The 272,693-nt window shown below is 46.9% G+C and overlaps 36 protein-coding genes across 49 annotated transcripts; 13 read left to right on the forward strand and 23 right to left on the reverse strand.

Moving 5' to 3' along the window:
- Positions 1-1,639: 1,639 nt before the first annotated feature.
- On the reverse strand, positions 1,640-9,196 carry LOC6590080 (transient receptor potential cation channel protein painless). Its single transcript, XM_002015634.2, has 4 exons — positions 9,181-9,196; positions 4,630-4,856; positions 2,558-4,564; positions 1,640-2,490 (listed from the first exon to the last, which is right to left on the reverse strand). The coding sequence occupies exons 2-4, from the start codon at positions 4,846-4,848 to the stop codon at positions 1,933-1,935; spliced, it is 2,784 nt and encodes a 927-aa protein (XP_002015670.1). The 5' UTR covers positions 4,849-4,856; positions 9,181-9,196; the 3' UTR covers positions 1,640-1,932.
- Positions 9,197-10,392: 1,196 nt separating this feature from the next.
- Positions 10,393-20,216, reverse strand: LOC6590081 (putative fatty acyl-CoA reductase CG5065). Of its 4 annotated transcripts, none has more exons than XM_026985846.1 (8): positions 19,962-20,216; positions 16,755-17,038; positions 16,262-16,687; positions 11,413-11,611; positions 11,115-11,354; positions 10,920-11,051; positions 10,737-10,862; positions 10,393-10,671 (listed from the first exon to the last, which is right to left on the reverse strand). In XM_026985846.1, exons 2-8 carry the CDS (start codon positions 17,032-17,034, stop codon positions 10,554-10,556), a joined length of 1,521 nt encoding a protein of 506 aa, XP_026841647.1. In that variant the 5' UTR covers positions 17,035-17,038; positions 19,962-20,216; the 3' UTR covers positions 10,393-10,553. The 4 variants fall into 4 exon arrangements, with proteins under 4 accessions (XP_026841647.1, XP_026841649.1, XP_026841648.1 ...); XM_026985848.1 differs by lacking the exons at positions 10,393-10,671; positions 10,737-10,862; positions 10,920-11,051; ... (3 more) ...; positions 16,755-17,038; positions 19,962-20,216 and adding exons at positions 11,702-11,935; positions 11,997-12,125; positions 12,180-12,311; ... (3 more) ...; positions 13,803-13,934; positions 14,003-14,748; XM_026985847.1 differs by lacking the exons at positions 10,393-10,671; positions 10,737-10,862; positions 10,920-11,051; positions 11,115-11,354; positions 11,413-11,611 and adding exons at positions 11,702-11,935; positions 11,997-12,125; positions 12,180-12,311; positions 12,370-12,808 and having other exon boundaries at positions 19,962-20,205.
- Positions 20,217-21,748: 1,532 nt separating this feature from the next.
- Positions 21,749-23,237, forward strand: LOC6590744 (protein CDV3 homolog). The gene is made up of 4 exons (XM_002015639.2): positions 21,749-22,016; positions 22,089-22,171; positions 22,343-22,598; positions 22,678-23,237. The coding sequence occupies exons 1-4, from the start codon at positions 21,789-21,791 to the stop codon at positions 22,927-22,929; spliced, it is 819 nt and encodes a 272-aa protein (XP_002015675.1). The 5' UTR covers positions 21,749-21,788; the 3' UTR covers positions 22,930-23,237.
- Positions 23,143-23,957, reverse strand: LOC6590745 (putative gamma-glutamylcyclotransferase CG2811). Of its 2 annotated transcripts, XM_026986813.1 has the most exons (3): positions 23,535-23,956; positions 23,368-23,475; positions 23,143-23,301 (listed from the first exon to the last, which is right to left on the reverse strand). In XM_026986813.1, exons 1-3 carry the CDS (start codon positions 23,846-23,848, stop codon positions 23,259-23,261), a joined length of 465 nt encoding a protein of 154 aa, XP_026842614.1. In that variant the 5' UTR covers positions 23,849-23,956; the 3' UTR covers positions 23,143-23,258. The 2 variants fall into 2 exon arrangements, with proteins under 2 accessions (XP_026842614.1, XP_002015676.2); XM_002015640.2 differs by having other exon boundaries at positions 23,143-23,475; positions 23,535-23,957.
- Positions 23,958-24,174: 217 nt separating this feature from the next.
- On the reverse strand, positions 24,175-25,963 carry LOC6590746 (troponin C-akin-1 protein). The gene is made up of 3 exons (XM_002015641.2): positions 25,840-25,963; positions 24,606-24,925; positions 24,175-24,536 (listed from the first exon to the last, which is right to left on the reverse strand). The coding sequence occupies exons 1-3, from the start codon at positions 25,852-25,854 to the stop codon at positions 24,368-24,370; spliced, it is 504 nt and encodes a 167-aa protein (XP_002015677.1). The 5' UTR covers positions 25,855-25,963; the 3' UTR covers positions 24,175-24,367.
- Positions 25,964-26,764: 801 nt separating this feature from the next.
- Positions 26,765-27,840, reverse strand: LOC6590747 (wnt inhibitory factor 1). The gene is made up of 3 exons (XM_002015642.2): positions 27,197-27,840; positions 27,034-27,144; positions 26,765-26,980 (listed from the first exon to the last, which is right to left on the reverse strand). Exons 1-3 carry the CDS (start codon positions 27,601-27,603, stop codon positions 26,878-26,880), a joined length of 621 nt encoding a protein of 206 aa, XP_002015678.1. The 5' UTR covers positions 27,604-27,840; the 3' UTR covers positions 26,765-26,877.
- Positions 27,841-28,007: 167 nt separating this feature from the next.
- On the forward strand, positions 28,008-29,692 carry LOC6590748 (LHFPL tetraspan subfamily member 2 protein). Its single transcript, XM_002015643.2, has 3 exons — positions 28,008-29,213; positions 29,271-29,384; positions 29,440-29,692. Exons 1-3 carry the CDS (start codon positions 28,805-28,807, stop codon positions 29,580-29,582), a joined length of 666 nt encoding a protein of 221 aa, XP_002015679.1. The 5' UTR covers positions 28,008-28,804; the 3' UTR covers positions 29,583-29,692.
- On the reverse strand, positions 29,629-31,512 carry LOC6590749 (dnaJ homolog subfamily C member 21). Its single transcript, XM_002015644.2, has 2 exons — positions 30,838-31,512; positions 29,629-30,778 (listed from the first exon to the last, which is right to left on the reverse strand). The coding sequence occupies exons 1-2, from the start codon at positions 31,441-31,443 to the stop codon at positions 29,738-29,740; spliced, it is 1,647 nt and encodes a 548-aa protein (XP_002015680.1). The 5' UTR covers positions 31,444-31,512; the 3' UTR covers positions 29,629-29,737.
- Positions 31,513-32,438: 926 nt separating this feature from the next.
- On the forward strand, positions 32,439-37,202 carry LOC6590750. The gene is made up of 8 exons (XM_026986412.1): positions 32,439-33,021; positions 33,309-33,612; positions 33,678-34,623; positions 34,789-35,332; positions 35,418-35,840; positions 35,904-36,098; positions 36,156-36,790; positions 36,856-37,202. Exons 2-8 carry the CDS (start codon positions 33,364-33,366, stop codon positions 37,092-37,094), a joined length of 3,231 nt encoding a protein of 1,076 aa, XP_026842213.1. The 5' UTR covers positions 32,439-33,021; positions 33,309-33,363; the 3' UTR covers positions 37,095-37,202.
- Positions 37,203-45,763: 8,561 nt separating this feature from the next.
- Positions 45,764-51,082, reverse strand: LOC6590751 (dentin sialophosphoprotein). The gene is made up of 3 exons (XM_002015646.2): positions 50,686-51,082; positions 46,914-47,055; positions 45,764-46,798 (listed from the first exon to the last, which is right to left on the reverse strand). The coding sequence occupies exons 1-3, from the start codon at positions 50,724-50,726 to the stop codon at positions 46,139-46,141; spliced, it is 843 nt and encodes a 280-aa protein (XP_002015682.1). The 5' UTR covers positions 50,727-51,082; the 3' UTR covers positions 45,764-46,138.
- A 214-nt stretch (positions 51,083-51,296) lies between these two features.
- Positions 51,297-54,186, reverse strand: LOC6591157. Of its 2 annotated transcripts, XM_026986614.1 has the most exons (5): positions 54,025-54,186; positions 52,971-53,027; positions 52,699-52,903; positions 52,331-52,639; positions 51,297-52,270 (listed from the first exon to the last, which is right to left on the reverse strand). In XM_026986614.1, the coding sequence occupies exons 1-5, from the start codon at positions 54,121-54,123 to the stop codon at positions 52,173-52,175; spliced, it is 768 nt and encodes a 255-aa protein (XP_026842415.1). In that variant the 5' UTR covers positions 54,124-54,186; the 3' UTR covers positions 51,297-52,172. The 2 variants fall into 2 exon arrangements, with proteins under 2 accessions (XP_026842415.1, XP_026842414.1); XM_026986613.1 differs by having other exon boundaries at positions 52,971-54,074.
- Positions 54,187-55,262: 1,076 nt separating this feature from the next.
- Positions 55,263-56,314, reverse strand: LOC6591158 (60S ribosomal protein L19). The gene is made up of 3 exons (XM_002015648.2): positions 56,271-56,314; positions 55,921-56,027; positions 55,263-55,850 (listed from the first exon to the last, which is right to left on the reverse strand). Exons 1-3 carry the CDS (start codon positions 56,273-56,275, stop codon positions 55,351-55,353), a joined length of 612 nt encoding a protein of 203 aa, XP_002015684.1. The 5' UTR covers positions 56,276-56,314; the 3' UTR covers positions 55,263-55,350.
- A 2,542-nt stretch (positions 56,315-58,856) lies between these two features.
- On the forward strand, positions 58,857-59,903 carry LOC6591159 (m-AAA protease-interacting protein 1, mitochondrial). The gene is made up of 3 exons (XM_002015649.2): positions 58,857-59,208; positions 59,263-59,558; positions 59,624-59,903. Exons 1-3 carry the CDS (start codon positions 58,900-58,902, stop codon positions 59,763-59,765), a joined length of 747 nt encoding a protein of 248 aa, XP_002015685.1. The 5' UTR covers positions 58,857-58,899; the 3' UTR covers positions 59,766-59,903.
- On the reverse strand, positions 59,877-61,194 carry LOC6591160 (ejaculatory bulb-specific protein 3). Its single transcript, XM_002015650.2, has 2 exons — positions 61,119-61,194; positions 59,877-60,361 (listed from the first exon to the last, which is right to left on the reverse strand). The coding sequence occupies exon 2, from the start codon at positions 60,348-60,350 to the stop codon at positions 59,973-59,975; it is 378 nt and encodes a 125-aa protein (XP_002015686.1). The 5' UTR covers positions 60,351-60,361; positions 61,119-61,194; the 3' UTR covers positions 59,877-59,972.
- Positions 61,195-63,376: 2,182 nt separating this feature from the next.
- On the reverse strand, positions 63,377-65,458 carry LOC6591161 (scavenger receptor class B member 1). The gene is made up of 4 exons (XM_026987035.1): positions 64,725-65,458; positions 64,259-64,661; positions 63,940-64,190; positions 63,377-63,869 (listed from the first exon to the last, which is right to left on the reverse strand). Exons 1-4 carry the CDS (start codon positions 65,340-65,342, stop codon positions 63,591-63,593), a joined length of 1,551 nt encoding a protein of 516 aa, XP_026842836.1. The 5' UTR covers positions 65,343-65,458; the 3' UTR covers positions 63,377-63,590.
- A 1,747-nt stretch (positions 65,459-67,205) lies between these two features.
- On the reverse strand, positions 67,206-76,758 carry LOC6591162 (scavenger receptor class B member 1). Of its 4 annotated transcripts, none has more exons than XM_026986376.1 (7): positions 74,955-75,020; positions 70,523-70,642; positions 69,326-69,578; positions 69,079-69,252; positions 68,418-68,989; positions 68,234-68,355; positions 67,206-68,162 (listed from the first exon to the last, which is right to left on the reverse strand). In XM_026986376.1, the coding sequence occupies exons 2-7, from the start codon at positions 70,581-70,583 to the stop codon at positions 67,782-67,784; spliced, it is 1,563 nt and encodes a 520-aa protein (XP_026842177.1). In that variant the 5' UTR covers positions 70,584-70,642; positions 74,955-75,020; the 3' UTR covers positions 67,206-67,781. The 4 variants fall into 4 exon arrangements, with proteins under 4 accessions (XP_026842177.1, XP_002015688.1, XP_026842176.1 ...); XM_002015652.2 differs by having other exon boundaries at positions 74,865-75,011; XM_026986375.1 differs by having other exon boundaries at positions 74,925-75,008.
- A 1,989-nt stretch (positions 76,759-78,747) lies between these two features.
- On the forward strand, positions 78,748-83,666 carry LOC6591163 (scavenger receptor class B member 1). 2 transcript variants are annotated; one of them, XM_002015653.2, is made up of 7 exons: positions 78,748-80,077; positions 81,254-81,566; positions 81,630-81,721; positions 81,790-82,017; positions 82,093-82,365; positions 82,425-83,016; positions 83,099-83,666. In XM_002015653.2, exons 2-7 carry the CDS (start codon positions 81,311-81,313, stop codon positions 83,455-83,457), a joined length of 1,800 nt encoding a protein of 599 aa, XP_002015689.1. In that variant the 5' UTR covers positions 78,748-80,077; positions 81,254-81,310; the 3' UTR covers positions 83,458-83,666. The 2 variants fall into 2 exon arrangements, with proteins under 2 accessions (XP_002015689.1, XP_026842175.1); XM_026986374.1 differs by lacking the exon at positions 78,748-80,077 and adding an exon at positions 80,687-80,807.
- Positions 83,667-84,326: 660 nt separating this feature from the next.
- Positions 84,327-111,492, reverse strand: LOC6591164 (myosin heavy chain, non-muscle). The gene is made up of 12 exons (XM_026986373.1): positions 111,331-111,492; positions 110,209-110,488; positions 103,980-104,195; positions 98,009-98,165; positions 94,674-94,795; positions 91,895-91,918; positions 90,774-90,866; positions 87,656-90,700; positions 87,069-87,599; positions 85,701-86,996; positions 85,472-85,635; positions 84,327-84,858 (listed from the first exon to the last, which is right to left on the reverse strand). Exons 2-12 carry the CDS (start codon positions 110,338-110,340, stop codon positions 84,708-84,710), a joined length of 5,931 nt encoding a protein of 1,976 aa, XP_026842174.1. The 5' UTR covers positions 110,341-110,488; positions 111,331-111,492; the 3' UTR covers positions 84,327-84,707.
- Positions 111,493-114,898: 3,406 nt separating this feature from the next.
- On the forward strand, positions 114,899-116,890 carry LOC6591165 (dolichol kinase). 2 transcript variants are annotated; one of them, XM_026985286.1, is made up of 5 exons: positions 114,899-115,147; positions 115,242-115,731; positions 115,801-116,452; positions 116,519-116,749; positions 116,824-116,890. In XM_026985286.1, exons 1-4 carry the CDS (start codon positions 114,987-114,989, stop codon positions 116,734-116,736), a joined length of 1,521 nt encoding a protein of 506 aa, XP_026841087.1. In that variant the 5' UTR covers positions 114,899-114,986; the 3' UTR covers positions 116,737-116,749; positions 116,824-116,890. The 2 variants fall into 2 exon arrangements, with proteins under 2 accessions (XP_026841087.1, XP_002015691.1); XM_002015655.2 differs by lacking the exon at positions 116,824-116,890 and having other exon boundaries at positions 114,900-115,147; positions 116,519-116,798.
- LOC6591061 (cyclin-dependent kinase 4) lies at positions 116,842-122,375 on the reverse strand. Of its 2 annotated transcripts, XM_002015656.2 has the most exons (7): positions 122,295-122,375; positions 120,878-121,083; positions 119,251-119,416; positions 118,066-118,201; positions 117,678-118,006; positions 117,471-117,606; positions 116,842-117,397 (listed from the first exon to the last, which is right to left on the reverse strand). In XM_002015656.2, exons 2-7 carry the CDS (start codon positions 120,963-120,965, stop codon positions 117,314-117,316), a joined length of 939 nt encoding a protein of 312 aa, XP_002015692.1. In that variant the 5' UTR covers positions 120,966-121,083; positions 122,295-122,375; the 3' UTR covers positions 116,842-117,313. The 2 variants fall into 2 exon arrangements, with proteins under 2 accessions (XP_002015692.1, XP_026841088.1); XM_026985287.1 differs by lacking the exons at positions 119,251-119,416; positions 120,878-121,083; positions 122,295-122,375 and adding an exon at positions 118,324-118,388.
- A 240-nt stretch (positions 122,376-122,615) lies between these two features.
- On the reverse strand, positions 122,616-123,246 carry LOC6591062. The gene is made up of 2 exons (XM_002015657.2): positions 123,181-123,246; positions 122,616-123,119 (listed from the first exon to the last, which is right to left on the reverse strand). Exons 1-2 carry the CDS (start codon positions 123,213-123,215, stop codon positions 122,687-122,689), a joined length of 468 nt encoding a protein of 155 aa, XP_002015693.1. The 5' UTR covers positions 123,216-123,246; the 3' UTR covers positions 122,616-122,686.
- Positions 123,247-123,626: 380 nt separating this feature from the next.
- LOC6591063 (probable ATP-dependent RNA helicase DDX27) lies at positions 123,627-126,477 on the forward strand. Its single transcript, XM_002015658.2, has 5 exons — positions 123,627-123,738; positions 123,819-124,643; positions 124,850-125,582; positions 125,640-126,192; positions 126,255-126,477. The coding sequence occupies exons 1-5, from the start codon at positions 123,646-123,648 to the stop codon at positions 126,406-126,408; spliced, it is 2,358 nt and encodes a 785-aa protein (XP_002015694.1). The 5' UTR covers positions 123,627-123,645; the 3' UTR covers positions 126,409-126,477.
- A 1,762-nt stretch (positions 126,478-128,239) lies between these two features.
- LOC6591065 lies at positions 128,240-130,128 on the reverse strand. Its single transcript, XM_026985935.1, has 3 exons — positions 128,992-130,128; positions 128,376-128,925; positions 128,240-128,307 (listed from the first exon to the last, which is right to left on the reverse strand). Exons 1-2 carry the CDS (start codon positions 129,684-129,686, stop codon positions 128,862-128,864), a joined length of 759 nt encoding a protein of 252 aa, XP_026841736.1. The 5' UTR covers positions 129,687-130,128; the 3' UTR covers positions 128,240-128,307; positions 128,376-128,861.
- Positions 128,262-131,968, forward strand: LOC6591067 (ankyrin repeat, SAM and basic leucine zipper domain-containing protein 1). Its single transcript, XM_026985934.1, has 6 exons — positions 128,262-128,318; positions 130,135-130,225; positions 130,290-131,176; positions 131,232-131,294; positions 131,362-131,557; positions 131,622-131,968. Exons 2-6 carry the CDS (start codon positions 130,142-130,144, stop codon positions 131,781-131,783), a joined length of 1,392 nt encoding a protein of 463 aa, XP_026841735.1. The 5' UTR covers positions 128,262-128,318; positions 130,135-130,141; the 3' UTR covers positions 131,784-131,968.
- A 351-nt stretch (positions 131,969-132,319) lies between these two features.
- LOC6591068 (DNA mismatch repair protein Mlh1) lies at positions 132,320-134,591 on the forward strand. The gene is made up of 2 exons (XM_002015662.2): positions 132,320-133,247; positions 133,304-134,591. Exons 1-2 carry the CDS (start codon positions 132,431-132,433, stop codon positions 134,512-134,514), a joined length of 2,028 nt encoding a protein of 675 aa, XP_002015698.1. The 5' UTR covers positions 132,320-132,430; the 3' UTR covers positions 134,515-134,591.
- On the reverse strand, positions 134,529-135,537 carry LOC6591079 (succinate dehydrogenase assembly factor 2-A, mitochondrial). Its single transcript, XM_002015663.2, has 3 exons — positions 135,324-135,537; positions 135,068-135,258; positions 134,529-134,991 (listed from the first exon to the last, which is right to left on the reverse strand). The coding sequence occupies exons 1-3, from the start codon at positions 135,339-135,341 to the stop codon at positions 134,718-134,720; spliced, it is 483 nt and encodes a 160-aa protein (XP_002015699.1). The 5' UTR covers positions 135,342-135,537; the 3' UTR covers positions 134,529-134,717.
- A 1,291-nt stretch (positions 135,538-136,828) lies between these two features.
- LOC6591082 (prolow-density lipoprotein receptor-related protein 1) lies at positions 136,829-189,894 on the forward strand. 2 transcript variants are annotated; one of them, XM_026986109.1, is made up of 20 exons: positions 136,829-137,334; positions 174,738-174,881; positions 174,949-175,071; positions 175,140-175,391; positions 175,467-175,754; positions 175,816-176,192; positions 176,264-177,006; positions 177,065-178,132; positions 178,191-179,952; positions 180,017-180,312; positions 180,375-180,730; positions 180,788-181,053; positions 181,116-183,846; positions 183,923-185,960; positions 186,029-186,415; positions 186,477-187,290; positions 187,361-187,925; positions 187,991-189,326; positions 189,386-189,512; positions 189,574-189,894. In XM_026986109.1, the coding sequence occupies exons 1-20, from the start codon at positions 137,214-137,216 to the stop codon at positions 189,724-189,726; spliced, it is 13,947 nt and encodes a 4,648-aa protein (XP_026841910.1). In that variant the 5' UTR covers positions 136,829-137,213; the 3' UTR covers positions 189,727-189,894. The 2 variants fall into 2 exon arrangements, with proteins under 2 accessions (XP_026841910.1, XP_026841911.1); XM_026986110.1 differs by having other exon boundaries at positions 174,741-174,881.
- Positions 189,895-193,429: 3,535 nt separating this feature from the next.
- On the reverse strand, positions 193,430-193,984 carry LOC6591083. The gene has a single exon (XM_002015667.2). The coding sequence runs from the start codon at positions 193,921-193,923 to the stop codon at positions 193,498-193,500; it is 426 nt and encodes a 141-aa protein (XP_002015703.1). The 5' UTR covers positions 193,924-193,984; the 3' UTR covers positions 193,430-193,497.
- An 899-nt stretch (positions 193,985-194,883) lies between these two features.
- LOC6591084 (protein deadpan) lies at positions 194,884-197,766 on the reverse strand. The gene is made up of 3 exons (XM_026986334.1): positions 197,602-197,766; positions 197,392-197,487; positions 194,884-196,014 (listed from the first exon to the last, which is right to left on the reverse strand). The coding sequence occupies exons 1-3, from the start codon at positions 197,725-197,727 to the stop codon at positions 194,884-194,886; spliced, it is 1,353 nt and encodes a 450-aa protein (XP_026842135.1). The 5' UTR covers positions 197,728-197,766.
- A 4,823-nt stretch (positions 197,767-202,589) lies between these two features.
- Positions 202,590-205,171, forward strand: LOC6591085 (protein peanut). The gene has a single exon (XM_002015669.2). The coding sequence runs from the start codon at positions 202,793-202,795 to the stop codon at positions 204,395-204,397; it is 1,605 nt and encodes a 534-aa protein (XP_002015705.1). The 5' UTR covers positions 202,590-202,792; the 3' UTR covers positions 204,398-205,171.
- Positions 205,172-217,021: 11,850 nt separating this feature from the next.
- LOC6591086 (plasma kallikrein) lies at positions 217,022-218,852 on the forward strand. The gene is made up of 3 exons (XM_026987052.1): positions 217,022-217,252; positions 217,333-218,020; positions 218,107-218,852. The coding sequence occupies exons 1-3, from the start codon at positions 217,022-217,024 to the stop codon at positions 218,766-218,768; spliced, it is 1,581 nt and encodes a 526-aa protein (XP_026842853.1). The 3' UTR covers positions 218,769-218,852.
- Positions 218,853-222,264: 3,412 nt separating this feature from the next.
- LOC6591071 lies at positions 222,265-223,646 on the reverse strand. Its single transcript, XM_002015673.2, has 2 exons — positions 222,679-223,646; positions 222,265-222,600 (listed from the first exon to the last, which is right to left on the reverse strand). The coding sequence occupies exon 1, from the start codon at positions 223,580-223,582 to the stop codon at positions 222,845-222,847; it is 738 nt and encodes a 245-aa protein (XP_002015709.1). The 5' UTR covers positions 223,583-223,646; the 3' UTR covers positions 222,265-222,600; positions 222,679-222,844.
- LOC6591070 lies at positions 222,301-222,567 on the reverse strand. The gene has a single exon (XM_002015672.2). It carries the CDS (start codon positions 222,565-222,567, stop codon positions 222,301-222,303), a length of 267 nt encoding a protein of 88 aa, XP_002015708.2.
- Positions 223,647-224,549: 903 nt separating the features above from the next.
- On the reverse strand, positions 224,550-225,928 carry LOC6591072 (venom serine protease). The gene is made up of 4 exons (XM_026984960.1): positions 225,701-225,928; positions 225,212-225,648; positions 224,990-225,154; positions 224,550-224,925 (listed from the first exon to the last, which is right to left on the reverse strand). The coding sequence occupies exons 1-4, from the start codon at positions 225,917-225,919 to the stop codon at positions 224,550-224,552; spliced, it is 1,197 nt and encodes a 398-aa protein (XP_026840761.1). The 5' UTR covers positions 225,920-225,928.
- A 149-nt stretch (positions 225,929-226,077) lies between these two features.
- LOC6591073 (venom serine protease) lies at positions 226,078-227,544 on the reverse strand. Its single transcript, XM_002015675.2, has 4 exons — positions 226,958-227,544; positions 226,794-226,892; positions 226,567-226,732; positions 226,078-226,503 (listed from the first exon to the last, which is right to left on the reverse strand). The coding sequence occupies exons 1-4, from the start codon at positions 227,511-227,513 to the stop codon at positions 226,116-226,118; spliced, it is 1,209 nt and encodes a 402-aa protein (XP_002015711.1). The 5' UTR covers positions 227,514-227,544; the 3' UTR covers positions 226,078-226,115.
- Positions 227,545-233,365: 5,821 nt separating this feature from the next.
- On the forward strand, positions 233,366-236,054 carry LOC6591074 (nose resistant to fluoxetine protein 6). 2 transcript variants are annotated; one of them, XM_002015676.2, is made up of 9 exons: positions 233,366-233,624; positions 233,684-234,056; positions 234,127-234,200; positions 234,261-234,466; positions 234,538-234,650; positions 234,713-234,929; positions 234,985-235,166; positions 235,227-235,698; positions 235,751-236,054. In XM_002015676.2, the coding sequence occupies exons 1-9, from the start codon at positions 233,432-233,434 to the stop codon at positions 235,943-235,945; spliced, it is 2,025 nt and encodes a 674-aa protein (XP_002015712.2). In that variant the 5' UTR covers positions 233,366-233,431; the 3' UTR covers positions 235,946-236,054. The 2 variants fall into 2 exon arrangements, with proteins under 2 accessions (XP_002015712.2, XP_026841883.1); XM_026986082.1 differs by lacking the exon at positions 235,751-236,054 and having other exon boundaries at positions 235,232-235,294.
- The last annotated feature ends 36,639 nt before the right edge of the window (positions 236,055-272,693 follow it).

Here is a 272,693-nt window from a genome sequence, read left to right on the forward strand (position 1 = left end):
AGTGATATTTAATAATGGTACATTGCCTAACAGTTGCAAGGATTATATATTGTATGACATAGGATTTACAATATTTAGTACTCGTATTCGATTGTACATAAACGATAAACGATAATGATTAACGGTAACGAAATAGCAATAGAAACTCTCATCCAATCATCAAAGAAAATGAAAACCCAAACAAAGAAGCTTTAATTTTAGTTATCTTTCAATAATAATCGCTTCAAACGATGTTTACGATTAGAGAGCGACGCGAGACGAGACGAGACGAGCCGAGCCGACGCAATGATGCAATATGGGAGGTTTAATTTAGTCATAGAGTATAACGACAATAAAATGAATGAGGCATATTCAATTATATAGACATCGTTACCAAAACCGAAACCAACTCAAATGAACAGAGATCAGGCCATACACACGCAGCAACGGAAAACGAATAATAATAATGATTTAAAAGTTTAGATTTTACATTATCGACATTATCGAATCGTACTCGTAATCGCAGTAGATAATGCTTTGCTCCCATTCAAGTCGATTCAAGAACCAATTCAACCGAGCAAAAGCAGAAACAGCATCAGAAATTGAAACAGAACCGAGTCCTATGCATTTAAAGTTCATGGCAATGGCACCGCGGCAGCAGCGAGAACAGAAGCCCCTAGGGATTAGCCAATGGAGACGGATTAGGGGCTGATTACATATAGTACATACAGATATACCTATAGTTAGCAATACGGCTGGTTTGATTAGGCATGCCTTACAGAATACACGATTTTATTTATATATACATATTGTTGAGATTAAAGTACATATACATATATGGATGATGAGGTTGACGTTTCAGCGGATGGAAAAAGGACAGATAAAAGGGGAACAGTGGAACACAAAGAACCAGCAATAAAGATAAATATTTAATACGTACAGAAAACGGTAAACCAAAGCTACAGCAGAAGGCGTACAATTGTTTAACATGCTCTGAGAACTAAGTCAATTATTTTGATTTTCCACCTTATTGGTCGTTCTAGTCCTAGTCCAAAATCAGCAGCAGTAGCAGCTACGGCATAATAAAAGCAATTAAATATTACACTACGAGTATTACAAACTAAAAGAGACAATGCATAGTTTTATAATAATTCCTATTCTAGCTTAGCTTAACCATTGCCTGCGCTCCACTCGCTCCCCATTCGCTCCCCACACGCTCCAACGGATCAAATCAAAATTTCCGCTTAATTCGTCTCTTTCAAAACGATAATTGGGCAGCAGAAAATTGTTAACAAATTATTGCCGCATGGTTTGCATAAATTTCCATTTGGATTTCCATTGCCATTGCCATTGACTGCCTCGTTAGCTAGCCCCTTAGACCCATCAACTTTTGATTGATTTGATCCGCTACGCTACGCTCCTCAGCTTAGCCAAAGATTAATTTATAAACCAAAGATATACAAAAAGGGTAATAAAAGAGTAACGAACAAGATTAAGAACCATTAACCATAATATGTGCGTAACCAACACACACATTTTGAACCGAATCATATCAAATGCAAAAAAACAAAACGAAAACAGAAAACAGAAAACCAATTAAAGATAATAAAACTATTATAACGAAAAGAAAAAGAAATGAAAATTCAAGAATGCATAAATCTAACATTTGCAATTACAAAATATTTACTCTGGTACAAAATGGTACATACAGTAAAGATATTCGTTTATACAATATTTACTGTCTATATAACCATTATATACTACTTACTTACTGACAACAAATTATTAAGGGTTTTGTTCAATTTCATTATTCGTATGTTAATAAAAACAATTTCAGACTAACTTAAGCTTACAGTCTGCTCTGAATACGGGTTAAATGCTAATGCTAATCAACTGATTATTACTCGTACAATAAATACTATAGCTTAGAGCCATCCAGGGTCCCTGCCCTGGTCAAGTGCGCTCCTGTAGCACCTGCAGCAGATGGTCCAGTTTCTGTTCGATAAACTGCAGATTCTCCAACTTGTGCTCGATGATCTGCAGTCGACGATCGCTTATCTGGTCCCGCTGGCGCCTCTGCTCAGTATTGGACTTTTGATCGATGAGGGCCAGGGCTAGCTTCACGGTCCGGCCATCGATCTGGGCGCACTTGCCGTTCATCACGGAGCAGCAGCAGGGCAGCAGCTTCACCGGTGGATCAAGCAGCTTCTTCTTCTGCGTGGCGCTCGTGGGCAGTGGCTGGAAGCTGGCTGGGCTCTTGCCATTCAGGGGCTGCAGCTCGAAGCCATCGCTCATGGGTATCAGCACCTTGTTACCGTCGTTGGGCAGCACTGAGATCTGGCGCAAAGTCAAGTAGTTGGGGTAGACGTTCATCAATCGCTGGCAGATGCTGCGGAAGGGTTCACTCCCCACAATAGCGTGTCCATCTCGGCCAGTGAGAACTTGCTCGTAGCGGGTCAGAAGATTGGTGCGGACAATGGCGCCGTTCAGTTCCGCCTGGGCCTTGATGGCCTGTGGGAAAGGAGAGGGGAGAAAACAGTTGGATAAATCCGAGGAAGAAAAGGAAATATAAACCCACCTGAGTATCGCTGACAGCCAGACCATTCAGAAGATTGAACAGCACAATGGTCATGAAGAACACAAAGAGCAGGAAGATGAGGTAAGTGTAGACGCTGTCAAACTTTATGTCACCGGCATCAAATTCTCCCGTGAGCATCACAATCGTCTTGATGAGCGCCTCGATGGGCACGGAGAAGGTGTTGAAGTGACCATCATCTTCTCCCTTCTTTGCTGGCTCTGGCGTGCTGTCCTTCGGAGAGGAGGAATCCACCTGGGGCTTGCCAAACAGTATGTAGAAGCACAGACTAAACGTAAGCACAAAGATCGAGTAGAGAGCAAAGCTCTTGATGAAGCTGCTGGAGACGGCGCGCAGCATGAGCATGTGCGTCGAAATTGAGAGTACTGGCAGGGAGCCAACCAGCAGGCAGAACTCCACGGACACCAGCAGAATGGTGAAGACGGCCAGTATGCGCTGCGTCTCCTTGTCGTAGCTGGCTTCCATGCAGGTTAGGATCGACAAGACAATGAGAGCCACCTCCATCAGGTTCGTGATGGACCTGAAGTACAGCAGCGGCGACATGGCAAGCTGTATGACCTCTCGGATGATGAGATACACAATCCCTATCCAAGAGAACAGGCCGAAGAGGGCAGTCAGGGCCGTGTGGTCGCTTTCGTGGAACTTAAGGAGCGTATGCGTGATAATGGAGGCAGTGAAGAGAGAGTAAAGTAGAAAGTTCAGATAGAAGATCACCGAGAGGCGGTGCCACTTGAGGAAGAGGAAACTCGAGATTAGCGGGTGCTGCAGCAGGTAACGTAGCTCCTTGGAATCGGCGATGTATGCGATTGGAGTCATCTCGTCCTCCAATTGGTGAGGATGGCCAATGCTCCGCCTGTCCGACTGCCCGGACTCTCGCTGGCGTCTCATCAGATTCTTGTAGTTGATGATGATCTCGAAACTCTGGTCACCGGGCTTCTCCCCGTTGGTGGTGATGCAGGAATCGAAGTGCTCCTCCAGCACTTTCGGGTCCATCTCCTGTATGGGAAGATCTCCGAACGCGCTTCTCGCCCCGATGTACGCTCCCTGTCGTAGCAGCTCCTGTGCCACCTTTGTGTTGCGATACTTGACCGCATAGGAGAGTGGCACCAGGCCAGCCTTGTCCGCCTCATTGATGTCCACACGATCGCTCTCGAGCAGCAGCTGGAAGCAGCGCTGGTGGTCACAGAAGTCGTCCAGCGGCTGCTCACCCAGACGACTGATAACCGCGTTCAACAGCTTGGAATGCGATGTCAGCCTCAGCTGCGGATGCTTCAACAGCTTCTCTAGCGCCCTGTGGTTGCCCCAGATTACGGCCAACTCCACGGGGCTGATGTCGCTCAATTTTGAAGGATTAATGTTGATGCCCGTCTCGAGGATGGCCTCAAAGGCTCGCTGCTTGCCCCGCTTGATACTCTCCGCCAGGAGGGACTGATACTCCTCCTGGTTGGCGTTGCATTGGTTGTCTGCGTTTCCGCTGACATTCTGGTGGTACTCCACGAACTGTTGCTCGAACTGGTTCTCGTCACCGTCCCGCAGCGTGCGGAGGAGTCGCTCGCAGTCGATCTCTGCTCCGGCCTCGCGCAGCTCCGGCAACGGCAGTTCCGGATACTGATCCCTCAGCATCTGGCGTACCTGCCCGTTCCGATAGCTGTCAATGTCCAACTGTGGTTGTTTCAGGAAAAGTCGGATCAGCTCCAGCTTAGTGCCTGCCTCAATCTTTCTATTTTTCAGCACATGGTGGAGGGGCGTGAACTCGCCCTGATCCACCAAATTCGGAGAGGCTCCGTACTCGAGCAGCAGCTGAATGCAGGAGCCCACCTGAGAGGCATTCTCCGCTGTGAGGTTCTTGGCCAGCGAGTTGAGAGGCGTCAACTGGCTGTATTTCCGATCCACCTGGACACCACCATGACGCAATAGCTCGGCCAGATTCGATGGATCCCGTGAGTCTGCGGCATAGCTAATGGCGGCCTTATTTAGCTTTTGATTTATCTGCGGGGAATAAAGGTTGGGGAATCTTATAAATGAAGACCGCGGCTGGAAGTTGGGTAACCTACATAGTTCACATTGCAGCCGTGGGACAGGCAGGCCTCAATGAACTGGGCGCATCCTGGTGTGGACAGCGCCTTCTCGTAGAGGGTGGTGTGTCGATCGTCCTGGCGATTGGCCTGGGCACCGCTGTCCAGGGCAGTGTGGAATTCCCGTATGTCCCGATTAGCGAGGGCTGCGCTCAATTGGCCCTGCGGATCGATGAAACCGCAGTTGTTAGAGCTCATTCTACTGTCTGCAAAGAGTCAAGTGAGAATGGGGAGGATGAGCTATGTCTATGTGGGCTTTCGTTAATCTTATCCAACCCACGCTGCGTATGAGTAACTCCTAATGCCGTTTCTATGAAAATGATGCCAGAACCCGCATTGCTAGAGCTCTGCTCTGGTCAATGGAGGGAGGTCTGACCCAACAGACGGTTTCTGTACAGACCTTGAAATGGCCGAAACAAAAGCATGAGAGTGGACCGACCCCCGCAACAAACGGTATTTGACAACGCTTCATGCTACGATGATTTTCACACAAATGACTGTCTGTCCATGGAGCTGGCCAGCAGCTGGAGGCAGACCCACAATCAGAGCCACAGCCACAGCCACAGCCGCAGCCGAAAGCTACCCCACAGGTTTCTCGAAAAACAAAAACCAAATCTTCGTTTTGGGGGCAATTAAAGAAAGCGTCTTTAAGTGGTTTTTGTGGTACCCGAACTACAGACTTAATTTGCCCTCCCGTGTAGTTATTAAATTATAACAATCCAACTGAAGACAAGGCAAGACAAGGCCTGAGAAGTACTTAGGGAGTGGCCTGATTGGTCAAAGTGATCTACAAATTTGAATCAAGTTTGGTGTTCGATCTCGCTCGCCTTTTGGCATATCCAAATTTAACGATCATAAAGAATAATCATAAAATAATCGACACATCAATATCAATTAGCAATCAATTGGTTACGCTTTATGCTTTGAATACTGTTCCGAATGGAGCTTTAGATAAAGCCCTGGGCAGTGCTGAAATCTTGCGATTTATAGGCGGCTCTTTTCGTAAATTTCAAGGCGGCTTCTTCTGTGGGATCTGTTCTCCATTCCATCTCCAGCCGCCAGCTCACCGCTCTGTTGTGTTCTGTTCTGTTCCGTTCTGTCTGCTGTCTGCTTTGATGCTTAAAATGTGTGAGAAATCGGCTAATCACACATGAGACCTGGCTAATTTGAATATTCCGCCACTGATTGTTTATCAATAGCCTACGAATTGGGAATCAGGAAACATCGTCTTCTCTTTTGTAGGTAGCTCTGCGGCTAATATTGCTTTAGTATGCAAACAAATTGAGGATGGTAAATGACGCCCCTGGGGTCAAAATTTGTCGTTGATAAGATAAACCGAATCGCACAATCACCTTCCTTAATTGCCGCTTTATTTGATATTGGCTTGTTCTCCCATCTAACCTCTTCCCCATTCTGGTATTTGTTTTTCCACCTGAGCACGAGTATTTGCCCAAGCAATTGACAAACAACTTTATTGTTTGCCCAAGCTGAAGCTCGACCCAAAGTCTTACTAAGTCTTCGGTTGACAGAATGGCGTAATATCACAATAATTAACAGAAAACTTAACAGCAAACGATTTGAAAAGTGAGCAACTCCCCTCTCAGTCGCATCTGACCCAAGCAATTAAGAGCACTACTTTCAGAAATATTGATGTAGTCAAGGTAATCTGTACTTATTGCGAAAAGATTCGGAATCACTAATTGCCCAATACTTGTGGCACTTAAAGATTTGCTTCATCTACGGAAACCAGTCGAAATCACAGAGTATCCGGAGTCTGGAGTGGAATGCACTCACAGCCAAAGAAAACCCGTTCATCAGGTTTGCAGGGAAATGCAGAAAAAAAAGTATGAAAATAATTGCACTCAACGGAAGTCTTGCACAACTCTCCTCTGCAGACAACAAATGAGAATATATCACGAGAAGCTTAACGATTGTCAGCGTTTTTATTCCCCCTTCTCTTGGAGCTCACTTATGTATGGATGTATATACTATAACACTGGTCAAAAAGAAGTACTCGTATCACTCTGGAATTCGAGAATAAAGTGTGTCAAAAAGGAAGGGGAGTCCAACGACATTATTACGAGTTTTAAAAGAAAAATAATAATGAGATTATCTTCATTCGCGATTCGAAAACTGATTCGACTTCCCATTTTTTCTCTGAGTGAATTTATATTTATATACCTTCCAGCCCTTCCTTCTTCTTCCTTCTGTCTGTGGGAACATCTGGAATTTGGAGACTGAGAGAGCTGGAGCCTAGGAAATTGCCCAACAAAATTGGCTCTGAGTTGCACACCGAATCCTCGACTACAGTTCTTTGTGTTGGTGCAGCTGCAAAAGTGAAATCAGCAAATGACAACACTTCAGAAAGAGTAAATAGAAGGGGGACAGACGTGATTAATGTAAAGTTGTTAACGCGATAAACTGAATATGTACATATATGTATGTCCAGCTGCACAGGATCAGCCGCGTTTCTCCGTTCGTCTGTCAAGAATTTATACTATGTATATACGTACTGTCTTACACTGCTATAACAATCTCACATGATATTTTACCATACCCTTCCCGAATACGTGACGTGATCAGATCGAGAGACCCTCTAGCTGCGTGGGAGGAGGAGAGCAGGGTAAACACTAAACTAATTTGCTTGTCCATAAAGTCTGTTTTTTGGCAAACTGTGCTTGGATTGTTTATCCAATTTATGGCATTATTTATTTTGTTTATGCATTCTCAGCTTTTTGCTGCACTTAATGAACAACAGGCGATGGTCTGGCCCGAGCCGCTTTGTTTACACTTGGCATTAAGACTGGAAAAACAAAGGGAAATATCTAAAACTTTTAGTATGAAGAAAAAAGTACTCGGGTGTGGCAGAAAAAAATTACAATCTTGATCTACAAATGAAGATCATAAAAACTTCGTAATTAAGATGAATGCGTGAGGAGATGGGGCTGGAGCTGAGACCAAGCATGACTTCATGCTGAACCGCCTCCGAGTGGCATCCGCAGATAAAAAGCAACAAAATATAGCTGTATACAAGAAATGTTTAGCTGGCAACGAAATACGGACAGCTCACAAACACATGGACACATGCTTAACTTAACTAAAGTGGATACGCACACATGCATCGCATATACATGCTCTATATTGGATATATATGTACATACATATGTACTACTCGTACTCGCTGTGCACTTCATAAACAATTGGCTGGCCTACATCATGTACTCGCACAACACACAACAAAAGATTTGAGGGGGGTGTGTGTGGAGTGGGAGAAGTGGGGGGGATGTCAGTCAGTGCCCCGCACGTTTCGATAATTTCGAATAATTTAATTAAGCCCAGACGAGGCGGCAGTACTGGGACTTTCACGATTCTCCCCGGAACTTCCAAAAGCCCTGAAAAAGGCAAGATTTCCAAAAAAAATTAATTAAAGACCACTTTGATTTAGCACCCCTTTTGGGACTACGCCCTTGTGCCCCGCTAAAAGTAGAAAACGAATAAACAAAAGCTTTGTGGGCGGAGCCAGATCGGCAAACGAATGAATCCAGCCAACGATTTAGGTGGTAGTCGTATATGGGGAGGGAGGGAAACTGAGACCTGGTCGCTCGACTGTCCACATATCGCCTAATCGATGGATTATTTAATTGTAATTGGTAATAAAAAATGCAAATTCAGCTCTCGGTACATGTGTAATGTGGTATGTGAGGACGGAAGCACTCGACGCCCAAAGTCCATGCAAATGAAGCGAGGCTTGGATTACTCCCGAACCCGATTGGGTAAACATGGAACTGGACTCCGTTTACTGCTGTTGCACACTATCTGAGGGGATCGACTGACGGTCAGCCACGATTATTTCGTTTATTTCTTATTTATTTTCTTTTCTTGAAAGAAACAATAGACACTTGAGAAAACGAGCCACCTTCGGCGTTTCCTTTTAGGGCATCAAAAAAGTGATCGTGACCATTGCCGGCCCACATTCGAAAATCGTTTTTCAAAAACTCTCGTTCGTTCTGGCGATGATGTCACAGTTTGAGTGTTAATTCAAAATTTTAATCATTTATCAAATGCAATTCAATCAATTTATTAGCTGCCGGCGACGTCATTAAAACAAAGGAGGATTTTTTTATTATATTTTTGTTGCTTTCGCCGTGGGCGCCGTTTTTCTGCAGTTTTTTAACCTTGATTTGACGTTAAAATGTTTTAAAACTTGTTTTCACTGCCGCTGTTGCTGCTGTTGAGTGGGCTGGAAGTGAGCTGATATTTGCAACTGCGGTTTTACTCATTCCTTTTTTTTCTTCATTACACACATGATTCATTCACAGTAACTAATAATAAATTAAAATCTCTCCGCGACTCATCGTCGGCGCATTCAGAGCTTAAGCCATGTCACAGCATCACTCAGTCCTAATTTACATAACCGATGGATATGATTCATTGATTTGGTTTTTGGAAACACCTCAGGGGTTTTTCGAAATTCGGTTTTTCAATAATATTCAAAAACTCTTAACTATATTCAAAAATATCTTAACGCACGTTACTTTCTTCTTGAAAATCCACTGAACGAATGAAGCATTGAGCACTTGGCGGGCGTCTAAATAAAACGGCTGCGCTTTTCGATCGATACACATGCTATCGATAGTCGGACACCAGCTGATCAGCTTTCATTTCGATCACGAGTGCGCCACTGTGCGCCGCATCGAAAAAATACCTTAACATACCTTAGGGGTTGTTCATTATTTAAAAAAAAAAAACGAGGGGGAACGTTGTGAGTTGCTGCGGACACCGCAACTCTACAGTTATACCCGATACTTAGTCAGTATGGCTCTCCTCCGGCAGACGCCGCTAATATTAAACGACACGACAAAGAGTGCGTGCGAGAGAGACAGAAAATCAGTCTGAGCGTGACGTCGGGCGCTGCGTAGCCACTGCAAATTGATTTGTTCCTTTTGGCTATAAAAATTATCTGATCTGATCCAAATTCAGCAATCTGATAGATCATTATCTATGATTCTGCGGTTTTAGTTTTCTCAAATCTGCAATATGTGGATGCAACAACTACAATATTGTGGATGCAACGCCCCCGCAAAGAACGAAAATGTGGAGAATCCACAAATCTCAGAAACTATTAAGGCTAGAGTAACCAAATTTGATATCCTTACTCCTGTTAGATCTCACTATAAAACGTATATCTCAAAAAATCGCCCTACCCCCTTCCGCCCCAACAAAGGACGAAAAACTGTTGCATCCCCAATATTGCAGATTTGAGAAAACTAAAAATGCACAATCATAGAGAATGACCATATCTATTGACCAGATTGCTGAATCTGGACCAGATCGGATCATTTTTGTAGCCAAAACAAATCTATTTGCAGTGGCTACGCAGCGCCCGACGTCAGACTGATTTTCTGTCTCTCTCGCACGCACTCTTTGTCGGAGAGCAATACTGACTAAGTATCGGGTATAAATGTAGAGTTGCGGTCTCCGCGGCAACTCACAACGTTCCGCCTCGTTTATTTGAAAAACGCGATGGAAAAGCTTTGAAACTTTTAAAATCTAAATATTTGAGTATAAGGTAACTATAATTTGAATTCTCCGCAGCGGAGTAAGGAAATAACAGAAATTTTAGCCATGTTCAGAAAAGCTCTTTCCGTAATATAGTATCCCACAAAAATATCCTGAATGAATGATGAATAAATTGTGCACCGTAAAAACCCATATCATATGTACTAACAGTGTCCTTTAATAAGTATATTGTAACGTATACAACTCATGAATATTTGTACCAAGGAAACTATGGTTAAAACACCTCTAAAGGTTCATTGGGGTGACGAACATAATAAGAAGTGCTAGCTCTTTAATAGAATAAGTATGTACGTATTTTGAGGCTGCAGAATAGCTGGCAGACTTCATTTGGAAACAAAGAGGCCATTCCGAACTAGTTCGATGAGTCCCAGCTTTTGGGAGGACCAGTAAAGCAAACCCGTCATGATTAGCGTCTTGCAAATGCGATCCAGGACATACATGCTAGAATTTGGATGGTTATAAGCGTTACGTAAAAAAAGAGAATATTCATTTCAGGAAATACTAACAATCTCAGCTGTATGCGCGACTTGGGCAAGGAGGTGAGAGGCTCCTTCATCACATACTGGCGCCCGCCCAAAATGCTCTGTTTCATGTACTCATAGTCGTCCACATCGTTGCTGTTGATCTTGAAGCTAATGGAGATCATATTAGCGTGATCAAAAAGTAAAGGTGTTATTTGTGTGGCTTACATTTGTCGATCTGTTTCATCCAATTCCTGATAAATCTGCTCAAAATGCGTGGACTTGAAGTCCCAGTTGCGCGTGGTAAAGAATTGGAGCACCTCCAGACCCATAGAGACCTTCGTCTGTACTCGGACCATGCTAAACGAAGAGTAACAGTGAGTAACCTTCCACACCATCTGGAGTGGGATATGAATCTCTTACAAGCGACGCTGTCCGAAAATAAGGAGCAGAAAGTCGATGATATAGGCTGGCAGCCACATGAACATGATGGTGCAGAAGGTGTGGTACAATTTGCTGGAGGTTATGTTACCATCCGGATACCAGAGCCCCACCTCGAAGGGGTACTTCTTGCCGAGATCACGGCCCACGTCCATGATCCATTTCCAGGTGCGTTTTTTGGCATCATCCACCGTCAAATTGTAGACTGGTATCTGAAGGGACCTGTGATTAAGGTTAATAACCGATCCGTTTTGTATTTCAGGATTCCCTTCAGACTTACCTCTTCTCCACGAAACTGTTGTGGTAAGGCAGCAAAATCAACCCGTTTATGGCTATATCCACTGGAATAACCTCCGATCTCAGTTCGCCATTACAGATCATGGATCGGATAACGCCCTTGCCGGCTCCTATGAGCACACCAGTGGGTCCGTTCATGTTGTCCACCCAACCTGGCAGGGGCTCAGCCACAGCCGGCGTTACTGGTAGAACAGAAAATATTTCAAGTATTCGAAAGAATTCGGACCTTAAGATTATCGATAGAAGGGCAAGGAGAGCAAAACAACGTTGAATGGAGATAGATGTATGTACAACAACCTAGAATCATTTTTATTTGGAATCATAACCTCGAATATGCGTAACTATGACTAAGATTTTTGACTAAGTAAATGCCTGTGACCACCAAACCAATGAGTATCCAGAATCCTTGGTCTCAAAACAGAGCCAGCACCCCTGTCCACTTGAGGACATAGTAAAGGAACAGGCCCACAATGAGGGTCTTGCACACGACATCCACTACATATTGACTGAGAAAGGAGAGAAAAGTCAGAGTTATATGGCGTTTACTGTCTGTGGAGGATCACTCACATCTTCATGTGCAGACGAGCAGAGGGTATGTCTTCCTCCTTCTCCTTTAGGATGAATTTACGAGCTCCGAGGGCACACTGCTCCATGTAGTCGTCTTCGGTCTCCTTGACGTTCATGTTCATGTTGAATCTGGCAAAGGAATGAAGATTAGCACCGAATTAGATATGGAACCTTAGTACTTACATCGCCTTGTCCTCCTCGTTGAGTTTGTTCCACAACGAGCAATATAATTCGGAGCGGAAGGACCAGGCAGTGAGGGTGAAGAACTGAAGTACGCCCAGGCCCGTGGAGATTTTCTGCTGCACTCTCACCATGCTAAAGGAAGAACAGATTCAGTCAGTTGTTACAGAAGATGGCAAATACAACTACTTACAATCTCTTCTGGCCAAACAAGAGCAGAAGGAAGTCGAGGAAGTAGGCGGGCAGCCAGTGGAAGAGCGCCACATTAATATTGTGATAAAATCTGTTGGTGGTTACGCAGGGGTCCGGATACCAAAGGCCTGCGTTGAGGGGTATCTGCCTGTTGATGCGCTTGCTCAGCTCCACCACGGTGCCCATGGTCATCTTCCTGTGATCCGCATTGGTGATGTTGTAGACGGGCACCTGGGACGGGCGCTTGGCCTGCTTGTTGAACTCGTAGGGGATCACAATCAGGCCGTTGATGGCATAGTCGACGGGTATGACCTCTGCCTTGTACTCCTGATTGACCAGCACGGATCGGATGACGCCCTTGCCGCAGCCGATCATCAGACCGGTGGGTCCATTCATATTGTCCACCCAACCGGGAATTGGCTCATAGGCAGCGGGCGAGACTGGGGGAAGAGCCGAAGGAGTCCGATTAGAGGGCGAGTGGAGTATGGAGATTCCAAGTGATTGATTGACTCTACATACCACGAAAGCCCCGGATGATGGTCACCGAAGCCGTATTAAGTGTGTGAGTTTGTGTTTGTGGGTAAGTGTGAATGGATGCCATGAATGGAGGAATGAATAATGAGTGGATGAATAGATATGTATAGTTCGTTTGTATAATTGTGTAGAATGGGAAAGACTGTGTGGGGATCTGTGAGTCTGTTTTTGTGGGGATCGATCGTGTAGTTCGTTTTGTGTTGTTTGTGTTGTCTGTGTTGTCTCTGGAGCGGATGGTCCTCAGCACTGGATCAACACTTGGACACTTGGAACACACATACACACACATAACACATATGTATAATTTGTTGTATTTTTTTTTGTGCTTTGATTTTTGTTTTATTTCACATGAAACATAAAAGATCACTTAAACTAGAAATGATAACCAGATTCGAGGTTCGAGTACCCCGAAAGTAGTGCCCCAAAGCGAACCTAAGCAAAGATTGAGATTGATTTGATTGAGGAATGCGCGCAAATGAATTGGGAATTGTTCCGACCGAGTCCGAGCCAAAGTCGGAGTCGGAGGCCACCACCTTAGACGCCCAAGAGACGTGCCACCACACCGTAGGTCCAGTAGCACAGGGAGCCCACGATGACCGTCTTGCACAAGCGGTCCAAGATGTACATGCTAAAATTGAAAGAGATCAGAGTTCTGGGGAACTAGATTCTATGGTAGGTTTTTGGGGGACGGGCTCTCTTACAGCTTCAGCTGGAGCCGTGCACGGGGCAGGCTGTCGGGGGACTCCTTCATCAGATACTGCCGCCCGCCCTGGACACACGACTCGATGTACATGGGCACAGTCTCAACGGGGTCCATGTCCATGTTGAAGCTTTTGAGTGTGAATCACATTTAGTCAACTTCAGCCAACACTTGCCAATCCGTACTCTTCCTGTACATACTTTTTCTTGTCCTCGTCGTTCATGATGTTCCAGAGGGACGAGTAGGCGTCCGATTTGAAGAACCAGGCCCTCATCGTAAAGAACTGCAGCACCTCGAGACCCACAGCGATGCGGGTCTGGAGGCGGACCATACTAGGCGGAGGGAGAAACTGTCAGGCCAGGCTTGATTCGGCGACGTCTGCGGCTTCGGAGGAACTTACAATCTCTTCTGGCCAAGCAGGAGCAGCACAAAGTCGATGAAGTAAGCGGGCAACCAGTGGAAGAGAAGCACGTTGATGTTATGGTGCAGTTTGTTGGTGGTGATGCACCCGTCCGGATACCAGAGTCCCGCCTCAAATGGGTAGCGGTAGCCAATATCTTTGCTCATCTCGATCACGTCGCCCCACTGCATCTTTCGGTGGTCGGCGCACGTGATGTTGTAGACGGGCACCTCCGCGGGCTTCTCCTTTAGCCCCGCGAACTGGTAGGGGATCACGCATAGCCCATTGATGGCATAGTCCACCGGTATCACCTCCGAGAGAAAGCGCGTGTCGATCAGCATGGAGCGGATGACGCCCTTGCCAGCGCCCACTATCAGGCCGGTTGGTCCGTTCAGATTGTCCACCCATCCGGGCACGGGCTCGTAGGCCGACGGCGACACTGATGCAGTGAACGGTGGTAATCAGTCTGGACTGGGATACGGGGATTCCGAGCAATTTGTATGCGTGCTGTGTTGTTTTATCGCTCAGAAAACAGGAGCCGAAGGCGGAGGCGGAGGCGGAGGCAGAGTCTTGGGCTGGGTCTTGAACTGAGCCAAAGGCATGGCTGTGGGATGGCAGCGTGATCAGGCGGGGGGTAAGCGAGGCGGATTGTAGTTGTTGTTTGCATTGCATGCTCATTGAACTTTTTGGTCAATGACGACGGCGTTTGTGTGCTGTAGTTTTTGTTGTTTAAGCAATGTTTTATGCCATGCCATGTAATTTAACTTTTTCTTTTTGGTTTTTGGTTTTTGTTTAAGCGCTGTTGTTTGCTGTTGTTTCTGTATTTGTTGCCGTTTAGACACATTGGTATTTGTTGCTGATTTTGTTGTAGTTTTCTTACAGTGAAGCTTGTCAGCTGAAGGAAAATCTTCAGCGGTGGCGGTGGTGGAGGAGGCGTAAGCACAATGGGCGGCAAGTGGAGGACAGGAGCGGAACGAGGTTGGGTTGTCATAAAACAAACACACACACACACACGAAAAGCATAAAAAAAAACACTTGACCAATTAGCAGAAGGCAGCAAGAAGCAGCATAGATGTAGCCCCTAAATAGCCCGACCAACCCTGGCCACTCCCTTTTCGCCCTCACCCTCACCCACCCCATCCATTCGGATGCTCGGCTGCTCGGCCATTTATCACCATGGATCCGCTAAAAAGCTGTCGTTTTCGACGAACTTTGCCATGTGGCCAGTTGATTAGCAATTGAAGACAATATTGACAATGTTTATGGGGTATCTGCCGAGCTAAGGCGGTCTTCAATGCCTTGAACCCAATCGGACATACTCACAGATGGAGACAGATTCTAGACAGGGGCGTAACAGCTTGGCATATGCCAACAATCGCGGGCCAATACCCGTTGATTACCTCGTTGTAAAGAGGGTACTCCTATCGAAATGGGTCTTTCAACCAGTTAAAGTTGATCATAAACGTCATTGAAACGCGTTTCCGTAGATTAGTTGAACTTTGGCTAGTAGTTTTATAGTTTTTCCATACATCTAATCGGAATATACAAATGTACGAGACATACATGCATGCATACATACATATCCATATACGTATATAAATCGATCTATGAATAAACTATAGTACGTTTTGTAACCGATCTAGCAGATAATGGTTTGATGCGTTTGATTAAAGATAATAATACTGGCATCCTCTGAATGGATTTTTATTTACTAGGAATTTGTACGTAATGCATTTTGTATATATATATTCGCAAATGGGTATTTCAAAACTAAAGATTTTCCTCTATAATGCATTTCCTTGTCGTCGCTTCTCCCATGGATCCATGGATATACAACAACTATCTATCAAGATTGCCAAAATTCGTAATTGAAAAATGTAATTGACAGACAAAAATCGTAAAGTTTGCAAAGGCATTCAAAAAATCACCAGGTGGCCAGAGAAATACATAAGCAAATGGCCAGGGCTCCATAGCAATAGCCATAGACATAGACCCCAGACATGAACATAGACACAAGCCAAGTTAAGCGGAGGCGCATGATTTGTTAGCAGCAGGAGCAGCGGTGGCAGCTGGCGGCGGAGGCCAGACTACAGATTCCCAGTTTCCATTTCGATGGCAGCCCCCAGGCAGAGCCATAGACATGGGAAATTAATGACATAAATAAATCTAATAAAGCTGGAAGCCAAAGCAACATAGAGAGGCCACCACGGATAGATGTAGCGGGAAGGAGCCGTATTGGTAGCCAAAAAGGTCACTTACCGATGCTGGGGCGGGCGATAATCACCGGCATGCTCTCGTAGTGGTCGCGCACTAGGATCTCGGCCAGGCGCTTCGAGTAGGTGTAGGTATTTGGGTGCGGCTTGAGAAGATCAGGGGTGATGGTGTCGAGGGTCTTCACATCCATCCACTCGGCCATGCGAATGAGATCTTCGGGCTTGTGGGGGAACTCGTAGACCTTCTCGTACATCACCTCCTGATCGCAGTTGCAGAAGGCAGTCGACAGGTGGATAAAGGCCTCCAGGTTCTTCATTTGCTTGGCCACTGCCAGGGCGCGCTTGGTGCCCACAAGATTCATGTCGATGGCGTCGCGCAGGTTGCCCTCCAGCTTGAGGGTGGCCGCCATATGGAACACGATGTTGGTGTTCTCGGTCACATGCTTCAAGCTGTCTCCGCTCAGACCCAGCACTGCAAGTAAACAGAAGATGTGAATGTGGATGTGGACGCAGGATGCAGGATGCAGCTTAGACCTTACAATCAAAGGTAACGTCGCCCTGGTAGATGGTCACCTTCTTGAGCATGTGGGGGCGCTCATCCTTGATGCGCTGGAAGATGGGCAGCTTGTACATCTCCTCCAGACGCGTCTCTGCGGTCTTGCCCCGCTTCGGACGGCAGATGATGATCACCTCCTTGAGCGAGTGGCAGGAGTAGAGGAGCTTCTCCAGCAGCACCTTGCCCATGAACCCCGACGCTCCAGTAATGAAGATCGTCTTGTCCTTGTAGTACTCCTGCACGGGCGATAGATCCACCGTCATCTTGCTGCAACAAAGAGAGTGGATCGGGTATTAGCACACTGGATAGCCTATTATTGTGTGGACGATGAGGCTGTTGCAAGAAGCATTCCGGGAAGGCAAAAACCAGTCAAAGGAAACCCGCAATCGCCTCGCGGAGTGTCGCAAGCAGCAGCTGGAAAAACTGGGGCTAATTCTGTGATTCGGTGCCCGACTGCGGCACGCGTGCCTGTCTTGCCACAAACAACCTGCTGCAAACGCTGCAAACGGGTTTCGGATTGGACTTTCGGTTTCTATTTGGATTTTCGATTGCGCCTGCACTGTGGATTCGCATTTCTTTGCGGCATTATGCAATGGCCAGGGGGAACAGGCAGTGGTTTCCATATCGCCCCCACTCCAGACCGCCCCGACGGAGTCGGGGACTGTTGCAAGTCGGCGTTGCCCAATCTGAATTTGGCATGGATTGCAGCCGCGTTACACTTGGCCACATCTGGCTGTGTCTCCGCCTCTGGGCGATCTCCGCCTGATCTCTGAGCACGCCTTGCACTTTGGCCATGTCATGACATTTCATGCAACACCGAGCGGACTTTTGTTTGTTTGCCATCCGCCCAAGCATAACATAACCCATAACCATATCCATATCCACATCCAAATCTGTATCACCATCTGTATCTGTATCCCCTTCAAGCTAAGTGTTTAGGGTAACTCTTTAGCAAAAATTGCAATGAAAGCATGACACTGCACCTCTGCACTACTACACCTTGAACTACGCGCTCGAGGCAGAGCTAAGGCTGAGCCACAGCCAGAGGCTGAGGCTGAGGCTGAGAGACAGGTGCTAGAGATGGAGATGGAGCTGCGACGTCGGCTGTGGCTGTGGCTGTGGCTGTGGTTGACGCTGACGCTGGAACTTGGCTAAGCGGCAAATTGCGGTTCTCCTTCATCACTTAGCGCCTTTAGGGGGCTTGTTACCTAGCCTCAGTTTCGGGGTTTATTGCCAATTAAAACGCGTCTGCCGAATGTGTGAAGCCAGCAAGAGCAGCCAGCCAACAGCAGCAGCTGTGGCCTGCAACTTATGCAAGCATCGAAGCACACATTGAGCCAAATTTCGAGACCCACAAATAGAGCCAGCCAGGTCGTCCAAGTTGACAAAGCCGAAATCATAAGCATAACACACAAGCTCTAGCTAAAACAACGAAGCTCCGTCGAACTGACAGCAAACAAATAACTTGGGCAACGAACTTGAGAGCGATGCTGATACACTTGAAAGAAAGCCGCGAAAATGAGCGGAAATAGCATGGAAGGAAGCAACATTTAACTGAAGTTTCCACTTTTGCCACATTTTGGCACAAACACATGGTTAATTTATTGAAAATTTCCACTTTGACTAAAGGAAAAGCAGATAGCTAATTGAGAAAAGCTCTAGAACCCATTGGGGCTGCAAAGTCTTGGAAGCACAGAATATTTAAGAATTTTAAATTATGCCGAAAATCTTTTGTAGCTTAAGTTTTTACAATACTTGATAAACTTGAAGGTAAAGAAATTTTTGGTATCTTTCTAATATTTCAATATATTAATCACCGGATGATACTGGTTTCCAGCTAAGACATCCCAAAGGATTTTTTGTTCGCAAGCTTGGATCTCAAGATCCACTTAGTTGACGCACATCTTGTAATGTTTTTAAAACAACTGACCCTATTAAAAGCGAAAATATCATTATAAATGTATGCCATTCGGATTCCCTCCTCCAGTTTGTCATATTTTCATAAGAGCTTCCCAAACCGGTTAGGTTAGGCATTCATTTGTAAGTAGAAACATTTTCGAATCTTTGATTAGCTTTGGGTGTGTGTGTATGTGTGTGTGTGTGTGTGTGAGAGTGTGGTTGTCGGTCTGGCTTGGCTTCCTCTTGTTTGCATATTGCAAATGCTGAAATTGAAGTCGCATTTGTTGCTGCAACCCGATTGAGGCCTCAGAACTGGCTGGCGATGACAGATGGAGTGGGTCCATTAAAACGATCGAATGTGCATTACAGGTCTCCACTTTGTCTGTCTAGCCGTGTGATGTTGCAGCTAATAAGCCCAGCTAAATGAATGATTGACTGCCTGAATGGCTGACTTATTGACCTCTGGGCTAAGGCTATGACCTACTGAAGGCACGAAGTACGTCTGCCCTGAGCAGAAGAGCTCAGGTGGCGATCGTGAGTTTGTGTAGGATCATTAAGAAAACCACTTGAGGCTCTGGCATTAAACCATGAAATCGAACAAATTTTAAATGTTTGGCAATTCTTCCATTCCATTCCCCATTTGGCCTTTGGTGGCAGGTCTCACAAAAAGGCTGCCAGCACAAATAAAGAAAAAACCCCCCCTGAATATGTAAATTGCTTTTTGTATCGGATCAGCCATTGATACGAATGAGATGAAGCCAAGACGGGCATAAAATTAACAGAGCGACAACGCAACGCAACGTGTAAGCTCCAAATCAAATTTATGCAAAGGGCTCCCTCGCTCACGGAAGTACCCTGTCAAATGTGTATGTGCATAAAAAATAAATATTATAGACATTTTTTTGCCAGCCAGTGCGACAGTTCATGGCATGACCCTGACACACACACACACACACACACACACGATTATGACCAAGTATCTCTACAAGTCCGTCTCAGTAGAGCAGCCAGCTCGATTATACAAAGATGTTTATATAATCCCCAATTAAACGCTTCGCTGGGCAGGTAAATGTTTCGAATTGCTGCTGCTACTTCTGCTGCTGTCATTGCAGACCAATTGCCCCGAAAAGCGAAAGACAATACGTCAATCAAACGACCACTACGTACAACGAGAGGTAGGGTCCAAGAAAAACAAGCAAAATTATCCGCAGATAAACTGCAGAGTGAACAGAAGTGACCACCAAGGCGCTTGGTGGTGAATATTTTTGGTGCATTCAAGTGTTTCAATTACCTCTAGTGGTTGGGATTCTTCTCTTCAATTAAAACGCTTGCAATATCGTTGAAACAAACACGTCACACACGAACGCGATTCGGTGCGAGACTAGCGGATAGAGACTGCAGCGGAGTGACACAGTTCGGATCAAATCCAATCGAATCGAATCGGGTTCGGATTGAGGTGGAGACTGGAGAAGAGACTGGAGACGATGTGCACGCTACGACATTCGACAGAAGACTGAACGCGGCCAGGCCAATGCTTGCCAATATGAATGGGTCTCGGAGTGTGCTGGCCTGGGGGCTCTGCGGCTCGGCGGCTCTGGCCCAACTGGTTAAAGTTGAGGCACTCGCTCTGGGATGTGGCAAACCAAAGCAAAACATGGCCTGGGGGGAAGGTGTCTGTTGGTACAGAAACCTATATATCTATTAGTTTGGCCAATTTAGGCGGAACTGTCTCAGATCTTGGCTGTCCAAGTGCTGGGAAAGTGTTGCCTTTTGGCACTTAGTCGCGGCTAATACAAGCCCACATCCCAGGGCAAACGTAAACATATTTGATGGACAATTAGATGCGCAATTTGGCCGAGATTTTATTGGCTTTGCAGTATTGCTTGAACTCTGACGCGGGCTCTAGATAAATTTGCATGCATATTCGGGCCATTATAGATGAAAATTAGCCATGGACGGATTCGGTCGCCATTACGCAATGGCGACTGTTGCTGCTGTGATTTCCATTTTGCTGAAACTAATTAGGTGGTTATCAATCTCCTATGCAAATTGCTTTGTTTGCCAATATTGCGAATATACTTAATCAGTGCTTACGTTTTCCCCTGCTTTTAAAAATTGGCAAAAACATAAATTCAGCAAATTGTCAATATTGTTGCAGAAATGAAAATACATTCAATGAACAAATGACCAAAAAACCGTTACCACTGATGATTTAAATTTTTAAAAAACCGCCACATCCACATAGTAGTGCATGGTGAAGTACCACAAACACTCAAAATTTCCACAGAACTGTATTTACTGTAATATCGATTATATTCGATAGCATTTTTATTCAATTCGAACTTACGTTTTATAATATTAGAATCTGCACTATTCTGTCATGAAGGAAATTAATTCCTCCAAATCAAGCTTCTATTAAATTTTATTTTTAAAGGTATATTAGAGGTATATTTTATGTTACCGCGAAATTTGTAGAGAGAGCGTAAAAACACTCTGTTATTTATGCATTGCTTCTGATTTCTAAAGCTATGATGGATAAATTTGTATATGGAAATCACCAATCACTAATTATGGATATTAAATAAAAAAAGAGAATACAAATGTTTATACTTCATAATATATTGTTGATTTTAGCAAATGTGTAAAAAGGAGTACTCAGAACTAGTTGGTCTTGATTTATGTATGGGATACAATTTAACTAACCGAGTATAAAAATCGAGGACTATATCATTTCTGACCACGGACAGAGACGGATTAACCCATTGCTGACCAGTGGGCATCAAAATACATTTAACGAATATCATGAAACTTAAACAATTTTAGCGCAGCTCAAGGGAAAGGTATCGTGGTGTTTTTATAAGTAAAGAGGAAGGATAGGATGGATTTACAAAAGTAATTTACATACAGTTTCATTTTCCGCGGCTTAGCTCAAGTTTTTTTCCTGCTTATATTTAGGGGGGGTCAAGTGGGCTAAGCTCTTTATTTCATCGGTATATTTCGAAAATGAGACGGTATATTTCGCGGTATTTGTGAGAGTCAGACAGTATATTAAATCCGCGGCCACACTGTCCCCCAACTCAACGTGCTAAATTTTTGTTCCAAATTTTAATTGCAAAACATGGCCGAACTCGATGATTTTTTCGCGAAAAAGGATAAGAAGAAGTCCAAGAACAAGACCAAGTTTGTGACCGCCGACGAATTGGTCAAGAACTTGGAGGACAACACGAAACGGGAAGTGGTCAAGCCAAAAAAACCCGAACCAGTAGCAGCAGCTGCAGTAGTCGATGGCGGCGTGGCAGTAGTAGGCGAAAACGAGACCGACACCAAGGTGCCAGAGTCCGTAGCGGTAAGCCTGGTGAAATCATTTATGAAAAGAGTTAATTACATTACAATTGCTGTCGTTTGTTTTCGTGTGCAGCCCGTCGAAGAGGAATGGAATGAGATCGAGCCTGAGCAGCGCAAGGATTACAGCGGGCTGAAGATTGGCCAGCTGAGCGCAAAGTGAGTTTCTGTTCTGCTTGTGCATGTATGCGTATTCGTCCGATTAAGTGGACAATGGCAATCTTTGCAAGCTGCAGTCGCGTGATTCCAACCAGTGAACAACTTCTCCCCAGCTTAAACAGTGCTGAATCAGTCAAAATTGCATGCTAACCCCTTTTCTCCATGTCACAGCTCTGCCAGGGAGTCCGAGGAGGCTCGTGCAACACGAGTTGCAGCCGCAAACGACGCTGGCAACTACGAAGAAGACGACGATGATGATAGCAATGGTTATGAAAACGTGCAGGGCGGAAAGGGCGGTGGCGGCGGCGGCGGGAAGAAACCGTGGAAGAAACTTATACCAGCCGAGGAGGTTACGCAAATCCCAGTGCCGGTGGAGGTTGAAAAGTCATCCTCAAAGCCCTATGTTTCACCCGCGTTACGTTACAGCGTAAGTAGCGATACCTTAACCCATTGATCATTAATCAATATAACATTGTACCTTTTACCTTTGCAATTGGAATATGCAGCAAATCAGTGGACTTGGAAGTGGTATTGGCGGCGGATCGCGTGCACGACGCACTGCTCCGGACATCACCAATACGGAGTTCTTCCCGACGCTCAGTGCAGCGCGCCCGGAGGAACAGCGAAAGAAGAAAAACGAACCCGCCTTCGAAGAAGTCCGTCACGGCGGACGCTTTCAGCGTGTCCAGGAGCCGACATCCGCACCCGTGGCGGCTACCAATCGATTCCAGTCGCTGGACGATGAAGCGGATAGCTAGGTGCCAGCTCCAGTCGACGCTGTTGCTACCCCAAGAAACCGTTTTCTACCACTGTGTGTCCACTGCTGAGCTCGCCGCTGCAATCGGCAGCAAGTCATTTACAAGTTTGTAGTGTACGCACGCATATGTCAACTTTTTCTAGGCTTTTTGATTCATCTTTGCCACCTCCTGCTACTGCTACTCCTATCCCTATACCACATACACTATTGTTCATTTCGTTTTGCATTTTTGAAGTATGGAGTCAATGTAATAGAATATGAATAATAGCCATGCGTTGAAATCCGTTTATAAACGTTACTTTTGTATAACCTCGCGGGTCTCGTTTTGTGTTAATCATCATCGACAAGATCTTCCGGACGGCTGTCCGCATAGCTGCAAGAGAGTGCACATCAGTAAGATAGATCGTCTTTGGCCGAAATGGCGGGATCCCGCACTGACTTCTCACTGTACGGCTGCTCGGGTGTATTGTGGTACGCACTCAGTTGCGGCTTGGCCAGCATCTTCACCGGAAATTGCCGTATTAGGTATAGCCAGCACTGCAAATTTCTGCAACAAACACAGACAGGAATGACGTCAATGAAACATTCGTGTGACCAGATTCTTACCCCTCTGTCTCCGTCCGTATGGTCTGTTCCTCACGATCGTAGTAGTTTGGGTAGTCCTCCAGCTGGTCCAACTTTGAGAACATGGCCTCGTCCACCTCATAGATCTCGCCGTGTATGTTGTGGCCATCGCCGGGCCAGGCCAAAAGGAATGGAATGTTGTACCGGGTACCGACAACCAGTGGAAACTTCACTGCCGTTGTCCCACGCCCCAGAAATTGCGCCTGGCCGTTCTCCTTTTTTGTTAGCCAGTGATGGTTCGGCTCACCGCTCTTTAGCGTGCCATAGACAAAGACTCTCGCGGACATTTTTAGCATTACAAGTGCGCCTATCCGCTGTGCTTATCAGTTGCGCGGGTTATCTTGTTCATATATCTCGCACCAAAAGTTTGTCAAGTCGCCGCAACCCGTTCGCTCTTCTTCTTGTTGGCATTCGTTTGCCATTCACCCCGCGACTTGTTGCCGTGCACTGGGAGAAATCGGCGTAATCGAATGGGTGGCAAGTGGAAAATTACTGTGTTGACCCATATCATGTCTATATATATGTTTATATAACATCAGTCATTAAATTTACTTTGAATTGCTTCAGTTTTATTTTCTATTGTTTGTCGAAAATATAATATAATATTACAAACTACGGTTGCTAAAATCTAATTAATTTAATGCGTACAGTGTATATATCATTTTCCCATAGTATATATATGTTTGTGTATATCAATCTGTTATGTCTGCATCCCCAGGGGAAATCAATGTTGTACGGACTACAAATGCAACTACCGGTAACATTATATAATAAATTGGACAGGCTTCCCAGAGCACATCCAAGAGGAAAACCGTTTAGTTTTGGGCCTCATAGCTGAGATCGTCCTGAGCCGGATGCTTGTGGGTGCGGCGATGGCGCATGATGTATGGGTGGGTGGAGCTGTTCTCGTAGCTGGACAAGTACTGAAGGGAAAGCAGCTTCTCTGGATACTTTTGCAGCAGATAGACCCAACACGGGATGGTGCTGCAAAGATAAAAAAAAATGCTTGTACGTAAATACATTTCTCGATCAGAGGATGACGTCAATGCTCACCCCTCCCCCACGCCGATGTTCATGTCTTGCTTCTCACGCGTGTAGATATCTTCGCAGTCCTCCAGGTTGTCCAGGGAGTTGAGCATACGGTCGTCCACCTCGTAGATCTCACCGGTTACATAATAGCCAATGCCGGGCTTGTTGAGGAGGAAGGGAATGTTGTAGCGCGTGGCAATGACCAGCGGCAGCTTCTCTGTGGTGGTGGCCTTGCACCAGAACTTGGCAAATCCGTTGCTAGAACTGGCGAGGATCGAGTTGCTCGGCTGACCGTACTTCAGAGCTCCGTAGACAAAAAGTTTGCTCAGAGCAGTTGATGCTTTCTGTGTGGGTGTGGCGTCGGCGGAAGAGATAGACAGAGCAGAAGTAAGGTTAGGTTAATGATCCGATATTCAGCGTGTATACAGGTGTGGTACCTATCCGGGACTATATTCTACTTTATTAATATCGAACACTTTGTCTAGCTTATCACTGATCTGAGTATTTTCCACTCATGAAAGGCCCCCTACTAACTTGCTGATAACGCGCGACACACGAGCCACACGTCTGCGTCTCGGTCTCCTCAGTTATATTCGGTCGTATTTATTTATACAATTTTTGCCGCGTTGTTCTGCTGCCCGGAGAAGAGACCGTACGGGGATGATTGCTTAAACCGGTTTGGTGCATTCACACTTTTTTTTGTGTTTGTTATTGCCCATTCTGTTATTATGGCTAATAGTTGCTTTTTCGGTGGCCGACGTGCGTTCGTTCCTCTAAAACTGCGCAGCAGCTACGCCTCCATCAAAAAGAACATACATACATACATACATATGTACATATGTATGTATGTATATAGTATATTTATGTACATATGTGCGCGTGATTAGGTGCATAAATAATTGCTTAAATCGTTTAATCATTTCTGTAAATGGAAACCACACGCTATCGCTAGACAACCTATTATCCGGCCTTCAATCAATGTCATTACTAAATGAACCGTTGCATTGAGGCATCTGCTTACATAACTCTCAGAACAAACGCACACATACACCCATATAAGGAGATAAAATTCCCAGATAACATTAAGAATATCACTTTTCACGAATTGAATTAAAATTTCATCTTGAATTGAAGTTTTCCCACGCTTTTATCCTTTTGGGGCTGCCAACTTGCCACAGGATAATAGGATACGCATACATGTGAAGCATGTGAATTTTGAGTGTGTTTGTGTGTGCAGCGCTCTCTCTCTTTTACGTACCTTGACTTGGCCCATTTTTTGCTTTTATGGCGTTTCTTCTTTTTCAGCAGGCTGCCTTAAGTTAATTAAAATTGCAAATTGCTGCAGTTGGCAAGAGAGACAAAAAATATACGCTCCTCAGGATATGAGGAAATAGCTCCAGCTATAAAATTGGACCGCGCCGTTGGAAAGCAAAACTCCAACTAAAACGCGACGGAGAACAAACGGAACACAAGTGGTGCTGCCGCTTTTTGTGTTGCTGCTGGCGTCGACGTTGGGGCCCGGTCGGTCCCCTTCCAACAACAAGAAATATGAAAACACGCCACACGCGCGCCTTTAAAGACGCCAACGCCGCCGTCGACGTCGCTGCTGATGTCAATTCTTAGCTTTAGTCTTTATCTAACAAATACCCTGTGATTTAGTTCAAAACTAGTCCTATTTTAATACACATTTCACTTTTTTTTTGTTTATTATAAATTGGTCTTATCGGATAAACAAGACAAACGCCTACAGGCAAGAAGGTACATGTGTAGCTATCCCTTTCACTCTGCCTGAGCGTAGGGGCTTCCATGGAAGTCTATCCCCCTTTATTAAAGCGCAACGAATATTATTTCCACAGCTACGCCTCTGGAGCGCACGTACGCATGTTTTAATTTTCTCAGCTTTGCTCTTGTTTCTTCTGTCGATCAGTGGTCGATTAAAGATATCATTAATTCAAATTTTAAGGCGACGGACGGGCCTTCCTTCCATGTTCCAGAAACAATAACAAATTCGCCATATAATTTTCTGTTGAATACGCTCTCTATATTTCTCTCTACCGCTCTCAATCTTGTGTGTGCTCACCATTTGGATGCCCTACAATCATGGTCGTGAGGCATACAGCATATCAGTTCGAAGAGTCCCTCGAAAAGCATTCAACAGATGTTTATTTAAACGAAATACAAATAATTTAATTATAGAATCTGCAATGGTAAATTGAGAAAAATTCGAACGAATGACGTCAGCAGCAGTGTGGGACCTAAAACAGACCCAGACGACTGCAGCTCTCTGTCCCCAATGTTAATAGTCTTTGGTGCAAAAGCCATTATGGGCATAATGGTGGTGCTTGTGACGGCAGGCGCACATGTTGGGAGAGAAACAGTATGCATGGGGTCCACAGTCGCTGCAGAGGATTCACAGATGAGACTGGAGCGAAGATAAGGATCAATAACTTACTGCTGGCAGATGGGCGTGCACTGCTGCCCGTGTAGTAGGGTGGTGCGGAGTTCATAGCCCTGGGCACAAATGCATGATCCATCGTAGGAACAACGGCCGTGGGTGCATCGCCTGCAGAGGAAACAATTAGAGATCACCTTTATCCGGCTGGAATTCAACTAACCCGTGGCAGGGGTCCAGAAGGCGTGCACCCCTGTGGCGACAACGACGCGAAAGTGCATCAAAGTAGTAGTGCCTGTCCTTCCGGCACACGCATAGATCCGGGGCGGCACAGTACCCACCCGCCTCCCGACAGCCCGGCAGACACTCGGCAGCGCAGACCAGTCCGTCCGGATTGGCCCCCAGATACTGATCGGCACAAGGGCAGTCGCCATCCTCAAAACACACACCACCCAGGCAGACAATGTTGCAGCGTCGCACACACTGCCTGGTGTTCACGATCAGCATCTCGTAGTCGGAGCACAGCGGCGGCGGCTCATTAATCTCCCAATAGCCATAATCGTAGTAGTAGTATCCTTGGACCAAGACGTGCTGGAGCGCCAGTTGAAGGAAGACCGTCCGGCCGAGCATCTTTGACAATTGCAAATGATCTCCTCCATGGCGCGGGTAATGAGAGTGAAAGTGATTTCCGTAGGCGGCGCAATTTGTGTACGGAATCCATTAGTCCCGTTATTGAGGCGGTCACGATCGCCATATGTACACATTACGTCAATGATGCAATGGACAACTGATAACCGCTCGGCCGGAGAGCCTCTCAATCTGAATTACAACAAAACCATTTGCATGCAAACGAAGCCAACAGACGCTAACACCGCATTACTCATCGCAGCAGCTGCTGCTGGGAGCACGGAGAGCGGTGGCGCGGAGAGAACGCGAGAGACAGATCCAACTCCGACATGTATGCACACCCAGCGAGCGCTAGAGATAGAGAGGGAGACCCAATGAGAGCGCAATTCTGGAATGTCTGGATTCCACACTCTGGCTGGCTCAGTGGCGTCTCCGCTCTCACCCCCACCCCCACCGCATTCCCTGCAACTGGGGACCCCGGCTCCGACATCGACTCCAACTCCAACTGTAGCTGCAGCTGGTTTGAATGCGCCCCATTCATTCAGTCTTTTGGGGTCTGAGAGCAGTGTTGGCCTCCCAGTCCCGATCGGGCAACGGCAACGATAAAGACAAAGTTAGCGGCTCAACAGAGACGGCGACGCCTGCGTGAACGGAAGTTCAAAGTGTGGCACAAAGTTGCAAAATCGAAGGCAATCGGTGATCAGAGTGCGAAATCGGATTCGTATCGCGAGTGGCGGATTGGTGAACAATAAAAGTGCAAACGCATCAGACTTCTCTATTTTTTGTGACTTTTCTTCTCCACCCATCGACGAACGAACCGCTTCAATTGCAATTATAAATTGAATGCTTGATTCTCGCTCTTTCCCACTCGCCCCCTCCTTCATTCTCATAGTGCTTGCGTGTGCGTGTGTGCCTTGTGTATGGGGTGAATAACATAAAACAGACAACGGGCGAAAGCATAAAATAAACAATACCATTTCGGGCGGTCAGCTGGGAGGAAGTTCTGGCCCCAGCGCTGCTGGTGGTGGCACAGCGGCAGCGGTGGTGGTGGGTGTGGGTGTGGGCCTGTGGGATGTGCCCGTTGTGGAAGTGCGTGCTCGCGCAAAGCTAATGCTTAGAGTCTATTATGTATCCGGCAAGTGCTGACGCGTTCTGACTTCGCCACCGGACAATCTCTGAACTCTGAGAAATCGAATCATCAAAAATGTGTTACGTTATCATCACAAGCGGCAGTCTAGTCTGGTTCCTCTGCACCCTGGTTGCTGACATGCTCATAGCGGCGGCACTAGTCACGCCCAGGTGGCTGATTGGCCCCGTCCAGCCCGTGGATGAGCTCTCCTCCGTTTCCAGCCAGCGTCAGTCCTCCGTGGGCATCTACACCCGCTGTAAGGTGATGCACCAGGTGGGCTACCACTGCGGACGTTTCGACCTAGATGGACTGGCCACAGACAGCAGCGTCTATCCCAGCGAGTGGAAGGCGGCCATGTTCTTCATTTCACTGGGATTCGCCCTGCTATCGGTCACGGTTCTACTCACTTTGCTCACCTGCTGCCGTCAGTCGGCATTCGGCAAGAGTATCCACAACATGACCGCCTGCGCTCAGGTGGTGTCAGGTAAAGACGTGCTCCAGAAGCTATATCGAGACGATAGTTTTTAAGCTTTCATTCCAGGAATCAGTGTTATGTTGGCCCTCTTCCTCCATCCCCTGGGCTGGCGGGCCACTCGCGTCCAGCGGCTGTGTGGTCCGGAGGCAGAACCTTTCTATCCAGCCGACTGCAGTATAGGTACTATATTGGAGACTCCGCATATGCGTAGCTAAAATTAACCCATTCCCCCTAGGAATCTCATTTTACTGCGGCGTTATCGGCATACTCCTCACATTCGCTGCCGCTGGCATCAGCTTAAAGGCGGAGTCCTCCAACATGCGCACGCGCGTTCGTCGACGCGTCGAAGAGGGCAGCAAGCTGGTCTGCATTCCATAGCTGTAGCTGCCCCAGAAAACTGAGAACTTTCATTAAGCGGGAATACTTAACATCATTTTCGAATTTACTGTAACTTTTTTAGCATAAATAAACCTCTAACATTTCTACAATATAGTGTACAATATCTGCCGAAGTGCCATGCTCCCCAACTGCTTCTATTTGTTGCGTTTGCCCTTGGCTTTGCCTGGCGGTTTGCCTACAACATCCGGCTGGGCCTTTGGGATGTAGACGCCGTGGTTTGTCTTCTTCAGATGAGCAAACAGTTTGTTCTTCGAGTCAAATACGAGGCGACAGGTGACGCAAGTGTGCTGGGGCTTTGTCGGATCGGCGTCGGGATCTTCTCGCTCCTCACTGTTGACTACGATTGCTGGTGTAACTTTGACTTCCCTTGGTGGATCGGACACTTGATCAGAAGACTTTCCCTTGTTGGTCGCAGACTTTTTGCTTTTGCTCTTCTTGGTTGACTTTTTTCCTTTGCTCCAGTCGTCTTCAGATTCGCTTTTGGGTTGGTTAAGCTGAATATGATCATCGGAGACATCGCTGTCCTCTTCTTGCTGTTGCTTTGCCACAGCTTTCTTTGACTTTTTGTTCTTCTTGTTGCGTTTGATCGCCGCGGACTCTTCTTCACTAAGCGCCTCTTCCACTTGGGTGTCCCCCAGATTATCGCTTAGATGTATTTCATCCAGTGTCTCTTCGACATCATTGAGACTATCTTCGGGAGAGGCATCATTGAAGGCCTCCTCCTCGGCCTCCATCTCCTGGCGCAGACGTTCCACATTGTCTCGGTGCTTTTTGCTCTCCTCGTGATTGGCTCGCGCCTTGGCATTTTTGAATGATTTGTTGCAGGCAACACAGTACAGGTCGTCCACATATTCCAGTTCATACTCGGTTTCCTCGGCATCCAAATTGTCGTCGCTATCTGCCTCAGAGCAGTCGCTATCTTCTTCTTCTTCATCCGTGTAGTCGTCTGAGTCGCTGCCGTAAGCCTGTTCCAGTTGCCTTAGCTGCTCTTCGTAGCCCTCGTTAAAGACTTTGTTCTCCTTGGCGGCGGCTAGCTCCTCTTTGCGTTTTCGCAACTGCTCACGTCGCTTCTCCTCCTGCTTCAGGCGATTGGCCTCGGCTCGCTCCTCCAGTACACGTCTATAGGCCGCAACGCGGCGATCCCGCTTGCGCACAAAGCTAACCAAATTACGAATCTGAACAGAAAAAACTTGTATAAAACTGGAATTTCTCGAGAAACGTTGGGATTCGTTACCTCTTCGTTGCGCTCCTTGCGGGCACCTTGAACAATCTTTTTCATTTCTTTTTCTACCTTGCGGAGGATGAAACGTTCCTTGATCTCCCTCACATCGTACGGGCACAGCCATTCGTATGTTTTTTTGGTGGTATAGGCCGTCCAGTAGGCATAGAACGGGCCCACCACTTCCTCATAGTTGCTCTCCGAATTGCCGAAAGCCGGTGCGCAGCCCAACTCGTCATCGCTCTCCATGAACTCGATGTCCTCGGAGGCAATCTGGACGAACACATCGGCATAGACTTTGTAGAAACCCTTCGCATCATCGCCATAGCCTTTGTAGCAGGAGCTGGTGAAGTATGGGAACACATCCAGGCAGTTTTCCGAATACTCGGAATTCTTTCCCCGCAGAATCTGCTCACGGTGGTTGTCATACCAGGAGCGTTCCTGCGCGTCCGAGAGCACCTCATAAGCCTGTTGGATTAGTTGAAATTTCTCCTTGGCCTCAGCCAAACTTTCTGGATTCTTGTCGGGATGCCATCGAAGCGCTAGTTTGCGATATGCTGTTTTGATGTCGCCATCGTTGGCGTCTCGTTGCAGCCCGAGCTCCTCGTAGTAGCAGCGCATCTTGCCAAAGGTTATTACGACTCTTTAGGTTGTTCAAAACCTTAAGACCACGTTTACAATTTAGAAACAGCGCATTTTCGTAGTTAGACGAAATTAGATTTCTGATTTATATGTATATATATACCGTCCACCCTCAGAAATATACCGTCTCATTTAAAAAATATACCGTAAATATACTGACGAATTGAAGTTCTATTATACATTTTCCTCGATTTTGATCTTCCGTCGAATATAACTAGCTATATAGATCTCTCAGCTTTGCCCACATAATTTTATCCGATTAGTGAATTAATCTACTAAATGACTGGCTTATTTTAAGGACTCCTCTTTTTTGTATTGTGTCTAAAATTACTCACCGACTCATTTTTTCGTTGCATGTGTAAACAGCTGTTGCTCATGAATGCGTTACATCTAAGTGCTGCAAAACGATGCGATAAACAAACAATATAATAAATAAATTGCATACTTTTCAGCTTGAACAGCTAAGTTTTCATTTCAAAAATAATTTTCAAAATTCTGGCAGTCATTAAGTTGCAATCATAGAAAGTCCATAAATTTTTTAAACTTACAACGGAAACCTACTGTGTACTCTGCTGCCACTGCGCTGCGCATTCCTTCATTAGCTTTTTTTCTTCGGCGGCAACGGACGCTCCTTTTCTCTGTTGCCGCACAGCATTCGTTCGCACGCTTTTCTCGCTACCACCACAAATATACATACAATACATAACCGTTTATACATATAATAGAAATAAGAAGAGGAGAAGATAACTAAGCACATACCAATACATAAATCATATAGAAAAGTTTAATAAGAAAGAATTTCGAGTGAAAAAGTACATATGTATATACTCAGTAGAAACCGCAGTGGTTTTTTCTCTTTGGAAGTATTCTGCTTTTTTAAATATAATTTGCCGAGAATATTTACAAATAATTTGCATGAAATGAACATCTTGACTCAACCATTGCCAATCAACAATAACAATTCACATAAAGTGCCAAAATAACGTTAAACATTTCAGTCTGCAGCAAGTGATGGGGGGGAGGGGGAGAACGGAGAGAAATAGCTTGACATAAAAATTCACAGTTACGTCGGATTTACAACCCGTCGTCAGCCGAGCGAGCTGATTTCGGCGGGGGAGGTTGCCAAAGCACACAGACAACCCACACAAACACACGCACGCATACAGCTACTCCAGCGCACAGCACGAAGCGAGGAGTGGAGTCGCAGTCGGAGTCCTTGAAGCACCGTTAAGCAATAGAGGAGGCCAGGAAGCATCTCAGCTCACAAACCACCCCAAATACCGTGGCCCAAACCGTTGGGTGCGTCGTTATTCGGCCTGAACGTGAAAAAAAGACCCGCCAACAAAAAAATAAACAAGCGAAGCGTCGAGCTGTCTGTCTGTGTGAACGTGAATGTGAATGCGTGTCTGTGCCATCGTATAGATTTACCGTTGGTCTGCCTTTCATCTCGCGTGTTGGTGTGTGTTTTTCTGTGCGCCGCCATAAAAACAGACGTAAAAGGAAGGAAGGAAGGATATTATGAGGCTGCAGACAAAGATAGCCGCATTTGCGAATAAGGTAATTTCGCATAAAATTCCAACACACTTACATTTGTACATACGTACATATGTATGTATGTATGTATATAGGAAGCATGGGAATCGCAAAAACTATTGAAATGTGACCCTGCCCTTACTGGAATCCGGGCGGGCTTTTGTGCTGTCATAAATGGATTTTCTTATCAGCCCAAAGTGGTCCCAGGAGGCCGCTCGGCCTCTATTGTTGCAACCAAATTGCATTTGAAACAGAGCACACCCTAATGGCCTCTCCGCACGCTCTCTCTCTCTCTCTCTCTGCCGTTTCAGTTATATCAGCAGCAACAACAGTCCGTCCAATTTTGTTAAGATAGAAGCTAGCACTATGTTTGGATCCAAGCTGCGCTCCTGGATGGAGACGCACATCGTGCGTCCGCGGAAGAAGGGCAGCAAGCACAAGCAGGCGGCCGCAGAGGCTTCGCACAGTAGCGGTATCACCACTGGGAATGGCAAGAAGGCGGGCACACTGCCTCCACAGGGCAGCAACCTTACCAGCCCCGTGCTGACAAGTAGCGGAAGCCACAGCATCGCCAGCCCAGTGCGGAGGCGCGAGGTATCGCCCATACAGTGCCATGTAAGTCGTTTTTTGTTCCTTTTTTGTATGAACGTACCTGATCCGAAGCTCTCTAAATTGTATAGCCTCCCAGTCGTCGGTATGGATGGCAGTCACCAGATGAAGATTCATACGTCATAACATCACCAAAATCGGACAATCTGCTGTATGCCCCACAATGCTACCAACCACTTCAGCAGCAACAGCACCACACCCATCACCTGAGCGTGCCCAACTGCAAGGATATCTCCTGTGCAGAGAAGTCGCCCAGCAAAGTGAACTGTTCCTCTTCGTCCATTTCGTCGCTTTCCTGGTCCACCGGATCTAAGGAGCCCTCGTCGGGCAAGCAAACAACATTCAAAGAGCATCAGCCCAATGGGGAGTACCACATTCCACCCGAAGAGGAAGATGAGGTGGAGTACGAGGAGGTGGGAGCGCTACTGTTGCGCCCCCAGCCTCCTATAACGGACTACCAGCGTCCGCAGTCGGAGAACTTGGCCGACATGCGTATGATCTACGAGAAGGAGAGCAAACCAAACTCCAATCATGTCCGCTATGGCCGCCTGCTGCCCTCGAAGCTAGCTCCTGCTCAACTGGGAGAGGCTGCGGACGGCCTGACCACTGCTCCACCCATTCCTCCGGCTGCTTCCTCTGCATCCGCTGGTTCGAGGATTCGTACACCACGGGGAGTGCAGCGCACTAATTTCATGCCCGGACCACGTCCGCATAGCCTGCCATCGCCAGAGAGCGCCTACTCCACGGGTTACTCCACAGATGGCACCTCTCCATGCGCCGCCAGCAACTACAATCCCCCCGAGTACTATATAAACATGCGCTCGGGTACCCACTACTTTCCCAAGAGCATCAACTCGCTGGCCATCGAGGCGCAGCGCTACAAGTTCGGCTTGAATCGCATCGAGGAGATGTCACCTATGGACCCCTTGCCTAAGAGCAACTTCGCCAATGCCATTCACGGCCTGGAGTCGTCGCCCAATCCCCTGGCACTTCGTCAGCAGCCAAAGTTATTTGAATGTGAGTGTAAAATGTTACGTTTTGGTCAGATCCGATGTTGGAGAGCTCCCCCTTTGAAACGAGACCCACCCAACAACAAACTGAGCAATTAACCCATTTAGAGTCTCGGCTCAACTCAAGTGACATCGCCTTCACATGACGGCCATTTCCCATCCCCAATTGCAGCTCCCTCGCCGAGACAGCGCTGTCGCATAAGGACCAATCCCTGGTACAACACGGCCGAGCATTTGCCACCCTCCTCCTCGGCGCCTACGCGTCTAGAGCTGGATGCCACGAGCACCACCTCCACCACATCGTCGGGCATTAAGTCGGGCAATGAGCTGGAAGTTCCGGCTGCCAAAACAACAGCAAAAACAGAAACGGTAAAGGGATCAGCATATGCAACCACCACCAGCTGCAAAGGCACTCCCAGAAAGTCAGCTAGAGTGGGTGTGGAGGGTGGTGTTGCACCTGGTGGAGTTGCTTACGAGTCCTCGGAGGGCTCTTCGTCGTCGACTGAAGTGGAAAATCTGCATGCCCCACACACCATAAAGCGGCGCCACTTGGAGCACGTGGAGACGACAACAACTTCGGCCCCGGTGGCTGCTGGCGGTGGAGCTGGAGTAACCACCACCTCCTTTATGCTCAGCGATGATGAGGCCACACTCAACGAGATGATTGGCAAGTTTGACGAGAGCTACATCTACGAAAAGGAGACCGACATACTCAGGTGAGTCGCAGTCCCAGTTTCAGTCCTCCTTTTAGTATTTTTTGTCCATTAAATTCCTTACCTTACCTTACCCTTTGTCCTGCAGCAGCGACTCTGATCCCACAGATGACTGTGCCTCGGAGCTGGACACCGGACAGGATGCTGGCGATGAGTGTGACACGGATGAGTTGCTGGACATCGACTTTATTGACACCTCATCCATGCAGGAGGTGGTCCTCGACCGCCAAGATCTGGCCCGTAATCTGGGAAGCTGCCAGTACTACTTCAATGAGCCCATCAGTCCCTTGATCAAGCGCAAGTCCTCGACCCGCTCCCGCCGGAAGAGCGGTCAGGAGTCAGCTGATGGTTCGCAGCAGCGACGGCGTAAGCGCTTTCTCAAGACGCGCAAGAAGAGCTGTGAGAACCGCGAAAAGCTTCCGGCATCTCCTCTGCGTGAGCCTCGTGGTTCCCGTAGTGTGGGTGGAACGCCAGTCTGTCTGCGTCGTAAGCTGCTAGGCCCCAAGGAGAGGTATGATGGTCAAGTTACAGAACGGCTTGTATATTATTTTAAATATGCTTCTTTGATTGTCAGGATCTATAAGACGTCGCCGTTCTCGAATCGCTCCAATTCGATGATCTTTGGCAGCATCACTGAGAAGACCTCGCTGACCATTGCCGAGAGCGAGAAGGCGCTGCTTAAGGCTGACTTAGAGGCTGACATCAAGTACAAGCAGCTCATCATGGAGGCCGAACAAATGCTGGAATCAATGAGAAACAGCTTGCAGAGGTGTGTAACGTCTACAGATTCTAGGGGATTGGATACTAACCAATCAAACATTTATAGTATACCCCGGGACACACCCGTCGCCAGTCCGAGGCGCGTGAATCCCTTGGCCAATAAGCGCGTGGAAATGCTCAAGCACAGCGAGGTAGACTCGAAGAAGCAGCCGGCGCTACCGGCAACTCCTCCGTCGGAGCACGAACTAGCCGCCGCCATCAATAAACGTATCGAGATGCTGAAGTTTGCAGAGAATTCTGCGGCGTCGTCGCCACCCAATAGTCCCAAGCCCGGCCGCTGCAGTCCCCGGAAGACTCATCTCACCAACTTCATGAACCAGAATGCTCCGCCCGAGCTGCCTCCGCGCAAAATAAACGGCAACCCACCCATTGCTCCGCTCTCACCGCAGCTGCAGTTAAATGGGAGGCGGCTCCAGGAGAGTCCCTTGGGCAAGCGACGCATGATGACGGTGACGTCGACGACTACGACGACAGTGTTCAGCTTCAATGACGATGACTCGGAGTTGGAGTGCATTGCTGTGGAGGATGTGGGCAATATCAACTCGGAGGAGGAGCCACAGTTGGCACCGCAGAGCAATAATAACAATTTCTATTGTCCACATAGTGAGCCCCTGAAGCGAAAGGTCTACAAGGGCAGCTCTTCCTTTGAGCGCATCAAGAAGAACTTTGACTTGGAGCTAGGTAAGTGCTTTGCATATGTCCTGCCCTTCTGCTATGATTCATCCTTCTACTGATTAAAACTACAGACATAAGCGGACGTAGCAAGTCGAACGAACGCTCGCAATCAAAGTTGTCGACTTCCGTGTCGGCCAAGAGCTCAATGCATGATGTGACCGGTAATGAGGCGAAGGCCCAGGCAATAGGTGGCGGAGGCGGAGGCGGAGGAAGTAACCGCAAGCAGCAGTTAATACTGAGCACCATTGTGGATCTGAAGCGAAGTCTGGAGCATCAGAGCCATCAACTGAGCGGCCTGAACTGTGACTAGAACTGAGCTTGAACTGACTACAGAGGCTAAGATCATCATTATCATACGTAACCCATGCATAATCTAGAATCTAGACAGTAAATAGCTTGCTAAGGCCTAAACTAACAAGTCCAACCGAATCCCTCAGACTAGACACTGAAACTGAGCGCAATAACTTTCTAAATGATAAGAGAACCCGATTATTTACACGATATACTCAAGGGCCGCAATAGAAACTATGGACTGGTGCAGAAAGTTATCCCCAAAATATCTGTAGAATGTAGTTTAAACCTTATTTATGTTGGAGTATGTATGTTTAACCGTAGACATTTCCCAAGGGTTTTGTTCTTTTATATTTTGTTGATCTGTTGTTGAGATTTGATATTTTAGTCTGTTATTTGCCATTTGAAATTTTTAATTTTTAACCAAGTATTAATATTCATTTAATTTGTTTGTCTGAATATCATTCAAATCAAATAGTATTATTTCGTTGGGTTGCCAAGCTGGAAAGGTGTTCTAAACACCAAATCCTTGGTGCATCCTTTAAGTAACTATCTAACCCACTCATACCATACAATTCCAAAAACCTTAGCTTGAATACGTTGATCTTAGACATTATATGGAACTACATGTGTCAATACTGATATACTTATCCTTAGTTTTACTTATCGAGCATTTATGTGCGAGTGTGGCGACTGAATCCTAAGCATATCCCATGAACAGCGCCTACATTTAGAGATTTATACATAGAACTCTGCTCATTACTAGAATGATTCACTTAATCAGCATTATCGAAGAGTATTTGGAGCTAGACCTTTAAGTAAACCAAATTATTATCCATCCAAATGAAAATTGTTTGTTTTAGCCAAATTGTTTGTAGTTTAATGGAAAAAACAAATTAAAATATTGTTTCCTTAGTTGCATTGCTTAGTTGAAGAAATTGATTGAGCGAACCGAAATCGTATTGTGTTCTCCATGAATTTTAAATTTGTTGCAATTGGTAAAGTTTGTGCTGATTTCCAATTCGGAAAAATTGTTTGTAATTTGGATACATCGATTTTGTACCTACATGTTCTTTCCTGAATTACATGTGTATTATTGTGTTGTGTGCCCCATTAATATGCATATAGACGCTATAGAATCCACACATAGCGTACATATATAATCTAAGTCAATAATGTAACGTGATAATAAACTTAATGAATACCCCAAGACCCTGAATTAAAGCGGCAATCGTAGTAAGTATGTATGTACCGTATATAGAATAGCTATAGCTAAACAGTTATAATTGTGATTTATTGTTTTACCCCGTCGTTTACCTTTTATAGTTTTTAGTACCCTCTGCCAATGTAATTGAAATTGCAATTAGTTTTCATTTTCGCTTACGTACAAGGCTCAGATCACATTGCTAGTCAGGGACTGGGAAGTGGTGGGCTAGTGGTCTGGTATGCCGTGTTAAATTTACTTAATTAGTTTCACCCAAACGCGGCACTTGAACATCGACCGCCGGACACCGAACGACATACGAAGAAATTGTATCGAACTTTAATTTGGACGCCGATGCGTAGTTCCAGTCCGGGACGTCGACGGAGCCAGAGTCGAGTGACGGCTTGAACCTTTAGCTCTCAGCTCTCATGTTAATTAATTTATGCGCCCTAAATTCAAAATATTCAATTGGATTTCCGATGTGAAGCGACCTTAAGACAATCCAACGAGCTTTCTGATAAGACAATTTACAAAACACAACCTAGACAAAGACTGCAGCGAGATTCACCCTTTTAATGGGTGTACTTATGTATGTAAATCTCCGCAACACGTGTGGTATTCGCTATGCCGCCGTTATGGATCTGAATCCAATATCCTATTGTACTTACATACTTATGTATAATAAAGGACCAATTTTGTGATTCGCTTCCTATCTTAGTTGGCGGCAGTGGCCTTCAATATGAGTGTGGAATTTCCACAGATGGCGACGATTTCGAGACTCCTCCGATCCCCATTTCTTGTCATCTCGTTCATTATTATGCCTGGCTGTAAAAAGGTAAAAATAAACTCGACGTGTTCTAAAAATCCCCAGAAAAGCATCGACAGTGGAAAATTAGCAGACAGATCATGGACTCGTTGCTGTTGTGGCTGGGGCTGCTGCTTCTGATGCTAATTATGCAAATGGAGGCGGAGAGCTGGGGAGGAAATGCCCAAGCGGAATACCAAGTGGACGAGCCACGCTTAAAACATCGATTCGACATTAAGTGGGCAAAAATACGGGCAAGCCACAAAAAAGCATCTACAAAATGAGCCATTGGCTGAGCCGGTGGCCCAGTGAAGGAGGCACGACCTGCTGGGGCGACAACGGAGATGCAACCCAACATGGCCAAAACTGGTTCAACATCTCTTGAATGCCGTACGCTTCGTGTGGCCAGAAGATGGAATGCAATGGAAAAGGTAGGGGCTGGTCCAAAAGCTTGCACATTCCAATATTGCTTTGTTATACCCTATGTAAAAATGATATGACAGATGTATTCTGAACGTTGTTCTGGCAGCTAAGTTTAGGTAATATAGGATTGTTCTTCTCTTTACTCTTTGTTAAAACTAGATCAGATCTCCCATTTCATTCCGAGATATATACATATGTAGAATATTCTACTTATTAGGGTATTACTAGGCTCGGTACGGTACTCTGAAAAAAGTACCGTGAGAGATAGCGGAGCAAATTGTATTGTCGATGCGCTTTCGATTATGCCGAAAGCTTTAAGCACGGTTCGAACCGTTGTTCTTGTTGCTTTTGTCAGTCCGTCGGACTGTCTGTTGAGATTTTTGTTGCTTTTTAACGTCTCTTTCGATTATTGTTATTATTATTATTGTGATTCTTGTTGTTGGTATTTCCAACGTTAACGCAGTGGCTTTTTTGCCGTAAAATGTTACTTTTTTGTTGACTCTGTTCGACCGCGTTGTCGCAGTCGCAGTCGCTGCCGACGGAGACGTCGCTGCTGTTTTTAGCCGTGAAGGTCATGCCCAGGTGTATGGCATTCAGACTCACCTGAGCCCCGGCCCGAGTCCGAGCCGAAGCACAGCGGCACGGCACGGCGTGGCTGCGCTTGCGCTCAACGCTAAACGTGTGAGGGACATAAGGGGGGAGTGGTCCAAGGAGGGGCCAGGGAGCGGAACCAAGGGGGCAGGTTGTTGTTTTGGCAGTTATGAAACTAGTCCAATGACTCGCTCTGTATCCGTTTGTGTGTGTGAGGGTCTATCTGAGTGTGTGTTTGTGTGTGCCAACTTTGAGCTTTCGCCTCTGCTCTTCTTGTAAGATCGTAATTACATACATATGTACATATGTAGATATCGCACATCTCTGCGTTTTTGTCTGCATAGAAATTTCGTGAAACAAAGACAGACTCCGAGCCAAAATGATTGTCAAACCATTGAGGCGTCCCCGAAAGCGCCAAATGCGTCTGAGCCCCCTTCTCCACCACCCTGCTGCTGACTTGGCCAGTTCTCAATATTTCATCAGCCCACTTCTGCTGTCTATAGAAAAAGTGAGACAAAATGTGCGCAGTATCAGAAGCCTCTGGAAATAACGAAACAGAGAGCATGTGATGGAGATGGGAGAGCAGTAGAGATGCTGCGAGAGAGACACAGAGTAAGCTTTTAGGATGAGAACACACAAATCAGAGTTGACAAAGGAAAAAAGAGCAGTGTCATTCAGAAGATTAGCGTTGTCTGCGACGTAGCTGATTGTCCGGTTCTAAAGGTAGAAGGGAGCGATCGGTGGAGAGTGACAAAACTAGCTCGAATGGGAAGCCCTTCTCCATTGATCTCCTCCCCCCACCCTTACTCTTTCCTTTTGCCCCTCGCTTTCCGTAAACAGGTCACGCTGGGATGCTAATAATGATGATATAAACGGTAGCCGCGCTGCAGCTTTGCCAACTTTCAGCATTCATTTTTCTGACAGATCATGCTGGGCAGAGCTTCCCCCACTCCTTCGCTTTTTTCTTAGTCTCCTCTCCTATTCTTTGACCCTGTTCACGTCAGTGTTCTTCGCATTAAGATCAAGTGCTGGGCTGCTGATTGAGATACTAGTATTTTTTTACTATTTTGAGAATTCTTCGCTGGCCTGGTCCCTGACGTAACAACGCAGCGTCGATCTTTGAACTTGAGCCAAGTTCCCATGTGTGTATGTGTTCCCTTTCTTTATTGTGTGTGCTTTAAGTGTGTGTGTGTGTGGAGTGGGCCAAGCTAATTTATTTCGAGTATACTCAATTAGCGCTTGTGTATTTCCCATTGACTCTGATCGGACATCGAGACGATCTTCGAGTACTTTGGTAAACTGTTTCATCCGCTGCCGCTCACCTGTGTGCATCCCGGAACCAGTTGGAGGCGTACCATTTTTGTACAATTCCCAGTTGTCGCAGAATGTTCGTGAATGAATCTTTGGCATGATAGAGCGCTTTGTAAGAAATACTGTATGTACGTACGAGTATTCATGTTTCTGCGTGTCTCTGGCTCTTGCTCTTGCTCTGCCCCTGAATCGGACTCTGTCTCTGTTCGTGTGTGAGTGTGGAATTTCGAGTTTTTGGACTTTGTACCAGTGGCTAGCCATGAACCGCTCGCTCAGCTCAAGCACTGGCCGCCAACACACACGGGCACCGTCCAAGTCCAAGCCCCCTCCACTCCCTTGGTTAACGTGATCGTGATATATAGCAGAGAGTCGTTTGCCATCTATCCAAGCAGCCATCTCAGCTGGGATGGGATGGGTACCTGTGTATATTGGGGGAAGGGAATGGGGCGTGGGGCTCTAATTATTCCGACAATGTGACGCACTCTAATGACAGCATAATGCGGAATTCTGTTCCCGATTTGGTTGCAGAACCCTAGCCATATCTACCGGACGGCCAGTCAATGCATATTCCATTCGTAGATCAGCCGTGAGCTGATCGCTTTGGATTTGGCAAGCAGGAAGTCGGCTGACTGTCTGATGGGGGGGCAACTGTTAGTTAATAACCGTTCGATAATAGTTGGAGCCGAACAAAGATCTTTAGCGTTTCCGCCTTGAATAGGGGGCTGGGGCTCAATCTGAGGCTGGGGTCAAACGGAAGTGTTTCTCGATGTATGCAGTATGTGTATTTTCGGAACCCTCATGCTCATGCTAATCTAAAGCGGAGACTGAAGATGAAGTGCCGTTATTAATTAATTGCTCGTTTCGATTTGCATGCGCAGTTATTTTTGGAACTCGAGCTCGACACGTGATAAAATTCGATTCCGAATTTTGGCGTTGCTTCTGTGATTTATGTGCATACATATGTACATATGTATGTATTTACGTAGTCCCCTTCAGCCCCTGTTGCCACTGCTGCAGTTCACTGCTGAAGAACCGAAGAGCCGAAGAGCCGAAGAACCAAGCAGCCTTGGGAGACTTATTGTACCTGACAGGCAGCCAGTCTGTCTGCGGAAACCTTGGGGTATTTACGAAACCGCTTGAGAAGTTACAAGCTGCCCAAACTGCTGAATCACGGCGATCGCAACTTTCTTTTGTGGCAGAACAGGTCGATGCGATTGGCTTGCTAATTCTGGCTGGGATAGAATGGGGAAGGGGCATTGAGGTGGGGGATCAGCGGTCAAAGCTGGTGAACTGGTTCCAGTTCTTTGGTTCGGCTTGGTCGGGGCTCAAGGCTCGCATTTGGACGGCGGCAGCGGCGACGGCGGGGTCAATAAACGGAAATGAAGCATCAAAACCCCAATATATCGAATCTTCTGTCTTCGATCTTTGGGTGAATTATGATACTTCCGTCTATTTCCAATTCTGCTGGGGGTTAAGGCGAGCCGCCGACAACAACAGGCGGAAGCCAGAGCCCCAGAGCTAGAACCGTAAACAAGTTTTAACCCACAGCCGCCGAAAATCCGAGACAATCGCCAAAACAAATACATATATTGTAGTAGTCGTACAAGCAAGAAAGGAAGACTTGCCTTCGGTAGGCCGAAGCTTCTAATACCCTTGTGGTCTAAAAACTACGTGAACCGAATCTGAATAAACTTTAAAGGATTATGAAGACAAATAAAAAGGTTTTCTTAAATATCTGTTGAAATATTCAGTTTGGAGAAGGTCAATGCTGAGTCTCATCATACAGGTATCTTTCACACCGAAATTCTATTCGTAGAAACCAACTAATGGACTGGGACAAGAAGATAAACTCGTGTGCATACTATACTTAAAGTTTATGGGCTGGGAAATGATGCTGCAATCTTCCGGGTAAAACTCGAATACCTTCGGCAAGGGTATATAAACGAAAACGAATCTGAAGCGAAGACTGACGCAATTTGCAAATGGCTTGGATCTATAGAAATCCACGTGCCTCACCCCCTCCATTCCCGGACCGGCGATGCGGAAGCCTTAGCAAGGCGTTAATTGATTTACTGGTACCAGTAGAACCCCTAAGAATCCGAACCAGCCCAGCGTCGTACTTTGCTTCTGCCTGTGACTCAGTGAGCCATGACGGAAGAGGGACGGGACCCTGGAAACCGCTCAAGTGGAGTCTGCTGATAAAGGCGAAACAAGTTCATGGCTTCTAATCGATTTGTTGCAATTCTCATCACCGATAAGGCCATGTCCACGACCGAAACCAGAATAGAAACCAAAACAAACACAAACCACCAGCAGCAACAGCAACATCGGTAACATCGCGGCATCGGCACCGACAGAGCCGAAAACAGAATTATCTTGGCCCAGATACCTGCCAGAATGGACTGACATTCGCTGTTAATAAACATAACCCCCATAAATTGGACATACTCCAAAGGAAATGCTTTCCATATAAGTACTTGACAACCTGAAGAGACCCATTTGGAAATGTTTGTATTGCTCTCCACTCGCTGTGCAAGTACCAAGAACTCGAGAACTCTCATTTCTCATTTTTCATTTCCTTACCCTTCCGTAGCCCTGAACTTGAGCTGGGAGCTTATATTGTGGGTTTGGACATGAGACAGCCCCATGATCGATTGTTTTTCATGGGCAGGGCCTATGAATTGCACTGGGAATTACTACCCACTCGTATTTAAAGCATTCTTCCCCGTCTTGAGCACAGCACATGATCTTTTCCACAGATAAGGAATTGGGGCTTAGATCAATCGGTTCCGTTCCGTGATTATCGATGTGTGGAGGAAAGTTTCGGCGTCCATCAAAGATATACATACCTATTCAGAGTCAAGAGAGGAATAAACCCAATGACTTGCCATCATTGACACGCGCCATCCGTAGTCAGTGTAGTGGCATCAGAGATTAGATAGTCGAATCTCCGATTGGGATGCACTGGAAAATTTACGGTTACGGAAAGGGCTTCGGATTCATCGATTGGGACATGCGTAAAAAAATGTGCTCAAAATAAAATTATCATTTCCAACTTAAAATGTTATCTTGTTTACGATATAGATATAAGTGCATAAGCAAAAGTAATGAATCATTTGTTTTTCTTTAAAAAAAGAGAGATTAGATTCAAGGAAAACTTTTCAGTTTTTGATATCCATACAATTAATCTAAATTGAAGCTTTCTTTTGTATGTATCTTTGACCTAAACCCAGATAAGATAAAATAGCCATCGATATATACATATGTATATAGAATCCATTAGGTAGTATTTTGGACTAGATCAAAGAGCAGAAGCATACACTCCGAAGAATGCAAAACCTATAAAAAGAATTGGAACAGACTTGTATCGAAATTCGCCTTTGAAGTCCGAGTACGTTTAGCCGATGCTCACTGTAATCTATATGGCGCATTTATGATGACCATTGCCACCTGTCCACAGCCCGCTTCGACCCAATTGGCCTTTGTACCCATCGCACGGGCCACAATCCATTCAATTTCAGCTCCGTTGGCACTTTCTTTGCCGCTCCGATAAAACACAGGCAAGACACAAAAGATACCTTTGAATAAAGAAATAAAGAAACAAACACGACGAGTGGTATAAATGTATTTTCTAAGTAAATTTATTTATTTTGTATAAATAATTCTCATTTAGCTCTCGCACAAGCGACTATTAACGTTAGTAATTTACAGTTTGTTCTGTGTGTGCTTCGATGGCCGGGCCAGCGATATGCAAATTGGTTTCAAAATGACTCTTTAGGGGGATCGATCGTCCGAGCCCCCATTGAACTTAATCGCTGGTCTGTTGCGAAGTGAAGAATCCAACGTGACATAATAACGGCACAAAATAGTTGGCTTAAACAATTACAATAACAATTCTGGAATATTTAAACTTGCATACAGACTAAGAGTGAAGTGAAATTCCACCCCCTCCCCCCTACCCACACCCCCCAATGTCGGTAACCAACCCCCTAACTCCCATTCTGATTGTGATTCTGATCAGCTAACCCCATTCCCACTTCACTCGTATTCGTATTCGTATTCGTAATATAATTAGAAATTAGATTTCTTGTACTTGTTGAACATTGTTTGTTTTTGCAGTACCCATAGCTTTAGATGTATCTGGTATAGCTCTATACTTTATCGGAGTATCGAGCCTGGGGAGCAAACTCTAAAATAGGATTTGACTTGAGTACAGTTGGGCCCCAAACCCGTAGCGTAATGCGGCGACCGGACGAATGCTAAGAGTTGATGCGCTTTGCTTTCTGTGACTCGTTTCGATTCCCCTTACACCCCGATACAGATAGAAAGAGAAAAACATAGATAGCCGAAATGGTTGCAAGTTTAACAATAGAAAATGTATTGGTTGTTGCTTTAGTTGCTGCTGCACTATCTAATATTACAACTACAAACTGTTTTACATTTATACAATCTTCCTCTGGCACACATATACAATCCCCGTGTGTCACACGTACATAGCACCCCCCGCGTTACATATAGTTTTAGGTGTAGGCATAGAAATAGATATAGTTATGGATAGAGACACTCGAACAGTTGGAGAAAGACCTCGCCTTTGCTTCGATCGATACTAATTAGAGTAAACAGACCCGCCCACTAAACAGACTATATATATGGTGTAAAGATTAGCCCCGACCAGTTCGAAGGATTAGATTTAGAAGGAGAAGAAGGAGAGGGTGTTGAGTTGGAACTCCTAGACGGGCCCAATATCACTTTGGTATCTGGCGGTTAGATAGTTGGCCGCCTCTGTCATTTGTTCCAGGCACTGGTACAGACCGTTCAGGTGTCTCCGGCAGCGTTTCGCCAGCTCCGTGGCCTTGTCCCCGGAGGCCTGTTTCGATTTGTGGCAGGCGTCGTCCACAATGTCGCTGCCGTCGCTGCTCTGGGCATGGTCGCTCTTGTTGCCATCAGACTCCAGGCCCGAGTCGTTCTCCTGCGAGATGTCAGAGTCCGAGTCGCTCATGTTGCTCACAGAGGTGTTGGACATCATTGAGGCGGTGGAGGTGCGTCGCACATGACCTTTGATGCTGCTTGATGCAGATGTTGTACTCGAGGGGTTGGACTCAGTCTTGCTCTCGCTGGAATTAGCAACGGGACTGGCTGTGCGCTGTTGCTGCTGGTGGGACTCCATCTCGACAGCTTCATCATCCTCCTGATTGGCGGTCCAGAGCAGATCCTTTTTCAGAGCGTTCAGCATGCTGTAGAGATTGAAGAGCTCGGAGGCGCTGAGGAACTCGTGCACGTTCTTCGAGTGGGCCGCTCCCCGCTTGCCCTGGGCACTGGAGCTCTGTGTCAGCTGGTTGGCGGTAGTGTCCTTGCCCGAGGCTGGTATAATGTCAGTGCTGTCACCGATCTGCGGGAGAGCAAGCAAGCAAAGAGGGTGGCATACATCAGTTGGGGCTGTGATTGTGTGGGAGGGGAGGCAAGAGTTTGGGGAGATAGCATCAGGGTCGGATGCCATGCTGTACCTGTCGATCCATGAGTCTGCATGGCACCAAAATGGTGTCGTCCATAATGTTGACAGTCTTCACAAACTTCTCCATCACATTGACGATGCTGTCTTTGGAGAACTGCTGCTCATCGTGACGGGCGATGCGGCGCAGGCAGTTCCTGAAATGAGCAGAACAGAAGCAGAACGATGATAAAGATGATCTTGAGTTGAGTCGGCTAACCAGTAATGTGGGGGGAAACCAGTTTGAGACAATAGATACCATAATTGGGGACCCATGCCACATCAGACTAGACCCCACCAGACGCTGGCCATTCTCAAGCGTCGTTAAGTCTGCGCCGTTTAGACTTCCGCCACTCGAAAGCCGAAATCTTCTTTCTTTCGGATGGGTGCGCCGCCCAATCGCTTGGACAACGTGGCGTATGACAGATATGAATTGGTTTCTATGCAAATTAGTGAATCGTTGTCGCAAATTGAATTTGTATAAAATAGAGAAACCTGTTGGCCGTCCGCCGCCCTGGCGGTGCCTGCTATTGTACCTGAAAGTGCTCGTGCGGGTCTAAAACAAAGCCCAGACGGACGGACAGACCGAAAGATTTCTATTTCTGGAGGTAAAAGCCAATTTGACCCAGCCACGTGCTGGGCCTGCGAGCGCTGGAAGAGAGTCTGTTCCCTAGTTCCCTAGAGCTGGAATCGCAGCTTGGAGCAAAGTAGAGTGCTACGAACGGACACCTTATGCAACTCTCGCCGGTCAGAGCGGGGTCTTTCATTAAGAGCTAATTTCACGTTGGGATCGCGTAACAGTCATTCCCCCCGTCAAGCTCCATAAAAAATCACTCGCAACTCGCAAGCACTTGACAGCCATTAACCCCCCAGGGCGAGAGCTTAAACTAGTACGAACCAAAGTCCCGACCCGACCCGGCTTATCGCCGCCAGACAGCCCCCAGACGACGAATCAGCTGGAGGAGCAAGTACCAGCTGCGTATCTGTATCTGCTGCTTGTTTGGCTTAAGATTGGGACAGCGACAGCCCAGCCAGTGGGTAGCCGCGTGATCGCAACTATTGTATTTGACGGCGCGACAAAGCGAGCAACTGATATAAATTTAGTTTTCAGTTTTCAGACTGCGCCATTCAAGACCTCTTACCCCCAGAGTCTCCCCAGTATGGGAAAGCACATACATACATATGTACATATGTATGCATGTAACAGAGTGTGAGGGATGGGGGCGGGCCACGCGACCACTGCGTGCTCTGACGGCTGACCGACTGATAGATGGATAGATATCGGTAGGTACCAGTAGCAGAGGCAGAAGCAGAACAAGTGGCAGACCCGCTTGTGTCAAGGTTTGTCTGGCACAGTTCCAGGGACAGAGAACTTGGAACTTGGTCTAGGGGCAGGACGGGGAGAGGCAGCGTTTCCTACGAGTATTCATTCACACAAATGACTAATTAACGTAATTGAGCATTGAGTTCCAATCGCAGAGGGACAGAGGGTATCGCGGAGGGACAGACAGAGCGTAGGAATGCAAAAATAATTATCATCTTATCAACGATTGCCAGCTTCGGACACTTGTGATGCACATAATTTCGAATAGACAAGGCCCCATGCCCAGCCCAGCCCCCGCCCCATCCCCAGAGGTGGGAAGGGTCGACACTGTAATTTATTTGATTGTTGTTTAATCATCTCAATTTAGTTTCAATTATTTGCGAGGAATGTTAGACAGTGCATCGTCACCACCCCTGTGGGTTGATTTACTTAGATGGTTCTAATCAGGCGATACGACACTCGAATGTTGGCCGCACGCCAGTCAGCGGGAGTGTCCGCGCTATTGACCTTTTGTTATAAATACAACAATTGCTTGCAGGCCAGCTATTCCCTATTGTTCCCTTTTCATATCCCCTCTTTCTGGCCATGCAAGAAGAAGAAATGCCGGCATGAAGAACACGCCACATTGAGCCAACCAATTGGAGAGCAGCATGAACAAACCAGCCATCGGCTCCATCTCCGTCTCTGATATAATAATAAAGAGCTCTCTTCCCCTCTGCCCCCCCTGCCATACACCTGGCTGGCTGGGCCGCCTGACTCTGAGAATTGGGCTAAGCTGAGGAGGAGGCGACGAGTCGCGGCGTCACACGACATGCGCAAAAAAGAAGAAGCAGAGACAGCGGCAGAGAAATGGCATGTACCGCATACAACACCGAAATCAGGCGATTATTTTCATTCAGTGACGGCAGACAGTGGGTGGTGGTGGGTTGTTGGGTTGCAGCATTCACAAGCTGACTCTTGCCACAAAAGAGAGCGGTGGCCGTTACGCTCAAACTATGGTGCTCTAGTGCTCTCTTTGACTGTACAGAGGGTTTCTCTTTACTAGGAATCGTGTGTGTGTGTGTTGCGTGTGGCGTGATGTTTCTGAGCAACTGTACGGGCAATTGTTAGAGCAAGAGGCGGCTGCTGCTCTGCTCTTTAACTGATGACATCTCTCCCTCTTCTTCCTCTCAGCTGAGCGTGTGATGAATGAAATCGTTTGGCGATGCGATGCTCCTCTCTGTGATTGTTGTTGTTGTTGTTTTTGTTGCTGTTGCTGCTGCTGAGGCTGCGATTGGTATGTTTTTGTGGTATTTCTCGTATTTGCAACGTTGGGCAATAGTCATATACATATACATACATATAAACATATACATATGTATGTATGTTTACAATACACTCTTTTTTTTGTTGAACCGAATTGACCAATATTTTTTGGTTTTGTTTTGCCTTAGCTTGACTACGACTTGGCCCCTCGTCTGACCTCCACCACTGTGGCGGTGTTGGGGTTCGGACCTACTAAACATAATCGATATTTGATATGGCCGCCCCCGCGTACTACCAATTTGATATTCTAGCTTCGATTGAGTCTGGCCAACGACCACACACACACACACACACACACACATAAAGTGCGGGGGGAACGAAGATGGGTTTCGCCGTAAGTTTCTGTTCAAGGCGACACTTGCCACAAAAGCGTCGTTAGTAATAGTAATACAATAGCGGTGACACACAAAACTATCCATACATATACACATTTACATACGAACGTACATACGTATGTATTTACACAAGACTGTGAATCAGAGAACTTTGTTGTGATTTACCAAGGAGGAGGGCCGGGCTAGGCCTGGTCTGCTCATGTGGCAAATATGTATAGCCATCGTATGTTCGTGGATGAGTAATAACTATTATCGGTAAATGGCAGGCGAGGTGTCCGTTGATTATAGCGGACGGAGGAAGTGACTGCCGCCGCAAAGATAAACCCTTATCGCTGATCTCCGCTTTGGCTCTGGTATTAGTTTAGTTAAAACGTTTAAACAAACAACACGCTCAAATATGTACGTATGTACATGCATGTACATACGTAGCCACAGACAGACGCTCGCAGGCAGCGTTTACATATTTCAGAGAGCAGAGAGGTTGGTACGATATATAGATATAGCCGATTGTGTCATATTAGCGGGCAGCGGGCAGCGCGGTGGCTTGGTTTTTTTTCTTTCGTGTTTGAATTGCCTGTCCGTCCAACCGTCCGTCCACCCGTCCAACAAAATCGTACGATAAATTTCTTGTATCTCGTTTTCGGTGCAAACGAAAGAGAAAACATATGGAGGGGTGCGGTTGGTGCTGCTGAGAGGGAGAGAGAGAAAGAGAGGAATTTATGGCTGTCTGCCCCGCTGCACCACTCTGCTCTCCACCAATTTAGCATCGTTTTGATTAAATTGAACTTAAGCACTTTAACTAGCGAACTGGATTCGTGGCTTACCGACTAGTCTCCAGCTTGGTGAGGTCTGTGTATCCGCTCATTGTGAATTTTCTTGTGTTGAGCTGCTTCTGCTTCTGATGCTTCTGCTGACAAACGCAGGTTATAATTGATATAAGAAATTTTCTGGTTGCCTTCGCTATTCACAAATACACGCGCACTTTCACTTGGCGTTACGTTGCCTTCAGCTGTTTCTCGGACCCGTATTCTTGCTTCGCTTTTGGTTTTGGATTACGAAATGCGCTGTCCAACTGCAGTTACAGGTAGTTCAGTTAGATATGCAGCTCTTGTTTTAGTTAGTTTTGTTTAGCTTAGTGTCGTTTAGTTAGTGGCTGGATAGCTTGTACTGTCTGTTGCCCCGGCGCGATTGCTATTGCGCTGATTTCAAGAAGTCGCGGCCGTTTTATGCCAAAAAATTTGCATTCACGCACGCACGGTGTTCGATTAGACAGGCGGACGGCCTATGGCTGATGATCTTGCCCGATTCAATTAATTTATATATCAGAATTCTAAACAGTTTGCACGCGCACGGCTGCTGAACTGCTGGACTGCTGACGCTGACAATGGACAATGATGACCACAACTAGACCGACGACGACGACGACGACGACCACAACCTCAGCCAACGAGCAAAAATTTTAAATACACAGTAGTGTGACAGGCAGTGTGACGTTAAATACCCTCGTCAATTTGTCAGTATATTTTGAACAAAAGTCGGTATATTTCGGTATATTTTATCGATAAAAGATTTTAAAAATCAGCTGAAATCGATAAGAAACTTTGAATTACATTCCCCAATAATTGCGGCATATTCACTCTTAGCAGCTGTCCAAATGTCTCCAGCTTTAGGCCGTTAAAGTGGCTCAGCCTGAATGGTGGTATACTTTTCGACGCATGCAATTTTGAATTTTGAACATAGCGTACATTTCCCAGTGGGTTCACCTTTTCAATGTTTTGGGAAATGCAGCTCCAATCATCACCATATGTCGATCCAAGTACAGTAAATAAAGAACATAATTTAAAAGTATGGAATGAGATTCATTGTTGCTACCGATTCAGTACCCGATTTAGAGAGTGCCTTAACCTTTTTGAAGAGAGCCAAAAGAGGCGAGTGGTAGGCGCCAAATACGATAAGGCGCCCTACTGTCACTATCGATGTTTCCTGTTGAATATTGAGGAACGTAGTGTTAAAATGTGGAGAAAATACATCACAGAACCAATTGGCAGGCACACGAAGCTACGCAAGTTCGAGAAGGAGAGCCCAGGTCTTAATTGATATGCGCCCCCAAAATAATGAATTGGTCTGTGAGTGCGAGATACTCCAAATTAATCTTGTTCTTATTAGGACGTTGACATGCAATGGTTGCATCATCAAGTGGCCCTAGCGAAACCAAGCCGAAGCTTGTTATTCAGTTTTTGTTTTTTCATCCAGTTTTAGAAAGAAATGTTATCTCCTCATGATTAATTCAGGGCCCATTGCCTAGACGGCATCATTGGGAGTGATTGTTCAGGCGCTTGACGCATTTCCGCTTGGGATAAGACTTTCTCGGGTAACAGCTAGGGATAGCAATCCATTCCTTATTGTGACCTGTCGAAAATACAATTTACTGAGGACACAAGTCCTGTTAACTATAGGGGATTAGCTTACTGAAATCCTGCAGGACGCTCAACAAACTGCAATATATGGTATACCCAGCATCCCTTCTAAGTTTGTCCACTGTCCCTTGGACACATCGGAACTTTTCCATTGTTTGAACGCTTTTATAGATATCGAAGTTTTTCAGCTCGGGATTCAAGAATGTAGATGCTCCTATTTGTATTCTTTCAGTTTTTCTTTTTGGTCCGGTTGTAAAATTTATAATCTCCTGGGGTATAATACAGGACCTATTGCTTTGACGTTTTTGATGAGACTTTCTCGTGTAACAGCGAGGGATAGCAATGCGTTCCTCTCTGTGACCTGTGGGAAATATAATTTAATTAGAGCAAAAATCCGGTTTACTATTTGGGGTCACTTGCTGAAAGCCTGCAGAACACTCAACAAACTGCGATATGTGGGATTTCTAGCTTTAGCCACCCTCCTTAGCTTGCCCGACATTCCTTGGACACATCGAAACATTTCTATTGTTTGATTCCTTGAATATATATCCAGCATGTTTAGCTTGGGGTCCCAGAAGTAGTCTAGTCTTCCGTGCATTAAACGATCCGTCAACTCCTCAAACATCTACAATTGATTTGTGTGGCTCAGAAAGTGGGGATCGGATTTGAGAATTGTTACTCATTGTACATACATCGATCAATATGACTGTAAGCGGCTTGTACCAGTAAGACTCCGGCTCGAACCTAATCTTCCAAAGAAAAACAGTCTTAATAAAATAGCTCTTTAAGTTGTGTAAATTCGTCTGAACATCGCGAAATTTCTTAATGCACTTGATTACATTGCGGCAATTTTCGTGTTTACCCCTTAACATCGCCTTCTCGGCATCGTAAAAGGAAGATCGAAATGAAATACTTTCGGTTATGAGCGGTTTTTTTAATGGTTTGGGTATCGCATCCCAGTAGTGTATGTTCGCGTGGTAATTCAACTGTTCGGTCCGAAACACGTTCTGCTCGGCATCCAGTCGGATGGCAGGCACAAAATCAACCGAATATTCCATTCCTTCGACCTCGATGGTGTGGGCCGGCCCACAAGTGCGATACTTTAACTTAGATGCCTTGCCATCCACTACGATCCGATGATCGAGCCGGTTGAGAGTGCGACTGAATAGGCTTTGGAGCCAGTGGTGCAGCTTTTCCACGATGAGGAAGTTTTGAGCGTTTACGAGAGATTTTAACAGCCGGCGGATATTCTGTTGATCCTCGCGGGGATCACTTTTGAGTAGTTGAAGTACGCGCGTTATATCGAGTAAAACGTTGCCCGGCATTTCCGAATCTCGCGTCACGATTATTTCCCGGTAATGCGGAATACGGAGCTTAAATACCAAATCGAATTCGTTGGGTTTCGCGATCTTTAACATATCACCCGAGCTTCCTGCAAGAGCAGAGTAAACACTATTCGAATTAATCACGCGGAAACGGCGGACACGAGTCGTTCACGGCGGGGCAGAGAATGGATTTTATTACGGCTTCCCGGTATTGATACGCGCGATTCAACCCGGTTTATGGTATACAAATTTATTATCGCACGAGTCTAACTATTGTGACTAACCAGTCCAAAGCGAACTATAAAATGGGTGAAATCAAAAATGCATACACTACTAGAGGACAAATCAACCCCTTGATGAAGGCTCCAAACCTATAGGAAGAGAAAAAACACCATATGCTGTTGCACAGAATAAATGTTACCTTCCAAATTGAATTCCACAATGAGATGCTCCAACGTTGGATCTTCTTTTTGTAGTATCCGAAATAGTGTTGTGTGAAGGGTCTCAAAATGCTTACCATATACTGCTCTATCCCGCTCCTTAATTTCAATGTACTTACGGTAATGCCGCGTTAGATTTTTTTCCAAGAATTCCTTGGAATTCATTTTAAGCATCATTTTAAGAAAGAAAAAAATGTGTAGCAGCTACTTGTTGCACTGTAGTGATGAAGTGGACTACAATTTAGTCACTAAATATGGGCAAACGTATCAGAGTTGCTGTGTCTTTATCGAAACACATAGCAATATATGTAGTACATTTGTTATGATCCGCCTCTTTGCCACCCTGGCCGATCGTTCCCAGCTAGCTCACGGGGAAGTCAGGGGTGTTTCCGACCCGATAAGCCAGGGGACGGATTGAACAAAACAAAAACAAACATACAAAAAAAACAAATCTAATTTATAGGACAGACTTCTCCTCGTTGGCACTTTCGTAAGCGGGGATAGTTGGTTTCGTTATCCCTAGCAGGGTCCCACCCTTCCATGAGCGCCACCTTCCAAGAGCGCTCCCTTTTCATATTCAGGGTCCCACTCTTCTTCTCGCTCTCATCTCTGTGGACAGAAACGTGTCTCCAGTCGGTGCTCCGCGGACGGTTCCTTGGTGCCGGTGCTCCGCTGACGGTTCCTTGGTGTCGGTGCTCCGCTGACGGTTCTCGCACCAGTTTTCCGGCCTGGCCAGTACCGGGATGCTGCTGCCGATGTCCGCCGCTTCTGCTGATGTTGAGGCTTGCCGCTGATGTCTTGGTGGGATCGTCGTCTCCACGATCACCAATTTTGTTTCCTTTTTTCTTTCAGGGCACGTGTGGCCTCCACTATTCTCCATCGGAAACTCCTCCTTTCTTCCTCCTCGCCCCGTTTCCTTTTCTCCCACGCAACTCTGACACTGCTTCCCAGGATCCACTATAGATGCCGCTGTCTCTCTCTTCTCCAGCCCTGATACCTATCGGCTCTCTCCAAAACCGCCCATAACAAATTTTTAATAAAGTTATTGCTTTTTAAAATGTTTATAAAAATATTCAAAAAATTATAGATTATATGCTTAGCCCAGCCGGATACTGAATTTGATTCCAAACAGAGTCGAACTCTTCTTATTGGTTATCCTTGTCCTGCAGCACGCATTGGAAATCATGGAAAAATGGGTTTTCGTGTTTGTACAAAATCATTTCCGCCAAACTAAAGTTTCTGTTTTATTCAGTTGATAAACAATTACTATCAATATTATGTGCCTCGACTAGCGAAGCGTGGACTCCTTAATGAGCCGCAGCGGCAGCCTTGGCAGCGATCTCGTCCTCCTTGGCGTGCAGGGCAACCAGCTCTGCCTTCTTGGTGGCAATGCGCTCCTCACGACGCTTGCGGGCCTCGCGCACCTTCTGTCGCCTGGCCTCGGCCTGGTCAGACAGCATCTTGCTGCGCTGCTTCTCGGCCTTCTTCTTGTGGATGTACTCCATAAGGACGCGCTTGTTCTTGAACACATTACCCTTGCACTTCATGTACAAATCGTGGTACAGGTGGCGATCAATCTTCTTGCTGTCGCGGTACTTCTTCAGCAGACGACGCAGCACACGCTGACGCTGCATCCACAGCAGCTTAGTGGGCATACGGGCGTTTGCCGTACCCTTGCGCTTACCGAAACCGCAATGGCGACCTTTGCGACGGGCCTCGGTGTTCTTGCGCACACGGTAGCGGGAGTGCACCACGACGGGCTTCTTGATGATCAGACCATCCTTGATCAGTTTGCGTATGTTTTGACCTGGAAGACAAGAGGCGGCCATCAGATGGTTATTCAATGAGCCTATATCTAGCCGGCGAGCAGCACTTACGCGAGTTTGTGTTGGCGATCTCGTTGATTTCATTGGGATCCAACCAAACCTTTTTCTTGCCGCAACGCAGTACAGAGGCTGCGAGCCTCTTCTGGAGCTTTAGAGAACTGCAAATAATGGACAAGCATTAGTTCATGAAAACAGCGTGCTTGTTTCTGCGCCTTTGTGTTTGTGTGTGTGTCTGTATGTGTGAGTACGTTCAAGACATTTCACAATTATTGGCCGAAAATTTAATTGCACTCATGTTGTGTGGCACGGGCCGTGCTGCACCACCGCCCCGCCGCACTTTTCACATATTTCGGCACCACAAAAACGGCTAATTCACGCATATTTACAACACTCAAATGTACCTCATGCTGTCGCTCGTCGCTCGTCGTGGCTGGGAAAGAAAGAAAAATTTGACAGGCGGAAGTAGGCAGCAGAGTGACAGCGGAATCATCGAAAAAATATACCGTCTGACCCTCAGAAATATACCAATATATACCGCATCATTTTCAAAATATACCGTGATATGATTACGAATGGTTAAAGTTCCATCATATTCCTCGATTTTGATATTCCGTCCAATACTACTAGCTAGATAGAACTCTCAGTCATGCCCACATAATTGTATCCGATTAATTAATCTATTTCCTATTTGACTGGCTTATTTTAAGTACTTGCTTTTATTGGATCTTGTCTAAAAAAAGGTTTTAGTAAAAAAGTTCAACAAAACAACGTAATAAAACGCCATGCGTTATTTTCGGACAAGAAAGAGGAAGAATAAGAAGTATATAGAAAAATAGCTGCTTTAAAACGTAATTAATAATGACCTTGCTTAGATTTATACGATTAGTTTCGTTCACCAAGCTGTTGCCTTGAATATCATTACTGTCTTGTATATATATCTCGATCTCGATCCCGATACCTATTCTTGTATTGCTTTAAAACAGAGACTGACTAGTTTCTGCATAGATTGGATCCTTAGATGAATGTTGCAAGCAACATAAGACATTGAGCTGAAAAGGACAAAGAGGGGATATCCCATCACATAATAGAGAGGAAATCCCACAAAACTTGAGCGCCAAATAGAAATTGTTAGAAAATAAATGAGCGACAAGGATTTAAATGCAATCCATTTGAATAAATGATGCACGGAAGTACGATTTGAAAGAGCCCTGGTAAAAATATACGTCATGCTGTCCTTGCTCGTCGTGCCTGAAATAGCCAGTAGGCAGTCTAAAGGTTGATCCTCAGAAATCCGCAGGGGAAATGGATCGCACGATACTGGAAGCTGAAAAGAACTGGATTTATTAAATTTTTAAACATTAAAAATGATCGTTGGAATTTCCATACATCGATAGTTTAAATGGCGGAAGGAAATAGGTGGAAGCACTAACCATACAGCATATAGAAGTGCGAATTCATCTGTCTTCCGGTTCCGGGACACTCTTTCTTCCGTCCCACTCTGTTTTCTCCGCCTATCCCGTCTGATCGTCGTCTGTACTTCCTCCGCGGGTGTTTCCGACGCTGCTCCTAGCCTGGCCGAAATAATGTCAGTAACTTCTAATGTCGGACTTCAGCTTTGAGACGCGTAAGTGAATCAGTATATAATTTTGGACATATTTTATAAAATATCATCCTTCACAGAGGACCTACATATTTACCCTACGCTTTGGCACAAGCCGAGTCGAATCCGATATCCCCCGACAGATTGAGCCCTATCTAAGCATTACCGAGGCGTATTCGAGACATACCGAGTCCTACCCCAGCCAGACAGAATCGTTTCACAGAAGGACAGAAGCGCAACCCGTGCAAGATCCGAACATAACATTATTAACATTATAACAACCAAGGGAGGAGCTACGCGGGCGACTAGACTTGAGATATATATCGTTTTTGTTAGGTTTAAGGATGTACGCGACTATATATTTAGATAAAAGATACAAAAGATTTCCTCTTGTTTATTTATTTATACTAAGCTAAGTTTTGATGAATAAAACTATTGAAAAATCATCCTTGCTGTATCCTGTATCGGGGAAACTATCCTGATAAAAAAAGGCGTGGCACGCAAAGATCGGTTAGCGGAGAAAACTAAATATTTATGATTGGGGCCGCGATGTCCTTGATCCTTAATAAAAGACTCCATCAAATCAGGGAAATTTTTTCAAATACAGGAAGCCATCGCCCGCCTAGATCGGCTGTGTTGGGGTGTTTGGAGTCCTTAGCAAAGCATCAAGGACCATTTTCTGATCACGGCAGTCCATGGTACGCCCATCGCCCATCGCCCGATCGGAATACGAATGAGGGAGAAAAAAAGATTTATGTCTGGAGAAAATATCCTTAATCCTTGGTTCTTGATAAGCACTGCACTTGATTAAGGATGCTATTCCGAACACAGGAAGCAGTCGCACGTGGCGATCTGGCCACAAATAAGGGAGAAAAGATATACATATATGTCTTGAGAAAATAACCTTGTTCCTTGGTCCTTGATATGGATTAGAATATGAATTAGATCAAGGAAGCTACAAATAACGGCGAAAACAACAAAAGTTGTTGCTGTCAATTGTTTTACAAAAATTAGTTGTTGTTGTACAACAATGGAGAAAATAAATAGGGAGACAGGAAGGCTGTAGTAGTCCGTTAGTCTAATGTCATAAGACCATTAAAGATGACAAAAAGAGTCTATGGACATCGATATCTTCACTGAAACTTCAACTGCCACCAGCTGATGGTTATGAACGGTGATATTTGAATGGTTATTGCGAACTTTTAAATAATTCATTTTAATAACCATTTTCACTGGTATCGTAAAAAGGGAATCGTAAAACCCCATATGTATACCGTGTAAAATTTGAAAAATACCGTCTTAACCCCATATATACCGTAGAATTTAAATTAAATTAAAACTACTCGCTACCCAACACTGCCCATATTCTCCGCAAACGGGGCTAATTTACAAAACGACGAATAATTTGCCTGCATCTGAGAAAATTAACAATGCAGCACACACTCAGACGTTGCCTGGGCATGGCCCGGACGCCCTTGCTGCGCCTTCATAATAGTCCCATCGCAGTCGCAAATAGAAGATCATTCGCATCAGTGCCGCAAGAGGAAAACAAAAAAGAGCAGGAGACGAGGTCCGACCGTAATCACTTGCCGCGCCTCATGGACTTCCCGGAGGTTGTGTGGCCGTCGGCGTTGATCACGATCAAGAACTGGATTACAATCCAGTTCATCATCCGGCCCTACTTCGACAGCGAGTTCCAGCTCAAGGATTTCATTTTTGGCGCCAAGCAGGCACTGCAGGTTCGATTGACATGGTGCTATTTAACGCAGGGGGCCTAACTCCAGTCTCTTTAGGTGGTATCCTCTAAACTAATGGCCGGCGAACTGGAGGCTTTGGACAGCTTGGTTTCTGTCGATGCTATTGCGGAGCTGAAGCCCGTGATACAGAAACTGTCGATGTCGCAACGCCGTCAGCTGGAGATCAAGGAGAGTGACATCTACCTTTCGTTCCCCTACCAGGTGGGCATCATTTTCGACGAGGCCAACGACAAGTTGCAGAAGCGCTGGGTTGAGATCACAATGGTATTTCATGTGATGAGAGGACTGTCCGAGATGAGAGAGCGCGGCGAGGAGATACCATGGAACATGGGGTTTGTGGTGCCGGCCATCCATCGCACAGAACTCTTCAACTGATGAGTCATCCTTTTCATTACAGAATTCTGCCTGAGTACCAGGATAAGGTCTTTATTTGCAACTACCGCTTCATCAAGGAATTCACTGCCGGCCAACACTCAGACTGGACAATCAATGTGGCAAATCATTTTAGGGCGATTGATCTGATCAACGAAACGAAATAACAAAAGCCCCAGCCGCAGTGCAGCCTGTTTTGTTTGTTAAGCACTAGTTGATATTCGTTAGCTCATCCGCATCCAGCTTCCGCGTTGGAATAAAAGTTTTGTTTTGCCGCATTTAGGTATACAAAATTACATTTTTAATTGTGGAGCTTCTGATTTTAAATTAAGTTCATGTGAAATGAGTAGTAGACCGCGGAGTGCGACCCCCGCTTAGTGCTGCTTCTTCGCCGCCGCCTCGTACTTGGACCTATAGATTCCCTTCGAGTCGTACTTGTCGAGGAGCTGCTTCCATTCGCCTGGATATTTGGAGCGCAAGATGTTGATCACCTTTTCGGAGTTGCGACGCTGAGCGGCGGTGCATTTGGAGCAGTCGGACTGCAGAGCGTCAGGCAGCAGGCGCTTCAGCTCACGGCCTTCGGCCGTGCATGGCCCCTTATCCATCAGACACTTGAGGTAGTTGTTCAGCACGCGCTGATTGCCGAGCACATCATCCACATTAACATTGTCGAACTTGCTGGTGTACTGGTCCGGAGCGGCGGCCGCCAGTCCGGCGAGCACGCACAACACAATGGCCAGCGAAGCTTTCATCTTGACGAGTGCTGTAAAAGGAGGAGAGAGGTGTTTGGGTTAGTCCCCAATTTCGGGTAATGGCAAAGCAAATAAAAATTAGACCCCCTGGTGCCATTGTTTGTCTGATGCTTATAGAGGCGATTGGTTAGAGTGCAAATAATTCGGAATGATTTCTTGGAATGGCCGCATTGGCCAGAGGCTGCTTCTCTGGAAACGCTTTGAACATGCAAATCTATTGAATATAGAAGGCGTCGCCGCCAAGTCTCCGAAATCGGTTTATGTTTGTCTGAATGTAGAAAGAATCATCTGAGGTGATCGCGATGAGCCGCCCGATGGCGGAGCGGAGCCCACTTTGTCATGCATTATTAATGGCCCTTGGCATATATATCGCGTATGCATACTAATTGGTGTTCATTTTAATTTCGATATTTTACACAGAAGATTTCACAATTTCTCAATCGGCGAAGACCACGTCGCTGCTTGTTGGTTTCCCCCTGTCCTCTCCGCTTCTATTCCCGTCTATACACTACATCTTTCTCTACTCTGCTCTTCTGACTATGCAAATCAGTGCAGCCATGTCACCACAAACTGTTGTTTAACGGGCGATGTACGGCCGCCGGTGGTTGGTCAAAATTTACTCAATAATTGTGCACGACAGGTCGGACGTACTATCAAGCTCTAAGCCTGAATTGCAATTGGAATTGGTTTCCTCGACTCTATTTTTTTTTTTTTTTGGCACTCAACTTTACGATTGGTGGTGCACTACTAAACACGGTTGTCACTCACGTCGTTTTTGTCTGATCGTTGGGCTTGGGCGGAGATGGGTTGCGTTGTGGTGCGTACAACGGTGCAGCTTTGATTGCGAGCTGTTAGCCTCTTTAGCTGACTTTTATACTAAGGAGCTTTAACGGCTCATACACTGAGCGCAATTCCCAGCAGCCAGCCCCGCTCGCTCGGAGCTTTCGCATGTGGAACCGGATTTTCAACGATTGACTTAAGGTTTTTTCAGCTGAATTTTTCGGCAAGCAGTCAAACGGTCTGTCTGTTCAGTCCACCAGTTCATAGGGTGGAATGGAAATGCGAGTTTATCACAGATTTATCTGTCCACTCCCCATGCCTCTGCCCAGATCTCTGGTTTTGTGTTTATTTGATCGTTACTCTTGTTTTTGTTTTCTTTTTTGGCGGCTCTCACGTACGAAATTCGTAGGAAAAACATTGACTTACGTGAAAATTGAAATTTAAATGTTGATTTTGCCAGTCCGGACCGAGTTCCGAGCTGGAGTTGGACTTGGACAGAGCCAAGCATGGAGAGCGGAGATCTGAGACACTCACTGATCTGGCTTTAGCTGGTTTGGTCTCTGACTCTGACTTGGTTTAACGATCGCATTTAGTTGTTTCTGGTGCTGGTGCTGTTGTTGTTATTGTGGTTGTGGTTGTTGTTGTTGTTGTTGTTGTGTTGTAATCACTTTTATGCATTTCCATTTCCCTTTTAATTATCTTTCGGCTCATGGATCGCACGCACAAGTCTAGACCCGACCATATTGCGAAAGCTTTAGCGCCGATTCATTCCAACTGGTCTAATCAATCGGGATTTACCCCACTGCCTTGGGTGGACATGCTCGTACATACGTACATATGTATTTGTTGCCGTCTTAGCCATGACTAGGGGGTTTTTCCGCCTTTTTGGCAGATAATATTTAGCTCCAACGGTCGGTCAGCTGTACCGGGGACAAGAGGACGTCTGCTAATGGATTCGGGACTCGAGCTCAGACTGATAATTCTAGCCGCTTTGGGGGCAACATTAATTAACTATAAAAAAGTAAAAATACACTTTATATTCGTATAATTATGTACTTTCGCAGCTTTTATGGCACTATGGCACTGCCAATGACGCAGGCGATTCTAGAAAAAGCGCAATTATCAAGCATATGAAGACGATCTGGCTGCTGGATCTGGATCTGTGGATTGGCTCAATGGATTACCTAGACAGGCTGCGAAAAGGTTAATAAATCACCTCGACCGGCGTTGACCTGACTCTCCACTGTGATATAACATCCGAGCCAATTATACAAACAACTTTCAGCTTGTTTGGCGGCGATTAACATTTAAATTGGGGCATCCTTTGCCCCAAGCGGCAGTCGTCACATATATATCGATTTATGCAAATCGAGAGTAATCGGGAAAGGAAAAAAACGGTCAACACACGACATTTCGTTGACGCGAGAGGAAAAGAGACAAAGGGTTGCTTACCTTGAAACCGCATCGGGGCATCAGCCAGAGAGAGAGACATGGGCATGACAGGGGCATGTTCAAAAGTTCAGGTTCAGGAAAGATGAACAAAATCAAGTACAATACAGGTAAACAAGAAAGGAAGGCTATCCTCCAACGGATCGAAGCATTGAACTCCCTTCCCAAAACGGAGTCTAAAATATTCTACAGGATTATGTAGAAAGATGTTGAATAAACATCTCAGATCACACAATTTGGTTGTATTATCTTAAATATTTAAACTTTTCTAATTGTAATTGTATTGAACACTTTAGTTAGTTTTCAGAAAACCCAATAGCAAGTTTTCAAAATAATAAATACAATTATTATTATTTAGATGCCTGAATAGACACGGAAGCATTTCTTTCTGGGAGCGTTGCAAGCTCCTGGCCAAAACGTTTCGACCCTCCTCAAGGGTATACAAAGCCACAAGGTATACAGAGCAAGAAGAAGCTGAAGAAATAATGACAACGAAAAGTTAAATGTACAGATTGAATAAAGCGCAAAATAAATCTTCCACTTGGTACGTGCCCAAGTTTTCATTGTCATTGCGAGCTGCTGCCTGCCACCACACCACACAAAAAGCGAGGCGAATCAAACGAAAGCCGCGACCTCAAACAGTCAACACGGCAAAGGTGGCGACAGATGAATGGTAGGAGGGGGGGGAGGAGGATCAGTGGGGATTAGATGAGACCAATGTCTGGGACGAGCTTAGGCCGGGCTTGGGCTCTGAGCTCTGGCTCTCCTCTGACAGATAAGGTGAAATGAGGCGAGAATTCAATTTTCAACTTATTAGTATATTATATAAAAGAAAACAACTGAACTGATAAGTGCAGTGGCAGCATCATCAGCAACAGACCGCACCTCTAGCCTAAAACTACGAGTATTTGTATGCATGTATAGTATATGTACACTAGTCCAGCTCTCGGATCTGGCCCTGGGCCTGGGACTGGGCCTGGAACCGAGCTCAATCACAACCTAAATCAGAGACTATTTGACAGCCTCATCAGAGACTTGGCCGCATTGCGTAAGGTGGCGATCGGTTGTCGGAAACACCGTTTCAAGGCAGGCGTTTGTGGTGCCGCGGCCGCAGATCTTGCGATAGAGATCCACGTAACCGAGATCGCCCCAGGCCACTCGGATCACTTTGAGGGCGCTCCACAGGGCGAGCAGCAGCAGCAGAGCCATGCAGGGCGCCTGCACGTGGGGCAGCACCTTCACATTGATCCACATCAGCCTGAGCACGAAGTCGGGCAGCTCACCCATTTCCTGGAAAACGTTCAATGGGGTATCAGTGGGAGGGAAATTTCCATGGGGGTTGGAGGCTGTTGACACTTACAAACTCATACCAGAAGGTGGGCAGCAGCATGTTGCTGAAGCTTTTCAGTCTCCTGCTGTAGGAAGAGAGATTCGGCATGGGTATGTTTGACTGGAAGCGGTACTTCTCGTTGACAGGTATGCCTGTCGTGGGCTCCATCAGGATGAACGGCTCGTGCTCCTCGGCATTCGGATTGTAGCCTTCGTAGTGCTCGCTCCAGTTGTAGCTGCTGCCATAGAAGTGTGGCGCCGAGAACGCCGATGGGGCATCATCTGCAACCGATGCAAAAGCGTGAGAAATAATTCAAAAATGTTCTGAGGGAATCCCCCGATCGACTTACTTATCACACACTTGGAGACGTCAAACATCCCTTTGTGCAATTTGATGCCGTAGGTAGTGTCCATGCACTTTGGGGGCTCCTGGCCGGGCTGCAGCAGCAGGTATCGGTAGGTGTCGAGGCCGGCGTAGCGCTCTGGGCGCTGGTAGATGAGGGGCAGGACGCGGCAGGACTCGATGGCCACGACGTTCAGCGGTGTTTCTGGCTGCAGGAAGGGCGGGAAAAGCGAGTTGTCGTGAGCACCGCTCACGTTGTAGGGGCAGGCGTCATTGGACCACTCTTCGCTGCGCGGCAGCTGCTCTTTGATGACCTGCTGGCCGTTGAGGGTCTCGATGCGAAAGAAGTTGTCAATGCCTTGATCCGGGCCAATGTTCACCGTGTAGACCTCCTCCTTATCCTTGAGAGCCTACGGGTGGAAGCGTATAAGAATATGGCCAGATGAGATGGAATCGAACATTGAATCGCTTACATTGTGCAGCGGTCCGCAGTTGGAGGACAGGGCGAAGGGCAGTAGGTTGGATACCAGCTGCAGGGAGGGTCGTGTGAACTCCCAGAGGAAGTAGTAGACGGAGCCCGTGATGAACAAGTCCTCGAACCTAGTGATGGCATCGAAGCCAAGGACCGAGAACGGTGCCACATGCTTGAACTTGGCCGCCGCGCCCAGTAAGACGTTGTTGGGCGAGGTGATGGTCCAGTTGAGGACATCGGAAGCAACGCTCTCCTCCGGCAGGAACTCCACATGGCGGTAGCGATTCTTTCGGTACGTCACATTGTTTTCTGTGCGACTGAGGATGTCGTTGTAGCCCACTATTTTGTAAGTGATCGGTCCGATCTGGTCCACTTTCAGCCGCTTGTCGCGCCCGCTCTCAAACTCGGCGGCGTTCGTCACGTTGAACAGGTAGCTCTTGAGCTTACCAAACGGAGAGTTCACCCAGCTGTCCATGGTGGGCATCTCCTGGCGGAAGCGAACATGCTCCCGGGCCACCACTACGCGATAGTCCCAGATGCAGGACAGCACAAACAGATAGAGACTCGTCAGGCCGAGAAACACATAGAGAGCTACTCTCAGCTTCTGTCCAGGCTTCATCTCTTAAGGGAGGTTCAGAGAGGATCTTGGTACCAAGACGAATAGTCAGATGGAGACAGCAACTGGCCGGAGAAAGAACCACGTCTGTTCGGGAGAAAACACGCGATCCGTTTGACTCGAAATCTAAGCGCTTTGGACACTGGTGTTACAATCACTTATCACGACTCTTGGCCAGCGGAACGCAATGAAATGAAAACAAAATATATGAAATCAAAATAACGGAAAGGCTATCAGCTAAGCCCTCGAGCTGGAGCTGAAACTGAGGCTGAGGCTGATTCGGCTGCCCGGCTCCCGACTTACGGCTCCCGGCTCCCGGCTCCCGGCCGCTCTCTCCGTTGCTCCCACTCTGGGGAATAGCAGCGATAATGGGGGATCTCTGACCCGATCATACAATTCACGCACATTCCAATTAAAACTTTATGTTCCAGATAAGCAGTACTTAAGGGTAATTACAGTAAGTCTGCACGGAGCACTTTATCCTGTTATTCAGGAGCGCTGTGCGTCCGAATGACGTCTTCCATTTTGATCACCTGTTGCCATTCAGGTGGTGGCAGTCCCCCCTGCGTGGATTCACGGCTAACCTCGGTCGTTGGCAGGTGGAGATTGCCTGCACTTGACTGGGAGACGCCGCCCTGGGGTCGCCGCAGAGGCTGTCTTATCAGGCACAGACAGACGCAGACGGCACTCCGCTTATCAGTCCAGCGGGCAGTAGAACGTGCAACGAAACAAATGACTTGCCATTAAAGTCTGTCCCGGATTGGTCTTGGTCTGCTCTGACTCTGACTCTGATCCAGGCACAGTGATCCGCAATAACAATCATGGAATCCAGTATTAATAGACGCTTTAATGGCTGTGGTGCAGAATCCGGTCTGGTCTGTGTCTGGAGGTCTTTAATGCATCCAATCGAAAGTAAACAAACTACTATATAACTAAATTCCGAAACCTGGCATTTTGAGATGAGTTCTGCTGATAGGCGGGCTTCATAATTCATTGAATTTTTTATTACCATTTAATGTTTCATGTATTTTTTGTTTGTTTGGGTTATGTTGGATGACCTCGCAGCCGCTGGAATCCTATATAGAAAGGGAACTCGGACATTAAATCAACTGATGGATAGATAGGGCTTATCTGTCTCGATTGCCTCGATTGCCTCGATTCTCGTTTTCGTTTTCACTTGATCTCGATCCAGCTAAGGCCCTTCGGAAGCATACTTTTGGGATCAATAGGAGCCAGATTCTAGAATTTTTAATTCTAAGCATCACAGGCCCACAGGGGAATACTTATAACCGGTCGATGCATTCGATCATTCCTAAGAGGAGACACAAATCCAGACCGCATTTGCTGGGATATCACTCAGAGTTCATCAGAGAATAATATTCTGAAACATCCTTCGTTGCATACTTTCGGGTCCAGTACCGATTGCATTCCGGAAAAGGAAGCTGCATGTCTATAAACACTGAAATGGTCGGCAATTAAGCAATTATCGATGGCAAAACAAATTTTCAAATTTGATTTTGTTCAACCGCTAGGTATTTTTTTATTGTTGTTATTTCTATTAAGAAATACAATATTCTTTTGTTTCGGGAACCCATCTAAATATTCTATAACTACTGAATGGGGATAGGCAATTTGAGAACCAAATGTGTAGAGCTTAAGCCGACAAACATTTTGCGGGGGAACGTGAACCCCTGCTTTGGATTCTGTTGAAGCTTTCGGGGTTGTGGAGGCGAGGTGAAGAGGGGATTCGATTCCGGTCTATGCCTAATTAAAATAATATCGTAATTAATTGCATATTATACACATATAAATTCTACATGGGATAGATACAATAGATGTTTGCTATTGGATCGATAATGAAGCACATTTGTATGGAGGACGGAACATTGCTTTATTTTTTATTTGAGAAACGTTTCGGGTTTGGTTTGTGACTTGATTGTCTTGACATCGAATTTCAACAAGTGGTACAACGGGGCACGGGGAATTGTGGGGGGGTTGGGGTATATTAATTCAGTTTTGGTATAACAAATCAAAGTTTAAGCTAAGTCGAAGCTTTGAGCCTTAATGCGATCACGACTGTTGCGTAGGACTACACATCATCATCAAAATTTCATAACGATTACTTACAAAGATAACCTACATACAATACAATAGATACAGATACAGATACAGATACAGATACAAGTACAGATACACATACAAAATACATACAAGTCTTCCCAGCTCCATTTGTTCTAGACTACAGACACTCACACACACCCCCCACCGGAGCAAATCCGAATGGATCTGATCGGATCGGATGGGTGCAGGGGATGGGTTATGGGAATGGAATGGAATGGGCTAGTCCCAGTTACCTATCTACACTAAACTAAGACACCCAGAGACCGACCCCTCGATACGTCCACTGATCATATCATCATATCATCCAAAACTCGACAATCTCTAGTATCTGGCGGGCTGGGTGTCCTTGTTCTGCTTCTTGTTCATGTCCACTTGGGCGGTGGCCAGGTAGTTGGACCCCTCCAGATGCAGAGTGCTCTGCCGGTGAGAGTTGCGGATCAGGCAGAAGGTCGACAGCAGCAGCAGGGCCACCCCCAGGGCGAACAGGCCGACAATCAGAGCCACACGTATCTTGGGCGGCACTTGCTCGGCAAAGCGCATCAGATCGGTGACCTCATTGGGCAGGCTGTCGATCCCCTCCTCGAACCACAGAATGGGGAAGATGATGTCTGGGAAGTTGGCCACTTGCTTGATGTCGAACACCTGGCTGACGGCCAGATTGATTTGGATACGAGCTCGAACACGCAGAGTGGTTCCCATTTTCTATGGGATAAATAAAGAAATGAATGACCATTACAGGAGAACTGACAGGAGGAAAGGGTCGCCTTTCTTACCGGCTGCACATCGAGGAAGAACTGATGCTTCTCCTTCTCTGGCGGCGAAATGCCCTCCACCTGTGTCCGCAGGCTCTCGTCGCCGAGATAGAAATGGGGGAAGCTTAGCATGATGGGGGAATCTGTACGGGAGAGACAGTTGTCAGTGTCAGGAAGGGATCTTTTGAGGCCCAGTGATTAGTACCGTATTGACACAGCGAGACGTTGAAGAGACCGTTGGGGGAGCACGAGGGCTGGCCGGCGGGGCAGAAGCACATGTTCTCCGGGTGGCTCTCGACATCGGCAAAGACCCACTCGGGTGGGGTGAAGCGATAGCCGGGCACCTCGTTCGAGGTCATCACCTCCTTTTCGAAGACCAGCGGCATCAGGCGGCAGAGATCTTTGTCGTACACATGCAACACACGGTCGTGGTCGATGTGCGGGGGGAAGATGGAGCCGTCAGTGCCGTTCAGGTGATTGCACTCATCGGTGGTCCAGTGGGGCAGGTGGGTGCGACCGTTGTACTGGTCGATAATGCCGTACTTTTCGATGTCATCGACGCCTGTGTTGACGGTGACGCGGTCGGAGGAGGTGCCGTTCTTGCCGTACAGCAGGCCAAACTCCTCGTATGGCAGCTTCTGCTCCTTAGGCACCACATCCTTGGCCAGCTTGAGCAGCGGATCCTCGTATCCCCAGAGCAGCTGTCCCACGGACACCTGAACGAACGGCTTGATCTTCAGTATGTCCATGATGCTGGCCATGGCCAGACGCAGGAACCTGGGAAGGGCAAGATCAGGGTTAATCAGATTGCAGCATTTTTGTAGAAGCCACTGTCGGCAAGCCCAGGGCACTCCCAGGGCACTCACCTGGCCGCATGCTTGCTTTGGGAGGTGGCACTCAGCATGGGAATGTTGGGCACAATCACCACGTCATCTTCGGGGCCCACAGACAGATCTTCGCGGAACGAGTAGATCTTGCGCAGATTGTAGCTGAGCGTGCCATTGTCATTCTCCACGATGTTAACCTTTTCCCAGCTCTCGCTGCAAGTCGGAGATGAAGGGAGAGAAGATCGTATTAACATTGACGTTTAGGTGCAGTTTAAAGATCACTTACCTGTAGACATAGGGACCCACCTCATCGACAATGGCCTTGGAGCCATTGCTGAGGAAGTCATCGGCATTGGTCACATTGTAGATGTACAGACTGATGTGGGGCTCCACCGGCGGCTTGGCCCACCAGCCGAAGGTCTTGGCGCCGGGCCGCAGAGCCACCATGCGGTCCACAATGGCATTGATCAGCACGGAGAACTCGCAGGCCACCAAAACGCCTCCCACTATCAAAATCGACGCAATGGCGATCGTAATCCCTGAAAAACCAAGGAGAATTATTCAACGAATGTACAGCGATTGCATAAATCAGTGGATGATTGGAATGAGTCAGACCCTGTGAGCGGGAAGGTGGCTTCGATCGAGACAAATATTTAAGTTGGCACTCGACTGGGACAGCTCGGCATAAATATTTATACATCGAACGAATAGAACACTAGTGTACATATTGCGGAACATGAATCACTCTTCTAGTGACCCTTTGACCTTATACACTTTGTTATCCAATTAGCGATGGATAGAGAGGCTCGATCCGATCCCCAATTAGTTGTGATTGAATAATTATCGTTTAATTACTGAAGTGGAAGCGCCAGAACTGGAATGTCGACGCTAAACAACAGCAATCAGAGCCAGATCCCAGTCCCAGATCCCAGTCCCAGTCCTTGGAACTAATAGCCCACTGCGCCTTAGTCTCATTTTTCCAGAAGGAAACGAAAGGAAGGGAAAGTTGGTAGCTACTTGGGTGAAGATCTCAGTTTATCCTCTGCGTACTTTCAGCGGAATCAATTAGAAATTCAAAAGCGAATACCAGTCTAACCAGTCATACGAACAAAGCGAAGCATTCGCAATCTATTGAGCAAAATCAAGAACCAGGCACGGCACGTGGAGTTATATATTGTATGCGATATATGGATGATTCGCCCCGGTGTTAAGTCAGTCGATGGGTTCTTGTGGTTCCACCTTCCATTGCGTTGTGCATAAATCGTTTCAGGGGATTATTGCACAAGTCAATGCGGGAAATCCATATGGAAATTTGTTGTTAATAGGAAGAGCGCGGCTGGCTAATCAGATGCTAATGGTAGTGGGAATTCAGGTAATACTCGTCCAGCTTCCAGTGGGGATAACTCTGAGAACACATCTCCGAAGCATCGCTCACCCCCCTTGGGGGCTACTCGCATTCATTGAATTGATTATAAGTACTTACACCATTTTCTCAGATACGTGCTGGACAGTTTAGTGCATAGTTTGTGTTTGGGACCGTTCATGTTGTGGCTGTTGTTGGAGTCGTTGTTGTTTCAAGAGTTGACCGCCTTGCAGCTGTTAACTAGAAAAGCAAATCAAAATTATATATAAGACATACTCGTATCAAGCTGTTTTTATGGGGGGACGACCTACAGACAGATAAGCTGTAATACCGGTTAAGTTGTTAATCTATAATTATCAGGCAAAAGCCAGGTAAACAGGAATGCAATCATTCAATATCACTTGATAATCACATCGTAAAGTTCTAGCCGACATTGGGTCTCGATGCTCGATGCTCGATGCTGGAGCTCATGATCCGCGATCAGCGTTCACGATCACGATACGATCATGATCAACATCTTCAGTTCTGTTCTGCTCTGTGCTTCTGCTTCTTTTTCCCCACTCTTTCCATATGTTTACTTATGTCTATGGATATCCATGGCATGGCTTGAAGAGACAACCAGATGACAGTGGAGGAGAGATGCCCCGACTTTGGCCCAGACCTCAGACACGTTGCGGGGCGTGTTGGCCTTGTGGGGCTTGACAACGCTCGAGCTGTGGCTGTGTTTAGTTTTGGCCAAAAGCTGATTTATCAGCTATGCGATGCTTCGACACAAAACAAAACAGACGAACAAAACCGATCTGCAATCTTGTTTTGGTGGTTGGTCGTTGGTGGTTGGGCGACGGGGGACGGGCGACGGGGGACGGGGACTGTCTCCAGAACCTTCAAGTCAGCACAATGACTTTTAGCTGGGGCTCTTTTGTGGCGCGGCTTTTGTGCGCTGGATAATTGCTCGAGTCTCATACGAGTACTGTAACGCGCTGCGCTGCGCCCTTCCTGGCAGGGACAGACCTTGGCTGCCGTTCAGCTCGGCAATTAAGCACTTTTTAATGGACTGGCAGGCTCCTGCTGCCTCTCCCTCTCTGTCTACTCTACGGCTCTGAATCTGGCTCTGGCTCTGGCTCTGGCTCTGACTCTGACTCTGAGGTTTCGCATATAACAAATGTCGGAATGAAACCTTGACCGAGGCCAGGGCTGTGCTTGGGCATACATACATACATGCGAGTATATCTTTTAATATTCGGACTCGTGCGTAAACAGCAACGATTTTATTATTGAAAATTCCAGGCAGACAGCCCGCAAGCCATTATTCATATTCATAAACGAAACGCAATGCAGCAAAATGGGATTCGGCTAATGGTCTGAGCTATTTGCAGGCGTCGCACGGTCGTAGACAATAGAAACGAAACGTTTTAATTGCCCCACTCGATCTGGTGATCTGGCGATCTGACGATCTGACAATCCAGCACTCCAGCACTCCAGCGATACGCAGATTATTCTCAGAATCAAGTGCATACAAACAGTCGAACGAGATAATCTGCAACTCCAGTGGGAGATTACTGGTGGGGCACGTTCACACCTTCCATTCCGCGATTCGGAAGAACGCACTGAGAGCACGAGAACATGAGAGCCAGACTCGAAGCTCAAATTCTTGGATGCTCTGCGGAAATGGTGGCCTACAACCAGTTTAGATGTTTTCGCTTTACGGTTTCGGCCAAAAAGCATTAAACTTTGTACTTTGGGCCCTGGCCAGCACACAGCACACAGCACACAGCACACGCACACCACCCCACTTACCCACCAACTGAGTGGATACAAAGTTTTTCGTATTTTTGTTTAGTATTTGCCGAGTCGAGTTTACTGCGCTCTCTGAACGCCACAAGGTCGAGCTGGCGACTCCAATATCTGTGTGTTTGTGATTTGTGTTGTGTGTTTTGCATTGGATCCACCATTGGATCCACCATTGTTGGCTCTGGTCGAGCGATGCCCATTGAATACCAATTAGCCCATAATTATTTCAAATGATTTTCGGTGACACCCGTCATCGGGCCATAAATCAGTTAATTCAATCAGGAATTTATTTGCTGAGTACTCGTACTCGTAGTTTCGGTTCTGTTTGCTGTTTGCTGTTAGCTGTTGGCTGATTGTGCGCTTTGTTGGCGGAGTGCACTGCTTCAGGGCCTGGCTATTATAAGTACATATACGTAAAAACTTTTTAGCATTACAAATGCTTGCCAAGAACGAGGACTGGAGTGGAGCCTACTGGAGATGCAGTGTGACTCAGAGTGCTGGTTCTCGGAAAACGAAATGTGTGTGTAACTAACAGAACCTGAGCCATTGTGTCTCGCATCCCCAAGAAGTATGCAAGCAACCGGAGGTGACTGGAATGGCTGAGAAATTCTAGATCTGAACAGCAGACCATCCAAACACCTTGTTATGAGAATCACAGCCAGACTTCAGCAGTTTTGGCATTCCATTCTATTCCAATGAAATGCGATAACTGATGTAATCATTTTACTTTTGTTGACTCGGATCTCGCCCGTTGTTGGAGTCGTTGGAGCTGTTGGAGCTGCTCTTTCAGCTGTTCAATTAGCGGCTAACGTGTTGTGTTTAACGTGAAATCGCCAGCCGAGTGTTCGCTTTTATATCTTCGACGTGTACGAGCATGTGTTGAATGTTATATGTATATATATGGCTTAGACAGAATCCCAACTTCAATAGAAATTTACTTTCTAAACACACGTTTTTGTATGAATTGAACTGAAAGCGGAATCTTGGCGAAGACATCCGCTGCCCCTCTTGTTGCTGCTGCTGCTGATCAGAGCTTGGCAGAGCTCTCGGATTGAAATGAAGTAAAGGCGAAGACAACGTGGAGTCGAGTCTCATAATTTCACTGCGTTTAAATGTTGCACAAATAAATACAAGCGGTAGCAGCTACTTATTTTAAACAATTACCCTGACCCAATTTCAGAGCTGGCGCTGTGGCTGGGGTTGTGGCTGTGCCTGTTGCTGCCGCTGCCGCTGTGACACTGGCCTGGCCAAAAACCAAGCGGGCTGCTGACAAAATTCGCTTTGCCTTTTTGTTGATAATACAAAATGAAATACTTTTTAAATTTTTGTGCGTTAAACAATGCTTGGCTGTGCTGTTGTCAATGGCGTGACAAACATGTGAGACGGGGCTCATCTTGGAGTTTCAGTAGGTCAGTTTTGGTGGCAATTACCCCAGAGACAGGGACAGGTACAGGTGCAGGTACAGGTACATGGAACAGACCATACCAGAGAGAGAGAGAGAGAGACAGCAGAAGTACAAAGTGTTGTTTGCGTTTTGCTTTCGCAGTGAAATGTGTCAACGGGCAACGGGCAACGGGCAAAAGCGAAGACAAAGACAAAGCCTGGCAATTGTCACCTCAATTTTATGACCAACTTGGCAACGAAATCAAGCAACAACTTCAGCAGAAACTTCAGCAACAGAGTGCCACAAGATAACATAGTATACTCGTAGTCGTATACGTATGATGAAGATGATGATGATTCAAAGCTTTTACTCCGGACTGTTGGTGCTGCTGCTGGCCGCTTCTGGTGCAACCTTCACATAATCGTCATGATGGTTATGTGGTCAAAAAGAGAGCTTTCGCGGGCCCTCTTCACTTATTTATGCATTTATTTAGTTTTATTTGATTTCTGTGGGGTTTTCTGACCTGGACACACGCTTCATTTTGATTTTTGAATTTTGATTTTGGATCTTGGACGAGTATGGAGTATGTGTGGTGTTTTTTGGGTAAACTTTTTTATTTGATTTCGTTTTGAGTCGCTGCTTCGTGGCAGCGCCAATCAGCGCGCTGTGCAGAGCGAAAATTTCACTTTTTCCACACAAGTAATCATAAAAACTATGCACGTTCGTAAAATGCGCTTTTGGCAGGGCCGTAGACAGCATTTAGCTGCTGCCGCTGGCTCCAGGGGGAAAGAGGCGTCATCAGCAGCAGCATCAGCAGCAGCGCAGCAGCAGCAGCCACAAAGCATAATTCAATGATTTTCCGCTTTTGTAGAGCTATTAAGCGCCCAGCCAAGCCATCGAGCCACCATGGAAATGGTTTCATTTTGGCTGAGTGGGCAAGGTCTTGCTCAATGCTGAGACTGCGACTGCGACGAGACAGACCCGACAACATCTATAAGGTTTATCAATGATCGATGCAGTAAGCAGCAACAACAAATGGACTTTTACTGCCGCAAAAGGCCTGGAATGTGAGTGCTACTGCCACACCACACCACACCATACCATGCCACAAACAACACACCACACACTTGTTGCTGCTGTTGCTGCTGGCTTTTGTGAAAGACACACCAGAGAGGCAGACGCAGACCTGTCCAGCCTGAGGGGAAGGGAGGGGACAGGCCACAAGCCGCAAGTCGCAATCCGCAGGCATTTCAAAATAGTTACATTAACACACAGACAGGCACTCACACGGGAGCCGGAATCGGAGTCGAAATTGGCCGTTTACACGGATGCAAGTTTAGTACGTACGCGCTGTTTTGGGGATAGATAGATTCTTACGGGGGGCCACAAAATGTGGAACGTAACACCAAACTGCCGGAAAAAAACGTTCACGACTTGTACGCTCGTAAAGCCGCCGAGAAACTGATGTCGATGTCTTCGAGTGGCCCCACAACGTAAGATGTTGGGGCGGCGAAAGCTTCCACCTGAAGCTCGGCTTGGCATTGCGACAAAGCGAAACTCGAAAACCAGATAAACAGGTACACCTGTGTGCGTATGTGTGTATGAAGGTGTGTGCTCAAGAGGAGAGGCACTAGCAAAAGCGAGAGTAAGCAAGCGCGCTCTGTGTGTGGCTCTGTGTGGCTGTGTGTGGTGCATGACTTGAGCTTTTGCTCAATGCACTGTATGCGATAAAAGCTTTCGGATATTCGAATAGTCTTCGATCGGTTCGAAATAAATGTTGCCTGTTTCTGCTGTCGCTCCCTCGATTTTCTTCTCTTCTCTCTCTTTCTGCTGCTTTTGAGGAATGGAATGGGTGGCGGCGACTGATAAAAAACAAGTTTGTTGCTTTTGCATTGAAGTCTTTCGTTTTGGTTGCGTTCCGTTCCGTTTTATGTTGCACACACACAGAGACACAATCCCATTGATTGCCACACCAATACCACTGGCAGCACTAAACGATTATGATATTTTGTTGTTGTTGCAAATGACTCACTTCTATCGTGATTGTTGTTGTTGTTATTATGGTTTGTGCCAGTGGTTGCCAAACACCAAACATCAGAAGCCACAATAACGAAGACAGATCAAGTTGAAGCCACAGAATGTATGCTAAAGCTGACAGCTCCAACGATCACAAATTATTGTTATTGCCACTGAATGTTGCAGTTTCGGTGGGCATTGCGCCAGCTTTTTGGTTTTGTTTGTTGTTGTCTTGTCCGTCTCCAGAATCGGAATCTTGCAAAAGCTTTCCTGCTTGAGCATAAACAGGCTTTTGGGAAATGCGCAAGCCGGGGAAACAACACCGCGCGACAAAAACTTGTTGCATTTGCATAACCAATAACAGCGAGGGGAAATCATTTTAGACCATGTCTAGGAAATGTGATTCGGGAAATTGTCCACTGGCAGAAAATTTCACAGCGAGCACGTTCGTTCTGAAACGATGGAGAGTTTTTCCACCTCAGATGAATCAGGGGCAAGTTCTGACGATATGACGATTGTTAAATGAATAACACTTGGGAGATTCTGTGATTCTCAGATATTCAGATAGAATTTTTAGAGTTGGGAATGATCTTAAGAGGATCCAGTTGTGTACTAGCATTCATATATGTACATATGTATTTTGTTTAAGCCTGACAAAACCATTGCTCAATCCCCATAACAATGGCTTTTTAGTTAGAAGGCGAACCAAGACATTATCGCCTCAATGTGTTTGACATTCCGACTCCAAGACCAACCACACACACGCACACACACGCACACACACGCACACACACGCACAAAGATATAGAGTGCTGTTGGACGGGGCGACGACGACGGTGACGGTGACGGTGACGGCGACGGCGACCCGTATCCAATGCCTAACTCTACGACGACTTTGCATGCCAATAAGGCCAACCGGGTTGCATGCGACCTTTCTGTTTATGTAAACTGTCGTACAAAGTGGCGCAGTTTTGTTGTAAGTGATGCAATAAATAATAATAAAAGCACAGCAAAAGCAACAACAACAACAACATACGCATATGTAAATTTAAATGTTGTTGCGTGTCATCAATAGCCCCTGCCCCGCCGACGCAAGAGAATCAAATTTGGTTTTTCACTTACGATACAGAATGTCGACCAACGTCGGCATGGCCAATCGTCAGCCCCTGAGGGTATTTTCGCTCAGATTGGTCGATGTATCGATGAAGGATTTGAAGATTCTGGATCTCCGATGATTGTGTCCTACTTTTCGAGGAACTTGTATTATTTAATTTTGAGATTCTTTATGTGTGATTCTTGTTTATACATATTTGTGTATGTAAGAACTTTTTTTGGCACTTGACGACCCGGCAACCCAGGTTGTTGATAAGGCCCCCCCGCTTTCCCTTTTATTTCTACGTCAGAGCTGATAAGATCCCTACAAGCGAGCATTCAGGAAGCGGGAACTGGAAGCCGATCGAGGCCACCGCCAGCTCTACATTTAACGTGATGGAAACGACTTTGCCCTCCATCTTTACAGCTTTTAAGGTAGTTTATGTGAGGGCCTAAACAGACTACAGTAACTTAGAGCGCGGCTGACTTAGTGCCACTTAAGTTGTCAGTTCCAGTCAAATACTCCGCCGTAAAATAGAAGTTGAAGCTAGCTATTGGGACCTGATCGGGGCGGAGACAATACTCATTGCAGGCGAACAGTATTGGAAAGCTATTAGCAGCACGGAACGAGTAAACGATTGAGCCATTGGAATATCATGCGCGTCATCCGCGCCTTCTGGAAAAACAATAAGTTCAGAGAGGCTATCAATCGAAAATGATGCAAAACACGATGGAAGCCCCGCGCCTTATAGGGAGCACGACAGATTAATTGTAAACTCTTGACTAAACTGATAAATGCTGAGCACACAATCGTCGCCTGTGCCTGGGCCTGGGCCTGGGCCTGGTCTCTGGCCGTGTGGGGTTCAATAACTCGCGATTCTCCTCCCGGGGGTATTTACGCGAGTAATCACGTTGTCATAGCGATGCGGGCTTGAGGCAAGTCTGCCAGCTTAAGAACTCAGCATTCATACGACTGGAAGATAAGCTAATTTAAATATATCCTCACATGCTCCAAGAATTGCAAAACGACAACAGAAGCCGAGGAGAACGAGACGAAAAGAAAAGAAAAGAATAAGAATAAGAAGACAGAGGTAGCACCTTGAGCACCCATGCACTGAGCGAAATAGTGAATGCACATTTCTTTGTCAATCGCTAATTGACTGGTTAAAGTCCATTACAGCTATAAGTGAAATGGTAAACTCAGCGATACGCTATAAAAAGCCTAAGTGCTAATTACTTTTTTTTGGCACGTGTGAATATACGTACGTACATACATACATATGTACATATGTATCAATACAATTGTATTGGGCCATTTGAACATTCCTATATATAGACCTATAAGGCATATATTATTGATCGGACGACTCTTTAGCTTTTTTTTTTACTATATTTGACTGCTGTATATATAAGATGTTCTATAAAAAGGTTCTTCCTGCTTTCACCTTGTGCCATTTCCACTTGTTTCCCGCTTCCCGTTTTCTCTCAGTGCATCGCAGATTGGAGCAGAAACAATGGAGCCCGTTTCTGGATCCCCGCCCCTCTTCTTCGCTCTCTGCATGATCCGCGCCGTTCATCTAATTCGATAATAATGAAGCAGCCACTACTCTCTCGAATGGAGAGAAAGCAATGGTGGATGGGGCTGCTGCTGCTGCTGGTGCTGCTGCAGATGCTGCTCTCTATCTCTTCTTCCTGAGAGTGTGTGTGCGTGTGCTTGTGGGTATCATTTTGGTTCCTTTGTATGAACGATGATTAAATTTGCACTTTGTCTCATTACACACACAAGCATAGAAGCTGGCACACGCACATTGGCTGCTACGTAGTAAGCAAGCAATCCCGATACGTAAAACGCTGGCAGCGCTGTCGGCGCCTTGCAGCTATCAGCAATCATTGCTGACCACTCGCTTATCAGAAACAGAGCTGCAGCAGAGACAGCGGCTGCGGCAGCGACGGCGACACCGAAAGCAAGATCGTAGAACGAGGAAAGAGAACGAAACACAACGAAGGCCCAGCTGTTGATTCCGAACGGAGCGGAGCCGATCCGTCGTAGTAATAACTTGTTTGGTGGGCAGCAGCACGCACCACAGTCAGTCCCCGTGTCCAGTCCCAGTGTTTTTCAGAGTCTATGGAAACCCGCAGTCGGGTTACAAACAGCCCCAGAACCCCCAGAAAGCGAAATCTAATCGGTTCTAGAGGTCCCGGTCTCTCTCGGCCAGATAGTGCGTGGGCTCTAATCGCGGAATCCGCCATAAATACCATACCCAACGGACAAGTGGTTGATCCAGTGCCAATTCGGGGGCAAAACGCCCGAAAGATATTATCAAGCCAACGGCTGGTCCAAATATGTAGTGTTTGCCGTTGTGTTTCCTTCCCTGTTGTTCGGTCGTACCGTTGCAGTTGTTGGGACAGCTAAGACAAACCAGAAACGGAATCGATTCCAAGTGCAGTGCAGTGGAAGACGACGAGCAAGAAGAAGCAGAAGAGGCAATGCCAGTGGCAGTGGCAGAGTGAAGAAGGGAGAAGGAAGAAGGATTGAAGAGTGTATTCCATATGGAAAACCAGCTCCAGCTGCAGTTACAGCTCCACTGTTTTTTTGTAAATCGAGGCAGGAACTGGCCCCAACGATCGAGCTGACAAAAGAGAATAACGACAAAACAAAGAAGCAGGCGAACAAAGAACACAAGCCAAGAAAAACAGAGAACACAGTGTCGGTCAGAGAGGAGAGAGGAGAGCGACAAGAGTTCTTTCTCATAGAGATACTCGTGCAAGTGTGTGGCTGCAAGATACAGATCCAGATACAGTGACAGAGACAGCGACAGATCCCGCGGAGCAGTCCCAGCATCCACATCGTTAAGAGAGGCAGAGAGCGACAGGAAAACCCCCCAAAAAAGCTCAATACGAATGGTGTGCACACAGCGTAAATACGACAAAATTGTTAATTAAGACGCCAAATGTTTGGCAGTCGTCGAAAGTGCAGAGGCGAGTGGCGGGAGGCAAAGTAAACCACAGAGAGAGAACGCGCACTGTGAGAGAGAGAGAGAGAGAGAGAGAGAGAGAAGTGCGGGTGCAATTACCTTGCGTTTGTGTGAGTGTGTTGTGTTCCGTTTCCATTTCGTTCACCTGAACAGCTGTCTTCGCGCACGATCTCTCTCCGCTCACTCACCCACTCTCTTGTTGGTTCGCTTGGCACCCGCATCTCCAAGCCGTTATCAGTCAACTGAACTGCCTGCACCAGCTCAGTTTTCTGCAACTAATTGGGAACAAGCAGACAGGAGAGAAGCAGACAAAAACGGAGAGGAGCGGTGAAGACAACCAACCTTCGCCGCGACGCGTCCCACACATATAAATAGGAGAAACAGACCAACCAGACGACAGATTGCCGTCCTCTAAGCGTAGGTCTCAAGAGCAAATTTGAATCCAAAAACATTTTTTTTCAAACACAATATTGAATTCATAATGTTTGGGGGGTAGTCTAAGGCGCAATTTCATGCTGCTCAGAGCCAGTCTTATCAAAATTCGAAATCAAATCAATTTGCGGTCACAGCAGTTCCAGATCATTTTAGCTATCAACAACCCCATTGAAACCCATTGATCCATTATCTCCGCCAGTTCGTTCACATTCATAAAAGTTCATGCTCGTGCTGAAAATATTGGAAAATTTGACGCCCAGGTTGAGGCTTATTCCGTGGCGTTGACCCGTTTTCAAAGCTAGCGTACAAGTACCCCCCAGAATTGGTAATTTCTAGAGCTTAACTCTATGGCATACAGACACACCACACAGTCACTCAAACTGATACCTCCTTGATTGTTGTTTCCATAATTTTATTTTATGATTTGCCAGCTATAGTATATAAAAGTATCAGTATTATATATTCGTAGGAGCTACTGATAAGGCCTAGCACATACATATGGGTTGTACTTTGATTTCAGCACGGGCAGAAGTCGCAGCTGAGCCCAGCATGCGGAGGCTCTGAGAGCTGAAACCCAGATTAGTTGGTGAAAAATTCTGTAAACGATCGCATGGTTAATAATCTTAGCTCCACGGAAAATAGTTCCGATTAAACCACGCACACGGAAACGAACACCCATATACAAATACAATTACATATAACCCTATAAAAGGTATTAATGAATTTGATTTCCATCAATGGAGGAAAACTTAACTTAACACTCGCGAACTTGTTGTACAATCGTTGTATACTTATGTGTTCGATGAACTCTTGGATTCTCTACAAGTTTATATATAGAAGAGAGTGCCTGATAAGCCCATAATTATAATCAGCCCAGGCAGATAGATCCCTTTGCTGGGCCACGTGTTCCCAATCCCAAAGATAACATCAAATTATACATATTATTAATATCAGCGGACAAGAATCAGTTTCAAGTGCCGAGATATCTGTAATTCAAGGAGCAGCTTTTATGGAAACTTTAGTACTGATAGTAGAATGGCATCGGAATTCATGGGAATCATAATCTATTAGCTTACAGGCTCCTGGCTAGCAACAACATACTATACTGCGATCTCTGTGATAAGAGGACAGCATAACATTTGTTAACTCCACTTTCAGCTCCATCGAAGCTCCATTTGAAAAGTCCGCCGCCCCCCCCTCACACATACACACAGAATGCCACGTACAACAAACCTTGATGTGGCCTTGCCACCAACTCAAGATGATCTCAGCAGATCCAAGTCCAACACATTGAACTCTCAGCGGAATGGGGTCGGTGCTGGAGGAACTGGAACCTTCGGGGGAGCCTACAGCAGCGGGAAGAGTGGGCCCGACAAACCAACGATACTCCAGATGATATTGGAGGCCTTCGGGCTGCGCAATCACACACAAAACCGCGAGCCAACGTCCAAGGATATTGGCACACTGATAAGTAAGTAGAGCACGGTTGATGGGATGATACTCGTATCCCTGACTAACCTGACCCACTTTGCAGTGCTGGGGGTGATGTTCCTGCTGTTCGTGATCAGTGTGACTGGATTCTTTGTGATGTGGTTCACCGAGTTCTACAACAACACCATGCTAGAGGTAAGATGCTGCCCACTGGCAGAATTGGCTTGCGAAAATTCTTGAATCTACCCAAAACCCCACCATAGAATCTGGTACTGGCCGAGAACTCGGACACGGCCAAGAGTTGGCTCAACCCTGACCCCAAGTACGATACGCTGCTGAAGGCGCACATCTTCCACTACCCCAACATCGAGGATTATCTGGCCGGGCGGGCCGATAAGATACAGATTCGCGATATGGGCCCGCTAGTCTACCAAGAGCACACGGTCAAGGACGAGGTCTCGTTCAACAAGAATTTCACGGTCACCTTCAGGGTAGGCGTCACTCGCCGACTTAAAAACCAAAGCAGGGCTTACTAATTTTCCTCCTTTTTTATAATTGCTATGCAGGATCGCAAGTCGTACAAGTTTCTGCCAGAGAAGTCGGCCATCCGGGAGGATGATGTGCTGCTGGTACCAAATGTGCCGCTGATCAGTGCCGCCGGTCACGTGAAGCGTATGCCTTACGCCACGCGCCTCATTTCAGGCATGTTAATCAACACGTTCAACGAACCCCTGTTCAAGAACCTTACGGCTGCAGAGTACCTTTGGGGATACGAGGACAAGATCATCAAACTGAAGAGCCTGGGCAAGGGCAAGAGACGTTTCGGCCTGCTGATGAGCGTAAGTGTTTGTCGATCCTTTGCCAAGATCTTTGGCCCAATAGTATTATTTTCCTTCAGCGAAATGGAACCAGCGTGGACTCGATTCAGGTGAACACCGGCGAGGACGATATCACCAAGTACAGCACCATCACCCAATTCAATGGCATGCCCCAGCTGGACTACTGGGAGGGGGAGGAATGCAATCGAATCGATGGTGTGGACCCCTCCATGTTCTCCCCGAATCTCCTGCAGACTCGCGATACGGTTCACGTCTTCCTGCAAGTGTTGTGTCGCAAGGTGCCCCTCAACTTTGAGAAGGAGGTGACCATCTACGACGACATCGATGTGCTGCGCTACCGGACGCCCATGGATGTGTTTGACCATCCGTCCGAGAACCCGGCGAATCAGTGCTATTGCCACAACACGGAACGCTGCCTGCCCAGCGGAGTGATCAATGCCACCAAGTGCTACGGGGACTCGCCCATCTTTCCCTCCTTCCCGCACTTCTTCTCCGGCGATCCGGTCCTGTACAAGATCTTCGATGGCATCAAACCCGATGCGGAGCTCCATCAGACCTACGCCGACATTCATCCGCGCTTTGGTTTCCCCATCAGCGGAGCTTCGCGTGTCCAGATCAACATTATGCTGGACAAGACCCCTCTACTGAAGAGTAAGTGATCGAGGGATCTCCATCCAACCAAAAAGGTTAATTTAATTATTTTAATTTTATTGATAATTTTTGGCAATTTCAGATCAGGGGGATCGTCTGGAGAACGGTACCATCTTGCCACTGATGTGGATCGAGATCACTTCGGGTGACTTTTCGGAGGAGATACTGCACATGCTGTACGTGAGCACCTTCTACCTTGACGCCATCCAGCAGTCTCTCAAGTATGGTACGCTCCTCATCTCCGTGACCTCCTTCAGCCTGATTGTGGCCGGGGTCTACTACCTTAACAGCAAGCGAGAGGAGCACCTCCAGGAGAGCAAGTCCTCCGCTGAGCTCGAGGCGCTGAACGGTGGCATAGTGATGGTGCAGCACTTAAACATACCAGTCTCCTGTGGCCCTTCTGCTCCACACATCGAAGTGGATGATCATCGAGCAGCGTAGACCAGGTGACCAAGCAGTGCCATTAGTTAGATAGTTAGTTAGTTAGTCATGGGCGGGGACGGGGAAAATTATCCAGACTTTTATGAGATTTTCGAATTTTTCTAGGATTAAACGTACACCTTAGTCAGCCAGTTACCTGTACTGTAGTATGTAGCCATCAGTTTGTATATATGTAAAAATGTTAATAAACTTATATTCTCATTTATGTATACTCTGTATTTTCTTAAATAATATGGCATATTATTATTTCTAAATCCACGCTTGCAGGAAAGAAATCAGAAGTTCAGTATGTACTGTTTTTTAAATTCCCTCCGATTAATTTAATGATATTTGGTATTTTAATGGTAGAAAATCGAATTTCGATGGTATCGATAACAATTGGAAAAGATGGTCACACTAAAAAGCACAAATTTCAATTTAAATTACGGTCAAACTACCCCAATTTTGAAGAGAACCAGAATACATGCCGCGATCATGAATAACTCTAGAAATTATACACTGATCTCTGTATTTCCTATTCCTCAATCCAGAGCAGCCTAACGGCCAAACAGTACAAAATCATTTTATGTATATAATATAGCAAATTTTATTGTTTAGTTCTAAACAAAAACGAAATTAAATTCGTACATTAGTTGCTTGTTCAACATTTTCTTTCCGATTATCTTTTGTTTTTACTCAGCTCTGTTCGGATTTGTTTCCATTTTGAGAACCGTTTTAGTTGTTAAATGCATGAATTACATATTGCATCGTATTGCTATGCTATGGGCTGTTCTATGTTAGGTATTTATGTATGTATTTAAAGATTGATTGCAACGTGGAAGTGAGTGTATCCTGAAGATATGCTGAAGGAAGTTAATAAGTTTCTGGGCTTCGGTTGTTTTTGAGTTGTATAATTTTCGTTTTTATTTCGATGCTTGCTCCGATCGGCAGCCAATCGAGGGATGTGGGGAAAGTTTCTTATGTGTTTATGGTTGTTTTATATAAATTTAAATTGGGGGAAATTGGAGTGTTTGACAACATTATTTTTGTTTTTTCTTTTTTTTGTTTCATTGTTTATGTTTTTTGTCGTTATAAAATGTTGGTTTTGTTGGTTTACGTTTTTAATTTAAGTATGTATAATAGTTTATATAAAAAATAACAGAGAAATTATATAAAAGAAACATTAAATATAATCGTTTATTTTGCTCTTCTCTTCTTCATCTCTTCCTCTTCTCCGTCCTATTCTCGATCTTGACCTAATAATTAACGCGTCAATTGCCCGAATCCTCGCCATCTAATGATTCATCCTGCACCGATGAGCTGTCGTCACCGCCGCCGCCGCCCCCACCACCGCCTCCTCCGCGCTTCGATGAAGGTGTGCCCGTGAGCCGGCTGGAGCTGAGGCCCATGCCGCCGGTGCGTCTAAAGGAAAGGGAGACATACAAGTTGCAGGATTAGTATCAGAGTTTACAATATATAGTATAGGATGGTTCTGGGTAGACGTGCAGTGCATGGGGGAATACAAAAATAACAGAACAGAGGTTGGAGTTGCACGAACTAAGTTCTATTTAAAATAGGAGTTTGAACGGCATTAGTTCGCACTGTTGGATGATTTTGCTGGACGGTGTGTTCCTAACATGCAGAGAGAAGTACACAGAGGTGTGGTTGCTAGGTTTTCTTTAGTTTGGAGTGGTTTCTGGTTCACATTCACTGGGTCTGGGTCTGGGTCTGGGTCTGAGGATCTGACTATGGATCTTGGCCAGCAGCACTTACAGCGCCTACGAGAAAGAAGCGAAACGATTCGAAACCTAATGCAGACCCTCACAATTCATAATGAGTGCGGCATCCTTTTTGGGCGAATAGGCCTTGGCCTTTTCGGTCTCGGCCACTTGGATGGAGCTTAAACCAAAACAATAAAATGTCAAAACAATATAGGAAGAATCTGAATCCCGGAAGAGAGCGAAAGAGAGACATAGCGCTAGAGACTTCCCCCTTCCGTCACAAAACCCTTGATCGAACAGGGATCTGCACCTACCGTAGTTTAGTTTTGAGTGAGTTGATCTCACGGTTCATGGCCTCCTGCGATTCAATCATATCCTCGCACTCGCGCTGGTACTTGCGCTTCTGTGTCTTCTCCTTCTGCAGTTCCTCCTCCGTCTCGTCCAGATTGCGCTTGAGCAATTTGATGCGGCTATTCAGCTGTGGGAGCAAAACGAATCCTTTAGTATTACCGCCCCAGAGTCAGGAAGGGTCGGGTTGCTTACCTTATCCATTTGCTCCTTGTGCTGGTCGACATGTCTCCGCTCGTCTTCGATGTTCATCGTCAGCTCCTTGATCTTCTTGTCCATCTTGCGGTTGGCCTTCTGCTGCAGAAGTCGCTCCTTGCCCTCGTTCTCCAGCTGCTCCTCCAGATTGGCGATTTTGGCCTCGAGCGTGGCGATGGTGGCCTTCACCTTGGTACGTTGTGCCGTCTCAATCTCGGCCAGCTTGGCCTTCAGCTCCTTGTTCTGGCGCTCGAGCAGGGCGCGTCCATTCTCGTTCTTCTGCGAGTTGGACTTCTCGTTGGCTAGCTCGGTGGTCAGCTGCTCGATCTGCAGCTGCGCCTTGCGGCTGCGGTCGAGCAGAACCTCCGAATTGGACTGCTCCTCCTCCAGCTCCTCCTCGAGTGTGGCAATGCGGGCCTCCAGTCGCCGCTTCTCGTCGACCATCAGCGATCCCTTGCTGGAACTGTTGGCAATCTCCTCGGCAAGCTCGTCGCGCTCCGTTTCGGCCGCCCGTCGGGCCCGCTCCGAGCTGGCCAAATCCTCGGTCAGCTGTAATACTTCTGCCTCCAAGGCCTTGACCTTGCGCTCGGCCTCCTTGCTCTGCGCCTGCAGCTCCTCCTTGGCCGCCTTGGCCTCCTCGGCGTCACGAAGCGCATCCTTGACTTGTGCTTGCAGCTTCTTGGCGTGCTTCAGGGCATCCTCCTTCACCTTGTTATGCATCTCCATCGTGGTCTCGATCTCCTTGAGGTCGCCCTCCAGCTTCTTCTTCGATGCCACGGCGGCCGTTCGCTGCTTGCGCTCCTCATCGAGCTCCGCTTCCAGATCGCGCAATTGCTTGACCAGTCCTCGCCGCTTCTCCTCTGCCCCCTCCTCCTTGGCCAGCAGGTCGCGCTCGAACTGGGAGCGCAGGGCCTGCATATTGACCTCGAGACGCAGCTTGGCATCCTCCGTCAGCTGGAGGTCGTCCTCGAGCTCCTCGTTTTGTGCTTTCAGCTCGGCAAGCTGCGACTCCAGGGCGCGCTTGGCCTTCTCAAGCTCGTGGACGTTCTTGTCGGCGGTGCCTTGGGAGTTGGCCAGGTCGTCTAGCTCGTTCTGGAGTGTCTTGCGCTTGTTCTCGAGATCTTCGATCTTGTCGAAGGCCTCGTCCAGCTCGCGGGACACCGACAGCACCTTGGTCTCCTTCTCGCGCGCCTCCCGCTCGGCAGTATCGCGCTCCTGGGCGATCTGCTCTGATATGGCTTTCTCCTCGGCGAGGGTCTTGTCGAAGTTCTTCTGCTTCTTCTCCAACTCGAGCACCTATGAGGGATTGGGATTGGGGATTAACAAAGGGAGTCCTTCAAGGAACTCTGACGAGGGCCAGGGACCTACCTTCGTGCGTTGCGTCTCCAGCTCGATGGTGGCATCCTCCAGCTCCGATTGGATCTTCTTTTTGCTCTTGTCCAGGCGATCGTTCTGGGCAATCAGCTCCTTCACCTGTCGCTCCAACACCTCGATCTCCTTGTTGAGCCGCTTCTTGCCCTCCTCCAGCTCCTTGGCCAGGTCGGCATCCTCCTCAGCCTTCTTCTTGATCTCCTGCATCTGGCCGGTGACCTCGGCCAGCTTGCGCTCAAAGTTACGCTTGGCCTCCTCATCCTCCTCGAGCTGCTCCTGCAGCGCCTCCTTCTCGGACTCGATCTGGCGCAGCTTGGAGCTGAGGCCCAGTTTCTGGCGTGTCTCCTCCTCCAGCTGCTGCTGCGCTTCCGTCAGCTGCGACTCCATGTTGCTGGCCGACTTGACGGCTGCCGATGCCTTCAGCTCGGCCTCCTCCAGCTGATTGGTGATATTCTCCGCCTCCTGCTGCAGCTTTGTGCACTTCTCCTGCAATTCCGATCGTGCGCGTTCGATCTCGGCCAATTTCACCTGCAAACAGAATTAGAATAGAGATCGTTCGGCCGCCTTCTGCTTTCGTCACTCACCTGAAGCTCTGCGATTTGGGATTCGGCCTGCTTGCGTCGTCGATCGTTCTCCTGCCGGGAGCTGTTGACGCTGCGCAATTCGGTGGCCAGATCGGCGTTCTCCGCCTCCAGCGTACCCTTGGCCTTCTCCAGCACGGACTTGGCCTTGCGCAGGTTCTCCAACTGATCGTTGATGCCGTTCAGCTCCTGCGAGTGCTTGTGCCGCATGTCGGCCAGGACGCCCTCGTGGTTCACACCCTCTTCCTCCAGCGACTTCTTTAGCGTGGCCAGCTCCTGTTCGCGCTTGGAGCGCAGCTCTTGTTGGGCGGCCGTGGTGTCCAGGGAGTCGAGAAGCTCGTTCTTGAGTGCTTCGAGCTCCTCGCTGAGGTCGCGTCGCACCTTCTCGGCCTTGGCACGGGCCGCCTTCTCGGCCTCGAGATCCTCCTGGATCTCGGCGAGCTGCGATTCGAGTTCACGTTGGGCCTTCTGGGCGGTGGCCTTGGTGGCGGACTCCTCGTCAATGCGCATCAGGGTCTGGGTGAGCTCCTCCTCGCGCTTCAACAGCTGCGCCTGCATCTCCTCCACTTGGGTGCGTCGCTCGTTCAGCTGCTCCCTAAGGTCCGCCACCTCGGTTTCGACCTTTCGCTTGGTGCGGTCCGTCTCCTGGCGCTGCTGCTGATCCTTGTGCATGCGCTCCTCGAGCTCGGCGATGGTGGCCTCGTGCTTGGCCTTCAGTTTCGCCAGGTGCTTGGCCTTCTCCTCCTCCTCGGCGAGCGTCTGGGAGAGATCGTTAGCCCGCTCTTCGAGCAGCTTCTTCTCCTTGAGCAGCTTTTGGTTCTGGTCGTCGGTGAGGGCGAGATCCTCCTCGTGCTTCTTGATCTTCCCGTCCAACTGGACCTTCTCTAGCTGAAGCTTCTGGCGCGCGGCCTCTTCCTCCTCCAGCTGCTCCTCGAGGTCCTGGATGTGCAGCTCCAGCTTTTTCTTCTCACCGCCCAGGGCCAACACACGCTCCTCCTCCTCCTCGACGCGCGTCTCCAGCTCCTGCATCATGTCCTCCAGCTCCTGTTTACGAGCCATCAGACGCGAGCGCGACTCCTCCGCCTCGGCGCACAGCTCAATCTCGGCCTGCAGCTGTTCTGCGAGCGTGGTTTTCTCCACAAGCGCCTGCTGGTACTTGCGCTCGTACTCCTGGGTGTTCTTGGCCAGCGTGTCGAGCTTCTCGCGCACCTGCTTCAGCTCATCCTCCTTCTGGACGAGCTTCTCCTCCTGCTTGGTGACCTCCAGCAGGGGCTTGACCTTCGTGTAGAGGCGCCACCACTGCCAGTTGCGGAGCTTGAGGTAGGCGGCGCAGTTGCGCTGAATGATCCGGATGGCATTCAGCTGCTGGAGCCGCTTCTGGTAGTTGCGGCGGGCGAGGAAGCCGCGACAGAACGCCTGGAAGTTCACGATTAGGTCGGAGATCTTGAAGTCACGCTCCTCCTCGAGATGGGCGAGGACGCCCGCGCGGAAGAAGATCTTCGACTGACCGACTCGATACAGATTCGAGTCGAGTTCCAGCGCCTGGATCATCCTCTCGCAGGCCTTCTTGCCGTCCATGAAGCCCTTGGCGATGACGTTCGGAGTGAGCAGCTCGTACCGCTGGCGGAACTCCTGGAAGGGTATGCGATTGGGGAAGCCTTGGCGGCAGATGCGTATGCCCTCGAGGACGCCGTTGCAACGCAACTGGTCGAGCACCAGGGGGGCATCGATCTTGCCGGCCCGCTTCTCGTGGTTCGGTATGATACAGCGCACAAAATTGGGATTCGTGTTGCGCAGCGTGTCCATCAGCTTCGCCAGCTGCTCCTTGTATAGGTGGGACACGGTGCGGAACATGCCCTTGCGGGTGCGTGCCCCGAACTGGGTGTCGGTCAGGGCCTGCTGTGCCATGCCAACGATCTCCGCATCCTTCCAGATGTTCACCACAAACGGATCCTGCGAGCCCTGCAGCAGCGACACAATGTTCTCGTTCAGCGGATCCATGTTCTTCATCAGCCACTTGGTCGCCGAGTAGTCCACCCGTCCGGCATAGTGGACGATGGCAAAATCGGCCACGCCCCGGAAGTCGGTCTTCATGAACTTCGGATGCATCGAGTGGGCCGAGACGAGCTTGTCGACAAATGTCTTGTCGGTGGCCTTGGGGAACCAGCACTCCTCGTCGAGCAGGGCCATGATGCCGCCCGGTTTGTCGATCAGGTCAATGGTGGGCTGCAGATCGAGCCCAAAATCAATGAACTTCCACTCGATGCCCTCGCGCTGGTACTCCTCCTGCTCCAGGATGAACATGGTGTGGTTGAAGAGCTGCTGCAGCTTCTCGTTCGTGTAGTTGATGCACAGCTGCTCGAACGAGTTGAGCTCGAAAATCTCGAAGCCAGCCATGTCGAGGATGCCGATAAAGGAGGCCCCCTGCCGCTTGGTGCGGTCCAGCGACCGATTGATGCGATTCACCAGCCACTTGAACATCCGCTCGTAGCAGGCCTTGGCAATGGCCTCCACAGCGAACTCCACCTGCTCCTTGGTCTGGGCCTTGGTGACAAAGTCGCGGCCCACCTTGATGCGCGGCGTGAGGAAGGCCCGCGACATGTCCGTCACACTCAGGCCGAGCAAATGGGCAATCTTCTGGGCCACTGTGTTGTCGGGTAGCGTGGCCTGGTCGTTGTTGCGCTCCTGCCGGAACTTCATGCTTCCGAACAGCAGGACGGCGCTCACGATACGGAATATCGAGTTGAAGTCCTCCGAGGTCATGCCCATGATGTTCATCGACTTGACGGTGGCCTGGAACTCGGCATAGTCATCCACACCGGGCACTGGCAGGCTGCCGTTCGACAGGAATGCATACGACTTGACATCATCGAGTATGAACTTCTCGCGCTGCTCCGGCGAGGCGCCCGCCAGCAACTGATAGAAGATGTGGAATGTACGTTCGTCCTTGGCTTGACGGATGGCCCGCGACTTCTCCAGCAGATACGTCTCGATGTTGGCGCCCGAGATGAAACCAGAGGCATCGAAATTGATCCGTATGAATTTGCCCTGCACAAAAAGGATCACAAATACAAGGATTACTGGAAGAGTCTCTATCGAAACGTGTGTGTGTGTGACTTACGAAACGCGATGAATTATCGTTCTTGACGGTCTTGGCATTGCCAAAGGCCTCCAGTATGGGATTCGCCTGCAGCAGTTGTTGCTCCAGTTCACCCTGAGTAGCGGGAGGACACAAGAGAATGGGATTATTACAGGTTCTTCAGAGATCTTCAGAGAGTCTAGGGTTAGCAACACAAAAAAAGCACAATGTACACATAGAAAACATGCAACAAACAATAGACAAGGACAAGGACAACCACATGCAGTTCTCTAAGGATTAATCTACGGCAACCATGCAAAAGACTACACCAAAAATTGTACTGAACACGGGACAAGACTCCTCTACTCTGCCGTTCGGCGGCGGCGATGGCTGCTCCAGCCGGTTGGATTCTTTTACCTCATTCTCATCAATCTCCATTGCTACATCGATATTCCGTTGATATTTATATTGTTTTTGATTCTGGGTCACTATCTTGACGGTTATGTATTTATTCGTTAACACCGAAAAGTTCTGTAATTATTCAGGATGTTTTTGGGTGGGTTATGGGAAGGGGAAGCCTCAAAATCATATGTATCTAGATCTATCTATTCATCTACAACTGAAAATAAGTATATATGTATATATGTATGTATGATTAGTTTTAGTTTTGTTCAGGGTTTACATATAGAGAGTAGGGGGGGGGGTTGGGGTGTGTACAGTAGAGCAAGCATACTTTACCGAAAATGCCTCTTGACTACTCTAAAAATGCGTGGCATGGAATGGAGGGCAAGAGGAGAGAGCAGTGAGCAGAGAGATGATTTTAAACAGATGTACAGAGTGTATGTGTGGTCGTGAGAAACAGAGGACAGAGCACCTTGGAACTCTTTTGTGAGAGGAAATGCATCATATCATCAAAACATACATATGTAAATGAATTAGAAATAAAATATGGAGAGGTGGGAGAAACCAGTCCCCTCATTGGTAGAACAAATAAAAAAAACAGGCATTTTTGGGGATAGAAACATTAAAATTGGGTTAAACGAAATAGATAACGAAAGGGGGGAGAGGATCAACAAAACATATAGGGGTTAATATGGCATCCATGTTCCACCATCCACCTTTCGTTTAGTCTTGGATTTGGTTTTGGATTCGGAAATACTTACAATCAGAATGGCAGGATTCGGCACCTGTTTTGTTTCGGGGGTTTTTTGGTGTGTTGTTTGGGTGTGTGTTTTTTGTTTGTTTTTTTTTTCGGGTATTCATCGGTTGTGTGGTGGCAGCCAGCATTTCGTTTGTACAAAATATATATACACCATACCATACCATACCATATGGGAATGTACAATATATAGATCGATATATATCGATATTGATATGTGGGTATATTTCGAGTTCAAAGTTCAGTGTAGTGGAAGGCACAACAACCAACAAAGTCCAAAAATGTACAACGAGTGTTTGTATTTGTGCGTGTAAATATATTTATATATATTGCGTGTGTGTGTGTGTGTAATAGGACATGAAAATAAAGAAGATTCATAAATAAATAATTCAAAAATATATATAGTAAATATTTTGCCCTAGAAAAGGTAGTGCAAAAAATAAAATAAAAAAATTATGGATATATTTCCCAGAAAGAATGCAAAGTTGTGCCCAAACTATTATTAATTGTGTGTTTCCAGCTTGTACTTTTCTTGGTATCTGTTATCGGGGGCAGCTGATAAGAAATCCCTCTCCCACCTCGTAAATACCACCTCGTGCTGTTGACACAGACACGCCACCACCAGAGGATAGGAGAGGAGCAAAGCCCAATGTCTGAACTAGTTTCTAATCAAACGAACGGCACGAATGAATTCCCTTCGATTCCACTGATGATTCAGTTGTAGGTGCCTTCATCAGCGTCTATTTATGGCAATTGTAATCACAATTATTCGTACCAGCTACACAAACATTGGTTGCCTCTTCAATTTGGTGAGAAGCAGCAGTTCTAGCCAAGATCGCACCCTGCCTCCCTCTCGTAAGGTTCTTCTAGGGGAACATTCATCAGCATCAGCATATCGTATGTGGAGTGCTCCTCCTGATTATGTTTAGGAGGCATCCGTATAAATGCCTTAAGTCTGTTTGCAGCTTATCACGTTCCAGCAGCAGCGGCAGCGGCAGCAGCAGCCTCCAGCCGCAAGCAGGCTCATATAAGGCAGGCCAGTAAACGCATAAAACATAATGAAAAGTGTGTTTGGAGCTCAAGAGCAGCTTGTTTTTTGTGGCTGAAAAGGATTGACTGAGTGTATGCCCAAAAGAAATACGCGAAAAATATATATACAAATATAATTTGTTTGGTTTTGCCCCCAATTATGGTTATGAACCAGAACCGAACCGAACCGAAACAGAAGCCAGTCCGAGAACTGGGGCGCCACCAGCAACAGTTGCCATGCCACAAAAGGAGAAGATACCCACCCCCCAGATAAACCCCCCATTGAATGTCGCAATTCGAGTGATTTAATTTTCAATTTTTATCAATTGCCCCTCCTCTGGTGGTGGTGGTGCTGCTGCAATTCAATTTCGTTTCGCTTTTGTTTCTTTTTTGTTTGCCTTTTTTATGGTGTTTATTTTATTGCTGTAAATGACAAAAATTTGTCAGCAACTTATTGTACAGTATACAGATATACCATATGTGGCAGGGCATCAGTTGATTAATGAAGTGTGCCCCCTCCCCCCCTTTCCACCCATCCTCCCCCCGGCAAACCGGCAAGAGAGCAACCAAAGCAAAGAGTAAACCCAAGGAGACTGGGCTTTGGCTCTATGATGCTGCTGTTGCTGTGGCTTTTGATGCCGCGTAATGTGGCAGCGCCCCTCGGTCGGTAGGAATGCATTTCTGCCCGGGGAGGCGAGCTTCGTTGGATTCCGTAGAATGAAACGAAACGAAAAATATCTACTAATCGTTCCCCTCTATGGGGAAGAGAGATGATCCCCCATCAGGTCTATCAACCGTTATTCAACGCACTCTATCTGAACTCTTAACCTATCAAACCTATCCTAAGCTATATGAATCTAATCTAAATCAACCTGAACACAAAAGTGCCAGCAAAGTCTATATTACAAGAAACACTCAAGTGTCATTCGAAATTTTCTCATGTGCGTTCTGCATACAATTTAGGCTTTTCGTGAGCTTAAAAGTTCTCTTCTGTTCCCACTTCCACTTGATAGTTCCTTAAAACCACATTTAGATATTCTATTCAAATATATTTCAATGCTTTTCATGACTCTTCATGGTCTTCAGTGACATGAGATACAAAACGAAATACTTTGAAATTGTAAGTGGATTTGAGGCAGTACCACTTGGAACACCCACATAAGAAGTCACAGGTACGAGGGTGTATTAAAGACAGTTTGCCGACTCCAGCAATTATATACACACCATAATAGATACATATATAGGCGTGTGAGTGTTAGTGAACGTATCGTAGATATCCATACGAGTCGTGCATCTCCCTTGAACGTTCTCTCTAATTAATTACAATGGCAAACAATAACAATTGCTGGGAGCAGCTTGCGTGTCATTAATGTGAGTTTAATAAGCATTTTATAAGCACACATATCCAATCGAAAATGGAACTGTATCTGCGAGTAGAGACGAAACATATGTGTATGGATCTCTACCACAGATGATGCACTGAGGGAAAAAACTGCTGCTAGAACACATTCCTCTAATGAGGTTTTGGCATTTGGGATTGGGATTATTCCAATTCCAATTTGGAGAGGACCCTTGTACGACCCTTTCTCAACTGAAGCAGCATCCCATTGGAATCAGTGCACGAATCATCTACGAATATGGAATGTGATGTGAATTTTCCCCCAGTGTAGATACAACTTTGCATTCGTTTCTGTTCTTAGAGTCATTTATCTTATTTTGGAGCCGACGAGAGCTGTGTTCGTTCTTGTACTTACCGCACCAGAGCCCTTGGGCTTGGAGGCTGCCACATAGGCCAGAAATTGGATGACCTTCTTGGTGTTCTCCGTCTTGCCAGCACCCGATTCGCCAGTACACAAAATCGATTGGTCTTCGCGATCTGCAGAAAGAGAGAGAGAGAGAAGGGGAGACGTAAGTACGATTTAAGAGCGAGAGAGCGGCAGAGTGGGACGAGCAGAGAGTGACAGAGTGGGACGAGGAGAGAGTGACACACTTCATTACCGCGACAACAACAAATTTGGCTGCTGACAAAACAAAAATGGAAAATGGAAATTAAAATGTTCAAAAAAATGTTTCAAGAAAAAACAAAATCGCAAACTCAGCTTGAAATTTCTGTTGACCCAAATTCATGTGAGCAAAAACAAAACAAAAAAACAGCAAAAAAAAAAAAGAAGAGGGGGAGTAGTGACGGGGGGAGAGGAATAAATGAGACATACATCAATTGAAACAAAAACAACAACAAAAACTATTGATTTCAGCATGCGTATCCGAGAGATACTGGTGCTGGTACTGGTACTGGTACTCGTAGATACAATCATCGACCATCGACGAGTATTTGGCGGCAGTAAATTGCTTTTGCCCCGCTATTGATATGGCGCCAGTGATCCCGTCCAGAATCGTTCGAACTAGATTTGCACTGCACCCCAAGCCCCAAACCCCAATCCCCAAACCCCAATCCCTCATCCCCCATAGCCTCGTCATTCGATCCAATATTTAAGCTAACCACAAAACTCAGACAGACAGAAAATGGACAGACATAGACACAGATACAGATACAGACACAGACACAGACACAGAGTCAGAGAGTCAGAGAGTCAGATATATCCACTCTGATTGCCATAGATTTCGAGGCAGCTTCCACATAACGACCCCGTACTTATTTATTATTATGGCCAAAGCCGGTCGCTCGATCTATCGAACGCCGTGCATCGCATACATATGCACAAGCATACATACCTACATATGTATGTATGTATATATATCTGACCAAAGATGGATCGAAATTTATATATCTCGGCAAGCGTCATTTTATGGGAATTTTTTGAAGCTCTTTTTGTATATTTTTTGTTTCTTTTTGGGTTAAGATTAATCTAATAGTTGAAAAACTGGGATATTGTGGATGCGCATAGATGGATGTATCTATTAAGCAACAACGATGATCATTCAGAGAAAAAAAGAGCCATAAAAATGTGGCACAGGGACTGCAGGGGGTATAGGAAAGAGTATAAAATGAAAAGGCAAAACACTTTGTATGGAATTTTCACTTTTATTATGATTCTTACTATTGACGCAGTTTATGGTCAATTTAGTTCTCAATTCAGATCATTCTTTGGAACAATTCAAACTGCATTTTGCAGATTCCACCCATTGGAATTTTGATTGCTTTATTACTGTACTTTACTTTATTTGTATTTATTTATTTTGCCAGTTTGGGAAAACACTTTCATTAATTGTGCCATCGATTTCGAAATATCATAAATCCGACATTACTGTTTTTGTCAATTTTGCCTATAATTTGTTTTGTTTATAAACAAAAACCAATTACAAGAAATTAAAGAAAAAACAAAAACGTATCTTAAAAAAAATTATATATATACATATGTATATTAAATAGCTTTGAGACGAAAATTTAAGGAACAAATTTGCAACGAAAGTGATTCAAAAAAGATAGTTCCATACATCAATGATTGAACGATAGAAAGGTTATATCCACTGTTATTCAGATTTTTCTACAACGAATATGAGGGAAGAAGCGAGGATAATCGAGGATACAAATCCCAAAAAATTAGCTGATCAAATATGAAACTGAGAAGGGAGTTCCTCTTGACAAAATAACTCCCAAAACTTTGTTTTTGTTTGCTTATATACAGCACATATGTATGTATATACAAATGTATGTATGCACATACATATATCATATGTAAAGCAAGTCAAGGCGTGTCATTTGATCATGAACAAGAGAGTCGTATGACATTGGGGCTTGGAATATGGAATGGTTTCTCGCATGGAATGGGAATGGAATGCCATCGAAATTGCAGTTTGTTCAGATTTGAAAGATTTGCCATTGCCACGATACAGAGGTGTGTGTGGTGTGTCCAGTTCCCCAAATTCAATATCCCAATTCCAATTCCAATTCCAATCCCAATCCCAATCCCAGTCCCTACCGCGGCTCTGTCGCTGTTTCTGTTTTTGCATTCGCAGTGCGTGTTTCAGGGCAATGTAGTCCCCAGAGGAATGATGGCAATGCAGGAACACGGCTGGAGATTATTAAAAGACAGAGAAATAAATCAAAAGAAACTGCCACACCCCAAAGGTATGGGAGTATGGGAGGGTTCCATTCCGCCGCCTTTGTGGCTGTGAATTAAATTTCTCACAAACTGAGACTGGGACTGAGAAATGAAAAAGGAAAAACAATCAAGTAAATGTGCATAAAGCAGAAATTTATTAACCGTCGAATATGGTGAGGCTCGTAGTGAGGTGACGATTTGTTTAAACATTTCAAAACAAAAAAGATTACGACGACGACGTTGATGATGTTGAAGGGGGCACAAAAGCACACAAATTCGAGTCCGAGCTGAAGCAAAGTTGAGTTTTTAGATCCATATATGGTAATGACACGTATACGCAATATTAGTTAGCCAAAATGGAGACTCAGACAGGGACACACACACACATACACACATACACACATACATACAATACGTATGGTATATAGAGAGAGGTATGCCTCGAGTTTGGAGTCACCGTCAGAGCGCGGCAATTATGAATCATCTACCGGCGAGACGTTACGCTTGAATCGGACATGCAAAACCATCCGAAAAGTCACCGAAGCAGCCCCAAAACCCAACTGAAAGCCAGGCTGAAAATGCAACAGACTGAACAAAACAAGAAACCAGTTTCTGTTAGAAGAGAGTCGGAGATGATTCATCCGAGGATTTACCCAGCTGGGAAATGGATGTACTCCCCCCACCACCGACCAAGCATGAGGCATGCAGCAGCTGAAAACTCACGCAATTCTGGGGAAAAAAAGGGACAGAGAGACGACCGAGCGACCTTTTATCTAATCTTCGTTTTTTCGCTTGTTTATGCGGGAATGGAATGGAATTCTCGATAGCAAACACACAGAAAATGGCAAACATGAAGCAGAGACAGAGACAGAGACAGAGAGAGAGAGAGAGAGTGAGAGAGAGAGAGAGAGAGAGAGAGAGAGAGGGGGAGTGCTGATAATGAAACAGTAAATAAATCTATATACTTATTGCATTTCGTGTATCAGAAGAGCTATGTATGTGTATAAGAAGAGTACTGTACTTACCACCCAACATGTTTCTATAGGCACTGTCCGTTATTGCAAACACATGCGGTGGCACTTCGTGTCGCTTTATACCCTTATACCGTTCCATAATCTTTTCGGTGTAGATGGGGAGTTTCTTGTACGGATTGACCACAACGCAAAATAGACCGGAATATGTCTGGAAAAGTAAAAAAAAAAAATATGAATTATTAATATTAATATAACTAACAAGGAGGCAATCCACCTGCAACCCCGTGTCTGAAAAATACCCTCGATAATGATCTAGGCGCAAGTGTGTTTGGCATTTGGTTGTAGGGGAAATTCAACCACTTTCATATTCATAAGAAGATTGATGCTCTCAAAAAAAGATTGGCACTGTAGCCCACTTTGTATTGAGGTCTGATTTAAGAATCATCATCTTTTCTTATTGCATAGAGAGATTATATAGAGGGGAGAGAAATGGGTAACAGGTATGGCTAGCTTTACCGATCGAGATCGGGATCGGGTTCGGGATCATCTGGCAGGCTGAAAGTGGCTTCAGGAACGTGGAAAACAAAGCAAAGTTTTGGCATCATTTTCGATGGCATCGTGTTGCATGTGTGGTATGCAAACATGGGGACTAACGACGAACAGCCTCTGGCAGCCCCTGCAATCGGCAGGCGGCCGGTGGCGGCGACTGATGTTCAGTGGCCTAGTTAGTGCTTAGTGTTGCCCAAACTCTAACGCGCACACACACAGATACAACATGGGCTTGAAGCAAGACATGTGCTTTAAAGTTGGCCAGCACCATAAACAGCAAACGCATGTATCTGTATCTCCCAGTGGCTGTATCCGCTGCTAAATCTGTATCTATAGTTGTATCTGTATCCGCTGGTATCTACCAGCCTACATAACTGTGACTGTGACTGCAACTGTGACTGCGGCTGCGGCGTGGGCACTAAGTATGCGGCTTTTTGCTATTTGTTGTACGAGTATCATTTAAATATCCAGCAAACATTAAATGCGAAAGGAGAAAAAAAAACAACAAACTTTACGAGGGAAGGGGGAGTAGACAACCCACACACACCCATTCGTGTGTGACAGATACAGATTGAAATGGAAAGTACGGGTCTCAATGTAAATCTCCCGAAAAATCTCTCTCTTTGAGCGGAGGAGCACAGGCCAGGGAAGAGTGGGCCCCGACTGACTCATACATATATGTATATGTATATACCCATAGTTTAAAGAGCCTCTTGGAAGAAATAACAAAATCACGTCTCGACAATCAGTAACCTTGCTTTAGTAGCCATAGATGTACATACATATGTGTGCGTGTCGGGCATCCAAAAATGGCAGAAAAAACTGCTTTTTGTTTCTTTGCTCTTTTTGGCAATCGTTTAGAAGTGGCCGTCACTCGTGACGGCAATGTTTACTCTCGGATCTGGGATCGGATCGCGTCTCTACACACACTTTTGCGGCACTTCAAGCTCTTTGTATGCTGCTGCACTGAGTCATTATCCTGATGTATGGTTCAGGCAGGCAGGCATTGACCATCATCAATCAATGGAGCCTGGCTGCCTGCGTGGCCTGCCCCGCCCGATCTTGGGTGGGGCCTTATATGGTCAGCGGATAACTCAAAATCATGAAATTTATGTAAATCTCAAGCAAGTAGCAACAGCGCCACAGAAGCAATTAAATTACAGCGAGATTTACTTATATTATGGAGGGAGGTATTTATATGAGGTGAGAGGGGACAAAGGCGAGTCACCGCACAGGTAAACGTGAAATATTTATCAATTAAGCTGAGAACTCACACACAGAGAGACAGACAGAGAGAGAGAGAGAGAGAGAGAGAGAGAGAGAGAGAGAGAGAGAGAGAGAGAGAGAGAGAGAGAGAGAGACAAGAATGAGCTTTGGGTGGACTATTATTTTTACGTGAGTTGGGAGGCTTTCTCTGCAACAAGCAGTTCAGCATTTAAAGAAGACAACAGTTCGAACTACCTTACAGTAGGCTCCCTCTCACTCCAGCTATGGTAGGAGGTAGAAGCAGAGCGGGCTTAATATGATGCTCAAATTAAAAGCAGTTATTCATTTCGAACAGCAAGCAGTTGAATGGTGTTCAAGCTAGTTGCCTCTCACTCTATTGATTGGAAGGAGCATATTCAAGCAGTTTGATATTCATTTAAATTCCAAGCAGTTCCATTAGTACTACAACTAGTTGTTGGTTAGTACTAGCTCTATGCAGAGGGAGAGAGAGTGGGGAAAGAAGACATACAAAAAAAACAAAACATTTAGTCTCTTACCAGATTTGTCAGCCATTTAGCGTGTGGACCATTTTGGTCTCTGCTTTCAGGCCTTATGTGGGCACAAGCATTTTATTTGTGTATCGAACGTGTTGCAAGCAGAGCAAATGGAGGGGCACATTCAGGCAAACAAGGGCAGAAGCAACAGCAAAAACAAACAAACAAAAAAGCAGAAGGCGGCGTCTTTCATGTTAATTACGTGCTCGAAGACACCTCTACCTATACCTCTATCCACATCACATCACCCATTTCCCCTACCGGCACCCATCCATTCATCCCCCACATGTTGCAGGGGCAAACTATTAGTGCCAATAGTTTTTGAACAAATTGTTCTGCTGATATGCGGGAAATATAATTTATTTGCCACAAAATGCATGCCTCATGTGGCCATAGACTCGGCAACAGCCGCCGCCTCTGCACTACCTCTACCTCTGGTGTCTGTCTCTGTCTCTGCCTCAGCATGTGGCACATTTGCACTCGCTCGTGGCTAAAAATTAAAATCTTGCAAAGCAAATTAAGTGACAGAATTCCCATATTGAAATGCCACACAAGATTCGGTTCGGCGTCGCCTGAGTTTGCCATTTCAATTAGCGTATCTCAAAGATGGTTAGAACTGAATGGATTCCGAATAGGGATATGGAATGGGCAAAGATTCATACACACATACATATGTACACATGGGGAGCCTGTAAAAGTGTCCAAGGCACCAACGTCATCCTCCCTGTCAAGTGCAATTATATTTAGCTGCCAACGCATGGGCCCGAAATGTAAATTACAATTTTCAGCGCTTTTCCCGCGATGCTGCTGCCGTCGAGCAATTGCACCCAGTCACCCGATGGACATAAATCAATTAATTGCAAGAAAATGCAGTCAAAGGGGGTTACCAAAGCACGCCGATGCTTTCAATACCCTAGCAATGAGATCTTTTCTATGGCCTAAACCAGGGTTTTGGGTAGCTTGGGACCAGCTGTCTTTGTCTAAGGTATGAATATAATGTATAATGTATAACCTTACAGTTGGCAAGTTTTCTATGCTTAATTCCTATACAATGCACGCTGCTGATGGAGATTGCAATACCCTACGAAAGAGTATATAACATTGTAAATGAAGAAAATTCAAATTTTAATGTTTTGTGGAATATTTCAAACCCAATTTGATTTTCAATCGGCTGCAACTAATTGGCGAAGCGGGGGAAGGAAGGCGGGGGGCTGGACTATGGGAGGTCTTTGGTCAGTTTCATTCGTGCCCCATTTTTCCCGCCCTAGCCCCTGTCTGGTGGGCTGCTGACACAACATTTTCTCCGCCCAAATCAATTCGCTGCAAAAATTTTCATGTCCAACAAATTGGCCATATTGGTTGCTGTTGTTGCTGTTGTTGCTGTTGTTTCTGTTGTTGCACCAGAGGTGTTGACACTTTGATTTGCATACTGTATCCATGTAAAAATGTGTGTAAGTGTGTGTAAGTGTAATATTATTTTTGTTCTGCCTGCCTGCCGGCCGACGCATATTAATTAAGCTACAAGCTACCGGCAGTCAGAAAGTCAGAAGCAGCTGCCAGTCGAATTAATTTAAATTAAATTTAAAAATCAAATTAAATGTCAACAAACTATAATAATTATGCCGTTCAACACAGCGCCCCTCCCCCGTATCTCCCTATCTCTCTTTCTCTCTCTCTCTCTCTCTCTCTCTCTCTCGCTCTCTTCTTCTGTGTCACCCTGTGTTATCCGCTCTCTTTACTTCTTTCTTTCTTTGGCGCACTCGGGGCCATGCAACAAGTTAGCGGCCTAAAACACGTCAGCAACAATTGGCAAGCAAATTAAATGGGACAGCCCGCCCGAAAGAGATAGGGGCAGAGTAAAACGAAGAGGAAAAGACAACAAGAGAGCAGAGAGAGAGGCGAAACAAAGTGCGTGGAATGATTGTGTAAGTTGTAAGCGGGCACACAATAATTCGCTGACAGCAACAACAAAAAAACAAGAAATTAAGTCTAGTTTTGATGCTCGAAGTTTCTGATACCCTTCAATATTACAGAACCATTAGCTAGAGCTTAGAGTGTTTCCATTTGGGACTACATCTCACGTCGATTCGCTTATGGGTAAATTGTTAGAGCGAATCAACGGCAACGTTTCCAATATTCCAGAATAGCCAGAAAACGTCTGGCCAAAGTCGAAATACCCTCTATTTAGGGTATAAAAACGGCAGCAGCAACAATGCCTGAAAGTGCGCTGAAGCGTGGCCCGACAACAACAGCAGCAACAATCTAAACAAATTTAAAGCAGTTCGCGCCCACATCAAAAAGTAGAAACAACCGTTTGGGCATTAAATTAAAACTCCCAAACCAGAAAGACAGACAGAGACAGAGAGCGAAAATTTGAAAGAGGGCAGAGTAAGATAAGTAGTAGCAGCAACAAGCTCATAAAATATGTAAAAAAAAAAAAAGCGGCACATAATTTGTTAGAAAACAATAAAACAAATAAAAAAAACGAAGCTGCCACATGGGCTGCGAAATAGAAGGCAAATAGAGATACATAGAAAGAGAGGAGAAACACCCACGGTTCAGGTCCCGCTCAAATCAAGCAGTTTATCAACATGCGCCAGCTACATGTTGCCAGAGCTCAGCCTTGAGCCACAGAAGAGGCCTTATTTTTGTCTACAACGGCCTCTTAATGATCCATACAAAGGTTAAAAGAGGGTGTGAGACTTAATGCATTTTTAATTTATTTTTATGGAACAATGTAAGAAAAGAGGAAGAAATTCAGCTAAGTGTAGTTGATAACGATTAGCACTGCAGGCAAGCAGTCGTGCTAAGCAGTTCCCAACAATGTTGCAAGCCTCACAATATTTTTATTTTTATTTCTTATTTCTTTTTCTGTTCTTTTTTCATTTTTCGGGGGTAATTTATGTGATCAGATAAATCGATATTCATTGAAGATGCAATTGAGGCAGCTAATTTAATGATTTATATAATGAAAAAGTGGGGGGAGAGGAGAGCAGAGCAACAAAAGCAGACATAAATTTATATCCTCCTCCCCATTTAAATGCACTGCATGAAATCTATTAGTAATTGGCTTTCTGATTTTAGTAAATTTGTAATTTTCGAACAGAAAACACTTTTGGCATAACAATTAAGAGCGGATGTTCGGGGGGTTTGAGAGGGAAAACAGGCTGGAGTTGGGAATCGAGTGATTGAATGATATTTGTGTGTCAAACATTTGCGAAGCTTTCAGGCGAATACTTAGAAAGAGACGAACTCGGGCTGGGTTGAGGACAGAGTTTCGCTTTTCAATAATTCCAGAAAACTTAGGGAGGGATAGGGATGTATTTATGTTGTTGTTGTTTACTCTAAAGTCGTCATCATCATCACCATTAGCATCATGGTGGCTGTCGTCGTCATCTTGCCAACAGCTGGCACAGCGGCAACTTTCAAGTCTTCCAACATAAATTTGTATGTACATACATATGTATGTGGCGTGAAGGAACCCCATTTTAGACAGAAATGCATAGATATAAATTTTCAAGAACCGAGTGAACGTGCAGACCAAAGGAATAAGTTGGGGTTAACCTAGATATGAGTAGATCCGATCCAGAGCGTCGTTTTTCGTGCGCACTAAGAATGAAGTTTGCATTGATCTGGACTGGGAATCCGTTGAATTCCAGGGCGAGAATTGTATGTTTATGAGTAACGAAGGAACCATATAGTTTAATACTTACATAGATCAAGCCAGAGTAGTATCTGTCTTTAATGTTGTGCAGCACGGAGGCCTCGTTGAGGCACGTCAGCTCCGCCATATCCTCGACTTTGTCGAATTTTGGCGGATTCATCTTCTGTATGTCGTCGCGCAGGATCATGACCCTCTTGCCGGTCTCGGCCAGTTCAACCTCAACCTCGTCGCCATGTTCCCGCTTAATACTGGCGGCCACGAAGCCCTGCAAAAAAGGAGACAAGAAAAATGTCCATTCAATTAGTCACACTTGAACTTTAACAATTCGGCTTCCAGGAAGGAATATATGAGAATCAAAATGTTATTTTGCTTATGAGTGAATGAGTATGTATGAGTTAATGTATGCAATGTGTGCACTGCTTTATCTCAGCGGGTAGCCACGATAAAAGAAACAACAATGGAGCGTAAATTCTGCTGCTCCTGCTTCTGCTGTCTTCGAGTGCATCTCGTCTCGCGTTGGCAGCGCTGCATGAGTCAAGCGCCAACATAAGAGCTGTTTCACTCACTCTCCATGTCCCTCTCCCTCTCCCACTCCCACTCACTGTATCTCTATCTCTCACAAGTGAAAAGCAGAAGCAATGACAGCAACAAAAACTGCACCCGTTCGAGTGGCCAAAGCAGACAAAAACAAAACATAGCCGACAACAAGAACAACGGGAGGCAGATGCAACTGTCTGTCTGTAGATCGCTCTCCTTTTCCCCCTCGTCCCACTCTCACAAGTTCAAGGCTCTGCTTTGGCCGAACCAAAGCGTATTTGTAAAAGGTGAGACAATGATAGATTTTTCTCTAACGGTTGCGTGTGTATGGATGTACGCGACTGTCACTGTTCGACGAGCAGAGTCCCAAAAAGGAATCCAATCCCTCTTTCACAATGTGTAAATACACCTTTGCTTAATCATTTCCCCTTGTTCCGTTACGAACTGACTCGTTTTGCAGTGTGAGAGCGACAACAACAGCCTTAATGAGTGTGTGGATTTGAACTAGTTCTGGTTGATGGAGATGAGCAATCACCGTTGGATGCTAGGAACGGGACTGATTGTGATTCATTCAACGAACTTCTCAGGAATTTCTGACTCTGCTGGCAGAAATTGAATCAAACCAAAAAATAAAACCGATGCAAGCAGTGCAGAATAAGTAGCTGCAGCTGCAGACGCAGCCGCAGCAGCTTCAATTAGAAGTTAAGTGAAGCAACAACAACAATGGAGATCATGGTGAAGCATGCAGCATGGTGCATGCGTCGCATTGACATTAATCAAATCAGGGGCAAGCACACTTGGCAGCAGCCAGGCAGGCATGCAGGCAGGAGGCGGCAGCCAGCTAAACCGTAATTCAGTCATTAAAGGGTGAAGTGAAGTGCCGCCGACGATGCAGAAATGCATTATACAAATAACAACAAAAACCATGGAAAGAGAGAAGGGCAACGGGAGGGAGAGAAGAGAGTGCGCGCAACAGCATCTGCAACGCATCCCAGACGACCGGCTCCATTAAGTTAAACACGTACACGCCCCAGCGATCAGATTCGGAAAAACCGCGCACCCTGCTTTAATTCTGTCTCTCTCTTTCCGCCTCTCCTTTTCCAGGTCCTATCTCTTGAAGCACTCTTTCGGTTTCTCTGTGTTATCTTAGTGCTTTTCCGGCCCAGGAGATAAACAGTCGTAAGAAAGTCGTTATCCCCAGTCCACTTACAGCCAATCCGAGCGGATATGACGAATAATTTCTGCTGTTTACAAGGGAGCACGATCCTAAGGGTAATAGTATAAGCTACACCATTTAACCAAAGTACTAATCGTAGGAAACGCCTCAAGATCAAGATCGTACACATTTGCAGGGTTTCTTTTGCAACGAACATTGTATTTAATCAGAAAATACTTTTATTTAACACTTTTATCAAAATCTACTGTACATAACGCTGTGTTGAAGCGTTTACATGAATAAATAAAGCCATACAAATTAAATACCCATCGATTAGCTTAACTTAGTGACACATGTATGTATGTACACCCGATGCATCGAATTTATAATCTGCCTTGGGAAGAAATCGTAAATTTGCAAAATAAAAGAAGAGTACATTGCACAAAACAATTATATAGTTCGGGGAGGCTATTCTCAGCTGTCGTTTGGGGGAGTTCGTCTGTTTTGTGGGCTGTCACTTGTGCAAAACATTTTCGCATAAAAAAACGTTGGAAAATTGACAGTTTGGACACACCGCAGCGGACAGCAGCCAAAACGAAAATGCTGTAACATTGTTTGGCGTTCGGTTATGACTCATGATAATCGCTGGGAGGCGGGGATAGCGTGAAATTCCTGATAGAAGAAGTATTGGAGTTATGGAGCCATAGAAATTGGCAAAGATAGAGGCAGAGGGAGTTGGGGCATAGCATATGAGGTCATCAGTCTCGAACTCTCTCTTTGAACGGTATCTCTCTTTCTCTCGCTCTCGGGCATTCCAGGGAATCAGTGAAGCAAAACCAAAGAAGAAATATCAAACACCTTCATAACAATAGACGAGAAGCAAGCCAGGAGGAGTAGCTGGAAGAGTGAGATGAAGAAGGATGAGGAGACCCAAAGAAGAGTGAGAAGTTCGATATGGGAGCTACCTCAATCGGTGATCCGTGAGTAACGGAGAACGGAAAATGCAACCTTGAACTTTGTTGAAGCTCTCAAAAGTAGCTAGTAAAAATACATATATGTACATACATATGTACATATAGCAGATCTATATCTGGTTCTCATTATTTACTCGCTGGCAGAAACGTCTGGTTTTAGGCAATTTCTTTTGTTTACGTTTTATTCATGAATAATGAGTAAATTGGGTTTAGTTAAGCGGTCAAATGTACATAATTCTCTCTCGTTTTCTCTTTCGCATGTCTTAACCTGCCGCTCTCTCTCTCTCTCTCTCTCTCTCTCTCTCTCTACCACACAGGCTCCGCCTGAATAAAGCCAACTTAAGCCTGTATGACATTTACCTAACATTTTAGTGATTTTACAGAGATTAATTTTTAAGCATCTGTAGAACAGCTGTTTCACAACACAGTCATTGACATAAAGTAGTCACTACTTCTTTGAAATCAGCTGAATCTAGAATTCTGTTTTTTCTGCATTTTACTTTAGATATAATTGAATCAACCTTATTAGTCAGAGGAGTAAGTGCAGTAAGTGTCATACAGGCTTAAAGTCTGACAATATGAACGATGGATGGACCTGAGGCATGGGGCTGCCATTGTGGCCCATAATAATTTGTTATTCTTTTATTTTATTCATTTCGTTTAATCGATCAACGCATATGCAGAGGGACGCATAGAGAGAGAGAGAAAGGGAAAGAACGAGCGAGAGGCTAACAAATGTATATTACATATACGTGATACGAGATACGAGTCTGAGGTTCGTTGACCGTAAACCGGACGACGGACGAGAGCCGAAAGCTGGCTACGTTTGTCGTTGGCGTAACCAAAAAAAAAAAAAAACAGAGTACAAGACATCTTCGCCAGAACAGAGTGGGAGAGTGGAAGAGTGAAAGAAACAGAGAGTGCGAAAGGGGGAGACACAGAGAGAGTCCAAAGTGGTTTCTGGCGGTTATACATATAAATAAGACAACAAACGATATTCTGAGCGTTTGTGTGTGTGTGTGCGAGTGTGTATATATGCGGAGTGTGGGTGTGGGTTTATGTGTGTAACCGAAGACCCCTTAATGATCTGCCACGGACGGATACAATCGATTCGATTCTTTGGGCATGACGAAGGTTAAGCCCGACTTCAATTTGGCTAACAATTTGGAAAGTTGTTGGTAGTACAGGAATACTCTGAAATTATGAAAGAGCTGATGTGAGATTGAAAGGGGCAATTCACGACAATGAAATAACTTGAAAATATGAGATAAGAATGCAAGCAGTGGGTCGGTTCCTGATTCATATTGATTGGAGTTCTCCTCCAGTGAAATTTTGCTGTTCCAGTATTTTTGAGTATTACCGCGATTTATTAGAGCTGTCCGAATGCTTGAGTTATCTAGAAATTCATGCGACAATTCCTAAGTTTACTTCAGCCACATGACCACAAAAACTATCTCCACCGATCAGTAAACAAAACTGAGCGAGCCTTAAAAATAAGTTGCATTGTACATACATATGTACATATGTATATCTAACAGTAAATAGATGGATCCATATGGGAGATACCCCGTACAAATATGATGTCAGGCAAGCCCGAAAACAGTTACGAAAACGAACGGGGACTGAACGAACTGCTTGTTGACACAATTGGCGAATACCCTTTTGGCCGAGTCTTTTCCCATAGAGCGCACAAATATTCGCAAGAACAGAACTGTATCTGTATCTGTATCTGTATCTGTCGTTGGACATTCCAGCGGAGCAACAGCTTGTGGCTGGGCCATATGCAAATTTCTTAACATTTCTTTGCCGTCGTCTGTTCGTTCGTCTGAATGACTGACAGACAAGTCATGACAATCGACCGTTTGCGAAGCCGTGCCATTCGGCTCGTTCTTTATTTTATTTTTTTGTGTTTTATTTCTTGACTTTATCTTTGTTTTTCATTTGAGATTCCATCGTAAAGTAAATGTCTGTTTAAGTGAACGCGTAATTACTTAAAAATGTGGAGCTGTTTGCTCGTTTTTCTTTGTTTTCAGTTTCTTTTTTTATTATATGGAAGTCACCCAAAAAGAGCTACCATTCTAGGGTCCTATCTTACATTCCATTCCCATCCCATCCATTCCCCTGTTGAGCATTATCTCGAGCAAATAAAGCAATTAAAGTAACACAAAATAAACGTGTCTGCTAATTTTATCCGTTTATGACTTTTGAAATAAAACTAAGGAATGCAGTTGAATGACACCTGAAAGAAATCATCTCTTTCTCATCTCCCATCCATACCCCCAAATACAAGAAAGAAGTGCGAAGGAAAAGGTGCGGAAGCATACGCAAAACAATTCAGAGAGACATGGGGGTAGAACCGTTTGTTGACTTGTTATCATCTCTCTCTCTCTCTGACACGCACACACATATGCTACCCTGCCAGTAACAATCCGACAAAGCTTTCGCAGGCGCATACATTTATAGCGAAGAGAATATCAGAAGTTAACAAAATTTCAGAACACCACTATATAAACTTTTCAAACGATTCTTAAGATCTTTGTATAAGATAAATCTTATATAATTTAACATACTAGATCATCAAAATTTGGACATTATCTGATCACTATATGTACATACATATGTATGTATATGGCCCCTCTAACTGATCGTATCGTCATACTCTTCCTTCGCTTGAAGCGAATGTTCGCTAGAGGCAGTACTCACACACACACACAAACACAAACATGCAGAACATATCTCAACACAAATACAGGGACAGAGATTACAAACTTGTTTTGCCTCGCTCTCGCTGGAGCCCTGACCCTGCTCTCCCGCTCTTTCGTTCTCTTTTGTTTGGTGTGAGTGAGTCAGAGAGTGGCTGGGATATGCAAATTGGAAAATGTTGTGCAAAACCCTTTTAGCGGCAAATTGATTTGGATTTTGACCAACTTGAAGAACTGTGGCATCTTTTAACGCTGATGATTTCAGCAGAGAAATGAATGAATCAGCAGGGAGGAGCATTTAGTGTGGCTGATTTCGACGGATGTTTACTCAATTTTATCACCGCAGCGAGAAAGTAATGCTAAATTCAAAGAAGTTGGCCCGGCTACAAGAAATCAAAATGGAATGAATGAGGTGTGATTCATTAATTTCCACAGCGATGACTCGGAACCATTGAGAGTGCGATAAGACCCAGCCCCAGAGAAGGGACAAACGAAACACTGCGCAAATTGATTAGTTTACTTCGGGCTCCGGGGCTTCTATCAGTTGGTTTTATGTCAGGTAATTTCGTGTTTCGGGCGTGGTTCACAAAACTGTATCGTTATGGCAGGAAAAAGCATTATATATGCGGCTCGTTTTTGCCTGTTGCTGCTGCCTGGCTTACCTAATCGGCTTAAAAGAACAATTTTTCAAAAGTAACCCCCCCAAAAGACTGGAGCTGTGAACTGGGACAACGGCTCGAAACTGGTCAAGACGAAGCAAAGCCAAAGCCAAAGCCATAGCCAACGCCAACGCTGGCCGAGCTCTACAGGTTTTTCAGGTCGCTTCAGGTGAAAGCAGGAGAGAAGAAGGAACTTCAAGATGATAGGGCGGGAGGAATATGTGGGCAAGGGTTCTTCAGTAGAACTCACCTGATTCTCGTGGGGCACCCAGACCAGGCGCTTCTGTGTCCATTCCGCCTGTGTGGCCGGATCATTGTATTGGTTCCGTTCCACCGAAAGGTATTTCAGCTCGGGATCGTTGCGATCTACTTCTTCCGACATTGTAGCGGTGTATTTACTCTCTCTCTCTCTCTCTCTATATATATATATATATATATATATTATTCTCACTCAATTCAACTATGGTTTTGTAGTTTGAGTTTTCTCGTCGTATTGTGGGGGCTATTGAGGTTTTTTAATACACACTTTTCTGTTGAGCAGAACAAACACAAAATAATGAATATGGTTTCGTTTAATTTTCACATCGGAAACACCACGGCCATTGAGATACAATATTTTTCGCATTTATCTCGAGACGCGCGCTCTTTATCTTAGAAGTGCGGCACAAAACGGAGGCGGCGAGAACAGTTTCAAAAGGGAAGAGCGCAAGAGAAGAAAAAATATGGCCACAGTTGCTCAAGCCGGCTGTGTCTAGAAATGAACCATTAACCAGTTTGCATTCCGAAGAGTGCAGCAGGAGCAGCGGCAGAGCCGGCAGCAAACATATTTGGTGGCTGGTTTCGGTTTCTTTTTCGAAGCAGAGCAGGTATAAGCGGCCATCATTCCATTCCTTCTCTCCCTTCTCTCTTTCCATCCTTTGTGTACCGCTGTTCTGCGCTCTCCACATTTCAAAGCAGTTTTCCGCATATTTTACACATTAATATTGTTTTTTATTCTCTCGTTTCACTTTGTCAGCACTGCTTTTGTGCAAATTCAACTCAATTTTCACCGAAATGCACGTATTTCGATGCATTTGTTTCAACAAGCGGCGTCGGCGTTGGCGTTGGCATCGACGTCAGCGTCAGCGTCGCCGACAGACCGGCGACTTTTGGGCGTTAAAATTATTCTACATGCATTTTATTTTTTCTTGTCGCGCTTGCTCCTCGCCTTCGGTTTTTGCTGTTTTCTCGCACTACCGATTTATTGATATATTGCTGGCAAGCTGCGTCTTGCAATGTCTTTTTATATGGAAATTGTGCCGTTTTATTTGTTTCAAGCGACAGCTGCACTATGCACACACACACACACACACACAAACACCCAGGAACTCACATTTCGACGCGTCGCACGTCGTTTCAGCGGTTGCTTTACTCACTGTTTATTGCCTTGTTGCGTTACGTTTCGCGTTCTCTCTATTTTCTCTTTCACTTTTTCTTCGCGTTGTCTGTGTGTTTGGGTTTGACTCGATTTTTAACGGTAGCACCTCTATAGTTTTCGATTTATTGTCAACGCGTACTGGCGTTCAGTATTTATACACACTTGCTACACATTTGCTACATAAGGGAAGGAAAAAATGGGTATGAACAACAGGCAAAACCGCCCAGAAAACGCAACCGCATGCAAGCTGATATCCCCCCATTTGACGAATATACCTTGAAGGCAAAAAGCCGATTTTGTGTCCTCACACGCGAGGTGAGGTTCGTACGAACTTTGCAAATTGCTTTGGCTGTTTTTGCCTCTTGTCCTTACCCTTTTTTATAGCCCATTCTAAATTACGACTCAATTTTTCGTCGCAAGAAAGAGTGAACAATTTATCGATATGACATATTAAAATTATTAAACGAATAATTCATCAACGCCACCCCTATTGTTACATGGAGTTTTCGTTTATAAAAACGAGAAAAAGAGGATAAAAGGATAAAGTCAGCCATTTGACTTCAAGGTATATTGTTTGTCAGCAACGCCGAGGTAAGGTTCGTACGAACCTTGCAATTTGCCTTGGTTGTTTTTGTTTGTTGTCCATACCCGTTTTTAAGGCCCATTAAAAAATAACGACTCATTTTTTCGTTTCAGAAGAGAGCAGAAGTCTGACCGTCTGAAAAAAACGTACTTAACCCACTTAAGCCCCCTTTATTTAAACTGATAACAACTTGAACTAAACCAAAAATAATATTCACTCTTGCAGGTCCATCATCTGTATATAAAAAAAGGCCACGATATCTTTCACCTAAAGGGCTCTAAAAATATTTAATCACGAATCATGCTCCTTGATTTTGATATTCGACTTAAGATTAGCTAAGACCTTCAGTCCTCAAAACATAATTTTATCCGATAGATGATTCAATTTTCTAGAAGATTGGCTAGTTTTAAATGCTTAATTTAATTTTATTGTGCCTAAAATAAGGTTTGAACAAAAAAGGTCAGAAATAAAACGTAATGAAATGGACCCTCCAGGCTGGCGAAAAAATGTCGGTATTTTTGTGCGATAAGCGAAACTTATCGGCGCTTTTTTATGAAAATAACAATGTTATAAAGCTAAACAAAATGTTTTTACATTTTATTTCTGTTGTTTGTTGGGCATTGCTGCTATTCGCTGCTTTTGATTTTGATTTTATGACTAGAATTATTTCGACCTTGTTATATACATAGTAAATCAGCAACTGATTTAGCACCGAAGTAGACGGTGGAGATGAGTAAACGGTGCATGGCGCAGATGAAGTGAAGGTTTTTCCGTGGTCTGGAAAAAATAGAATGGAATATTGACTGTACTTTCTACCCATTCCCAGACTGTAGTTATCGTGCACTTCGTAGTTTTCATTTTGGTTTTAGCACAATTTTTCACCTAGTGGTGATAGCTTTTTCCACGAACGCAGGTGTCTTATTTAAGATTGTTTCTGACATCTATCAAAAGATAAATAGAGTTGTGTGTTAATCTTTTTGCAAATGTGACTTTTTTGTGAAACGTACATATATACATGTTCCGCCGACCCACCTTCGCTCCGTACTGTGCTAAGCATTACAACAAAATTTTAGTTGCTTTACTTCGCATCGCATCCACATCTCGTATCATGTCTTTCCATTTTGATCAAGTTTTATATTCATATAAAGCAATGCCAAATTAGCAATATGATAATAAAGATCTAAAAAGAGCCATTCGTTATATAGAGCGGCTATACCACGATGCATCGTTTTGGCATTTGCGGTCAGCGTACTTTTGGGCGCACAGATTAGAAAGAAGTCGGATAGATTCGAATCTGGCGGGCTAGGCCGCCAAGTGTGTACACACAATTTTTTTACACACACATTATATAGATAATCTCTTACTTTTTATTTGTTTGACCTTTTTCGCTAAAACCTTTTTTTGGGCAAAATCCTATAAAAGCAACTATTAAAAATAAACCAGTCAAGTAGAAAATTGATCGGATAAAATTATGTGGGCATAGATAAATATTCTATATAGCTGGGAATATTCGACGGAAGATCAAAATTGAGGGAATCGTCGTATTTGTTGAATCGGTAATGGCCCGGTTGACAACATTTAAATCCTTGTCGCTCACATTCAAAAAAGGTAGATTTGGCGCGCACCACTCGGTATATTTTGTATATTTCGGTGCTGTTCTGAGGGTCATACTGTAGAAACTGGTTTTCGCCGCGCTCCCATGTGGTGTTTTTTTTGCTATTTTTGTAGTGGTATTTTTGTCAATTATTAATTTTATTTTCAATGTTATATAAAAATCCAATAAATGCAAGTATTTCGAATAGGCCAATCATGTATAGAATTGATTAATCAATCGTATAAAATTGAGTGGGCATGGCTAAATGTTCTATATAAATAGTATTATTCAACGGAACAAAGAATATGAGAAAATTTGAATTCGCCGCAGTTCGCCGCAGTTCCCCCAGTTCGCTTTAGCAACAATGAGTCTCATTCCATACACAAATGTTGCGCATTCCATACACAAAAGTTGCGGCAACATTTACTTGAAAACCGTTTTTTGGTCAAAATAAAATACATAAAGGTAATTAAAAGAAGCAATCTTGTAGAAAATGCATTTATCTATGGGATAAAGCTAAGTGGGCAAATCTATATAGCTTGAAATATAGGCAATACCCGATTCGCCGCAGTTTCGCTATTGCAACAATGAGTCCCATTCCATGCACAAATGTTGCTAACATACCCTGGGGGAAATGGATATTATAGAATTGTGAATACGTTTGTCTTCCAAGGCTCAGTAGGTATCAGGATCGACATAAATATATACAAGATACTAATAATGTACATGAATATGTCTAAAGAATATAAATTTGAGAAAAGGCCTTTATAAATAACGTTTCATCTTCATATAAAACTAACAAAATAGGGTATTCCAAGGCCTACACGCATCACAGTGACTCTTTTTTTGTCGAACTTTTCCGTTTAAACCTGTTTTTACAATAAATACAATAAAAGCAAGGATTAAAAACTATCCAATCTTGTAGAAAATTTATTCATCAATGGGATAAAATTATGTGGGCATTACTGAAAGATTTAGTTTGCTAGCATTATTCAATGGAATATCATAATTGAGCAATATGAACGAATTTCCCTTTTCGTTTGTTTTGATTAACCTATTTCGCTACTTGTTTGTTGTTTGACTTATTTCGCTAGAACCTCTTTTTACGCAAAATCCAATAAAAGCATGTGTTTAAAATAAGCCAGTTAAGTAGAAAATTGATTAATTAATCGGATAAAATTATGTGGGCATGGCTAAATGTTCTATATAGCTTAGAATATTCCACGGAATATCAAAAACGAGGAATATGTATTATAGAACTTGAATTCGGCAGTATATTTACGGTATACGGTATTGAAAATGCGCTATATTTTGGTATATTTCTGAGGGTCAGGCCTGGGGGGTGGTTCCTGGGATGGGCGTCCAAGAAAAAACAAACATTTGGCACTTAGAAGAATTATGCTTTAAGCTGAGAAACAAATAAAACAAGCGACAATGCGACGCTCAATCAGCGAAACAGAACATTCCGAATCGGACCTGTCCTCCGGCGCCACAACGGAGAGCAATTCCAGCGATTACGAGCAGGAGGATAGACACCACAGCAGCAGGGTCCACGACTCCACCACCGCCAAGCGAGACAATGTCATGCTGCCCAGGTGAGTCAAGCCTCTTCCGGGTGCAAAGTTCCCAGTTGAGTGTTTATGACGCTCTACTAAATCTTATCTTATCACCAATCCACTGGACGAACAGGCCCTGGGCGTCGAGTGGCGGTTGGATGTGCTTTCTGATGCCGCTGGCCTTGGCCTCACGCTTTCTAAACGCTCCGCCCTGCAAGGAGCAGGTCCATCTCCATCTGATGTTGACGGTGACAGCCGCTGGCATGTGCGTGGAGACACTCTGCTTCTTCGTATACTTCTTTGCGGACACAAGCATACTGGCCAAATGCATCATCAGCCTACTGCCGGGAACATTCACCGCACTTGGTTTCGGCTTCTGCCTGGGCACCTCCTGGTTGTTTGCTGTGGTCGCGGGGTTCCTGATGATAGCTGGCTACCAGCACTTTTACGTCTGCATGATGCGTGGCTTCTCACGGTGCTTCACCTACGGCGAGGCCTCCATTCTATTCCAAGGTCTTATGCTGTTCGTGATAAGCGCCACTTACCGGCTCTACGAACTGTGCTCCGCGGACGCGGATGCCAAGACCTTTAGTGATTTTGACCGACTTAATCTTATAATGCTGGTGGGTTTGGGTGATCATTCTGCCACATCTAATTCTTTCTAATCAGAATCAGAGCCCACTCTTTCACAGAATGCTTTGATGTGGCTGCTCATTCTCTGCGTGCTGGTGATCGCAGTTCCACGGCTGCGTGGGCCTATTCCTTTCTACCTGTTGCTGGGCCTCCTCGTAGTGGCAGTCACCAGTGCCCCCGTCACCAGTCCTGTGCCAATTGTGGCTCTGCTACAGTTCATCTTCAGGGACCCTAAGCGACTGCAAATCATCGGCTTCTACCTGGTACTCGTTCTATTGACCGGCGCCACCGTCACCTGGCAACTGCGGCACACCGTTCAAGCCAACACCCGAGTCCGTAAGATATTCCACCTGTTGATAGTGCTTGTCTTCGTTCCAGGAGTGCTCTTTCAGTGCACTCTACTGTACTTAGCCACGGGCATAGCGCTGGCGGCATTTGTGGTCCTGGAGCTGATGCGACTGCTAGAGATACCTCCATTTTCGGACAGGCTGACCGATGCTTTCCACTCCTTCCGGGATGAAAAGGACGCTGGGGTTCTGGCGCTGACCCCGTTCTGCCTGCTTATTGGATGCTCCATGCCCCTATGGCTGACTCCTTGCCCCTGCTCCGGAAAAGATACTTTGATCCTGCTCTCGGGCATCCTGGCAGTGGGCGTGGGCGACACCGCGGCCAGTGTGGTGGGCTCCAAGATGGGACGCAACATGTGGGGAAGTGAGTAGTGATAGGAGAACACTCCCATTGAACTGCTGACTAATATAACGTTTTCAACTCTTGCAGATTCCTCACGTTCCCTGGAAGGCACTATCGCCTTCGTGATGTCCATCCTTCTGTCCGTCTGGCTGCTGGAGGCGACCGGTCTGCTGGCCATGACACAGGCCAAGTGGTTCGCAACCATTTTCGCAGCCATCAACTCAGCCCTGGTGGAGGCCTTCACCGACCAGGTGGACAATCTGGTGCTGCCCCTAGTCTTTTATATACTCGTTGGCCTGGCCTGATTCTGATCTCCTTGTGAGTGCATATACATATACATGCATATTGACCAACACTAATTATTGGACTGTACTTTTATTTACGGTCCATAGGATCTATAACAAATTATGTAGGTATCAATGCATCATATATGTATACTTACATACATACATACGTGTATTTACAAACATAGTTTCTGCACATAGGCACAAATATAGATTATTTCTGCTGATGTACAAAATTTTGAAATTGTATAATGTATTCCTGAACTTGTTGTATCACATTTCGAATGGGACTGATCTTCCCCGACAATCGTTCCACTTTTGGGGATTTAGCGGCTACACGTTTTGCGCACGTTCTACACTTAACTTACGACTTAAAACATATTAAGGTATGGTATTCATTCAGCTCCTGCTTCTGCCTTAGGACCTGGACCCGGGTGCAGGGCAAGACACCTAGACTGGAAAATGAACGACATGCTGGACTGCATTTAAAGGAACATTATGACAAGAACAAAACACTGGTTGCGGCCATCCAATGCGTACGAACTCCACCCGACTACGTCTGGGAGCTCTGTCCATTGTACCCATCGGTGGCCCTGTCTTAAAGAGGCTCCTGCGTGAAGTAATCGTGCTCTAGGCAAACCAGGGCCGAGGGGCGCATGTTTATGTCGTACGACAGCATTTGCTGGATGAAGTACATGGAGGAGGGCATTGATTAGTAAGTTTATCCAGACGGAGAGAGCAACACACAAACGTACATTCAACAGGTCATCGGAGAACTCGCACAGGTTGGGACAAAAGTCACGTGGCCGCTTGGGAAGGCGGTGAGGGAAATGCTCCCGTGCCACAGAGATGGTTTTGGGCCATTGCTGATCTGTGGGTCGGCCCGTCAGCCTACAGGGAAGAGATGGCAACAACAGAGATTTAGCTATATACATTACACACATATTTTATTCGATACATACTCGAATATACGATCCAGCTGGTTCTTCTCTGATGTGCCCGGGAACAGAGCCTTCCGGTTGAACATCTCAAAGATTATGCAGGCGGCACTCCAGAGATCCACGGAACTGTTGTAGGGCTGGATAAGAAGTACCTCGGGAGCGCGATACCACAGCGTAACAACCACTGATGTCAGCTTCATTTCGGAGTTGTACGTTTTGGCCAGACCAAAATCGGCGATCTTCAGATGGCCCTGAGCGGAAACTAGCAGATTCTGCGGTTTCAGATCGCGGTGGATGATGCGATGCGAGTGCAGAAAGTCCACGCCGGTCAGGAGCTCCCGCGACAGACGCTGCCAGATGGGATCGTTTAGTTCCACAGTTTGACTAATGAGGTATTCTGCGTAATCACCTGGATTGTGATGGGGGACATGCCCGATTTGGGCAGGCGTTCGATGAGGTCAGATAAATCCTGCTCCAGGTGCTCAAAGACCAGGAGAATCATTAGTTGTCCGTCGCGCTCCAGAAACTGGCATACTTCGAACAGTCTGCAATAAGAGGGGAAATCAGAAATGGACTTTTTATATACATATGTACATATGTACATACATATGTGATGTGCATGCTCTGAAAGCGAGAGAATATCGTGATAAATATCTGCGTTACAGACCTTAGACCGACGCTGTTATAAAATGACGCTAGTATTGCGCCAGTGGCCATACTGCGGCCAATTCTTGGACTACAAAAAACACTCCAAACAAACACATGCGCACTTTTACGATATTGCGATCAAGAGAGAGAGAAAGACACACAGAGGTTGAGTGAACACTTTACGGTGTTTAAGAGCGCCAACAATACTAACATATGTATGTTAGACAACAGTTTTCGTCTCTTTATTTTGCTCGTTACAATTTTTCATATTACACATTAATTTTTTTCTTAATTTAACAAACATTTGAAATCTTTTTGTAGAAATATTTTGTTTTACGAAAATGTTAATAAAAATTCTTCAACTTGAATTTTTGCCTCAACCTGTCTTGTTTCTCATTTCTGGCTGCTCATACCAACCAACACGTTTGATATCAAACAACAGAGCTCACTCTCCGGATCGTTTTATTTATACCGTATCTGAGCGAATGAGCACAAACCAATTGTACGACAGATATCTAACGTTGAGTGTGAGAGATTAAACATTCACTCTCTTCCACAACGTTATCAACAGAAGAGAGTCGCGCCGTTACAGTCGGCGCCACACTGCTTGACAGGCAGATATAGGGGGAGAGAGGAGGGGGGAACAACATTGTTGTAGCTTGGCTCTTTCTCTCTCTCTGTGTGCGCACTCCATACCCTTCCTTAACACCCCCTACAGCATTGAATGCATTCAGCAACCGAGACGAATTTCATGGCTGCTACCTGCGTTGAGGCAAAGGAAAAGTGCTAGATAAACAGTGATCGACACGACCCGCCCACCGCACACAATACGCGCTGACATTGTGGCTAGCCGTAATCAGCTGCTCCGGTTGGCCCCTGCAAAAATTAGCTGCCGAATAGTTGGGGCCCCATCCCCAATGGCTGTGATAACGGTCGCCATACTCACTTGACAATGTTGGCGTGATCGCTCGCATTGAGCTGCTTCAGCAGGGAGATCTCCCGCAACGTGGACATCGGTACTCCGTTCTCATTGAGGGCGATGCGGATCTTTTTCAGGGCCACAATATTGCCCGTAACTGTGTCCCGGGCCCTGTAGACAGTCCCATAGGCGCCTGCAAGAGTGAAATTCGCAAATTTAGAACCGAGTGTGATTTAAATGGAAATGTTAAATGTTAATCAAACAAAAGCAAATGCAAAAGCAAAAACAAAGGCAACGTCAAGGCCAGATAAGAACAAGTGAAATTACCGAATTTCGCATGGATGGGAGAAAGAGAGAGTGACTAGTCAGCTGTGTTGATAAGCAAGTAGAAAAAAGAACCGGCTGATTCGCGATAAACCCACCAACACGTCCCATTTCGATTGCCTTTAGAGGTTGGAATATGACGAAAGCAGGTAGCGGAGGTACCAGCAAAGAGAAAGATATAGGATCTATCGATTGGAATGCCAAAGAAAATACACGACTTTGTCGCCGGAAATTTATCACCCCAGACAGAGGCATGCGTGGGACAAGGCAGAAGTTATTTTCGTTGCCACCAGACATATCAGATATTCCGCAGAGACAGCCAGAGAAAGAGTATATAGACAGAGGGAAAGAGAGAGAGAGAGAGAGAGGGGGGATAAGAGAGTGTGCTGTCCACTGTGCTGCTGAAAGAATTAAGCACAAAGCGAATTAATTCACGGAGAGCTCGCCCACACAATAGTGGCCAGGCAACTGAACTTCACCCCACCCCATATAAATACACCTTGGGTCAAGCACCAAGGCCAAGGCAAGCTCCAAAAAACAGTTAATTTTCGACTTCGCGTTCAACTTATTTCGACTATTGGACTCGTTTTCGCCGGCTGCCGACGGCTTCTTTCCTAACTTCGTAAAAAAAAAAAAATAATAAAAAAAATTAGCAACATTTTGCAAAAATCAAAACAACAACTAAACCGAAAGGTTGGAGAGCGAAAGCGAATGGGAAGAAGAGGCAATAATTGAATGAATGCGAAAAACTTGTATGCATGTACTTATAGTACTGACCAAAAGGCCTACAGACAAAAAACCAGTAACCAGTAACAATATCCATCATTAACATTAACCAAGCTTCACCGACGGCTCGGTGACGTAATTGATTGAAGTTTATGTACCTAAAAAATTCAAAAATGCTGCCTGAAATGTGTGTGTCAGCCCCTTGCCCGAATCGATCTGAGATCAATGAGATCGGCACGGTATAGATTTACAGACCAGACCAGGAACCACGTGACTCTGTAACTGAACCTGAAAAGTATGCAAGGAAATGAGATCTTCCCCTGAAGATTCTCAATAAAGGTTATTACTAGACTCTAGGTATTATTATTTCCCCTGTGCTGCGATTTTCCAAGAAAAATTAGTCACGATTCAAAAAAGTTTGTCAATAGCTAAACGATTGAGTCAACAGCACACAACGAATGATCTAATAACTTATAAAATGTGTATTCATAGGGAAACCATATCGAAAATACTTAGAAAAACCCAACAAACCCTCACCTAGTAAAGCCAACAACAATACCTTTAACCTGACCTATCCCAACGATCTGTAGCAGCTCCTACGTACCTGTTCCAATGATGTTGAGTTCTTCGTAGTCCTCAAAGTTTCTTCCATTGGACATCTTCTGACGCTTGTGTTGAGGCGATTGTGACATGTGTATATTCTTATGTTTGATTTGGCTTGTTAGTTGGGATATTATATTACAATGGGATTACGCAAGGACGAGAACTTTTACCGATACATAAAGGGCTGGACATGAGCATGTGCCTGCACTATTGAGAAATAAAATTAAATTAAACACTGATAAGAATATCCATCACCGTCGATGGTTTGATAGAATCCTCGGCCGCGTCCTTGATATCCGCGTGTGCGTACCAAAGCGAAACGGTGGAGGGAAAGAAAAAAAGAGCGTCTGCTCTACTGATAACCTAACCAAACTTGCGATAAAGCTACGTGTGACAGGTGTTAATAGGCCCGAAATACTCGGCCTCGCCGAGCAGACTGCCTCCTCCGTTCTGGCGCTGCTAAGGTCATTGAACCTTTGTGCCGGCTAATGTTAATGTTTTCCGTTTTATTGCTTGTATTTTATGCTCAGACGATCGAGAGAGAGCGGCTTTGCTTAGCTTTAGTTATGATTAATTCATGTTACTGTTGCTTGCTCTTCCAATTCTTCGTCTTCCCTGCTGATCCGTCTCTCTCTCTCTCTCCCTCTCTCCCTTTCTTGCCTCTCTTTTGCCGTTTATCCTGTTACTTTTACTCCACAAGCCAAAAGTGAGCGAAAGAGAGACAGAGAGTGCAAACTAGTTAATGTTGCTGCTTTTGCTTTTGCGCAAAACCGACATTTTTCCCCCATTTGTCAATTAATTCTAATCGCGGGACGGAAAAAAACAACAGCAATGCAGAAGCAACAAAAACACAACAAAAGCTGCAAAGGCAACAAAACAGAAGCAAAAACAGGGCAAAGAGGCAGAGGTAAAGCAAATGCTAAGAGCGCAGACACTGGCAACGACGCTGCTCATGTACTGTAATTTATGCGCATGGAAATGCGCAGATCGCGGACGCGATGAAGGAATCTTAGTCAATAAATTGTTAAACAGTTAGTTTTGTAATACAAATACGCCGCACCCCGAACGCGAGCACTACACGCACGAAATGGAACTTTTCTCCTCCCGCATCATGAATTCGTTTCTTTTTGGTTATTCCGCAGCTAACAATTTTCGGTGTCGCGTTTATTTCAATGCCAATGTTTTTATATATGTGTGTGTGTAAGATATTAGTTAAATATTTAAAAAAATGTGTTTTTATTTGTCAAGAGACCAACTCGACTCACACACACACACACACACACACACACATGTACCCGATCGCACTCTAAAACAGACGTGATCTCTACACACAGGCACACACAACACACTTAAATGAATATAAAAAATTTTGTTGAACAAAATTTGTTCGTTCCGTCCGGAAACAATTTTGAATTTACTTTTTTAATCAGCAAGCAACCGCGATGCGGGGGCCTAGGTTGGGCCATGCAGCAGTTTAATTAAGTTTCTTAAAACAAAGATTTAACAATATTTGTAAGATCACGGCAGCGAGGAAGTCGAATCGAGTCGTTTGGTTTGGTTGCAAATGCTCACGCAAGAAAATGGCACTCAAAGCTGGTCCGTTTACGATATTGCTAACATAGCTTTCTCTTGAGCCTTTTAGCGCAACAGCACTGTTAAAGATATTCGAAACTGCGCGCTCTTCGAAATCGGTGGGGGAGGAATTAAAGCGCATACCACCCACACGCAAAACCGACGGCTATATAAATTTAGAATTTATTTTAAATTAATAAAATGAAAAACACAATCAATGTTAGTGGTTAATTCTAGACTATAGGGCGGCTAATTTTGCATCCAATTCTTTCATATCGACGCCTATTTCGATGAGACGTTTCTCCTGCTCTTTGGTGTCCAGCCCGTGTTCCTTATTGTATCTGTAGTTGACTGTCAGCTGCACCTCCTCCATGTCGCTTACATGGTCGTACAGATTTCCCCCCAGCCGTTCATCAATGTCACTTTCCTCGCGAAGGCAGCAGAAATACAAGAGAAATACGGCCAAGCTGGCTGAGATCACGTAGGGCTGGTACCAGAGGGATTCATCATCACCCCCACTTCGAGTGTCCCGTGCTCGCCAAGTGGCCGCCTGACTGCCAAAGAACTGTATCGGCTCATTGCTGATCTGTCCCTCCTCCGGCTTCTTGTTTCCGTCGGCCAAGTTCTGGGCATAAAAACGCGGAGAGCCATAGGGAGCCGTGAACAGCTGCCTGAACAAAATCGACAACTAATCTGAATTCTTTATGGTTGATAAAATATTGGTTTACTCACCTTGCAAGTCTTGTTTTTGTTAACAAACGCAGCATTTTATTTTCTTAAATTTTAAAAATTTTCTTTCAATCCAAAAATTTCATAACAAATGGTAAACAGCTGAGCGCCAGGGCAGTAGGAACGAAGACTGACTTCAGTCTTATTTGTTTGACCTTTTTCGCTAAAGCCCTTTTTAGACACAATCTAATAAAAGGGATACAAAAAATAAACCAGTCAAGTAGAAAATTGATTAATTAATCGGATAAAATTATGTGGTCATGGCTAAATGTTCTATATAGCTGAGAATATTTCACGGAAGATCAAAAACGAATATGTTAAATATATCTGGAGTTCGTCAGTATATTTACGGTTTATTTTGAAAATGAGACGGTATATTTCGGTATATTTCTGAGGGTCATACTGGTTGTGAATTATAAACACGCGGTTCTGAAATTTTTCAGAATTTTAAAATTTTTTTGGTCCAAAATGGGTGCAACTAAGAATTTAGACCTGATTGGCACCATTGAAGATGATGCCGAGGTGGAGAATCTATCCGAGGACTCTGATGCCGAAGTGGAGGTGAGAAAACACGATATATTTTATCCCTGAATGAAAACTGAGACACTCCACAACCTTCTCTCACCCGTCGGCGCTCACAGTATCAACCCACAAAATTGCGACACAAGAAGGTAACAGAGTTCGAGAAGGGTTTCGAGTTTGTGGGCTCCGTTAAGGAGTACAACCAGGACACCTGGGACGATCTGATGAAGTATGTCAAGAGGAAGGCACGCACAAAGACAGATGACAAGATTGCAGCCCGTCTGCAGAAACGTGGTGGAGCCGAGGCGGTGGTCGCCGAGCAAAGTGATGAGGACGAAATAGACCTTTCTGAGGATGAGCTCCAGCACGACAATCTGCGTTTGCGGGAAAAGAAGCAAACCAAGAGCAAGAAGAAGAAAAAGGCCGAAGAAGAAGATGAGGATGAGGGTGAAAAAATGCAATTTGACGACACTGTGGAGGGCAACGAGCAAATCACCTCCTTCTATCAAATGAATCTTTCGCGTCCCCTCATGAGGGCCATCGGAGTACTGGGCTACATCTACCCCACGCCCATCCAGGCCTCAACGATACCGATTGCCCTCTTGGGCCGGGACATCTGTGGCTGTGCTGCCACTGGTACGGGCAAGACGGCAGCCTATATGTTGCCCACACTGGAGCGTCTGCTGTATCGGCCACTCAATAACAAGGCCATCACCCGTGTCCTGGTTCTGGTGCCCACCCGTGAGCTGGGTGCCCAGGTCTATCAGGTGACGAAACAGCTCTGCCAATTCACAAGCATTGATGTGGGATTGGCCATTGGGGGCCTAGATGTGAAGGCACAGGAGGCTGTGCTGCGTCAGAATCCAGATATTGTGATAGCCACTCCTGGACGTCTTATAGATCACATCAAAAACACGCCCAGCTTTACCCTGGACTCCATTGAGGTGAGCTTATCCCCAGATATTCGATTGATCTTTCTTACTATTACTATGATGAATGTCCATCCTTGCGCTCTGAGCTCAACCCTGGGCAAAGCGGATAGCCTTGGTACTTGCAACTGCGCGGCAGATGCAAGCTGATCAGAGAGAGATTTAAATGAATATTCCCCATTTATAGTCAACGTCTAATTAGGTTTATTCTTGATTTACAGGTTCTCATCCTGGACGAAGCTGACCGAATGCTGGACGAATATTTCGCAGAGCAAATGAAGGAGATCATCAATTCCTGTTGTAAGACGCGCCAGACCATGCTTTTTTCGGCCACGATGAGCGAGCAGGTCAAGGATTTGGCTGCCGTCTCGCTAGACAAGCCTGTCAAGGTCTTTGTAAACAACAATCAACAGGTGGCCTTTAATCTGCGGCAGGAATTCATACGCATACGCGAGGACAAGGAGGGAGATCGCGAGCCCATTTTGGCCAGCTTAATTTGTCGCACATTCCACGATCATTGCATGGTTTTTGTGCAGACCAAGAAGCAGGCCCATCGCTTGCACATCCTGTTGGGTCTGCTGGGCATAAGGGCCGGTGAGCTCCATGGAAATCTGACCCAGCAACAGCGTTTGGAATCACTCAAGAAATTCAAGGAAGAGCAGATCGATGTCTTGATCGCCACAGATGTGGCAGCTCGTGGTCTGGACATTGTGGGTGTGAAGACAGTCATTAACTTTGTGATGCCCATTACGACAGAGCATTATATCCATCGTGTGGGCCGTACAGCGCGTGCCGGTCGTGCCGGTATCTCCGTCTCGTTGGCTGGTGAAAAGGAACGCAAGATTGTCAAAGATATTATCAAGAATGCCGAGAGCACCATTAAGAATCGCATTATTCCACCAGAGATTATTGAGAAGTATCGCAAGAAGCTGACTGCCCTGGAGCCAGAGATTCGTGAGTTCAAAAATCCAGTTATGATTTACCCTTAGACCCATCATTGATTCCATTCAGAAAACATTCTCGACGAGGAGCAGGCCGAGCGTCAGCTCGCCAAGACAGAGCAGCAACTGTCCAAAACCGAGCGTAAGCTCTTGGGCCAGACAAACGACAAACGCGGCTGGTTCCAAACAAAGCAGCAGCGTGAGGATGAAAAGAACCGACTCGCACTGACCCCAAGTGACGAGGGCAAGACAGCTGGCGGCAAGGGCAAGGGTCACGGCCCGAACGCTGGTAAACGCAAGCGACCCGAATACGGCGGTGATGGTGAAGATGGACCGCCTGTCAAGGAGCTGGATGCCAAGCGCCACAAGAAAAAAAAAGAGGAGCCGAGGAAAAAGACGCCTGAGCAGATGGCTAAGGAGCGGGCCATGAAAGAAATCGAGAAGGTGTCGCTGGTGCGGGCCAAAATGTCCAAGCTCCGCAAGCGCCCTGGGAAGCTAGGGGCAACTGAACCTACCAGATACGGGTCCAATGCGGCGTCCAATCAACCTAAGCGGCGCGGCCCTCAATCGGCATTCACCAACGATTTGACCGATGTCAGTCGGGGTGGGGCATTGCGATTGAGGTAAGCACATATATAATTGCATTTAAAGATAATTCCATTAACGCATTTACCTTCAAAACCAGATCCGAGGCTAACCGCCACAAGAAGATGACAAAGATTGCGGCCACGAAGAAGGTCAGCACCGTGAAGCTGACAAACAAGGCGGGCAAAAACAAGTTCAACAAGGGAAAAAGCTTTGGCGGACCTCGCTTCCAAAAGAAGGATAAAAAGAAATAGTTATACGCTTACCTTATCAAAGCGAATACACAAATTAATCTAAGCTGTCTTAGATTGTCTACAAAAGAACTCAATATTTTTCTTATGCTTTATGGTGGCACCGAACTGTTTTATTGAATTGGAAACCCTAATCTTGGCGTCCAGCTCTGCGTTCGACGAAATTATGTGCCTGTCCTCCTTGGCGCCCAAGCCTGCAGCAGCTGATATCTGTCGCTCTGCGCTGGAGCTGGGCAAGTAAGTCCGCCACATAGACAACAGCAGGATTAGCGCTCTTTGCCCGTGTCCTTGTACAACAATCTCTTACATTGAGTTTAAGGTGTGACAAGAATTATTATAATGATCCGATCTGATCCAGATTCGGCAATCTGGTAGATATGGTCAATGATTCTGGGTTTTCGGGTTGTGGATGCAACAGGGCGAAATTTTAAACACACTTGTAGCAGTGTGATACCACAGGAGTCTGGATACAATAGTTTGTTGCTCTAGGTATTATAGCCTTTGAGATATCAGCTAAGCGTTCATCGGGACGGATAGACAGACATAGCTATATCGACTCGGATATTGATGCAGATCAAGAATGTATATAAGTTATCCACCACAAAACTAATATATTTCTTAGCTCTTCGGGTGCTGGGTGTAAAAACTTGACTGGTTGTCAAAATCAGAAATCAACTCATTTGTTAACTTTTCTTTTCCACAGCATGCCCTGGCAATTATGTTGCTCCATACCATACAATATAGTAGAGAGCGTAGACTCAAAGTGTTATAAGTATTTTTAATTTTATTTGAAATTTGAAAAAAAAAAATAAAAAAAATTTTTAGTATTACAAATTTGTAGTCTGCGAAAAATGTGGAAAATGAATTTGTACTCTGTGCTGTGCGCTTTTTGCCTCCTGTTTGTTGTAAGTACTGAAGTCGCTATTATTTTTATTTCTGATGAACACTCTACAACACGAACAATCCCAGATGATCCATCGACGACATGCCATACTAGCAGTGCCGATCCACAGTGTGCAGGGTCCTCGAAGCTCGAACGAATCGTCGCTGCAGGAGCCCCACGTTGATTCTGAGCATCCAAAGATAGTCGAGTCTATCATAAACCCTAGACAGGCACAAGCATTGGGGTCCGGTTCGAACATGGGACTGTCTACGGGCCTTGGCAGCAAATTCTCTTCGAAAGTGAGAAAAAATTCACCGATGATGATCAGTGAGCAGCGAGAGGCCAGCGGTAAGCAACGGCGACTCCGAGCTATAGAAGATCTTTTCGCTCGAACAACGACGCGGCCCAAGGAGCTAACCATACCACTAGCACGCGGGATTGTGGACAGCATGGGCAGGCGAAAGAGCAACTATTGGACTGTCACCTACGGCGGTGTGTGGAGGGACACGCGTCTCGTCGACACTTACCAGAGACGAGCCCCCCGTATCCACTTGGCGTCGAATCCACTCGTAAACTACTATCCCGACGACAAGAGACTCGCTACCGTGTGCAAGGATAAATCGACTTTAATAAGTCTTAGGGGACTTATCACGTTAAACTGGACAACCGAACGTATATACAGCAAGGTCTTCGTTCACAGGAAAATGCACGTTTCGAGGGATTGGGCGTCAGGCATGTTAGACTTGTTTTGCCACGTGCCAAGGAAAGAACATGCAGGATATTTGAGAAGAGAGACCACAGTCCTAGCACATTTGAGATGCACCACACTTGCCTTTCACAGGATGTCAGACATGATTCCAGGGTACAATCTCATGAATTGGTGATACCACATGAGTCTGGATACAATAGTTTGTTGCAGATGAATAATGTATGTATATTAGTTATCCACCACAAAACTAATATATTCCTTAACTCTTCGAGTCCCAGCAATCGGAGAGCAGGGCGGCCGATATGCAAAGCTGTAGAAATGGTGAGTAGGATATTGTTAGTTTAAGAATTTGGGCAGATATCGTGTCTTTCCACTCACCTTGTTAATGGGACACTGAAACTCTCCTGGCCGCTTGCAGCAGTCGGCCTCAACGTGGACATTGCGACAGTTTTCACAGGTGGTACCATCGCAGACCAGAGCCTTGTCGCTGCCCTCGGCTGTCAGCTGAACTGATCCGCCGGGCGATCCTTTCGTCACAGCGCCAGAAGACGGATATACAATCGTTGTTCATGTCACTACTCCCGCCACTTAAAATTATCTGGCCGGACACACGCTGTAGTTCTCCTTGTCCTCCAGTAGCATCAGATGCTTGGGGCACGAGCAGACGTCGTGAGTACTGCGTGTCACACCCCGCTGGCTATGCAGATGTGGGAACACTTTGTGCGACTGTGAAGACAATTGTGATTGCGCAGCACTTTCGCACCCGATGTCCACACGGCACTGATGTCGGTGAACTGCGACAGACGCTGCAGCTCCGCAGAACGACGTTCTCCGTTGACAGTGATCCGCTCCATTCCGGTCTTGTCATCCAGCCAGTACACAAATCCCCCCAAGGCGGCATTGTTGTTCACCGGAAACAAGGGTTTTCCTGTAGAGAGGGAACAGGAGATTAAACATGTATCCAGAGGGTCGGGTCCCCATATTGGTTGCTTACTTGTTCTTTCCTTTAAGGTCTATCACATCGATTCGCTTGCCATGGGCATAGTAGATCTTATCGGACTCATTGCCATCGACTCGGGCCTGAGTGGTGGCCTGATGGCTGCCGACATCTGTCGAGAGGAGCAGACGCCTCGCCTTCATGGCAAGCACGTCAATGTTGCGAGGCTTCTGCGAGTTCGCCAAAGAAGACAAAAGAGGAAACTTTTTAGAACACAGCTGAATAGGCGAGAGAGCTTCACTTGGGCACGGATATTCTTGCCGGACAGCGGCAGCGGCATATTCAGGCAGTCTGTCGTAGCTGTGGGGGATGCAGGGCACGTTCTTGGCGAGGCTGCGGCTCTGGCCAGTCTGGATCAATGTCTCCTGTGCTCCAGTCGCTCCATTACACGTAGTCCTAGTTGCCAACCAGTGTCCGACGCTTCTTGCCATCCAGTAGAGGCGTCTCGTCTCTTGGTCGAATATAAGCTCCGGGCCATGATTGCTTGCAGCTCGGATTCGTCCATCGTGACGCGGCGTATGGAGTCCGAGGCGACTCTGTAGATGTACATGTAGTCGCGACGCGTCTCGAGGACCAGGGAACGCGGCTTCTCCACCCCCTTCCACAAGAGCACGCGCCGGCTGCTGCCATCCAAGCGGGTGATCTCGATGAGACGAGCCTCCGCATCGGACCGACGCGAGAACAGCTCCCATTTCCCACGTCTTTCCTTCGCACCAGACGCCAGAATCCTGAAGATGCCGGTGTCCCGACGCCAACCAGTAAAGGCGTCTCGTCTCCTGGTCGAATCTGAGCTCCCGGCGTATGGAGTCCGAGGGGAGGGGGGCGACCTCTGTCCGGCTGTCCACTCCTTCCAGGATGCGCGCCCTCGGCGTTGTCCACTCTGCACAGGAATTTTCCTTTGAAACCAGCTGTTCGGCTGCACCAGCACCCCCTCGGCACCACGACACCCCTCTGGCCAACGGCCTGCAAACGGCGTCCTAAAGTACCATCAAAAAACAATTGCAGCTCTGGTCACGTTAACCAGCTGTTTCTGGCAGTGCTGGTGGTGTGACCAGAGGATGCCAGTCAGTGTGACCGAATTGAGCCTGTGCCTTTTTTATAAATAATATAAATAATAATAAATAACGCCCTAAAATTTAGCAAAATAATGAGTAATAATATGGGGTATGGCCCGCCACCTTCCGATTCTGACTCGGACAGCTGCTACGATGGCTTCTACTTTTCGGATAAGGTAATTTTCCTGGAATGTTATGGCCACGAGGATTTTTTGGGTTTCAATGTCTTGTTTTGTGCAGGTTAAGAAAAGTCCAAAGCCACAGCCGACTGTGGAACCGGATCGGAAGCTCTACGAAGCCGTACTTGAGGGGGACGTAAAGGCCGTGATCAAGGAAATTGATTCCCTGCGGTTCAACGTGAACGACCCGATCCGCTGGGGACGGACGATGTTGATGTTCGCCTGCCGCGAGGGTCACTACGATTTGGCCGCGTACTTGCTGGAGAAGCGGTCGGCCAGCGCCAACAAGCAGGTGGAAACTCAGACGCCATTGATGGAGGCCTGCGACTGTGAGAAGAACGATCCGTACTTGGTAGAGAAGCTGGTCCGTCTGCTGCTCCAACATGGGGCAGCCATCAATGTGTCCAACAAATGCGGGATGACTCCGTTAATGTTTGCCTGTCGCAACGGCTACACCAGTGTCGTCCGCCTGATAGTCAAAGACGCCAGCTTGAACGCTGTGGACCACGTTGGCTGCACAGCGCTTTTTCATGCCATCGAGAAGAACCGCGCGGATATTGTCAAGCTTCTGGTGGAAGCGGGCGTAAATGCCATGATACCCAACGGTAAGGGCTACACTCCCACACAGGCGGCCGAGTCTTATGGTTATTATGATCTGCTGGAACTATTGCCACGGACTGAAGAAACGTACTCGGTGCCATTGCACTTTCTGTGCTACCACACGCTAAGGGACCACATTCCACGCATCTTTCTGAAGACCGAGTGCCCGGAGTACTTCCAGGAGCTGAAAAGCATCCTACAATCCATCGATATGCAGGATCAGCTGCACCATTTCGCCATTTCGCGTACTTCCCTGGCCGAATTCCTAGTGATGGATGATCAAGCGCTCAAGAAAGTGGGCATCCCCTTTCCTGTGCAACGTAACAAGATTCTGAAGGGCATCTTGGAGTGAGTGCATGTCTGAAAAATTTAATTGAATCTGTATCATCATCATCGCTTGCAGCTTTCACCTCCACCATTGGTCCTACAAGTCAATAGCTCGAGTGAAGATGGATGGAATGGACAAGTGGGTGCCCACACAAAGATTCCTTCCCATTGACTGTGAAATGAACGCAATGATTCTTGCCTTTCAGCTTCTATGATATTCTCATGATCACCGCCAGCCATATGCAACAGTTGGTCATCATCCAGGCTTCCCTGGACTTTGTCAAGAAGAACCTAAATGCCGGGGTGCTGGGTAAAACCTCGACGATGCAATTGGCCAGCCTTAAGACCAATATTATGGCATATCGCAAATCGGTCGACGACTTAACCAAGACCGTTAAATATGTAAGCGCTAGCTGTATGCAACTGGGATTCCTGCACTAAACTAATCTCTTTCCTCCGTTCGCAGCTTGGTTCGTTCAGTCCTGCGAAGAATCCGCTCCACATCGACTATAACGATATTCTCGCCGTGCGAAAGCGCACAACGGTGCGACGCTACTTCAAGTACACAACCATTATACTGGGCATCTCAGTATTAATCTGCCTCAAATCCAAGTGGTTTGGATTGTAGATTCCATTCCATTTCCGCTTTGCAGTACAAACCACATTGATCCTCAAAGAATTTAGAAAATTCGCTTGTGTTCGCTCAAATCAAAATAGTTCTAGGCTAAGAAGTACGAAATCAACCAAGTGTTATATGAAGTTTATAAGTTTAAATGCGTTAATAATGAAATATAAAATTGTTTTGAAAATTGAGATTTAAATTCTTCTCATTAAGGCAGTATATAAAATATGTTGATTGCATCCCTATTCCTACTTGTTTTCATACAAATTTTTAAAATTTTCATGGCGAATTTCCGTGCAAAGGTGTAGTGTAAGAAGGAGTGGGCCAGCTGGCCTATTGAGGGGGCAGCGGGGATAAGCAACAGCAGCAGCAATAACAGCAATAAGCAATAACAGCAGCAGAGGAACAGCTGATGAGCAGCAACGGCAGTAGTAACAGCAGCTGCAACAGCAGTAGTAGCAGCAGCAGCAACAGCAGTAGTAACAGCAGCAGATCAACAGCGGACAGAGAAGAAGAGGAACCGATCGAAGCAGTGAAAAGGAGAGAACAGCAGCATACGACTCAAGCAGCGTGCGTGTGTTTGTGTTCTGGTAAAATTAAGTAAAACAAGGTAAACGGCAGACTGATCACGAATCTAATCTGGAACCTGGATAATGCAAGTGGATCTGGAGCCGGGTGTCATCCGAAAGCTTGACGAGGTGGTGGTGAATCGCATTGCCGCTGGCGAAATAATCCAGCGACCGGCCAACGCATTGAAGGAGCTGCTGGAGAATAGTTTGGACGCCAAATCGAGCCACATCCAGGTGCACGTGAAGTCTGGCGGCCTGACGCTGCTGCAGATCCAGGACAACGGCACCGGGATACGCAGAGAGGACTTGGAAATAGTCTGCGAACGCTTCACTACATCCAAGCTGGCCAAATTCGAGGATCTCTCCCAAATAGCTACTTTCGGCTTCCGCGGCGAGGCACTGGCGAGCATCAGTCATGTGGCCCACCTGACGATCCAAACCAAGACGGCCCAGGAGCGGTGCGGCTACAAGGCCATCTACGCCGATGGCCGGCTTCAGGGTCAGCCGAAGCCCTGTGCCGGTAACCAGGGCACCATCATCACCATCGAGGATTTGTTCTACAACATGTCGCAGCGACGGCAGGCACTCAAGTCTCCGGGTGACGAGTTCCAGAAGCTTTCCGATGTTCTGGCCAAGTACGCAGTACACAATCCTCAGGTGGGCTTCACCCTGCGCAAACAGGGCGAGCCGCAGCCTTCGCTGAAGACTCCTGTCGCCAGTTCGAGGTCGGAGAACATCAGAATCATCTATGGCGCCGGCATCTCCAAGGAGTTACTGCATTTCAGTCACAAGAATGAGGTGTTCAAGTTCGAGGTTGAGTGTCTGCTCACTCAAGTCAACTACTCGGCCAAGCGGAGCCAGATGCTGCTATTTATCAATCAGCGTCTCGTGGAGTCGCCGGGTGAGTAGCATCTTTCCCATTTCCTGGATATTCAAAGCTGATTCCCTCCCTTTCAGCCCTCAAGTGCGCCGTGGATGCAGTGTACGCCACTTATTTGCCGCGTGGCCATCATCCCTTTGTGTACATGAGCCTAAAGCTGCCGCCCCAGAATCTAGACGTGAATGTGCACCCCACCAAGCATGAGGTGCATTTCCTCTACCAGGACGAGATCGTCGAGCGCCTGAAGGAGCAGGTGGAGATCCAACTTTTGGGCAGCAATACTACCAGAACCTTCTACAAGCAGCTCAAGTTGCCCGGAGCCTCAGATCTGGACGAAACGCAGCCGGTGGACAAGAGCCAGCGCATCTATCCCAAGCAACTCATTCGCACCGATTCCAGTGAACAAAAGATGGACAAGTTCCTGGCCGATATCAAAAAGAGTGACTCTGGTCTGTCCTCCACCTCCTCCGGCAACGATACAGCCGCCTTCCAGGAGAAGTCCAGCGAAACGAGTTGCTCACAGGAGGAGAGCTTCCGCCTTATAGCAGCACGCAAGGCGCGGGAGGTTCGCCTGAGCAGCGTCCTGGATATGCGACGGAGCGTGGAGCGACAGTGCAACGTTCAACTGAGGAGCATCCTCAAAAACCTGGTGTATGTGGGCTGTGTGGACGAGCGTCGGGCCCTGTTCCAGCACGAGACACGCCTCTATCTGTGCAACACCCGAGCCTTCAGCGAGGAGCTGTTCTACCAAAGATTGGTGTACGAGTTTCAGAACTGCTCCGAAATCAGTGTAATGCCGCCGCTATCGTTGCACGAGCTGTTAATGATTGCCCTGGACAGCGAAGCGGCTGGCTGGACGCCCGAGGATGGGGACAAGACCGAACTGGCCGCCAGCGCCGTCCAGATCCTCCAGCAAAAGGCCCCCATAATGAAGGAGTATTTCGGTCTACGCATATCGGAGGAGGGATTGGTCGAGTCGCTGCCCAGCCTGGTGGGCCGGCACAAGCCAAGTGCCACACATCTGCCCGTCTACTTGTTGCGCCTGGCCACCGAGGTTGACTGGGAGCAGGAGGCCAAGTGCTTCGAGTCCTTTTGCCGCGAGACAGCGCGTTTCTATGCTCAACAGGACTGGCACGATGATGAATCGTCGTGTCACCTGCCATGGCAAACGGAGCATGTGCTCTTTCCAGCTCTGAAAAAGTACCTAGTGCCCCCGGCTCGTCTCCGGCAACAGATCTATGAGCTCACCAATCTGCCCACGCTCTACAAGGTCTTCGAGAGGTGCTAGCATGAGATTATTGCTTAAGCTTCAAAGTATTGTTTTTTTAATCGACTGCATAAATAATTTATAGTCCTTACAGCTAAGAGGATTGGATTCGTTTGGAGGGGTCTGGTGGGGGGAAACCATGGACAAGGCAAGTCGCGTGTCAGCTTGCCAAGACCATGTTTTCCCCTGTCCTGTGTAGGAGCAGGACCATTACATGCCCCTCACTAAGTCAGATCCGGCTGACGAAAACGAGTGACACGCTCGGCGTTCTTCACGTGCTCCTTGAGAAGCTTCATGATCTCCGTGTTGTATTCCTCGGGCGTGGGCTTCACCTCGGTGGCCCAGTAGTATATGTCCCAGTCGTTGCTGACCCCATTTATCAACTGGTCATAGATGGCCGTCTGTTCGGCACTGAAGTCCTTCAAGTATTTGGCGGCAAAGGTGCTCAGAAGTAGATCGTTCTCCAGCATTCCACGCTTACGCGATTGATAGAGCAAACTATGAAGTGGATGGTCGAATTTAGAAGGGTGGGTAATCATTCCATTCATCGTATGAAGTGTTCTCCCCCACTCACCGCTGTTTGCGTGTCTCCAGGGGCTCGTTGGGACGCACCGGGTACTCCGGCAGCGGCAAGTAATCCGGATCCTCGTAGTCCACAATCACGTCGTCGCTAATGGGGGCCAGGAAGGGCGGCACCTGGCTGCTGGAGGCTGAGGCTTGGCGCTGCCAGGGCATAAAAATCCATCGGGAAATATTCAACGTCAGCTGCAATCGAAAATAGAAAATAGGCAAAATCTTATGCAATCGGCAATGCACTTCTTCCGCCTTACCTTCAATTGACGCAACATCTTGCAAAAAAAAAAAAACGTGAGCTGTATATTAACGTATATATTAGATTAACGAGTATTCTGTTATTATGTTTTTCAAACTTTTTGCCAAATTAGTTTTTTTTATAATTTTGAATAATCAAAACTACTTGACAAATGTCGCCAGCCCTCTGAGCAGATTTGGGGATACGAAAAATGGGGTGGAAAAGTTGGATAACTAATGCAGACAAGAAGGACAGACAGATTTAATGTTTTTATTATTTAATGTTTCTGGTGTAATTTTATGGTCTTAAACGATTTGAAATTAACCTAGGCGCGATTATTGCCATTCATTGCCCTTAAAAACCATCGGCTAAATATCGCACAGAAACGTGCGGTTTAGGAACATCCCAGATGAATGGTGGAATAACTGAAATTTTCGAAATGGCAAAACCATACCTCTTTTTCTTAACATACCTTGGCTTGCAAGGCTGTCCTCAAACGCGAGGTGAGGTTTTTACGAACCTTGCAATATGCTTTGGCTGTTTTTTCCTGTTGTTCTTACCCTTTCTACAGCCCATTCAAAATTACGCTCTCGCTTAAGACGTAAATGTAGAATAAATTACCGAACTTGAGATCCACATATTGAGCACCTCTAAAATCTCAAATAAAATTTTTGATAAATTTCAATAGCAGTTGACAACAGCTGCTCTCTCCCGCTCCTCTCTTGCGACGAACAAAAGAGTCGAGCGACGGTAAGTTTGACAGGGACGGGACTATTGACAGGGGTCTGGACAACAAGCAATCAGATGATTAATTATGGGATGCTGTTATGTTTTTGGCATAATTTATTTTTTTCCAACTTTCTTTGAAGTGGTCCTCCAACACGATTCTATATATCTTAACGATCTCAAAGATTTTTTAAAATCAGCAAAATGTTCAAAACATTCTACTCACACGAGACGGACGACCAGAAAAATAGGGTATACAAATGTCCATAACGGTCTTCAAATATAAGCAACGTAAGAAATGTCGTGAAATTCCATACTCACTTACGTTACATTTCACCAAAGACTATACAATACTGTATTGTATAGTATTGTATTGTATAGTCTTTGATTTCACACTACTTACGTTTTATGTTTTGACCTTTTTTGGTCAAACCTTATTTCATCATGGACGATTAACCCATTGTCGACCAGTGTGTGTAAAATACACCACGAACATTATGAATCTTGAAAATTTTTAACGCAGTTCAGTTGAAAGATATCGTGATAATTGTTATGCAAAGATGAAGATGGTAATTAAAATAGTAATTATTATTATTATGAGTACTATTATCCGCGTTTAACTCAAGATGTTATCCTGTTTAAATAAAGGGGGCTTAAGCGGGCTAAGTTCGTGTTTTCATCTGTATGTTTAAAAGTTTTTCCCATCGTTAGCAGTAAAAAAAAATTTGGACGAGCGCGGTGACGTCGCGCATTGTTGTGAAAATTAATGAAAGATTTCGACGCCAAACTATGTGAAATAATCATAATTCTAATAAAAGCCTGTGCAGAGGTGTGATAGGTAAATAAATGTGGGTGTTGTTGCCGTAAAAATACATATCTAGTTAATTGAGGAAGTGTCCTTTCCCCCTCATTACCGCGTTTGTGAGTGTGTGAGCCTGTGCGTGTGTGTTTCACCGCGCGAAAGAAGTAAACAAAAACGTGCGACACTGCCAGAAAAATGCAAAGCTATATAAAAATCTGAATTAAAGGTTAACGAAAAGTGCTATCCCCGGCTGCACGAGCTGTTAGTTGTTGCTGTATTTGTTGTTGGTGCACAAGGAGAAAGAAATAGTAAAAGAAGCGGAAAGACAGCAGCACCGATAGCAACAGCAGCGGGGAGAAGCGTGAAGAGCAGTGCGGCAAGATGCCGGCGACAGCGAATGTGCGGGTGTTGTTGTTGTTGTGCTGCGCCGTCGTTGTGGATAGCAGTAAATTGCAGGAGCAGCAACAGGAGTCCTCCACGAAGAAACCCTCGGATGAGAAAGGTAAGAACGTGCTTTATCTCTCATTCTCTGACTCGCCTCGCTCTCATCTTAATTGTTTTCAATCTGCGGTGCATTAACCTGGCCCTCTCTCTCACACTCACACATTCTCATGGCTATGCCAAAAATAACAGCAGCGTCTCTCTGTCTGTGTGTCTCTCCCAATTTTTCTCTCTCTCTCTTCATCTTGTCCCTCGAGCATTTACTTTGTTATGCAAACTCTTTGTTTTTTCTTGTTTCCACAAAAACACCACGCAAATAAACAAAACAAGAAAAACAAAGAAAATGGAAAACAATTTTTGTGGATTTGCGTGGAATGTGGTACTTTACTTGCAACAAAAACAGATAAAAAACAAACAAAAAAATAGGATACAAATATTTGCGCTGCACGGAAAATGGAAGAAGCTTCGAGGAGTGTGGTACATGAAGGGGTAAATGATCCCAGCCAATGGCCACTTTCCAACGCTTCAATCGATATGTTTTTTGTCTGATGATCATTCAACCTCAATCTTCCAATCTTGCATATACCCTCCCCATGGATATAAAAAGATCAAAACTCTTAATTGGAACAGGATCCGCATAAATCATAAACCACTCATGGCCATAAAATGGCTTAGAATATTTGCACAGCAGCAACAAATAAATTCAATAAATTATGTAAGCTGTCTTCTTGACTCTAAGGAAGCGGACGGAGCGCGCGCCACTCACCCGCCTGGTATTATGCATGCACATGATCCATGACCCGAGAGGGTCCCAACTCTCCATACAAGAGTCCGTCCCCCTCGCTTGTTGAGACAGCCCATGAGAGGGGGAGAATCGTAAAAAAAATTAAATTAAAGTAAGCATTTCCTCACTTGAGGCGCAACTTTGTCGCAGTTTAAACGGGGATAATGCCCATAAAACACAGAAATCAATCAAACAAAATGTCCGCCTGACAACAGTTACCGCAAACACAGTGCCCACAAACACACATACAAACATACAGTGAAAGAAATTATTGAGATTAAGATTAAGATTAATTTTTAAATTTCTCTATATATAGGTTTCTTATCATCAGCTAATTTTGTTTCTTTGGGTGAGATATTCATCCCGTTTTTACAGCATCACATTGCTAATCTTAATTGGGCGATAATTAGTGAGAAATTTCTGGAGATTGCCATGAAAATAAAGTCATTAGACTTATAATAATTAAATGTTGTGATTCGAGATGCGGCAACTAACGCAGAGATAATCAGATGATGTGGGATGGTGTCAAGACTAAGGGTTAAGGTGGCCATTCTAAGTCACAATCACAATGATATATTTTTCAATTATTTTATATTTCGTAGAGCTGTTGAGATTTATAAAAAAGCATCGTTTAATTAATAAATTTGCATATTGATAATCAAGTCGAAATTACTTTCTTTGATTCCCTTTCAAAACGTTTTTCCAAGACATTTTTCCCTCAACACTCGTCGCCAGGAATTTGCATTTTTGATCGGCCTTTACCCTTGCCTTTGGTTGCGTTTCGCTTCAACTGTTTTCTGCCTTCGCCTTTCTCTTCTCCCCGACACCATGGCACCCATCCACCCACAGAAGGAGTGTGTAAACAAGACCGTTATACTTGCGCAGCCTCTTTTTAACAGTTTCGCAATTTGTGCACTGCCTGTGCAAAAAATGTATGAGGTCGGCTGACGCGAAGTGGAATGTGTCTACCGCTATCTTTGTGCAAGTAGACCAACCTTGTATTAATATACCTTGGAGTGAAGTGTGTCGCTGTAAACGTTACACGCCCGCGGCCAGGCAGGAACAGCAGTGAGGGGGAAGGGAATGTCAACAGAAGGCTGGCCCAACGCAACCCCATAACTCTCCCCTTAGCCCTACCGTCCTGTGCAGGCGGAAATATTCCGGAAATCGTTTATCATGTCGCCAATGGCTCTGTTTTAATAATTGCTGTCCGCGTTAAATGGCCAAAGGGAGGTCGATTGTGAAGAGAGAGAGGGAGAAAGGGAGAGAAAGAAGTGAGAAAAGGTAGCCTTAATTGTGAAACGGTAAGCAGTAAGCAGTCCATGGTGTGTGGAAAGCAGTGCAACTAAGATATTCCTTGCAGGGGCACGGCTCTTACAATCTATCACGAAATGAGGGCAGCAAGTAGAGGGCATAGATCTACTATCACGCTAATGCAAAAAGTTCCTCGTCACCTTATACAATTTGATTTTATACCCGATCCTCAATATGAGTATAGGGGTATATTAGATTTGTGGTAAAAGTGGATGTGTGTAACGTCCAGAAGAAAGCGTTTCCGACCCCATAAAGTATATATATTCTTGATCAGCATCAATAGCCGAGTCGATTGACCCATGTCTGTCTGTCCGTAAGTCCGTAAGTCCGTCTGTCCGTCCCTATCAGGGCCTAGTGCACAAAGACTTTAAGAGCTAGAGCAACGACATTTTGTATCCAGACTTCTGTGATATGTCACTGTTACAAGTATATTTCTTTTAGACTGCAGAATCTGAATAGGATCGTATCATTATTATAGCCAGAATGAAGAAAAAAATTTAATTTTTTCTCGCCCTGTCTCTCTCTAACACACACGTATCATAGCGCCTAGATCTCAGAGACTATAAAATCTAGAGCAACCAAATTTGGTATCCACACTCCTAAGATATTGGACCGAGACGAGTATATTTCAAAACTTGTCGTTTAATGTATCCATACTGACTATGTATCGGGTGTAAATGTAGAGTTGCGGTCGCAGCAACAACTCACAACGTTCCACCTCGTTTATTTTTATTTTGCTGTCCATCTCCTGTACCGTCCCAGTCCCCATTCAGTTTTGCTTGTTTGTTTGACTTCTGTTTGCCCTCACCTCCTCTGCTCTGCTATGGCGCTCGCCTCAAGTTCAAGAGCAAACGATAACCTGTCCACAGACGATTAAGTAACAACAACTACAACAACAAACAAGTTTGTGAGGTGGGTTGCACAAATACACAAATACACAAACAAGCACACACACAACACACGCACTAATACACAAGACCATACTATGTTGTATAGTACATAGAGAGGGGAGACTTTAACTCAAACAGAGACCCATACCAACACATAAGTCACACCTGCTTAAGGCCTAGCGGCCCCCGCCCCGACCCCGGCTCCGGCTCCGGCTCTGGCCCCAGCCCTCAAACCCAAACTATAAACTGAAGCCAAAAGAAAAGGAAAAAAAGGAAGAAGTGGGAGAGTAAGAGGCAGAGAAATGAAACAATTTGCCTTCGGCAGGGCCAAACAACACACAAGCAGTACAAAGGCAAAGGCAAACGCAAAAGCAAAAGCAAAAGCAAACGGAACAGAGCCCAAAACAAACTGGACAAGAGAGGAAGGCCAGCCTCGGAAGCCGCAGTATCCGTGGTTCCCACTGCAGCTAAATTTATAATATCTTAGCGGTTCCAATAAACAGTGTATACTACGTGAATAGGGAAATAATTATATATTATATAGTCCGTAATGCAAACATCTGGTTTAAATCAGAATACACTTTGCAAGGGTAAAACCACCACAGGCCCAAGCCGGTCGGCTTTTGTGTGTGTGTGTGGAGTAGAAAGGCAAAAGGCAAGCAAGATGGGGGGCAGGTGGACTGGCGTACAAAGAAGAAGCAAAGCTGCGATGCTTTAATACACTTCAAGATTTGCAGGATTTAGGCTTAAATTGTGGGAAAAGGTATCCCGTAATCCCAAATGATAGGATTAAATATCATTCTTCATATGATTTAAGAATAATTGATTATTATATGGAAAATGATCTTTTAGTTTTCATACTATCCCTACTCTGCTGCTCACGGGAAATTCTTTTCGCCCATTGAGGCCGGGAGCAATGCGCTTCATCTGTTCCGTTCTTTTCCGTTATGGACGGACTTTTATGCATGTCTCTTTTTTGTTGCCATTGATTTATTGTACAATTTATTGTTGTTGTTGCTCAATGCATGGCTCGACTGCTGCTGCTGCTGCTGCTGCTGTGTGCTGCTGTCTTTATTGTACGAGTAGTTATAGTACGAGATACATTTATGGTCCGTCTGGTTTGGCATGACGCACGACCGAGACGGGGACCTAGGACCGGTTCGGTTCGCTGAACAAAGACTCCAGCAGAAGTCCCTAGTCTAGACGAAGTGCCCAATATGGTCATGGGCTGGACGGGGGACGGCCAGCAGCGTATTCCACAATTCTGCCTTGATTTTGTAACCAGAAATTAAGAGTTGGACTCGAGAATACTTTGTGGAAGCAAAGGACTTTACAGATTCCTTTTAAAGAATTACTTTCAGTTCGTTTGTTACTCTTTCATGTTTACAATGTGATGTTGTATCTGTATTCACACACACACTGATCCATTTGGTTCATTATTGCAGCCCATAATTCCATCATTCATTTCGCTCACTGCTGCCTTTCAGCAAAACATTTCAATTGAAAGCATGGAAATGGTTAAATGGCAATTAAAAGTTCATTATGAGCGTGCGTCTCCATATCGTAGAGAAGGAAAATGAGCGGAAGCTGAGTACTGAGATAAATGTCTATATCCTACAACGAGGTCCTTTGTGACAATGGTTTGATTGCCATGGCAACTTAAGACTGTATTTAGAGATGCAATTCAATTAAAATTAATTATATACAGTTCACTTGTTTATATGTTTTTCTCCAGTGTAGTATTGTGGGTGTTTGTCCGTCTCCGTTTTAGCTTTTAATGAGCTTACGCATGCACGTACTCTCCTCTTTCCTCTACCACTGTCTGTGCAGCTAGAGAAAAATTGTTTGTTATAAATTTAAATCATTCACACACAGTAAATATGCACATATACTACATACATACATATGTATGTACACACTTGATCATAATAATAGGTACACCTTGAAGCTTTTCATTAATAATTAGTTTTATCGTACTTTAAGTGTTAAAAACAAAATTTTGTTTGGTATGTTTTATTTGTCAATGTATTGCAGTTCCGTGGCAAAAAAATGAAACAGGGAAACCGCCGAATAACAGAGCTTTAAGCGAAATTGCGAGTTGACATCACATTATGGCTGATCAAAATAATAGGTACAGTGTCAGTAAATTTTGAATATCAAGTGAATAATTTGGAAATTCTTGACTTTTTGGCAATTAAACATCCATTTCATTTAACAACAGTCTAAATATAAACAAATAATTATTTTTTTCTTACAAGAATAGGCCGAAAGTCTTATTGTACAGCCCAATTGGCTCTTAGTCTGGAAAAAGAAGGCCAATCTCTTTGGGCCATTGCCATATTAATGAAAAGGTCTCATAATTTTGTTACAATGCTTTAAAAATTAAAACCTAGACAGGAAACTCGCGGAAAGCCACAGAAAACAACCATAACACTTGACCACTGCATACTTTTCTTTGAGAAATAAGGACCCATTTAAGTCGTCAAAGGCTATTGCATCAGAAATTGCACTAGAAGTTAGTGCTCCAACGATCCGTAGACGGCTGCAACAAGCCAGCCTTCCAAGGAGAATAGAAAGAAAGGTCCCACTTACGCGTCAAAAAAATCTAGCCATGGGGCAAACTTTTGCTAAAGATCATAAAGACTGCGCAGGATGCGCCGGAGAGAAAAAGTGGAGAAGCCTTTTATAAAGCGACGAAACTAAAATAAATTTATTAGGGAATGAATGTGAAAGCAAGGTAGGAAGGCCTAAACGAAAGAATTTTGATCCATGTTTCAAAAAAAAAATTTCTCAAACATGGAGGTGCCAGCTAAAGACATGGGGCTGCTCATCCTGGTACGGCGTGGGTCCATTTTTCCTGACAACGAACAGAATGGACGCTGAGCAATACAAACCCAGATTGCAGACAGTTATGCTACCTTATGCTGAAGAAAACATGAGTTTCCATTGGGGATTTAAGTAATATAACGACCCAAGGCACACATCTAAGCTTTTGACCAACTTTTTTGAGGACCAAACAATAGACGTTTTAAAGTGGCTTCCTAAATTTTCCGACTTAGATCCAATCGAAAACTTGTTGGGAGATTTACGAAACAAAATTAGCTAAGTTTTCATTTTCAAATAATCAAAAATTATGCGAGGGTGTCCAAAAATTGAGGTATGAGACACCTGCCAGACGCTTATTACAAGTACGCCAAAAATAATTATAAAGGTGACAAAAAATCAAGGTGGATACATCGGATATTAACTATAAACCCCATTTAGGCAACAAAAAAATAATAATAATCAGTTAAAAAACTTTTTTCATAACAAAACTTGAAGTGTACCTATTATTTTGAGCAGCCTGACATTGACTCTGAAGTACAAATTGCTCTCTTTTCTTTTATAACATTATCCTATAATATAATAAAGTTTATTTTATTGAAAACAAATACTATTGGTATAATTGAGAACTAATTTTAAGTTTCAAATATTGAACACAACTGCTTTTTGTTATGTTAAAGTTTACGTAGATGTGTGTACCTATTATTATGATCAAGTGTGTAAATATGTACATTTGATATGTTTGGCTTACATTAATGACAAACACGAATCCACTAGCACTAGGCCACAGCCAGAGAACCCACCCACAAAACTGCGGCTTACAAACACATACACACACACACACACACACACGCGTACATACATATATAAATACAAATTCAGTAGAGTAATAAGTTGACTGTGGGTGTGTGTATCCGTGTGTGTGCCACTCAATTTAGTTTTAATTAGCAATGAGCATGGAATAGTTGTACCAAGAGAGCTACAAGCTCAACGAGCATCTCAAGTGGACCTTTCCTCTCTCCCTCCCTCTACTCGTTCCCCCTCTTTCAACGCTTTTCCGCTCGTTGCATACTTTTGGCATAATTATTTGGTTCATTCTCGTAATGGAAATACATTTTATAATTGCCATTTACCCCCCACTTAAGCGTGGGATGGAATGGGGCAGGGGATTGAGTAAGTGGCTTGCACAGTTGAGGTCAAAACATTTTTTGCCTTCAATGGAAATGAATTGTGCAGCGGGGCTTATAAAAGCATATCAAAAAGTTTGCAATTACAGATATGTACAAATAATTATGTATATTTTGAAGCAAGAAACAGCAGCCAAACTTTCTATCTTAATAATAATGATAATCCCAAAATTGCATGCAGTTTCGGGCTGTTTCAATTTAGAAAAGTTGCACTCCATTATAGTGTAGTTTCAATTCGTTTTCCCTCTCCTTCAACTTTATCCTCCGCTCTTCAATGAGCTTCAACAAACTACAATAAGTCCTCAAACGTACACAATTCAGCATATGCTGAAAGCTCTCTCTCTCTCTCACACACACACAATAATACAATTCTGTAGTAACAGAAACAGCAACAACTTTTCTCGTTCAATCCCCGTATATGGTCGGTCAGACCTCGACGTTGAAGTGTTGCTGCCGCTTGGTGTTGTGGCTGGCCTGCCCTAAGCAGATTGGAATATTGAGAGGGAATTTAAACGGGACTTTGCATTAGTGAGCTTTGTGAGAAAAGTGAGGAAAGCTGTGAGGGGCTGGGGGAGTGCTCAGCGTATGTTGTAAATGTTATAGTCGTGTAACAATGAAACCGCAAAGCCAAGCCCATCCTTCTGCCCTGCTTAGGATCTGTGTTAGCAATTTTCTTTGGTTTATGCGCGCTTTGAGTTTTTGTTTATAAAGTTCTGTTCTCGTACTTTATATACATACATATGTATGTATTGGTGCAGTTCATGGAGTAAAACAAGTTGGCAATGCTTCACAGAATGCTTTGCCCACGCATAAACCGTTGACCATTTGTCATCTCTGCACTCTCTACTCTCTATGCTCCCTAGCATTGCATCCATGAAACATTTTACAAAGTAATTTAAACGTATGACGACAGCCAGCAGCAGTATAAGCAGTCCGGTGTGAGGGGGTGGCCGAGCGGTTCAGGCAGGCAAAACGCAAATTAATGATACGCAATTGCGGCAAATCGCACGCTTCCATGTGGGCGACATTTTGTTTGAAGTGCACTTTGTCCCCTGCATGTGTGCAGTGGCCCATTGATGCGGTGGGAGAGGAAGGGAGCCGCCCGTGCTGTAATTGTATGCTGTAGAGCTTGCTTGTTCTTGCCCTCTTCTCCGATTGTATGCTCGACTAGCAGACAGATTGTAGCCGCTTGAATATAGTGAAGTTTGAAACAACTTAAAATTATATAATACTCTAAAAATAGATATTCGTTTGCTGTGTACTGGTAGCATCACGCCATCTGCTGTATCTGGTAAGGCCTTTTTCGTGCCGCTTTGCTATGTTCTGTTATGTTGAGCGAACGCTACAGGGAGTACAGTAGTCGGTACTGTGCACCAATTTGCAGCTATCTAGAAACCATTCGCTCGCTCTCTCTTTCTTTTTTTGTTGCTTTGCATATTTGTCTACCTTTATGCACTCGGTGTGGCTGCGCTGCTGCCGCTGCTGTCGCTGTTGATGATGGTTTCTGTTGTTGCTTTTTGTGCTGTAATTTTTTCCGCTTCCTTTGTTTTGCGCCAGGCTTTTGCTGTCGTCGCCGCTACTGCTGCTGCTGCTGCTGCTGCTGCTGGTGTTGTTTTCTGCCGTCGCCGCTGCGTCTGTTATTATAAGCAGAGAGCTTTTCCCGTTTTTGCAAATTACTTCCACTTCTCGTTTCTAGCTCTCCAAGACCCTCCCACTAGATGCCTATTGTTTGGTTTCTTTGGCGGGGGTCCATTCGGAGTGTGTAACTACTTCCTTTCCACTATCCACTGTATCCCTCACCATCGCTTTCCGTCTCTCTCAGCCTCTTTCTATCTCTCTCTATCGCTCTCTTTGGCTAATCACAGTCCTGCCAAAACACAGTCATCAATATCCCCATTCCACAAAACTCATGTCGAAACATGTCTGCAATAACCGTTGATGCAGCGCTATTTTGTTCTCTAATTTATGGCATTGTCGAGACAGAGAGAGAGAGAGAGAGAGAGAGAGAGAGATGCTTATCATTGAGACACGCACGCTCTGGAACGGTATGAAATATGAGGCATGCCACAATAGAATGGGGGAAACCGTCTGAGGAATGAAAACGAGACATGGGTCTGGAAATTGAATTCGAAGTGGGCTAGAATCCTACAGAATACTACAGTGCATATAGCTGGACCTATCCAAATCTCATCCTACATAGATATGATATCGTTATTTTAATTAAATTTCTATGCAAATATTTTTGAAACGCAGGAAGGACAAGGCCTAAACGAAATTTAAACTAATTAAAATGTTTTGCCCCATAAATCAACAAATATTCTTACACCCCATAGCTACCACTCCCACTCCGCCTCTGCCCCGACCTACCACCTACTAGGTTATGTTTCCCCTTTAGTTAATTTCGAGAAGTTTTCGAGCGCGTTATGTGGGAGAAGTGGAGAAAGGCGAGGGCTCGAGAAAGATGAAGAGGGATTTTTGTTGCTCTTTACTCGCGCTGACAAAGTTTGTTAGTTTTAGCGCCAATTTTAATGTGCAAACTTTTAGCGCAGACTGTTTCGGGCCCCTTTTTCTCCTGCAGAGATTCTTTGGGTTGAATGATTAGCAAAAGTTTTTCATTTTGTGTCTCACTTACTAGAAAACTAGAAAATTCAGTTTAGTTTTTGCTTGGTCTCAAAAGAAGTTAGGAGCCAAATGGCGTCGACGATGGGGAATTTTCCATATTTTTCAACGGAAATTTATCCGCAGAACAGAGGAATCTTCCCTCTCCCAAAAAAAAAAATAAACCAAACTGGAATCAATTTCCGTTTCCCCTTAAATCTCTTTCATCAACACCTTCAATCAAAAATCAATTCTACTCCGCGTTGCGCCATCAATCAAGCTGGTTATATTTATGAAACGTGCCTTTTGGCTCCATAAAAAATAGGATCCTCTGAGAGAAAGCAGCAAAAAAATCGCTATATTTTATCAGAATTTTCAATTAAATTTGGTAATTGTGAAAAATAATAAAGCAATAAATACAACCGGGGGGTGGGGGGGGGGAATGGAAAGAGGAAAAGCAATAAAACAATAAAAACGCTGCCATTCATTTTCGCCTGCCACTGGCAGAGACCGACCCCTCCGATGATGATGATGATGATGACGATGATTTGTGTAATTCGCGCCCTGGCGAACAATTTTTCAATTTAATTAAAGCACCTCTCCCCCCTCTCACATACGCTCTGGATCCGAATCTGAATCTGGATCTGAATTTATGGATACATGCCGCCGTGCCCACTCCCCTGCTGACAGCCGATAGTCGTCGGGTCGAAAGAATTACAATTTCAATTTTCATGCTCTCCCATTAATATGTGTATTTACCCACCCACATATGTGTGTGTGTGTGTGTGTGTGTGTCGTGCCTGAAATTTATATCAGAGATCTACTACATGACCTGAAATTGCATTTTAAAAAACCAGCAAGGAATGCCTCGCAGAGAGAAATACAGATACAAAACAAACAAAAAAACAACAACAACAACAACAAAACAATCTGTAATTGATGGAGTGCCAAATTGACAAATGATTGACAACATTGATATATCCAATATGCAAAAAAACAAAAAATAAAGAAAAATCATCATTTATGCAATTCAATATGTGATACGTTCCCGGCGGAATATCCATTCCCATTTTGAGGGAAAAGTTAGTGGGCTCGCCTGGAAAACCAATATTAGGTGGGTGGAAAACCTGGGTAATAGTATTTCCTTAAGATTAAAGGTACATATGTATATATTTTTGCGTTCCAATAAAGCTTTGGAAAATGGTTTTCAGAAATGCCGGGCGGGGCCCTTCCCAAACTATTTTTTATAGACCCTGCTGCAAATGACACAACACCCTTTTTTGGGCAACATAGTATATTTTTCTGGAGAGCTCCGGTCACAACCCCGCGATACAAAAGTCAAAAATAAAAAAGTCACCACCAAATCCGAGGGGGGAAAAAAAATATATAGAGGCCAACCGCCCCGTGGCCGCTCTCTTCGCTTTTCATCAATCTTTGTTAATCATTTTTCTCTACATGGGAAAATCTAAAAAGGGAAAAAGAATATTTGTATTTCCCTTACCCACCGCATAGCCTATTTTTTCAAAGGAGAGTGGCGTATCCTCGACGTGGAAAAATTGGAAAACTCTTCTCTTTTTTTTTGTTGTTGTGCAGGCGCCCGCAGTTTTTCATTCGTACATATATGTACATATATTCTCTGTATATATATTGTCTTTCTCCTCGCTCGAATAAAATTTTTTTATTTTGTTGGCTATGGGAATGCTTTCATTACCTTTCTGGGAGTTTTCACAATTGGTTTTGAGGGCGAACTAAGGCTCTTAGGGGTATTACAAGATTACAATCTTTATAAGCACTCTATATTGATGGAGCCATCTATGAGGAGAGATACCAAAGGTGATTTGATCTCTTCACGGCCAAAATTTCATTTTAACAAAATATCTCCAATAAGACGATGGTAAAACATTTCTGGAGCCATACGAAACTACGGATGGAAGTACAGATGATAATGCTGGAGGGAAAGATTGTTTGAAAGGTTATCAAACTTGATTTTAAGTTGGATTCAAAGTAAACCTAAACTAAACACAATGATTAGTTTCTATCTCGGTCCATGGATGACCTTTAACATTTTTTTTTGGCCTCAATTCGCTTTTGTTTTAGTTGGGATTCGGGCTGGGATTTTCCGTCATATTTAGGAAAAGGTCACATCTCCCCCCCCCCCCACCCCCTGTCTTTTTTGTTCTCATTGTTGTTGCCCCCATTTGTTGCTCCTTTTGTTGGGCTTTCATATTTTGTTGTCCATCGTAGAAAATTAAAAGTGCAGAGCGCTTTGTTTCAATTCGTCCTCTGCTCTGGCTGTGCTCTTCTGTGCTGTGTGTGTCTGGAGGGAAGGGAAGATTTGTAATTTCCTCGCACAGTCACAAAGGGATCCTCCAGCTAATCTAAGGGACAATGAGACAGGACAGGGCCCAAAGAGTATGAGGGCCGAAGATTTCCATACCCTTGCCGAACCAAATTGAACAGTTTTCCTAAGAAATACAATCGAAATACTGTCGCATCTGTATGTGTCCTGTCAAATCGTAATACCCTCTAAAAAGGGTATATCCCAAAATGAGCAGCAAAAAGGGGGGCCCCCATCGCCATTTGTTTGTCTCCCTCACCGCCATGCATATCTATCCGCCTGGTCTCTATCTATCCCTATCTCTGTCTGTCGTGTGGCACGCAGCTGCGCTCCTGCCGCTGCTGCTCCTCTCTCACCTTGGACAAATGCAAGCAGGAAAGTGGGAAAGTGGGAAAGTGATGGAGAGCGAGAGCTGGAGCCGGGATTGTCGGCGGCTTGAGACTCATTTACAGCTGCAGCTTTTAATCTTAATTTTATAGTAGTGCCAAAGGTTTGCCTTCTTCTTCTTCTTCGTCTTCTTCTTCTTCTTTCCCTCTCCTATGCAAACAAACTGCACTTTTGTACTTTTGTGGGGAGTTTTTCTCCTCTCTATCTGCTCTTCCAGCTCTTCAGCCCTATCTCTGTCTCTCCAACACTTTTTAGTGCCACTCTAGGACTTGTTCAAGAAACTGTGCGTGTCTGTTCACGTTCAGAACTAATTTAAACAGTTTTAATATGCGTTTGGCATATGTATGCAACCACACCTCTCGAGTGCCAGCCGCCCACTAATTAGAGAGACAAATTTATGGCAAAATATTATACATATGTATTTATAATTATATGTCCATACATACATACATACATACATATGTGTAAATTGAGAGAATTATGAGAATTATTTAATGGTATTTGCCATCCAATTAGGAGCCCAAAATGTTCATAATTGTTTGATCCAATTTATTGTGTAATTTTAATTAGATTTTGAATAGAAAATATGTACAATTTAAAACGGGAAAAGTATCCTCCTTACCCACTAAATAAATAATGTGCAGAAGAAAGCATTTTGAAATCTACACTTTTACACTTTTAATAGGATTATTTTATTTTATTTATTTATTTATATTCGTTTTTTTGTGCCTCAAACCCGTCCCGTGCCGTATCTTTTTTCATTGAAACTGTTCCACTGTTCCACTGTTCCACACATCCTGAACGGTTACTGCCACTCCTTCAGCAGCATTTATCCGCTGTACTTTCTGGTCCTTCGGGGAGCGGGGGCCGCACACAAATTGGCTTCAAATCTTTTGACATGCTACGTCAAGTTTGTCATATGTCCTGCATACACACTTCGGGATGACAAGGATCGGTGTGCAAGCTCCTCCAAGTCCGCCTTGGGCCGAGACACGACAGAGCAAGAAAATTGTTTTAAAGTGTGTCAGCATTTGCCTGTCTCGTTGTCTCCCTCTCTCTCTCTCTCTCTCTCTCTCTGGTGAAACTGCTTGGAATTTTAATGAAGGCGGAGGCTCCTCCACCCGGCTCGTGCTTCTTGTGGCCAGCCAGTCGGCAGAGATTTGTCTGCTCCCCAGCCTGCCAGCCAGTCGAATCCCCTCCTTAACGGCAAACGCTGCTGCTTTGCATATTTTTCCATTAAAAGCGATTTAAATACCTTTTGCTAGGCTTTCCCATTTTCCCATTCGTCTTATCAAGGGCTCTCTTTCGACACTTTGGCGTAGGAGAAGCTCTCTTCTCCCTGCCCCCTGGCTCAAGGCTGGCGGAAAAGATTGAATTTTATAATAAATTTTGCCAGAAGAAGACGCCACCAACCAGCACAGCACACTATCTACAGCCGCAGCGAGCCTGTCGTTCGCCTGGAGATTTATACCCAAGGGCTACCCAAGGGTTAAAGTCAACATGTCTCTCCTTTTGGTTATCCTTGCGGCTGTGGCTGTGGCTCTGGCTCTGGCATGCAATTGATATTGAAATTGAAGGTTGGGGCAGGTGTCAAAGGTAAAACAGTGTCGGGGGAAACGGCTTTGTCAAAGGAAACCTCTAGACCTCCACACCTCAATCGTATAATCGTATTATTTAATCATTATCAATACTAAATGGATCTCTTCTCTTCTCTTTTTGCAGGTAATTTCCCTCTACCTCTACCTCTCCCTTGACCGACCGACCGCATGTGGATTAAATTGACCAAAATATCTTCCGTCTAATTGTGCGGCGCATTAAATGCATTAAGTACTGCAAATTGTGGCCATTATTACAATTACAATTGTTGTTACGAATTTATTGTTATTACTACTATTATTATTGTTATTATTATGATGTACAAAGGCACCTCTCAAGTGGCGGCGCAGACCGCAAGATTGAGTTCTGTATGCCACATACAAAAATAACGTATACGCCGCGGAGAACAAATCAAATCAGCAGCGCTTAAGTGCCAGCAATTCAGACAGCAATGTAGTTGATACGTACACACACACACACACACACATACACATACATATATTATTTATGTTTATTCTGTGTATTTCCTCGAGCACTTCAGCCATTTACGAGTACATATGTATGTACAATCTTTAAATTTAATCATAAATATGAATGTACACAACAGATAATGTATAATACAGTTTATGGCTGATTTTGGCACTTTAATTTACTTGAATATTATATTTCCAACATGAAGAAAGGCTGGCAATGGCAATGGCCAGAAGGATGGGAATATGCCAACTTGTTGCCTAATAACATGTTCATAACATGACTTTTATGCAAATCAATCTGTATTTAAAGATATTCCAATTAAGTAACCAAAGAGAGCCACGGGCCACACATAAATCCTTCTTCTGTCGACAGGCCATGAAAATGTGGCTGAAATCCGATAGATGCCCAGGTATTTATTTGATAATAAATATTTTCAAACAGTCTACAGCTGTGTCTGCAATGCTGTGCCTGTGGACAACAGGAAAATATCGAAATCACGTAGCTATGGGCTAGAAGATGCTCTTTCCTTTCCCTGGGATGGGTGAAAACATCTATGTATACAGAGATCCGAGATGGAGCCTCTTCTCAGCCATTTCTTATAGCTAATATAGCTAATATGCCCCAGAGTACCGCTTCGCTTGTGTGTGTGTGTGTGTGTGTGGCGTGTAAACATCTTGAATTTTGGATTAATTTTTGGAATATCCAAAACATTTTCTTCACGTTTTTCGGGGTTTTGTTTACGTACTCTAGATGCGAAATGTCGAAATGTTTGTACGGATTGCGGATAAAATTCCTTTTCTGACTTTGTTCTAATCTTTCGACAATTCCTCCGTCGTTTTCCACACATTTTCCTTGGCTGTGGCTCTGCTGATTCCCGTTTCCGATTTGCCGATTGGCCCCAATTCGTTTTCGCCGTTGAATTTATGAAACTTTTAAGATTTAAGTTTTTTTCAATGGCCAGCCTTCCTCCTCCTCCTCCTCCTCTCCTCTCCTCCCCTCCTGCCCAGCACTGTTGGCGGAAACTTTGTGGCTAGAGAGAGAGAGGGAGAGGGAGAGGGAGAGGGAGAGGGAGAGGGGGGGCTTTGAGTACTTCATTAGGTCGCTTTGTTGCTCATTAAGTGCGCGCATTACTCGATCCAGGGAGTAACTTTTCAGGCGCAAACACACGGGCTTTTTTGTATACCCTTCCCAATGGGGGCATGGCCCCATCTGCAGGGGGGCTTGTGGGGGCTTTAAAGTCCAGTCTGTGATAGAGGGTATCCGATGGTTCTGCCTTGGGGGGAGTTTCCTTTAATGTGTTATGTAAATACGTTTTGAAGCGATGCCCCCCAACTACTTGGCGCCCTCTGCTGCGCCGTTGCCCTTTCAGTTTCAATCAGTGGCAGCCGCAGCCGCAGACAGAGACGGAGACGCAGTCAGAGGAGCCCTGCCTGCATGTTTTCATTATTAATGCCTCCACCGGCTGCCACATCCCATGCCCCACCGCTGTCTGCGGCGCGCCGTCTTTCGCTGACTTGGCTTTTCGTCTAGAGTTGCAACCACATTGCGCTGGTCATGGCCCAGACTGCTGCTGCGTTGCCCTCGGCTCGAGTGGGATTCTGTTTCCTGTTTCACTGTGGCTCTTTTCCCCTGTTCCTCTTTACCGGTGGCAGGTTTTACGCCGTTCTGCCAAATCAATTGTTTGTAATGAACTTGCAACAGAATGGTGGCAGTACTCGGTGGCAGCCACCATGGAATTGTGAATGGAATACGCCTCAGGCGAAACTGAGGCTAAATCAAGTCTTAAATGTGACGAGAGACGACACACCTCCCCCCACCACCCACCACCCACTCTCGAATGCTCGTCCTGAAAGTGTTCCCGTGTTCCGGGTTCATCTTCCGCCCAAGAATGCCGTTACAACAGCAATTGAAATTAATTAGTGCTGTAATTTGATTAAGCACAACATCTCTGTCTTGTCTCCGTCTTGCCCCCCCCTCCTGCACCCCCCCTCCTGTCTCCCGTCTGTCTGCATAAATACATATATTAGGCAGCCAGAACGTTCATAAAGTCCTCGCAAGTATTCCCGGGCGTACATATATTTGCATTGCGGCTCCCGAAAGATGGTTCATGCTTTGCGCTTCCTCATTAACTAATTGCCCCTCGGCCTTTCAGCATTTTGGGAGATGTTCGCGTGAAAAACCGCGACAACAAAAATACACAAAACACGACACGTGTTAAGGACACACGCATACATATGCAAATGAAGGGAGGCGCAGGCCTCTCTTGCCACCAAAGAAAGTCGATATAATTGAAATGGTTTTTTGGTGTTGCCCTTCCAGGGTATATCCATGGCATCCGCAACCAACAAAGATATAGAAGAGAAAAATGACGAGATTAACGGCCATCAAAGTGCCACAGAGGAGACAAGCCAGGGCATTCCATGGCGGAATCAGTCACAAGGTAACGTCGTCCGCTCTGCTGAGGACCATCCACTTTTTCGACTCACTCTCTCGGCTTTCGGGGACCCCAGCGCCAGAAAGAGATAGCAAGCGTTATGCGTTCTGCACTCGTCGTCTGTGATTGTTTTAGCTGATAAATAAATCGGAATATTTAAAACAAATGATTGTAAAACCATAGTCGACGACGTTTGGCAAACGGATGGTCCTCGCAAGAGAGCAGATGTGATGAGGGTGTGGCCTTATTGTAGTCTCGTATTCACACGATAATAATCAGACATGCAATGTTTGGCAAGTGTTTTGTAACCTGAGTTTCGATCCAAATGTAATAATCTTTGATGGTGCCCATGTGTAGGGTATTCCTACAAGTTTTCGCTTTGTCTGCTGCTTTGGTGGCATGAACTTTACCAGGCGTCTGTGCCCCCACCCCTCCACTCACACATCTCATTTTCATTGTCTTCCTCACTCGCTTTCCCTTTGTGTGGGAGTGGGGGAGCGGAGAACGTGAGGGGGGATGGGGGGCATCTGTTAACAACTTGAGCCACATTGACGCCTCCATGTGAGCTGTGAGATTTACATAACAGCTGGTTACGCCCAGCCGCCCTGCCCCCAGGCCCCAGCCCCCCAGCCCCCGCCACATGCCGGGGCAGGGCTTTGGCTTTTGTTCTTCTGTTCCCCGCACAAAGGAAATTGCCAATTGCAAATCAATTTAGGCAACAACTTTACATAAATCAAATGCTCCAGCACCGTCAGCTGTTTCGAATGCCTTTTGGGGCCAATTGGAAAAACTGAAAATGTGGGCAAAACGGGACGCAAATACGAATTGAAACATATGGCTGCAACGTTGAGAGATGCAAAGATGTTATGCCTTCAGTTTATTTGCCAACAAATGAAATAAGGAAGAAATTTTTGCAAATTTACAAAAGACCAAAGCCAGAAAAAGTTGGCCCTGCTTTCGTTCTTCCTACAAAATTTGCAAACGAGGCAAAAACGAAAGCAAAAAGGTACAAGAATTTTTTAATAAAATACTAAGTAAAGTTCGGTTGGAAAACAAGGAGTAATGGAGCACAGCACATTCCTCGTCTCGTCTCGTCTCGTCTCGTCTCCGCAAATCAAACCAAAAACCGAACCAAAATCCATTTGCGCCTTTGGAGGCCACACTTGACTGAGTCTCTACTTTGGCTAGGACACCCTACCATGGCCCCCTCTCCACCGCTTTCTCCCTGTGGCCCTAAAGGCGAGCCTTTCTCTTAGTTCTCAGTCGATGCAAAAGCAGCTCAAAGTGATTGATGGCTGAATGCATAAATTATTGATGGCCATAGACAATGCTGCTGCTTCTACCGACTGGCAGATGACAGGGTGGGGGGGGGGGATGCCAATGAGGAGGGGGAGAAAGAGGGAGCGGGGAGCTGGGAGCGCTCTGCGGTTAGTTACAGCCACAGACAGGCAACTGAGAATTGACAGGTGAATAGGGGAATATACAGATACGAATATAATAGAATATAGTAAATAAAATAGCACCAGATAGTAGTCTTTGAACAAATGGAATGCAGCCACAGATAATGGCGAAAATTAGCCAAAATAAAAGAAAGAAAGCTAACAAAAACAACGACGATTAAAAGGTTCTTGAAGACCTGGTGGAATGGTGGAAAAATAGAGTAGTACATATCACAATTCTGGGAATATATTTTATCCCCTCTTAAATTCGAAGTCTCCTCCTCCTCCTCGTCGAGGCATTTTTCAGCTTCTTTTGGTGTACCTTTTTTCTTTGTTTTGTGTTTGTTGTTTTTCCTTTTGGTATTGATTTCGTCAAAAGCTTTTTATAGATCTTTGCTCGATGGCCTAGTCGAGTGGGTCGAAAAGAGGCGTAAAAACAATTTAAGCGTAATTTGAAGCTTAAAGTAAACAGACAAATGCGAAACGAAATGGAGAACCGTGAACGTCGAACGTCGAACGGAAGAGCATTTGCAAGGAGAACTGGGAATAGGGGGGTGTATGGAGGGACGGGGACGGGGACGGGGGGGCGGGGGCCTCACTGTTGTAATTGCTGTGTTGACTGATGATCGGATGGCCATGTTTGACAGTTTAATAGCCCCGACAGTCATGGGGGCACCCTGCCTGTCAAATGCTGGCGAATCATTTGGCAAACGAGAGAAAAAATACAAATAAATCCCCCAATATACGAAAATCGAATGGAAATTCCGCTTATCGACTCGTTTGAGGAGTATGTAATACCGTTAGTACCGATAGCATTTTGAACGCTTTGTATATTTGGATATAGACCCTATTTTGTTGAGTTCAAAGCTCAAAATGTTTTCTCCTCTTGATTTGATGGTTTTACAGATCTTTAGTGCATAGAATATTGTTCCATTACAGTGTTCATGTTTCTTAGATGCCCTTCCGTTTCATAGATGTCTAACTAAAGTCCCACGATAGAATTCCCAGCTCAAAGAGAGGGAAAGAGCCAGCAAATGGGACGGACTGAGCGTGAAGAGTCCTCGTTCTTTGGAAAATGTTAATTTGTGTTGATATACAGATACATACATAGATGTGGTGCTCCCCTGCTTTGAATAGACTCTCAAGAGATGCGCCCATTAGCCATGGGCCAGGCCAACTAAGGGTTAATGTTTGCCCCACCCCCCGTGGACGAGGATGTGCCCCCATCCTACGCTTTTAATTCGTTGCAGCATTTTTCCTTCTTCCATTCATTCCATTTATTCATTTTTTGCTGTTGCTCTGCTGCTGCTTCCGCTTCTGCTGGCTCTTTTGATTCCTGCCCAAGTGCGTTAAGCTTTCAAAGCTGAGCCGGCTTAAGAGCTTTGCAACTGTTGTTGCTGCTGGCTGAGGTTTACACTTTCTAAAGGTAACATATCCGACGCACACCCAGGGGCTAAACAGGGGCCTATCAATGGCCCCGGAGGGAGGCCGGGGAGGGAGAGGGGGGCACAGGCATGTATGGAAATTGGAATCATTGGAAGGCAAGGCAGAAGAGGCTCCAGCAAGCATGATAAGTAGGCATGGGCGGGGAGGGGTGGCTAGGGGGGGTATGATGATATTGACATGTGTCACATATGTTGCGCTCACTGAAGTGTGGGTGTGGGAGAAAACGAATGAAAAGAAGAGAAAAACCGCCAGCGAGTGTCGCGGGAGGGAAAGGGAGACACAGAGAGAGAGGGAGAGAGAGAGCAGCTCTTGAGATGTCGAGGAATGTGCTCCAAATTGCCCCATAAATATTTATCGCCCTCCGTGAAGGCAACGAAGGAAGGAGGAGGAAATCATTTATTCATTTACCCCAGAAATGAAATTTCGGTTTATGCCACTCGCACACATACGAGTACACATTCATATATACACGTGTATGTGTATGTGTATGTGTATGATATTATGATAGATTTATGATTTTCTCAAGAAATAATTGAATTTCGCACAAAAAATAACAAACAAAATCCGATTTAAAAGCAAAAGAGAGAGGGGGGGGGGGGGGGGGGGGGAGACATGTCTCAAGGAAATTCCATTAGCCGTATCCTACATGCATCGCTATCGCTTTAACGGCACAAGAAACGTGCTTTAAATCCTAAAATTATCAAAGTTTGCTTTTTCTAGAAGAATCGAAAGAGAACCCAAAACGGAAAGTGAAACAAAAATTGGAATCCAGACCAGACCTTGTACCCCCCCTCACTCTCTCTGGCTGTGTGGTTGTCGACAATTTTTTGCAATTGACTATGCAATGGCTTCTCTCCCTCTTTCTGAACCCCCCCCCATCTAATCTGTCAAGGTTGATTTAAGGCGAGTGAGTGGTATACATAGATAGATAGGGGGGGGGGGACCCTGGTGAATGCATTTCATTGTTCTCCCAAAGACAACTCTTTGCCAAAGAAATTTGCCCTCAAAAAGGGCCACCGATTATTTGATCTATGAAACATTAAGTTTTATGGAAAGCAAAGGAATAAATGAATCGTCAAAGATTCTACACAGACTTCAGCGATCCAATATTTCATAGACTCTCGGTTTTTGTCAATTTAGAAATATTTCTCGGGCTAAAAACCCGCCTGCAAAATAAATTGGTTTTTGCGCAAAAAAACAAGGTTTCACGAGGGACGACGGAGGGAGGGAGGTAGGATGGGAGGTTGGGGAAATGGACTCGAATGGAGGTGCCACATTTCAGTAGCCCAATTAAATGTCACACCCGAAATGCGCTCGAAATAAAGTTTAATATGCATTTTCATAATTTATACCAGAACCGCCCAGAGCCAAAGTTGTCTGCTGGCCCTGCCCTTCCCCTCCCCACCCATAAATCCATCCGCATCTTTGAGTCTAAACTAGTTTACCCAGTTGATTGGCTAGCTGTTTGGCCTGGGCTGTGCTTTGCCCGGTTAACGACTCTGAAAGTCTCCCCAAGAACAGAGCCAAGAACAGCCCACGCAGCAGACCGACCTGCTGGGACTGCGACTGGGAGCTCCACTTAATGGCCTGACGACCCAAAAGATACTCGCAGTAAAAGCAAACTCAAGTCAAATCAAATCGAGTAAATATTAATGACGATGGCAGCAAGCAGAAAGCAGCACACGTTGGGGAATTTGAATAAATTATTGCACATTTACAGCTTCATGAAAATCACATTCGAATGTCTTTCATGATTCGATGGATCTCCAATGCGATTAGTTTGCTTTATCTCTCTCTCTCTCTCTCTCTCTCTCTGGGTGTGTGTGGATGTCAAGTGAGTGGCAAAAAAGGGTTTGACCCTCCAACAGAGTTCGTAAATAAAGGGTCTCAGGTGGTGCCTCTCATGATGATGATGATGATGATTGTAGAAGATTACCCTCCATTACCATATGGTTGAGTGGCCAGCAATCTGGTGTCCTTCAGATCAACTCTGTCTCTCTCTCTCTCAATATTTACGTTTGATTGGCTCTGAGCTTTACTTCGGATTAGCTGCTTAAGAGAATAGAGGGGCCTAGAGGCATGAGAGCCCCAGGAACATGCCAAATCATGGCACCCCCTTTTATTGAACTTCTGTTCCGTTTGGCTCTTTCCTTGGGCCATTAGTGTGGGAAACCGACGATTGTTAATTACAAAAGCCACAAAGGAAAAGGCTTAAAGAAGAGGGACAGCAGGGAAAAGGAGTAAGAAAAAGGGTTAAGAGCCGCCTAACAAGCTGCAGCTGGCATCAAATTTCTGCATTCGCAATGACACAGAAAGAGAGAGAGAGAGAGTCAAAAGAGTAGCCCGAAGGAGCTGCAGAATAACGAAGCAGTCGCAGTCAGTCCCCCCCTCTCAAAGGGGCAGGGGGCAGGGGCAGGGGCAGCGGCAGGGGGCAGTGCACACGAAATGATAAGCGCGCCAAGTGCACACAGCAATCAGGCAGGCAGCAGCCGGCAGGGAGGGAGATTCAAGGGGGGACTCGAAGATATGTACATATATCTAAATATATAAATTACATACGTACTATATATAGCTTGTACATGTAGTATATATATGTACATTGTATGTACGTATATATTTTATTTATCAAACGTGATTTTTCCCTTCTTCTTGTTTTCTGTTCGTGTCTGTCTCTCCTTTGGCTTTGTTCTTTGGCTCGTCCGAAGAACCTGTTCAACTGCATCGAGAACGTGAACGAACAACAACAATATCTTGTTGAATCACTGGCCACAACAGCAACAGCAACAACAACAGCAACAGCAACAAAAAACAAAGAGAGAAAAAAAAGGGAAAAAGTTGCAGTGGGGAGAGTCTGAGGCGGAGGCTTAAACTCCTTAATGTCGTCCGATAGTGTACCCTTTCAACGGTATTACGTTTCGGGATTGCCAGACATTGATTGATCCACTCTATCAAAAAGCCATAAACCTTATGGGAGTCAAAGAAATGGCATCGAATGGGTGGATAGACAGAGTGCAGGTGAAAGATGGGAGTTTCAATGTTTGGATCCACTATAATACCTCATTATAGATAACATATTTCGGTAATTAATATTCACTCTCTAGTGGCTGATATTTCTCGATATTCACTGATATTCTTCGATTATTATTCCAGCATATTCCTTCGATATCTCATGTACGGCGATAACTAATTTTCGATAATTGATATTCTTCGATATTCTTTGATGATAAACGATGTGCCCCAATACTCTTATGATATTCCTCACTGATTGATGTCATTCGATAACTAAACTATTCGATAATAGATATTATTTGATAATATTTTACGTTACGTTCCACATTATTCGAAATAGTATCTTTTTCCCAAAATATGTTGAAAGTCCTTTAGCTCTTTTTCCATAGAATACAGAAACCGATAGTGTTCTTTGCGATTATATCGGAGCCAATTCAGTAAAGGAATTTCCAATTTCCCATTAAAAAGCTGAGTTTTATTCAATCGCTGATTTGCATCCAATATCTGCGATTCATTCGATATTACACCTCAAAATTCTCCATTCCCCGAATGAATATTCCAACCGATCAATCGACTGTGCTGCACAAATTGAATGGGGAAACATATGGAGCTGGAAAAGTTCACTCGAGAACACAAAAGACAGAAGGCAAAAGATGGAGAAGGGAGGGGCACACAAGGAGTTGAGTCCTGCTGCTGGCATCCTGGTCATTTCTGTGTCTGAAGGACGGCCAGGGGGCCAGAGAGAGATGGAGATACGAGTGGAGCTGGATGGTTTTAATATGTTCTCGAGGCAGATTCAATTACGTGGACACTGCTACCGTTGCAGCTCCTCTGCACCGCTGCTGCCATGCCCCCTCCACATGTGCGGGGGTTTTTTTTTGCTGCTGTTGTTTGTTTTTTAATGAGCAGCGACTGCGGAGAAGAGACTTGTCAAGTGCAGCCTCACTGGGAGAACAAAAACTTTGTGGCTTACCCCCGAAGTTAACCACAGAATCGCTTCGGGCTGTGTATCTGACAGATGTCCCTCAGTCAACACTCGGACCCCGACCCCGATCGCCACCCCGAACCCGCACATCTTCTCTGTGTATCTCTGTATCTTTCCTGTTTAAGGACTCGCCCTGTCCTGAAAAGAGTTGGCGGCGGAGTGTCTTCCTTTGGGTCACGTTTTTCCATTATTTTCAAATTTTCCCTTGCGCTCTTTGCTTTTTGTTTGACAATTTGTTGGGGCTCGTAACATGTTTTATGCGATGATAAATGATAATAAATACTAATAGAGTATTATGTGGCAGTGCTCGTAATCCAAACAAATTGAAGAAAAGAAGTGCTCTCCGGAAAGGGAATTAACATCATTGATGTGGTCTTCTGTATTGGGAATGGGGAATGGGAATGGGAATGGGGTGTGTGCCCCCCTTTCTCAGTTTGAGAGGCACTTGAAAAGAGAGCAAGAGAGGGGAGGAGAGGGGAGGAGAGGGACCGCTGCAGATGCAATTTGAATTGAATATCTCAATTCTCATCCAATTATCCCATTCTGTAGTGTTTTCTGTGTGATTTATGCCACTCGAGTGTGGAACCAGATGGAATAGATCAACGCTCCCTTAATGCCCACAGAAAGATGAGGGATACGAGTACACCCCACCACCGCACCTCCCCACCTCCCCACCTCCCCACCTCCTTCTTTAATATTGAAAATAATTACAGACAAGGAAGACAAATGAAAATTATATTGTTTCCTGGAGTGGAGGGAAGAGGCACTCTGCCACTTAGCTAATGAAAAAAAAGATAGTCCCATGGACAAGGCGGAAGGGGGTGGGGGGGAGTAGCCGCGCCCGAACTGTGACGGAAAATTCCCTTCCCTTCCATTCCAGCCATCGGCCATGGCCCACTCTCTAATCAGGCAAGGCTCTGGCTTGGGTATCCGTGTCCCTACCAAGGGCTAATTTCGACGGCCAGTCTCCGACAAGGACCAAGCAGTGGATGGCCGTATAGTAAGGGCAGTTTACGGCAGGCAACTCCGTTTAACATCCGCTTTTATGGCAATTTGATAGCTGCAAGACGGCTCCTCTAATAACTGCCCGGAGATGGACACAGGACACTGGACAGTGGACAGTGGACACTGGACAGTGGGATGCGTGGGGGAAAACTTCACTGAGAAAACGGAGAAACTTAATTGAAAAGTTCGATGGGAGGTGGGCGGAAGGGGGGCAAATGGAGAGCACTCCTCGAAAGTTTATTGCAATCCCTAACAAATATTTAACACATTTCTATGGGGTTTCGGAATTGCATCCCAATAGAATGCAGGGACACGCGTGTGCTCCAAGGCCAGGTGTGGCCAATAGAAGGGATCCTTCTTAATGTATTTCCCAAAAGCCTATCTTAAAAGGTTTCCTTTCCTTTGAAGCCAAATTTGCGCACAAATCGACGATTGTTTCATTCGATTTCGATAATTAGTCCCTTAAGCTGGCATCGATTAAATAATCTGTTGATTATTCGACTTGGTGGAGCCACTGGCTGGAGACAGCAATGGGGCCTTGTAGCTGAGCCTAAAATTGTTGCAATGCCACTGTTCGCCCCCCCCACTCGGTGCCACCTGCGTTGATTACACAAAGGAACAGAGCTGAAAGGAGTCTGGTCCGGGCAACATTGTGCGGAGACATGCCGCAGAGCGGAATGACGATGTTCCTGTTTATGCACCCTGCCACCGCCTGTCGTGGCAACTATTTTTTTTTTTTTTTACAGCGTTCTTCATGCTTCGCCACCCCAGGATGATGTCTGGCCGAATTCGTACTTTCTTCAAGAAGGTCTCTGCGTTCTTCTTTTTTTCCATTTTTGCCTTCGTTTATTGCATGGCAAAGTTTTGCAATAATTTTTTATTTACTTGACTTGCACTCGTCCTCCCTCGTCCCTCGACCCTCGCCCCTCCCCCTCCCCCTGCTGGCTGTAGTTTTTTGATTGCCTGCAGAAATGGCCAAATGGCAAATACGGCTAGTAGCGGCAACAATTTCCTCTCTTTTGCTGGATAGTTTTTCACCGTGCGAATCGAGAAAACTTTGCCACTTAAAATATGCGTGCCCCTTACCCCCCTCCCCATACCCACGCGCTTTTCGAATAATTTCAAGCTTTTTTAATGGGTAAAAAACTAGGAAAAACTCGGTCAGCCAATTTAAAAGTCATTGGAATACGTTTTAGAACTCTCTCTCTCTCTCTGTCCCCCTAAAGCAGAAAGAGATCTAGGGGATAAATGTGCAACCAATAAGGTATTTATTTGTTAACGAAAGAGAAACAAATCAATCTGTGCTGTGTACTGCCTGTCGTATACGTAATTTAAAGTGGTTATGCATTGCGTATGTGTACGTGTCAACAACATAATGAAAATAACCACAAAACAAAGCAAAACAAAACAAAATAGAACAATTCAATTACTTTCTCCTGCACCGAATTTCATTCGATTTGAGAATGGTTTTCGAATCAGTTATGAAAGAGATAGAGAGAGAGAGAGGGAATGAATGTGTGAACGAATTGGTTGGCATTGGATGTGGCATGTGATACCCCTTGAGGATTGTTCCCTTTGGGTCTTTCGACATCCTCGCTGGGCGATTGGGCGAGCCCTTTTTTGTGCTTGCTACCCTGCAATGGGAGTGTGTTGAACTATCGATTGATGTGTGCTGCTGCCTCCTCTTGTACGACACGGAGAACATGACAATCACTGACACGACGACAACATGCCGCAACACATCCTTGTCCCGCCACTCCCTCCTTCCCTTATGGACTGGGATTTTTAGGGAAATCAATGACCATGGCCAGAATTACAAAGAAAATCATTTAAAAGCCTTGCCTGCTTGGATCCAGATTGAGAGTCATTCGCCTGGCAGTAACCTGTGGCAGCAACAACAACAACAACAACAACAACAACAACAACAACAGCTAAGGAAGATTGATGATTATTTATATATGCACATATATAAATCATAGTTTGCTGCTGCCAGCCAGATAGCCAGGGAAAATGCAGCAATAAAACAACTTTCGGGCCACAACTAGAAAATTGTATTTATAAACATTTATGAAGCAGATTTCACCCCATCGAGGGGCGAGGAGGGGAGACGAGACGAGACCAGAGCAGACCAGACCAGACCAGACGAGACGATGATGAAGGGCTGCCGAGAGAAGGCCAACATCAAGTGCTTTTAGCCAAAACTCCAAGTGAAGCTCCAAACTTCAGGCGTCCCACTCCCCAAAGGAAGGCGAAACTTTTTAGGATGGCTTGAAAATGGGCAGGATGTGCAGGATGAACACAGTTCCATTTGTCTAGAGTTTGGCGCTAGTTTTGTTTTGCATACTTTATGCGAAATGAAAATTGTAAATTGATCTATGGGTTTTATGGTTGGAATGGAAGGATCCACTAAATAGTAAATACTGGAACCTAAATCTGTAAAGGTAAACTAAGGAACTGCAAACAACATACATGTCATGTGCATGATGCGGAACATTGAGGGTGGCTCGAATGCTTAAAAAGCAGAGCAGCAGCAGAGGACCCTCCACAAGGAAGGCACTTTCACCCTTGAATATTTTTCAAGAATTTCACTTCAATTTCAATTTCGTATTGGAGCCCCATTCCACGGTTTACCCCAGATAAAAAGCCATTCAAAAGAGCAGTTGAACATTCAGTTGACCTTAGAAAACTTTTGGTTTTATTGCACTTTGCCCCCGCCCCCTGCATTTTCGCTGAAGCATCCTTCCAGCCCAGGAATCGTGGAGTGCCGCGGAAATAGTCGTATTATTTCCACTGCTGCCGCGTTTGCAACTCCTTGATTAGGATTATTAAAATTAAATAGGAAAAGTGCGCAGCAGCTCTTTCATAAAATCAGTTTTCGAGCATTGGGTTTCCCCCTCTACACCCGCTACTCCTCCGCGTTTTCCCCTCTGCTACCCGATGCGGCTCATTAAAGACGCTTTTTTCTTTGCCTTTTTTTGCACAGAAGAAAAAAAGACAGCGAGAGTGGGAGGGGGCTGGAGGGCTGTAGAAGAGCTCTTTTAAATATTTGCTACAAAGTTTTCTCTCGACTGCAAAAAGGGAAACTTTTGGCCACCCCTCCCGCCCCTCGAGAGGCGTTGATGATGCTGCAACTTTTTATGGCTCCGTCCGCCCGGTGGAGGGCCCAGGAAGGGAGGGGAATATCTCAATTTTCTGGTTCATGGAAGGAGAGAAGGGCAGAGGGATTAGCCTTCCACATAAATCTGCAGAAATATTTCTATGCAAATTGAATAATACTTGTAAATGCAGCATGGAAATAAATTTAAAATTTCACCAATATCGTGTAAAGTATATGGGATCTCAATGTTGCATGCAACATTTAATGATGAAAATACCCTTTGCGGCGGGGCATGTACTCCTGAAACTTGTATGTGTTTCCGTTTTAAAATTTTTTGTTTTTTTGTTACTTTATGCCTTTGTTTTTGTTTTTGTTTTTGTTCTTGTTTTGTTCTGGCTTGATTTGGCTTTTAGTAGTTGCAGCCACGCCTTCCGCCGCCCCTTCTTTGTGTGAAGCATGCAATAAACTCGATTAAAGTGCCCGAGGGAACATACGGCCCGGCAAAAAGCGGAGTGGACAAGCCCGAAAGTGCCCGGCAAAAGCAGCAGCAGCAGCAAGGCAGAGCAAAGTCCAGTGTTCAAAACGGACAAACAACGGTTGATGCCGGACAAGAGCCTGTGCCACAGGGAGGACATGCCACACGCGGGGGCAGGGCCTTGGGGCAGCCCTACATTGTCTGCTCGACATTTGCCACTCAGGCTGCTGCGATTCCCTGGTGCATTTAAAGTACATTTATGTCAATCACGCTCATTATGCGCACATCAGTGCATTAAATAATACAGAAAGGGGAATCAACAGAGAGAGACAGAGAGACCGAGAGAGTGAGAGAGAGACCAGCAGAAGGACAGCACACAAAGGGAGAGAGAGAGAGTGAAATGAATGATGATGAAAATTGAGACCTCAGTGCAAGGAAGTCGTCGTGCCACCGGAAGCCAACGCCGGCCATATTTGTGTGTACATCCAGATGCTGCCCCACCGGATGCAACTCTGGCTTTCCGCCCCCTTGCTGGCGGCCATGGACTGTTGTTTGTTGACCATCGCTGAGCGGAAATCTGTGCTGGCTTTGTCACCTTTTTTATGCCTTTTCCTCAGTTTGGGTTTCATTTTGATTCGCGTGTCGGCGACGGGAAAACGCTATTATAAAATGAATTTTCAGCAGGAAATTTATTCAGGACTGGCTAAAAGGGGAAAACGACACATCCTTTGTAAAACGCTTTTTCATCGCATCGATTCGCAAAGAAGCGGGGCAACAAGCCCCAAGCCCCAAGGGGGGGTACAAATGTTGCGCTCATTAAAATTCCACCATAAAAAATGTCTTACGATTTCGTGAATAATATCTCTACTCTACAGAATGGAGTGCGAATGTTCCGCAGAGAATCATTAAAACCGGCTAAAGTATATATATGTACTCGTACATAAATGGTAGAAGCCAAGGAGTGAAAGCCGAGAAGAGAGTGAGAGTGGGAGTGGGGGATGTGTGAAAATGTTTACGACATTTCTGGACTCAATTTGATGTGGAAAGTGGCACGGAGGCATTATTCTCAATCGTTAAAATTGTTGCAAAATTGTGTGGCTTGTCTGACAATTATTCTGAACGCCTTTCCATGTTTTGCAACACTTAACGGCAGGCAGACTTTGTCCCCGTCTTGCAGGAAATCGATGAAAGCTCTTCAATTTCATAGCGAATGTCCATGGGCGAATGAATCCTTAATATCACCTTCGGGTGGGGATGTGCGTATAATGTCCTTCCGTCAAGTAGTATGTATGTATATGCATACGGACGGACCCTTCATCAGTCGAATAACCTACATATTGCAGCTGCCCCACAATCCTGAACTGTGGGTGCCAGTTCAACCTCAAACTTTGGCTGCAATCTGTGGCGTCTCTGGGCACATGCCACGACTGTCATGGCAACGGCAGCAGCAACAAACACAATAGCAGTAGCTATGATGACAGGCCATTGTTGCTTGTTGTTGCATGCCCCACGGCTGTGGCACGTACACTCCTGGCAACTGTCAGCGCGTCATTCAGAGCGCTAATTAAGTGAAAAACAGTGTTGCATAACTTGGTATGCACACACACACACACGCATATTTTGACCCAAAAACAAACAACAACAACAACAAAAAAGGGAAAAAAAACGAAAAGAAAATCCTGCAAAGTTGTTGACTAACAACAAGGACTCCATCGGAGGAAGCGCCGGATGAGATGAGAAGAGAAGAGAGGTAAAGTGAAGAGAGGAGTATTCCATGAATCTGATGCTCTCGCCGCTGCTGCTGCTGCTGTTGCGGGCAAATTTTCCGCGTGCGCCGACATAAATCGCAGCCCCGGCGGCATCGGCGGCGTCGACAAATGCAAATTTAGCTTCGAGCCCAAAAGGCGCTTAACCCGATTTCGCTGCTCTACTGCCCCCTGCCCCCTGCCCCCTAAGCTCTTCTCTCTCGCGCTATATTTTTGATGGAAAGCAAGCAGAAACACAAGCGAGGGCAGAGCCAGAGGCATAAATATGCAAAGCAGCGACAGAGGCCAGAGCAGAGGCAGTACCTACCCCAGAGGCGGGGCAGCGACGAACTTGATCGGAAGCAGAGAAAAAGCAAGAGCTTAAGCACCCGAAGAGCCCGAAGCAGAGTTAGAGTAGAGCCGAGGCAGAGGCAGCGTAGATCCGAAGCAGAGGCAGCCTAGAGCCGAAGCAAAGGCTGATAAGCACCAACGAAGAGAGCAAGCAGCTTAAGAGAGGGAGAGGCAAAGCGTAGGAAGTTTAGAGCCTAAGCAGAAGCTAAGAAAAGCTTAGTCCAAGGTGAATTGAAGGTGAGCCATCACTTCCAGAAAGCGATCTCATTTGAGTTTGTGTGGGTGCACAGAGTGAGCGAGGAAGGCAACTCGGGAGAGGGATAAAGAGAGAGCGAAGTTCAAGCAAACATTTTTCAAGTTTTTGCAAGGTGAAGCTCGTGCAATGTTATCTGCTCTAAAAAAAAAACAAAACAGAAAAACAACACATTCCATGCGACAAGAGAGCCATCAAATTAGATTTAAGAAAACCCTGAACGGGCCAGAAACTGAACCTGAACTCGAACGCAAAGACCAGACCTTGAGCAAACGGGAAATAAAGCGACGGCACGTACCGGTAGCGAGAGGCAGAGGACACTCCAACGAGAGTCAATTAAAATTTCTATTTGATTTGGCAAATGTCAGTGGCAGGCAGGCAGGCGGCTGGCAGACATCCGGATAGCAGCAGCGAACAGTGGAAGTCCTGGCTGTACAGCTGGCCACCCATCCACCCACCTTGGCAATTTTCCCTACCCGAGCACCACCAGTCTTCCCGCGCGGCTCCCCCGCCCCCACAGACAGGGCTGACCAAATGCCAACAGCAGACCAGACAGATAAGAGCACCTCCAAATTGGCTACAGGTAGACAGAGTAAACAGAGCAAAGCAGTGCAGAGCAGTGTAGAGCAGTGTAGAGCAGTGCAGAGCAGTGCAGAGCAGAGCAGAGTCCGAGATGTTCTCAGCCGGGATTTCTCTTCAATTTCAGTATTTTTTACCTCCAAGAGACAAGAAGCAGGAGGAGCAGCTGGGGGCTGGGGCTGTAGAGAGAAAGCGTATTTCGTTAATTATTTATGGAATTTCGCATTTTCCGGAACATCCCCGACACAAACGGAGGATGCACGAACGAGGATGTCAGGTAAACGAACTCAATGGCCAAGGCGGCAGCAGCAGCGGCAGCCATTGCAAAAGATGAGCTTAAACGAAAACAAACTGAAATTGAGTGCACCAGTGAATGGCAGCAGAAGGCGTGTCAGCGTCGATGTCGGAGTCACAGTCTGGTGGCAGGAGCAAGTGCAGTTCCCTGCTCAGGACTGTACTTGGCCAGGCATTATTTTCATAAATCTCATGTGGAACAAGCACTAAAAACTAGAAACTAAATCGGAATAAAAAGAGGCGTAAAACTAATTTCGAACAGTGCAAAAGCCGCTAAGCGAAATTGCAGCATTTCATAATTTATGGGGTCATGCAAGCATGCACACAGATACACACACACACCAGGACCAGGACATAAAAAAAAACTATAACAAAAGGAGAATCGCAGGCGAAATTTATGACTTGTGGTTGTGCTACCTGCCACATGAATTTCTCTCCCTCATACACGGAAATATGTAGGTTATGTGGATGCGATAAAAACTTTCTCTGGCGCTAAAACATTCGCCCCGAAAAGTATGCTGCAATAAAGCGGATTCCAGTGGATATAAACTGAAATATTTGAAGATCAGCCGCCTGATAGATGTGCATAGACGGTGAAGGGCCAAAAAGCCAACCAGCAAATAAGCATAAACAAGGAATAAAACAACTAGAAGATGCAGCAGCGTTGATTCCATTTGATTCCCTAGTCGTTGATTCGCTTTACAAATTTCCCCATAAGCGAAGGGACACACGTGACGAATGGAAGTATCGCATAAATTCCCACAGAACTAATTTAATTTGCAATGCTGTCAGGCACAGCCAATTTCAGGAACTTGTTAAATATTTTCCCTCGCCCCAATCGAAGAAAAGTTCAATATCGACTGAGAATATGCACAAGTTGCATTGGAAATATATTTGCCTGGTGTGCCACCTGCTCGGAATCGTGGGATCTGCCAGTCCTGAACAACCGGAGGTAGATTGCACGGTGAATGGAACATTGGCCTTATGTCCCAGCCCCTGTCCGGAAACCTGTGAGTTTCTGAGTGAAACCTGCACGAACGAGTGCGGTGGACCTTGTGTGTGCAAGGAGGGTTACATTATCGACGGTGACCTCAGGATCTGTGTCCTAAGATCCGATTGTCCCGTGGAACTGCAGCAGACGACGATACACCTGCACTATCCCGTGAATATCAAATATTTCGGATCGTACTTAATCCATAACGATTCTACGGACTATAAAAGCTGGGAAGTGCGGATACGCACGATTCGAAAACCCATCGCATTGAATGAAGACTAGTCTGTTGGAAGTGTTTGTTGGTATATTTTTTATGAGGGAAGGAGTTTTGTTTTCTAATTTAGATCGCTATTAGCCGCCTGCTGGTGGATCCGCTAGTCTGCTTGTTGTTGTTGTTGGTGGACTCTTTTTTGTCGGCCTGGGTTTTGTTTTTGTTGGACTGTTTCCTTTGTCCCTGGCGCTTGTTGTTGCCCGTTCGCCGTTTGTTGCCCTGTCGCCTGGAGACGTTCGGTCTGCGCTGTCCCCGTCGGCCCCGTCCGCGTCCACCACGTCCTCCGCGTCCTCCGCGTCTGCCGCAACGGCGATTGCCAGCGCGTTTGCGGTTCTTGCGTCCTCCGCGACGGCTGCCACGCCGACGGGCGCGTGCCTCGGGGCGCACCAGCTCTAGGACCTGCTCTACCACTTCGTTGGCATCCTCCTCATCGATGGCATCTTCATCGGGGCTTTGGAGCTCATTTGCCGCCTCCTCCGCCAACTCCTGCTGCTCCTGCTCCTGGTCTGGCTCATTGGGATTGGCCAGCGCCTGGTCTGCATCGTTCTCCTCCTGCTCCTCGTTGGGATCCTCTTCGTGCTCGCGAATATCATCAGCATCTTGATCATGCTGATCATCATCCTCATCGATCGCATCATTGGCATAGTACAGAGCATTCAGGGGAGCCTGCTCCTTGCTGGGCCTCGCCTGAATGGTCCTCTGCCTCTGTCTGGCCGCTGGCTTGGCCCAGCTGCCCGTGCCGATGCTGAGCAGTGCCACCAGGGCACACAGTGTGATCCACTTGAGAGACATGCTGTTGGTGAGTTCGTTGTGTGGCTTCTCTGGCACTGGGCCATGGCTTTTATGCGATGCTTCTGGCCCAAAAGAAGCCCCCTGCCCCCTGCCGCCTGCCGCCTGCCACCGGCTGCCGTTGCTGCCACTGCTGCTGTGTCAACATTTGATGATGATTTCTGTTTGTTTTGGGAAAGTTGTTGGCTCTCTGAACCCCCCTCCAAAAAAGTTGTCCAACACCTTCTTATTTATGCTCTAAGCAAATTTAAATTAGTTTTTTATTGTTTAACCTCTGTCGCCCCCACCCCCAGCCCCCGGCAGGAGTTCCACGCTCCCGGGGGCTCTAATGATGCAATGCCCCAAAGTCACGTACTTCAACTTGGCCGACAGTTGGCTGACATTCTGGTTGTTCTTTCTGGCTGATGTTTAATGTTTAATTGTGGGCACGTACTGCCACGTACCACGGGGTGGCAGCAACTGCATAAACATTGGAATAATTTCAAAATACTACCAGGGGCAGAGGTGGGGACACAGAGGTGGCGAGGGGGAGGGCTGAGTGGAATATTAAATTGGGAAAAACACTATTTGGAGGCTCATCGCATTCGCAAGTCTGGGGCTTCCGCATTAGCGAAAAGCCCATGGAAAATGTGTTGTTGTTTGTGTTTGGGAGTGAAATTCGAATCATTTCGGAATAAATTATAGACAAACAAAAAATAACAACATGGTTTGGGCAATTGATTCGATTTCCAAGTAGAAAAACGAGTCTCTTGCCAATGATTGATGAATATTTGAATTTAATTATGGGTTTTCCATCAGTCGTTATGCTAATTATTCGCATCGTTTCAATTAAATTTGGGCAAAAGCCTTCTGCAAGTACATGCAATGCACACAATTCGTCCTTTAAATGGTTCTTATCCATTGGATTGATTGAATCTATTGCCAGAACTCGAATTCCTGTGTGTGTCCTCGTTCTGCCTGTAATTCCTGCAGTTTTCTCATATCGCTCTCAGCAGTGAGTGACCATTATTCCATCATCTGTGTGATTGCATTTCCCATCCTTGGGCCTGGGTCGTTGCCTGCATACCGATTTGATGTTAGAGCGGCTCCGATGAAAGCCACAAAAACCCCACTCCTCTCTCCCTATCCCTCTCTCCCTATCCCTCTCCCTCTCTGGGGACATTAGCAGCAGGTGATTGGTTTATTATGGGTTTTCCTCTGTTTGCATGGCAGCTTTTTTGGGAACCATTGCCTGTCTGATGCCCTAATGACAGGTGCAGGGGAGGATGGCGGTGGCGATGGCGATGGCGATGGTCCCCTAAAAACCCACAAAATACATGCCAGCCAAAGCACAGCATGCCCCCGCACCACGTGCCTGGGGCAGAGCCGGACCGAAGCCGGAGGGACCATGGCAAATGCAATTAGTGGCCTGGACCATTTTAGGCTCGAAATACTCGAAAATTGAAAGCCCATGAACTTTAAAGGGCAGCTCTGGCTTGAATGTCAGTGGAAGTTCGGGCGTTTGGTCTGGATTTTCGCTAGCCCTGCGGCAGGGGGCAGGCTGTAGCCGGGGCATTGTGGCGGCCACTTCAATCCCCACCGAATTAATGTGTACAAATCTTCCTTTAATGCACTCTGCATGAACACGAACGTTGAAAATCGAACCACTAGACCATTTAGTTGTCAAATGAATCGATCGAAGGACGGATCTTTCTGTGAAAGTATTCCAATGCAACGTTATGGCCAAGATTATGGAACATATAGAGATAAGATGATGGCGACAGTACCGCAGGATCTGCAAGGGTATCTAATGCTTCGGTTTCCCTAGAAGCTAGATTTTCCTTGCCGTCGCTTCTGTCATTCCACAAAAAAGAAAGAAAAAAAAAATACAAAATACAAAACAAGGAACTTTGCGAATTGCAACAATTGCTGTTGCTGCTGTTGCTGGTTGGCCCAGAGAGCTCTTCTCTGGCATTTTTAATTTAATTTTTATGGGCACCACGCAAGAGCCAGAGATGAAGATAGAGACAGCGACAGCGACAGAGAGCAGGAGGGAGTGCGAAAGAGCAGGGGATGGCGGGTGACATACCAGACGACAAATTGTCGGCAAATATTAATGCAACAGATTATAATAAATGCGCCTGGCACATCGTTGTCATCCCCGCCATTTGCCAAAGTCCACACTGCTGGCATCTCCATCTCCCCTCTCGGTCTCCCCTTTCCCTCTCCCCTCTCGCTCTCCCTTCCGGGCCGATGCCTTTGCTCGGCTCGCAATTTCAATTAAAGTGAACTGTGAATGCACTCAGAGAAAACACTCGAAACACCCACTCCTCTCCCTCCCCACCCCCCACACTCACACACACTGTCGCTCTGGAAAGTTTTATAAAGTGTTGTCATATACGCGTGTCTGCCCCTTGATACTATATCACACTTAAGAATGGCCTCGTTGTTGCACAAACGACAAAGAAGCGTTTTCCTAGCGATTTTTCCTCAGATCAGAAATAATTTTAACGCAAATTTATGGGAAACATTTAAGTGGAAAACACGTGATGGCAATCGAAATTAGATGAATACAAACTGGGGTTAGTGGCCACTCGAGCCCTTCGCCTATGGGACATTTGTACAGCGAATATGCCCCACTGCAGAAAAGCGATGCCCCTAGGAGGAGTCTATTCTGTCCGCTTTTGTTACTTTTTAGCCTTAGAAATCGCAAGTTCATTTCCTCCAGCAAATGTACAAATATTTTCCTGCTGCCGGGGAAGAAAATATCTTCCTTTTCACAGGAGGATACGATTTGCTTGGGCCACAAAAGAAAGGAAAAATTTGTGAAAAAGAATTCAAATAACGTACCCCAACCCCAACCCCAGCTCCAAGCAAGGCGCTCAAATCAAAGGCAACAATGACAACGAATTGGATGCTAGAGAGGGTATTGCAGGGGGGTGCCAGGGGGCCCCGAGGGGTTGTGCTGCGGCATTCGCGACTATAACCATAAAAGCCACATTGGCGACACATGGGAACGGCCAAAAATATTCCAACTGCCAAGAGGTTAAACTCCAGAGACAGAAATTGGACGGTGGCAGGCATGTCGCCGCCGTATTTGCGTGGCAATTTGCATGGGGCAGCTAGGCAGCGAGGCAGAAGGCGAAAGGCAGGGCAAAGGACACACGGATACGGACATAATAAGCCCAAGGGCATGCGGACACCGGAGGACCAGCGAAAAAGTTGACATTTTTTATTCCATTTGTGAAACTCAAGCGAAAATTTTGTCAAGGCTGCAGTGCCCCAAATTGGGGACCTGCCACCAAGTGGACTGGACTGGACTGGAGTGGAGTGGAGTCCAGGCATTTATTTAATCAACTCGTGTGGCCTCCCTTCCCCTTCCCCCTCGCCACAGCCCCCCCGGGAGCAAAATGTGCTCCGAAATGATGTTATAGGGCAATTGTTAAACATTCGCAAGTGCCGCTGGGGAGTGCCCCTCCAACTGGAAACAAAAGTTAATCCCACAAAAAGAAGGGAAATTAACAGCGTATTTGCAGGTCCCTCCTTTTAGAGGAGTAGGAAAGTTATACACTCTATGAGGACAGAAAAAAAACAAAAGAAAAACCCAGAGCTAATTAAAAGAAACTTTTTTGGGATTAATGAAAGTGGAAGCGAATGAATGGGAAAGCGTATTGTATTGCATATTCCCCTTTGAAATGGGGAAAATCGAACCAATTTTCGTTCATTTCAATGCATTCCCCTCTTGTGCACCTCGGGGCATACAAGGATCCTGCATTTAGAGGTAATTTCTAAAACTTTGGCTGCTCAGAGATTTGCCGGAATGCCAGAAGTAGCCCCCGGCAACAGCCACCCCCTCCGTGTTCATAAATCTTCATTCTCGGTTATTGTTATTGCTCGGGTGCTGAATCCTGTTTTCCCTCTATTGCAGCAGCAGCGGCAGCATCTTTGTTGGGGCCCCACTGCAACGAGGGACAATTTCGCTGCGTGCCGAGCCTCAAGTGCATACCCGAAACGTGGCGCTGCGACGGGGAGTACGACTGCGGCGAGGGTGATTTAACCGATGAAGTGAACTGTAAGTAGAGCCCTGATAGAGTGTCCTTCGTCCACCACTCAAACGCACTTGCCCGCCTCTCCACCAGGTACCGATGCCGTGGCCCTCCAGTGCCGCGCCTTCGAGGGCGAGTGCCACAATGGGGAGTGCCTGGAGCTGTCGCGCTTCTGCGATGGCCACTGGGACTGTGATAGCGACGAACTGCAATGTGGTAAGTGCCACAGGCAACGGTCGAGAGGGAAAACCGCAGCTAATTGGCTCATTCTCTTTGGTCAACAGATAAACAGGACGCTGCCTGTGCAGCCATGAACTGCAGCTACAACTGCAAATTGACGCCGCGGGGGCCGCGCTGCTACTGCCCCGGGGGCCAGGTGCCGGAGTCGCTGAACTCCACAAGGTGCGTGGATCACGACGAGTGCCAGGAGCCGGGCACCTGCGACCAGCTGTGCCGCAACACGCCCGGCTCCTACGAGTGCTCCTGCGTCTCCGGCTACGACAAGGCCAAGGGTGGACGCTGCCGGGCCATCAATGGTGGGTATATCCCCTGCGTACGAGCGTCTGCGAGCTGCCAGCTAATCCCCCGTCCGCATTAATGCATTCTTACAGTACCCTCATCGGAGCCAGCCACTCTGACGCTCTTCTCGAATGGATCCGTACTGCACATATCCCTGCAGGAGCTCCAGGCGAATGCCAGTGCGGAAAAGGCTGCCGCTGGAGGACTTCTTTCGGTGCTGACACTGCCCCAGGCGCATGCCTTCGAGGTGTGGCATCGCAACCGGACAATCTGCGCCCTGCAGAGCAGCCGCGACGGCCTGTGGCTGCAGTGCCAGCGCATCGATGAACCCAAAGCCAATTGGACGCTGCCCGTCTCCCCACTCGTCTCCCCAAAGCAATGTGAGTGCGTCACAATGGATTAGCGTCACAGTCGTGACCCAATTTTGCGTTTTGTTTGCAGCCTTTTTGGAGCTGCATCTGGACTGGATAGCGGGTAATTGGTATCTGCTGAACAAGGACCATGGCCTGGTGTTCTTCTGCACCAACACGATGCTATTTTGCCGCCTGATACTCGAGCAAGTGAGGGATCCCGAGTCGCTGGCCCTGGACCCCACCAAGGGCTACATGTTCTACACGGACCGAACGCCCAGTCTGTCGCGCTCCCTTCTCGACGGCAGCAATCGCACCGCTCTGGTCACAACGCACATCTACCATCCAAACACCGTGACCCTGGATCTGGCCAATGAGCATGTCTATTGGGTGGATGTCTACGAGGATGTGATCGAGCGCGTCGACTACGAGGGACAGCGGCGTTGGACCCTCAAGAAGTTCCCCGACGTAAGGCTTGAATTGATTGACAATCGATGTTTATCCTTCCACTAACAACCCAATGCCCTCCCCAACTGCAGTCCCCTGTGCTGCTGCGGAGCCTGCAGGCCATCGAGGTGTTTGAGAACACAATTTATTTGTCGCCCTGGACGGGAAATGTCATCGTTGCGCTCGACAGATTCACCCACAAGACCCACCTGCTGCGGAGGAACGTAACGCGAGCGACGAATTTTCGAATTTTCCATCGCCAGAAGCAGCCCGAGGTGGCGCATCCGTGTCGCGAGAACAATGGCGACTGTAATCAGATCTGTGTGCCGCTGTGGACGCGGGGATTCGCCAGCGCCCGGTGCCTGTGCACGGCCGGCTATAAATTGCACAATCAGACGACCTGCCTGCTGGCCGCCCAGGACAAGTTTCTGGTGTACAGCGACAAGCGATTGAGTCGCATCGCCGGCGTGCCCCTGGGCACGGAGCAGGTCCAGCAGCTGGAGCAGCTCGGCGAGCTGCCCGATGTGATGGTGCCCATCTATAACGCGTCCATTGGCCAGACCATCGACGTGAACGTGCGGGCAAAGTCGGTGTTCTATGTGGTGCGCGATGACCTCGATCTGGGGGTCCTGGAGGAGCCCAGCTTCAGCATCAAGTGCCAGTCGTTGAACGGCAGCGTCTCCCGGCCGCTGGCCCATGGCCTCGAGCGAGTGCACTCCATGGCCTACGACTGGATCAACGATCATTTGTATTGGGCCACCAACCTGAAGCTGCACGTGGCGCCGCTGCGGAACATGAGCCAAGTGCTGACATTCGCCACCGAATGCGATGCCATGTGAGTAGAGCTCTCAGACGATGTTCGATTTTCTTGGTTGTTTGGTTGTGTTTTGCAGGTCGATTGATTTGGATCCCACCACGGGACTGCTCTACTGGACGCAGTGGTCCATTCAGACCTGTTTGGCGGGCATCTACAGTGCCTGGATGGATGGCACGCACAAGGAGCTGCTGGCCAAGGGCACCACTGAGATGCCGATGCACTGGCCGCGCAGTCTCGATGTGGACAGGCGGACGAAGAGGATCTATTGGTGCGACTCGCTGCGTGGCACTATTGAGCGGATGCGACTGGATGGCACCGGACGGGAAGTGCTGCTAAAGTCGGACCAATTCCATCCGTACTCGATGGTGCAGCACAATGCGATGATCTACTGGGTGGGCACCAAGAACTCGAGCATCTGGCGCTTCCATGTCCATCACGGCAATCAGACGAGCACGGTTCATCTGCAGAGCAGCGGGCGGTCGGCCGATCTGCGGATCTTTGATGTGGCGACGCAGCCGATGCCTCAGACACCCAGCGCATGTTCGCAGTCCAAGTGTCCGGGGATGTGCCTGAACACGCCCAAGGGAGCGATATGCCGCTGTCCGGACGGCTTCACGCTCAACGGAACCGGCACCCACTGCATACCGCAGCTGGCGCCTGCAACGGTGGCCGCCACGGTGCGTCGCAACTGCTCGTCGGCCTTCCAGTGCCGGCAATCGGGTGACTGCATCGACAACAAGGATCTGTGCGACGGCTTCGACGACTGCAGCGATGGCAGCGACGAGAGCAGCGATGCGACCGGCCCCTGCAATCCCCAGAACTGTGACAAGGATCATCATTTTGTGTGCAACGGGCGCTGCTATCAGCGCTCGCTGCTGTGCAGCTCCATTGCCTACTGCTCGGACGGATCGGACCAGGCGAACTGCGAGCACATCACCTGCAACAGCAACGAGTTCACCTGCGCCAAGACCGGCCGCTGCATCCAGATGACGTGGGTCAACGATGGCGTCGTCGACTGCGGGCCCACCGACAACTCGGACGAGTCCTCCGAGATTTTCTTTGGCAGCAAATGCCCGGAATTCGACTGTGGCAATGGGCGGTGCCGTCAGTTCACCGACGTTTGCGATGGCATCGACAATTGTGGGTGAGTGTTCGATGCGATGCCTTCGGGTGCCCTTTGCTCATTATCATCCCTTCCGTAGGAACAACATCGATGAATTTGGCTGCGATCAGGAGTGCGGGCATGGCGAAAAGTATTGCCGCCCCATCGGCTGCTATGGGGAGATGCACATGTGCGATGGCATCCACGACTGCGAGGACTTCAGCGACGAGGCCAACTGCAATCAGACGGCCAAGAGCGACAACCATCCGGTGAGCGGTTGGAAGGAGCTCGGCGAGTGCGCAGCCTTTGAGTTTGCCTGCCAGGATCCGTTCGAGTGCATACCCGACTTCCTGCGCTGCGATGGGATACCGCATTGCTACGACAAGACGGACGAGACCAACTGCACGGTGATAACCGCCACAAAGTTCGACATGAACGAAACGGTCATCTGCGAGCACCCCGATCGCCTGTGTGGCTTCACCAGGCAGTGCATATCCGTGGACCAGCTGTGCGACGGCAAGAACGACTGCGAGGACACCACCGACGAGGGCTTCCTGTGCGCCGACAAGCTCTGCGATCATGGCCACGAGTGCTCCCACAACTGCCACAACACCCCCGAGGGCTACATCTGCTCGTGCCCCGATCATCTGTTCCTGCAGCCGAACGGCAAGCGGTGCAACATGCAGCATGCCTGCGACCACTGGGACACCTGCTCGCAGGTGTGCCAGACCAGCGGCAAGGGCTACGACTGTCGCTGTTTGGAGGGATTCGACCTCGCCTACGACAAATTCACGTGCAAGAGCACCGCCCCCGACGAACCGTACGTGATATTCACCAATCGGCAGGACATCAAGGGCATCAACCTGAAGACAATGGCGGTGGGCACGTTCTACACGTCGCTGAGGAACATCATTGCCCTGGACTTTCTGTACAGCAACGAGTCCAGCGTGGAGGTCTACTGGACGGATGTGATCGACGACAAGATCTACAGGGGAGAGCTGGTGGGCGAGAGCCTGCGCAGTGTGGAGGCCGTCATCCATTCGGGCCTCTCCACGACCGAGGGCCTGGCCGTCGACTGGGTGGGCAAGAATCTCTACTGGATCGACTCGAACCTCGACCAGATCGAGGTGGCCAAACTGAACGGCAGCTTCCGACGCACCCTCATTGCGGGCAGCATGGAGAGCCCTCGAGCCATAGCGCTGGATCCCCGCGAGGGTCTGCTCTTCTGGACCGACTGGGATGACAACTCCCCGCGTATCGAGCGGGCCTCCATGGCCGGCGAGGGCAGGCGCATCATCTCCACCAGCTGGCAGCTGAGCACCGGCTGGCCGAACGGCCTGACCCTGGACTTTACGCAGAAACGTGTCTACTGGGTGGACGCCAAGTCCAAGTCGATCAGCAGCATCAAGTACGATGGCTCCGAGCACCATGTGGTGCTCCGCCAGCCGGACATACTCTCCCATCCGTTTGCCATCTCGGTGTTCGAAAATTATGTGTATTGGACGGACTGGCGGACGATGTCTGTCATTCGAGCCAACAAGTGGAACGGCAGCGATGTCCAGGTGCTGCAGCGCACCCAATCCCAGCCGTTCGGCATACAGGTGCTCCACTCCAGTCGCCAGCCCTGGGAGCGGAATCCCTGCGGCGACAACAACGGTGGGTGCTCGCATCTGTGCCTGCTCAGCGGGCGGGGGACCTTCAAGTGCGAGTGTCCGCATGTGATGCGGCTGGATCCAAGCGATGAGCGCAACTGTGTGCCCAACGAGCAGGTGCTGCTCTTTGTGATGGTCGATGAGATACGTGGCATTGATCTTCATCAGCCCAACCACCACACAATCCCCACCATCCGACAATCCCCGAGGGTGAGTACTGAACTCTCCCACAAATAATCGAGATATCTCTACCTCTAGCTATCTCTATCCGCAGTTGGTGGCACCGCAACGCATTGATTTCCTGGTGGATGAAGGCCGCATCTTCTGGTCGGACATTCAGCAGAACGAGATATCCAGCGCTGGCATATCCAATGGCCTCATCGAGCCTATCATCAATACGAACATCGAGAAACCGTATGGCTTTGCCATCGATTGGATTGCCCGCCACATGTACTTCTCCTCAGGCCAGATCCGTTGCAATATTCTGGCGAGCAACCTGAAGGGTGAATACGTGACCCACATTCACGAGGATCTCAATATGGTGGACAGCATAGCCCTGGATCCGGCCAAGTAAGTGAAGCGAACCTTAGAAGTCCCCCTTCTAAGAGTCTCTCTCTACCTCTCTCGCGCAGTGGCAAAATGTATTGGATTCACTCGGCACCGGATGCCAGCCTGTGGCAGTTGGAGCAATCGAATCTGGATGGGTCGGGACGACTGCTGATCTACGAGCACGAGCATACTCTGCAGAGCCTCACCATGGACTTTGATGCGCAGCGACTGTACTATGCGTACGACAATTCGGGCATCGCGTACTACGATATACCCAAAAACGAGACGCACAAAGTGCTGGTGGCCAGCCAGATAACGTCCATCAGTTCGCTGACGGTGTACAATGGCACCCTGTACTTTCCGGAGAACATCCAGAGTGTGATTATGCACTGCGAGAAGGAGGCCTGCTCCAACATGTCCTTCCTGAGGGTCAACACAAGTAAGGAGTACACCAGGAGCACTACTTCTCCTCCATCTATAGCTTATTTTCTTCCAGAGAGCATTCAGAGCATGAAGATGTTCTATGCGGATGCCCAGACGGGCACCAACACCTGTGCCGGACCCCTGCGCGGTGGCTGTGAGCATTTGTGCCTGGCCATCTCCGCCACGGAGCACGTGTGCCGCTGTGCCCTCGGCTATGATGTGGAGCCCCACAACCCCACACGCTGCATACCGCGGGCAGAATTCATCTTCTACTCGATTGATGTGCTGCAAGGCGTGGAAATTGTCGATCCAGCGGATCAGCCCACTCCACCGCAATCGGTAGGAGATTCGATCTTTGGATACACACAAACAGAAGCTAATCCTTTGCGTTCTTTTTGTAGGCTTTGGTGCCCATCTCTCGGGTCAGCTCGGCGAGCTTCATCGACTACCATGCGGCCACGGATATGCTCTATTGGGGCGACAACGAAGTGGGCAGCATTTCGCGGGTCAAGCGCGACGGAACCCAGAGGGAGACCATTCTGGAGGCCATCAATCTGGCGGGCTACAAGCAACAGGACTGGCTCGGAGGCATTGCCATCGACTGGGTGGCGGGGAACATCTACTGGAGCGACACGAAGCGGAATCTGATCGAGGTGTCGCGCCTAGATGGCAGCCATCGGTATGTGGTGGTCGCCAATGTGGAGAAGCCCACTGTCCTCGCCGTGGATCCGCTGCAGGGACTGCTCTTCTATGTGACACAGCAGCACATCGGCCGTGTGGGCCTCGACGGCAGTCAGCCGTTCGTCCTGGTCAACCAGACGCGCACCAATTGGGCGGTGGGCAGCCTCGTCCTGGACATTGAGGCCACCAAGGTGTACTGGTGCGAGCAGCATCCGGACGCCCTCATGAAGGTCGACTACGACGGCAATCTGCGCCAGCAGCTGCTCAACGAGACGCTCAACAATCCGGTGGCCCTGGCCAAGATGGGGGACTATCTCTATTGGGCGGAGAACAAGTACAACGAGGGAGCCATCAAGGTGGCTCCGCTGTCCAATCTTACGCAGTCCAAGCTCGTCCTCCAGACGGAGCAGGACGCCATCCGCGACCTGAAGATCTACTCGAAGCGCATCCAAAGGGGGAACAACCCGTGCGAGCAGAGCAACGGAGGATGCGAGCAGCTGTGCCTGTACAACGGCACCAGTGTGGTGTGTGCCTGTGCGCACAGCCACCTGGCAGCGGACGGACTGAGCTGCGAGCCGTACGAGAACTTTTTGCTCTTCAGCTACCGCAGCAACATCGAGAGCATCCACATGACGGAGCACGCGAACAAGAACTGGCCCGTGCAGCTCATCTCGAACACCAGCATGATGCGCAACGTGATCGCCATTACGTACAACTACGAGGAGCAGTTGGTCTACTACTCGGACGTGCAGCTGAGCACCATCAATCAGGTGCACTTCAATGGCAGCGGCCAGCGGGTGCTGGTGGCCCACCAGGGCCGCGTGGAGGGTCTGGCCTACGACATTGTGAACGAACAGCTCTTCTGGACCTCCAACAATGATGCGGCAGTGCGGAGCCTCGAGCTGATCCATCTCTCGCAGCACTCGGAGCAGAACCTGCAGCACGTGAAGACCGTGCTGAGTCTGCAGCCGAAGGACAAGCCGCGCGGCATCACCGTGGAGCCCTGCCTGGGGATGATCTATTGGACGAACTGGAACGAGGAGTCGCCCAGCATACAGCGGGCTTACCTGACTGGCTACGGCACCGAGAAGATCATCCGCAGCGACATCAAGATGCCGAACGCCCTGACCCTGGACCTCGAGGAGCAGAAGCTCTACTGGGCCGATGCGCGGCTGGACAAGATCGAGTGCACCAACTACGACGGCAGCAATCGCGTGGTGCTCGCCCACTCGACGCCCAAGCACGCCTTCGCCATGGCCGTCTACGGGGACCTGCTCTTCTGGACGGACTGGGTACTGCATGCGGTGGTGCGGGCCAACAAGTACACCGGCACCGATGTCCTCTTCCTGCGGGAGCACGTCACCCGACCCATGGGCATCATTGCGGTGCAGAACAGCAGCATCAACTGTGAGGCTAATCGCTGCAAGATCCTCAACGGTCAGTGCGAGGACGTCTGCATTCTGAACAAGAGCGGCCTCGCCAGCTGCCACTGCACCCAGGGAGTCCTCGCGGCCGACGGACGTCGCTGCATTGCGCCCGTGAATACCAACTGCGGCAAGTCGCAGTTCACCTGCCGCTCCGGCGAATGCATACCCATGGAGCTGACGTGCGACAATGTGACCCACTGCCTGGACGGATCGGACGAGCTGCGGAGCTACTGCATCTTCCGGCAGTGCCCGGACACGCACTTCATGTGCCAGAACCATCGGTGCATCGCCCACGAGCACACCTGCGACGGCATCCAGCAGTGCGGCGACGGCAGCGACGAGTCCGCCATGCTCTGCTCCTGCCAGCCGGACCAGTTCCGCTGCGCCAGCGGGGAGTGCATCTCGAACAAGTTCCTCTGCGACAACATGAAGGACTGCCGCGACTTTAGCGACGAGAAGTCCTGCCCGCCGCGGCCCTGCGAGAGCGGGGACATGGCCTTCGAGCACTGCGAGAACAGCACCATCTGCATTATGCCCAGCTGGCGGTGCGACGGAGATTCCGACTGCCCGGACGGGACCGACGAGCTGGACTGCAGTAATCGCACCAGCTGCGACGAGGATCAGTTCCATTGTGCCAGTGGCAATTGCATAGCCGGCTCCTGGCGCTGCGATGGCGAGAAGGACTGTCCCGATGGCAGCGACGAGCTGGGCTGCCGCCGGGCCTGCGATGGCAATCAGTTTGCCTGCGACAATGGCTGCATTCCGGCCAGCTGGCAGTGCGACGGCAAGAGCGACTGCGAGGACAATGCCGACGAGGGCCCGCAGTGCTCCAGTCGGGCGTGTCGTCCCCATTTGTTCCAGTGCAAGAGCTCCGGCCGCTGCATCACCCAAAAGTGGGTGTGCGATGGCGAGCGCGACTGTCCCATCGGCAGCGATGGCCAGGGGGGCGAGGATGAGGGGCCCCAGTGTGGCGGAATCGCCCATATACCCGACTGTCCACCGCCGGCCCATCTCTGCACCAGCGGTAAGTACATGCTCCGTTTCGGGAACCTTTTCCGCTTCTGAAATGCGATTTATTTGTCGATCTTCCCATCCGGCAGGTATCTGCATCGATTCGCAGTACGTTTGCGACGGCGACGAGGACTGCCCCGGCGGCGATGACGAGTACGAGGGCTGTGAGCCGGCCTATCCGCAGCACGCCTGTCCGGGCGGCACGCAGATGCATCAGTGCCAGGACGGGCACTGCATACTGAAGAATCAGACGTGCGACGGGAAGATGGACTGCGGCGATGGGTCCGACGAGATGGCCAGCCTGTGCGCGCACACGCGCGGCTGCAACGGCACCGACGACTTCCGCTGCAAGAACGGGGCGTGCATCAGCGCGGATCTGCTCTGCGACAGGCGCAACGACTGCGCCGACTTCTCGGACGAGGAGCTGTGCAACGTGAACGAATGCCTCATACCGGACATCTGCGAGCACGAGTGCGTCGACAAGGTGGTGGGCTACGAATGCCTCTGCCGGCCCGGCTACAAGCTGCTGCCCAAGAGTCCGCACCTCTGCACGGACATCGACGAGTGTCACGAACAGCAGCCCTGCTCCCAGACGTGCGTCAACACGTACGGCTCCTACAAGTGCATCTGCGCCAAGGGCTATGCCCTGGTCGACCATCACACGTGCAAGGCCACCAGCAATGTGTCCATGGAGCTGATCTTCTCCAATCGCTACTACATCCGACAGGTGAACATGGAGGGCAACGGCACCATACTGATCAACGAGCTGTCGAATGCGGTGGCGCTGGACTTTGACTGGGACAGCCAGTGCCTGTACTGGTCGGACGTGACCAGCACCGTGGGCACCATCAAGCGCCACTGTCCGGCGGAGAACAGGACGCAGACGCTGCATCAGACGATGCTCAAGAATCCCGACGGCCTGGCCGTCGACTGGGTGGCCAAGAATCTCTACTGGTGCGACAAGGGTCTGGACACCATCGAGGTGTCGCAGTTGGATGGCAAGTATCGCAAGGTGCTGATCAGCGAGTATCTGCGGGAGCCGCGAGGCATTGCCCTGGACCCGTACCAGAGGCACATCTACTGGTCGGACTGGGGCGACAATCCGCACATCGGCAAGGCCGGCATGGATGGCTCCAATCCGCGGATGATCATCCGCGAGAATCTCGGCTGGCCCAATGCCCTGACCATCAGCTTTGAGACGCAGCAGCTCTTCTGGGGCGATGCCCGGGAGGATACCATTTCGGTGAGCGATCTGGATGGCAATCACACGCGCCTGCTGCTGGCCAGGAGCCTCAATCCGGGCCTCAATCTGCACCACATCTTCGCCATCGCCGTGTGGGAGGGGCGCATCTACTGGTCCGACTGGGAGACCAAGTCCATCGAGTACTGCCACATGTACAGCGGCCAGAACTGCTCAACGCTGCTCACCACCATCCACCGGCCGATGGATCTGCGCGTTTTCCATCCGTACCGCCAGCAGCAGCCGGTCAGTGGCAATCCCTGCCTCTCGGCCAACTGCTCGACGCTGTGCGTTCTCTCCCCGGAGGCGCCCTACTACAAGTGCATCTGCCCCACCAACTTCATACTGGCCGACGACGGACGCACCTGCCGGGCCAACTGCACGGCCGCCCACTTTGAGTGCGTCAACACGTACAAGTGCATTCCGTTCTACTGGCGCTGCGACACCCAGGACGACTGCGGCGATGGCAGCGACGAGCCGGACACCTGTCCGCCCTTCCACTGCGAGCCGGGGCAGTATCAGTGCGCCAACAAGAAGTGCATCCATCCGTCCCACATCTGCGACGGCGTCAACCAGTGTGGCGACAGCTCGGACGAGCTGAACTGCGACAAGTTCACCTGCTTCGACACGCACCTCAAGTGCGGCGCCACCGCCAACTCCAGTGCCTTCTGTGTGGACAATGTGAAGCGCTGCGACGGGGTCAGGAACTGTCCTGGCGGCGAGGATGAGGCCGGATGCACACCGCTGGTCTGCAAGAAGGATGAGTTCCAGTGCGGCAACAATCGCTGCATGACCTACGTGTGGGTGTGCGATGGCGACATCGATTGTCCGGACAAGTCCGATGAAGCCAACTGCGACGATGTCTCCTGCGGACCCAACGATTTCCAGTGAGTATTCCACAGTAGCCTCCCAAATGTCCTTTTGCTGACTGCAAGAACTCTATTTCTTTGATCAGATGCGATTCGGGTCGCTGTATTCCTCTGGCCTGGCGCTGCGACGACGAGCACGACTGCCCCAATGGCGAGGACGAGCCAGCCAGCTGCTTCACCTCGAAGGCCACTTGCGATCCCACGTACTTCAAGTGCAACAACTCCAAGTGCATACCCGGACGCTGGCGCTGCGACTACGAGAACGATTGCGGCGACGGCAGCGACGAGCTCAACTGCCAGATGAGGAACTGCTCGGAGAGCGAGTTCCGCTGCGGTACCGGGAAATGCATCAAGCACAACTACCGCTGCGATGGGGAGATCCACTGCGACGACAGCAGCGACGAGATCAACTGCAACATCACCTGCAAGTCGAATCAGTTCAAGTGTGCGGCCTTCAACACGTGCATCAACAAGTGGGTAGCACTTAGATTCGGAAATGTATCCTCCTTTCATGGCCCTTCCATCCCCTTTCAGGCAATATCAGTGCGACGGCGATGACGACTGCCCCGATGGCTCCGATGAGGTGAACTGCACCTGTCCGGCGGATCACTTTAGCTGCGGCAACGGCAAGTGCATCATGTCGCGCTGGAAGTGCGATGGCTGGGACGATTGCCTGGACGGCAGCGACGAGAGCTATGCCACCTGTGCGCATGTCCACTGCCACACGAACGCCTTCAAGTGCAACAACCTGATCTGCATACGGAACTCGGCCCTCTGCGACGGCGTCAACGATTGCGGCACCAACGAGGACGAGTCGGATCAGGTGTGTGCGGCGCTGCCCAAGTGCCGGCACGATCAGTTCCAGTGCGAGAACGACGATTGCATATCGAAGATCTTCCGCTGCGACGGCCAGTACAACTGCATCGACGGCTCCGACGAGATAAATTGCCAGCCACCGGTCTGTGGCTTTGGCACCTGCTCTCAGATTTGCATCGAGAAGAAGGCGGGCCACTTCAACTGCAAGTGTGCGGAGGGGTACCACAAGGGGGCGGAGAAGAACGCCACCTGCCTGGCATCCGGACCAGATCAGATACTGCTGCTCGCCTCCGAGCAGGAGTTCCGCTTCATATTGCCCTCCAAGCAGGAGGGCACCACTGTGGTGGGCTTCTTCCAGACGGACAGCCTGAAGATCGATGTCTTTGATATCCTCATCAGGCCCAAGGACACGTTACTCTTCTGGATCGACTCGCACCATGGCAAGGTGCACACCATGAAGATTGCCACGCCCCATGTGGAGGCGGCCGGAGTGCGTGTGCGTCGTGATCTCAAAGAACTGACTGCATTTAATGTAAGCGAATAATGGATACGAGTTGATCACGCTCTTGGTATTAAATCCTCTTTGCTTTTGTTCCTTACAGATCCCAGAACTCGACGATCCCAAGTCGCTGGCCGTGGACTGGATCACCCAGCGCGTGTACATAATCGATTCGCGGCACAATAAGATCCTTGCCACCGACATTGAGGGCAAAAAGTACATCTCGCTGGTGTCAACCGGCACGAATCCCACGGACATTGTCCTGGAGCCCGAATCGCGCATTATGATCTGGTCGACGCTGGAGAATGGCATTCTGGTGGCCTCCCTGGACGGCAGCAACAAGAAGAGTCTGGTGGAGCGGGATGTCGGTTGGCCGATCAGCCTGTCGATGGACTATCCCACGGGTCGTTTGTACTGGGCGGACTATCGCAAGGGCACCATCGAGACGTGCCGCCTCAATGGCAAGGACCGCAATGTTGTGCGACGCTTCGGCATTCGCGAGAAGCCGCAGAAGATCGATGTGTTTGAGGACTATCTGTACATCAAGCTGTACGACCAGAGCATCATCAAGATGAACAAGTTCGGCAACGACAATGGAACCTACCTGCTGAAGGGCTATCGCTCCTCGGACATTGGCATCCTGCATCCCATGAAACAGAACCGAAACAGTGAGTGGATATCCTACAGTATTTATCAGATCATTCTTCACAGCCATCTGTTGTCCTTCCTCCAGTAAGCAATCCCTGCCTGAAGGATCCCTGCAAGGCCTTCAAGGCCCTCTGCATTCTCTCCTCCGAATCGGCCAGGGGCTACAGCTGCAAGTGCGCCGAGGGCTATGTGATGACCGACGAGGCACTGTGCAAGGCCCACGCCGATGTGCCCGACTATTGTCCGCTGCAGTGCAATCTGGGCTCCTGCCAGATCGTGGACCACGTGCCCAAATGCATTTGCCAGCCACAGTTCGAGGGCGAACTGTGCGAGCACTATCGCTGCTCCGGCCACTGCCTCAACTATGGCCTATGTACGGTGGCGCCACAGCTGCCGGGATCGCTGGATGCGCCGCCACTGAAGTGCACCTGCACGCCCGGCTGGTCGGGCGCTCGTTGCGAGACCTCGTTGCCGGCCTGCCAGAGCCGCTGCCACAACGGCGGCTCCTGCCTCATCTCAGAAACGGAGGGCATGAAGTGCAGCTGCCCGGACATGTTTGTGGGCGAGCAGTGCGAGCATTGCCTGAATCTCACGTGCGAGAACGGAGGCGTCTGCCGCGAGACGCTGACCGGAACGCCGCAATGCGAGTGTCCCGACGGCTACACGGGCAAGCGGTGCGAGATCAACGAGTGCGCCGACTTCTGCAAGAACGGAGGCTCCTGCGTGATTGGGTCGAAGGGCCAGCGGCAGTGCAAGTGTCCCAGTGGCTTCTACGGCGAGCACTGTGAGTCCAGCTCGTGTCGGGACTACTGCCAAAACGGAGGAACCTGCTCGGAGCGTGGCCGTTACTTGAACTGCATCTGCCTCTCACGATACTATGGAAGGCGCTGTGAGATGGATATCTGCTTGACCTCCGATCCGCCGCAATTCTGCGAGGCATCGCAGGTGCCCGTCAGGAATCCCTGCACGGGCATCATTTGCCAGAACGCCGGCACCTGTCACGTCATCAAGGGCGTGGCCATGTGCAACTGCACGGATCAGTGGAACGGAGACTTCTGTACTATGCCCGTGCTGGAGGACAATCCTTGCATACGGTACTGTGCCAACGGGGGCGTCTGCCACCTTGACGAGTACGTCCGGCCCCACTGCAGCTGCATTGGCGAGTGGCAGGGTAATGCCTGCGAACTGCCGCCGCACTGCGTCGGCGGAGAGTGCAACGTCTGCCGTCCAGGTAGCTCCATCAATGAGTGCCTCTGCGGAGCCCAGAAGGTGGTGCCATGTCTGACGGACAGTGCGGAAGGTGCCTTGAAGGGCGACCAGGAACCCACGCAATCGGGCAGCGTGCTCTCCATGTTGGCGGTCATCTTGTCTGTGACTCTGCTGGTGGTGGCCCTCTTCGCTGGTGCTATCTATTTCCTCAAGTGAGTTTTCCTCTCCTTCCCAGTCGGCGTCGTGATCTAATACATTTTCTTTGGTGCAGGAAACATCGCATAGCGCAGCCATTCTCGCATGCTCGTCTGACGGACAACGTGGAGATAATGCTCACCAATGCCATGTATCGCGGGGATGCCGATGAGCCACCCACATTCTCCACCGAAGATGATAAGGTGCGTACACTATCTGGGCAGTAGGTGTGTCTATAAATTCACTTAAATCTCTCTTTTGCAGGGGAACTTTGCCAATCCCGTATACGAATCGATGTATGCGGACGCCATTGCGGAGCCGGCGAGCACGGAAATAGCGCACAGTACGGGTCCGGATGAGCGCAAGGGACTGCTGCAGCACACGCACGACGAGACACACACACCGGACATACTCTGATGATTGACCATCGATGATTCCGATCGAGAGCTGCGCTAGGCGCACTCAATTCTAGACACATCCCAAACTCCAAACACTCAATACCGATTTGAACTCGAACCATGGACTGATAGCGTAGCCATATAACGAATTTTTTGTAAACATTTTGTGTACATTTATTTCCTTTTTCCTTTTTAATTTTTACTTTTTATTTGTATTTTTTGTTTATTGTAATTCTTGTTTTTATTTTGAGTCTCGTGTATTCTATTCCTTCAATTTGTGGGCTTACCTGTGGGCCCCGCATCCAAAGAGCTCTTACTCAGGCAGCCTTGCAGCCCCAACGATGTCCTTATATACCTTAACCGGGAATACTTCTTGTCATTCGTTTACAAGTCTAACAAGCAATGAACTTTTGCCTTTTATGATTGAATTTTATATATTGTATTTTATTGTATTGTGTATGTATGTATCTGAAACGTTTTGTGGATCTGTAAATTTTGTAGTTGGTAGACTTAGTTGAAGCTCCCGATCTGTCGAGAGCTTTGTACATATTTTATACATTAATTGCCCAACAAGCAGCCTAGTTAACGTTTAACAAGAACAAATTAACAACCAATTCGAAGGAAGAAGAAGAAGCACTCACTGAAACCCATCCCCCTTGCCAATTAGTGAACGAAAAGAAACGATGCGATACGAAACGAACAATTGTGAAACGAATTCGTCTTTTGAGATTGACCAAAAATGCATTTAAATTAATCTAGTGTTCACAATGCCAGGATGGACGATACGATCAAGATATACAAAACTAACGAACAAACCGCATAGCCGATATGCATAGGATAAGTGCATTAACACATAGTTTAACGTTTAAACAATTATTGTATGAACACGTATCAATATTTAGATTGCACTCATCTTTCAAATCGAATCAAATCACTCCAACTCAAGCCGAAAGCAAACCGAACCGAACCGTACCGTACCGTACCGAGATTTCCTGTATAGATTAATGCTCAGAAAAACGCCAAATTTTAACAATTATACAATGTAAAAATTTAATAAATATACAATTAAATATATGTATGTATGTATTACCGTAAGCAAAGTGCGAGGCGATTTACTATGCGCACGAAAAAAGTGCACTCTGGAAAACCATTGTAAAAAAAATAAATATTCAACAGAAAATTGCAATAATTTGGAGGCAAAGAGTTTTGCCAGCCTGGGAAAGGATTTCGATTTCATTTCCCTTTCAAGGAGCTCGAGGAGTGTGAGTGACGCGTGGTTTACTTCCGCTTCGGTGTGTCTACCTGTGGGATCCCTGGGAAAAATAAAGTAAATACTTTTCCACATCTTCGAGACCCATCAGACGAGTGAATGTATTCCATGATGCTGAGATACTATGCGCCGGGGTTGCGCAAAGCTGTTCAATCACAGCCATCGCACGCCTATTGATACGAGTAGATACGAATACACTTGTTACCCACAAGAAAACCAGAATCGGCAGAAAAGAGCCAGAGATACGAATAGCTGGGCCCATTCAGACGGCTTGCGTGAGAAATGCAAGCGATTTGAATTTGCTGCACAGGTAGATGGGTAGGCCGGCATCGGGATACATTTCAGTCCAGTCTTTTCTTGTAGCGAAAAAGAATTGGAAAAAGAAAAGGATCACAGGGGCATATTCAAAGTGCGTGTGTGGGAGAGTTCCAGCTAAGCACCGCATGACTTTGTTGTTTGCGAGGATAACTCTATTGTGGCCCCAGGAGTTTGGCTGTGGGAAAATCTTCGCCAACAATGTCCAGAGTTTAAGAATTTTTCGCAAGTTAATTTGGTAAATGACAATTAAATATGTTGTTGGGAAACCAGAAACAAAAGATAAAGGTAGGCGCTAAGATATAATCTGATGATAATGGAAGACCTGTTTTGGCATCGGAAACTCGGAATATTTCAACGAAATCATACAGAAATGCAAGTAAATTCAGATTCCCACAGTGGTTCCACAGAACAGAACGAAATCAAAAGTAGAAATAAGAGTGATAGCCACACAGAGACACTCACTCACACACAGATACACAGGGGCACATTCATGGATATCCCACCAAGATATCCCCCCATCCCAATCCCAATCCCAGCTTCAAATCACAGCGCACACAAAGAGAAGAAATCGAAGGATCCGTAGAGACAAGTGGAATGCAAACAGGCGAGACGAGACGGGTCGGGAGGGGCGGGGGCAGACAAGACCGACCTGCGAACAACCACAAGGCAAACAAGCAAAGATAAAGGATCTCAAGGATGTGTGGGAAACATACACGAAACAAGTGCAACGGTATCTGGAAATGCAAAAGGATAATAGCGTAAAAAGGAAATGAAAATTATCATAATTTCGTTTCTCTCTACTTCTCTCACTCTCTGCGCGTAGGTGTTGTTGTTTTTCTCACAGCATGGATCGGGTAACAGCAGAGCCTCGGCTCGGATATGACTGAGTGTGGGAAGGGCTGTGAAGCAGCTAGGGATCCGGAATCCGAATCCGAACATCGCGGGAAGGTGGGGGATCGTCCCGCCGCTTAACTGGCGATGCGACGCTCGACAGCCACACGCAAGGCAGCCGCAGGATTGGATCAGGCTGTTGCTGAAGCTATTACGGAAGTGAAATCAAATTTTTAACTAAAACAAGGGGAAGCGTTGTGAGTTGCTGCTACGGCCGCACCTCTACATTTATACTCCTCCGGCAGACTGTGCTATGGATGCTGATGCTTTATGGGGCTGGAAACGTTTCCTTCTGGTACCACACATCCACTTTCACCACAAATCCATTACACCCCCGATACGCTTGGTGTAGCGGGTATTCAAATATTAGTTTAAGCTACAGCTTCCAACAATAGCTCTGCATGAGACATTGAGACATGAAAACATTAAATATTTGGGATTATTTGTTAATTTGCAATACCAGAAAACAAATATGCAGCTCGAGATATTGCTGATCTCCATTGTTTTTGTTTTTGCTTTTGGTATGAGTATCGGTATATGTTGTACATCCGACGACTCCGAAGTTACGACGAAAGGACGAGGCGCAGCTCGTCGTAGGTGTTATATGTATATATGATATATGTTTATGTAGAAAAACGTATTATTTTTACATAATTTCTTTTTTTCATGTGCCAAAATCTAAAATGTGTGATTGTTCCGCTGTCGCTGATTTTTCGTGTGATCACGTGACTTCCAGCTATGTGTGTGTGTGTTCGTGCTTGAAAATTCGTCAAGTTTTGTCCCTTTCCCACTCCATGATGTAATAGTGCAGTGACGAAGAGAATCAAAAGGGAATGAGTGCTCTCGTTCCAAGTGAAGCTCAGAATAGGGTGAGGCATTCCCAATACTGCTGATCTGACTTTCTCTTGCTTAGAGTGGCTACACGAACTTCGGCCCTCCTGTGCCTCACCTCATATTAATAAATAAATGCCTAAAATTGTGTTCTTATTGGAAATCATTTAACTTCGTAACTTCGTAGCTCGTCAGACGGTGACTCTCTTCATCAGAAGCGAAGCAAGTTTATGGGTAAGTGAGAAAAGAGGCGAAACAAATTATGTTGTTCATTCCATTGATACTTTTATTTTCTTTGTAATTATATTGATGCTGATATGATTGATATTATATATATGTACATTATGGGGTCGGGAACGCACCCACTTTGACCGGCCATAAAATCCAAAAGGGGAAACGGCCAATGGGAATGTTAATCAGTTTATAGCTGGCAGCTTTATTCAATCACTTTCATTTCCCCTCTACCCTTCTTTCTATTGCTCAGCGACCTTCAGTTCCCCTATTGTCCTGGGTATAGCCGAACAATCGCTTGAGCATGTTGTAGATAATCATTTGTCGCGTCACTTCCGCCTCGTACTGCATGTAGTCCTTGAGGCGATGCTGCTTGTACAGCTGATCGAGCAGATCGAAGAGTTCCATTTCGAGGGCTCGCAGAGGCGCCTCCAATTCGGGTGTGTGTGTGCCAGCGACCAGGGCATGCATGTAGATCGTTGAAATCTTCTGCAGTGCCTCATCCAGGGAATTCAGTGTCGCATCCTGCGGATCGTGCAGGAGCTTAACGGGTCCGGTCAGCCTAGGCGAGGCCCGATATGTGTGCCACCGATCGTCCGAATCACTTGCCAAGCAGATCAGCGGCAAGATTGCCACAATTAGTGCTGTTCGCCATGTGAAATGTCTGTACTGCATTGTGAAAATGTTATATATATTCGAAAAACTTTACTATAGCTTCAACGCACGCCTGAGGATCACTGCGTGCTCTGGTCTGCAATAACTTTTCGCGTTTAGCACGCTGAACGAGTGCCTTCTCCTTATATACTGACAGATTGCTTGGGGGACCCTGTAATGGGCGGCTTATCTGTCTAGTTGATGATAGCAAGATCACAGGGCTATTTCCTCAGCATAGATAGTGCGAATGCAACTTCCGTTTTCTAGTAGGGTTCAAGATCCACATAGGTCAGGAATTGTTCAAATGAAATGCATTTCAAGTTCCCATCTCACAGTAATAATGCTAGAAAGATCGAATATCAATGGGTATGGTAATAGTTTTCAGAAATACGATCCGATTTTTGCATGTTTTTGAGCATTTATAATTTATTTTCACTCATTTTCCGTCCTCTACGTTGTCGCTTCTACTACAAATTATGCTTAAAAAACTTTATAATAAAATACTATATAATTGAAACGTGAGAAACACTATACTACAAGGAAATCTACATAACTTAACTAAAACATCCGTTAAATGATCATTTTAATAGGAAGATAAATGACAAAAACATCTTTAGTCAATGAACTACATAATAGTACAAGTGTTTAATATAAAAATTCTTAAATGAGAATTACACAAAAAAATATACAAAATCACAGCTGAACTTAAAATAAAGAAAGCAAAACATAGAACATGGAAAAAACATATACATATATAGCATATATATATAGATATCGTATCGTAGAAACTTAATGGGTTCTAAAGCATTTGTTGTTGTTGGTTGGATTTGGATTTTCGAATAATTGCGATGAAATAAATTAACAAATTGAGGGTAAACTTAACATAAAACTTTGTCGTCATCATTCTACTTCTCATACATCATCCATCATCCATATCTGACTCCTCAGATGTGGGATTACGATTACGATCGATAGATCGATCTACCAGGGCCTCCAGGCGGAGCTGGACTTGTCGATGGCCGCGGCCAGGAACTTCTTAGACGAGGGTTCGTCCAACGAACAGTCACTAGAATCGGCCTCCGGCTCCGCCTCCACCTCTGCCTCCCGTTCCCGCTTCGCTGATCCGCTGGTGGAGCTCACTTGCTGCTGCTGCAAGTGGACCAGGGAGCGCGAGCATCCGCTGCTGTCGTGGCTGCCGGCGCTCAGGTTGAGCGATCCGCTCGTGTTGAACGATGTCTCGGCGCTGGTCGGCGGCGGCGTGGAGAAGACACCGGCGAAACTGTGCTTGGCCAGAATATCGACGGTCGGCGAGGCGGCCCGGGACTCATCGCCATGGCTGGACATCGACGAGATGGGACTCAGGGGGGGACTGCTGGTGGGAGTGTTGCTGCTGTTCTTCACCGGCAGCTGTGTCTGAGCCGGGATCTGTGTGTGGCTTGGGATCTGGCCAGTGGGTGCAGCCGCACTGGGAGGCTTGCTGAAGGCGCTCAGTCGGAAGCTCTGTGCGTAGTCGATGAGATGGGTGGGATTCGCAATGTTGGCCAAGGCGGCGCTGGCCGGGCCTCCCGCCGTGGCCGCTGTGCCTGGCCAGACAAATGGTCCGGCTGGCGGAGCCGTCGCTCCCGCCGTATTGGGCATTATCAGGGCAAACTCCCCGGATGGCAAGCGTGAGGGGATCAGCTGGAGGCCACCCATTTGTATGGATGGCGGAGTGGTCTCCGTCCGACTGTTGTTGTTCAAGTCCTGTGGCAGTGAGGGGAATAGGGGAGCGGCGGCGGCGGCAACGCCACCCACGGCGGCTGGGAACAGTCCGGCGGCCATTTGGCCCCGATATCCGCTGCTGAAGTTGCTCATCGAGCCAATCTGCTCCAGACTGTTGGCACAGTTGTTCAGATGGGCATTCAGCCGCTGACGCACACCCGTGTCCACGTCCAGCTGGCTGACGTAGCGATTCACCTCCTCGGCGCACTCGACGAAGCCCGTCTTGAACTTCTGCACCACTCCGGGGTCCGTCTGGATGGCCATGTTCAGCTGCTGGCGCTGCACAGACTGCAAATGCTTCACCGTCATCTCGAGTATGTCGGCCTTCTCCAGTTTGGTATGGCGTGCCGGCTGAAACGGGAGGAGAAAAAAGCCAAGATAATGATGAGTTGAATGTTGAAATTAAAGCAAAAGGATGGGTGTGTAGAGTGTTGAGGTGGGGTGGGGTGGGGTGGGTCTAAGCTAAAGCAGAAGCCGCCGCCGCTGCCGTCTGGCTAATTGTTTTGCCGGAGATGAGATCCCACAGACCCATACCCATACCCAGTCGCTGCTGCAGTCCCTATAACAAGTTCAATGCCTGGGAAAAAGTGAAGTTAAGGAGCACGTTTCGTGCCTCATATGTCCAACTATTCGTGTGTAATCTCTGCCCCGGCCCTGGCCCCGCGGCCCAACTTTGGGCCGGACCACTCTGCAAATATCACACGACCAAGGTGAGATACAACAGCAACAAGAAAAAGAACGGCCAGCCTCGATAGCCGAGGCATTTGATACCCTTGTTCCCAGGGCCTATAGATATTCTACAAAATATAGAGCCCCGATCTTGAGGATTTCGAAACGGACAAACGGATGGACATGGATCAAGAATTTATCTTATACACATTATATAAAGTTTCTTTGCTGCTTTGGAATACCCTTAGAAAGGGTAAAAGAACGATCTTCGTTCTCTGGTCTTCTCCCATTCTCTGGCCCTTTCCCTTTCGCTCTGCTGGCCCTCCCTGTCTGCCTGCCTGCCCGGCTGTCTCTTTCTCGCGCTCTGGGACTGCATATTTTAGCAAAAGTTTCCCACGCAGGTCGCCCGCTTCTTTCGTGCTCCTCTCCCCCTGGGGGCCCCCCTCTCCCGCTCCCACCAACTGGCTGGACTTGTCTGAATCTTTTGTTTACTTTTGCTCTTTTTCCCTTCCCTTCAACGTCTTTCTTATTTGATTTTTTGGACCTCATCTTCGTCGTCATCGCCCCGGCTGGCCTCCCTCCATCGCACTCCTGCGCAGAATTCTGCGGCGGCGAATTTTGTTTTATTTTCTTTTTCTTCTCACACAGCAGGATCACCTAAAGAAACTGGTTTCGGTCTGTCTGTCTGTCCGTCCATCGATTTCAGCGTAATTCCTCGACTTGTTAACACTTTTTGGTCTCCCGACTGACTCCTACTCCGTCGGCGCTCTCTTGTAATGATCATCAATAAAATTTAATACTCAATTAGATTGTTGACTCTGCCCCTTAAAGGAGTTCGTTTTATCCCATTTTTTGTGTGATCCTTTTGTGCTCTTGCCGCCGCCGGACACTTGAGTGTGTGTGTGTCTCAAGGGGGGTTTTTTTTTGTAATGTGGGACCTGACATAATTTATGGGGAAAGTGAACTGATATTGATCGGTGGGCCCTAGTTTCTAAATCACTGCCTCAGCACTTTGTTCATTTCTCTTTGGGTCAAGTCGATTTAACGGGTAATACTTACGTCTTTCTTCATGGCCTCCAGTATGAGGGATTTCAGCTCGTTCAGGCAATGATTAATGCGAGCCCTGCGACGTTTCTCCATAATGGGTTTGTTGGTCTGTAAAATGGTTGAAAGGAAATTGCATTACTGAACTGAAATTTAGGTCCTTTAAATCATTTTTTCTTCTCAAATTGCACTCCATCTTCTCCATCTACGATCCACCACACTCACCTTTCTCAGCTCGGCCTTGGATAATCCATTGGGATTGGACATGCGTCCGTTGCTGCCATAGCTGTCGCTATATCCATTCGAGCAGTCGAAGTCGTCGTCCGAATTGAGATCGTGTTTGTAATCCATTTTGATCTTGTTTTATTTTTTTTTTTTGTATATCCAAAATATTGTGGTAATCCAAAAGCTGAACACTTTTTATTTGGTTTTTGCTTCGTTTTTCTTTTCACAACACTAAACTTTGGTTCAAGTACGAATTGAGTTTCAACAATTATTGCACGTACTTTTCGCGATTGTCGGCGAGAAAACAAAAACTTAACAAATGTTCGCGTTTCGGTTCATGCGGAGAGAGCGAGCGGCAGAGAACCGCGCACACGAGACGAAAAAAGGATAATGATCCTCGACCGATCACGACTGCCGGTTTTGTACTGTGCGATACATTCGGGCGGCAAGGCCGTTCTGTCAAATCCACTCAACCACTGTACTCGGTTTTTTTCGGCTCAAAGGCACATAGTCCTCGACCGATCGAGGTGCTGAACAAATACGAAACGAGTCCCGACCTGAGCCGAACGACGTCTGATTACCTGAACGGACGTTCAACAGAGGCGAAAGAAGAGCGCGAGCGCAGGTACCCGAACCGGTTCCCACTCGTGTTCTCTGTATTTTGGGGTGGTTATGCAGACAGAAATTCCAGTGCAGTCGGCATTTCACTCGAGCGGCGAGTGAGTGAGAACAATTGAATTGAGTTGAGTGGAGAAACAGTCGAAACGTTGAGCACTGGTTCCGCGACTTTACATATGTATGTATATGTGGTATTCTGTGAGTTGAAATGAGAATTTTCGAGTCCACTTATGGTGAGGCTAGGATCGGGGGATTACCCAAGATCTTAGCTTAACCAAATAAACGAACCCAAGTCCAACACCACATTCAGACCAAAGCCAAGTCATTAAGGTAGAGGCGGCCAGCTGGCAAATATTTGAAAATATTTGTGCACTCGAATCTCACCCTTGGAGGGGATAAAGCAAACTTAATCAATGCCCGTCCAATGATTTGCAATTCATTAAGGATGGAACTCCTTGGCAATTGTTCGGGGTTGTCTTTTGCGCAGCTGTCTCGCGCAACCCCCTTGGCATCGGCAACGACAACGACAACCCAACCCCCTTGGAAGACGAAGGTCTTTCTGCCTGCTCCTAGCCGCATCATATAATCTTGCAAGGGGGTTGCTCTGGGCTAGGGCTAGGGGTCCGGTTTGGGTACGGGGTCAATCATTACCGAAGCTTACCTGATTTGGCCAGTTTTTATGACCGATCACCGTTCTTGGTTCGTGCAGATTTTCGTCCTCAAGCCAAATTTATTACTTTACAATGTTGGGAGGATTAAGGCCAAAGGAGTTGTCAATAACCACGGGGCCATGCGTCAGCTGACAGCTGGCGAATCTACCTCAGGATTGGGATTTAGATTGGGACTGTGGTGGGGAGGCCGGATTGTAGGTCGTAAAAGTATTGCGCCGACTGGCAACTCTGGTTATGCAAAGCAACATCTCACTCAGCTGCCACGCATTTGGCTCGAGCAGAAATCCCAGCATGGACTGGGCTGCTGGGGTGATCACCCATGTGCCATCCGAGCCCATCCATCCATCACATCACATCACTTACGATCATTTCCAGCGTTCATATAGAGTGTCAGCTTTCATAAATTGAATAAATGCTGGTTTTAGTCGTATACTTTTTGTGGTTTTTCGGTTGACAGTCTCAACTATTCAGATCCCGTGATCATTACATACATATAACAGTGATTACTTTCGGGTGACTAGTAGCCCTCCATTTAGGCGCAAATATGGCCAACATGTTCCCACGAAAACCCAATAAAAATCATGATCAACAGAACGGCAAAATATTGAAAAAAAATGAAGAAACCTCAAGCTCATCAGACACATGTGGATGTGTGATGTGGATCAATCGTCTGGCAAAACGTGCAGCGGAGGCAGTGGAGACAGCGGAGAGTCCCCTCCGATCACACACTCTGCTGCCTTCTTGAGAAACCAGACGAAAGCAGAAATTCTATAGGGAGGAGCAGAGGTAAAAATCAAAGTTCAATATCAGCCCCAAAACAGTTGCTTTGGCTTCCTTTTTTGTTTCGTTCTCCTTTAAGAGTATTCTTTGGCAAGGGATCAAGGTAAATGCCATTTAGTGTGGCACGATCGCTGATGATCGCCAAGCAGAGTGTATTTGTATCTGTATCTCCTTCTGTCTCAGCCTTTGGCTCCATATCCGTCTGCGTCTTGATCTTCATTTCGGTTTCTTTTTCGGGGCTTCCTTCCCTCAGTTTGGATGCGTTCCCAACGCACGATTTACACATTAAAACACTTTAATTTTTATTGTACAGCCGGTCGGAGCTTCGATCTGTCGATCAGTGACGATCTACTTCCCTTTTTTTAATCAACTCCGAAGGTGGAGCACATGGTGGGGGGAGGGAGAGAAGAGACCTTTCCCAACCTCAAATTAGTGACTTGAGGGTATTTTTAGCTGTGGGAACTGCAGTTATTACTTGGGGTGTGGTGTGTGCTGCTCTCGTAGATGCAACGCCCCCGCCTCCCCATCATCCGCCCTCATCCAGTCCATTCAGTACCCAAAATAATGAGCATGAAAAATATGAAACGGTAGCAAATGTGTGAACTGATCTGATCCGAGTCGCTCCACTCCGACGATCTGAAGTGGGGTTGGTGTCGGATGCGATGCTGCCTGGCCAAGATATATGTTGATTTAAATGAATTTCTTGTTGATTTTTATGGCGCTTAGTCGCGACTTGCATGCGTGGGGGGGAAACCTGAGTGAAGTGTGCGGTCTGCGGGGCATTAGAAGTCGTGACAGGGACCCGGGGACTACAATATTTGATTATTTTTTGTGGTAGATTTTATTTTTATGAATTTGATAAATGGCCAGCAGGGAGTTGGGCTAATAACTGGGAAAGTTTTTTCCTGACAGATGCCAGAAAAAAGGGGGAATAAATGGGGGAGTGTTTTCTTTTTATATACGGAAATATACTCTCCTCTCAAAGCAGAGGAGTGGGGACTACCTAGTGACTTCTTGGTTTAAATGGGCTTAAGCTTTTTGATATAAATTCTATTTTACTCAAGAATACAGAGCTACCTAACCAGCATTGGGATCCTGTGATCTCCATGAAGATCAATGATCTCATTAATGGGCGTTCTATTCCGTAAGTCATCGTAACGGTCAGTTTTTGCCGATCATCTGCTCCTCCTGTGACAACATTTGCACTGCATATGTGGCTCCTGCTCTCGTGCCACAGATTCGCTGCACAGCTGCTCGTCTCCCTCCTCAGACCCGTCTCTGATAACAATGGAATTACAGTCCGGAGTACGGACAATGGACGGCGCTAAGAAAACTGACTTTCTAGGGGACGAGCGGGGTTTGGTTTTTCTTTTGCCGCTGCCAAACATCTTACATAATCGCAGAGAAGATGCGACGATTCCTAGAGGCAGACGCGGCATGGATTTTGGATGAAGCGTGCCTGATGCGAGGCAGCTGCTGCTGCTGCTGGATGAAGGGTTGCCGGGGGATTAAGTGCGATCAGTTTGCTGTAAAGATTTGCGGTTGCCACTGATTCGATTCCCCGTGGGCCAAAGCCACTGTAAGTCCTCCTACCTTGCGATAAGTACAGTCAGACCCCGGGGGAAATCAGGCCGCACACACGAACAGAGACCAACAACTGGGCGTCATATCAATTCATAAATGAATAATAATTCCGAACGGAGCTAAAATTAAAACTAGGACCAGAGTCGAAGTCGAATAATGTGAGAAAAAAATGTTCTCACGATCACCTTTGAAGTCGGAACAGACGGCGCATGGAAATCCACGTGCAAAAGGGGGAAGTGAGCAAGCAAGCAAGGAAGGAAGGAAGAAACGGAACCGAACCCTCCACCATGCTACGCCACCATCATCCACCAGGCCGTGCGGTAGGAGGAGGCGGAGTAGGACGCAGGACCCATGGCTTTGGTGGTGGTTGGTGCTGGTGGGCTCGGCCCCCTCCCCTCCTACCCGCCCGACTGTCCCTGTCACCGTTTGTCCTTCTATTCCAGAGAGTGCATGAGAATTTAAATTATACACGCACACACACGCGCCCTCAGTGCAGTGCGCACAATCAACGGGCTTTGTCTGCGGCTGTGTGCGTGTGTATCGGCATGCAAGCGGGTCGGTCCGATAGGAATAGGGTGGGGGGGTGGCAGGACGACGCGAGGCGTGTGTGGGAACTTCTGACGGAGGACACTCGAGCATGAAGAGCGCGGGGCGCGGGCCATCATCTGGGAAGACAGGAGGCAATTATTATCCGTCCCAATTGTGATGCCCGCTAATGTCCTTTATTCCCACACACAGCCCACGAGGAGCAGCACAATCACCCACAAGCGGCGTTAGTTTCGAAACTTTCAGGCAATCCCCAGAGGAAATTTAAATGAAACCCAAAATAAACGGAATTATCGCCACTGCTAGAGAAAGAGAGAGAGACGGAGTACGGCAGAGAGATAAGCAGCACAAAAACAACAGCTCTCTCTCTTTCTTTTATACGCTCATGCGCAACATATGCCAAAAAAAACAGCAACGAAACAACACAGCAGCGAAAAGTCAAAGTCATCGAAAACAGATCATTTCTGTGTTGCAGCTGTATGTAAGACAGGGAGGCCCACATAAGTGCCCTCATTCAAAGCCATGTATAAATGCATTTCTTTTCCTATTTTTAAGCATTCAAAATGATAAGAACAAGCGATGGTTGTGTGTGTATGCGTGTGTCGGTGTCTTTGCATTACTCATGCGCAGTAGCATCTTTCGGTATTTTCCGGCCGCGAGAGAGCCACTTTCAGTATTTTACCACTGTCACACTAGAAATGTGCGGTGTCTTGTTGTTGTTCTCTCGCTCTCTCGCCCGCTCGCGGAGAAATATTTTGCTGGCTGCCGGGTGATGGTCATACTGACACAGAAAATGCAAAAAAAGTAAAAGCAAAAAAAGTTTAAAAGCGTAGGCGTGACAAACGGTAGAAAAAGCGTTGCGAATAAGAACTGTTGTTGACACAAAAAGAAACAAGAGTTACCCCGAGTGCGGCACGCAAATCAAAAGCAAAAGAAAGACAAAATCAGTTAGGCAAAGTCAAGAAAAAGTGTAGCCCTTGGCGGCCATTCAAATGAATAGTCCTCGCTCAAACGCGCTCAATGGCGGCGGCAGCGTCGGCGGCGGCGGGGCCATCTCTGCCCTGCCCAGCACCCTGGCACAATTGGCGCTGCGCGACAAGCAGGCTGCCTCCGTTACCAGCAATGGCAGCAGTGAATCCTCCGTCGGTCGGCCGGCAGTGCAGCCCCCGAGTGTGCCATCGATAGTCGCCAGCAAGCTGGGCGAGTCCACACCCTCATCGGCTGGAGCGCCCTCCAATGGTGATTCCAACAAACTGACCCACGATCTGCAGGAGAAGGAGGTCCAGAAGCCAGCCAAGCCGCCGCTGCCAGTGCGCCAGAAGCCCATGGAGATCGCCGGCTACGTGGGCTTTGCCAATCTTCCCAACCAGGTGTACCGCAAGGCGGTGAAGCGCGGCTTTGAATTCACCCTGATGGTTGTGGGCGCCAGTGGATTGGGCAAGTCGACGCTCATCAACTCCATGTTTCTGTCCGACATCTACAATGCCGAGCAGTATCCGGGGCCCTCGCTGCGCAAGAAGAAAACGGTGGCCGTGGAGGCCACCAAAGTGATGCTCAAGGAGAACGGCGTCAACCTGACGCTGACCGTAGTGGACACACCCGGGTTCGGCGATGCCGTGGACAACAGCAACTGCTGGGTGCCCATTCTCGAGTACGTGGACAGCAAGTACGAGGAGTACCTGACGGCCGAGTCGCGGGTGTATCGCAAGACCATTTCCGACAACCGGGTGCACTGCTGCCTCTACTTCATAGCGCCATCGGGCCACGGCCTCCTGCCACTGGACATTGCCTGCATGCAGAGCCTGTCGGACAAGGTTAACCTGGTGCCGGTCATTGCCAAGGCCGACACCATGACGCCGGACGAGGTGCATCTGTTCAAGAAGCAGATACTCAACGAGATTGCTCAGCATAAGATTAAGATCTACGACTTTCCCGCCACGATCGAGGATGCGGCAGAGGAGTCGAAGACCACGCAGAACCTGCGTAGCCGTGTGCCATTTGCCGTTGTCGGAGCCAACACCATTATCGAGCAGGACGGGAAGAAGGTGCGCGGTCGGCGGTACCCCTGGGGCCTGGTGGAGGTGGAAAATCTTACACACTGCGACTTTATTGCCCTGAGGAACATGGTGATCCGGACGCATCTGCAGGACCTCAAGGACGTGACGAACAACGTGCACTACGAGAACTATCGCTGCCGCAAGCTGTCCGAGCTGGGCCTGGTCGATGGCAAGGCGCGGCTCTCGAACAAGAACCCCCTGACCCAGATGGAGGAGGAGAAGCGCGAGCACGAGCAGAAGATGAAGAAGATGGAGGCCGAAATGGAGCAGGTGTTCGACATGAAGGTCAAGGAGAAGATGCAGAAGCTCAAGGACTCCGAACTGGAGCTGGCCCGCCGCCACGAGGAGCGCAAGAAGGCCCTCGAGCTGCAGATCAGGGAGCTGGACGAGAAGCGGCGTGAGTTCGAGCGCGAGAAGAAGGAGTGGGAGGACATCAACCATGTGACGCTCGAAGAGATGAAGCGGCGCAGCCTGGGCGCCAACAGCAGCACCGACAACGTGGACGGTAAGAAGGAGAAGAAAAAGAAGGGTCTGTTCTAAGTCAACCCAGGGGAATGTCTCCTTCTATTTACCCCTCTCAATCCTCCATCCCCCATCCACCATCCGCCATCCGCCACCCGATATACTTAAGCGCTAATCTCGAGAACAAACAAAAACTTAACTGATCGCGAATGATAACCATAGCGTAACCCATAAATATACATACATACCTTTAAATATATATACTACTATAGAAGTGCATACAGAAATATATCTATTGTTGGGCCGACAGCCGCCCCACAAGGCTTTTCCGCACAGCAGTCGCACTCCGAACGCGTTGCATTTGTTTTCTACCTACTATACAAGTACATATAGCAGTTATTATTGCAGTATTCTACCGATATATATATAAATACACTTATTCAGACCGAACCTACTTGACGACGATGACGACGACGACGAAGAGGAATTTGCTAGCCTAAATGAATTGAAATCCCGATAAAAGCCACACCCCTTGAAATTGTATTTAAAATATACTTAAATATCGCTTAAACAAACAAAATATATGAAACTAAGCAAAAGTGTACGAGTATTTGAACCTAAACATAACGAATAATAACGAACACCATGTAAAACGTATGATATTGATATTGTAATTGTATCTTATACCTACTATGCATAAAGTAAACTCATTTACACACCACTCGAGCACACAAACAAGCGGCAAACAGCAGAAACAACAAAATATACTCTTCAATTTTACAAAATAAAGTCTTCTTTAGTTATACTACATAACAAAAACAGAAACAAACCTAAAAAAAAAAGAGAAAAGAACGAAAATTCCATTTCTTGTCTTGTCGATGGTTTACACAACTGCCGGAGGTCATACAGGGTGTTTGGTCTTGCGGCACGCGACTCTCAATTAACGCCGAGCCGCTCCATTTCGAAATCGCCTGCGATGCAACCCCCAACACAACATTCTCCAGCGGTTGACTAATACAGTTTTTAAGCAGAAACTCTGTTGAATGGCGAATGGCGAATGGCGAACGGTGGGGAGTGTGTGTGACTCAGGCCCGAGCTTCGCTTATATGTAGATATTTGTTGTGCAGCGCTTTTGAGTCTGACGGACAGCTAAATCATTCAGCGAGACCAATTTAATGTTTACTCTTTCCAGTGTTTAATTTTTAGACCATTAGAAAACTCTCTGGGCGTACAGTGTGTGTCATTCAAATGAGCAGCCATGCTATTATTTAGCCTGTAAAGAGTTCAAACACCCATTATCCGGTTCTTGCCCATATAAGGCGCAAGGCTGGTGCAATTTTAAATCCCGACCACACCCTATATGCCGCCACATACTCGTGTGCATGTGTATGGAGTGCATACTGTTGGAGGCCCCCACTTGAAATTGCTTTCTAAATGCCCCAGACACACACACGGACACACACGGACATGTGTGTACATATGGCTATTTAATTTATTCACAAAAATTAATCCATAACCCAATTGAAAGGCACTCAATTAATGCCGTATAAAGCGTAAAATGGAAATCCATTGGTGAAAGACATGGAAACATGGAGCGAGAGTGGGACGGTGGGGAGCGCGGGGCAATGAAGGCATGCTTGTACGTCTCTGTGTGTGTGCGTGCCTCTCTCTCGCTCTTGTCTGTATGTAAGTCAACAACGTTGACGCAGCACTTAACTCCATTCGAAGCAATTGGCTTTGGCGATCAATGAACGCAGAGTGCTGTTGCTGCTCCGAGGAAGAGCAAGAACCAAGCACCATCGGCCAACAGAGTGGGAGCGAGAGCGGAGGAGTGGAAGTGGAGTGTAGCCCGTTGCTCGCGGTGTTGTTTTTAGGACGATGACTCACATACACACACACACACACACACACAAGGCAAGAGTGGGAGGGAGAGTACTTGAACTGCTGCTTATCAGGCTGAAATGAGAGCACTTTTGCCTCTGCCTCTGCCGCTGCCGATGCCTGCATGTGGTGTCCATGTGTGCGCTGCCAACGAGGCACCCTGTAATGCGGCCAGAATTCCTGCACGTCGTCAAATGGCAAAGACAGGCCAACGGCAACCGCAAGAAACGGAGTGTAGCCGCGGGAGCCGAAGCGTTTGCTACCCTTGCAGACTGAGGACTACATATAGTACAATCCACTCGACTCTTCATTTCATACAACCCTCGGCAAGGGTATGTATGTATGTATAGCGTTTAAGACCAAAAACAAATGTTTGACCGTTTCAAGCAAGCTTCACTTCAGACAAGGAAAGAGAGATAAAGAGAGATAGAACGTGCACCCACACTAGCAATTATCAACGTCTGACATCTTTACGTGACTGAAAGAGAGAGGGAGAGAGCAGCTAATTGAGACCTAGAGTCAACGTTGCGCCTGCGTCGCTCTTCGCTTCAAATTTTGATTGGAAATTTCCGTTTTACAGTTTGAAATTCCTCTCTTCTCTGGTTTCGGCTCGCGAGTCTTGACATTTGACATGGCGATGGGGGAAGTGATTTTTATGGGTTTGTTTGTTTGCTGTTGTGGTTACAGTCCCCGTCCCCGTCCCCGTCCCGGTCACCGTTTTTGTCCCCAATATTGCCCTGCCCCCGCACTGATAAGGGCCCTGCTCCCATGTTTGTGTGCATTGGTTTTATGATTTCTCTCATGTTTCCCTGTTTACAATGCAACGAAGTAGAGGAGAAGGTGCGGGTGCGGGTGCGGGTGGGTCTGGGAGTTCTATCGCTTTACATAACACTTGTGGGAACCCGCCTGGGTTGATAACAGCTCTGGGTCCAGTCCATAAATTATCTGGCGGCGGGGTTGAGCAAATAAACACTTGTTAGAACTGACACATTTGCTTGAGAGGCGATTGAGTCGCTATTTGCACTGCGCTTATCAAGGGTCTCTCTCGGAGGAGAGGACAGGCGCTAGCCCCCTAAGACCAGGTCCTAGTGCCCGGCCGTGTGTGTGTGTGGTCTATCAAGGCACACGGAAGTTCCTGTTCTCTACTTCCGTTGCTGTGTTCCGACTTTTCTTCGCTGTGGATCCCATAGCGGTACAATTAAGTTCTCCTCCCTCTCTTCCCTGTTTGCTTCTCCACGTTTGTCCTTTGTCCTGGTTGGATTTCCGCTACGCATGCGCTGGAAGCGTGCACAACATCCGCTCCTCGCGAATCGTCGGTTCCGAGCCATTCCCGCAAATCTTTCGTTTCGTCTTTGTTGTGCATTTTACAGTTGGGATTGCCATTGTCCTGACATCCTGGGAATCCAGGCTATTAACAGGTGTCCCAGGCGAATCATTTGCGGAGGTGTGAAAAATATTCGGAGAGTTTTGAGGGTCGATCGTTCTCTGTCTGAAAAGGGAATCCTAATTGAGTTGTTGTTCATTTCAGTCCTCAAGCAACTACAAAAATTATGAGTACCTTTTCCTTAATTATATATGTACATACATACATACATATATATATATATATAATATAATGAGACTCTCAGGACTGTCACAATTTACGGATTGCTGCAAATATTTTCTCGCAACCCTTTTTCCCACTGATCTGTGGAGACCTGGCCGACCTGATGGTCCATCGCTTAATCCACAAGCTGTCAAAGCACTTGACATACATATGTTCTCAAGTACAGAAACTACACAATTATGCCCCTTAATCGTTCTCAAAACGCAAAAAAATGAAAAAACACAAAAGAAACCAAAAATCAAAATCGAATAAGGGCTATTTTGGGTATAATTTCAGTTAATTGGGGACAGTTGGATCGAAACAAGAAGAAAAGATTTGTGGTCTGCGGTTGGAATGACCCTGGAAACAGATTTCATTGGACATCGACAGTTTTGTCGGTTATGCAAACGCAATTTGGGTCACTTCACAGCAGTTGAAAATAACTGAAGAGGGACTGGAGGGTGCTAGGGGGCTGGGTTGCGGGGGGGCTGGGGGCTGTGAGGCGCCTCTTCGAGTGAGTTGAATGTAGGTTAGGTGGATGCTGATGCCCAGTGGTGTAGCCAGCCATTGGCAGGGGGGGATAGGGAGCCATGGAATAGTGCTTTAGACCCCTGCTGGCAGACGGCACTGCTGGGGATAAGGATGATGCGGCTGTCGGTGGTTTGTCGGGCCTTTGTGCTGCATCTTGGCTTGTGCCACCACCCCTTTTGTGTGCGTCTGCATGCTGAGTGATGCTCATCCTCGGTACATGTTTGATGGTCTCCCCACGGTCCCCGTACCATCATTCGGATCCCATTCAGTCACAGAGCTCATAATTGATGTTCAAACTGATGTTGAGGCTGGGGCAGGAGGAGCACTTGCCACATATTCTTTCTGCTGCTGGGCCCCTCAATTGTGACACGTTTTGTCCGGCATTACTCGCATTATTGTTATTGCCATTGTGATTCGGGCAGATGATGGTTTTGTTGTGCCACATCACATTGATTTAATTAACTTAAATTAGAGAAGCGGAAGCTGTCAAATAGAGAGAGAGAGAGAGTGCGGGGGAACTGAGTTCCATCACGCCTTCAAAAGGAGTACTGAGCGTGCCACACGTGCCCGGAAATCATCTGCTGCTGAGGTGGTAAAAATACGTTACTTGGACTAATTTCCCGGCTCGACAATGCAGCGCACAACAATTTATTGAGCCACGCGGCAAAGGACGAAAAATCCGACCAACAAAGGTACACAAACGAGGGTCCCCGCTCCACAATAAGGGTCCTGCAATGAGCAATACCCTGCTCCATCCCTCTCCAGCTCAGGCTCAGGCTCATACTCGGGGTTGCAGTTGCACATTGAGCCGCAACGAGAGGCCGACTCATCAGCGGAGTCCTGTTTGGGTAATTTTTATCAGTGATCCTGAAATGAACGTTACTTTGAGTCGGGGGCCCGGTGTTCTGCCTTCCCTTGGCACGCGCCAAAGTATCTCCCCCCTCCCTCTTGTTCCCGTCGAACAGCTGGTCGTCCCCGGCCTGCAGGACATGCTCTGGCATTTCGGGATCGACTGAACGTCAATTTTTCAGTAATTGAAAAGGAAGCAGAGATTCCGTTTTTTAGAAACTGTGAGAAAGGTGGCGCGGTTCATAGGGACATCGTTTGGGGTCTCCAATCTGTCAGAATCTTTCGGTATATTTTTAGGAAAATATTTAAAAATGTTGACATTAATCTCAGGAATGGAAAAAACGACTATTTTTGTTACTTAAGAGGCCAGAGGCCCTTAGAGAAATCAGATGCCATCAATAGAAAACTTTTAATCGAGTTTTTGAGCACAATTCGAGCCTCAGGGAATCCTTAGATCCTTATATCCCTTCCTTTCAAAGTACTCTCCCAAAACTCACTCAGAAATTGCACTCCACTCAAGACTCAACTCAACTCAAATAAACTCAACTCAGTTCCTTGAGACAGGCAAAGGCACAGGCACAGGGCGTGAAATGTGTCAGCCCCGGATTTCCAGCGAAAGCAGCGGCCGAGCAAAGTTCTCTAACCATTTTCATGGTTGCTGGCAAATTATCTATTCGGGGTTTTCTAGGATCTAGGACCCACCCTGGGCCCCGGCCGCGATGGCCAAAACCGAGCAGCGCTGACCACAGCAAGTGTCGACGGCGGCGGAGGCTGATGCGGAGGAGAGTCCTGGTCCACCACTCATAAACACATTATGCATGCCGCCCTGGGGGGTGCTCGGGCTGATCGCCGGCTCGTTGTCAATGCGAAAAAGTGTCAATAAAACCATAACGCGTTTTCCTGGAAAGCGTAAAATCAGGCAACGCCCGCAATGCCGTGCCGGAACCTTCGCTCCGACTCCGACATCGACTCCGTCTTCGAATTTGATTGTGAGACTGACAGTCTTGTTTTGACAATTCCCATTGTCTGGGCGATTTTTGTAGGCGAACCATAAAGCGATTATGATTGGGAAATGTTTAGTTTTTTCTTCTCTGGAGCAAAGCAGAAACTAATTAACGCTGATGATACGGTTTTTGTTCGAAGCTCGGCCAAAAATATGAACCTTGTTCTGCATAAATAAACCATTTATTAAAAGTATAACTCGGCCAGAACGAATCGAGCAACGAGGCTCCGCTCGGCTCGGCTCGGCTCGGCTCGGGTCGCTTGAGGCCGGGGGCTCTGTCGGGAAGGATCGCATGGCAGCCCGTGGCCAGGTGTGCGCCGAGTCGTGTGACGACACAATCTCGCAAGGAAAGGAATTAATATTTGTATTTTTTATGCATACGAGTAAGATCCTTCTTGGGTTGGGTCTGGTCTGAGACAAAAAAACGAGAAAAGTTTGCTGCGCATGCGCAGCCCTGTGCCACCCCTTGGCGAGTGTTCCTTTTGTTTGACGCTTGTGAAATCTCTTGCGAAATGTACAACCAGAGGGATGGCTTTGCCAGTTAGGGGCAGGGGCAGGGGCACGGGCAGGGGGAGGCGCAGCAGGAGAGGGTTTCCAGAGGTCGCTGAGGCGCAACGACCTTTCGCTGGGCGAGCGCCCATTCATTCTGTTTCGGGGTTTTCTTTGCTTCTGCTTTTGCGTTTCGTTTGCAGCTGTTGTTTTTGCTTGAGCGAAAGATTTTTCTTAAAGACACCCCAAAAAAAAAAAAAAAACCTTCCCTCTCCCCTTTCCAGACCAGCCCCCTGTCTTGGTTGTGTGCAACGCGTGTGAAAGTTCTGTACTCCTGCCACAGCCACGCTTCAGCCATTTTGTTTCTGGGCCTTGGATCAGAGATTCCTTGCCGATCCGAGCTGCGACGCAGTTGGTACTAGTCTGGGAGAAGGGAATGGAAATGTGTGGCAGAAGCGTGTGCAGAGGGGTCTGGGGAGGGGTCTCCTAGGAGTGGGCAAACAAAAGAAGTTTGCCAAAGAAATTACGGTTCACTGCAATCCAGATAGATGTCGTAAATTATGGATTTCTGTATACTCCAAGCAACAGGACACTACAGGCCGTACATCAGTCGCTGTTCCATAGTTTTTTTGGCCAACTTTTATTGAGATCTCGCATAGCCAGGGCTAGTGCTTATAAACATTAGAGAAGATACAAATGGATGCTTTTTTGGGCCATTTTTTTAAGAACTGAAACTGGGTGAATTGCAGACAGTCCTTGGGCTGTTGTTCTTCCGGGTCCAGTCTTTGGTTTCCTCATTAATGCCTCTGAGTACTTACCACCAAATGCTCGGCCAAGTCAAATGCCAGCGAATGTCCCGACCTTGATGGGAGCGGTAATTGCTTTATAGTGCACACCATCAACTGCTCACACAGATACTCCCACTCGCACCGAGCCGTGGAAATGGCCTCGAGGCAAGGTTACGTTTTATGATTTGGCAAATTTCCACTGGGCGAGGAGTTCCGTGTAAGGCGGTTCGGCCGGGACTGCTGAAGCGGATGGACGGGCTAGAAAGGATGCGCAGAGTTGGCTGGGATGGAACCCAGAAGGATGCAAGAAAGGATAACTTTATGAGAGGCTCGTAAAGACCGTTGAGCATTCGACAATTGAGCAATGGGTGATTATTTGCTTTGGTCACAATAAAGGCGACGGGTGGCAAGGATAATGCTGGGCTATCCTTGCAATCCTTCAGCCATTAGCACGACGATTAGCGGCTTTTGCATGGTCGGTTCGATGAGGAAAGGGCTTCGCTTCCCCCGGACTTCCAGGAATTCCAAGGACCCGTTTGCACGTTTCTTGCAAGAGATTTTTTTAGTTTTGGGTAAAAAAGTTCCTTAGATTTGCGTAAAAAACGTTTGCCGACGATTAGAGAAGTCAATTCTGGTTCCAGGAAAGTCTATTGCGTCTTTTATGGCGTCTGTGAAAGGCTTTGTCCGGTTATCCAGGCACAGGATGGAGGCGCAATGTTATGCAAGCTTGTCCTGGGCTCTGGCTGGACTGCCGTCGGAGGTTTCTCTGGAAAGGTGTCGCCTCTCTTTTCTCGGGAACAAGAATTTGTAGACCCAGGGTGAATTCCCTTATCCAGCCGATAAGCTGACAAAATTTCTTATCAAAACAAGCAACAAATAGGGATTCATAAATTTTCGATAATTGTAAATCCAGCCCAAAAAGTATCCCTGGGCAGACCCGTTAAACTAATTTTCCCAGCTCCCAGCCATCCCTCTCTATGGAAGGAAACAATAAAAAATAGAGGAATTTCTCAGCAAAAAATGGGAAAGGGATCAGATCAGCAAGGATCATTTGGGCTCTGGGCTGCTACACTAATCGTTTATTATGATCAACGAACTGAATCAATAAAACCGAAAACGAAGCGCCCACTTCAGGACATGTCATCGTCCTGGTTCCCACTCTCATCCTCATTGTGGTTCATTCCCATTCCCATCCATTGCCGTTCTCAGATCAACCTGTTTCACAGGGTTCACAGGACTGTCCTTTTGTGTGTGCGTTGGAGTGTTACCGTTGCTGGTCGTGAGAAATGAATGCACTGAGGGGTAACAGGTCCTGGTGTTGGTGGTGGTGGTGGTAGTGGTGGTGGCTCCTTGTGTTATGCTGGGGTACAGCATACAGGTATGCAAAAGTCAAATTTGTTTGCTATGGGAATCTGTCGAAGGTGTCTGGGGCTTGCGAGTAAATCCCTCTGATGGGAATTCGCTTATCCCTCCCTTTGTCTGGTGTGAATTTAATGGAAGGAGTGAAAATTGTGGGCGGCAGAGAAAGGAAGAAACCCAGCCATGAAGATGGTGAAGGAGTGACTGATGGTGATTTAAAGAAAGGCGAAAGGGAAAGCTGGATGGAATCACTATGTAGTTGAGAGCTGAAAGTAACACTAAAATATATGTATTACAAAAAACCAAATTCTCAACGAATTTCTAAAGGATTTATAATATATTTATAATATATTATAATCGCCTCTAAAGAAATTTGCTACAATTTGCCCCTGACTATCTTAAATAAATGTTAGTTCCTTCAACTTCATCATTGTCCATCCTTCATTCCTATAATATTAATATAAATTCGCATGAAATTCACATGTTTTGCGATTTTTGCTAATTTCCTGTTTGAGACATTTCACACAAATTTCATGCACTTCCTTCCGGTGTGCGGAACTGGCTGAAAAGGCTGAAAACAGCAAAAGAAGAAGAGCACGCAGAAGGATCTCGGCCAGACAATAAATAGAAATCTAAATTGCAAAATATGGGCCAGGGGCAAACACACACTGCCGAGAGGCCTGTGGGAACCGCGTCCTCAAGCAGTAACCAATTTGATGTGGGCCCACCCTCGCATCGATAAGATCGTTAACCGAACGAGATCTGGGTCTGGGCTCTGGGTCCAAGGAGGTGCTGAGAAAATCTCGTTTGTTGTGGCAGGGCGAAAGATTCAAAGATTTCATTGTTCGCCGGAGAGCATCGGCAACAATGTTTGTTTGTTCAGCAAAACAGGTTAACAGGTATTTAGCCCGGGGATCAGTCAGGATTAAGAGTGATGCCTCAGGATGCGTGCACTAGAGTGGGTGGCCAGGGAACATGTGGAATCCATTGGGAGTACCGACGGAGCATGTACGATGTCCCATAAATCAGAACGCCCTCATGGAAGGCCTTAAAGAACCGTTCAAACTTCATTTGCATTCCACCGGTCCCGAGTCCACACATTAGTCGAGCAATTAAGCAAAGGACGGACTCTACTCAGGGCACTCTGGGAAGAAAAAGGATAATGGAATGAAATGGTAATTTGATACGCGCACACTTATGGAGTGCGTTTCCCAAGGACTCGGATTGCCAGCGTCGACGGAGCCTCAAACAGGTAGCCCAGCGAGGGAGTCCTGTGAGCTCTGCAGCTCCGTAGTCGCAACGAATCGCAACGTAAGCAAACAAATCTACACATTCAATGATGGATCGATTCGGGCCCTCACTACTATCGTCCTGCGGCCGGCGAGCCTGCGAGCCTGTGAGCGTTAATTAGATTTGCACCGAGCGGTGCTCATCAAAGTGCTGGTCAGTGGAAATGTTCGGAAATCACAGACCAGACTCAATTTCGGGATAAACACCTGTGGGAAAGGACCTCACGCAGCCAAGAACAGCGAACATGCACTTGCACACATCTCTCTCCCCAGGACGTTCGTTCCATTGACTGACCTTTCCTCTTCTCTCCTTGGCGTTCCCACATAGGGAGTCCCTTTCCCATTCCCATTCCCATTCCCATCTTCGTTTTCATTGTTATTCGCAGTTCATTCCTTTTATTAATTTGAAGTGCCCGCAACTCTAGCTTGGTTTTCCTTCCGGAAGAACGAACTCCTCCTCTCAGTTCGGTCCCTCCTACCCAGTGCTATTGTCCATCCCGTCCACGGCACTTCCTGTGGGTTAGTTGGACCATGTGGCCAATACAATCTATTGTTAATTAATTGTGCTGGTCAAGGCGCATGGGAAGAGGAAGTGAGTGCCTGTCAGTCAATCGCTGAAGTAGGAACCAAGGACTTTGAAGTCGCCAATTAAATGTTAGCCTTTTTTTTGGCTTATGCAAGTCTCAGTTTCAATATGGTTCAAAGCGTAGAGGAGTAGCTTCCATGGCAGTATAATGGTCTGTCCGGTCGGGGCACCTCGGAATAGCCAGCCTGGAGGACACTGGAGGACACGGCTTGCTTCGGGCTCCCAGCGCCTGAAAGTAGAGGTGTTTCTGTTTTCCCTCCTCCAGGCAATCTTGCAGGAAGCCCATTGGCTTCGCCTTGACCATTGCCTTTAGTGGGGGGAAAGGGACACATCCCAGCTTCGCCAAACCACCAGCGGGTTTAATACCAATTTTCAAGTTTAAAAAGCCGTTAATTTTCTTGCATCGTCTTCTACACGTTTCTTACAACAATTTGACATCGGAATACACAGTGGCGCTACGTAGTCTAGAAGACGCTACGTAGTCTAGATGGCGTCAAATACTACACGTTATATACATATATTTTATGTAAGATGTCGAAACTACTTTAGCTCCTGTTGTGCCCTGTAGATGTCGCCTCTGCGACATTTTTATCTTATATTCCAAATTCTTATAATTATTAAATTTTAAAATGGCATAACAATGTGTACACAAGAAAAATTTAATTCTATTTCTATTTTTATTAGAAGCATAAATCTACCACACATACTACCGTGTACGTTATCTGTCCTCCTCCCCTTCGAAGGACCACCACACCGTCCACTCTCATGTGTCATCCCCTGGGGCCGCTGAGGGGAAGTCCTACATCTGTCGCTTTATGTGGCTCCAAGCTCACGCCTCCATCGTCCCAATCCTTGCCATGTGACTCTGGTCCACTGTTTTTTTCATTTATGCGCCAGAAGGTCTTTGCTTTTCCTTCGAAATTCATTTTAATTCGCTTTTATTTCTTTTTAATTTTTATTACATTTTCGTATATTAGCTTTGACTTTGCTTTAGTTGTATCCACTTTGAATTATTTGCTGTTTGTTTTTTCCCGCTCGCTCTGCGGCAAAACGGGCAAAAAAAAATAGAAGGCGGCATCAACAGCAGGAGTGGGAGTGGGAGTAGGAGCAGGAGCAGGAGCAGGAGCAGCCGCAGCAGGAACAGGAGCTCTGGCCAAACATTTTTTTTGTGTCCAGCATTGTTCTCCTGGCTTATGCATGGAGGAGGAATGGGGGAACGGGGGAAGGAGAGCCCCGGGACTCTGGCGTCGGTCTCCGGGTCCGGTTTTGTAGTTATTGTCCAACGTTGACTGTTTACGCCGAATGCGCCCGGCCACGTCGCGATCCGCGGAGTAGGAAATTAAAAATGGCGAAATAAAGTTAAATTTTTTATGGTTTGTGCAAATAAGTCACATGCTGGCGTCCGGCCACCACCGGCCAGTGCGACAGGACCGATCCCTCTGCCATTCGGGGACGGCGATGCTGCCGCAACCTGATGTGCCCCACGTGTAGCTCGTCGCTTGTTAAGCAAGAAAATAATATTAGCATTAAGCGTTTGTCTCTGTGCCTCTGACAAACGCGGCGCCGTCCATCATCCCCTCCCTTTTCCCTTTTCCTTTTTTTCAATATATTTATTTTACAAAATGGGCGACAAACTTGTCTGTGGCGTGGCTCCTTTTTTGTTTGTGCTTCCACGAGTAGTTCCCGTGTGCGCTCGTCCTCTCTCCCACATGCAGCACATCCAATTAAGCAGCTCTGCAAATGGTCTAAAAAATGAGCAGTGGGTGGGGGTGGGGATTGGCCAAAAGAGTTCCCGGGGAATACGGGGCCTTCGCTCTAACGAGCCAATGAAAATAAAGTAATTATCAAAGGCTTAAATAAAATTGGGGGAAGAGTTTCAAGTAAATGAGATCCCTCAAAGCCGACCCTTACCTACCCCAAACGGGGGGCAAATGTGTGCTATTTATGCTGTCACTTCCATCCACAATTTTCAAAGTGTTCCACAGACTTCAAAACGGGTTTTGGATTGACACACTTGCACTTTCTTTCAATTAGCCGCAAAAGACCCTCGTGTGCCGTCTGGTTTATTTTCTTTTTCGGCCACACATTTGAAGATTTCTTCAAGACCATAATTAACTCATATTTAAAGCAGGAACAGGGCGTGGGTTGTCGGTTGTCGATTGTCGCTTGAGATGTCGAGGTGTTGAGGTGTTGAGAGATAGGTCTCTCAAGAGACATGTCTGTAAATGTAGGCTGATCGCGTGACGGCCACAACAAAGGTGCTGTGTCCGGGGGCATTCTTAAGAGGCTGCCTCTGCCGGGGCACGCTCAGTGCTGCTCTGGACGTGGCCGCGTTCGTGATCATGTGCCGACTGCTGGCGCTGTTGCTGTTGCTGTTACTGTTGCTGTTCCACTCCGCTGTGGCACTCTTCGAGGAGTGCAATCACCAGGTGACGCTGTCAATGGGCCAGAAGCTGCTCATCAACTCTCCCTATTATCCTGGCCTGTATCCGGTCGGCACTTCCTGCCGCTACTCGGTGGAGGCTCCCAGGGATCAGGTGCTGCAATTCAAGTGCGAACTGCAACTGCAAACGGTAAGGGTGGGGGGTGGAGAGCGAGAGAGAGAGACACAAATTCCTGGAAATTTTCTTACCTTGTTGATTCCCGCACACAGCTGTCCACGGACCTCCAGTGTCGAACGGAGGCGTTTCATTTCAATTCCGAGGGCGATGAGGTGTTAACAAGTTCCGAATACTTTTGTGGCAGCGGAAAATTCGAGCGCAAAAGTTTTCTCAATCGTGCCGTGATTTCCTACATTTCTCACGGAACGGCCAAGCCCCCGCCAGCCGTAAAGCTTAAGGATAAGCTTCCGGTGCCAGCAACAACAACAACCACTACAGAGTCGCCGCAAGCTGAGGAGGAGGAAGAGGAGGGGGCGGAGGAGGAGGAGGAGGAGGATGAGGACCTTGGCAACGAGGTGTTGAACGTACTGCAGGATGTAGGCGTCAGCGATGCCCTGGCCTACATGGCCTCCTTGCTCTACGACGAACCAGAGTCCAACAACGATGCTCGCCACACGCCGGCCACAGTTTACCTCCGCCTCTTGCCAAATCGCACCTCAAAGACTTCCGCAAAACGTGCCAAGATTGTGTCAAGTTATCCGCCCCCCTTGGCCGGTGGCCTCGGTGGCGGGCGTTTCTCCTGCCTCGTGGAGGCCCTTGTGCCCACGTGCAACTGCGGCTGGAGTCGGTCGCCCAGGATAGCCAGTCCCACCAACGAGGAGGCCGTCCTGCACGAGTTTCCCCCGATGGCTGGCGTGCTGACGAAGAAGCAGGGAAAGGTCTTTTGCGGAGCAGCAATCAGTGAGTAGTAGAAGACCCCCCCCCCCCCCCCCCCCCCCCCCACCAAGTGGCTCTCCTCTCGATCCTCTCGATCCCCTCTGTTCCAGTTCATCATCGCTACTTGCTGTCGGCGGCCCATTGCTTTCTTGGCCCAGAGACGGGCAGCGCTGCCCTGCTGCGCGTGGTGGTGGGCGAGCACGATCTGTCCAGCATCTACGAGACGTTCTTCACCCGTCGCTACGACCTGGAGACCCTCATCGTGCACGAGCAGTTCAGCCAGACCAACGGGCAGCTGAGGAACGATATAGCTCTGCTGCGGACCCGTCTGCCCATTGCCTGGAGCCAGAATGTGGGACCGGCCTGTCTGCCGCTGCAGCCGGTGGCGGGCGGCAAAAAGCTGCCGTTACCGGGCAACAAGGTCATCGCCGCCGGCTGGGGCACCACCTCATACGGCGGGCCCCAGACCCATCGCCTGCTGAAGACCACCCTGGACGTGATCAGCGGCCAGCAGTGCCGGGAGACTCTCACCTCGTCCGGGGTCCCGCCGCACACGTTCTGCACGTATACGCCCGGGCGCGACACGTGCCAGTACGACTCTGGCGGGGCTTTGTACGAGCGGATCAATGGCCGCCTGATGGCCGTCGGAATTGTGAGCTTCGGCCATGCCTGCGCCACCAACCAGCCATCGGTCAACACGCGAGTGGCCTCCTACATCAAGTGGATAAGATCGAAGAGTCCCGAGGTGGCCTATTGTACGAGTAGGGGATAAGGCTAAAGGAGATCGGATCGGAAATAAACGCCCCTTCGGCTAGAAACCCATGAAAGACTGAGCACAGAACCCACTGCCCCGCCCCGCTCGACTCTTGCCCCGTTTTTGCCCTGTCGTGCCGCGTTAACCCCTAAGTGGGTGTCAAGTTTGTCGCTTTGCCTGAACGCGTTCGTCGCGCTCGTCGCCAGCATCGCCATTCATCTATCAATGATGCATGGCAATCGGAACGCTCCACTGGAGCTCTATGCCACCTGGCTGGGGCAGGCAATGCAATTAAGAGCAAATGTCAACTAATTAACGGTGTGGGGGTTTGTGGCAGCAACCCCCCACCCGGCCCAGTACTGTCAATACAAACTCTTTTCAGTAGCTTCCTTTCAGATAAATAATTAAACGATTCGCATAACAGATGAAGCCCGCTTTTAGGCTTAAAGGCAACGCGAATCGTCTGCCAGCTAGCCTGGCTAGCCTGCCGGATGTCTATGTCTATGTGGTTTGGGGCATCTTTTTATTCCATTTTTAGAAGAGGAGCGAGTCGCTCTCTGTTTGCCGTTGCACTTTTTCAATGCTGCTCGCCTGCGTTTTCCCCTTTTTGTTTTGGAATGTATTGACTGTTGTTGCTCCTCTGTGTGTTTGCTTTTGTAGTTTTGGTGCGCGGTGCATGTCTGTGTCTGGGCCTGGAATGCCTTGTAAGCCTGTTGTTCAATTCACGTGAAACGCGAGCAGAACAAGCCAACGTCAACTGCAGTCTGCGGGCGGCATCAAGTGTTGCACGGGTCTTGGGGGGCTGGTGGCACTAATTGAAAAGCAGCAGCCACTAACAGCAGGCGGGCGGAAGCAAGTACAGATACAGTGAAATTTTGAATTCAGGAAAAGCTCTTTGCCCCAAAGACGAACTTTCGAAGATCTGAAGTTTCCATAGAAAAATCCACTGCATCGGTTATCCCCTGTAATAAGAAAACGAATGCGAAAACCCTTCTGCATTTCCATCCTTTTTTTGGGTTTTTTGCACAGCAATTTCCTTTGCATTTGATTACAAAAATGGCGGCTCCTGTTGCAGTCGTAATGCACGCCTAAACATTTGCGTTTAGTTCTCGTTTTGGGGCAGCTGCAACTGCAGCATCCGCCTAGACTTTGACCATTCATTAGCACGCGTGTGTGTGTGTGTGTGTGTGTGTGTGCGCCGAAAAACTCTAACAAGCTCAAAAAGCAATTTGCAAGAGGCCGTCGAAAAAATTGGCAAAAATATCGACGTGCTGGCTCGTGCAATTGACGTTTTGGGCGGGGGGCGGAGAACGGGTCAGAACGAGGTGGCAAAAGGATTTTGGGGGACTAGGGATTGGGGCCAGTTACATACATAAAACCACGCGTCGCACAAAAGCCGCCAAATCGTCGTCGCTCACAAAGCCCCCAGCAGCCAAAATACAAAATGGCTGCACCACAATAACAAAATCAGTGATGTTCCAAAAAACACTATTTCCCCCAAAAACTATTCGGAAGGGCAATGGAGACAGAAATGTGATGGAAAACGTTTCTGGGAACAGGCCGGTTTACCCTCAAAACAAAATTCGTTTCGTGGTCAGAAATTAGCATCGTTTTTGGGTGTTTTTGTTTGTCGGGATTATGGCGATACCAGTAGGCCAATGAAATCCCTTCGCATCTCTTAAATCACTAACATGACAAAAATCACAAAAGTATCACTTTGGTGATGTGTTCGTATCCCTCAAAATCATAAGTTCCTACATTCATACATATTTCGATTAAAAAACAGACATCAAAACGCATAATGTCCATCTGTCGCGGCTTAGGAAACTCAGCTCTGGGAAAGCTTCTCCAGACTTCCAAGACCCTCGCCTACACCCACTGCTTTAGAGCCAAGTCTACGGGCATGCCGGCACGCCCCCCCCTCACGATGATCAAAAGCTATCTGAAATTGCGGATGATGGAGGCTACGGCAGTGCGGCCGGTGCCGGACACAGTGATCCTTCAGATCATCGACGATTGGAAGCCCAACTTCAAGCCCTACCGCTGCCTGCTAGACGGTCGATACTGTCTGTCCACGTTCAGGGGCAAGCAGAAGCGAAATAGCGCCAGGGCAGATGACCCCAAAGGGGGGCGTCGTGCCCAGCAGAAGATTCTCTTCAAGGACGAGGACTTTGCCGATCTGGAGCTATAGCTGAGGAACGTCGACGGTGGACTGCGCGGATGAGCAAAATTACAGGATAAATTGGAGAAAATTCTGCAGTAAGGCGGCACTGCGCCGTTTCAAAATAAAGGTTTCTGAAATGCAAATGGTTTTTCTTGGGAAAGGGGCGTAGGAAAACATCGAAAGATCTGTCAGATCTTCCTTGACTTGTTTTCTATACAAAAATTTCTCTCTGCATGCACTTTAGTCTCGAGTTGCCCGCCATCTGGCCACCGCTTGCCCCACTTGCAGCTGTCATGTTGGAGGCCCTTGAGAGCGCAGCGCAAAACATAATTAAACAATTAAAAAGGCTTTCGGTGGGTGTGGGTGCTATACTTAGCCCAGTTAAGAGCAGCGCACATCAAAGCCGTAGTCTCGGCGGCGCCTAATTACGCCGACAAGTGCAGTGGATGGAAACGGAGAAATGCAAATGTGCGGCACAAAAAATACATCAAAATTAACTGGCAACAATTGAGAGCGAGAATATGCGGCCGTGGGAGGGGTGGCAAGTTAATTGTGCAACTCGGTGAAAGGAGGAGCCCCGACACGGACTGGGGCTGCAGCCGGGATAGTAGGACAGTGCAATAGACTAGAAGTGGCGGCAGGACCCTCGACCAGCTAGTCCTTGCTTTTCTGCCATTGATTTTTTCTATATTATAAAATTTATGCTACTCGTGCTCGCTCTCTGCGCTTTGTTGTGCTCCACCTCCAGGACAGCACTTCATTTTCTGCCTTTCCTTTTTATAAAGTCCTTTTTTTCGTTGCAAACATTTTTTCCAAGCGCTTTTGAGCTTTTGTTGTCGAGTGCAGCAGCCGCACCCAAAGAAAAAGGCTTGACAATAAAAATTATGAAGCATATTACTTGAGGGCACTCGAGTTCCTCTTTTTATCCCCACCACCACCCCCCCAGGCATCCCTCGCTTCTGTCACTTTTCGTGCTGCCCTTTGCTTGTTCCCCTTTGTTTTTCTATTTGTTTTTGTTTTTCTGTTTTCGTTTTGCTCTTGGCTCAGATCGGAAGGATGCGAAAATATGCCAAACGTCTGTCGCTAGTTTCTGGAGAGCACACCGGCGTGTTAAGTAGCAGAAAGGGCCAAGAACCCTTGCGATAATAATAAACTGAATGACATGGAATTTAGGAGAGAGAAGAGGTGAAAGCCTAGAGGAATGGAGAGCCAGAATTTCTGGCGGTAAGGAGGCAGTCTTCCCGGAGACCGAGTCCCCCCTGAGGCAAGGAACCGAAACGCAAGACACGAGCCACGAAAAGGAGAACCCCCCTTTGCACATCATTTGTTGAAAGATTTTCAAAATTGAAATACCAATTTGTAGTATTTTATTGAACTATTGCTAATTTAGTAGGTACCGAAGATCATGTGGCGCCGGAACTCCGCCCAGCGGTATTGGGCCGAGTGCACTTGATAACGGTAATCACGACTCGGCGAAGCCTCGGATCGCCTGCGATCCCTGTTCATGTATATGAAGGGCGTGTTGCGACGGTACTCGGGGTGCAGGCTATAGGAGCTCTCCTCACAGAACTTTGGCCGTGTGCCAATGTGTCGAGTCTGGGGCACGCAGCGGCCCAGATGGAGGGCTCCGTTGCCCAACAGGCTGGCCAACATTGGGGACATGATCAAACATCTATGATGGATTGTCTAAAATTTTGGGAAATTTCGATGTGTCGTGCCTGAAGTGTAAACGTAACTGTGAATGTGAATGGGTTTATATTTTACCTTGAATTATGGCTCCAAGGCAACCGATTCCCATGCTCCAAAAGTATTCCATTTCCATTGAAAAGTTTACCAATTACTCGTTCGTATTAATTATATATTTGGTAAAAGTCTGCTCGAAATGTTTCCGAAGGAGTATGGCATCGAAGAGAGGGCCGATGCCCAGAGCTTAGAAGGCCGTTCGCCCGTAGATCATAGCATGACGAAACTCCGCCCATCGGGTGCGGTGCGAGGTGTATGATGGATAGGGACTAATGACCTTGCGGGAGATGCCGCCGCCCCGCGGTGTGTTGTATTCGTTTCGCTGGGCGGACACTTGTCGCCGGAGCTCCTCGCTGTTTCGTCTACGCTCCAGCTCATCCTCGTCATCCTTGTCGTCCTGTTGCTGGCGAAAGATGACCTCGCGGACGGTGCCCACCCGCTGATCGTCATAGGGGGCCTGCATTTCGTAGCTCTCCTCCACCAGGGCCTGTGCCTTCCGGTCCTGGTCCGGGTAATATCGCCGCTCATCTTCCGGGGTGGACTCCATCCCGTCCGAGGCCTGCCTGTGCTGCTCCCGCTTGTGAGCTGCGACTTCGGTGTCCAGATCGCCAATGGTGTGCGCGCTCAGATCCTGGGATCGACGTCGCCGGCTCCTGGTCTGGTCCAGTCCTTGTCTGCCACTGCTGTGGCTCCAGTAGCGGTTCTGGTTCTGGTTCTGGATCTGGTTCTGCAGCATTAACTGCCTGGCAGCGAACCAGTCCTCCCTCTCGGGCCACTGCCGGCTGCCGCAGCCGAAATTCATCATCGCCCGATTAATCGCCGCATTGTGCAACGGCGAGTAGCCACTGTACGAGCGCAGGCACAGAGTGAGGACCGGCTTCATCGAAGTGCACATCGATGAGAACTGTTTCACGCGAGCCGGCATTTCGGGAATTTTGCACTTTGCTTCGAGCCAAAAAACACTTTTGTGAAATTTCGTCAAAAATTTGTTTCAACAACAAGAATTCAAGAGAGAATTTGAAAAAATTTTCTTTTTAGAAATTTAGAAGAAAAAAAGATCGAACAAAAAATTTTCGTAGTGCTTGCGAAGACAGCAATTTGGAAACTGTGAGAAATACACACTCCCAGACAGTCCTTCGAAACATACTCAAATGCTGCCTTTGTCATGGACTGCTTTCCATTTCCTTTTGCCTGACACATGACGAACAGATGACGTGGAAAATAAGGTAAGTCTGTGGAAATAAATATCATGATTTATTTATTGCCAAAAGCAATTCAGTTCGGACAAACAAAGCAAGAATAAAAATAGAAACACACAGAACAGTCTTCGACGCATGATTTCCACAGATTTATTAATTTTTCATCAGTGTTCGAGTGGGGCCACGGCTGGGGGCCTTTGACTATATTTTAAGCAATTTGAGATGAGAGCGAGTCTGCAAATTGAGTTAGTACACAATTACAACAACAATTATGAATGCGGTCTGCCATTTTACAATAAATGGAAAACAGTATTAGATGGGCAACACCGTCGTCTGGCCGAATAGGGACTACTCTCTGGCCGGCAAGTAGAACAACGTAGATTGAGATAGGGTATTGGATAAAAGTTTATTGCGGAGAGAGAACCATGCCTGACGGTGTTGTATTTTGGGGCCAGCGGGGTGTGATTGGGGGCTGTACTGCACGTTGTTTAAATGTAGGCAAAGACATGTCACTGCTTTTTAATTTAAATGCAAATTAAGGCCTTTGTCAACACTTTGGCAAACTCAAGACAACGGCGATGACAACGTTGGCAGCCCGAGGCCAAGGAGGCGCCCAGCCGTACGACTAAGGAATTGCTAAGGACTACATATATGCATAGTTTTAGATACACAAGCAATCAATGCTGCACATCCTTAACGCACACAGACCGCTCCGCCCACATAGCGCCACATCCAGTTGAGGTAGGAGGTGATGCGAGTGTTGACACCGATGCCGTAGGGCTGTCCACAGGCCCGTCCGTAGCTGATCACGCCCAGCAAATACATGCGTTCGCGCTGGCGCAGGATAACCGGGCCGCCGGAGTCGTACTGGCAGGAGTCCTGGCCCCGTCCGCTCGAGTCGTACGTGCACAGCTGGCTGGCCGAGATGCTCGAATTGTACTGCTGGCGACACACCGAGTTCTCCAGAGTCAGCAGCGTGGCCTTCTGGAGGGTATTTGACTTGGCGGCGGCAAATCCCAGGGTCCCCCAGCCGGTGATGTCCACGTTCTGATAGCTGAACGCGCTGTCGCTGTGGGGGAGTGGATGGAAGCAGATTTCAGAGCCTGGAAGCACAATACATTTGCGCCACTTACGACTGTCGGACGGGCAGACAAATCGGAGCCACACCCCTCGACCATTCCATGGCTGTGGCCGTCTGCAGCAGAGCAATGTCATTGAGATCTCCGGAGGAGGTGACCGTGTACGCCGGATGATTGATGATGCTGAGGATTCGGTGCTGGGCAGCATAGATCGACTCGCTCGCTGCACAAGAGAGGGGCTTAGGGGGTTGCACCGACTACTCCCTAATGGACCACTCACCCGTGCTGAGATCGTGCTCTCCCACGAGCGCCAGCAGACGACTGGCCACCGGCTGACGGACCGTGCAGTGGGCAGCTGTCACAATGAAGCGATCGCTCACGATCGTCCCGCCACAGAAGATGGGCAGAGTGGAGGCCAGGTCCCTGAGGCCCACCATCGAGGGATACTCGTGCTTTGCCGTCTCCACGCCGTTGGCAACACGATTGGGGTAGGACCAGCCGCAGTCGCAGGCCGCCGGACGGGCCACGGCCTGGCAGCTGAGCCGCGCTCTCTGGCGGCTCTGGGCGCTGCTCGAGTAGTAGGCCAGGGCCAGCGTCTGGAAGTTGGAGCTCCGCGAGATCTGGCCCATGCGGCAGTAGCGCTCGCCATCGCGGAACTGCAGGTCCCCGTCGCGGGAGACAAACAGGAACTCCGAGCCGCACGTATCGGGATACTGGCAGGGGGAATGAGTCGGGGGTAGAACTTGCAACGCATCCAAGACTTACCACTTCGTAGCGACAGCTCAACTGGATCACATGATTGCTGGGAGCCTTCAGGCGGAACCTGCAACTGCTGCCACTCGGCAGGGCCCCCGGAAAGTTGAGGCTGGTTATGTTGATCGCCTGATTCGACAGCAAATTGTAATGCCTGGTGCATTGCTGCTGGCCGGACACTGCACTGAAGGCGATAGCCACAAGAAAACTGAGAAATCTCAGGCAGAACATGATGGAAAGGAAGCAGATGCTGCTATAAATCTGAAGCGCCCACAGAAAACCTTTATATAGGACTGCCTCCAACAGATAAGAGTGAATATTTCACTTGTTTCAAAGAGAAACACAAATATTGGCTACAGATTGAAGTCAAGGCTACTATTTACATGATCTTGAAGGGGGGTTTTTGGGGCAAGTCGCACATTTATTCTTAAAGGCTGACCACACAATTGGTGTTGCCAATCTTCTGGCGTATCCAGCTGATGTGGGACGTAATCCGGGTGTTGACCCCCATGGGGTACGCGTTGGCGGCACAGCTCTTGCCGAAGCTGATGATGCCGAGGAGGAACTGCTTGGAGGAGCGCAGGATGACGGGGCCCCCCGAGTCGTACTGGCAGGAGTCGCGGGCGTTGCCCGAGTAGTCGTAGGTGCACATCTGGCTGGGATAGATTTCAGCCACGTCGTTGTACTCCGTCTGGCAGTCCTGGTTGTTCACCACCATCAGGTTGATCTTCTGCATGGTGGCGGATGTGGGCCCGGCAAAGAAGAGCGTGCCCCAGCCAATCACGTCGACAGTTTGATACGAAAACGTCTGTGTGCTGCTCAAAGATATCGATTTAGAACGAAGGAGGGCTCTCTCAGGGGGGACTCTGGGTACTCACGTGCCAACCGGCGGCAGGCAGATGGGACCCACGCCACGGGACCAGAGGATGTTCTGGGCCGTTATCAGAACCGCAATGTCGTTCTTCACATCGGGCTCGTCCTCGTACTGTTCATGGCGGATCATCTGCTGTATGGCGTACTGCTGGTAGTACCTCGAATTAGAAGCTGTGTCGGAAGAAATTAATGGGTTCAGTCAGCCCCTTGCTTTCGATATCGAAGCTCTTACGGTTCTGTAGATTGTTGGTTCCGGCAATAGCCACAATGTTGGTGGCCTGCTTGATCTGCAGCGTGCAATGGGCGGCGGTAAGGATGTAGCGATGGGCCACTAGCAGGATATTCCAATTGCGGGTTAAAAGGTCACACCACCTGTTCTCAGACTCCCCCACTCACCTATGGTGCCGCCGCAGAAGGAGGGCTGATTGCTGGTCACGTCCTTGAGGGCCACCATGCTGGGAAACTCGTTGTCCGCGGCCTGCTGGCCATTGGCAATGCGGGAGTTGACCGACCAGCCGCAGTTGCAGTTCTGCCGGCTGGTGGTGAGGGTGCACTTGAAGCTGCCCCCCTGCTGTCCCGTCGAGATGTAGGCGAAGACCAGTTCGGTGAAGAGCGACTCCCGGGCGAAGGTGCCGCTGCCGCAGAAGTTCTCGGCCCCGCGCATCAACAGGTCTCCCTCGGGGTCCAGCCAGAAGTTGTCCGTGCTGCACTGGCCACTGCTCTGGGGCAGGCTAATGGTGCACTGCACCTGCACGGAATAGTCCACGGGTGCCACGAACCGGTAGCGACAGGACGTGCCCGCCGGATAGCTGCCGGGATAGTAGGGGGACTCCACGTAGGTCGTGCCCGGACTCAGGTTGTACGTATTATCGCAGCCCTCGAAGTAGGCCAGAGCGACGGGAGCCAGGGCCAAGAGCCAGACCTCTGTGATGATTAAACTGCGGCCAAACATTTTGGCCAGACCTTACGGTTTCGAAGCCAAAACTCAACTGGGCCAGCCCGATAATGCCACCCACAACTAATGCCAGAGACAGTGCCAAAGTTAATTAAAAAAAGAAAGAAAAGGCCACGCTCCAACAGTTGATAAAACAGTTGGAAGTTGACATCAAGTATACGCCTCGTTCGCCCCATTATGCAGTTGTTTAAATACAATGTTAGGCGGCACCGGCCCCCCCTCCGCTGACCTTGGCCAATGCACAGCCTATCCATCTTTGAACTTGGCCAATAGCTGCCCTGGCATTACTCAATTTGCCAGATAAGCGGCACTGCACTTACTGTGGGTCATTGCTGTCTAGTCTGTCATGTTCCAGGCTTTAGCTTCCAGCACCAGATCCACCAGCTGCGCTGCTGGCGATAAGCAAAAGTCGTAGGCAAATAAACGGCTTGTTGAATAATGAGTTCTAATTAAGAGGCAAACAGCGACGATAACATACGGAGATCTGTTCCGTCGGATTCACTTTCCTGCCTCGATTGTTTGCCACTCCACGAGTGGGCAAATACGCGATAAGCGAAAGATAAACCAGATCCAAGAAATCAGCTACCGCTTGTACTTTCCCCGTGCGTATTTTACATTAAATTCTTTATATTGTATGGCATCAATAGCACCATCTTTTATCTTTACAATACCTTTTGTTTGGGGGTTAAAAAAAGAAGCAAATAAACAGCAAAGTTGTATCTCTTAAATTCATACATTTGTGGTACATTTTCATCAGTTCTTGTTTGCAGATGGAGATTTGTTATCAATCTTTATTTAAAGCTGTCATTTTATGGGATTATTTTTGCGTTTGTTACTCTCATATTTGTGCAAATATATTTGTTTGAAACAAAGGAAATGCCAGTTTTCCACTCCAAAAAGGTTTGTTGGTCTTTCATTAACTTTGTACACACACAATACCCGCATGTAAATCTCCTTCGGATCTCGTGGAAAAACTTACAAAAAATGTCTTAAAAATACAATGAAAAGGCTTTAAATTTTGGTCGAAAAAAATGCATTATTGGGGGGATAGTAAAGCAATTATGAAAGGGCTGAAAGGGTGCGGGTAAATGTTGATGAATATCGGGCAAAGTGTCTATCAAAAATTGACTTTACATACGCACACACATGCACGCGCATAGAAAAATCAGCGCCTAAAAGCATGCAGCAGTTTCGGTCTCTGCCGCGCTCGGAGCCATGTAATTATAATATGGCAGCATTTTTATCCACTCTTTTGTTGTCCCCCCCCCCATTGACCCTCCATCCCCACTGCCTCTGCTGTACATAGCCTGGCCATGTCTATATTTTTTAGTGTCACACACAATTTTTGTTGCTCCATTTGAAGAGCTTTCCCATTTGTTTTTCTTGTTGTTTTTTGAATTTTTTTGCCATGCATTTTCATTTGCACTAATTTGACTTTTGTATTGTTGCGGTTCCCCCGTACCCTGCCCGGCAGCGCGTTTATGTGTTAGAGTTTTTTGCTGGTCCTTTTGGCTTTCCACCAATCGCATTTCCTCTGCCACATCTCTGATAGTATGTGTGTGCCTGCGCGCATGTATTGGTGGGTGGGCTGTGCTACGCACTTTTTGACTTTTCGTTGAGGAAAATGCGTTTTCATGCATTGGTTGGCTGTCGAGAGCCGGACTGGGCGTGTGATTGGGTTTGGTTTTGGGTTACAGCTGGGCTTGGGGGTGGGGGTTGGGGGTTGGGGGTTTGGGTTTTATGCTTCTATCTCTCTATGTGGCTCTGTGTCGTTCTTTTCGTCTGCACTTACATATATAAATATGTCTGTGTGTGTGTGTGAATGCATTTTCCCAGGCCGTGTCATTTGATGCGGCTGTGACTCTGTGGCCATATCATTAATTGCCGTTAGCTGGCAAGAGGAACTAGGCACGGCCAGCGTGCAACACACACAAATTAGTGGGCAACACGCTTTGTATAGAAACTACGGCTATGGAAAAAACGTGGGGAAACTGAAACTCCGACAGAAAAGCGGATGGAAACAAAGGAGATATAGCGAAGGCCCTGCAATGGTTGGAGGCCAGGGCATGCATGTTGTATAGGCTTTAATCGTGTTTGATTACAGATGGACTCTACGTACATATGTATATGTATGTATGTTTGTCTACGTATCTATAGAAAAAGTGGGGTTTTTGGTCATATTTCTGAGGTATTAATATACATATGAGGTACGAAAAAGTGTGCAATTCTTACGTTTACAAATAACAAACTGTTTTGACTTTCCTCTCAAATTTTATTGCCAATGAAATGTGGAAAATATTTTCCCTTTCATCCCAACGATGAACAGTAATTGCAGCCATCAGAGACTGTCTCTCTCTATCTCTCTCCCCCTCTCCATTTTCCATCACTCTTGACATTTCTATCGGCCTCTTTCATACGGTACAGACGTAAGCGGAAACACATTCAATTTGCTGCACCTTCAATCACAATAAATCCATACAAATTTCCGTTTTTTTTTTTGTAGAAAACCTTTTCAAATGCAAACTAAGCAAATTTTAATTAATGAAAAATTGCAATTAAAAATGGGGTTTTCTTCCAACTATCCAACACTCTAGCATGCGCCGTGAACAGTTTTTCATTTGCGGCCGTAAAAAAAAGGAGGAGAAAAAACTAAACGGAAGGCAATCCACAAAACAAACAAAAAACGTGCGCCCAGTAAATGCATAAAAAACACAACGCACTCTGTACATACGGCGTATGTACAGCGATGGGTGGTCGGGTCGGGCTGTGGGAGGCGTCATCTAAGCACAGGCTCTGCCGCTGCACAGCTGCAACGCTGCCAGCGTCGCCGATTAACATAAACACGTAAAAAACATTAACAGAGCCACAGCAGCGGCAGCGACAGAGGCAGCGACAGAGGCAGCAACAGCAGCAGCAGCGGCCAACGGCAATGCAGTTAGAAAAAGCAACAAGAGGAAAACTATGGCACGCGGCGGGAGAGGGGAGCTATTTCATACATAGATAACGCGGCGTATGTGTAACGTGCGAGGGAGACGGAGAGAGCCAGCCAGCCCCAGAGCCGGCTCTCTCGGTCGCTCATTACACTCATTTCGCATAGTAGTTTGGGGTGGCGCATAGGCAATTTTCCTCACACACAAGCGCACACACACATACACACACACACACGCATAAAGAAGAAAAAACTGCGCTGACTGCGCTGCCTGGCAGCACCCAAACCCAATCACAAAAACGCGTTAATAAGAGGAAAACGTGGGGCAAAAACTACACACAGAAACACAGACACACGTGACACACACAGAGACACACAGGCACTCGGCCAGAGAGAGGGAATGACTGGCGCCAACCAATCACAGAATTTGTTTACGAATCGTGCGGCAAAAGCAACAGAAAGAAAATACTTGGGGAAAAAAGAAAAATCCACCCACAGCATCGCTCTCTCTATCGCTCTCCATCTCCATCTCCCTCTCCCTCTCTGCGTCTGTCTCTCTCGCGGCACAGTTTTTATTTTTCCACAGCGAGCTCTCTCTTAAGCGGCGCCCGTTCTCTTTGGTGCTCTTTCGCCTGAGTTTTGCCCGTGGATTGAGTGGCTGGCTGGGGCGCAGAGCGAGCGGATGGCTGGGAGACTGGTTTGAGGTTTGGGATGGGGATCGGGGAACGAGTTTCTCTCGATTGATGTTTTAGTTAATATGTTCACCAAAATTTTAATTGAATGCTCCATGTTTGTGAATGTTTGATGAATGCTGGGCAGAGCGAAACGGAGTGGCGCGGAATGCTGGGGGAGGCGGCGAAGATTGACCAAATCTAAAGCGACTTTAATTGGATTTGATATCAGTTTAGTATGCGATTAGAATCACTAAACCTACTCTGAAATGCAAAAATTTTATGAATTCCCTAAAGAGAGGACTGAGTTTATAGGTTTTTATATTTAAAGAAGTATTAGTGGAGCGATAATGGCCAATATCATTGAAGATTCCACTGGATTCTTGACGAACTTTTGGGAAAAACTATTAGTTATTAATTTAAACTGCCGGCCCGAATAGACTCCTTATAATTCCACATAATTAAATGAGACCATCGCAGCCATTACTCAACCACTTTACGACATTCATTAACCTAGAAAGGAAAAATGATATAAAAATACCCATAATGTCGCCCCAAAGAACTTTTCTATTAGCCAACAATCGATTACAAAGGCTTACGACCTGCGTGCCGGGCTATAAGCAGATAGTGTCCCCCCCAGGAGAGGGCCAGCTCCAGGAAGGGTGGAAAGCGAATAAAGGGATGGAAGAAGCAAACAGTTAAATGAAACTGTAAACATAACGCATCAAATGTTAATGTCGCCTAATTGTGTAATTCTGGTGTCGCTTTTTGGCCGCCATTTACATAGGACATAACAATGGAACAGTCCCTCGTAATGGTGCGGGAATTGCCACTAATGAAGGCTCAGAGGAGCGGGGCTGAAAGCACACGCTAATGAAGTAATTACAACAATTAATTTAATTATGAATTAAGCGATTGTTGCTGTGTTCCCGACATTTATGGGCAGTTCAAAGGTTGCTCTGGTCGTGGGGAGGAGGAGTGTTACCTCGAGTTTGTTTGGTGAACATGTTGACAAAGGACAACGAAGGACGAGCAGGTACCAGCCTGGGCTTCGGTTAAGCACAAGGGAAGCAGTGGAATCCCTTTAAAAGAGATAGGAAAAAACTCTGGGCAGTTTTCCAAAATTAATTTAGTAAAATTCTTCGCTTTAAACCAGCAGTATCCACTCACCGCAGAATCAGGAAATGTTTGTACATATTATTCATACGCCCCATGCGACCGCATGCAAACCAACAATCGACTCCCTGTGTGTGTGTGGGTGTGTGTCCATGTGGCACTAATGAGAGCTGCACACACACACACACACACAACTTATTATCCAGATTTTCGCACCTTTTCCGCATGCTTTTGGTTTTTGGTTTTTGGTTTTGTCCCTCCCGCCGTTAATTGAAATATAGAATAGCAGCCAATTAAAATGAAAATTATTGCCACGCATTATGGTAGGCCCCACCTCCGTGCCCCGTTTGGATAGACCTGTGCCACTGTTGATTATTTGTAAATTATTGCAGGGCCAATAACACCGATACCCTGTAGAGCATATGCACCTAATGAAGTCCCATTTTGATTGTTTGAAATGGAAATTAAGACCCGAATCGAGGCATAAATAAATGTATTTAATAGTATGTACATATAGACCCTAGACTGCAATGATAAGAAAAAAAACAAACTTCCACTAATCATATTAATCGCTTATTAGCCACAAATACGTTATCTGATGCGTAATTGCCTGCTAAGTACCCGAATGTGTATTTTTGACTTTCAATCGAAGCGGCCTTCTGGGAAGTGTGGCGGTGATTGCGATGGACAGGCAGTTCGGTCGAAATGTATGCTATCTACACCCTTGGCCGATCAAGTCAGGTCGGTCGAGGCGATCGCCTGTCCGATGTGAGCGACTTTAGGGCTGTTGCAAGATTTATCCCAGTCCACGGGATCGATCGATCCGCAAGGGTATTTCAACTTCGCCGCTTGAAGGGTATTTTTTGTTTGTTTTTTGTTTGGTTATCAGAAACATTGACACTGGCTGGAATACAGATGGTGTTCTCCTGTAAGTTAATCATTTCATAGTAACTAGTAATCTACAAGTACCGCACAGATAACGTCCATTCAACGAAATCGAATTTGATGATTGGGCCTTACAGGTAGGTATAAATAGGTTTCCCCATCGGATCGGGAAGCAGTTTTCGATTAAACACCGGTAGTGGGCCAAGATGAAAGGTGTTCTAGCTACGTTGCTGCTCAGTTGGCTGTCGCTAGCCAGAGCCGAGCCGCACTTTATTGATTGGGAGGTGGGCTTGGGGGAGCAGGATAGATTCAGCATGGTGGACTACGAGCGGCTCATGGATCTGCGTTCCTTGGGCACGGAGTTCTTTCGGCATTTCCGGAACATTTCGGAGGCGGACTCAGAGCTGCTCGAGGGCCGGCTGCCCAGTCAGCAGGACCTGGTGTGCCTGTCAGACATGGCCCAGTTTATGCAGAACCTGACGACGGGACGGCTGTGGGCCCTCAACAGTAAGTGGTATTTTTTAACTAATTCTGCAAAACGCTCGGCAATGTGTGACTGTTCATAGTGATTGATTCGTGGGGAACCATACCGGCTGGCTATCTGAAGGGGAATATCATCGATATGGGCAACTACGACGAGTGCACCAGGGTGCACAAGGCCGTGAGCGAGGCGCACAGCATTCAGGGGAAGTACTGCCTCCTGGAGCTGCCTATTGCCAAGTGGCTTGGCTTCGACATGGACTTCTTGAAGGCCACCAACATGAGGACCGCTGTGTGCTTCCCGTCCTCCTGCTCCGCCGCGCTCATGGAGACGTTTTTGGGGCAGCTTCTTCAGCGGCTGCTCGGTGTCAGCGATGCCAAGGAGAAGTTTGCCATAGACGAGGCGACCTGCCGGACAGGCGAGACCCCATCACTTGACAGCCTCACCATTGTGACCATGTATGTACTGAAATGTTAGCTGAAATCAGTTGGCCGCGACTATCCAGGCTGTTCACCCTTTTCACGCCAGTGTTCTGCTATCAGTTCTGGCTTCTGCGACGATTATCTGCACTGTCTACGACTACCTCCTGTGCGGAGATAAGAGTGAGTGAGAAGGGCCGGACTCTGTCCCAGCCCGGCTAATGTTTTTCCCTTCTCCGGCAGAAACGCCACCGCCCCGTCTGGTCAGTACGTTCTCCGCTCGAGTCAGTTCCCGGAGTCTCTTTGCCATCGTGGACCCCAAGTCGAGTCCCAACGTCATCCACTGCCTCAATGGCATACGCTGCCTGTCGCTCATATGGGTGATATTTGGCCACGAATACATCTATGCCCTGATATCGCCCAGTATCAACGAAAGTGATCTGCTTAGAGTAGGTACCGCTGCCATAGAAATGCCATCTGGGCGGTCACACCCTTTCCAACCCATTCGAACTTCTTGCAGTGGGTGCAGCAGGCCTTCTCCAGCTTCATCATATACGCCCCGTTCTCCGTGGACACGTTCTTCTTCCTCAGCGGGCTGCTGATAGTCGTGGTCTCCCTGCGCTTTCTGGAGAAGTGAGTCCCGCCGTCTAATCCGTCTCGTCGAGGCCGGTCTAAGTTTTCCTCTGATTTGGCAGAACCAAGGGCAGGATCAACGTGCCGCTGATGTACCTGCACCGGTACTTGCGCCTCACACCGATGGTGGCGGCCGTCATTCTCGTGTCGATGAAGCTGCTCCCCCTCCTGGGCGACGGACCCCTGTCCGAGGAAGTCAACTTTGGGGACTATTCCGTGTGCGAGCGCACCTGGTTCTGGACCATCCTCTATTTGCAGAACTACGCCACCAAGGAGATTGTGGGTGACATTGTGGCGCCCGTCGACACACCCTCTGACCCTTGCACTATTTCAGTGCATTCCCCATAGTTGGTATCTGGCCGTGGACATGCAGCTGTATCTCGTCGCCCCGTTTCTGCTGATCGCTCTCTACAGGTGGGGCAAGAAGGGGGCTGCGGGCATTCTGCTGCTGATGCTGCTGCTCTCGTCGTGCCTCTTCGCCACCATTCTGACCAACAAGTACCAAGTGATCTTCAAGTAAGTTTCCCCCTGAGAGATATACTCTTTCCTCCCGTGCTCATGTCCCTTCGCGATTAGAAAAGGTGACCCGACCGGGGAGAAACAGCGGAAGCTCTACTTTCCATCACACACCCATGCGGCACCGTGGCTGATCGGCTTCCTGTTCGGCTACTTTGTGCACCTGAACCGCGGAAAACAGTTCCAGCTCAGCCGCCTCGTCGTGTGGGCCGGCTGGCTGCTCTGTCTGGCCACGATCTTTGCCTCGATCTTTGCCATGTACCCCTACGCCAAGCTGCTGGAACCCTCGCCATCGGTTCTGACGCAGGCCGTGTTCTACACCCTGACCCGCATGGGCTGGCCCCTGGCCCTCTGCTGGGTGGTCTTTGCCTGCATGCAGGGCCATGGTGGACTGGCCAACAGCTTCCTCTCCTCCCCCCTCTGGCAGCCGTTGTCGAGGCTTTCCTACTCGGCCTACATCTGGCACGTGTTCATCGGCGAGGTCAGCCATCGACGAATCCGTACGCCCTTGCATTTCACCAACTTCGATATGGTAAGTGAGTCCCCGCCACTCCCCGCTCTGTGACTAATCCGATGCTCCTCAGATGCTCTCCTTCTGGTCGACCTTTGGCTTCACCCTGCTGCTCTCCTATGCGTTCTACATTATGATCGAGGTGCCGATGGCTGGCTTTGAGGCCTTCATCCTGCCCCCCCGAAAACCCACTGCGAAGCCAGTCGAAGCTCAAGCCGAGCCTCCTGTGGAGTCTCCGAGCGAAACAGAACCTAAGCAAAGCGTCTAGGATCTAGCAGGGCTTTACAGGCTCTCTCTCTTAAGAGTATTCATTGGCTATGAATTATAGTAGTTTTAATCTTAAACTTTAGTGCAAATACAAGTCTCCGTTATACTCGCAGAGTACGCATTTAATTGAAACATAAAATAAGCCAATTAAAATTAAAATAATTCCCACGCCTTGTGGTCTGTGGCAGGCTCCAACTCCCCACCTCCTCTGCTCCCTTCCGACGATGGCAGACAGTTGATAGTCGCTGCATTTATTGAAAATTACTGAAAATGAGCAGCGGGGGCTATGCCACCGTGCGGCTGCAACTGTTGATAATTTGTAAATTATTGCACTGCTGATAAAACGGCTGGGCTGCATATTTAAATACATTTTCAATATGCCCTTAATTAAGTCCGATAATCAGATTTTAATTGCCTCAAATGTTTGGAAATTTAAGAAAACAAAGTCGATCCATGGCCACGAAAGTTTTTCATAAGGGCATTGAGAGACAGGAGACTCTCTTAGGTACCAAGAGATCGATTAAAATAAATAACTGTGCACTGAATTTAGTTCCTGCGTTCCATTCTTGTAGGGTTGGCAGCCCTTTAATGAGTATCGATCTATCGCTAGGGATAGTCAAGGGTATGAGAGGAAGATATATCGATAGCTAAGTAAGAGTTGACTGCGGGAGCGAGTAGACGTGCAGAGAAGAACGTGTTAAGATAAAAGAAACTTATTGTAACCATTATTAAAATAAAGACAATACAACGACGTGTGGCTTATATTTGATGGAGTTTTTGGAGCGGTTTCTTACTCACTTGTAGGGAGCTCACCAAGAATCCCTACATTCTTAACACTTTTTTCCTTAGTTCCTAGCATATATTATTTTCATTTAGCAGGGGGCGTTCCGATTTGCTTCTAGTCAAACAGATCTCCTGAAAGGATCTCCTCCAATGTTTCCATGGGGAACTACTCCTTTGCTCGGTGTGTTTGGAACTGAATGAAAGAAAGAAAGAGCTTCCCCTTTGCTTTTTCCACCTTCCAATCTTTGGGCGTACAACCTATTGCCAAGGATACAGCTAAAATATGTGAAGTAGTGCGTACCCTTTTGAACTAATTTGTGTTGTTTAAAAGCAAGTAATTTTCTTTATTAAATCTGTTCTTTTTGTGCTTCCTTCAACCTACATCACAGCCAAACTCTGGCCGCAGCAACTACTCAAATATCGTTGGATATTTTGCCTAATTGACTACAAGTATGGCAAACCTTGCCCAATTTACACCCCGAAGGCCACGCCACAACACGGACACGATCCCGAAAATGTTCAATGGAAAATCGCAAATTCAATATTTGAGCACCTGCAACACATGCCGGAACAGACCAGAACATAGCAGGGAACAAAGTGTGGCAGGAGAGCGACCGGACCCGGGGGTTTCGGTGAGTCTGTTGAGTTGAAGTTGCAAGTTGTAAGTCGCCTTCTTACCTGGCCATCCCAGGCCCCTGGTCCCGGGTCCCGTCCGTCTTTTGCCAGTTAGTGATGCCTTCGGAAAAGTTTTCCAGGACACCGTTGCCACAGCCCCTTGCGGCTGTCGTCGCTGCATTTCGGGTCGCGCAATTATTTAATGAAGTTATACAATTTTTGGCCCATGTGCTGATCAGGGACACGTGAAGGAGGAGTGTGTGCGATGTGTTGCGGTGAAAATTTCATTGCTGGGATAAATTTTGTTGTAATTTGATTTTTGGTTTGTTGGCTTTTGTTTGAGTTCTCTCCTCGCCGCTCCTCCGCTCTTCACAGCAACTTTGTGCAACGGAATTCAATTAAGAAATGTCAAAATTTTATTGAACACAATGCAGATTCCGAGCTCTGCTTCAGGGTCAGGCCGGGCCGGGAATATCCTCGACATTAATTTAGGCACGCCAATAACCTCTGCGCACTTTTGCTGCATCAATTTTCATTAAAACGCGCTCGCAGATAAAGTCCGGTTTTTTTTCCTACGGTTCTCGCGAAAAGTTAGAAAACCGTAAGCGGAAATGAATCCCATGTGCATAAATACGTATAAATCCAAAAATAAATTGAATTAAAAAAGGCTAGAGAACCAAAAAACAAAAAAGGATACAAAAAAACCTGAAAGCAAAAAAAATGGACAAGTCCAGCCAGAAATTGGAGTGAGCATAATAAATTCGGGCATCAGACTTTGTTTGGCTTAGTCAATGGTCCAAATGGCAGAAAAAAGTGAAGAGCAGTGCTGGTGCCGCTACAGTTGCAGAGCCACTGGTTGGGGGCAAAGAAGCCAGCCAGGAGCAGCAGCAGCAGAAGGATGGAGTCAACAAACTGAAGCGAAATCGCGAATTTATTGTGAAAAGCCAGCCCCCAAAATGGCGAGAGAACCATTCTGTAGGTTACTTTTGTGCGAAAATCATTTGAAATTTTAAATTTCCTTGTACATTTTCCAAGTTCTGTAAGGCACACATTCATTTTGCCTCCTGATCTGCCCAGAAATCAGCCAGCATTTGCGCCGCAACCAAAAAACAAAGTCATTTATCTTATTTTGTCAAAAAATTGTCAACGCCAAGGAAAGGGGAAAGAGAAAGCCCCAAAGTGGGAGTTAAAAATAGAGTAAGAGGTGGATACAGAGATGGAGATAGAAAAAAAAAGACATGGTCTGGCTAAGCAGTCGCTGTCTGGCTTCCTGCTGCCACCATGCCCCATCGCTGCTGGTACGCGAGTCCCTGCGCTTTGTTGACAGCAATTGTCACAATTACAAGTTGATATGTCCTGGCCAGCTGTCCTTGTCCCTCTCCCTGTCCCTGTCCCTGTCCATCCTCCGGCCACGTCCTGGCTCTCCGGCTAAGTCAACTGATTTAAGTGATATTTATGCCAGACGCCGCGGCCAGCGTTCAATGGAGCAAGTGATAAGCGTCAGCAGACCAGAGCCAGAACCAACGCCAGAGCCCCACTTGACGGACAGCTGTGAGAGCGCGACATGCGATGGTTTGGGGATCTGCAGGAGTCGAGTCGCTCCCTGATTAATGGCTGATGCCGGCCAGGGGATAAGGCTTGTGTCCAGGATGTAGGAGTGTCCGCTCGCTGGAGAACAGCATAAATTTTGTAATGTTAACACGACGTAAGACACCAGTTGAAAGTGTCTCTCTAGTGTCTCCCTTCGGGCAAATGTTTTTCCACTAATTTTACCATGTACCCTGATTAAAGGGCGTTATACAAGGGTATATAAGACTTGATCGAAAGATGATTATGGAACATATTACAGGCGAAATTGCTGAATGCTTTCTGGCATCTTTCTGAACTCTTAAAGCAAATTATAAGGCATCAAAGGGGTCTTTTCGTTAGAATTTGGATTTTTTTAATTGTTTAATTTTGTACCCAGACACACGAGACACGGCCAGCTAGTGGTCCAGGCGGTCCAGGACCCTTGGGCGCCCGTTGCACACCCCCTCTCCGCGACACTTTCGGCACTCATTTGGAGCCCCGCAAAAGTTATGTTGTCTCATTAACTTTTAACTTTTGGGTGGCCATTCGCGGGGTTATTTGAGCTGTTACTCTTGCACATTTTTTCCGCTCACATATTCCTCAACTTTGGCAAGGGCTCGACAGCGGACTAGGGACATTGTTAAGGTAACGAGCGCTGTAAAAATATTATTTTTATTGCAAACATACAAAAAACGAGCAAAAAAAAAAAAAATAAGGAAGGACCATCTCGAATTGCAACTAGAAAAAAGTTCTTCTTGCTCTGCTCTAAGCTCTTGGCTCTCGCAGTGCACAAAAAAATGTATAAAAATATATACGAATATTAATTTTAATACAACAGAAGGGCGCCAAAGGGAAAGCACAAAAAAGAAAAGCTAAAATTACATATGAGGTTTTAATTAGTGGGAAACGAACGGAAAAGCTGAGGGGAAAATGCATATGGCAATAATTGACTTAGGGTTGGGGTTTTTCTGTGTTTTGACTCTGTGTAACAAAATACATATGTTTTAGATTAATGGAAGTTCCAGGCTTTTTAACCGCTCAAAGGACACCTAATTGACTTAAATAAAACGAAAAGGCATTAAACTGGTTATTTAAAGGATTTGAGAGACCTAAGATATCGTATAACTATTCAGACCATCCAAACACTAACCAAAAGGCTATGGAAACCCTCCGCACTGTGCTCTACAGTCTTTACCTCCATTCTATCTGCACCCCTGTTTTTTTTTTTTTTTTGCTACATATCCCCCTTTTTCCCCGCTCCTGCACTATTTTCCCGTCTTTTTGTGATTTTTGCGCGGAAATTAGAATTTTTGCTTGCTCGCTTTCTGCCATAGCCAGAGCCGGAGCCTGCCACGGCCGCTGCCGCTGCCGCCCACTTAATGCAATCTAAGCGCAGCTGCTGCAGCATCATTACGACACTCTCTTCATGTGTGTGCGGGGGGTGTGTGTGTGTGTGTTTGTTTGTGCTAGTGTTTGCTTTACTTCCGCTCAGATTTAATTTCGTTGAAGCGAAGGCGGGACCGTGCAGTGGTGCGGAACGCAGGCATCCAACTACTCGTTTGCGCCGCCTGTTTGAACTTTTAGTTTACACTCTTTTTTACATTCCTATTTCAGTGTTTCATCTGCTCTCTTTCGCTCATTTTTTGTGCATTTTTTCACTGTTTCGTTACAGACTATAATTTAATTCTGCTTGCATTTTTCATTTGCGGCACTTTTGGCGTTTCACCTTGCCGCCAGGTGTTGTGAGTTATGAGCACTGGGCGCCGAGTGCAGAGTGCTGAGCGTAGAGCACCGCGGCGCATGCTGAGCTCTGACTTTGCAAATTAGAAAAAAATTGGAATGAAAAATAAAGGGAAATGCATAAAAAAGTTCTGAAAATAGGAAAATTCTCATGAGATTTGGCAGTGGCAAGCAAGACGGGCGTGGAGTTTACTGAACCCAAGGCTGGGAATGCCGCCATATATAGAATTTTGAAGCCATTTTTCAGCCTTTTCGAAACAGAATACAAGAAAAACTAGCTCCTGACAGCGAAGATTACGTATTCGACCTGTTGTGCACTCTTTTCTGCCCTCTTGGCATCTCTTCTTTTCCCATTCCTTAGGCATTCACCTAAATTGACTTTTTCCAAGGCATGCACCTTATAATAATAGCAATTAAAATATATTGATGCTTGCTGCCTGCAAATTTCAATCAAGCATGTGTTTATATTCTAAATAGAAAACTTTTAAAATATACTCGTATATATGCACGTTTATGTACGCACTGATACTGATGTGCAGCAGGAGTGGGTGAGAGTGTGGGTGTGGGTGTGGGGGTGGGGGTAGGTCTGAGTGTTTCTTGGCAACGTCTCTTGGCCGGGCCAAGTAAAAGAACTTTGACTGCTGCCTTGTCCACGTGATTAGAAAGTTTTTCCTGCCAACAGAACAGTCGCAGAAGTAGGTGTGGGTGTGTGGAGGAGATTGTGTTGTATGTTGCATGTTGCTCTGCTCCTCTGCTCCACTACTTTGTATGCACTTAATAACTTTTACATAATTTTGTACGAGTATATTTTATTGAAAATTTTCTTGTTCTTGCAAAAGCTTCTTCCTTCCCCGTATAGAATCCCCTGTGCGTGTGTGTGAGCTTGCTCTAAGCTCTGAATTCCAATCAAGCATGTGTTTGGCTTACAAATGGGAAAAAGTTGTGAATGACAGAGGGTGAGAGTTATACATATCATATGTAAAACCAACCTGAAAGTGAGGTGAATTCGAGGATTAAAATTATGAACAAATAGCACCTTAGCCCAGGTTAGCCAGGTTAAAGCCTGTACATTGCATAAACTAAAAGCCAACGGAGAGGCAGTCCTCCAGCAAAGAAATTCCAAATAATTGAATAAATATGCATGTCCAAAAAACATACTGCAATTAGAAATACTCAAATATCAGAAGTTTCGACCATTTGTTATTAGATTGTTCCCTGGTTTTGTTCGTAAATGCATTTACAGTCCGTGCAGTGCACTCACGTTGCACACAAAGTCATTAATTAAATTTTAGCAACATCTCTATATAATTTGATTCCACAAAAAAAGATACAGATAGAAAGAGCGGGGAGAGGGACATATCTGGCGAAAGTCTTTGCACTCAAAACTAATAACTAATAATTTGAAAGCTGGTTGCCCTTCGTCTTCATCTTCTGCTCGTTTTTGTTCTTTTCGATGTTGGCTGTCTTTGAATGGGGGGCATCTTACGAGTAGGGTTACATCAGGGGCAGATGCAGCAGTGGCAGCAGTGGCAGCATTGGCAGCAAAGCCATGGCAACCACAACCTTTCAGGCAAAAAGTCCAAGTTGCCCGAGCAAAAGAGTGTTTATAGTTTATTGTTGATTGAACACTAATTAAGTTTCCCAGTGCGAAAAGTTTTGGCCTGGACAGAGCATCTCTCCATCTCTCCATCAAGATGGAGGCTGGAGATGTGGCTGTGGATGGACAGCCGCTTGATTGGTTTTGTTACACCACCGCCCCCTCTTCCCCCAACTACCCCAAGATGTTTCGCTTGGACTCCCCCATCATGATGGACTGGAAATGGGTGCTAAAGTTTCTCTAAAAGAACTTCTGCTGTGCATTTAATAGCAATAATAATTTGTAGTTTGTCTATTACATACTACTCCTAGTGTGCAATCTATGTGTAGATGTTGCTATCGGGTTTGGGTTCGGGTTCGGGTCGGGGTGGGGCTTCTGCTTCTTGTTATGATTCTGGTTTTGCTTCGAGAAAAACTTTATAATTTCCATATCCCAGAGCATTCACTTTATTTTGCCTCCCAACTTTGTATCTTTGTATCATCTTTGAGTGCGTATGTGTGTGTGTGTGCGTGTGTGTGTGCGTGTGTGTGTGTTATTCGATCAATTTTCTTTTGCATACTTTGTGGCGAGTAGTTTTTTTTTTCTGTCCATCTCTGGAAAAACTTGCCCAAGTCTTTCAGGCAAAATGCATTTCCGCAATTATTTTACAAAAAGGCAATCTAATTGCTCTCTTAACCCGCCTCCACACCGAGCTCCCCTCGCATAGCAAATCATTTTTGCACTCGATTTAAGTGAATCCTCCACTCATTCATATTTTCATGAATTTTTGTATATAGTATAATGTCATGCTATGCGAATAAAGTTTTTATTTCGAATTTTAATCAAGGAGAATTGCAAATATTTAGGCTATGATTGATTTCCTTTCCTTTCCCCTTTCTGCCACAAGTCCTTTCCCGTTTCGTCCTACAATCTCTGTGAAAATATCTCCTCTCAAATCTCCCGTTAAACGCAAAACACATAAAAATCCCGAGCTTTTATGCAGTACAGCCTCTCTCCTTAAGCCAAAACTGCCCACAAAAAAGGGGGGCGACAACTCCCCCACCCCTACTATTCTAGCGTCTCCAACCCCTTGCCACTTGAAAGCGAAAAAAATGTTCTAAAAATGTGTGCGTTGTTGGCTTGTTGCTTTTGTTTGCCATTTTATGCGGCGGAACTTTTTTTTTTTTTTTTGGGAGTCAAGCACTTCTCTTCTTTTTTTGTGCTTTTGGTTTTTTGTTTTGGCCCAACGCCTTTTGGTAAATTAATGCGAAAATTTTTCGTGAAATGCGAAAATTTCGCGTTTTATTTTTTGCCCCCATGAGGCGGGTGGGGGTGTGGGATGGGGGCATGCCGTGTGTGTCTGCAAGTCGGCGAGTGGTCCCCGTTGTTTGTTTGAGTCTGGTGCCTCTGGTCGCCTGTCCACCTGTCTATGCCCTGCTTGATTGATGGTTATTATGCGCACTTGTACGGCCAGAGACTACTCCAGTACGTTGTGTATAGTGTGGGGGCTATGGGCAGAGTGTCGAGTGGAGACCCTGGATCGTGGACCCTGGACCGTGGCCATCATCAATGCCAACACCCCGTCGCTCACTTTTTATTTTACATATCAAATAATTGAGAGAAAAAAAGAAGAATGTATTAGGAGGTCTTGCACCCCCGCATTGGGGGTTGGTACCAGCCCGAGTAAAGGGAGTGCCGCTTGATTAAAATACCTGCCGGTTATTTGCATTAATTTTTGCACATTTTTCCTCTCGGGGTGTCTTAATTTCGACATTTAATGCCCTGACCCGAGGAACTTCATTAGCCTTCAGCCACAGGCACACCAACAGCAGCATCAAGATCTACCTGAAAGAGCAAAGTCGAGCTCCATCTTGCACACAGTTTTAGCATTCAATTACTGGAAAAGTGTTTGCTTGGGGATTGCGTGAAGGCGGTGGGTAGACGGTTGAAAGCTGTATTTACTGGATCGTTCGCTGGAGAGCGGGGGCGGGGGTGGCGATACACAGGCGCCTGCTGGAAGGATTGGTATACCTACAAATGAGATCTTGGAAGGGAAAAGAGAGAGCCTATAGTGGGATATCTTCGGGTGGGCATTTGGCCTTTCTTATCCCCTTTGTCTCGACTGCCTCTGTGTCTTTCTATGCCTATGTGTAGTTTACTTTCCCATTCTGCCCCAAAAAACCAATTGCTGTCTGCTCTCCTTCCATCCACCCACCTCCTCCTGCTCTTCTCTCTTTTTTATCTGTATCTGCTTTGACTGTGTCTCTGTCCCTCTCCATGTTTGCTCCGGTTGGTGCCTAAAAAAATGTTAGTGCCCCTTCTGCCACACACACCCACTACAGCAGTCAACAGCACGCAGCCATCACAGAAAAATTTCACCCTACCACTAGGACACCCTAACCCCCTCCCCCCCCACTCCCCTCCACACCACCCACATCAGCCCACGCCATTTGTCGTTATCTGCAGCCTTCTATGTAGACACTAAAAATTTTTCATTTCCAGGCAGTCGAAAAAAACAAAGACAAAAAAAGATTTTCCTTTTTTGCTGTGCAGCAAACATTTTCGCGTATTTCTAAAAACAATTTCTACGCGCAGCCACCCCCCACCACCCCACTCCACCGCCCAATGTGGGCCGTAAATGATGAAATGCGTGAAAACTACACGAATACATATGCAGCGCTGGCTGCACCCACACAGACACAGACACATACTCATGCACATTCGGCGCTGCAGGATGAAAGCGGAAAAAAGAAAAGAAAACGTTGTGCCTCCTTTATGTATCCCAGACTAGGCTCCGCCCTGCGTTTGGCTGCGTGCTGCAGGAGCTGGAGGGGTAGCGGGATGGGTGGATGGGCGGAGAAGCAGAGCTGCGGATGGGGGCGCTAGGAATGGAAAAAAAACTATAGCCGGGCCCAGGCTTGGCTTTTGGGATTGGTATTTGGGTTTCGGTTTGGGGGTTGCAACTAGCGGCGCTCTGTCAGTGCGCTGCTGCAGCTGCTGCTGCTGATGCTGCAGCCACTGCCACAGTCGCCGCCGCTCTGCCTCTGCCACTGGCACTGCCACAGCGTCGTCCTGTCGTTGTTTATCGCTCGTTGGAGCCTACTTTTTGGCGTCTCCTGCTTCTTTTCGTTCCTCCATTTTTTCGGGCCCATGCCATGGACTCGGGGCCTGCCAACCGCACGCTTAGTTTGCAATTAAAACGAAAGATGCTCCCCATTTGTTGTTGCTACTTGCCCCATCTGCCTCCACTCCTTTCCCCTCCGCCTCTTTGCCCCATGTTGCAGTTAACTCGTTCTATGTGCTGGCTGTTCCCTTTTTTTCCCTTTTTCTTGTTGCTTATTTATGTACTCGCTTTGCGCAGTCAACGCCAGCGCTGGAAAAAAATCCTAAGCTGAATTTGTCTTTTAATGAAAAACCGTCGCCTTGCCTCAATGTGTGTGTTCGTGTGTGTGTGTGTGTCTGTGGTTGCCACCAGAGACCAAAACGAACCGCCAGGCAAATGACAGTTGTGCATTGTGGTTTCGCATGGAATTCATTTCATTTCGGGGCTCGGGCATTATTTTCACCATCCTCTGATTCCATTCGCCGGGAAAGATCGAATCGATATAGAGATGTAGAGATGTAGAGAACTTTTGCAACGATTTTTGATTGTTGAGAAGAGATCTAAGCTGATTATTTTTGTCTTTTCAGGATAATGTGGCAACTTAAGCCTGGAGGAAGAAGAGACCAGGAGTCCACCAGGAAAGATCCTTAACGAAATGGAATCTATCCGAATGGACCATATCGGACCTCAACTCATGAACAGGTTATAGAGGCCGCAATAGATATACAATAATACTAATGGGCAATCGATGCCTGTCTTCGAATACAATAAATATCTGATTTACGGTGGAGATAGATACTTTATACCGATGGATGGTCCATTTCCGAACAATTATCAATTACAATGGAAAGGGATTAAAGAGAAATTATCAATAATAGTAATCGTTTATAGAGGATCTCTTTTTAGTATACTTTGTTAGATGAAAAAGAAGGTACAGAAGAAGGTATCCACATATTTGGGAGATGAGTTGAAAAGAATTCAATGAAATGATCGAATTACGAGGGATAGTTGCCATGGGAGTGCCCTGCTACTGGCCGTTTCATTTGCTATACCAAGAGGGGCAAAAATGGGGCTTCGAAGTAGACGGAGTGGCATTTATAGACCTGGCTTGCACGCCAATCAGAAGTGTGGCAAAAACTTGCTAGGCCTTGCGGCATTTTCCTTTCGATTGAGTTGAGCCATCGCAATGGCATGCAATCTTTTCATGTTCCTGTTAATTGTTAAATCATCTTAGTTTCTTAATCAATGATTCCCTTTGAAGGCCTGCGTTGTCAGCCGGGCCTTATCACACAGGCTGGGGCAGTGACAACTGACTGGCAACTGCATCCGCATCCGCATCCGCATCAAATATGCTGTCAGTGCGGGTATGTAGCCGTGACCCCACTCTATGCTGCTGCACTTGGCTTGGCTTTGCATGCAGTTTGCTTTTCGGTGTGTGCCTGCAACATGTGGCATACGCACTATGGACCATATGGTCAGAGGCCTGTTTTCAGAGTCGCCACCATTCATGGCCTTTTTTATGTACATATGTATATAGATATTTATTTAACACATTTTACACACATGCCCACACATGTGCATACACATACATATATGTACATACATTCGCAATGCAGTTTGACTTTATTTGATTTCTTTTTGTTCTCTTCATTGGAACTCCTTTTTTTTGCGTTTGTTTTTGTTCATCTTTGTTTGAACGCTCTTCGCAGTGGGGTTCAAGGTCGCATCACCAAAAAAGTCCGCCGAGTCGAGTGTTCTTTATATGTATGGGCGATATACATATGTACATAAGTGTGTGTGTACTGTACTCCTGTTTGTATGTGTGGATCAATGTCTGATTTATTGCAGCTCGTGCCATTGCACTTGATTGTGTCCCAAATTCCAAACACACACACATACACCCACACACAAGGATATAGAGCGTATAGATGCCAAAACAACGGCAGGCAGTGCAGGTGTGAAAAAATGCATGAAAATGCAGCGAGTGCATTCCGGGCGTCCCCTGCAGTTCATGCACTCTACCTGCTGACCCTGAACGTGGTCAAGCCCATTCTACTGCCAATTCGTTTGCCTTATTTATGTTACATTTTTACCCTAGATTTCATTTTCATTTCGATTTTGAAAATATAGGCCCCCGCTGCGTATGCGCAATGCACGGTTAGAGCAGGGTCTTCTTTGTTCTAAGCAATTTGTGAAAATCCAATCCAAAGCTGGACTTGGAGGTCATTGTAGTTGATTCTGGCATCCTCGAAGATATGTCTGGTATAGCATGAATCATCATCAGATGCGAATCTCCCTGGTCAAACTTCCGGCACCTTTGGGGACGGACACACTGTCGGTGACTTATTGAGTACCTCTTCGATCGATAGCAGACTTTGTTCTATCCTTTGCTCTGGCTCTTCTCTTCTTTTTGTACATTTTTTCCCTTAAATTACTGAGCAAATAATTCATAATTCATGTGGGCGCGCTTTAATTTACAATCGTTTGTTACTCGTCTGCCGGTCGATGGTGGCTTAGGACCAGAACGTGGACCCCGGCAAAACCACAACCTGTGCATGGTGGTCAGTGGCTGCTCACTGACCGGACCCAATACCAATCCCAAGCCAATGCCCCATCTCCGCCTTCCCAAGCCAAATCCGCGTACCCATTTTCCCCATTTTCTCTATGTATTTTTGGGAGGGAAAACATTTTCGCCGCCAGCTCCAGAATGCCGGGCGATTGTTCAATTGTTTTGCTAACTTTGCCTCGTTGTTTGTGCTGTTGTTTGCCCCCTGAACGCTTTCCATTTGACTTTGTTTTTTGGCGCAGACACGCGGTTTTTTCGGTGGAGAAGAAGCGATTGTGGTGGGGTCGGAGTGGATGTGGGGGCCGGTACGTTATGTGGCATGTATATGAGATGGGAGAGGCGCAGCAATTGTACAATTTTTCTCTCATTCGTTTCTTTTTTTACACATATTTGTGTTATATTTGCCATGGTTTTATTTTCTGTCTCTGATATCAAGCGGCAATCGGTTTTCCCTTCTTTCGCTGCCGCTGCCGCTGTCGCTGTCCCTGTCGCTTTCCCTCATTCTCCCGCTTCCTCTTTCTTTCCTTTTGCTTTTGGTTCCATTTTACTATTTTTTGTCAGTCTCCAACCGACGGGGCCTGGGTGTTTCAGGCTGGGGATCATGCCCCCCCCCCCCTCACTCTGGTGGTGGGTTTAACATTTGAAATGGTCATCGACGCGCATTTTAAATGATCTATGTGTGTAGTGGAGTGTGTCTGCCCCCTGCTTCTTACGGGCAAGTGTGTGTGTATGGCCTTTTAATGGGCGCTGCAGGGCGTGGCATTTAGCTGAGCCGTGTTTTTTATTATCTTGCTGCTGTGTCTGAGCGGAAAAGAAAGAAAACCAAAAAATTTGTAGTGCGAAAAAGGAAAATTCTGCCTGATAATTAATTGTTGCTCATACTCGGCTATGCCTCATGCTACAGGACGGGGCAACACACATAATCAGGCCTCGTGTGTGTCGTGTCGCCTGCGTTCGTTGTTCGTTGTTGTTTTGTTGTCGTGCGCCGACGTCGTCGTCGTCGTCGTCGTCGTCGTCGTCCTCCGATTGGCTTAGAAAATTGCGAATAGGCTTGGCCGGGACTCGCTCTGCCCAGACGCTTTTCCGCTGCAAAATCACAAAAATAATCAGTAAAAAAGTAGCAACGCATATTTAACTGTGCAAAAGGTAGAGAAAACTCACTACTGGCGTTGCTTACTGTCTGCTTTTGGGGATTACCTTCGGTTCATGCATTCTAAGCTCTGGGAAAGAGAGAGAAACAGCAAGAGAGTGAAAGAGAAAGAGAGAGGGAGAGGGAGTGCAAAGGCGTAAAGAGATTTGAGAGAGCGCTTAAGAGAGCCACCGAAGAGAACAACAGTTGTGTTTGGATAGCATGGCGTATGCTTGATTTTTACTAGGCGTTTTCAATACATTTTTCAGATAGTATTATGTACTATTTCTGAGGATTCCTCAAGCAGGAATTGTTGGTGATGAGGATAATTAGAAAATGTGTGCAAGAATGCAAGTGTTTTCTGTGTTTGGATGGGCTTTTATGGGCTAATGAGTCCATAGAATAATCCTCTGACATAATTAATAAATAATTAAGGAAGTTCCTCGCTCTCTATCAATCTCCTGAAACCTTATTAATCTCCATCACTTGTCCAGTCAACCTTGAAAAAGATCTATCCAGCCCCCAATTTCCCACTCAAAGTTTTCTTACTCGATTTCCCGCTCAAAGAACTAAAAGCAAACCCCTGCGGACTCCCTTTGAGTGAAAGAAAACTACCCTCTGCGCTGGAAAAGCCATTTCCCCTACGCTGCCGCCGTCGACTGCAACTGAACGACGACTGCAACGGCGACTGCGGCTGTGGCAGCCTTCTCCTGCTGGCAGCGACGCATTAGTTTGCTGCGACGCCGCTAACCTCAAGCAGAGCGGGAACCGGAGCCAGAGCCAGAGCCAGAGATGGAGCCGCAGCACAGAGCCCGTCATTGTCAGGCATCGTTGTTGCTACTTATATTTTCCTCGTTTCGCCTTTTTTGCGCCATTTATTTTTGCGCGCTTTTCCACGAAATTTTGTGATTGGTCACGACGACGACGAGGATGCTGAGGAAAACGATGAGGATGACGATGACGACAACGACAACGACAGCGACAACGACGGCGCGGAAAATGCCCCATGTGTATGTGTGTGCGAGTGTGCGTGTGTGTGGCTCATTTTTTCCGCGAGTCGCGAGCCGGGACTTGCCGTCTCTGTTCAGCGCTTTTGGGGGATGGCGCTGGCGCATTTCTTATTATGATTAAAAAGATAAGCGGCAGGAGCAGGGGGTGGGAGCAGAAGCAGAGGAAGAGTTAGAAGCAGAGGCAGAGGCTGGGGCGGGATCCACCTCCTTTGGTTGGCCGCTTGACTCCGCAATTTATGTCCTCCGTTTGCCGCTTCTCTTTTTTCTAATGAGCATCTCCAGATTAATTGGATTTTTTGTCGCTTGCTGGTGTTTGCCCGGAAAATTAGTTTTCCGGCTCCTTCTCCACGAGCCGCTGGTTAATGGAAGGCGCTGCCCCACACTCTGGGGGCTGGGAGACTGGGGGAGCTGTTCTAAACTTGACCCAAAAGCCAACCTGACCAATAGAGACATTTTTGACATCTTTCCAGCCGGTTCGATGGCAGTGTCCGCCCTTCGACTCCACTTCCCGTTTCCTGTCTAACAAATATTTCGTCTGCGCGTCGTCTTGTGTCCTTGAAAATCAGCATTCGCCCAGCTGAGGGACCGGCATAGACGCCACAAGAGTCGACAGTGGGAAAGCATCGTTTATATGTATATCTTGTTTTCCCTTTTTTTTGTTTTTCTTCGTTGCATGACACTTTGGCAATTGGCTTGGGGCAGGGTTCGGGACGGAGCTTAGCACCACACCACCCCACCCCACCCCAGTGGTCTCGCCTGCCATCGACACATGTCCTCCAAGAGTGTCGTCTGGCAATCCTTTTGCTCCAGTTCCAGTGCCAGTCTCTGCCTCGGTCTGTGTCTGGCAGAAGCCTTCGAACCGGAAGCGCTTTCTTTGCGCTCAAAAGTTGCACCACAGTTTCTGTTTCATCTCCAGCTGTTCTTTTGTTTTAGCCTCGTCTCCCTTTTCCACCGAGCAGGTGAGGGTGGGAGCTCTTCAAGTGAAGAGCTTGCTGGCTGTTTTTCAGGCATTGTTTGGCCAAGAAGAGACTGCCCAATGGGGAGTTCATGGACCCCTTAAGCCGTGTGACCTTATTTTTTGCACAGGGAGGTAACTTTGCAATTCTTAGCAACCGAATATGAGGAGAGTTCCAGTATCTAAACCACCTTAAGCTTTGGTTTTAAATGAATTATTATTTAACAATTGTCTGTCAGTTTTCCCATGTCGAACCTTCCATTGAAATGTAATTTTTTATTCGGGTTCTATTCGGGTCACTAGTATTACATGTGGCCGTTACAGCAAACTCATATTTAATTTTCCTTCTTTTTTTGTTTTTAATGGACATTGCCGACATGCCTCGTGCAAAATAATGAAATTTATTATCTGCGGCCAAATCCATTAAATTGTAATACAATTTCGAACAGTAAATGGAAAAAAAACGACAACCATTTGCTCGGAAAAGCACGGATTTTCTTAAATTTTGTTGTCCCTCTTTGTTTTGTATTGTGATGTGGCAGACAAATATTTTGCTTTTAATTTGCTGCTGTTAAGCCAAATATGATAAAGCAATTTGATTAGCCGCCGTCAGCCGGGCCTATCCTTCGGTGTCCTGGCCGTCGCTTGCCCCTGCACCGGCCGGGCAGATGAGTGACAGAGCTAGACACAATGGACAAAGTAGCCGGCCGGCCACGCCATGACACCGGAAACGGAAGTGCCGCTGTCAGATATTGACATGGCGACAAATGCGACGCCATTCAACTTTGAGATTGTAGCACAGCTTCCCTTCTCTCTCGTCACTCTGGCCCTTTGTCTCGCTGCAATGCAATTAAACTATTTCCGTGTTGCCTGTCCAGAGTCCAGTCCTTGTCGCAGAGTCAATAAAAATTCAAATATAAATTGATATTAAAATCTTTATTAATAAATAACCCCGCCATGGAAAAAAACACTGCGCCAATGGCGGCGACTTTCAGGCTGGGCCTGAAGCCGCCAGGTTATTAGTAAATTGGGCGCCAAATAACTATGGATACTTTTTCCATATATAGTATAGCTCTATATCTGTCTGACTGGGGAAGTCATTGGCCTCCTTGTGGCCAAGTGTCGGGGCAAGGCGCACCGACAGTGGCAGTAGCAAATATATTATAATATTTGCTTTAAATGTATTAAATATTTTTATATTTATACTAAATATATTTTGTTTTAAAGTGTTTTATATTTAAATATGGTTGTATTTCTCTTAGTGCATGGCTGCCGAACTAAGATTAGCCATTAAAGTGGTTTTACAACAGTATATGGAAGGGTATTAGTAGCTCGAAGTGAAGGAGTCCCTTCTCGACTTCAAATCCTTTACCGAATTCCTGAAAAAGCTACTAAATGAGGCTTAGCAGCAATACCCATAACAGAATTGGCCAACATCATCGTCTCGTATTCCTGGTGGTCGCCGGCTCAGTGCGAGGGCAAGCCGTTGGCCGGCCCGGCCGCCCAGTTGACTCGCGCCTGGCCTGGCCAAGATTTACACTTCCTCGTCCATTGTTAACATTTACGCCATTAACCTGCGTTGGCTTTTAGTGATATTCCACAAGAGGCCACACATCTTCAAAGGTTTTCGCTGTATCTCCACTGCGCCTCCTGCTCTCTGTTGCATATTTGGTGCAATTAAAATTTTCGTTCAGCTTTTCTTGGATCACCTCGTTTTTCGTGGGTCCCTGCCGGGGTCTTGTAATAATTTCTACTTGGTGGGGGGAGTGGACAGTGGGAGGAGTGCGACTGGACCGCGCCTAAGTCACTTGCGCTGTCCTATGCAAATGCAATTGCCTCGTCTATAAATTAAATTATGCTTGCGAATTATGCATGCATAGCAGCGTCAACGGGCAGCGGGCAGCGGGCAGCGAGGCAGCGAGGCAGTTGGGGCAGCTGGGGCATCTGAGGCAGCGGGCAACGGGCAACGGCTATGCGGTGCAGCCAAATGCAAGACTCCGGAGTCCGGGACCAACCGCTGACAACAAAAGCTGTCTCTGCCTCTGCCTCTGCCTCTGTGCTTGTGTGTACGCGAGTATCTGTGTGTGGCGGCCGCAATCGTAGTGCACTAATTCACATTTGATGTTCGTCGAATGCGTTTGGTCAATGAGGTTAAGTTACATGACGATGGAGCAGCAGCAACAGGAGATGGCAATGAAGGCGGAGCAGCAGCAGCAGCAGGAGTTCAGCATCTATTGATGACGCTGATGGGGCTGGCAGCCGCAGAGTCGCGCCTGGCAAGGCACAGCCTAGGCGATGGCTTGAGGTTCAGGTCTAGCTCTTTTACCAGTTTTCGGCCTGCTGCAAGCTGCAACTCTGCCATGGCATGCTAATCGATGATGTTGCCAAATACCTTTCCCCCTTGCTGCTTACCTTTTCTTAGCTGTAATTACACTGCGACCAGCGTCCAGTTCAGCGGGGATGACGTTTGGGTATCATGCCAATTTTCTTTGATTTAAGTAGAGCCATTTTTTAATGATTTCTGACAGCTTTAATTAATCCTTATTTCTTTTTTAGTTTACGGTTTTACTTTATAATTATTCTTGGAATAAAAAAAAAATTTTCTTATTATTTTCACCTACTAAAACTAAAATTTGATATAAATAATGTGAGTTTAATTTATAATTATGAAAATCTTGCCCCAAATTATATTGAAAGCTCTTCTTGGCATTTCCTTGGCTTCACATATATTTTAAATATATTTTGGACTTTAAGGATACAAATCTTGACTAATCTTTTCAGTTTTAATTGATTTTGCAACATCATTTGGGAGGACACACACTTCTCTGCACTTGAGGCATCAATCATCCTCAGCATCGGTTTTAAATACGTTCCTGAAGCCATCGACTAAACTAGAACTTTTGACACATTTTAGGAGCGTTCCAGGGCATGCCACACCACGCCGCACCACGCCACACTCCACATGTCGCATCACTCATGCCCCAGTTGGCAATTGAGTGAAAAAAGTACCCACTGCCACGCCACCCAAGCAATTAGTGGAGTCTCCCGCCCACACACGACCTATCCCACTGGGCAGGTTGCATTCCCCGTCCCCCCCACTCCTTCTTAGGAAACCGGATTCCGCTCTCTCTCTCAAAAGTATTTACCCACTCCGCTCCACTCCCCCCCACCACTGGCCATCGAACTGTGTCTCCATTTCTTCTCCGCCTCCTTCCTCTTGAGTTGATTTTGGTTTCTTTGTGCTCACGTTTTGCTTAACTCAACTGGAAAAGCTCTCTTTCTGCCGCTCTCCTCTCCTCACCTCTGCTCACCTCTCCTCCCTTCAGTGCGCCTCGCCCACGCACTGCTTGAGCAGGCCGACCTGCTTTCTTTGCTCTCACGCCTTGGCTTGCTCGATTCGGAAAGCTCTCTTCTGCTCTTTTGCCGCTTGGGGTAATTTTGTTGCTCTCGTCTCACTCGGACTCGGAACGGTCAGCACTCTCGTTCGTTGAGTTTTGTTTTCCCCTTTTTTTTCCTGCTTCTCCTGCCCACTCGTCGGTGACGTCACGGTCGCTGCTCCAGTTCTTGCGGCATTCCTTGGCTCTCGAAGCCGTTTGGGGGGCCCGCAGATGCAGATGGTGACACGTCTCCATCAGTTTGCCTCTGGTCTGCGCTGAGGCATGTGGTCCAGCACCAGCATGGGGCGGGGGCAGGGAAGCCTGAATCTGGGAAACGTGGGAAAGGGTTACCTTAATAAACGAGTAGTCCGATATCTGTTTGGGCTACTCAATGGGCATATGCGTTTACCTTTTTACCCCACTTGGGTCGATTTGTTATTCCGATAAGATGAGAAATGGAGTGGAAACAAGAGTAAGGGGAGTATCATATAGGTTATTTTATCACATATTAGCCATAGGTCAATGAGGTCTAAGCTTCAGCGTAGTCTATAGAAATAAATACACCTCCAATTCGGACTCAAATCAAATTAAAAGTGCCTATTTTTTAGGTGTCAAAAGAACCCCTTAAAAATCCAGTTCCCCGAAAAGGTCATGCCCATATAATTGATATTGACATACACAAATTTCCATACAATCTCGGGTAACTCTTGCAATGCTCCACCACACTTAAGAAGAGATCATAGCCCCCCTCCCTAGAGAAGAACATTTCATAATCCCCCCGCTCCGTGGCACACAACGGAAATGCTAAATTTTCATATTATTATACGGACAAACGAATTGATCGATAGCGATCGATCGGTCGATCGGTCGGTCGGTTCGCTGTGGCTCTAACTGTTTCGACAGAAGCAGCAAATTAACATAATTGAAAGAGGCACAGAAGAAGTTGGGGACAGCGAGAGAGAGAGAGAGAGAGAGAGAGAGAGAGAGAGCGAGAACCAGTTGGTCGTTGGCCTACTCGTTTTGCCTGGGTAATAGAATTACAAATTAAACGCGCACAAATTATACCAGACCACGGATATCAAAGATACTCGTATCCAAACCAAGACAGACCAGACCCCCGAGGCAGTGGCCAGGCCATACGCTGGCAGTCCCCATTTCCGACTTTTGCGTAATGCAAAATTAGACTACATTTTGAATGATTGGGGATTGGACTGGGGATTTGCAAACCAAATGCGATTGTGACGCAGGAAATGGTCCAACTAATCCACAGACGAGTTCGGGTCCCATACAACTAGCGAAAAATTGTGTAAAGCTCTGCAAAATAATGAAAACAATTTGCAACACACTCAATATATGGAACGCACTTTTTTGCATCCACATTGTACGTACATTATGGGGCGACTGCCATTTGCCATTTGCCATTTGCAATGCGAAATGTTTTAATTTCCTGTGCCGAATGACATTTTAATGAAGGACTTGGCCAAAAAACACAACAAAAAATAATCGAAGCAATGGCACACCCGAACGAAGTTGTGTTTTGTGTCGGGGTTTAATTTTCCATGCGTTTTTAATGCGTTCCATCCACGGGCCAGAGCACTCTCGGTGTCCTGGTCCTGGTCCTGGTCCAGGTCCCTGTCTGGAGAGCACACGCACTCCCAACGGAAGTTAATTAATAAAATATTAAAAGTTATTTATTATCATTTAAGTTAATTACAAGGTGACAAGGAATGGGCGCGACAGCAGGATATGCGACGAATTTACAATTTTCTTTTCATAATGAATAACCAGAAGGGTACACCCCCGATGCAGGGGGTGTACGTAATTATTTGTGTTTCCTGATTTCCAGAACGCCCTAGTTATTCGAGTAGAGCAAGGGGTGTACTGGTGTTCTCTTCTTTCCCCTCTCTTCGGTTAGTACCAATTTATTTCTTCCCACGACCTCCCCTCTTCATTTCTACAATTCCAACTACAATTGCCATTGGTCGCGAGGATTTTCCACATAAACATAACTATAATTGTGGCAGAGTTCCCATGGATGATCCGCAATCTTCGTGCCAAGCGCCTGTTAACACCGGCAACATAAGAATGTGCTAATTATAGAAAGTAAAGAGTTGCCACTACTTAGTGCGAGACCACTAGCCGCTGAGCGACCGGGGCTAATTGTTTGGTAATTGGCTGGCCGACGATTCATTAAAGCAGTCCATTAAATATGTAAAAATTATGCGAATATCATGTTGCATGCGGCTTTCCTTCTCTTGCCCCCCCGTGGGGTGCCTCCTGGGCCCCTTCCTGTTATCTGCACCAGCCTTTTCAATTAGTTTTGCAGCTTGTGTGTCATGCGCTAATTTTCCAATAAATTAAATTCACAAGGAAATCTAAACAAAGGCATTTTCGTGAAGCTGCGCCAAAATGCAAATTTTTGGGGCCAAAGACTGACAGCGCCGTTACCCGTTACCCGTTGCCCGCAATGCCCTTTTGGCCAGGCTTTGTGTCTAAATTAATTTGGTTGTTGTTCGTCCTCGACTTCTTCATCGTCGTCGTGGTCCTGGTCCTGGTCTTGGTCCTGGCTGCACTGCGGCTGAAGAGGGCACAGCGCGGCACGGTATGGCATGGGTCTGGGGCTGGGGCTTCCAGGCACATAATTGCATTTATTATTGAGCAAAATGAGTAAGTTATTGTGGCTCTGACAAAAGGCAACCACATATATGACGACATATCCTCAACGTCGTCGTCGTAGTCGTCCTCGTCGTCGTCCTCGTCTTTGACAGGGCCAGACGCACTTTGTTGGGCTTGCGGCAAGGGCCAGGCCAGGCCTGTGCTGCCTGCTGCTGGCTGCCTGCTACCTCACCCATTCATATTTATAATCAATATATTATGGCTCTTACTTTGCCATTTGACTTTGTGCCGTCAATGTCATTGAGAGATTTCATTGAGGCCAAAATAAGCAGGGGAAATATTCGAATTTTGAACTGAATTTTAGGGAAGGCTTCTAGATTAAAGTTTAAGCTAAACAGCTTCTTAATTATTTTCGAGCTAATATTCCAGGTGCATCCTACTGCACTTTCAAGAATTTCAAGCGTCTTTTGAAATAATAAAGAGAATAATTCATAATGGAAATTGCTCCCATTTTTATTCGCAATGTAAATCAGTTAATGCCGTAGACAAAACTACTCAACAATTTTGTACTATTATCCTTGCCGAAGGATAACAGAACTTTTCCCTCCATCCTCCGTCCTCTCGTCTCTAGCAGCCCCATCTGTAGCCCCGCGTCCGGCGAGCCACTCAACTAGTTCCATTGTTCCAAGTGTTCCATGATGATGATATTCTAATTGAAATACGTAAAATGAAATTATGAATATGCAAAGTAAGCAAATGGATGACAGTGCTAAGCAACTGGGATTTGTATAGGTAGAGGGTATGGAATGGTATGGTATGGTATGGTATGGTATGGTATGGTATGGTATGGTATGGTATGGGGATTGTGTGGACGCTCCCCTTGGGAGGATTACCATGCTCGTGGTAAATGCTCGTCCTCTTGCTGGCCATAATGGAAACTAAAAATCAGAAATGTGTATTCTTTTTTTGCCCCCAAAGTGCGTGACAGGGCGGGGGCGGGGGGGAGGCGAGACTTTTGGAAAACACCAAAACTTTTGCATAATTCGCTTATGCTTAAAACCATTCAAGTTGTAGTTTTTCCTTGTGGTAAATTATTTTTGTGTGTGCCAGAGTTAAGGAACATTTTTAATTAAAATTATTATAATCGAAATTGTGGATCTAGGGCCACTGCAAGAACATCTAAAGAGCTTATCCGGCTATGGATTATTCATCGGGGCGATGAGTACTCTTCGAGTACCAGTACGAGTATATAGTAGTTGTCTTTTATGTACATTCATATATGTAAGAATGTTGTGTAATAATCGAATTTACAGCAGCTGCAGTGCTTCCTCGTGCTCGTAAGGGGATAAATTGCATTGCATTGCATCGCATCCTTCCAGCCGCCTTGGAGAATGCTGCCAAATTATCCGTTTGTGTGGGTGTACATACATACATGCATACGAGTGGATGGCTGTACAAACATATACACATATGTATATTGCTTGTCGTCTCAGGGTGTTTATACGTGGACATTGAGTATCACTTATAATTAGAAACTCAAAAATGCACAAGGCACACAGGGCTCACACACACGCACACGCACACGGAAGGAGCCTGCTAAGGATATGTAGCAGACAACAACAGCCATGAGCAGGACAACGACATCAGGCCTGGGGCGACACCTCCTCCACCTCCAGATTTCCCCTGTTTAATGCATATTTCGTATAACTTTGATGTGCTGCAAATTTACTTGATGCCTGTGTGTGTGTGTGTGTGCGTCCAGTCGGTGTCATGAGGCGTATGCCGTGTGTGTGTGTGTGTGTGTGAGACGGCTTTTATGTATTTACGTTGCATATGAAATGATATTTATAGTAAACAGATTATTTTATATGCAGGTATGTGCAGCTGAAGAGCCTGTCCATTGCACAATCCCCTCCCCCAAAAGCTCCCCCTGAAACATTACCCATTTCCAAAACGTCCGACTGTGTGTGTGTGTCTATGTATATCTTTGTGTATGCTGAGACGACAAGGACCGAAATGTCTGCTCTGTCCCTCTGCTGCCGCTCCTGCTGCTGTTGTCTCTTTAGGCATATAAAATGATTAGAACTAATGGTCAATATGCAGATGAGTGTTGAGTGTAGTTTGGTGTTTATTTGCACAGTGGGCCTTGACGTGACGGAAAACCCTTCAGAAGTTGGTCTCATTTAGAAATCCAAGGAAGGGTGCCTTCAGAGGTACCTTCAGATTCTCCTCACATTCGATTACCCCGAAAGATTTCCAAGAATTGTGCTATCGCATTCCCAATACCTGGCCCTGCTTTGAATGTATTACCCAAAATCAAATGTATTGCCATCAGCATGGCCGTCTTCCCTCCAGATGCTGGCCGGCCGGCCCCCAGGCTACTGTGCTGACCCGACCACAACTGCATCGGAGGCATCTGCAACGCAACTCCATCTGCATACTCATTATATGCATTATGTATTGCCCGGGTGGGTGGGGCTGTGAGCGAAAGAGAGGGGCAGCTATGCGAGAGGTCTGTGCGCATGTATATCTACGAGCATCTATGTATTGAGAGCACTAAACAAATCAAGTTTTACTCAACATTATTATCAACATTTATGCATTCAGAAGTCACCCATACCAGCACTCTAAGCAGACGCAAACACTCGGACGCACTAAGCCGAATTGGGAAGACATTGCAGCGCTGCATGCCCCCAGAAATCGCCCCTTAAGAAAATTTATCGAAATGTTGAAACAGATTTTATGCAGCAAAGTCGTCGTCGTCGTCGTCGTTGTCGGGTAGGCGAGGCAGCAACTCGAACTGAGGTGGAGCTGGCTGACAAGCTGGAGGGACGAGACGAGGCGAGGCGAGGCGGGGCAGAGGGACATGGACAAAACTGTGGGCAACGTGGGGATCCCCCAGCCCCAGCCCCAATGATACCACTCTCCTTCTCCTGGTCCTGCTGCTTGGGCTTCGGCTTCGGCTTGTGCTGTTCTCCTTCTTCGAGGTTCCTAATTTAAATGCAAATGAGATTCATTTGACGACGACACCAACATACTTTGTCCATGTCCATGTCTTGCGCTCGCACAGCTATTCCACTGTGTATGTGTGTGTGTGTGTGTGGAATTTGATAATGTCTGAGAGAGAGTGTGTGTGTGTGTGTATGTACAATTAGACATTGGTCTGTGCATGTATTTAGTTGCATGTTGTACTTCGGTACATACCTAAGCACCCCCTCTCCGCCCCTATCCACCCCTCTCCCGCATATAATACATAAGTTGACTCCGAGTTTGTCTCTCCTTCGTGGCGAGTGAGTGCGTGTGTGCCGCCCGGCTCTCATATATAAATGAACTATTGCAGTGTAAATGAATTAGTCCGATGACCAGGGACGTTGTGTGCGAAATTATATATCTAAGGGGGGGCCTAGAGGAGGACTACAGCGGGCCTAAAGGGGGCCTAGGGGGTGCCTAGAGTGGGTATTAATAGTACATCCCAAAAGTAAGCAAGAAGGGATCAATTCCGATCTTCCCTTCTGGTTGTAGAATATAGATCGGAAAGAGTGGAATTTATACATATTTTAGAGCATTTTGTGAAGCCTTTTGAGATCCTTTGTTAGCCCAAGCTAGTCTTCAGAGAATATAGGAGAATTTCGTATCATCCTACCTTTTGAACTCCTCCTGGCAGTCCCTTTTGACCCCGTCACTGCCTTAATTAAGCACTTGTCTGCATACATTAAAAGCTGCCACTGTGGCTGTCCTCTTCTGGCTGCTTCTCTGCTGCTCCTTCATTTTCCTTATTTTGGCCAAATACAAAAGCCTATTCCGCACCGATAACTGCAAACACAACAAACACAGCTGCAACAGCAGCACCAGCAGCAGCAGCAGCAGCAACAACAACAGCAACAGTACGGCCAGTTGGTTGTGTTGGACAGGAAGCGTTAGGAAGTGGCAGGACATGCAGCCAGCTACTTGCACTCATGTAGATGACTTGCTGCTGCCGCCGCTGCTGCCTCTCCGACGCTTCCGTCTACGTTTTGTATATAGCAAACAGAGACAGCAACAACAACGCACAATTATAAATCTGTCCACATAAACACACACACACACACACAAACACACACACACACACACAGTAAGAGCTAGCCCCCTTTGTGGGACATGGACGCCGATGACGATGATGATGATGATGATGATGTTGGGAAGGAGAATGGGAGCGGGGCTACGGCTGCTTAAGTTTTTGGCATTAACAAAGCTACCAGCCACACCCGACTACCCACAGCCCCTCTCTTCACGGGCCGCATCGAAACAGACCGGAAACCCACACACACAGAAGCACACACTCTCTTACACGACGCATACCAGCACATTGCCAGAGTGCCTGACAACACCACACCAACACCGATGCAATGTCCTTGCCAACGCTGCCAAAACCGCCTTGGAAAATTAGCATCAAACGCATAAAATGACCAAGTCTAAGTCTGCCGCAGTGCGGGGCATGGGAAATGTACGGAGGCAGAGGGTATCTGGGGCATGAGGAGGGGCGGCATGCCTCTCTTCGTGTTGGGTCTTGCATTCTCATTTGGAATTACGAAAATTCAAAATTTACAAACGAAAATGTTATGAGAACGTAGCTTGGGCAAGGATTTTCCCTCATCGTCTCTGTTTCTGTCTGCGTCTCCCTTCTGCTCCTTCGTCGTGTGACGCACAATAGTTGGTTAGTGTAGCAGGCAGAGAGCTCTGCTGGGTTTGGGGCAGGGCAGGGCATGGCAGGACTTGGCTGGGTATCCTGGGGGTGGCCATGGCCATGCCGTACAAGTTAATTCAGTTAAAGGACCCAAAAAGTCTGGTGTGCATTTTCGGCTATACAAATGGACGGGGTGGTATTGGTGGGTCTGGTGGGTCTGGTGCTGGCCGGGTTTCCCTCTGCATGTATTAGTATGCGTAGTTAAGTTCTGACGCCAGAGCCAAACTCTCGGCCCTCGGTGGTGCATGGCTGCGGTGTGGGGCCGAAGGAACTTTAAGTAAATGAACAGAAATGACAGGCAGACATTTGCATTATTATTAGTACAAGTTGCAGTCGTGTATCTGGGTGGCAGGCGGGCAGGCGGGTAGGCAGGGCGGTTGGGTGGTGTGGTGTGGGAGGGACTGGCTTTCTGGTTGGGTGGGTACGCCTCGAAATGCATTTCATTGCATACATTTAGGAGGTTTTCATTACGTCGCAAAAGTTCTCAATTCTCTCCGTCGTATCGCCGTCTCCGTCCCTTTCTCTCTCTCTCTCTGTGGCAGTTTGTTCATGTAAGTTTTCGGTTACGTGCAAGCTCTCTCATCGGTGTGTGTGTGTGTGTGTATTCAAAAGTCATTCTAAGTTATTGAATGGAATAAAATGTAATTTAAGTAAATTAGAATTTCAGCCACATGGTATGCTGATCCAGGTATGCACCCAAGCACATACATACATCCGAAATGTACAAGAGGTAACCGTACAAGCCTTGATTAGAGGAGTTCCGGGTATCGATTATTGATTTTGGGGATGCCAACAGTTTTTGGCAGGAAGCTGGTCGGTGAACTTATTGCAGTTAAGTAAACTAACGGAAGGAATAGCATATTTGAGTGCCTATAGAGATGATGTTGGCTTAGCAAACTAACATTAATCCCCAAGGCAGCGTCCAACCATCCGAAGGCCTACGGAGACTGTATCTCATACCATTAAAAAAGTAACGTGGCTAGCAATGGACCATCTCTCCAGCCCCCCCATTGTGGCCACCTCTGTATGGGAATGGCGATCCGATCTGTATGTATGGCTTGTTTGGGCGGCTGGAGAGGAACACCCATTCGGTTGTCGTCTGGCCAGCCCTTGCTCACACCACCTGCAACTCTTGGGGCTGAGGCTACCAACAATTTTTTGCATTGCCATTTTTAGCGCTTCCCCTTCTCCAGGTCCCAACTCCATCTCCATCTCCAACTCCAGCTTCAAGCCCCGTTCTCCAAAATACTTTTATTTCGCGTAAATTCAGAACTTTCTCATACATTTTTTTCTGTTCTGCGCTGCGGAGAGCGGCGGGGCTGGTGGGGCAACTGTCGCTTGACCAAATGGTCGCCACCCAACTGCCCCCGAGACGGACACCAACAATGTACCTACCCTTTGGACTGATTATGGGTACGTGCACGCTGGAAAAATGTGCAGCGACAGTCCCATGTTGCCCCCAGTCCCTGACAGTCCCCTCCTCATCCACGACTCCTTGTGCTCTCTCTCTCCCTCTCTCTCTCTCTCTCTTCACATGCGCCCAAAAGTTTGTTTTGTGTTTTGTTAATTTTTTCTTGGCCGCGAATTTGTTTTCATTTACGTTTTTGCATCGCCCTAGCTACCCTACCCTTGCCCCTGCCCCCTAGGGTTGTGTGTGTGTGTGTGTTTGTGGGCGAAAACAACGCGCGGGTTTCGGTTCACTGGAAATTGGTAAAAAACGATACCCACGAAGACGGGACCAGAGGATGCAGGACTCGCATTCGCATTCGCAATCGCCAGCGCCACCTTAAGCCGCACACCCGAGCGTTAAAAACCAAACCCCAGTCCAGGCCAGCCACCGTCTCCATGCCTCACACGAGCCACCCGTGTACAAACCACTCAACCGCCGGGTGGGTTGGGGCTGGTGCTGGGGCTGGGGCTGGATCTGGTGCTTCCTCTGTTGCTGCTGCTGCTGCTGCTCAGCTGTTCATTTTTATTATTTTGACCATTATCGCATGTGGTTCGTTGCTTTGGTCAGCAGCCAGGGACGCGGTGCTGCTGATGCTCGGCTCTTGCCGTTGGTTCGAGTCCTGCTGATTAAACATTAATTAAGGAAAACAATGCTCCTGCTGCTGAGAAGGGGGAATCTCTCTCCACCCTCTCCACCCTCTCGTTTTCTCGCACTCTTTCAGCCAAAAATAAAAATAAGAACAAGCTCGCGGAATTTGTATAAAAATGCAAAATTACGAATTTCGCGAGTTTCGTATTGTCCGAGAGCCCGTCTGTATCGTCCATCGTCCATCGTCCATCGTCCATGTGGATATGTTATGGGTGGTGTGGTGTGGTGTGGCATGCTTGGGGGATGACTGGGCCAAATAAAAAATGTTGCTTAAATCGCCAAAAAAGTAGTAGAAAAATCATCGACAGACGTAATAAATTAAAAATTTGCAACGGAATGGGCAGACAGGTTTGGATTGTTAAGCAGCAGGCAAGAAGACAACGCCGATACACAAATGAGGAGTGGGCGGTAGTCTCTGAAAGGGTAGCCATACAAAAGGATGTATAGGAAACGGGTATAGAGAAAAGGCTCGTGGACTGATGGCTGATGGACGAGAAACCAGTGGAGATATATGGGAAAACTAGTTTATTTCTTCGCAAAGTAATCACAAATCGCAGAGACCCAACAGCGTACTCAACTTTTCAATTTATTCTCATTACGGATCTAGTATATGGAGCATTCTGCTGTTGACCTGCCCTGACATACATACACAGCGCAGAGCCCTTTTGACTCTTTCAATGAGCAAATATTAGAATTCAAATCACGTCTTTGGCTTACTTGAATCACAAACACAGGGAAACACATGGCACATAGATACACACGCACACACACGGAGGCACTGATGACGCGCATGATAATGCATGTTTTGTGTGCACATTAAAATCAGCCATGGACTCGAATAGAGCCTTGAATATTGTCATAATTATACCGAAAATGATGTCAATTATGCTGCCAAGTGGAAGGGAAAGTGTTAGCTTAGCAGGGGCTGAATTGGGGCCAAGTTGAGCAGAGGAATTGATTAAAGTGCAGTTTTACTACAAGAAAAGAACAACAAAGAGAACTCTATTCGAAATTAATCTTGAACTAAAAATATCTCAAAACGAGGGGGAACGTTGTGAGTTGCTGCGTACACCGCAACTCTACAGCTATACCCGATACTAAGTCAGTATGGCTCTCCTCCGGCAGACGCCGCTAATATTAAGCGACACTACAAAGAGTGCGTGCGAGAGAGACAGAAAATCAGTCTGAGCGTGACGTCGGGCGCTGCGTAGCCAGTGCAAATTGATTTGTTCCTATTGGCTATAAAAATGATCCGATCTGATCCAGATCTCAGCAATCTGATAGATATGATCGTTATCTATGATTCTGCGTTTTTAGTTTTCTCGAATCTGCAATATTGTGGATGCAACAGATTTTCGTCCTTTGTGTGGGCGGAAGGGGGTGGGGCGAAATTTTGAGATACACGTTTTATAGTAAGATCTAACAGGAGTGCGGATACCAAATTTGGTTACTCTAGCGTTAATAGTCTCTAAGATTTGTGAATATCCCCAGATTTTCGTCCTTTGCGGGTGCGGAAGGGGGTGTGGCGAAATTTTGAAACAAACTCGTCTCGGTCCGATTTATTAGGAGTGTGGATACCAAATTTGGTTGCTCTAGCTTTTATAGTCTCTGAGATCTAGGCGCTAATGTTTTACTCTAAGCAAAGCCGCCTATGCTACGTGTGTGTTAGACAGAGACGGCGAGAAAAAATGAAATTGTTTTCTTGATGCTGGCTATAATAATAATACGATCCAATTTAGATTCTGCAGTCTATAAGATATGGTCATTCTCTACGATTCTGCGTTTTTGGTTTTCTCATATCTTTAAAATTGTGGATGGCACAGATTTTCGTCCTTTGTGGGGGCGGAAGTGGGCGGGGCGAAGCTTTGAAATATTTTTGTAGCACTGACATATCACAGAAGTCTGGATCCAAAACATCGTTGCTCTAGCTCTTATAGTCTTTGAGCACTAGGCGCTAATAGGGACGGACAGACGGACGGACGGACAGACGGACAGACAGACATTGCTCAATCGACTCGGCTATTGATGCTGATCAAGAATATATATACTTTAGGGGGTCGGAAACGATTACTTCTGGACGTTACACACATCCATTTTCACCACAAATCTAATGTACCCCAATACTCATTTTGAGTATCGGGTATAAATACTATATAAATCTGGATTCATAGACAGACCCTTGATTAAGGTTGGCTTTGACCTCTGGCACGGCGGGTTTCACACAACTTTCGGCTCTCCCTCCCCCCCCTCAACTGGGAGCCTTGTTAGCTGTACACACACCGCGGCGCTCCTTCACTGGTGACCTCCACAGTAAATTGGCGTTAATTTAGACCGAATGAAATTCGTGCAATTAAGGCAAGGCACTAGTTTCTGGCGATGATAGCGATGATGACGTTGCCACCTTCCTTCTTGGCGGTCACAGCCACTCTATCGCGCGCTTTGGCGGTCGTGGTCGTGGCCCTTGTGGCATCTTCATGCAGCGCTTTTTCATTTGCATCCGGTGCGAGGATGGATGGCCGGGACCGGGGCCGGGGCCGGGTCCTTCATTATGGGCCGCTGGCAGGAGGCGACGTAAAATAGGTTACAGGTTAATTTAAGTGCAAAGTTATGCGCCTGAAAGTATGCAATTAGATTGTGTCCCGGCCAGGAGCTGGCACCCAGGTAGCCGGGGGCCACTAGCTGACTCTGCTGCAGACCCTGATGCTGCAGCATCCGCCAGTGCCACTGCCACCAGCACTGCCTCTTCCTCTGTGTGAGTTTGCCTGAAATTATAAAGACTACAGCCCGAGCGGAAGCCAGCAAAATGTAATTATCTTATTAGCTAAATTTTGTCGTCGCTGAGTGCATCCTAAGTGAATAAATTTCACAAAAGTTTCTCTCCGGCCTGCTGCATGTTCCCCACTACTCCTTAGAGATATTTAATTTCCCGGTGAAAAACAAATAATTCTTATCTCCAAATCGTTTGAATATTTTCCGTTTTACTAAAAACCAATCCGATTGGTTTTTTCAATTACAGAAATCCATAAAAAGTTCAGTTTATCCGATAGACGATCTAGTACTAATTAGAATCTCCTGGCCAATGCAAAAATTAATAAAAATATAAAAAATCCCCTCGAAAAGGGAAGGGGAAAATATGCAAAACTGTGGCCAAAGCGTTCATTATGCTATATGGCTCGATATGTCAACATCAAAAACCCCAAAAAACTGTGCCTCCCCCAGATATTAGCAATTCAAATTTGCCCATTAAAAAGCCAGCAGAGAGGAGGCGGCAGGACAGACAGGCGACAGCGACTACAAAAGTCAAATATTGCCCAATTTCGAGATTAATTGTCTACGCACCTTACGAACGCCCAAGCCCAGGCCCTCAAACCCTCAAACCCTGGACCGTGGACCGTGGACCCCTTTCCCACTCCCATCTACAGTCCCATTCCTGGGCAGATCTTAAAGGGTTATTCGTCAGAACGGGCCACGCTACGCAATTAATGCAGAACTCAATAAACTTTTGTCGAATGAAATTTTATGCTAATTAGAAGTTGATTTTTTGGTACCCGCCACACCACCCACACCCCGCCACGCCACACACAAAAGCGTATCCAAATGATAATGCCTCGGTCTCGGACTTTTGGGTCTTTCCTACTTGAGACGGATCCCGTCCCCATCACCGATTGATTTGCATTTCTAAATGCGATGTCGGCATTTGTCGTAATTTGCTGCTGCCCGGAAAATGTTGTCGCATTTTCGTCATAATTATGCATTTTAATTATCTCGACGAAGACGCCAGGGCTGCCAGTCCATCAGACGGGCTCCTCCAACAAAGGGTTAAACTTTGGCGTGTTTGCATATGACCGAGGGCGGGGGCGGACTGCGGGCCTTGGTCTAAACGTATGCTAATTTATCATTTGTGTCTCCTGCTTAAAATTGGTAAATTTGTCGATGGAAGATGATGCCTGAGCAATAAGTGGATGAAAAACCATTGGTAGGATGGCTTTGGACACGTTGCCGAGGGATAGATTGGTTGTCCTTTGCTTATGCTGAGATATTGCATACCTAATGATTACGAAGTTAAATTTAACCTCCGGAAAGTGAATTATGATTGGGAACAGATAGACTCGGAATCTCTCTATATAAAGACATAAGATGGATGTTTTAAAACGTTTAATTGTAGGCTCTATAAGTATTTATAAGTATGTCTTATGGTAGTCTTTAGTTTGAGAGAAAGGCAGACAATAGAGTGAGACAAAATAGTATTAGAGGGAGAGTAGTAAACACAGCGAAAGAAAGATTACACAAGAAGGTAATAGATCAACACCACAGAAACTTCTCTTGTTACAGTTTTATGTAAGGATCCATAGCCTTATGGATCTACTGCTAATAAATATCTGATGACTATATCTTATGACTGTACCTTATGAAAAGATGGTTCTTTTCTGGTTTCTAGTACCCTTTTTTAAAATAACCAAATAGAACTTTAGATTATAAATCTTCTTCCATGTACGAATAGTGCTATGTGCCAAGAATTCATGCCCTTCGCTATTCCGTATCACAATCGACTCCTGCTCTGGTGGTCTGGTGGTCTGCTGGTCCTCATGACAAAAGCAAACAATTTATGTCATAGCATCGCCGCTTTACATAACTCACAAGCCGCTCAGCCCAGCTGGGTTTTGGCCTGGTCCGGCTCGGCTTGGCTTGGCTGTTTAGCCCATGGGCTAAGCGTTCTGGTGCCCAGTGGCCAGTGGCCAGTGGCCAGTGCGCATGCCGGACCCACCAGCTCAGGCAGCCCAATCCGACTTGCACTCCAGCAGGAGGTTCAGCTTTAGCTTCTGGTCCTGCTTCTGCTTTTGCTGTGGCATCCACTCATATATGTATATGATTTCGACGAATGCTCGTTATCGATTTGGAACTTATATGGAAAAAACTAATGAAAATCAGGCAACATCATCATGCCACAACCAGCAGCGAGCAGCCAGCAGCAGCACCGAATCAGCAGAAGCAGAATAAGAAATAGCAGAAGTGTAATGAAGGAAAACGGAAAGCAACGAAGGCAAATCGAAGCGAAAGAGCAGCAAATCGGAAGCGCAGGCAAAGGCGAATTAAATTAAATTAAATGAAAACTAAATTCAAATGAGTTTTCGGTGGCATTAAGAGGACAGACCCCCAGACAGGCAGGAGAGTCGAGGGGAGAGTGGTGGAGTGGTGGAGGAGAAGAAGCGATGGGTAGGACAGCTCCTGGATGGCCATCCAGCGACCTGCAACCGACTCTGTCCTGTGGCACATCCGCTGATTGTTGTTATTATTTCTTGCGCTGAACGGGTTTGTGTAATGAATTAATCCTCGCAGCGCTGGCAATTTGACTGTTGGTGGCTTTGGCTTCGGCTTCGTTTCGATGCAAATCAGCTGCTGCCCGACAGTTGACCAAGTCGGCACAGTGGCCGAAAGGCGGTTGGGAATAGGTACAAACGGGCTTAATGAGCTCCCAACATGGGGCCAGGGCTTAAAAGTCTTTGTGTTGCCCAAAATATGTATCTACTTCAGTCGGTTTGGACTTCGTAAGTGCAACAATGAGCCCATAGATACCTTAGGAGTTCTCCTGTGGTTTCACCAAGCTGCCAGATTTTGCCCCACTATGTCAGTTTGGCCGACACCCAATCCCTGTACTTGACGTCTCCACGAAATAAGGGCAACAAAAGCGAAATAAACCAAAGGCAAAACAGCACAAAACATCAGCATCAGCAGCTTGCAAAGAGACAAATGCAAATTGCATGATTTCTTTTGTAAATAAGAAACTGATGAGCAGAAGCAGAAGCAGAAGCAGGGGAGACCAGGGCTGATCAGTGGCTGTGCCACCATCAGGGGCGGTGGCAGCTGTCGAATGGAGGAGCGGAGAAGCGGAGAAGCGGAGGAATCGTCGCGAAATGAAATCGATGGCCCCCAACGATTGACATGTGCAGGCAGAGGACAGTCGTCTCGACTTATTGCCGATGCAAAATAAGTTGTCTTGCCATCCTCGGAAATTAGTTTAATTGTATGAAGGCAGCCCCCGGCGGATGTGGTGGCAGCTGCAGCTTGCCCCCCTCGTCCCACGCCACAACTGAAAACAGAAATAAATAAAAATTTCGACGATGGCTGATCGGTGGGGTGGGGGGCGATTAACATTTAACTGAACAAGGGGGGGTCGCCCGTAAAATTGTGCATTTCATCAAACATTTATTTAAACTTTTGCGGCCCCGTTTGCCAGGACCTGATGTCCTGATGGCTGATGGCCAGTGCGAAAAAGGGTGAATAAAAATGGAAATAAAATACGTTGCATACTTTTTGGCGTAACCGCATAAAACAATTTTCATTTCCTTTCAACTACCAGAGCAATAAAATATATATACATATATGGTCGCACAGAAAAACAGAATATATCCTTGCGCTGTTGGAGAAGCTCGCCAGGTAGCATTGAAACATTTTTTTAAAATTGACATCGACGCCAGTCACAATTTTTGAACCGTTGGGGGGATCGGGTTTTAATGGCCACGCATATCCGGTGCAAGCAGGCACAAGCCTCAAACGGATAAAGGATGTAACCACCAAAGATGAGTGTAGCTTTTCTTTTTTCGTGGGGGTCATAGTCATCGTCATCGCTGAATAGGTGGAGGAATATTCCTTCGCTGCACTTCGTTACCGCAAAAATCCATTGCGGTCGCGTAATAAACATTTTAAGTCTCAATTTGTATCAAAATAGGTTCGGTACAGGGAAATATAAAGTACATAAGATTCTATCCTAAATAATATATGAGATGCGAAGGCTCAGAACTATTTGCCAATGCTTTTTTCCATGCATTTGGGAACTACAAGAGCTCATCAGATAAGTTTCATAATATTAGGGCTCTTGGGGCTCCCTTTCCACCCTTATCAGGCTCTGTCCCATAGAGATCAGCCTCCTAAACAAATTAGCGTCGACAAACAAAGTGGACTTGTTCAGGACGACCCTAGAACAACATGCCACTCGGAGAGATAGAGCGCGGCTGCTTGTAATTAGTGGCAATGGCAAAACAATTTCATTGCATACTTGCAGGCACTCGACCCAGGCCCAGTCGCTGCCTCTCCCTCTCCAGTGTGTTTATTTTTGTGCACAGGCCTCTGCTATATGCCCCTCTCTATGCAGTTAAGTATGTTAACAAGCATCGTCGAATGCGGAAAGGGATGGGGAACTGCAATTGCAACAATTGTGCATCTGAATAAAAAAAAAAACAGCGTAGCATACATTCCCGAGCCCCAGTTCCAGCTGCAGCCTCCTCAAGGGCCACAGAGACCCAGCCGAGCACAGGGGCCTCTCTCGTTGTCAGTTTAATTATGACATAAAAATGCCCGCAAGTAATTTGACATCATTAGCCCCGGCAAAAGGAAGCAGGGAAGCCTCTGAGGGACGGCCGTGTCGAGGACGAGGACGAGGACGACAACGACTCGACGAGGACCCAATTGTCAGCGGAAGTGAGCACACACACTCGTCTCCTACCCACTGATGGGGCTGCTGTTGTTGCCAGTTGGCTTTGTTGCCGCTGTTGCATCTACTGTTTCCTACTAATTAAGCGTTCTAAGTAAGTTGTCGTCTCTGCCCGTCTATTTCCACATGCAGTTTGTGACTGCAACAATAGTTTTGCAGCACTTAGCACGAGGGGCACAGGAGGGGCCTTCTCTGAGTACAATTTGAAATTCTGGTACCTACTCATTTCGACTAATTTGCATATGAAAACCAGCAGAACATGCTGCTGCCTTCGGAAGGAGCAGGAAAATGTGTGTAATAAGAAATTTTCATGCGTTGCATTTTCCCCAAAAAATCAGCTCCCAAGAAACGATATCGTTGTCTCTCTCTCTGGCTGACAGTATGGTCATCTCGTTTTAACTGAATTGCGGGACAGGCATGTGACATAATCCCAACGCCTGCCCCAAAAATCTTGCATAGAATGTTGAAAGTCATGTTGAAGTTTACTGCAGGCCGCAGGGTCAGGTGTGTGCACACCCACAACCACAGAGATTGTTGCACATAGAATGCGTACATGCATCTAATTTTTCTTAATTTTGTTAGTCTTTGGGTGTGTGCGTGTGTATGCGTGTGTGTGAGAGTCAGTGTTAGTGCCAAAGTGCAAACATGCCCCCAGCCAGACAGACAAACCCACATGTGATACATGGTTGATTTGTATATAAATATCCGATAGTCATCTCAAGCACATAATGCCAAATTTATGAGCCTACTTCTCGACCACCCGTCTCCCCTTCTGGCCAGCAGGGGTGTGTCTGTGTGTGCGTGTCTGTGTTGCGTGTCTGTGTTGCGTGTCTGTGTTTGTGGCCAATGAATTGAAAATGTGAAAATTTGCTGCATCGAAAGCGTATCCAAGTCTTGGCTAGGAGTGACTTGAAATTAAGAGAAATGTTTTATGCAATAAACCAAATGAAAATGTTGATTAAAGTTTTGCCTTTTCATTTCCAACTAGTCTCGGGCTAAAATTTATGAAAATACTTGCTCGGAAAAATCTTGATCTGATGATATTCACCCTTCTTATAGTTTAAATAACAGATACCGTTGGAAAAGCTGGGCCTACGTTTAATGTGATGCAAAAGTAATATTTAATTTGATTGGCCTTATTGCTCTCCTTCTTCCGGGCACACAATCCTGACCGCCGACTGCAATTGACCCGATGCCAATTATCAGCCCCGTTCCAGCAGCCTGGTTGCCACTGCCACTGCCACTGGCTCTGCTTCCCTGGAGCCAACCTCCTAGCGCTGACAGCGACAAACTGTTTTTGCGGCCAGCTGCAACCGCATTATCGAAATCACGGCAGTGGCATCCCAACAATTCAGCAGCCCGGCAGCCCGGCAACGCGGTGCTATGCGACACGACCCTCA

The sequence above is a fragment of the Drosophila persimilis genome, unplaced genomic scaffold (assembly GCF_003286085.1).
Source record: "Drosophila persimilis strain 14011-0111.01,24,50 unplaced genomic scaffold, DperRS2 tig00000002-arrow-pilon, whole genome shotgun sequence".
NCBI lineage: Eukaryota > Metazoa > Arthropoda > Insecta > Diptera > Drosophilidae > Drosophila > Drosophila persimilis.

Coding starts and splice junctions, on each gene's coding strand:
- LOC6590080 (XM_002015634.2), bottom strand. CDS start 4,848: ATGAGCTCTAACAACTGCGGTTTCATCGATCCGCAGGGCCAATTGAGC. Junction 4,565..4,629: donor ACGGCTGCAATGTGAACTAT/GTAGGTTACCCA, acceptor TATTCCCCGCAG/ATAAATCAAAAGCTAAATAA. Junction 2,491..2,557: donor TGGCTGTCAGCGATACTCAG/GTGGGTTTATAT, acceptor CCTTTCCCACAG/GCCATCAAGGCCCAGGCGGA.
- LOC6590081 (XM_026985846.1), bottom strand. CDS start 17,034: ATGACGGTGGATCTATCGCCCGTGCAGGAGTACTACAAGGACAAGACG. Junction 16,688..16,754: donor GGGCGACGTTACCTTTGATT/GTAAGGTCTAAG, acceptor GTTTACTTGCAG/TGCTGGGTCTGAGCGGAGAC. Junction 11,612..16,261: donor TATCGCCCGCCCCAGCATCG/GTAAGTGACCTT, acceptor CTGTTCTACCAG/TAACGCCGGCTGTGGCTGAG.
- LOC6590744 (XM_002015639.2), top strand. CDS start 21,789: ATGGCCGAACTCGATGATTTTTTCGCGAAAAAGGATAAGAAGAAGTCC. Junction 22,017..22,088: donor AGGTGCCAGAGTCCGTAGCG/GTAAGCCTGGTG, acceptor TTTCGTGTGCAG/CCCGTCGAAGAGGAATGGAA. Junction 22,599..22,677: donor CACCCGCGTTACGTTACAGC/GTAAGTAGCGAT, acceptor TGGAATATGCAG/CAAATCAGTGGACTTGGAAG.
- LOC6590745 (XM_002015640.2), bottom strand. CDS start 23,848: ATGCTAAAAATGTCCGCGAGAGTCTTTGTCTATGGCACGCTAAAGAGC. Junction 23,476..23,534: donor ATACGGACGGAGACAGAGGG/GTAAGAATCTGG, acceptor TGTTTGTTGCAG/AAATTTGCAGTGCTGGCTAT.
- LOC6590746 (XM_002015641.2), bottom strand. Junction 24,537..24,605: donor AACATCGGCGTGGGGGAGGG/GTGAGCATTGAC, acceptor TTATCTTTGCAG/CACCATCCCGTGTTGGGTCT.
- LOC6590747 (XM_002015642.2), bottom strand. CDS start 27,603: ATGCTCGGCCGGACGGTCTTCCTTCAACTGGCGCTCCAGCACGTCTTG. Junction 27,145..27,196: donor CTTCTGGACCCCTGCCACGG/GTTAGTTGAATT, acceptor TTTCCTCTGCAG/GCGATGCACCCACGGCCGTT. Junction 26,981..27,033: donor TGCACGCCCATCTGCCAGCA/GTAAGTTATTGA, acceptor AATCCTCTGCAG/CGACTGTGGACCCCATGCAT.
- LOC6590748 (XM_002015643.2), top strand. CDS start 28,805: ATGTGTTACGTTATCATCACAAGCGGCAGTCTAGTCTGGTTCCTCTGC. Junction 29,214..29,270: donor CTGCGCTCAGGTGGTGTCAG/GTAAAGACGTGC, acceptor CTTTCATTCCAG/GAATCAGTGTTATGTTGGCC. Junction 29,385..29,439: donor TCCAGCCGACTGCAGTATAG/GTACTATATTGG, acceptor CATTCCCCCTAG/GAATCTCATTTTACTGCGGC.
- LOC6590749 (XM_002015644.2), bottom strand. CDS start 31,443: ATGCGCTGCTACTACGAGGAGCTCGGGCTGCAACGAGACGCCAACGAT. Junction 30,779..30,837: donor GCAAGGAGCGCAACGAAGAG/GTAACGAATCCC, acceptor TTTTCTGTTCAG/ATTCGTAATTTGGTTAGCTT.
- LOC6590750 (XM_026986412.1), top strand. CDS start 33,364: ATGTTTGGATCCAAGCTGCGCTCCTGGATGGAGACGCACATCGTGCGT. Junction 36,099..36,155: donor ATGAGAAACAGCTTGCAGAG/GTGTGTAACGTC, acceptor AAACATTTATAG/TATACCCCGGGACACACCCG. Junction 36,791..36,855: donor GAACTTTGACTTGGAGCTAG/GTAAGTGCTTTG, acceptor TTAAAACTACAG/ACATAAGCGGACGTAGCAAG.
- LOC6590751 (XM_002015646.2), bottom strand. CDS start 50,726: ATGAGCGGATACACAGACCTCACCAAGCTGGAGACTAGTCG. Junction 47,056..50,685: donor ACCAAGCTGGAGACTAGTCG/GTAAGCCACGAA, acceptor TGCTCATTTCAG/GAACTGCCTGCGCCGCATCG. Junction 46,799..46,913: donor GCAGACTCATGGATCGACAG/GTACAGCATGGC, acceptor GCTCTCCCGCAG/ATCGGTGACAGCACTGACAT.
- LOC6591157 (XM_026986613.1), bottom strand. CDS start 53,696: ATGTTAAAGATCGCGAAACCCAACGAATTCGATTTGGTATTTAAGCTC. Junction 52,640..52,698: donor GAGTGTTCTGCAGGCTTTCA/GCAAGTGACCCC, acceptor TATTTCCCACAG/GTCACAGAGAGGAACGCATT. Junction 52,271..52,330: donor GAGCGTCCTGCAGGATTTCA/GTAAGCTAATCC, acceptor TATTTTCGACAG/GTCACAATAAGGAATGGATT.
- LOC6591158 (XM_002015648.2), bottom strand. Junction 55,851..55,920: donor GATCGCCAACACAAACTCGC/GTAAGTGCTGCT, acceptor CTTGTCTTCCAG/GTCAAAACATACGCAAACTG.
- LOC6591159 (XM_002015649.2), top strand. CDS start 58,900: ATGCAGCACACACTCAGACGTTGCCTGGGCATGGCCCGGACGCCCTTG. Junction 59,209..59,262: donor GCGCCAAGCAGGCACTGCAG/GTTCGATTGACA, acceptor CAGTCTCTTTAG/GTGGTATCCTCTAAACTAAT. Junction 59,559..59,623: donor GAGATACCATGGAACATGGG/GTTTGTGGTGCC, acceptor TTTTCATTACAG/AATTCTGCCTGAGTACCAGG.
- LOC6591160 (XM_002015650.2), bottom strand. CDS start 60,350: ATGAAAGCTTCGCTGGCCATTGTGTTGTGCGTGCTCGCCGGACTGGCG.
- LOC6591161 (XM_026987035.1), bottom strand. CDS start 65,342: ATGAAGCCTGGACAGAAGCTGAGAGTAGCTCTCTATGTGTTTCTCGGC. Junction 64,662..64,724: donor ACTGCGGACCGCTGCACAAT/GTAAGCGATTCA, acceptor TTCCACCCGTAG/GCTCTCAAGGATAAGGAGGA. Junction 63,870..63,939: donor CCACCTTCTGGTATGAGTTT/GTAAGTGTCAAC, acceptor AACGTTTTCCAG/GAAATGGGTGAGCTGCCCGA.
- LOC6591162 (XM_026986376.1), bottom strand. CDS start 70,583: ATGAACGGTCCCAAACACAAACTATGCACTAAACTGTCCAGCACGTAT. Junction 69,579..70,522: donor CACGTATCTGAGAAAATGGT/GTAAGTACTTAT, acceptor TTGGTTTTTCAG/GGATTACGATCGCCATTGCG. Junction 68,163..68,233: donor TCTTCCTCGATGTGCAGCCG/GTAAGAAAGGCG, acceptor TTTATCCCATAG/AAAATGGGAACCACTCTGCG.
- LOC6591163 (XM_002015653.2), top strand. CDS start 81,311: ATGCCACGTACAACAAACCTTGATGTGGCCTTGCCACCAACTCAAGAT. Junction 81,567..81,629: donor GGATATTGGCACACTGATAA/GTAAGTAGAGCA, acceptor CCCACTTTGCAG/TGCTGGGGGTGATGTTCCTG. Junction 81,722..81,789: donor ACAACAACACCATGCTAGAG/GTAAGATGCTGC, acceptor ACCCCACCATAG/AATCTGGTACTGGCCGAGAA.
- LOC6591164 (XM_026986373.1), bottom strand. CDS start 110,340: ATGTCGGAAGAAGTAGATCGCAACGATCCCGAGCTGAAATACCTTTCG. Junction 104,196..110,208: donor GGGTGCCCCACGAGAATCAG/GTGAGTTCTACT, acceptor CCTTTTTTGCAG/GGCTTCGTGGCCGCCAGTAT. Junction 84,859..85,471: donor TCACTCAAAACTAAACTACG/GTAGGTGCAGAT, acceptor CCTTTCCTTTAG/ACGCACCGGCGGCATGGGCC.
- LOC6591165 (XM_026985286.1), top strand. CDS start 114,987: ATGCGACGCTCAATCAGCGAAACAGAACATTCCGAATCGGACCTGTCC. Junction 115,148..115,241: donor GACAATGTCATGCTGCCCAG/GTGAGTCAAGCC, acceptor CTGGACGAACAG/GCCCTGGGCGTCGAGTGGCG. Junction 115,732..115,800: donor GACTTAATCTTATAATGCTG/GTGGGTTTGGGT, acceptor ACTCTTTCACAG/AATGCTTTGATGTGGCTGCT.
- LOC6591061 (XM_002015656.2), bottom strand. CDS start 120,965: ATGTCACAATCGCCTCAACACAAGCGTCAGAAGATGTCCAATGGAAGA. Junction 118,202..119,250: donor GATCACGCCAACATTGTCAA/GTGAGTATGGCG, acceptor CTCTTATTGCAG/ACTGTTCGAAGTATGCCAGT. Junction 117,398..117,470: donor TCTCCGATGACCTGTTGAAT/GTACGTTTGTGT, acceptor TACTTCATCCAG/CAAATGCTGTCGTACGACAT.
- LOC6591062 (XM_002015657.2), bottom strand. CDS start 123,215: ATGCTGCGTTTGTTAACAAAAACAAGACTTGCAAG. Junction 123,120..123,180: donor ACAAAAACAAGACTTGCAAG/GTGAGTAAACCA, acceptor GATTTTGTTCAG/GCAGCTGTTCACGGCTCCCT.
- LOC6591063 (XM_002015658.2), top strand. CDS start 123,646: ATGGGTGCAACTAAGAATTTAGACCTGATTGGCACCATTGAAGATGAT. Junction 124,644..124,849: donor TTACCCTGGACTCCATTGAG/GTGAGCTTATCC, acceptor CTTGATTTACAG/GTTCTCATCCTGGACGAAGC. Junction 125,583..125,639: donor TGCCCTGGAGCCAGAGATTC/GTGAGTTCAAAA, acceptor GATTCCATTCAG/AAAACATTCTCGACGAGGAG.
- LOC6591065 (XM_026985935.1), bottom strand. CDS start 129,686: ATGGGAGCTGTTCTCGCGTCGGTCCGATGCGGAGGCTCGTCTCATCGA. Junction 128,926..128,991: donor GACCTTAAAGGAAAGAACAA/GTAAGCAACCAA, acceptor CCCTCTCTACAG/GAAAACCCTTGTTTCCGGTG.
- LOC6591067 (XM_026985934.1), top strand. CDS start 130,142: ATGAGTAATAATATGGGGTATGGCCCGCCACCTTCCGATTCTGACTCG. Junction 131,295..131,361: donor AAGATGGATGGAATGGACAA/GTGGGTGCCCAC, acceptor CTTGCCTTTCAG/CTTCTATGATATTCTCATGA. Junction 131,558..131,621: donor TAACCAAGACCGTTAAATAT/GTAAGCGCTAGC, acceptor CTCCGTTCGCAG/CTTGGTTCGTTCAGTCCTGC.
- LOC6591068 (XM_002015662.2), top strand. CDS start 132,431: ATGCAAGTGGATCTGGAGCCGGGTGTCATCCGAAAGCTTGACGAGGTG. Junction 133,248..133,303: donor GCGTCTCGTGGAGTCGCCGG/GTGAGTAGCATC, acceptor CCTCCCTTTCAG/CCCTCAAGTGCGCCGTGGAT.
- LOC6591079 (XM_002015663.2), bottom strand. Junction 134,992..135,067: donor CTGGAGACACGCAAACAGCG/GTGAGTGGGGGA, acceptor TCCACTTCATAG/TTTGCTCTATCAATCGCGTA.
- LOC6591082 (XM_026986109.1), top strand. CDS start 137,214: ATGCCGGCGACAGCGAATGTGCGGGTGTTGTTGTTGTTGTGCTGCGCC. Junction 137,335..174,737: donor GAAACCCTCGGATGAGAAAG/GTAAGAACGTGC, acceptor CCTCTATTGCAG/CAGCAGCGGCAGCATCTTTG. Junction 189,327..189,385: donor GGTGCTATCTATTTCCTCAA/GTGAGTTTTCCT, acceptor TCTTTGGTGCAG/GAAACATCGCATAGCGCAGC.
- LOC6591083 (XM_002015667.2), bottom strand. CDS start 193,923: ATGCAGTACAGACATTTCACATGGCGAACAGCACTAATTGTGGCAATC.
- LOC6591084 (XM_026986334.1), bottom strand. CDS start 197,727: ATGGATTACAAACACGATCTCAATTCGGACGACGACTTCGACTGCTCG. Junction 197,488..197,601: donor CCAAGGCCGAGCTGAGAAAG/GTGAGTGTGGTG, acceptor ACCATTTTACAG/ACCAACAAACCCATTATGGA. Junction 196,015..197,391: donor TGGAGGCCATGAAGAAAGAC/GTAAGTATTACC, acceptor CTCCCGTTTCAG/CCGGCACGCCATACCAAACT.
- LOC6591085 (XM_002015669.2), top strand. CDS start 202,793: ATGAATAGTCCTCGCTCAAACGCGCTCAATGGCGGCGGCAGCGTCGGC.
- LOC6591086 (XM_026987052.1), top strand. CDS start 217,022: ATGTGCCGACTGCTGGCGCTGTTGCTGTTGCTGTTACTGTTGCTGTTC. Junction 217,253..217,332: donor GCGAACTGCAACTGCAAACG/GTAAGGGTGGGG, acceptor TCCCGCACACAG/CTGTCCACGGACCTCCAGTG. Junction 218,021..218,106: donor CTTTTGCGGAGCAGCAATCA/GTGAGTAGTAGA, acceptor CCTCTGTTCCAG/TTCATCATCGCTACTTGCTG.
- LOC6591070 (XM_002015672.2), bottom strand. CDS start 222,567: ATGTTGGCCAGCCTGTTGGGCAACGGAGCCCTCCATCTGGGCCGCTGC.
- LOC6591071 (XM_002015673.2), bottom strand. CDS start 223,582: ATGCCGGCTCGCGTGAAACAGTTCTCATCGATGTGCACTTCGATGAAG.
- LOC6591072 (XM_026984960.1), bottom strand. CDS start 225,919: ATGTTCTGCCTGAGATTTCTCAGTTTTCTTGTGGCTATCGCCTTCAGT. Junction 225,155..225,211: donor CACGATCTCAGCACGGGTGA/GTGGTCCATTAG, acceptor TTGTGCAGCGAG/CGAGTCGATCTATGCTGCCC. Junction 224,926..224,989: donor TGTCTGCCCGTCCGACAGTC/GTAAGTGGCGCA, acceptor ACTCCCCCACAG/CGACAGCGCGTTCAGCTATC.
- LOC6591073 (XM_002015675.2), bottom strand. CDS start 227,513: ATGTTTGGCCGCAGTTTAATCATCACAGAGGTCTGGCTCTTGGCCCTG. Junction 226,893..226,957: donor CTTCTGCGGCGGCACCATAG/GTGAGTGGGGGA, acceptor ATATCCTGCTAG/TGGCCCATCGCTACATCCTT. Junction 226,733..226,793: donor AACCAACAATCTACAGAACC/GTAAGAGCTTCG, acceptor CTTCCGACACAG/CTTCTAATTCGAGGTACTAC.
- LOC6591074 (XM_002015676.2), top strand. CDS start 233,432: ATGGTGGACTACGAGCGGCTCATGGATCTGCGTTCCTTGGGCACGGAG. Junction 234,651..234,712: donor TCCCTGCGCTTTCTGGAGAA/GTGAGTCCCGCC, acceptor CTGATTTGGCAG/AACCAAGGGCAGGATCAACG. Junction 235,699..235,750: donor ATTTCACCAACTTCGATATG/GTAAGTGAGTCC, acceptor GATGCTCCTCAG/ATGCTCTCCTTCTGGTCGAC.